At 33.9% G+C, this 288358-nt stretch overlaps 3 protein-coding genes and 3 long non-coding RNA genes across 6 annotated transcripts in view; 4 read left to right on the forward strand and 2 right to left on the reverse strand.

Moving 5' to 3' along the window:
- The first annotated feature begins 27837 nt into the window (after positions 1-27837).
- Positions 27838-28900, forward strand: LOC120350436. The gene is made up of 2 exons (XM_039423826.1): positions 27838-28001; positions 28447-28900. Exons 1-2 carry the CDS (start codon positions 27885-27887, stop codon positions 28672-28674), a joined length of 345 nt encoding a protein of 114 aa, XP_039279760.1. The 5' UTR covers positions 27838-27884; the 3' UTR covers positions 28675-28900.
- Positions 28901-36720: 7820 nt separating this feature from the next.
- On the forward strand, positions 36721-169866 carry LOC111058379 (transcriptional regulator ATRX homolog). The gene is made up of 28 exons (XM_039423809.1): positions 36721-37212; positions 42147-42292; positions 44470-44694; positions 45314-45431; positions 48608-48751; positions 50434-50559; positions 51500-52125; positions 53872-54494; positions 55485-55526; positions 56248-56421; positions 59409-59490; positions 80829-80948; positions 81675-81812; positions 82426-82542; positions 84927-85093; positions 85315-85478; positions 92706-92843; positions 94249-94424; positions 118765-118995; positions 119479-119656; positions 120370-120550; positions 138794-139009; positions 140315-140492; positions 142406-142576; positions 144204-144405; positions 144790-144851; positions 166920-167051; positions 167642-169866. Exons 1-28 carry the CDS (start codon positions 36912-36914, stop codon positions 167807-167809), a joined length of 5346 nt encoding a protein of 1781 aa, XP_039279743.1. The 5' UTR covers positions 36721-36911; the 3' UTR covers positions 167810-169866.
- On the forward strand, positions 71520-78915 carry LOC120350442. Its single transcript, XR_005570779.1, has 2 exons — positions 71520-71601; positions 77316-78915. It is a non-coding gene; the product is annotated as an uncharacterized LOC120350442 (long non-coding RNA).
- Positions 169867-237303: 67437 nt separating the features above from the next.
- Positions 237304-249206, reverse strand: LOC120350438. The gene is made up of 3 exons (XR_005570774.1): positions 249119-249206; positions 246892-247071; positions 237304-237580 (listed from the first exon to the last, which is right to left on the reverse strand). It is a non-coding gene; the product is annotated as an uncharacterized LOC120350438 (long non-coding RNA).
- Positions 249207-281145: 31939 nt separating this feature from the next.
- LOC111045728 (adenosylhomocysteinase) overlaps positions 281146-288358 on the forward strand; it is an 86325-nt gene continuing 79112 nt past the window's right edge. Inside the window, exons 1-2 of the mRNA XM_022331179.2 lie at positions 281146-281332; positions 281821-282011. Of these exons, the coding sequence (XP_022186871.1) occupies positions 281305-281332; positions 281821-282011 (219 nt within the window). The 5' untranslated portion in view covers positions 281146-281304. The remainder of the gene's footprint in view (positions 281333-281820; positions 282012-288358) is intronic.
- The window catches only part of LOC120350440, a 3555-nt gene continuing 1060 nt past the window's right edge, over positions 285864-288358 (reverse strand). The window contains exons 2-3 of the long non-coding RNA XR_005570777.1: positions 287295-287416; positions 285864-286008 (exon numbers count right to left, since the gene is read on the reverse strand). This is a non-coding gene — a long non-coding RNA (uncharacterized LOC120350440). The remainder of the gene's footprint in view (positions 286009-287294; positions 287417-288358) is intronic.

Consider the following 288358-nt stretch of genomic DNA (forward strand, 5'->3'; position numbering starts at 1 on the left):
TAGTTTTTAATCAAGTCTTAGTTGGTAATCAAAACCCAACAGAGTATCAATGTAGCAAGAAGATACCCTAATGAAAATTACTAATATTATTCACGCTAGAAACAGCAATGTTGTTCAATTTCTCTATATTGATGTAGATTAATGTTCTACTATGTAATATAGTAGTAATATTCTACTATGGAATGAATACTAACCTAAGCTTTTCCTAACCTAAGTTTATTCCAGACCCAACCTTCTCTAACCTAAGCTTTTCCCAATCTGAACTTTTTCTAATCTGAGCTTTTCCTAACCCAAGCTTTCCCCAACCTAAGCTTTTCCCAAACCCAGCTTCCCCTAACCTAACCTTTACCTAACCCAAGCTTCTCTCAACTTAAGCTTTTCCCAACCTCAACTTCTTCCTAACCTAAGCTTTTCCTTATCTACATTTTCCTAACCCAAGCTTCTCTCAACTTAAGCTTTTCCCAACCTAAGCTTTTTTCAGACCCAGCTTCCCCCAACCTAAGCTTCTCCTAACCTTCTTCTAATCCAAACTTTTCCTAACCCAAGCTTTCCCTAGACCCAGCTTCCCCTAACCTAAGCTTTTCCTAACCTTATCTCTTTCCTAACCTATGCTTTCCCTAACCTTAGCTCTTCCTAATCTAAGCTTTTCCCAACCTAAGCTTTTCCCTAACCTGAGCTTTTCCTAAGTTGAGCTCTTTCTAATGCAAGTTTTCCTAACCCATCTTTCCCTGACCTAAGCTTTTCTCAGACCCAGCTTCCCCCAACCCAAGCTTTTTTCAACCTGAGCTTTTTCCCAACCTGAGCTTATCCTAACCTCAGCTTCTCCTAATCTAAGCTTTTTCCAACATAAGCTTTTTTCCCAATATAAGCTTTTCCTAAACTAAGATTTCACTAACCTAAGCTTTTCCTGACCCTAGCTTCTCCTAACCTAAGCTTTCCCTAATCTAAGCTTTTCCTAACCTAAGATTCCCCTAACCTAATATTTTCCTGATCCAAGCTCCACCTAACCTAAGCTTTCCCCAATCTGAGCTTTTTCTAACCTAAGTTCTCCCTAGGTAGCAAAAATGGAGTTGCAAAATTTTAATTTGCCCAAATATCTCGAACAATTTTGAGTTTAGGTAATCAACTGACTGGACATTTTTTCTTAAGCATTTATCATTCTGCTAAATCCAATAGTTTAAAATACCTATCAATCACCATGCAAACAGGTTCACCTCTTTTAAAACAAAAATTTGTACTTTTTCGCACATTTTTTACAATATCACAAAAAATCTAAAGTTAGGAACCTGAAATTAGTTCCATTGGATTCCTCGTCAAATTTTACATAAGATTGCACTTGTTTTAAACATATTTTAGCCATGAAGAAATTATTAAAAAGGAAAATTTAAATAAAAATTTTGAACTTCCCACCATATTTTTCCAGCTAATCCTTGGAAATCGACAACAATGATATACATGGTTGATCATGTCCTGATCTCCTCTATCGATCTCAATGCTAGATTCTGCGGCCCATATACTAAAGTTCAGCCAAATTGACTTGAAGTTTTATTCTTCTACAAAGTTTATATGTTTATGTAAATTGAATAAAATAGACCATTTAACTACGAAATGTTCTATAAAGTTTATTTTATACTTCTTTGCCTAGTTACTAGCCGATATCTATGGATTGTGTTTCAGGTATGTAAGCTTTTGTTATTATTTTGTTTATATCAAGTAAATAAATTCTTATAATTTTTGCTATGGGTCTTGTAGCTACTGGTTATAGTTGAAATTATGTGATTTTGCTTAATCCGATTCGGGAAGTTTGAAGGAATTTGAGCTAAAGTCTAGCTGGTCAGCTATCACTGTTATCTCAGTTATTATTAAAGATATCGACTCAATTTTTTAAATGAAACAGGGGTGAAAAATAAACCGTGCTAGCTTATTTTGATACAATCTAATTCAATTTTAATATTAAAAAAAGCTGCTTCAAAACTAACTGGTGGATTCACGATCTATCGGCAGCCTTGATTGTGGGCTGTTATTTTGTGCTTTCCTCCCCTTCCCCCTCTCCCAAAGAGGCAAGATAACCTCTCTCCCTCACCCCTCCCGCATCCTCCCCGTTTATCTTTCTAACCACCACTTCAAGAAGCGTTGTCGAGAAGTCACCATCATTTTTCGTTCCGTTCCGTGGCATTCAAGCTAAACGCAATTACCTCGTTTCGTTTTGTGATATATGTGCAATATCATATAGGCCTACGCATAAAGACAGGATATCGTCAGCAGTAACTTCTACACACGAGATACAGTCCACTTCCTCGCCAGTTCCAAGGTTAGTGCAAATTAAAGACTTACTTTTGGGGTTGTCGCCGTTTTCGTGAATTAAATCTTAACTGTACCCCAATCCATAGGTTTGGGGACAGGACGGGATTACCACATGGTCCGACCAGGCCTAGGATATGTTCTATTTCCAAGAGATTTATTTTTCAATTTAAATTTCAATTCGTTAATAGTAGAGTTACTTGTTGATACATGCACTGATATCCATGTTAAATCCAGTTACAAAGTTCCTTTCCAAATCTCCTTGTTTATCTAATCAGTTACTTAGTTACAATGGCAAGCCCACAAGCCTTGCTTACTATTCGTTTGAAGAAGAAAGAAACTTTGTTTAGCCGTGTTCAACAAGCCTATGACTTGTTGAAGGACATCAATGACCCTAAAATTCAATCTCAATTCTTGATAAGAAGCATATCTATTGAAAATACTGTGAAAGAATATTCTGCACTCTTAGATGAAATCAATGAATTATCTATTCAAGTTGAACCTACTAAAGAACCTGAATATCAATCACTTACCGTTATTGATAATTTATCCTGTGCAATAATAAATGCTCGTGATAAATTGAATCAAATGAAAAATGAGAAGCCGAAGGAGAAAAGTGAACCTTCACCTTCAACCTCTCATTCTCCCCGTTTGAACATGATATTACCTCCAACTGAAATAAAACCGTTTGATGGCTCTGATATTTCAGACTGGCCTAGATTCAAAAATATCTTTTCATCATTGATTGTGGATGATAAATATTATTCTCCTGTTCATAAATCTCATATTTTGCATAATTTGTTGAAAGGCGAAGCAGCCAGAGTAGTAAAATCTTTTCAGATAAGTAGTGATTTTGATTTGGCATGGAAAACTCTATGCAAGCGTTATGAAAGTGATAGGGTGCTAGCTAACTACTACGTAAATGAGATTTTGAAAACTAGTTCAATCCCATTTAAACCTTCGTTACAATCGCTTCAAGATTTTCTTGTTAAAGTAGGTGATAGTATTACCACTCTGAAATCGTTGAAAGTTCCCGATTTGGCTGATTATATTTTGTACTCATTGGCTATTCGTCAATTAGACAAAATATCACGTGAATCGTTTGAGCTCGAGGTAGCTGATAAGAGCTTTCCTTCTTGTCAACAGTTGATTGATTTCGTGAATAAGAGAGTTAGATCTTATCAATTATCTGCATCTGATGTGCCGTTTGTTAATGAACAAAAATCTATCGAAAAGCCGAAAAATAAGTCTTTTCGGAAAAAGGTTATCTTATCTACTCAGGCTAATAACAGCGTTCGAAATAAAAGCAGCTCAGTTACTTGTGAATTGAAATGATAGTGCTGAAACAAAATGCTCATTTTGCAACTCAATGAATCATTCGTTATTCAAATGTTCTGCTTTCTTGAAAAGAGATCCAAAAGCTAGAAATGAATTTATTAAATCATTGAGAGTCTGTTTCAATTGTTTCTCCAAATTTCACACTGTGAACCAATGCAAGTCTAAATCGTTGTGTTATTGTGGTCGTATGCATAATAAATTACTTCATTATCCTCGTAGTAGTGATAATAGCCGTTCGAATTCTCCTGTTCGTTATCAGAAGTCTACTGATAACATCTCTAAAGTTGCTTTGAAATCGAAATCCGTTGATTCGATCACTCAAACTGACAGCACTATGAATGTTGTTGAGAATTCAAATTCTTCTAAGCATTGTGGTATCACTGATAATGTTATTGATAAGTCATCAATTGTTAGTTTAATTCCTAAAACAAGTGTTGTTCTAGGTACTGCTCAAGCAGTTATTAAAAATTCATCTGGTTCGTTTATTGGTGTTCGTTTAATGATTGATTCTGGTAGTACTGCTAATTTCATCACAAAAGATCTTGTTATGAAACTTGGTTTATCTGTTCATGATTGTCATCAAAATTTCTCTGGTTTGAATTCCTCGAGTGTAGGGAATTCTTCTGGTGTTGTGAAATGTTTGTTGAAACCTAAGGGCTCAAATCACCCTCGTTTAGAAGCTGAGGCTTATGTGATTGATAAAATAGTTGGTTCATTGCCCCCTATTTATCTCAGTTCGAAAGTGCAAAATGAGTTGAAAAAATTCAACCTTGCTGATCCTGTGTTCTATGAACAACGTTCCGTTGATCTTCTATTGGGATGTCAGTTATTCAACAAAATATTACGTCATCATAGTCAAGTCTCATCTAGTGAAGAGTGTTCGTTTTGCGTGATTCCTACCGTGTTTGGTGACATTATTTTGGGTGAATTTCCAAATCATTCCGGTCTTCTTAATCAGTCATTGACTGCATTAATGACGTGTCCCACCTCTGAGAACTCATTGAATAATTTGGTTCATAAGTTTTGGGAAAGTGAAGAAATTCCTAATCATAAATTTCCTAGTCCCGATGATGAGTTTTGTGAGAAACATTTTGATGAAACTCACACGCGTGATACTGAAGGAAGATATGTTGTTCGTCTCCCTTTCAAAGTTGACACTAATCAACTCAAGTTTCATGAATCTCATGATGTTGCTTTAAATCGTTTTCTGTCGTTGGAGCGTCGTATGCTGCGTGATGCTCGTTTGAAATCTGATTGCGTATCATTTATGGAAGAGTATCTTCTTTTGGATCATATGGTTGCTAAAAAACCAGGTAAATATTTTATTCCTTATTTTTGTGTATTCAATCCGTCATCACCTACAACAAAGGTTCGCGTTGTATTTGATGGGTCTGCTAAAAAGAGTCACATTTTGTTGAATCAAGTTCTTCATTCAGGTCCAAAATTGTTAAATGACATATGTGATGTGTTAACTAGATTCAGACTTCACTCATTCGTATTCACGTGTGATGTTACGAAAATGTATAAAATGTATAAAATGTATCGTGCTATCCTCGTTGATGAAGAAGATCGTTCTTTCCTTCACATATTGTTTCGTAAAGATCCTTCCGATGATATTGTCGTTTATGAGCTCAAAACAATCACATATGGTTTGAAACCGTCTGGTTTTCTTGCTCAACGTGCTCTCATTCAACTGGCGAAAGATGAAGGAGATAAATTTCCGTTGGCAGCAGCAGCTATTCGTGATGATATATATCACGACGATTTTCTCACAGGTGCTAATTCGTTGGAAGAAATCTGTGAAATAAAATCACAACTTTGTAATCTTCTAAACTGTGCTCATATCAAGTTGAATAAATGGAGCAGTAATTCTCCTGAGTTCTTGGATTTGATTCGTTCTGAAAACACTCAAGTACCACTTCATATCAGTGATGAGCCTAATTCAAATGTGAAAGTTCTTGGCGTAATGTGGAACCCAACTACTGATTGTTTTCATATTAAAGTCTCCGTTCCAGAGTTTCAAAAGAAAAACTCTAAGCGCACTGTTCTGTCCGTTATCGCGCGTCTGTATGACCCTCTCGGTTTTATAGCTCCAGTAATATTCAAAATGAAATGTTTTTTACAAGAGCTGTGGAAGTTGGACATCGATTGGGATACGCCGATTCCTGTTGAATACAATGAATGCTGGAACGAGCTGATGAGAGAGCTTCCTGCTCTAAGTTCAATTTCAATTCCTCGATGAATTTATGGTGATGCTTTTTCTTGTCAAATACTTGGGTTTTCCGACGCATCGCAGAAAGGAATCTGTGCTTGTATTTACTTGAGAGTTGTGTCGTCAGAATCTACGGTGAAATGCTTCCTGTTGAAAGCTAAAACTAAAGTTGTGTCGTTGAAAACTCTGTCTATTCCTCGATTAGAGCTTCAAGCTGCGTTGTTGCTTTCGAGATTGTATGTTTCAGTCCTTCCTTCACTGGAAAAAATCAATCTTCAATCTACGTTTCTGTTCAGTGATTCAACTATTGTTTTATCTTGGTTGCATATACCTCCTTACAAGTTGCAAACGTTTGTTGCAAATCGTGTTGTGAGAATATTAGAGTTGACTAATATTTCTGATTGGAATCACATTGCTACTGATTTCAATATTGCCGACGTTGGTTCACGAGGCGTTTCTCCCCAAAACTTGTGCAATTCGCAAGATTGGTTCAATGCTCCAACGTGGTGTTCTAATTCGTTGTCATGTTGGCCGTTGTCATCTATGACTTACCCTGCTACTGAAATTCTGCCTGATGTGAAACAAAATAAAGGTGTTGTTTTGAATATCACTGAAGAGACTGCTGTTATTCAGATAACACGTTTCTCCTCATACATGAGATTGTCACGTTCCTGTGCTTATGCTTTACGTTTTGTGAATAACTGTAAAGCATCAATTAGTGGTGTCTGTCGTAAATCAGGCGCACTTAGTGTTCAAGAGTTGAAATGTGCACAAATTTATTGTGTTAAAATTGTTCAAAAGTGTCATTTCAATCGTGAACTCGACCTATTGAAAGAGGGTAAACCCTGTGATAAGAGTTTCCAAAAATTGTCTGTATTCTTGGATTGTGATGGTGTGATTCGTGTTGGTGGCAGATTGGTAAATAGTGCTTTAGGATATGAAGCCAAGCATCCTTGTTTGATACATAAAGATAGTCATTTTACTAAACTCCTCATTGAGTATTATCATATTTCTCATCTTCATGCTGGACCAAGAATAGTGCGTGCTCTTATTCAGCGTTATTTTTGGATTGTTGGAGCACACAGTGTTATCAGAAATGTGATTTTCAATTGTACTCGTTGCCGTTTATTCAATGCAACTCCTGTTGCTCCCGTCATGGGTGATCTTCCCAGCTCTCGTGTTGTTCCCAGTGTTCCCTTTCTGAAGGCTGCGGTCGATCTAGCTGGTCCTTTCACTGTCAAAGAGAGTATTCGGCCCAAAGCTCGTACGTACAAGGCATACTTTGCACTGTTTGTCTGTCTGGCAACAAAAGCTTGTCACATTGAGGTGCTTACAAGTCTTTCATCCGAAGAGTTCATTAACACTCTCCATCGTTTTGTTTCTAGGCGTGGATTGCCTAAAGAAATATTCTGTGATCAAGGGACGAATTTCAAAGGTGCTGCGCGACAATTGAAGGAAATTATTGAATTTCTCAGATCATCAGAAAATCAATCCAACGTCTGTGATGCGATGTCATCTAAAAGCATCCAATTTCGTTTTAATATTCCACATGCTCCTTTCATGAATGGAATCTGTGAGTCTAATATTAAAAATGTGAAATTCCATTTGTTTTGTGAAGTGGGAAATTCGGTCCTAACTATTCTTGAGCTTTCCACTCTGTTGGTGAAAATTGAGGCGATACTCAATTCGAGACCGTTGTATGCGCTCTCTCCATCTCCTGAAGACTACGAGGCGCTGACTCCTGGACATTTCCTTGTTCATCGCCCTCTGTTGGCGGTTCCTTAAATTGAATTGACGTGAGTGATGTCAATGAGCACAGACTGTCTCGTTGGGAAAAGGTTAATTGCTTCACTCAGAGATTGTGGAAGAGGTGGGAGAGTGAATACCTCCACACTCTTCAACAGAAGAATAAGTGGTTTGAGAGTGACACAAACCTTCAGGTAGAAGGACAATTCATCACCCTTATCATACCCGTTAGGTAGAGTCACCCAAATCATAAGTGATGCTAAGAGTGTTGTGCGCTCAGCTCACGTGAAAACTAACTCTGGTGAGTATGTTAGGCCAGTTAGGAAACTTGCCCCCATACTTCCCTATTAGTTTAACCCACACCCCTAGTTTTCCGTTTTCCTTTCCTATTCCTTTTCCCTTCGTTTTTCCTTTCCTACCGTTCAGTGCATGTTGTTTTGTTTTTCTTTCACTTTTAAATTTTAGTTTTTTTTTGAGTTTATGTTCTTGGAAATGGGGCATTCCAAGGCGGGCGGAGATGGTGGATTCACGATCTATCAGCAGCCTTGATTGTGGGCTGATTAGTTTGCGCTTTCCTCCCCTTCCTCCTCTCCCAAAGAGGCAAGATAACCTCTCTCCCTCACCCCTCCTTCATCCTCCCCGTTTATCTTTCTAACCACCATTTCAAGAAGCGTTGTCGAGGAGTCACCATCATTTTTCGTTCCGTTCCGTGGCGTTCAAGCTAAACGCAATTACCTCATTTCGTTTCGTGATATATGTGCAATATCATATAGGCCTACGCATAAAGACAGGATATCGTCAGCAGTAACTTCTACACACGAGATACAGTCCACTTCCTCGCCAGTTCCAAGGTTAGTGCAAATTAAAGACTTACTTTTGGGGTTGTTGCCGTTTTCGTGAATTAAATCTTAACTGTACCCCAATCCATAGGTTTGGGGACAGGACGGGATTACCACTAACCTTACTTTGAAGAAACGACGATTCTAAATTATATTGATAACAGTAAATCTTATTACAATTTTAATTAAATTAATTACAATTTTAATGAAATAATACATAATAATTTCATCCAATTTCAGTTTAACTAATGATCAAATAATAAATTTAGGTTGGAAATAGTTTTCAATCAAGTCTTAGTTGGTAATCAAAACCAACCAGAGTTTCAATGTAGCAAGAAGATACCCTAATGAAAATTACTAATATTATTCACACTAGAAACAGCAATGTTGTTCAATTTCTCTATATTGATGTAGATTAATGTTCTACTATGTAATATAGTAGTAATATTCTACTATGGAATGAATACTAACCTAAGCTTTTCCTAACCTAAGTTTATTCCAGACCCAACCTTCTCTAACCCAAGCTTTTCCTAATCTAAACTTTTTCTAATCTGAAACTTTTCCCCAACCTAAGCTTTTCCCAAACCCAGCTTCCCCTAACCTAAGCTTTACCTAACCCAAGCTTCTCTTAACTTAAGCTTTTCCCAACCTCAACTTCTTCCTAACCTAAGCTTTTCCTTATCTACATTTCCCTAACCCAAGCTTTCCTCAACCTAAGCTTCTTTCAGACCCAGCTTCCCCCAACCTAAGCTTCTCCTAACCTCCTTCTAATCCAAACTTTTCCTAACCCAAGCTTTCCCTAGACCCAGCTTTCCCTAACCTAAGCTTTTCCTAACCTTATCTCTTTCCTAACCTATGCTTTCCCTAACCTTAGCTCTTCCTAATCTAAGCTTTTCCCAACCTAAGCTTTTCCCTAACCTGAGCTTTTCCTAAGTTGAGCTCTTACATTGTTCCTAACCTCCACAGAAACCTGTCTCATGTAATCATTCACTTTGTTCATAGTTTTCCTAACCTTCAATGTAGCAATATTACTTTCATGATAGTTGACTTTCAGTGAAGACAACTCCCTACCTACTTCTTTACTCAATTTTACTATCTCATTAGGGTTGACTTTTTCAACAACAGTAACTAGGCCTACATTGTCAGAAACTTGAATGAGTTGATCTTGTATCTTAACACTACTATTATCATGCTTCAATTTGTTTTCATCTTCATGACTATCTTTCAATGTTTCATGTGCATCTTTCAATAGAAGGTTTATACTAGCCTGCTCTAGTCTAATGCTAGCAAATTCTTGCTTCATATCATCAAACCTAGCACTTTGATTTTTAAACATTTGGTCTAACTTAGCATTTTGCTTATCAAACAGTTGTGTTAAGGCAGCTATTAACTCATCATCATTTTTAATATTTTTCATATTGTATGCCATTTTGCTAGTCTGCACAGATAATATATTCATTAGGACTTGACTTCTCTTGAACCGATTTCCCACTCAGCAGTATCTCCCATTCATAATTCATCAAGATATCTATCCTACCAATAATTTTTTATAACCAGGGATATATTTTGTAGTTTGAGTCCCACACCAGGGCGTACCATTTGCCATGCTACCAAATTTTCCTTAATCGGCTGGATAGCATTTAACACCTATTAACCTAAGGATAGTTGTCGGCTCCAATGTAATAGATTCTTGATAAACTATGAATGGATCTATCGCCTATGAATGAGAAATCCAGTTTTCAGAGCAAATGAACTTATAATCTTCAGATGAATTTTTGAAAAATATTATACAAATGGACAAAGAATTATATCTTATAAGCCTAAGTTCTAGAGTTACTACAAACTAAAATACTTATCTAGTTTACAGTTGAAAAAACAGTGGCTATTGGCTTGTATACACACAAAACAAATTATATGGACAAAATAGAACACTATAAACTGTTTAAAACTTAATTTGAAACATTAATAAATTCACTTAAATGGAAAATGATTCAGAGCAAAAATTTACAACACACACATAGCCAGCCATTAGTTTCAGAGAAGAAGCAAGAACAGGAAAAACAACAAGTCAGAACAGAGAGACCTCCACGTTACAGACACGTCACCAAAAAATTATAAATTACAAGTTTAGAATTCACATTTTATATTTGTTCTCAATAAAACTTTATTTTGAAACTGTTATTTTAAATTTTTATATATATCTCGATTTAAATAAACTATTTATCTATTAATTCCGTCAACCCAGCCTCGGTGACACCATGGAACAATGCAACAATCATTTACGATAAAAAATTCTCCGTCAAAAAGTTTGTCCATCTATCGATGACTCTGATATTTACTATAAAGTTTCATAGATCTCGAATTGAAGATTCGATTCCAATGTGAGAAAAAATGTAATATTACAGGATATCATCAAAGTAGTAAGAGCATACAACGAGCATGGAGAAAATCTGGAAGCCAAACTCAATAGAGTCAAGTTGAAAGAAGGTGCAATTCCCAGATTCTTTCCCAATTGCCCAAAACATTGGTCAACTAAATATTCTTCAAGAGATAGTGCTGAAGAGAGAAGAGAGCGTCAAGTAAACTATCAGTTGAATCAAGCAATTCAGAAAAGTTTGCAATCAAAGAAGAAATACGATGATGAATTCAAATTTAAAAGTTTTATTGAATTATCAAATTTAGTGGATTCAGTGAGAGTTGAAGTACCAAGTGAATGGAGTGTCGTAAAAAAACCAGACAGTGTTCTCTTCTTGATTGTTTAAGCTGTGCCTGTGCCTAACATTGTACTTTCAGCCATGGTGAATTCAAATTTACAGTTTTCATTATTTGTGGGGCAAGTTGAATTAAAAGCAATGAACAATGTAAACTATCCGCGTGATGTAAATGACATCAACGATTTGATTGAAACATTGCATTCATTTACCAAATTCATTCAAAGCTCTAATGGGAGGCCAAATAAAAGTGATTTATTCAGCACAATTGATGGGTGTCTGAGCCAAATTGAGGAATTAGAATTTGCCTCCAACTCGGAAAAATTTAAATTTATTGAGGAACAATTAAATCTTTTAGATACAAATAAGTTTTCCAACCGTTACTCAACAGAGTTCACCGTTTTATGCAGTATTTTCCATAGCATTTCATCTCATGCTTACAGATACTTGAGAAGTTCGGGCATAATCACATTACCTCATCCGAATACACTTCACAATCTATGCTTGGTTCACAATTCAAATCCAAGTATAGAGCTAACGGATAAAAACTTTCTCAGTTTTGCCAAGCGCAAATTCAATCTATTGAATAAGAATGATCTGACTGTTTCATTAGTAATTGATAAAATTCATATCAAGCCGTATCTTGACTACACTGGAGGAGGAATTTTGGGCCATGCTTACTATAGTCAAGACATGGCAAGTTCAGCACATGTCTTTATGATTCAGAGCCTATGTTCTTCTTTCAGAGAAGTGATTTTTATTCTACCAGTGAGAACTATCAAAGCAGAAACATTATTTTATCACATAAAAAAGTTACTGTTGGCCTACAAGAAATAGGTTTCAATGTAATATGTGTAATAAGTGACAACAATGCAATCAATCACAAAACTATGTCATTATTCAGTAAACCTCCTAATTTGAGTATTGTGTATCCACATCCTAGTGACAATAGGAAGCCACTTTTCTATTTATTTGACACTGTGCATATTTTGAAATGCATAAGAAACAACTGGATCAATCAAAAGGATACTGAACAAACAATCAAATATCCAGAAATAGAAAGTAATGAGGACACAGTAAATTTAGTTAGTGCTTCATTTGGTTGTTTGAAAAAAGTTTATGATATTGAGAACAAATCAGCAAATGTCATAAAATTTGCACACACATTGTCAATGAAGACACTTTCACCCACGAACTTTGAAAGGCAGTGTGTAAAATTTGTTCTTAATGTTTTCAATGAGCATGTGGTTTAAGGGTTGTTGGCCATTGGAAGATTACATTTAATTGAGCACTGTGATTCAACAGCAGACTCCATCAAGTTCATTTCGAAGTGGTGGAGAATTGTGAATGTTAAAACTATGTTCAAAGACATACGTTTCAAAGATGACTTACAAATGCCTCTTGCTCCTCATCAAGAAAACTTCAAGTTTCTGGAAAAGATTCTAGATTGGCTTGACGTTTGGAAGCAAAAAAAACAAATTGACAAAAGAGACACATGAAGCATTAAGTCACACCACTCACGCTCTTCTAGAATTGACAAATTATTGCATCAATGAGCTTAATTTCAATCATATTCTTCCTGGAAAAATTCAAACAGATGCACTAGAAGCACGATTTGGAAAGTATAAAACAATGGCAGGATCACAATACCTGATCTCGTTACATCAGGTATTTGAGGTGGAATCAAAAATTCGACTGCAAAATCTACTTCCACTAACATTGAAATCCAGCAAATTTGGCAATATTCAAGTTGAATTGAGTGAAGAGGTATTGAATAGTACAAATGATCCTTTAGATCAATCAGTGAGTGGATCAATTCCAAGAAGTTTTGAAGACCTTGTCTTTGAAGAAGAGGACTTTGCAAATATTGAAGACAATGTTCCAGTACTCACGTATTTAGCTGGCTATTGTGCAAGAGCGGTGTTAAAAAAGAACAAGTGTGATCACTGCTGTCAGTCACTCGTCCTAGCTGACAAATCATTCATTGTTGAAGAACAGAACTCTGCAAACTATAGTATGATACAAAATATTGACAGAGGTGGATTATCATATCCTAAACCCGAAGTTGTGAATGCCATTATTTTGAATAACATTATGATTCAAAAATTGGTTGAGAAAACCAACGAAAAAGAGTTTCTTCAAGTTGAAGATCAACGGCAATTATCAATGCAACTCACAAAAAAATTGATGGATGAATATGGTTTATTCCAAAGAAGTCTAAATTGTGGAGTGCATAGCAGAGAATTGGTGCTAAATAGTCTTCTGAAGGCATCTACGAACATAATGCTCAAGAACTATGTGAAGATAAAGAACGATAATTTTTCAAAAGGTAAATTGAAAAAAAGAAAGTTGAAAACTGTTCAACACTGAAAAGTTTTGATGAGTGAGAAATCGTGTAATAACTTTGGAAGAACTGTACATAAAGTGTGGGACAACAGTTTACATGAAGTGTGAAAGGACAGTGTAAGAGTGTGAAAGGAAAATGTAATTAAAGTTTGAAAGAACAGTGTAAATAATGTGTGGAATAACAGTGTGATAAGAGTGTGAAAGAACAGTGTAAATAAAGTGTGAAGGAACAGTGTAAATAGTGTGTAAAATAACAGTGTAATTGGAGTGTAGAAGATCAGTGTAAATAAAGTGCGAAAGAACTGTTAAACTAATGAATTAAAAAGTAAATGGAAGTTTTAGAACTGTACAAGTAGATGAAGTTAGATACTTTAGACGGGCTTTTTTGCTCCAAAACCCCCTCCATATTTCTACATCTAATGCTATACTGTCAAATTAAAGTGAATGCTAGATGAGGGAAAAAATAATTTCCCTTTGAGGGAAAAATTCTCTACTGTCAAATTAAAGTGAATCCATATTTCTACATCTAATGCTATACTGACAGATTAAAGTGAATCTGTATAATTTCCCTTTCTCAGTGAGGGAAAAAATAATTTCCCTTTGAGGGAAAAATTCTCTACTGTCAAATTAAAGTGAATCCATATTTCTACATCTTTATACTGAGTGAATCTGTTACATCTTTATACTGTAAAATTAAATTGATTAATACAATTGGTTTGCTTTCCACCCGACAGTTAAGAAAAATTTCACAAATTTATATTGAAATTTTCTATGTGCTGTACAAACCGCAGGCGTTATTTTTTAAGTGTTTCTCCGAGAATATCTATAATAAATTTAGAATGAACAAGCATATCCAAAAATAGGTATAGATATCCTCAGACCTATATCACTTGGGGTATCAGCTCTATTGATGTCTTAACAGAGAGAGGTCAATGATCTAAGTTGATCTTTTACATTTTTTATCTGCAATGTCATACAAGCATTTCCAAAGTTCATCGGAATTTGTAACAATAGTTGAGAAATCATTTGCACTACAATAATGTAGATGGCCTGTATCTAGTATATCGAGCAGTTCGAAAATCTCAGATAAAATTGGAAAATGTACATTTTCTGTTTTTGTTAACGCTAGATCAACATCATCGCCTTGGAATCCTGTTGAAAATTTAATATTTTTTGCAATAGAATCAAATTCATTGAATGAAATTGACATCAAGAGGCGAGTTAATTTTTTGAATTTTGCAAAGCTAAAACACTGCATGACCTAGATCAAGCTATGAACTATAATTGATAAGGTAGGAATGTGCACTTAGCTGTAACAGTTGTGTCTGAGGGGGGCGTATCTCGCGTGCTCACTCAATCAAGTCTACACTGATACTAAACCAAAATGTTCGAGGAAATATCTGAATTAAAAATTTGTTTACAACATTTCACTACAACAATACATAACTTCATCTTCAATTTTAATTAATTTATCTATAGACAAATTATGTGAACGGTAATAGCACAAATAGTCTTTTATATCGTTCAAATTAACTGTGCTTAGAAAAATGTCTTTCAATTGTTTCGCCAAACTATAATTTTCAGGAGTTGATTTCCTAATTGCACTTTCACACTCATCATACCAGTCTATGCAGTTTTTTAACCTCACTTCCAACTGGTTGTCAGCAGCTAACCACTTTGTCGGATCCATGTTGTTGAGCGAATGAAGAAAACTAAGTATAGGCAGGCACTATTATAGAGTAATTAAACGGTCTTTCTTCATTAATAATTGACGACAGACAACATGTACGCGCTTTATGCAGTCTCAATGCATGCAAGCAATAAACACACTGTAATTCCTTTCCGTTGTAGAAGAATCCATAACATGCAAAGTTTCTTTTCTGTGCATTCATATACATCGGTGCCAATTTCATACTTTGCATTCGATTGTTTTCGCACAAGAAATTATTTGTTTGATACATATTTTTAAACAGCAAAGAATTATAATGTTGAGCAGAGAATAAAGGACATCTTCCATTGGGTCTATATTTATGTATCTTACATGCATCATAACACCACGAAGTGGTGAAAAAGCTGAAATCAGGTTTTGGAAAATCCTCTGGTATGCATTGTACGTTAGAATGCAATCTTCTTTAAAACTTTGCTTTCTCAGTTCCTTTTGTGAAAATTTTCTCATAACCTGCAAGGTAATCACGTATTAATGACTCACTGTATTCTAAATCTCCATCTTCCCATTTTATTTTATGATAGTGACGTTCTAACCATGTTACATCGTTATACAATTTTGCACTCAATTCCGTCTTTGCAAATGGTGATTTGAAATGGAATACGGCATAATTATTAAACTGATCAATTATGGCAAGTTCTTTCACAATAATTTGATTACAAGTTTGTTTAAACCAGTGAAGATCAACCGTAGCAATTTTCGTAGACGTCTGCTTGTCCATTCCTTTCTGTCCTTCTTCACATATCTGTTCCTCCTCACGTTTCTGCTCCTCCACCTCCTCTTCCCCCTCCTCTCCCGACTTCTGGATTGGTGTACTGCTTCTCCTTGGTTCATAATAGAAACTATCAGATTCGATATCGTAAAGTACCGACTGAGTTTGAGCTTTGTTCTCACTCTCCAAAATATCAGAATCGAGATCACACTGGATACCAATAGAGCGAGTTTGTGGCTTGTCCAAAATATCAGAACACAAAGAATAGGACATGATTCCTGTTCAAAGGTAAAACTGATAATGGCTTACATTTGGCGCAGTACACACCTTATATATAATATTGCATGCAGTGATGCACTCTATCAACAAATTACTGAACTTCTTTCACCATGCTCGTGAGAGGCGTGTACTCCATCACATGATCGCTAATTAAAACGCAATACGCGGAAGTATTTGCAGGTACTGCACTATTAAATTCCATTCCAATACGAAAATCTGTCGATGATTTCAAATGACTTGGTTGGTGTGAACAATCTACAACAATCAGCTGTGTTGATTCACAAAACGTTTTAAAATCGATTTCTGTTCCGAGTTCGCTATTGATTGAATGATTATAATACGAGGGTGCGAAATCCAGGAACATCCGGTATAAAACTTCCTTCTTACCTAGCAGATTTTCGTATGGATAATACTCACTATTCAAATATACTTTAACATTGTAAATATCACAGCTGTCAAAATTAGATATTGATTTTTTAATTTTATTCTTTCGATCAGTTTGAAATGCAATTATAATATATTTTGGAGTATCAAAATTCGATGTCGTGCGTACTGACCAAGAATGAACAAGCAAATTTTGCAAATTTGGTAATTCACAAATTTCCCAATGGTGGAAACTTAATTTCAGTGGAGTGTCGGCATCGAGCAGTCTCAAAAATTTCAATCGGACATGATCTTCTAAAGTAATGTACGGCATCCGCCATTGGAGCTTAGTAATTTTTACACTAACCTCTGTACCGGTTGCAGACTCGACGCAATTGAGGTCTGAGGGCGACCTCAATAATACAAGCTCTTGTTTCAAGTTTAAAATTATTCTTTGAAAATCTTCAAAAAATGGAAGGATTAATTTCAACGGCACACAGAAAGTGAATTTATTATCTGTTAGCTCATATCCTGCTCTGTCAAAACCAGCTAAATGATATGTGTTTTTATCAGATGCGTTCTTCACAAGAATAGCTTTAATTGTAGAAGTTAAACCAATTAATCTTGATTTGGAAATTTGTTGACCTGCTAATTCGTATCGTATTTCATCAAAAAGGTTGCCCACTATGTTACTGCTTAATTTATAATCTGCCGCAACGGGCCCACCAGCCGGTTGAGTTGCCTCCCCTGCTACTGTAATTGCAGGCGCTGCCGGTTTTGTGCAGCTAACCGTTCCCTCAATCAATATAAATGATTTACAAGGTAAAGTGTACACATCCAATGAATTTATTCCTATCCGAGCTTCATCAGAGTTTTTTATTTCTTGTCCCGAATAAACTGTATGAGTATGAAATTGGAATTTGGTTATGTCATTATAAAACTGAAGCTCTGTCTCCACATCCAGAATATCACTAATTGCTGTGCCTGACATTTCGCCAATCAACTATAAAACCTAATTTTTCCAATATTCTCGCACTTTTAGCCGATAACGCCCTATTGCTTTTAGTAGATGTTGACGCTATCGCGTTCCTTTCTCTAATGACTTGATTGGTCTTATTCGAACACGGATTAAAAACAAGATATCCCATTACTTTTGTTTTTCACGTATGTGCAGTCTAATTGTAATTGTATCTCCGCGGAAATCAATAAACGATCCGTTCTGGTCTGTTACCTTTACATTAATAGTTTGAATTCGACGTGTATTCAAAGGTACATGAATAATTGGAGAGGGTACTTCGTTTATTAAATAACCGCTAGGAACCTTTGGCAAAAATTCGTAGATTATATGTTTTTCTTTTCCGTTAAAGTAACTGCCACATGCTAAATTACACTCAACAAGAATACTGTCAATGCTTGTTATGTTAACCAAATGTTTGGAATAATACCATTTATTTGCTTGCAAAACAACATTATCAAAACCGAGTATCTTAGCAATCGAATCAGAACGTGTTAAATCAATAGGCTTATCAGAATAAATTTCAATCTTCATAGTATTTGCATTTGCACGTATAATAAGTTTATTCTTCTTCCCATCAATATTCAATTTATTCTTTAAAGATTTTATAATATCTTCAAGTTCATATGCGCCGGTATCCAACATGATTAACTTATTGCCATATTTGAAGCTAGAATTTGTTCCTTTGTTTACGTTTGCAATGCTATTGTAACTACAAAAATTAATCAGTCCAATTTCCCATTCACAATTTTTGTCCAATTCCATAATTTCTTGTAAATGTTCATAGAGGTTACTTGACTTTGATCTTAAGGTAATAATGACCATCTTGTGTGTTCAGCACAAACACTTAATTACAACTGATTTGCAAGAAACAATAATGTAAGATGACCACAAAAATCACTATTTAATGGCTGCATATGCTCCACATTATAAAATATATTTACTCCATTTTCTTTTTTCCAATATTTGTCCAATTCGTATGGCGGTTGTAAATTTCCAATTGGATCAAAATACCATACATTAGAGCCAACTTTCTTATATGCAACCCAATGTGTACCATCCTCGCTTTCCCTTGCTAAATTCACAATGGCATTCTCGTTTTTTAGAATTTTTTTGGGTAATGCATCTAGCATATATATTCCTCTTAGCTGAATCTGTAATAATTTTGACCAATCAATCAAATCATAATTACTCAATTCTCCTTCAATATTCATGCCTTCTTCTTCTTTGTCTTCTTCCTACTACCCTTCTTTGTTGTTCTACGTTTCTTAACTTGAGGGAATAAACTCACTCCATATGATGGTGGTGGGGCTGGGGGTAGAAGTCTGCCACCACTAAGCGGTGGGTAAGGCTTCAAATAATATCCTTTTCCTGCAATATGTTGTTTCAACTGAGCTATAGCTTTGCGTCTAATATCGTTACTATAACTTCTCCTCTCATTCTTCTTCTTCTTCTTCTTTCTCAAAGACCCACCAAACGCTGCTTTAGCTTTCATAACGTTTGTAACAAGATAGCTAAGTGCTTTCTCGGCAAGGGGTGTTTGAGGATTTTTGAAAATGTCCCATGCAGCGTTTGCTAGAGCTCTGTCAGCTACCGCTCGAGTTTTATTATCGCTATTTTGAGTATAGGCTATATCATGTATCTTGCAAGCTCTATCTAATGAATTTATACCTTGATCACCTCTCTTTAACCTTTCATTAACCTTTGTTCCTGGGCCACAATACTCGTATCCTGGAATATGATATTCTTCTCCCAGGTTATCAATTACCTTATTTAAAATAGTTGATGTCACATTACCTGCCAAACCTGACACACCTTTAAAAACTCTTGCCGCTGAACTCAAGATTCCTCTACCCCGTTTCCTCGAACTCTGCTTTTTTCTCCTACATACCATTTTTCATTACCTTTCAACTCAATGGTTGAACATTAACTGAGGTTAATTAATCAATACATCAACTTGAATTGAATTGGTTTAATTTTCAATCGAGTTGGAAATGAATTCACACCACAATCAATCACGGTCGTCTAGACTGAAACAACATATCGTTCACTCTCTCTCATACAACTGTTTACAAGATTTTATGTTTTCGGGCCCAATATAAAGTCTTTATATTTGGCTAAATCCATTTTCTCTGTAATAATTTGCACTACCTGATTTTCTGTAAGGTTATGTTTTTTTGCCTCAATCCAGTTCATGTGAAAAGAAACCTGGGCGTATTTGGATACGATGTCCAGGGCCACTCTGTGAATGAATAAATTTAGATAGTCAATGAATGGAGCCGAACATTGCAGTCTCATGACAGCACCCTCTTCCGAATTTTTAATTGCCTCAGCTATTTCATCACGAACGCTTTTCACAGCGACTCCCATCTCGTTTTTCTTAATAAAATCTCCTATATCATTTTTAGTTGCATACTTTTCCGCAATTTGCTTAATTAGAATAGCAATAGCATCTTTTGTAATGAATTGTTCAATACCCTCCATAATATCAGCTTTTATTGCACTCGCCATTTCAGATAATCGTTTTTCAAACTCTTCCTTTGTTAATGAAGAACTAGTCAATTTCTGCAAAGCAGATTCTAAATATTGCTTATCAATTAACGATGGCTGTGTTTCATTTACTTTAGTAAAAATTTCTGTACTAAGCTGTTTCAATTTAGTATTGAGATAGTTTCTGTCCAGCACCTCCAAATTCTTAATTTTATCCGATATGGCTTTTAATTTCTCATCTAAATAAGCTTTATCAACTTTATCGTTGTTAATACTGAGCAACTGAGATGAAAAGCTGTCTGTTAAAGTTTTCACTTCTCCTAGAGCAGATTCTAAATTTAGAGTTCTCTCTGCAATAGCTTTATCGATATTAGCACTGAAATTTTGTAATGTACTTAGAATATGTTCTCTTTCAATTATGCTCACTCCAATATTCTTTGTATTTTCCGAAACGAGTTTGGTTATTTGCGAATCTAAATAAAATTTCACAGCTTCGCTGATTCCTTGTTGATTTATCGATTCGATTATCTTCTGTGTTATCGAGTCAATATCACACGTAAGATTAGCAACAGGTCCGCTAGCACTAGGCGTATCAATTCGTCCGAATCGATGTAGAGTCATCGTAACACTAAACAATTAATTTTGCTTCTTTTAGCTCTTCAATAAAATTATTATCATATTTGCATTATCTCTAGTGAAATGTTTCTGTGTAGCTCCATAACTCTGAATTAAATATGCAGTGTCAATATTTTGATGTCGTCCCATAGTAAAATATTCTCTTATCTGTGGGACATTACTCAGTTGCAAGTCATCAAAAATTACCAAGCTATATTCAGGGATACGGTTTGGATGGGGAATTTGGCTCACATCATCTTTCATGTGAAATCCGATATTTTTCAAACCTGCAAATACCTTGCTGAGAAAAACATATTTTGGTTGATATAAACTTTTGCTAAATAAGTAAATGTGCTTAAATTTTAAACCATTTTCAGCAAATACTAAATTAAATAAGAGATTTGTTTTTCCCCCAGCACTGGGTGATATAATTAACATTCTTGCATTGTGAGGTAGTAGCTCTCCATTTTTACAAAATGCAGGCTTTTCTTTATTTGTAATTAATTTATCAAAGTTAACAATTGGTAATTGACTCATGATTACAAACGTACAGAACGTGATCTGATAAGGTACTGAAAATTTTTACAATAGTTAGAGCAATGGCCGAGCGCTACATGTATAGAGGGGCGTTTCCCAGAGATTGGAATGCAGGCAACACTCTCCACATCATCATCATCATCATCAGACAGATTATGGATGTTCAAAAGATTCTTATATTACGAAATGAGAACCAATGTTTGATGAGGAGCTATTATATTTTCAACGAATGTACATCATGATATTTACAATAAATGTACATGTTATTTACAATAGATTATTTACAATAAATGTACATGTTATTTACAATAGATTATTTACAATAAATGTACATGTTATTTACAATAGATTATTTACAATAAATGTACATGTTATTTACAATTGATTACAAAAGATTATTTTTCATCTAATAGTTGATCTTTACTAATATAACTAGGCGTTGAAAACCCAATCCATTTCACTAACAATCCTTTTTTATCATGTTTTAATATTTTTTCAATCAAATACACTTGTCTCTCCGTTTCGTTTAATTGTGTTTTTTTAATTTCTTCTGCATAAAACCTACCACTAATTACTTCTCCATTTAGATCTCTCAGTGAGTAGGTTATAGGTTTAGAAGGAAATATAGAATGAATTACAAAATACTCTGCGCTCCAGTTTATGTTATAAGATTTATCGAAAAGAACCCTTTTCTTTGAGATTCGTACAACATCTCCTAGCTTAAATTTCGGTTTTGAATTTTTCAATTTATATCGTCTATTGAATGCAGAATTCAAAGACATTAAAACATGATTACGATCTTTTTTCCTGACATCTTTAGGTTTCATTCTTATGGATGAATGCATTGTTGCATTATAATCACGAACTAAACTGTCTAGTTGCGATATCCAGTTTTTGGTTCCATGTTCAGTTAAATATCTATAAATTTTTGCTTTAAGTGTTCTATTAAACCTTTCAACTATGGAGGCTTTCTTATCGGTAAAAACATGATAATGTTTAATACTATATCTATCTAATAACACTTTAACTTTTGAATTAAAGAATTCTGTTCCCTGATCTGTTTGGAACAGCTTAACTCCCTTATTTTTAGAAATAATTGGTTCGAGAGCGTTAAATACAGATTGGCTTGCCTTGTCTTTTAATGGTACACAATATGCAAATTTTGAAAACAATTAATAACAGCTAAGATATATTTGTAACCCTTATTAAAATGCGATAAACTTGTCATCTCAATAAGGTCGGCTTGAAGCAAGTCTTTTTCACTTTTCAACTCATATTTGCGAGTGGGATAGTTCACACGCGGCACGCTATGAAGCTCTAAAGCTAGCTTAGATCTAATAATATTCATGATATTTACAACAGTCAAATCAGTGGTGTTGGATGATTGTCATGGGACATACTGAGCAATCAGTTAGAGTGTTGGCACTCTATAATGTCCAAATGGGAGAGTATCAACACCATTCTCAGCAATGTACCTCTTATCATCATAAGGGCTCAAACAGATTTTTGCACATTCAACCTGATACATGGTGTGATTATAGGATCTTAACATATTAAATTTTTCAATGTGTTCACTACGTTCAAACAATGATTTCTTATATAAATTAAAATTAAGTTTTCTACATTTCACTCCGCTCTGTACACCCTTTGCTATACATTTATTTACAGGTTCTTCATTCTCGTTACATACTTAAAATGAGTAAAGTTTCGATCTAAGGCCTACAAATCTATGGACAGGTTTTGAGGCGGTCTCATCCTTGAACTTTCCTACAACTTTATTTCTCTCCATGGAAAAGATGAAGATTTTCAAATTTATTTTTCGCGTTCTGTCTATTCCGGATATTGAAGTCGATGTAGCTTTTCAGCCAGGGAGATTGGGAAAAGCTAATGACGCGATGCACTTTCAATAATTTCAAACCGAGCTGAAGGTAGAGCTTTAAATTGACATAGTGAACAATGTACTTTTCACGGTCGAAAAGTGTGTTCATGAGCTTTTTGGTTCCAGTTTGACCGTTCTCATTTGTTTGGTAGTTCGAGAGCAATTCGTGCGGTGGCGTTTGGTGGAGAGGTGCGAGTGGGAAGCTGGCGTGCTTATCATGTAACTCTTGAGGGTACTTGAGATCACATTCTATTATATATCCGGTTTCTGAATTGCTGTCCAAATTCGCGAAATCAAGGCTGGAAATTTCTTCCTCTGAGAGGAATTTGAAATTTCCAACAGGTAAGCTTCGGCTCATAGCTTCCGAGTATAAACTGTTTGCATCGATATAAAGCAGATAATTAGACGGTTTTGAAGGATCGTATGTTTCGGGTAGATGTTTGTTATTTGCTTCGCAATAACGTTTACCGATAAATGACACCCCACCCCTCATCCCTGCCTCAAACATAAGATGCATGTCAGGATGAGTAATCAATTCTAGTTCGACTTTAGTGTGTTTCAGCATGCAATTCCAGGTGAAGTGCGCGAGAGAAAGAAAATGGGTCACATCGAGGCCGTATGAGCTGAAAAGCGTAGACCTCATGGATTCAAAAACTACCGCTAATAGCATTACGTCCAAACATAAATAAAAATCGTGATATTCACCCAGATTTTTCAGCTTCAATGTTGAGAACACTCTTTGCGCATGCTCATATTCTTCGCGAGACAGAGGTGTATCAGTTAAGTCGTTATGAAAACATTCGATGGGAGGGAGCGATGTTTCCGCGAATTTTTCGGGACAGCTCATGTACGAGTAGGGATATACTCCTTTTTTCAACAAGAGCTGTCTGTGTTCGCGAGGTGGATCATGAAACACCTAAAATAATCGTTCGAACTTCTTTTCCATGTCTGTACTTTCTACCAAATTACGCACCAATACTTCCAAGGATTCAGACATAAACTTGTAGGAATCTAAAAATTTAATTTTGCCTACTGAAAGTGTCAAAAATCTCTCTGACGTATTTGCGATGCAGGAAATTTCTTTTTTACATTCACCAAGCGATTTCAGAATAAAATGCGAATCAAAACCGGAGAAATTATGAAAATAACATGATATGTACTCCAGAGTACGAGCTGTTAAATTACAAGAAACATGTGCCGCACACAAGTAATTACCGGTTTCATGCGCGTGGTGACGACATTTAATATCGCTGTCTAAAAACGGTTCAGCACAAAGCCCGCAGTTTACTGAATTTTGAAATTCGCGCTCTTGACTTTCGGATAAAGCTTGCATCGGAATTTCTCGTTTCATATCCTCATACAAAATGTCGCCGAGATCTGTAATTTCCTGAAGAAATTTCTCCATGATTTTTTCGTCTAAACTACTCAATCTATGGAGTACAGGTCCGTAGGCGATTTCCCCGTTAACATCTATAACAACGAAACAATAGCCGCAGGGAATATGACGCGCCGTTTTCTTTGTGTAACTACGAGTAACTTCATCAGAATCGGAATCATCATCATCATCATTAATATTCACAACGTATGTTTCTAAATCCGCGTAAATGGTGTACTTTTTCTTCAATGTCGCACCTAGTTTCTTGAATTTAATTGTCTCTCCGTATTTAGGATATGAAACGCGCTGAGATTCAAACTTGGAACAAAGTTCCATATGTTTCAACAAATTTGCTTTACCATCACAATTTTTAGTTTTGTTTGATATGAACCGGTGGAAACAAAAATTACAAACATGTAATGACCCTTGTGTTTTGAAAGGTGGGAGAGAAGACGAGATAGCCCGTTTTTCCCGTTCGCGGTATTTACTAAACAGAAATGAGTTTTTCCTGCATCACCTTTTAGCATTAAAAGATTAATTTGGTGTTTACGAGTGCGGAAAATGCTTGTACAGAAGGGGAAAAACTGTTTGTTGTCATACGCGATGACGTGAATTGCAATGTCTGGATTGAGTATTTCAAATTTCTTAATATCGCGTGTCGTCACCGGGAAATTTACACCTCGCATATTAAGTGTGTGAGCAAACTTGCTCAAATACTTTACAGTCAAGTCCGAGTTCCTTGGCTTCTGATGGAAATACGCGAGCACTGACCATAAAAAGCATTTTTTGTCAGAGAGATTTTTCACATTTATAATACATTTTTTGTTTTTCAAAAACTGGGGTGTTTGAATGAAACTGGATGTGTATATAGGATTAAATTTAATCACGTTCACATCCAGTGATTCAATTTTCTTTAGCACCCATCCACTCCCATGTCTTACGAAATTTTCGAAAGATGAGAGGATTTTTTTCACAGCCAAGAAAAAATGCTCATTAAAATCTTCATAGTTCTCAAGCACGTTTAGCGCTATGTTGGAGTAACTATGTAGATTTATTAGAGATGAGACAGACTCATCAACCTGCTTGTCATCCAGCACCACTAATTTATACAATAAAACATTTAAAACTATAAACCATTTAACATTCGCATCATACCGTGCCGCATGTTCCCTAATTATATCGAAAACTCGACGTTTCGAGCTCTCAAGCATGTTGGTAATGTCGATATCCTCGTCATCGAGGGTGATGCGATGGCGGACTGCGCTTGAATTGATGCCACAAAGTCTGCGTTCCCTAGGCATGATGCTGAAAAACAAAAGAATAATGATCAGCATGGCATAGGCAATAGTGTGTGTGTGTGTGTGTGTGTGTAAAGGAGTACAATTCACAATCAGTTGTGAATTAGCATTCACGATGTTATCACAAGGACAGATAATGTTGCATGAAAGATTGAGATTGTTAACATTCGATAAAAGATGGACAAAAACTAGTCAGAATTTGTCGGCAGAAAATATGGTGAAAGAGGGATTTATATTCGCGTGTGAACCGGACATTGTGCAATGTGTATTTTGTTCAATTTATTTGGGAAAATGGGAAGAAAGTGACATACCAGCAATAGAACATGCAAGGTACAGCCCGAACTGTAGAAGGAAAGGAAATATAACAATTGAAGAGGAGAATTACGATAATAATATTCTACGAGAATATGAAGAAAGATATTCAACTTTTAATTGTGTAGAAGATTCATCCGTTCAAGGAGAGTATTTTGAAAAGCATCATCATCTACATTGTTACATTTGCAAACCATTATCCAATAGAGCAGACTATTTTGCAAGAAATGGTTATTTCTTACATAACTATCACTATCTGCAATGTGTATTTTGTAAATATATTATCGTTGAACCATTTGAAAAAGTAATGCATTTACCGTTTTGTTTATATGCTGATGAGTGTAAGAAAAAAGAAGAAGCACATCATACAGATGAGCCGAAAAAATCACAAGCATGCAGTATGATGTAGAAGGTCAATTTTGTCCTCGGAGGACAAAATTGTCCTCGGAGGAGAGGTTTTGTCCTCCGAGGACAAAATTGTCCTCGGAGGAGAAAAATTCAAGTAAAAATGAACTTACATGTACTGCTTGATGCTGTGTGAATCTCCTCGAGTGTAGAGGTAGCGGCCTATGGTACAGGTGTAGATAGCGGGCTATGGTACAGGTGTAGATAGCGGCCTATGGTATGATTAATTCCTCTCAGGTGTAGATACCGCCTTTGACTCCTTTCAGATTGATTCCTCTCAGGTGTAGATACCGCCTTTGACTCCTTTCAGATTGATTCCTCTCAGCTGTGTTGTCTTGATGAGAGCTCAACTGTTTATGAGACCAAGTTGAGAGGTGAGAAAATGCTGTGAAAACAATGAAATATTTAATAACTGTAACCAAATATATATAAGTAGAGTGCTATAAAGTACAATAAATTATCGCTAGAGTGTGCTTTTCATAATAATAATAATAAGCTAGAACAAGGTAATCTGTTAGTAGTGATCTTGTCTTTGCTGATACAACATCAAGCTACTGTACTGAGATGGATAATGTGTTTGGTGCGGCATCAGTGGAGTCTGAGTTAAAGTCTTCAGATTTGTGCGTTCAATTCATTATAGATAGACATTTTAATCAATTAAGTGAATACCATTCTGTTCCTTTAGAAAAAATGAGTTATCAATATAAATTAAGTGAACTCTTGGACACGCACCTAGATATATTGCAGCGATTAGCAGAAAAAGGATGGACAAATCTACAATATTTAACTTTTGTGAGAGATTATGAAAAATTAGGTTCTTGCTTCAGTGATGGATACGATCATATTCTTGTTTGTGATTTATATGGTACATCATATGATAAATTCTGGGGGAATGGCGACCGCCCAGGTTCATATAAATGTGAGTGTGCAATCCTTAAACAGTCTATCAATAGAATTAAGAAGGTTATAATAGAAAACAATGCTCATTTAACAGAAGAACAATTAAATCAACTTATCTGGAATTTTTTATGAGATTCTGCAGATGAGACAGGCTTAGAACAGGATTGACAAAGAAAGATCAAAACATATAAGTGTATGTGTGCAATATTGTAAATAAATGAAATGCATCAACTTTGCTACTGGTTGGTTAAATATTAAAATGCTTTATCTCATTGATGATAGAAAACACTGACAAGATAAGATTCATGTTTGAAAAATGATCGAGTGTTGGAGAGAGAATACTTACAATCTGATAACGATGTGGGAGCACGTGTTGTTGGGGAGAAATTCGAATTTTTTTTTCGCCTTGTAGCACGCTCTCGCTCGCATGAGCCTGGAACAGAGAGAGAAACGTATGCTATATAAACAGAAGTGATGAGAGGAAAATGCAGGGAGAGGAAAATGATGAGAGGAAGAAGCAGGCGAAGAGGAAGTTGGTGTTTGGGGATGAGCCTGAGGTTAGCGGGGAAGAGGAGGAGGAGTCAATCTGCTCACAAACAAAGGTTAGTTTCAACAAATATTATTAACTTGTGTATGCACAGATTTTTTCCGTGATTGATTGTTGAAAAATCTGTGCACATACAAGTCTTTGATTATTTGATACGAATATTATTTGAAATGATTAGAATGCAAAGGAAAAATTATTTGAACTGATTAGAATGCAAGGAATTTGAATTATGAGATATTATTGTTTAAAGTAATCGATTATGCAACAATGTTAGCAATATTTCCTTGAACTGATTAGAATGCAAAGGGAATATTATTTGAACTGATTAGAAATTATTGTTTAAAGTACTCGATCATGCAACAATGTTATTTCAATAACTGATATTACTCACTTTATGCAGAGAATTCAATGATGACAATTCGATGATAATCTGATGTAGAGATCTTGATCTGTAGTATGATCTGAAACAAATAAGACACTAATCAAATATTTTTCAACAGAAACGAGCTGTAATGGACGAGGACTCCTCACTCGTGCCGTTAATGAAGGAGGTGGAGGGTGCGGGAGAGTTGGACTTTGTCCAACTCATAAACAAACCTCTACCCAAACCGTGGATCCCGCTGAGGGAGTTGAAGGAGGATCTAGCGTACCGCATCATCGGAGCTCGAGAGGAGACCAATAAACACGGTCGAGGGGGAGGGGGTTTTGGAGCAAAAAAGCCCGTCTAAAGTATCTAACTTCATCTACTTGTACATAACATCATGAGATGGAAAGGTTTTACCTAACTAGAAAACATTCTCATAATAGGTTTCTCTGTAACCACAGATTTATTGTCATCCAGGTCTTTGGGAGCCTCTTTTCTAAAAATGAGTTACCTCTGATTTGGTTTACCTTTGCATTATCTCTCCTTTGATTCTGATACAGGATGTTATTAGGTATATTATTTGGTTGTTATTAGGCTGTTATTTGGTTGAGATGAATTCATCAATATCTCTATCACTAAATCAAATATGTCTATTAAGCTGAAAGTATGAGGAAATTATAGCATTAGTCGAATAAAGTGTTTCTATTTTAATAAAATTTCTATTTAATCTGTAGTTTAAATATTATTTCACCCGATAAAAACCGATATAGCAACAAAAGTTGGAGAGCATACAATGATGAGCTAGTATAAACTACTATGATTCTAGGAAGAATCAATCTACATGCTATGACGTCATTAATTAGTTGTGGGGCCTGATGTAGTAGTAGGTATTGGGTTAAGTGTACTCAGGCTCAGACATCAATAGAAAATAAAACTGTTGCTAATGTCTCTACTGCTCTTATCCCTACACCTGATCATTCAAAAGATAAAAATGAAACCTGGGCTACTGTAGTTAAAAAATCAAATAAGCATAAAAAAAGTAATGTTTCTTCACATATCCAATTACAATCTTTGGTTAATTCCAAATCGCAGGTGAGTGATAAGAAGAGGTTTAAGCATAATAGCGTTATTCATGGTTCCATGAAAGCTAAAGATGGTTTTCCTGTACCTTTAAAAGCTGCTACAAAAATGTTCTGGTTGTTTTTATCTGGGTTTGACTCGTCAGTTAGTACAGACAATGTAGTGTCCTATCTAAAAAGTCTCAAAGATTCAACTGTTTATGTTTGTGAACGAATCAATTCCAAATATAGCACTTATAGCTCTTTTAAGGTTGGTATACCTCTTGAACTGGCCGATGAACTGATGCATCCCAATCTATGGCCACAAGGATGTGTTGTAGGTAAATATAGAGCACCAAGAAACAAAACTGTGCCAGAAAACCGTTTTTTACAACCAAGTCAAGAACGGCAATTACTGACTTGAATTTAAAATCAGTTTCTGAAAAAACTGTGCAAGCTGTTAGGAAATGTCTGTGTATATTTAGTGTGAATGTACAATCGCTCCGTAATAAAATACATGAACTGGAGATTATTTTAAGTGAAACACCAGCTAATGTAATTTGTGTTAACGAGCATTGGCTCCTAGAGGATGAGATTTCTTTGTATGTTCCTGAAGATTTTGTATTAGCTAGTTGCTACTGTAGACAATCACCGTATGGAGGCTCTGTAATATACGTAGCTAAAAGTATGCTATTTGAACAGCTAGATGTTGAAAGGTACTGCATTGAAGCTGCTTTTGAAGTTTTAGCTATTAAGATGTCTAAATCTAAGGTGATAATATTATGCATATACCGTCCTCCTAGTTCTAGTTTTAACCAGTTCATTTTAAATCTTAAAAAAATTTTATCTGATTTGACAAACGGACCTAAACATTTTAAACATATAGTTATTACAGGAGACCTAAATGTAGATATCTTAAAAGAAAATGATAGTGCTGGTATTGAATTGTTAAATCTACTAAGATCATTTGATATCTACTGTGTTCATAAATGTCCTACCAGATTCAATTCTTGTCTTGACATTGTAGCATCAAATATTTCAGCCAACAGTGTGGAGCTAAAGTTTCTAGAACAGGACATGATCTCTGATGATGCAGGTATCTGGTCTACTTTCTATTTGGATCCTACATCAGAGGTTGAAAATGATGACGCATGTAGTAGAACATACATTAAGAAGCGTTTTATTACTCTAGATAATCTAAACTATTTCAGACAGTTATTGACTACCGCAGACTGGTCTGATATTTATACCAAAGATGTAAATAGTGTTGTTAGGAACTTCTTATATATTTTTACAAAGTATTTCAATGTTAGCTGTCCATACATAAATGTTAGAAATATAAATGGTAAGAAGAAAGCATCTGTGATAAACTGGTTTACTCCTGAACTTGATAGTATGCGTAAACTACTTCTTGTGATATATAACAAATGGAAGAGCACTAATAACCTTGAGTATAAAATTATGTTCAAGAATTTAAAGATAAAATACAAGAAAGAGATTTCTAGGGCAAAACTTGTAGCTAATGGTAAATTTATAGCTGAGGCTAAAAATCAATGCAAGGCAGCCTGGCAAATTGTCAAAAATGAAGGTAATCTGGTAAATTCAACAAAACAGGTCATTCCAATCTCTCCTGAGCAGTTCAATAATTTTTTTGTTAATGTGTCATGTGCTACTGGTAATATTCAAACAAATAGTAATAGTACAAATGATGTAGACTTCTCTGATCTTTTAAATAATAGTATCAATAGTAATCTGAATAACCAAAATTTTAAATTTAAGAAGGTTGATGAAACAATCATTAGTCTTATTATAAATAGAATGAGTCACTCAAAATCTGAGGATGTGTCTTGTATGTCAAATTATTTGTTGAAAAATGTAGTTGATGTTTTTATATCTGAACTGACTTATATTGTAGATTATATACTGAGTGAAGGAGTTTTTCCTGATTTTCTAAAAGTTACCAAAGTTACACCTGTTTATAAGAAGGGGGATCCTAATGAACCCCAGAACTATAGACCAATTGCAATTGTACCTATACTAAGTAAAATCATTGAGACATGTATTGTAATTCAACTTAATGAATATTTTGTTAACAACCAGCTGTTCTATCCTTCTCAGTATGGCTTTAGACCGAATCATAGTACTATTGATGCAATTGAAAAACTTGTTGAATATGTTTTGAATGGTTTTGAACTCAAGCAACCAGTTGGATCTTTACTATTGGACTTAAGCAAGGCATTCGACTGTGTCTCTCACTCTATACTCTGCAAAAAACTTGAAAAGTATGGTATTAAAGATAAGGAGCTCATGCTGATCAAGAGTTATTTGAAAAATAGAAAACAAATGGTTAGCTTGAATAGTGCAAACTCAAATTTCCTTGATGTAGCCATGGGGGTTCCTCAAGGATCAGTCCTTGGCCCTTTTCTGTTTCTGGTCTTTGTAAATGATTTTAGTAAAAATGTTTCTGTCTTTTCAATATTATATGCAGATGATACCACTCTGGTTCATAAGGACGTTGATATAAAAACTGTTCAGGATACGCTTGGAAGGGCTATGGATGAGTCTAAGGTATGGTTCAATGCCAACTTACTTAAGGTAAATGAGAGCAAAACAGAACAAATAATATTTTCTCTCAACAATGTAAGTACTGGTAACCTGAATCTGAATGATGATGTTTTCAAGCCTGTAAAGTTACTAGGAATGTACTTAGATAGTAAACTCAGCTGGGAGTATCACCTAGTGAATTTATGTAAAAAGCTTTCTAGAGTAACATTTCTCTTACGAAGACTGAAATATTGTGTAAACCTTGATGTAATTAAAATGATTTACTTTGGTCTCTTCCATTCAAACTCATCTTCTTCAAAAAAAGCATTTATATGGCAAAAGAAAGCACTTAGAGTTATATTTGGTATGAAATACAATGAATCTTGTAGAGGAATTTTTGTAGAACACAAAATTATGACCTTGCCTTGTCTGTATATATATTATAATTTAATCTCAGTAAAGAAAAATCTGTCTAATTATAATAAAAATATTTCTATACATTCACATTATAATTATAATGTTTAATTTACTACCAGATAATGTTAAGAAGTTACCATTGAAAACGTTTTGTATTTCTGTTGATAAATGGCTCAAGTCTGAAGCTTTCTATTCTGTCAATGAGTACCTGGGTTATTTCAATGTATATGTGTAATTTTGTTCGTTTCTATAGTCCAACTCGTGTTATTTTACTATATTTCAATGTATATTTGTAAATTTGTTCATTTTATAATCCAACTTGTGATGTTTTACTTATTATTGACGAAGCCTATTGCTTACATTTTTGTAATGTTGTTTTATGGCCAATAAAATTCTTGATTCTTGAATTGAACATTGGCAGCCATGACAGAGAGAGGCAAGTAGCGGCGGGAAATTTGAATGGCCCTATTGTTATAATGGGAACTTGCATAAAATACAAGGTGCAAATCAGTTATATTTAATAATAACTACATTGAATTTTTATTGAGCATTTTAAATGTATGTATTACAGTTGTTATGCATCCATAAAATTAACTGTTTGAATTGCTTTACTTGAAGCCTTAGTTACATTGTTGATACTGCTTAGCCGTACAAGTACTCTACAAGTTAAAAAGCCATACTGTAACTGCAAAATTATTATGATTTTAGAGATTGGATTTTTATGTTATTTTGAACAAAGAATTCGAAAAAACAGTTCATGTTGACGTTTCTTTGATACCAGCTTACGGTACTTATTCACTTAGTATCTACAATATCTCCAAGTTCAAAACAAGAAGGCAAAGTATGATAGGTAGTCAAAAAAATAACAAACTAACTTGAGGACACTATTGGACGGTAATATTTCTGTCATATTCAGATCATATTAAATAAACGAAGACCTTAAAGATTATCTCTTTAAGGTCTTTGGAAATAAGTTGTATGAAATGATTTTTTCATGTCATAGAACCATTACCGCCTAATACCGGCCTAACATCACACATAACAGGCATAACATGATCATACATATAAGCTAATGTCTATGTTCATTCGTGAAGTAGTTCAGACGTGATGATGCGTTAAACATAATTTCCCTATCCTCCATACACGTGTGTATACGTCTTTAAGCCAGTTCTTTCCTCTATTATAGTATAGAAGCTGATGATAGATGGATGGATATATCATCCATTTTATCTATCATCTTCTATACTAACTTTACACCTGTATACGTATATAATCCATTTCTTTAATAATATAATAATTTTTTTTTAATTCCGGCCATATGATTTGGTGATTTTTTTTATGTAATCGTATGTACTATTAATGAAGTTTGAACATTAATTTTGAAAAATCTAGAAGGAAATTTGACATTTGGGCTTCCAGGTAATAATAATAATAATATCGAGTGACCTGTCTGGCTCAGGTCTGGTGTCAGAGTTTTCAGGTCGCAACTGATCAATTTCAGGGCCTCTGACATGACCTAACGACTGCTTTTTAGGCAGCCGGGACCGACGGCTTAACGTGTCCATCCGAAACACAGGAGTGGCCCGAGATAAATATCTTGCCTGGCTTCCAGGTGCACGATATTGATATCTTTAGAATCTATGTTCAAAATTAGCAGATCTGAATCATTCCCGTTTTTCCGGTATGCAATCCACAAGTTGACATGTTTTGATGCGAACAAACACAACCCTACTCTCTCTTATTATATAGATACTATTATAGTCATGGTCTCTTTATAGACCTTGATTATATTATTTCATAATATGTAAAATAGACGCATACACTATTCTGGTAGAATGTAAGCTGTATGTCCAATCTTCATTTTCAACAAAATAGTATGCATTTATTCCACATACCATTAAAATAATATATTCTCTATTATTTAATATAGTTGTTTACTTTATGAAATTTAATGTACACATTTTATATATATCTAGTTGGACTACAAATGGTTATAAAAGAACTAACGAGAGACGAACAATCTAATAAATATTTGTTATATTTATAGTGTTAATTGAATTAAGTAACATTCTTTAGCACCAAACAATATAAATTTTGCACAATACAATTCCATAGTTATTAGTAAGTACATGAATTTAGTAGCTAGTAAAAGGCTATAGTAGGCTACTCCTTAAAAATTATTCACTTTTATGAGTTTTAGTTAAATAGTAGGCTACTCAGTTCAACAAAACATGTTTATAATCTATTAAACTGGGTTTACACCAAAGTTATTAACAAAATGTTAATAGCTTAATCCCTATACCGTATAAATTCTATTAGATTGAACATAACATATCATACACATGATGAACATAATATCAAGTTCCGTTCAATGTAATAGTATCTATAAGAATTAAGCTATTAACATTTTGTTAATAACTTTGTTGTAAACCCAGCTTTAGGCTATAAATCAAATCAAAATCCATTTATTTTCAAAGACAAATTACAATTTTTATAGGCCACTTCATGAGAAAATTACATAAATTATTACATAAAAAACATATAATCATACCACATAAAAACAAGAAATCATCACATTAACGTCTTACAAATTCTCCATATTAAAGGCAAAATATTCATCATTAGTATAAAAACAGGTTTCTTATTAGAAAATCCTTAATTTTAAGTTTATATTCACTCACTAGTAAGCCTCTTTATATATAACGGTAACTGATTATAAAACCTAATTGCACAAGCCCTAAAACTAATATGACTAGATTTATACCGACAATATTCGTTTCAACCTATTTCTTGTGTTGTGCGAATAAACATCAAAATGACTAGAAAATGAGAGCAAGTTAATCTTTATAAATAATAAACATTGAAAAATAAAAATACACGGCAAACACATAATTCTTAATCTAACAAATAGCGGGTTGCAGTGCTTAAGGGGAGGAACATTACCGTATACATGTTTCTTATTGCTCTTTTTTGTAACCCAAAACGTGAATGGAAATCACTACAATTGGCCCATAATATTGATCCATACAAAAGATGTGAATGAACGTAACTATAGTAGACATTTACTTAAAAAAATTGACACACTATTTCCTTTTATCTTCTCAACATAAAAACAACTCTTGTTACCTTGCGTTGGGGATAGTTCAGTCAATAAAATAATGGCAATATATACATACACATACCAAAAAAATTGTGACTGTGGGAACTTTTTGTATGATGAATGACTTCATTGACATTCTCTACACAATAGAAATAAATAATTATATTAACAGTGTACAGTTGAAATGTTTAATAAGTCTAAATCTATCCAACTCGACTGTAGTTTCATATGCAATTCATTTGTAAGTAATATCACAAACAAAATAGTCGAAATAGTCGGCATGATCTAGTCTAGCCTACTCCTGTAGACCTACATTTATATTTTGTATCCTCAGTCGATTCTGAACATTCTAGAGGTTATTTAAATGAAATAAATATTCTCACACATACCTCATTCAATTTTCGTAAAAGTACCAATTGGAATGATAATTTTATATTGATAGAAATCAATTTGAATAAAAATAAACACATCTATTCCTGCAGTGGCAGACTGGCTCTTCTTGAAATCTTGCCTCTCTCTGTCATGGCTGCCCTTAGTTGGCCGTGTAACACATTGAGAGCGCTGTAAGCACACCAACAGCCACTCTATAGTTTACTATAATAGCTCGTTGCGCTGAAATCGTGAAATCCTAACACAGTATACATACAGTATGGAAACTTGGCTAGTACCCTGACGCCAAAAACCGCCATCTTGTTAGGAAGCGTCGCATTGTAATATAGTGTGGTCCACGCTATAATGGCAGTGGATAAAGATAGAAGAATAGCGATGCCGATTCTCTGCATTAATTAATTATGTTCCTACACTGTCAAAAACATAATTGTCATCGTTGTGGACCTAGAAAAGAATAGTACCACCGGCTTTGTCGAATGATAGACAAGGATAGCAAAACCAAAGTTGATCAAATACTGTCATTATAACATGGACCTCACTATATGGTATTTGATCAACTTTGGTTTTGCTATCCTTGTTTATCATTTGACAAAGCCGGTGGTAATATCCTTTTCTAGGTCTAAAACGATGCCAATTATTTTTTTGACAGTGTACAAATATAATTTATTTATACAGAGAATCGGCATCACTATTATTTTATCTTTTTCCATTGCCATTATAACGTGGACCTCACTATAGTATTGATGGTAGGTTCGGATCACTTTAATGATTCGGATCGATTGATCTCATTCACTGCCATGAGCCAAGCAGAAGAGCAGGATTGGAACTTCCTAGTCACGTGACGTGTCCAGTATTTGCGTCATGTAAAAAGCATTGGCTAGATAGGCGTTTGATTACAAGTCTCCATTCTGTACCTTTTCTGTGATCCTGAAATGGCGCTCGAGTTCTATCGTCTAAAGTACTTCTCAATTATTATTGTAAAGTGATTTGTGTTGAATTTGCTTGTTAATGTTTGTATTTGTAAAGTAAAACTTGTGAGATTTTCTTGTGTAATGAATTTGGAGAATAAGTAAGTGATATATATGTTATAAGATGTCTCGTAGGCATTTGAGAAACAAAAAAACCGACGCAGCTAGCACAAAAATTCCGGCTTATTTTGATGATTTATCAACATTTACATTACAAAAAGTATTGTCCAAGGATTCTGTAAAGAAAACAATAGTTGTCAAAGGAAATTTTACTGACAGAAAGGGTACAGCAATTTTGATATTTGAGAGGACACCGCTCACCGATGAAGCAGTTCAATCCATTTGTACAGCAGGATCATGTCTTGAAAGAAAATTTCTCGAAGACCAAGGATTTTACATTTGCTATCCTGAACTTAAACATGGAGGTTTGTTTTTTGCTTTTATTACATTAGTAAATTGCTTTTGTTTGTTGAGCAATGCCAGTTGATTAACTTTGTGGATGTCAACAAAATTCCTTCTTTAACTTAGTATTTCTGCAAACACATTTATTCTTCAGTATTGTGGTAGATAGATAGATAGATATAATCTGTTTTCGAGGCATTCAACATCAATTTATTATTTGCAAAATATTGGCACAGACTATTCATCTTAACATAGGACTCAATTTCCAATTTTCTCAAGTCTTGGCTTCTTGTCACCAGAGTCGTATCATCTGCAAAAACATACAGATTCTCAATGGGAACCGACCCTGCAACATCATTCACATAGATCAAGAACAACAAGGGGTCCAGAATAGAACCCTGAGGGACCCCAGAAACAATTTAGGCTTTGATCGTGTGAATTTTATTTTATTTTTAGTTTCATGTTGAATCTCTGTAACTTGATACCTGTTTGTCATATACGAATCCATCCATTTCAATGCAGAGCCTCCAAAACCATGAAGTCTGAGTTAATTCATTAACAGATCCACATTTACACAGTCAAAAGCCTTGGAGATGTCGGCAAAACAAGTGATTACCGCCTCTCCCGACTCAATCGCATCAATACAGTAGTTGAGGAAATCTATTTGTAACAATTTGGTAGACTTAGATCTGCGGAAACCATATTGCTTATTAAAAAGAATGTCGTTATCCTCCAGGTAATCTATAAGCTGATTACAAATGACTCTCTCCAATATTTTAGAAATAACCTGAAGCAGAGAGATTGGCCGATAGTTATTCAAATCAGTTAAAAAGAGGTTTGAGTCTTGCTGTTTTACAGCCATCAGGACAAATTCCTTGTTTTATTGAAGAATTTATCAAGTGTAACAAAGGCGAGACTATTTCTTCTACACAGAATTTTACTACCTTCATACTAATTCCATCCAAACCATATGAAGATTTTTGCGCAAACTTAGAGATTATGTGTTTGAGGGTGGATTCATCTATTTCAACAAAATTCAGTATTCTACTTTGTACTTCAGCCTCTTTCACACTTTGCGCCCTCTTTCCACCCTCTATTCTATCACTAATTAATTCTGCAATGTTAACAAAATGTGTATTCATAATCTCTGCTATCTTTTTAGGATTTTTAACAGTCTCGTCCTCATTCCTCAAAATCAACTTCTCAACTTTTTTCTGACCCTTTCCCCTAAATTCGTTTACTACTTTCCAGGACTCTTTAGATTTATTACTGGCCGCTTCTATTCTTCTGTTATACCAACAAGCTCTAGCAAGTGCAACATTTGTTTTATACAATCTTTTAGCTTGCTTGTAGTATATATTTTTTTCAGTTGTTTTGTCTACTTTCCATTCCTCATAACGGTCTACCATATTAATCTTAAGATTTGTAATTTTCTCACCAATCCATTTTATCTTATTGTGGTAGATCTTTTTCTCTTTGAAAGGACACGAAATATCAAAGTGATACAAGAATAGTTTGACAAAGGTATCATATTTCCGGTGAATATCATTTTCACTGTACACATCAGCCCAATTCTCAAGTTTTAATCTATTCTTCAACTCTAGAAGGTTCTGGCAATTCAAATTCCGTGCAATGAATTTTTCAAAACGACCAATTCTCCCAGTTGGCTGTTTATAAGTGATAGAAACAGCATGATGATCAGATATATGACACTCAATCACCTCATGTTTATTGACTGGAAAATTTGTACAAATGTTGTCAATGCAGGTTGACGTCAGCTCAGTAATTCTAGTAGGCAAGAGAATCCTCAAGTTCAGACCAAAACTCTTCAATAAGTTATTAAAACAATTTGCTGCTCTATCTTTTTTCATTATATTTATGTTAAAATCTCCCCCTATTATTATTCCATGCGAGTTCAAAAATGGTTCTAATGCTTTGAGATAGGCACTCAACTTTTCAACAAATATATCAACACTAGCATCAGGACTCCTATGTAAATAGAGGTTACATCCAACCTATCTTTGAGATAAATACCGTGATAATATTGGTCAAAGATATTTTGTTTAAGCAAATTAATTAATGTAAAATTTATAAAAATTCACATTTTAAGTCGATTAATTGAAGGATAAGCCTCTTAAATACTTTTCTGATCTTAGTCATATTATTCAACCAAATCACAACTTATTCCGTTATTAATTCCTCCTCTTGGTTTTCATTCTCCATATCAGTAGCCATTAACTTTTTATAACTCATAAATTCATTTGTAGACTAGCTTACCCGGCAAACTTCGTACCGCCAAAAAGTCAATGTATACCTATTATGACCAACAATAGACAAGACTCTAAATCACTTTGGCAGGGAATAAAAGAATTCGGGCTTGGCAAACAGAAATCGAATCCACAAATTGACTTACCATTGAATAATATAAATGACCATTTCGTTTCACACTCTAACCAACGCGACGAAGTTGTCATTGCTAATCATATCGATGATCTTGAAGAGCAGGTTACAAACTTAGATTTACCAATCACTGATCAATTTCATTTCCATCCAATCCCCGAAGAAGACACTTTCAGAGCAATTCAACGTATTCATAGTAATGCTACGGGTGTAGACAAAATTCCTATTAAATTTATCAAGAAGATGTTATTTGCTGTTTTACCAACCATTACATACATTTTCAACAAGTCACTTGAAGAAGGCATTTTCCCTGAAAACTGGAAGTTTGCTCTGGTTCGCCCTCTAAATAAAGTTCCATCACTCAATAAAGTTGAGGATTTTAGACCAATCAGTATTTTACCTGCATTGTCCAAAGTGCTAGAAAGACTCATTCATGCTCAAGTTGTAAAATTTCTAGACAACAATAGTAAGCTTCATGACTTTCAGTCAGGCTTTAGAAAATTCCATTCAACTGAGACAGCTCTCCTTCGTGTCACTGATGATATAAGGTCAGCTATGGACCAAAGAAAATGCACCATCCTCACCCTATTTGATTTTTCTAAAGCATTTTATACTGTTGATCATAGAGTTCTTTTAAATAAGTTAGCTATTCTTGGTTTTAGTTACAACTCTCTAGTTTGGCTCAAATCCTATCTCTTAGGTGGGAAACAATGTGTTTCTGTTGATGACAACAAGTCAAATTGGAAAAATGTTATGCATGGAGTACCACAAGGTTCAATTTTAGGCCCTCTCCTATTCACTTTGTATGCTAATGACCTTTCTTCCATTATCAAGCTCTCCAGCTTCCATACTTATGCAGATGACCTTCAGATTTATTTAAGCTGTCCCATAACAAAAATAGATGAAACAGTTGGAATTATGAATCAATATATCAATTCGATATTTGAATGGACAAAGAAAAATGGCCTTAAGCTTAATCCCATCAAAACACAACCCATTATAATTTGATATTCTCGTCTTATAAACAATATTGACCTTGAATCGATTCACAAAATTGGTGTTGATGGTAATGACATTCCTTACTGTAGCTCAGTTAAAAATTTAGGCATTATTATGAATAATACTCTTGACTGGTCAGAACAAGTGAACAAAACTTGTAAAAAGGTATTCTCAGCCATGCATGCATTGAAGAAAATGCACGATATCCTCCCTAGAAACATTTAATTGTTATTGGTTCAATCTCTTATCTTCCCACATTTAACGTATTGTAATTCTTTTCTCAACGATATGCAAGTCACTCTGAATGATAAACTACAGCGTTGCCAAAATTATTGTCAAGTTTCGTCTAGTCTCTTCAACATCATGAACATATCACTCCTGCTCACTTTGCCAGTTCAACATTGAAGCTTCCCGATCAAAGACATTTTCAAATAGTCAAGCTTGTTAGAGATATCTTGAAATACGGTAATCCGAACTATTTTAAAGATGATTTCAAATTTGTCTCTGAAGGTAGGAGGATAGATGCTTCACATACTAGAACCGGAGAAAGTACTTTAAGGATACCCAATCATCGAACTACTATTTTCACAAAATCCTTCTTAGTCAGTGCCTGTCGTGCATGGAATGCACTTCCTGTTCCTATCAGGTCCATCGAGAGCCGAGCGAGCTTCATCCTGACTTCAAAAAAAACATATTTTGGAACAAATGACAGAAACTGTCCAGCCCTAGAACGATCACATGACAACCATCCCTCACCTATCCCACCAATACAAACCTATAAACCTGTTATAGAATAAATTGTATATATATATATATTATATATATATATATTATATATATATATATATATAAACTCATGATATTTTTATTATTCACTGCATACTTCTGTATATTACTGAAAGTTGATTACCCTGATCTACTTTCAGCCTACTCCATTGTATTAATCAATGATTTGATCTTATCTACCTATATAATTATTTTACTTTATTAATTTTATGTTTTTCTTTCTCTTGCATATTCATATTAATTTAAACTTTTACTATATTTCCATTCATAAATAAATCCTTAGTTGAATTGATGAAATTAACGTTTTGGTAGAGAATTAGTGGGAAGGATATTTTGAATATTTTTTCCAAAGAATGGACATTGGTATGCCCAAAGCTCCGCCAATTTATGTAGATGCATAACAATATTATCTTTAGTTGTTACAAATTGCTTTTTTCGTATCATATACAGTTCAATAATTATTTTCTTAGTCTATATTATATATTCATCTAAAATTTTGCTGTATTGTAAGCTAATTTATATAAGTGTATAAGCCAGTATATTATTATATTGTAATCTACATAAATAAAGTACTCAATCAATCAATCAATCATGGAACCTATGTGATTACTTTTCATTGCCTGGGGTATAATCTACTAACATATTTGTATTAAATTAATGCTTTGATCAATTTTGGACTAAAAATCGTTAATAAATGCATGGGTAATATTGAAAATACTAGTATAGCCTATTGCTTGTAGTGAATTATTTTTCAACAGAGAATTTTTAACAGGTATAAACACTACAGTAATATTCCCAGCTACTGATGAAGATGTTCAAAAATATGAGACTCTACCTCTTCATATAATTGAAGAGACACCCAATCAGTACAATAATATAACATTGCCTTTTATTTCCACCAAATCATCCAGTATCAAGGTAAGATTTTTGTTTCTAAAATTGCTTTTAATTCTTTTCAAACTTTATTGCTTTTGAAATTTATCAAACAAACCTTTCTTTAACAACAACTTAGTCAGAGCATTGTAATCAATCGTTGGTTTAAGTTATTGAAACAAAACGATCATTCCTATGAAATTTGTATCAAAAGTTTATACAAATAAAACTTTTATGTTGTCCTATTTCAACGTTAATAGACAGAAGGTTGATCACTCACAGGTGTAAGATTCGAAGTGGAGGGGGGAACGCCAGCGTGACGTCACGTGTAGTAAAAATGTGATGGAGTAACCACACTGAGCATACAGTTTATTCACTGTATCTTCAAATAAATCGTCGTTTATTGCCCTCAAGATTGACCTAGAACTTGAAAATTTTCCATACTTATAGCGAATGAATCACCGATTCTAATGATGTTGTTAAATATTCCAAGTTCATTCAACTTGTATGAATAAAATGAAGTTGAAAGTTTTTCAAGAATCTAAAAGCGTGACACGAAAAAGTTAATAAGCTGGAAAAGCGTTAGTAGACAACGTTATACTATTATAATTTCAGATTAACGCATGAAAAATATTGAAAAATTAATGCATTGCAATAAACCGATCCCGATAAATCCGATAAATTTCGATCATATAAATAATGCACTGAACACATGCTGGTATTGAGCACATGTTCTACGAGAATCAAAATATCTCATCCCCGAAATTCACAAGCTGATGTATAGCAAAACTACAAATTATAAACACGACCTAGAAGATGAAGAAACCTTGAGGGTTTGAAAAGGAAAGTTAGGAGGTGGGGTTTTTGCTTTTATATGGAAAAATGCTTGTATTATTCAAAAGTTTTGATAATTATTGTAAGGCAGAAACAGAAAGCTTGCATGTCAGAAAATGTTTGTGTTATATAATTTGACTTTAAATTTATAATTTCATAAAATTTACTTTGTGGTCTGAAAATATTAGTGGTCTGAAAATTTTGTGAAGTGAAGAGCTACAAGACTCAACCTATTTCGGACAATGTGTAACCATATCTAAATTGGGGAGAGGAATAGCACAAGGTTACCTTATTTTTCCTCTCCCTATCATTTTTATGATGTATACTTATTATATCAATCAATAAAGAATAAAGACTATACGTCACCGTATGATTTTCAAGAATGCGATATTTTGCCTACTCTGTACTACAGCCTACGTCACGGCTGCAGTTCCCCCACTCCAATTGCATTTCAACTAAAATTCTATAGATGAGTGACCAACCTTCTGTCTACTAACTTTGGTCCTATTTAACTAAGCTCGGTCAAGACATCTGAACATATGGTCAGTTCAGGTACGCTTTACAAGTGCACTGGAACATATGGTTATATGCATAGTTACTATTGATAATATTGTAATGCACACTACTAAATCATACCCGGCTTTACCGTGTTCGAATGATTAAACCTGGCATTATTTCAATCAACCATTTTATTTATCAATACAATTATTAAAATGTTCTATAACAATACCGTAATATTAATCAAGTAGAAGATATTGTAATCTGAAAGAAGAAAACAAAGTCCAGCTTGTACTATTCATTTTTCAAATTTTAGTTGTAATGAAGTCCAAAAGGTATATGTATGTCACGAACATATATGGTCATATTTCTGGTCCGAGAATACTCCTTGGGAATAGTGGACTAGTGATAACAATTTTGAATTTAGTAGCCTAATGTTGTTAAGCTGCGTTTACACCAAAGTTATTGAAAAAATGTTTATTTCTCCGTCCCTATAGATTCTATTTGATTGAACATAACCTATAACATATCATACACATGATGAGCATATGTGTTTGTCAAGTTTCGTTCAACCTAATAGAATTTATAATGACGGAAAAATAAACATTTTGTTGATAACTTTGGTGTGAACGCAGCTTTAAGCTGCGTTTACTCCAAAGTTATTAACAAAATGTTAATAACTTAATCCTTTTTGATTCTATTCGATTGAACATAACTTATCATACACATGATGAACATATGTGTTCATTAAGTGTAAACCCAGCTTAAGAATGCAAAAAAAAACATTTGAAAGCTTATTCTGATTTTCCAGAAATTTTATTTTTGATTGAAGAGTCTTCCTTTGCTTGATGTGATTTCAATTCCTATTTATGTTTACAAACTTGTTTCAGTGGGTACGCGACATATTGAATCATAAATCAGATCAAGACAGAATTATTTTCGAGGATACGAATCCCGATGTTGGTTTTGTTCTACTAACTGATTCAAAATGGAACCAAAAAGAAATTTTAAACTTGTGTCTTGTAGCCATTATCCATCGTCAAAACATAAAATCTTTACGCGATCTTACTGCAGAGCATCTTCTACTCTTGAAAAACATCAGAGAAAAAGCAACAGTAAGTATTGCCAACATGCCTCGATACGTCTTATTGTAATGGTTATAATAAAAAACCGGCAATTATGTGATTCTCCTTCTGGAGCAAATATTCTTAACTGATATCTACATATTATTGATTTAGAGACACTCATGTCAGTGAGTTGCCTCACTGTGAGGTTGGCATAACTTTTGCATTATGATTCTAAACATAGTAGGCTACATGTATTTAGCATATTAATCTTCATTCATAAATCATTGTCATCTTTTATTTCTGTATATCTTTGTGTGTAACCAACCTACCCTTGATGAAAATGACTGCTTCATAACTTTCAGAAATATAATTGTCATAAATATGTATAATATAAGTGATCCTTATGTTATTGATATGGATCATGGATGGATTCATTCAAGCATAAACTTGTAGTTGTATCATTTCGATACAATATTCACATCAAATTTGCTAGGCTCATTGGTAATTCAATAACTGAAAACGTTTTTTTAGTAACTTGTGAACCAGTAATTTGCCTAGTGTTATTGTTTATGTTTTATATTGCTCTTACAACAATCAAATCACTTTTAAAACTTTTTATTCTTGGTATCTGTGCTTTTAACGCTTAATTCTTAACTTGTAATTTCAGAGAGCGATCAATAAAAAATACAAGGTTGAAGAATCAAAACTGATGATATACATAGACTACCAACCTTCCTATCATCACTTGCATATAAATTTCAAATATCTTGAAGCTGATGTCCCAGGTTTGTTTACAACTTTATTTTTCAATAGTTGCATTATGGTATGATGCACGTATGTGCAAGTGCACGCGAGACCATCCATGACCACGCGTTCATATGAAACAAAATCTAGAAAGAGCCATAGGAAAAACGTTGTGACTTGTCTGTGGCTGCTCACACTAAACCCCACCAGCAAGTGCACGTGTTCAATGTAAGTGTCTCTATTGCTCTTTTCAGATTTTGTTTCTATGGTTTGTGTTAAATAAGTTGAGACTTGGCCCTCCATCCCAAGAAATTACAGGGTTGCCAAATCGTGTAGAATTGCAACTTTCTCGAATTTTCAATTCAACGTCAGAATTGGATGTAGAATATCATCCCCGATATCCTAGTAGTGCTAGAAAAGTTTCAGGGTTGAAGGATCAAAAGGAAATTTTACTTTTATGATAAAATTGGTAACAACGCGAAAATTTGTTTTTCTTTTGAATATCACTTCTCTCAGAATCATGGGGCGTTGTAATGCGTAATAATTTTATATCAAATTAACGGGGAGAATGTCTCGTTTCTATTGGTGTCTGGATAATTTTTATCCGACCTATAGTTATTTTTTAATTAATGATTATGTTCGTCAATGTCGAGACATTTCAAGCAGAAAACATGAAATTCTCGATACTGGGAGCTTTTTTGTTTCAAAAGATAAGTAGGTGGTTGAAGCGAGAAAGTTTCTCAGAAATAATTGAAATTATTTTTCCAATCGTCAAACGTACTCGGAACAACGTATTTTGGCCTCTCAGGAGTTTCAAAATCAAGGATAGCGGCTGAATGGTGTGCCACCATAGGCTATCAATAGCTGGGACCAACAAAAACAAAATACAGAACGATTGAAAAATTCAGCAAATGCAAGCCACATGATAATAAAATCTGGTGTGGTGCACTCACACAACTTTCCTTGCCGTTATGAAAATTGATCACCTGACGCTAGTGTTCCCGCGCATCTCAAGTCTACTTATAAACAAAGATCTGAGCCAGCTGGAGACAGGACAATAACGCTGGAGACATACGAGGTCTGCTATCTCTTCATAGTGAATCATTTAATAGAATCAACAGTTGCCAACAGTTTGCAATTGAAATAATAACATTTTCTCGAATTTCGTGCATATTTTCAATTTAAAGTGAAAATGTTACTGAACATTAATTGTAGAGATTTTTATGCTTAATCTTTTCCACTCAAAATTTTTTGTTTAAATTTTATCTGAAGCCTGATAATTGGGAATCTAAAATCGAAATTTGCATAGATGGGGCGGAGCTCCTGAATTTTTTACAGATATGAGACTTGTGGCAGTTGATAGAGCTTATCAATGACTATTTCAGGTATAAATTTGATCAAAATCGTTGGAGCCGTTTTTGAGAAAATCTCGAAAAACCCTGTTTTTGACAACATTTTTGCCATTTTAGCCGCCATCTTGAATTGCATTGGATCGAAATTGTTCGTGTCGGATACTTATAGTGTAAGGACCTTGAGTTCCAAATTTCAAGTCATTCGGTTAATTGGGAGATGAGATATCGTGTACACAGACGCACATACACTCATACACACACACACACACACACACACACACACACACACACACACACACACACACACACACACACACACAGACCAATACCCAAAAACCACTTTTTTGCACTCAGGGGACCTTGAAACGTATAGAAATTTACAAATTGGGGTACCTTAATTTTTGGGTAGAAAACATTAAAAAAGTATACACTAACAAGTACTGTATTGTTTTTATTGACAATTATAATAAGGAAAAAAGAAGAAATGTTTGCCAGTCAATGGCTCTGTCAGAATATGAATTGAAAAACAAAATCACACTTGAAGTAGGTGTACCGTTTGATCTTGAATTTCTACATCCAGGTCACTCAGCCACTCTAAATCATCCCTAAATAAAGCATTTTCATGGTAAGCAAAATCTATCATTACTTTCTAAACCTTTATTACATTCATCGAGCCCGTACCAAGCTGTCCAAACATTTGATTGTTTCAAAAATCACTAGTATTATACAGTAATACTTGATATCATTAGACTACATACAATACATAATTATTATTATCATATAAGATATTCCAAAATTATTTTCAGAGCTATGAAAAGTAAACATCTATTGAAAATGTTTCACAAATTGCATCTTGCTTTTCAAGGGTGGTACCAAAGTCATTTGCTTATATTTTTCCTTTACAAATTTCTATATGTTTCAAGGTCCCTTGATTCCCAAAAAGTGGTTTTTGGGTATGTGTGTGTGTGTGTGTGTGTATGAGTGTATGTGCGTCTGTGTACACGATATCTCATCTCCCAATTAACCGAATGACTTGAAATTTGGAACTCAAGGTCCTTACACTATAAGTATCCGACACGAACATTTTCGATCAAATGCAATACAAGATGGCGGCTGAAATGTTGTCAAAAACAGGGTTTTTCGAGATTTTCTCAAAAACGGCTCCAACGATTTTGATCAAATTTATACCTGAAATAGTCATTGATAAGCTCTATCAACTGCCACAAGTCTCATATCTGTAAAAAATTCAGGAGCTCAGCCCCATCTATGCAAATTTCGATTTTAGATTCCCAATTATCAGGCTTCAGATAAAATTTAAACAAATAATTTTGAGTGGAAAAGATTAAGCATAAAAATCTCTACAATTAATGTTCAGTAACATTTTCACTTTAAATTGAAAATAAGCACGAAATTCGAGAAAATGTTATTATTTCAATTGCAAACTGTTGGCAACTGTTGATTCTATTAAATCATTCTCTATGAAGAGATAAAAGACCTCGTGTGTCTCCAGCGTTATTGTCCTGTCATCAGCTGGCTCAGATCTTGGAATAGTAGACTTGAGATGCGCGTGAACACTAGCGTCAGGTGATCAATTTTCATAACGGCAAGGAAAGTTGTGTGAGTGCGCCACACCAGATTTTTTGTTGTTGCATCTCTCATTCCTTTCAATTTCAATTTTTGACTAAAAATCGTTGGAACCATTAAGCGTAGATCTACTGAAAAATCCCAGGGAAAATGAAATTATCTTACTTCTACAATATTCATATCTTAATCTACCAATTTATAAAAACAGGCTTATTGTAATAATTTACTCATAGGCCAATTATTTGCTTAGGAATATCTAATCAATGTAATTTGCGTTTCAGGTACTCAAGCAGAGAAATCTCACCTGCTCAATACAGTCATCAATAACATTGAAATGGTGGCTGATTATTATCAGAGATGCACATTATCTTTTGTCGTGAAAGAAAATGATGAACTGTTCAGTCTTTTCAAGCAACAACCAAAAGGTAATAGAAACTATTTTTGGTTACTGAAATAATAATTATCTAATTTTATTTTCACTTCATTTTAAATTTGTTCGTATTACGTTTATGCAGAATTTTGTATCAAAAGTATGATACAAATGTTTTTGTAATTCAAGACCTTTATTGAGTTATCTATGTTATGCCTGTTTTCTAGGACACTTATTAAATCTAATGAACCATTAGATGACCTAGAGATTTATTCATTTATTTGTTTATTGAGAATACATTACATGAACATGATAATACAACTCAAAAAGGTTTACAGCTTACCGTCAAAACAAACCTCATCTACATCAAAAGTATAATACTTTATTTCAGAAATAAGAACTTAATATTGAAAATCAAAACAAAACTAAATTAAGAAAACAGAAAATAGTTGCTTCAAAAGAAGTTTTTGGAAAAAATGTTAAGAACTGAAAAAATGAAATAAGAACTTGGTGTTGAGAATTGAAACAAAACTTGATTAAGAAAACATAGAAAAGTTGCTTGAAAAAAAAAGAAAAAAATCTATTAGAAATAAGAACTAAATATTGAAAATTAAAACAAAACTTGAATGAATAAGAAAACAGAAAAAGTTGATTAGAAAAAATAAAGGGGAAAATGAAAGGAAGAATATATTGAAAGGTCTGCAAAATAATGTGACAGTTGAAATTGAAGAGCTTGCATGGATTAATATCAGAATTTTCATAAATGATCAATAAATGGGTCAAGAATCGTATTTAAACTATTGTACAGGCGCAATTTTCTTTGAAGGAAACTATTTGTATGTTGTACTGTTCTAGATCTTTCTCTTGTAAATAACATTATTCAATCGTGGTTGGTTTGTTGGGACAAAGAGAAACATGCATTGAACAAAATTAGGAACATCTGAGTATTAAGAATTTTATTTATAGAGCACAATTAGGGCCGGTTTCCGAGCTCGGGATTTTGCTAAGTTCTAGACTTTAAACACCTGGAGTCAGAAAATTGGCTTTCCGAAAGGGTGCGTAGTCACAAAATACATACAGAATGTAAACTCGGCTAGTATACCCTGTAGCAAAAATCCGCGATCTTGTAAGAAAGTTCAGCATTGTAATAGTATAGATGGGAGGTTCTACAGTTGGAAAATTATCTATATAAATAAAATTTTAATGAATTCTATTTATATAGATAAAATATTATGAATAGTATCATCTAAAGTTACCAGCTGTACACTAAGCTAATTTTAAAATCTGAGGAGGAGCGGTGTGTGTGTGTGTGTTGTGTGTGTGTGTGTGTGTGTGTGTGTGTGCCTCCATTCAAGCCATTATGCAAGAAGCACCTGGAAGCAAAATGCCGCATCGCGCCTCCTCAGATGTGCATTCAGCTAAAGTTTGTCATGAGATGCATTAACTATTTGGCGGTACAAAGTTCGCCGGACCAGCTAGTGATTTAATAATTTCATTGGCAATTTTCAAGTAATATTTATTAAACATTTATTTTGAATAGTCTCTTGCAAGCAAGATTAAGTTTTGAAACGCACTAAATTGAAGAATGAGATAATGTCTACTTAGTTTTGTACTGCTGCTGCCTTATTGCCAATCTTTTAATTGTACGGTAACAAAAAGAATATTTCAAATAAATGGTTCAATAAAAATAAATCCTTCTACGTTAACAAAATCATCGCTATTTTATTTTATGTACAGTTGATGCGGTTGATAACAAGGAAGATGATCTGGAATTGGCTTGTAATTTGGAAAGAACTGGACTTGAATCCGATATTACTGAACAGAGCAGTAGCATTTTTGAATCGTCAACCCTCAACAATTCCGGTGAGTACCTTATGACTAGTCTTTTTACTTATATGCCTTCGAATGTATGAGTTGCAGGGGTACTGAGGTGTTTTATAATATTATAAAAGCCAGGCAGAATGGGAATAGAACCTATGACTAATTTAGCAATGCAGACTGACATTTCAATGCTCCACTACTTTAAATTAATTTTTCACTATTGATTGATTTTTAACCCCGTCTAAAGAAAATTAGTTGCGACTTGAGCTTTTCAGTTTACTAAATATTCTCGTAGCCGGATTGTGTAGAATTGAGACTTTTTAATGCAAGCCCGTGTAAGAACATGACGACAGTGTAGCTAGCGTAGCCCATGATGCAGTGTTGTCACATTCAATATAATATCTAGTCACATAGGCTTCCATGAGATAGTCTAAATTTCACATCATTTGGGAACGCCAACATTATTTTGGTCGGCTGAAAGCTCAAATCTCAAAATTATTCATTCTGATTATAACATTGTACCACACAATGTGTGTTTACATCTAAAATATTCGAGTTACAACCTCTAAGTCACCCCCTTATGAGGGGTTGAAATCCAGTTGTACGTCTAAAGGTAGAGTTTTCGACCAATAGCTCATCTTGGAAGTTACAGTACTATATCTACAACAGTCTCCAACTTATTGAAGGGTTCCAATAAATATCTCACTCTATATAGTCTGGTAGAAAATTCAATAATATAATGTGTGTGAAACAAGTAATTCATGGCGAATGTGCATGAAGAATAAAATGGTGTCAAATCATGCAAATTGGGAATCCTTCTAAAGAAAATGATTCACTATCAGTTATGTAACTTCAGTATTCTTATCCATTAGAAGTAAATTATAAATTCAGATAGTAGGTTGAGGTAAATAATTTCTATTTTAATTTGATTCCAACTTACTGTCTCATAAGTTTATCACGTGGATAACTTTATTGCTTCCAGATTCAATTATCGACTGCAGCGTTGATGAATCTACTAAGAATAAATCATTATTCAATCCATTATCCTTGAACAGAACAAAGAATTTGGGAGTTGGTAATAACTCTGTAAAACCAAAAGATATTAACAATCATGATGATAATGAAAGTGAAAATTTGTTAGGTACCAGAAAGAGTAGAAAAAGTCTTAGTACCAAGAACTGTCCAAAGAAAGGAACAAACAGCGCCGATACAGAAGAAAATGATTATGACAGTACAAAAGAAAACAAACTTGAGTGTAAAAAAAGAGATGACGGGAAGAGGAAGATGAAAATTGATAACAGCTTGAAAGAAGATGATGATGATGCTGGAAACGCTGTTCGCATTAAGACTAAGAAAAGTATTAGGATAGAAGATGATGAAGATAATGCTGAAAGCACTAATGATATAAAGACTGAGAAAAGAATCAAGATTGAGAGAGAAGAAAATGCAAATAATAAATCCAACTGTGAGGACGCTACTGATGATAATGACAACAGTGATGCTTCTGTTAATATCAAGAAAGAAAATAGCTCTGAAAGTGAAGGTGACAAAATTCCTGATAACAATGTTGATAATTCTAAAGATGAGGATTCTGATGATATTTTCTCGGTGAGTGACACATATTTTTTTACAATCATAATTATGTCCAATACCATCTGATATCACGTTTCTCATATTTTCCGTGGAAAGACATTATAAAGTTGTTGGTTGTGTATTGTTGTATTGTTAATTGTTGAGAGTCTTTCACATTCAAAGACTGATTGAAAGACCAGCCGGGACTACATCGGCTACAATCACAGTTTCCACTAAGGCTGGGTTAGACTAAACGATCGAATGCTTGTTCTGAACTAAGATTAATAAAAACAGTATAAAACCAGTTTAAAAGATAAAGTCAATAACCTCATATGCACTACTTGAGTCATTCAAACGTTTTATCAATCACCATCAAGTGTTCAGACTATTTCAACTCGGGCTGACCTGTTGACAGCACTACTTAGCGACGATACCATTTTCCCTAGTGCATGACATTTATTATAGGTAGCTGTGCTACAGTCCGACGATGTTAACACACCCTTCAAAAGTTGTAAGAGTGGCTGGCAGAGCCGTACTTATAAACTAATCTTGAGACCGATCTTAGCTTAGTACTCTGATTGCCTAGCTACCAACTACTAGAATCTTTCTTATTGGTTCCTGTTATTGTTGTTATAGTCTGTGTAAAAATTGTATTGCAGAATTGTGCTTATGGGGTACAGACCTAGCACATTTCACAGAAAGCGTGTTCTCGAATACAGCATCATAAACAATAATGGTCATTTAATTTGCATGGCTCATTTCCACAAAAATAATGAATATTGAATGCTGTTTGCTATGCAAATATCAAAATAATTCTTTAAATTCTTCAGCACCATAAGCTTTGAAGATCCTTCAATTTTTATATCTACAATTCAGATTTTTTTCAGAGAGCAGTGATAATCTTTTATTAGCATTTGAAAAGTGTTTTGCTTCATTTTTTCTCTTGGATTTTGATTTCGCTTGAAAAATTACATGTAGGAATTATTTGAAAGTAAAAACTATTTAAAAACACCAGCAGGTTTGAGTTTTTAGCATGCTTAGAACTGATTGAATTGAATAAAATTGTTTTTCATTCACTGCGAGCTAATTATTTGAGAAAAAGACAAAACGATACAGGATTATGATAGAATCAAATGAATGTCATCATAGCTCTCTCATTCACATTAGAATCGAAATAATATGGAATAATTACTTTCAAGAAATAGCACTGTGATCAAAAGCTCCTGTGCTGCAATGTAAGATTTGCACGGACTGTATCCATTTTTTGCTAAGAACATTGTTAAGTTAATAATAAATTATAATTACGGCTTTTAATTTCACAGCCTACAATAAGATCAATTTCATAGATATTCAGATATTACTTCCTAAGGCTGGAGTTAGACCAAACTAGCATAGAGCTAGAACATGAATTCTGGAGCATAAAACACATATAAACAACCCGACATATGAAAAGCATTATAAATATTATATCCAAAAGTACATGAATATGTTAGTTCCTATGGATTTAGAGCTTTTAAACTGGCTTCATCCAGATTTGTATTAATGTTTGTTGAGAAGAAGCATTCGCTCGCTTGGTCCAACCCCAGCCTAACACAAACAAATTTCTCAACTATAATTTCTTGCTTTGTGACTACGTTGCTTAATTACTTTCACTAATATTACTTTTACGTGTCCAAGCTTATGTTTCTTTAAATTTCAATTTTCATGCTATTATATATTATGGTAGTTTGGCTTAGCCAATGTCTTTTAATTGACATTTTAAAATTTAATGATATTTTTCAGATCGACAGGAGTTTCTTGAAGAAAGGAGATAAATCGCACAAAGAAAGGGAATTGGAAGCTGAAGAATATGAAAAGACAAAGAAAGATGAAAACATTGGTAAGAAGGAAAAACATAAAAAGAAAACGAAAAAGGAAGAACTAGATGAAGAAAATGGTAAACAAGATAAAATAAGAAACAGGGAAAAGAAAATGAAAGAGGAAGTATTGGAAGAAGATGAAAAGCAGAATAAAAGAAAAAGCAGAGATAAGAAAACTAAGAATGAAAATACGGAAGAAAATAAAAAGCCAGATAAAAAAAGGAGCCGGGGCAAAATGAAGAAAGAAGTATCCGAAGATGATGAGGAAGATGAAGAAAAGGAAACAAATGTGGAGAATGAAACTGAGGACGATAAACCAGAAGTGAATGAGAACCCAGAAGAAGAACCGAATAATGAAAATGAGAAACAACGTAAGAAAAGGAATAAACTTGAGAAAAGTGAAGAAGTATCTGAAAAAGATAAAAAATACAATGATAGTAAAATTAAGAGCGAAGAAACAGAAGAAAGTGAGAAGGATGGTGAAACTCCAAGTAAAAGGCAAAGAAAAGAAGAAATTAAAGAGGAGAATGGAGCAAGCGGAGAAAGGTAAATGCTTTTTTTTGCAATTTCACTTTAAGACAGAATTACCTATTTCTAAAATGGATGAGTGGAAAGGACATCAACAAGGCTTTCCATTTACCATGATTACTTTATAAAGATTCTTTAATAACGATTTTTATACTCTTCATCAATAATTTTACGCCATGCAACAAACTCAGAAGTATTTTTACTGGATTTTTTCATTATTGTTCATGATAAAAAATATCAAATCAGTGTAACGATCTGCTTCTTTATCGGAAAGTTAATGATAATGAAGGATAATGTATGGGAAGTGATAGTCTGATATACGAGGGCAGTTTTAAATGTTTCCGACCTAACTATCAAGATGTCAACTCTTGTGTATCTTTTTGGTAATACTTCAATAGTCATTCACTTGAATTTTCGTCACGTAGTATCTATGTTAGGGTTTTTTGAGTAAGTAAATGTCGGGTGCTGTATCTTTCTCACATCAGACCAAAAATTGTTCAATTCCAACTCTGTAGGTTCAGTATAGGTGCAATAATCTTAGTTTTGTTACCAATTCATCACTTCAGATAATATTTGGATGCATTACTGGCCAATCAGGAATGAAAAATGAGTGCACTGATGATTGTTGAAGAGATGGAATCGGGAATCGAATGAGTTTTGAGGTAATGTGAGCAGACACGACACCCAACACCTATAAACATTGACTTGATCAAACGAATGTAACATAAATACTATGCGTTCAAAATTACTGAAATTTCAGTGAGTAGCTATTACGATATGAACAAAAACCCACATCAAATCTGGTTCACTAGGTTTGTTATCTATATGGTTTGGTCGGAAACTTCAAACTGCCTTCGTAAATAAAATTCTTAAAGGGGTCGGTTTGATCTGTAATTTGTATTCGCAAAGAACTCGCAATCTAAAGATCGAACTTGCTGTCTAGAATAGCTTATCAAAATGCTAATTTCAATGAAAGAAATATAATTTAATGGTATTTGTTTTTCATAGCTCTGAAAGTGAAGTGGAAATCACCAAGAAGAAAAAACAAGGGTAAGTTTTTGATTCGAATGTAATGCAGTTTCAATTCTCAATTTAAATTGATTCATTTCCTAATATTTATTTATTCATGAGATTTAAATGTACGGTAGCTTAGATTCCAGTTTTCTTGTTGATAATAAATACTGTAACAATATAGCTAACTATCTATTCAATAAATTTTACGTATTATGAACTTTATTATTCAAAGATGAAAAGCAATTCTGTAATGTTAGTATAATATTGTCTTGTATCTACTTGAACTAGAGTAATTCGAGTACTGTAGGTAAATTCCTATTCTTGAAGAGAGATATACAAATGTAATTCTATCCTTGCCATTAACATTTGGCCGGGATAAGAGAGCCTATAGACATCGTTACTCCCCCATAAGGTAACTGGAAAGATAATAATTGTGTCAAGATAAAACGATAATATTATTCATTAATATTTCAAAAATTATTTTAGCTAACATTAAACGTCGCATTACTTTGTCGTATTTTTTCAATAATCTGTTATCTAGTCTTTTTAACATAAATAATTCAGCAAAACCAATCATTTTTTAATAATATAACTAACATTTAACAATTAACATTCAACAATATTATAAAAAATGACAGAATAGCCTAATATTTTTTCTTTTTTGCAACATTATTACTTGTTTGTAATATCAGCTAGTGATTAATTCAAGTCATCGTCTAAACTAATCATCATACTAATACTTTGTATCGTGTTGCAGACTTTCAAAGAAGAAGAAAAATATTGTTCTAAGTGATTCAGATGAAGATTATAAGGTAGCATCTGAATCTCCGGAAGAGAAGAGCTCGGATTCAGATGCAAAGGCAACTAAACGCAAAAAGTCGGCTTCAAGCTCTGTCGTCAGCTCAGATGAAGACTCCAACAAAAAGACAAAGTGCGTATTTCATAGTATCTGCATTTGCATTTGAAATACAGTTATTAGCTTTCCAAAAAGCTACCGTCTACAGACGTCTACAGAAGTCGTCTACAGACGATTCGGAGATACAAATAGTATTATTATAAATAGTATAGTTATTAATTGAATAGTATTATACTCTTACATACTACATTTACTTATATACTATGGATGTAGTGGAGGTAATCAGATTACAGAAGTGGGCCTTGAGGGTGATGATTGGGGAATCAATTCGAACAAGTTGTCGGCCCTACTTCAGAGATCATGAAATTCTTCCACACCCAAGCATATATATATATATATATATATATATATATATATATATATATATATATATAATATATATATATATAATATATATATATATATATATATATATATTATACAGGTTGATTCATAATTATGGTAAAATAATTCAATACGTGATAGTAGAGGTAAAAATAAGAAAAAAGTTCCCATAAACATATATCCGTCAACGCTTCATCAGCGAGCTATACAGGGTGAAAGATTTCGCCCGGAATTCAGTTCCTCTGGTGAAATACACCGATGCTGAATTGTTTGGGGACTAGTTTTTGAAAAACTTATGCTGGATTCATATGGAAAAATATCTGACAAATTGAATAAAACTAGTCTGGAAGCTGTAGTGTGAGTAGTTTTTGAGAAAAGAGTTGAAATATGCAAAAAATGCAAGTAGAAAAACACAGACTTCTACGTTTGATGCCCAATAACTTTCTTTAATGACCAGTAAACAAATGATTTTTCGCAATAAAAATTGTGGAGAATTTAATTCTGAAAGGAATTATGTAAGCTGTGTAAACTAAATTTAAATAAAAGTTGAATAAAATGTATTCTTATGATGTAGTACATTACACCACAAAAATTTGCTGTTTTATGAGAAGAGAACTAATAACTCATAGGTTGTAGCTGATTGCAAATAAAACATGGATTTTAATAACAGCTGTTCCAAAACAGCTGATTTATTTTGTTTTAAATAATAAAATATTTAAAAGAAATTATCAGCTGAAAATTATTTTCAGAAATATTGTAGCTCACTGTTGAACAAAACAACAAACTGTAAGTTAGGCCTACTGTAACCGCGCTGTGTTTTTTGTTTAATCTATTAACCAGTTATTTGTAACCATTTCACTTTGCTTTTGTGTTAAGTGTTAACTTTTTTAAAAATGGCAGGTAATTTTAGACATTATTCATACTCAGAATTAGCTGACATGCATTTAATGTATGGAATGGGACACTACTGTAATTGTACGGTACTGAAGCAAGACATTTGTATCAAAAGAACTTTCCTAACCGAGTATGTCCAAGTTAAAGGTTTTTTGCCACTATTCATCAACGTCTGTCTGAAACAGATTCTTTGATATCCATAGAGCACATTTATGCAGGCAGACCCCAATCTACTATGACTGTTGAGTTAGAAGAACAAGTTCTTAATGAAATTTATGAACATCCAGAGAAGAGCACAAGAGAATCGTCAGTGCAGTTTAATGTCAATCAATCTATTATTTGGAGGATACTAAAAGAGCAACAATTACATCCATACCACCTCCAGAAAGTTGATACTCTATTGCCACGAGACTGTATTCCCCGTGCTAGTATTTGCCCATGGTTTTTAGTAAAACTTGTTTACCCAAACTTTTTAACAAACGTTTTATTTATCAACGAGGCACACTTTACAAGAACAGCTATCGTTAACGTCCACAACCAACATATTTGGGCAGCTGAGAATCCTCATGCCATCAATCCTAATCTTCCACAACATCAGTTTTCAGTAAACATTTGGGCAGGAATCATAGGAGATCATCTACTTCTGTTCGAGCTTCCTCCCAGGCTTAATGGCATAATCTACTAGTCTTTTGGTATAAGTTTAATGCCATATAGATATGCTACTTTCATATAAGAAAAACTTTTCATAAAAAACCGAATATTTTATTTGCTATCAGCTACAACTTATGAGTTATTAGTTCTCTCCTCATAAAACAGCAAATTTTTGTGGTGTAATGTGCTACATAAGAATACATTTTATTCAACTTTTATTCAAATTCAGTTTACACAGCTTACATAATTCTTTTCAGAATTAAATTCTCTACAATTTTTATTGCGAAAAATTATTTGTTTACTGGTCATTAAAGAAAGTTATTGGGCATCAAACGTAGAAGTCTGTGTTTTTCTACTTGGATTTTTTGCATATTTCAACTTTTTCCTCAAAAACTACTCACACTAAAGCTTCCAGACTAGTTTTATTCAATTCTTCAGATATTTTTCCATATGAATCCAGCATAATTTTTTTTCAAAAACAAGTCCCCAAACAATTCAGCATCGGTGTATTTCACCAGAGGAACTGAATTCCGGACGAAATCTTTCACTCTGTATAGCTCGCTAATAAAGCGTTTATTGATATATGTTTATAAGAACTCTTTTCTTATTTTTACCTCTACTATCACGCATTAAATTATTTTACCATAATTATGAATCACCCTTTATATATATAAACAATCTTCTACATAAAAAACATATACAAGAATTTAACACAGGTGAAGCATTTTAGATGCTTCACTCGATCAGATACCAGAGAGAGGACCAGGTGCAAGAGGATGCGCACCGGAGCACCATGTATGAACGAGGTGTACAGAGGAGCTCATGTATTCGAATATACAACCTGTTACCATCCCACTTAAAATAATTAAACAGTAAGGAAATTTAGAATTCAATTGAGAAGGGAGCTGCTGCTTTTGCTGGTGCATATTCAGCGGAGGAGTTCACTGAATATTACAAACCTCAAGTTGGAGGCTTAGAGGACATCACACACTTTCTTGTATAAATTTGACAAATCCATATACCCCTTTTATAGGAGGTCAGTGGATGAAATGAAATAATAATAATAATATTAATTATTTAATTTAAACTTCCCATTTATAAATGAGTTATTGATTACAAATGTGCATTACTAGGAAGAAGAGGAAACGTATCATCAACCGAGGAGATTCTTCAAGTGACAATGCTGAAAAAGAGGATGAAGCAAATTTGAGCCAGGTATTTAACTGCTATATCAATATAATTATAATAACTGCTTTAACTTGAATACGATCAAAACTTAAAATATCAATTTCCAGGTTCAGATATACGTTCTTAGAAAATGCTTTTTTTTAATTGAATTGAATTTATTGCCAAAAATAACATACAAATACTTGTACAATACAATCATTAGAGTATCCAATATACAATTACCTAATTTTGATAATAAAAATTTTGACTCACACAAGGTGTTTGAATTTTTGAAATAGGATGAAAATAGAAGAAGTAAGAATTGGAAAAGTAATTTAGTTTTTATTGACACAAAGTTCTTATCAATCTTGAACAATATTTAAAAAGATACAAAAGGTTGAAAATCGGTAATACGGATGATTAAACAAAACAAATCTTATTTTAAACAATTACGCCCTTTCTTATGAAACCGTTGGCTTATATTTAATTATCTAAAATGAAATTGATTTTATTTAAGAATTTAAATTTATTAAAAAAAAATATGTTGAGGAAAACGTTCTATTATTGTTATTATTATTATTATTATTATTATTTGAGATATTACTGTTTAAAAGGAGGAGAATGAATTTTGAAAGAAAATTAAAGAAAAAGAAACTTACAGAAAATATGGAACTGACTCTCCTGGGTAAACCTGGACTCGTGGTCGATACCGCAGTTGAACGAGAAGTGAGTGGTCTTTTTTAGGAATAAAAATTTTGTCAGCGCAACTGCTGAGTTTGTATTAAGTTCTTAGCCAATGGCGTGGAAGCTTTGCTAAGACATTTTTATTGAATAGAACGTTTTCCTCTCTTGCTCTGCAGTTTAAGATGAAAATGAATTTGTTTAAATTATACTATATTTTATAACATTTAAAATAATTGAAAGTACTGTATTTTATTAAAAAAAAATTATAATTAAATATTTTTGAGACACGGTTCTGTCACTATCGTGACATGTCCCCTCCCCTAGGGGAAGAGCCGACCCTGGCTCTACAAGTGCAAAGCAAGAGACAATTATTGAACAATAATTCACAATACACATTCTGATTGAGAGTATAACATAATAATTACATTAACAGTTCATTAAATCAATATGGTAACATAAATTTGATAAATTCCTTCTTTCTTGTCAATAGTTTATTCAGTAATAATCATCTTGGTCGTGGTAGCTTGAATATAGATATTTTTTCTTTTACATTTATAGAATTTAAAAAAAAATGTTATTCAAAGAATTCAATAAAACTATGCTTACTCTTCTCGTTAAAATACATATATACCCAATGATAATACAAATAATCCTACTAACTATGAAAATGTATTAATAATAATAATTGTTTTTCTTATAATTAAAAAATGATAATTGAATAAAATTAATTAATTAAGTTGGATCTTATTCCATACTAATAAAGAAATCAATAATGCATTAATAATACCGATAATAAAATAGACAAAAATTAAAATAGGTTATTCAACTGATATAATTGGAAATCAATGAATTAAATAATATTAATTAATAATGCATAGACATATAAATTATTTTCTTAAATCAAAAACAAATGAAAAATTAACAATTATTTAAATAATATTAATCAATAATGCATTCAAATTTTATTATATTTAATACATACAAGACAAATGAAAAGTCAATCAATAATGTATTCAAATAATATTCAATTAAATATTCAATAGGTAAATCGTGGAATACAAATGAAAAATCCAAAATTAGAATAAAAATTGTAGCCTATTCATAAGTAATACATTAAAATAATATGCAAAAGGTCAATCATACTATAATAGTAATGAAAAATCCATAATTAGTAATAAAATAATATTCAACAATAATGCATTTTATTAATCTTCAATAGGTAAATCATGTAATTCAATGAAATATCAATAATTGTAAATTAATATTCATTAATAGAGCATTCAATAGATCAATAAATAAATAATACAGATCAATAACACAACAAAATAATATCCTATGTTCAGTTTTGATTAATTACATAAGACAATTGACACACAAAAGAAAAGTTACATCAAAACGTTTTTATTTTTAACAATTTCTGTGGTATTTGACTGTTCAATCTTTAAGCTCCATCATATGTATTGTGGGTTTTTCTTGAGCTTTTTTTAGAGTCAGTAGCATGTGAATCTTATTTATGAAGTACAGTAATGCCAAAGTAATCAGTGCTAACCATGCATAAATAAAATAGAATGCCATGGAAGTAGAATTAAAAATATCATACCAACTGTTTGGAAGTGTTACTTTTTCAAATAAATCTGGTGCTATATTGTTATGAATAAACAATGTTGGTATTGTTACATTCCAGTCATCTTTCAAAATATCAGTAAAATTATCAAAATGAGGATTTGTATGTGGTTGAAAAGAATCTACTTTTAATGATTTAATATTTAGCCAGTGTAAAGGTAAGAAGTGTTGAATATTTGGAATTAGAGGAGCACGGGAGTCACAAGGAAATGTCTTTCTGATAAGTGTTTTGTTCTTCTCCTGTAGCTCACAGTTGCACGGGATAGATGTTTGAATTGTTCCTGGAAGAGTAGTCGATAATAGTTGTTCTTCTCCTCCTTCACATTTAATTGATGTCCTGGTTGAATGTTGGTGACATAGAATACCGTAGGTGACATTTCTAGAATTTGGACGGCATCCGTGTTGCTTGTACAGGTGAAAACGCAAAATTCTTGTAGTTTTTGTAACGTTGATGACATAACGAGATGCTCCGTACATTTTGATGATAATTCTCCTGAATGCTGCTGTCTAGGTAGATAGCAGAGCTTTGTTTTGGGTACTTGGCAAAGCTCTAGTTGTTTTCCGGCCAAAACTTGAATGGTGTTTCCGCTTTTCGCAATGATCATGTCTTCTCTTGGCAGCCAACACGATTGGTTTTTCCAGCTGAGTGGGGTGGGAATGTACTTGAATAAAGTGAAGTTCGATGCTTTCGTGACAATTGGAATCTTCACCGTGATTGTAACGTCTTCTTCTGTGACTCGGCATGTTGTTATTGGAAGTTGATATAGCTGCTGATAATTTTTGAGATCGACCGCCAACTGTTGATTTGTTGTTGAATTCATCTTCTCTTGTAGCTGAGAGAGGTCCTTCAATAACAATTCTGGTTTGATGACGTTTGCTGGTATTAATTTTGTTGGCAGGTTTCTTTTATTGATGTGATGAAGTTTCGTCTGGCAATGAGGTATAGATGTGAGTATATGTGAAAAGCGTATGCAATCATTTGAGTGTAGAGTTCTTCATCTGCTGCTACTTGTGATTTTTTGAAAAGTTTGTAGGCTGCATGGAACTGATTAGAGATGTTGTTAGTGAAGAGGTTTAATTCTCCCGTCACTTTGATTAGATCTTGATGGTCTTCTTTCACGAGACTTTGGAAAGCATTCAGGTGGTCTGTGATATGCTGCTCGTTGAATTCGAGTCCATGGAGCTCTCCGTCTGTCGCTGTGCCGCAGCAGAAGTGTAGGAAGTCTCCTATTTGAAATTCTACTTGTTTATGTTTTTCATCAAAGCGAATCTTTTGTCGTTGTTGGGCCTTTTGTATTATATTCGGTAATTGTGACCGAATTTCAGCTAGATCGTGTAGCACTTGAAATCGATCTATTTCAGCTGATGGGGGTAAAAATGCTACATCGAAAGGGCTGAGTGGATGAAAACCATGTACTAGATAAAAAGGTGTGTATCCTAGAGATTCTTGATATGAAATATTGTAGGCAAAGCACACATACTTTATGTTGGAATGCCAATTGTTTTGCTTTTCATTTATGTAACATTTCAACATAGTTATTAGCGTATGGTTATATCTTTCAGTTATGCCCTGATCTCATTGTTGGCCAGTGATATTTTACTCTTATTTTGGAAATAGTCTTTTCTATTCCTAAGTGACCGCCAAAATGAACGACTCATGAATTGTTGTAGGATTTGTGGAACTAAAGATTGTGGAAGTGCTAAAATGGAGAAAACTTGTTTGTATTGAGAATCTTTGTAATATAGAATATCGTCTTTAAGCAAGTAACTTCGGGATTTTCTAGCAAATCGCTTTTCTGCTGCATTTAGGTCATGAATCGCAAGATATAGTTTTAAATATGGGGCTTGTTTCTGTAATAAGCCTATATTTGCACATTGTATTGTATTGATTTCTTGCCATTCATTCTCAATTGGTACATCTATGGGAGCTCTTGATAATGCGTCTATGAGCTGGAGATTTTTCCCTGGCTTGTACTTAATTTCAAAATCATATAGACTAATTTCGCTGCTAATTTAGCAAGACGAGAGTTTGGGCTTTTATGTTTCTATAATGTTGGAGGCTACTATGATCAGTATAACTGTGAACTTTTTATTCAAGAGTAAGGGTCTGAAATGTGAAATGCAATATACTACAGCTAACATTTCTAAATGAGTTGCTGGCCAATTTTCTTCATTTTTACTCAATCTTCGAGAAACGTAAGATACTGGTTTCATAGCTCCGTCGTCATCTAACTGGCATAAACATCCAGCGATTCCAACACTACAAGCATCTGTCATAAGGACTGTCTCCCTATCATCTTGATAATGCAAAAGTCAGGTTTGTCATAAGACATGATTTTAATTCTTCAAATACTTTTTGATGGCTGTCTAACCATTCAAATTCGCATCCTTTTTTGTTAATTGAGTTAGAGGATACTCTCGTTTTGATAAATTCGGAATGAATTTTCTATAGTAAGAAACAGCTCCTAAAAATCTACGAACATCATTCATCTTTGTTGGGATCGGATATTCAGCTATAGCTTGAACATTTTCCGGTAATGGAGAAATTCCGGTGTCTGATACTGAGGTCCTAGTATCTAATATTTTTGAAACAGATCTTTGATTTTTCTGGCTAAGTTTGAGACCAGCTTTTCTTAATCTAGAAAATACCTCTCAATTTCAGAAATGTGTTTTCCAAGGTAGAAGACATTATATACAAATCATCAATATACAGTAAAAGTGTTCTATAAAGTTTGTCTGAAAACAAAGATGTCATTCCTCGCTGAAATGAATTTGGACTCACTGCTAAACCCATAGGTAGTTTACGAAATTTGTAAAGACCGTCAGGTGTTATGAACGATGTGAGGTGTTGTGATTCCTCAGAAATCGCCATTGAGTAAAATGCACTAGTCAAATCCAATGTAGATAGATATTTTGCGCCACTTAAAGCTTCTAAAACAGTACTTGGGTTGGGCAATGGAAATTGTCTTTTACTATCTTACTGTTTAATTTTTTGTAATTTTCAACCATGCGAGGTGATTTATCTTTATAGTGTACAAGAAATGCGGGTGCTGCATAACTTGATTTCGTAGGTTCAATCACTTTTGCTTCGAGAAGTCCTTCAATTATTTCATGTAAGCTGTCCCTCTCAGAAGGAGCTAACTTATAGGGTGGTGAAAATATCGGGGTTTCATCTACTACTTTGATCGTTACGGGTGGTAATTTTGATATTGGTATGTCATATTTGTTTTTAGCAAAAATGTCAGAGTGAGTTTCTACTAACTTTGCTAATTTAGCATAGCTTTCCGTTGGCAAATCTTTATTTATAGCAACATTTTTGTCATGTACAAATATATCTGGTTTTTCTGCATTCATTTTTGTGATTTGATAGATTTTATTCATAGTGTTTTTTGTTTCAATATGTCTTATAGGCTGCTTTATATTTAGAACTCCTATCTCTCCATGGATTAACAAAACTACTTCTTTTTTAGAAAAGTTGTAAGCTTGAAATATTATTTCATGAGGAGTTATTTCGCTCAAATAAAAAGCTACTTTCTTTCCATTTAAATACTGATTATTCTGCACGAATTCAACCTCATCAATATTTTCTATAGAGAATATATTTCTCACAGATACATTTTCAATTATTTTTGGTTTTAATGTCAAATCTGTCGTTAGTTTTATCAGATTATTTGAAATTTGATCCTTGAAATTAGTGGGCTTGAATTTATTGATTAGATTTTCTGAATTTTCATTCAATTCGCAGTGAGATATGTTTCCTAGCGTCTCTCCTTCATGTATAAATATTGGTTTGTCTGACGAATTAAGAATTTTAAACTGAGTTGATTATTATTATTATTATGCATTTCAATTGAATTGATCAATGAACAATTTGGATTGATTAGACTAGATTGTAGGTTGAAATAGCATGATGATTCATCATTTATTTTGTTAAACAAAACGTATCAATTTTTGCTACTGAGTGTGGTTTGATGATCATATTATTACTTGACAATACGCTATTAGCAGATTGAACTGACATTGATAATTGATGACTAATTTGGTTTAGGAATTCGTCGTCCATCGGAATACTTATTACGTCAAATTCTGAATCTACAAAGATAGTCTTATTTTTAAAATTGAGTATGACTCCGTTTTTTATGAAAAAATTATTCCAAGCAATAAGTCTGCTGAGAAATTTTTCATTACATAGCAATCTTGTTCAAATCTATTATTTTGAATAGAGAAAGATACTTTAGACATTCCTACTATTTTAAGCGGCTCTCCATTAGCGGCAAACAATTGACAATTAGTGGGAGCATCGGTTATTGTAGAATCATCAATTACATTTTGCCGAACTATACAGACGTTGCTGCCGGTGTCGAACAAAAGATTTACATGCAACTCATTTATTTTCCCTGGTATCTGTAGAGCTAAAGTTTTTTTCTCATGATATTGTTGAGGAAATGAATCTGGTAGGCAAACAGGAAGCACACGCTCATTTTTATGGGATTTTGAAGAAAAATCATTACCTTGCTTTTCAATAATCTCAACTACAGTTTCCAATCTAATAATTATCTCAGGCTTTCCCTGCATTGTGATGAAAGGTCTTTTATTTTCAATAAATTCAAACATAGAAAATATTTCAGCTCTGTTAAAACAGGCTATCGCATCTTTTTCCCCATATCCTTCCAAGGTCCTATATTTCAATAAATAATACGTAATATTCATGAAATTCTCTAAGGCATGAATGCAGGAATTGAATACGGTGTTTGCTTGGGGAACATAAGCTAATTGAATTTTATGGGAACCTTTACATTTACTTTTATTAGTAACTGTATTTTCTTCATGTTTCAAGTAATTAATCTTTTTCATTAGAGCATAAGCAAGAGAAAGATTACTATTCTCGTTTGGATCGAAATGATATGCTTTTTCTGATTTGTTATCGTAAGCCAATAATGACCACTTTTTCCTTCGTAAGTTGTCAGTATCACTTATGAAGAAAATCCAAAATTTGCTACTTTTTGCTTCGTCGCTAATTAATTCTTTTAACTCTTCATAAGGAGTGATTAACAAACTAGTTGCAATATTGGGATGGAAAGTATACATAATATTATGCAATACATTTCCGTAATTATTAGTGATTGCTTCAATAAAGCTTTGAATATGATGGGGTTCTATTTCCTCATCATTTTCACTATTCTCATTAGTTGCAGTATGGGTTTTGGTATTTGACATTATATTATTTGAAGGGACCCTGCTTAACCCTTTTTCTTTGATATTTTGACTTTCAGAGATGGAACTACCTGATCTGGTTTGTTCTTTATTGTTGGTGTTAATCTCTCCAAGTTTTTTATGTTCGCTACTCGAGCTATCAATTATTGGTGAGGATACAGTTACAATGTTTTCATTCGTTATACTGTTATTCCTATCATTTTCTTTTGTAAGTTCGTTTTCTGAGTTAATTCCTAATACATCAACGTTTCTAGTTTCATTTTCTTTCGGACACCTGATTACAGTATTCTGTTGTTGTTCCGAGGCCTCAGGCGTCCGTTTACTCGTTTTTTGACTCTTTATTCATTTTGTTAAAATAACACGACTGGGTACTGTGATTGGTTTTATTGCAAATCGCGCATTTGTTTTGGGTGTTTGCATTGGATTTTTGAGTTAGACCGTTAAATTTACATTGCTGTGTGTTGTGTGATGAGTTTCCACAGATGTCACATTTTTTCAAATTATTAAAACGGCAGTTTTGTGTAGTGTGGTTAGCTTTTTTACAAATTTTACAGAATAAATTGTCTGTTCTGTGGAATCTTTTTCCCTCACAGACATGTTTGGAATCGGTTTCAGCGAATCCCTGCTTTACATCGTGATTTGTGTTTGTGGGATTGTATGTTTGTCTATGTGTGTTTTGAGATCTTTCGTGTTCTAACTGATTAACTTTGCGTGTTAATGTAATAATTTGTTTTTCAATTGGGTCGCTGTTGTGGGTGTGTTGTTGATTTGATGATTGATCAAAAATACCTAATCTGTCATCATGTATGAATTGTGCTAGTTGATATTTTTTCAAATTTTCTTCCAGCTCCTTGATTGAGTTGTTTGGGAGCATAATGATTTTATCTAATATGGATGGTTGCAAACCTCGTAGAATGAACCTGACTTTTTGTTTTTCTCCCATTTGAGGATCAACTTTACTACAAAGGAATAGAACATCAGTCATGAAACTTGAAGTGTGTCGGTGTTTTGCATTTTTCTATTATTCAATTGAATTTCAAATTTTTCAGCTTGACCTACTGGCTCGAAATATTTAGTCAGAGATTCTTTCATGTGTTGATAGGTCAAATTATTTGGATTTGAGGCATTGAGAGTTTCAAAAATTGTAATGCACTATTGTTCAGATAGAATGGCAAGTATTGTAGTTTGTCGGTGTCATCCCAACCATTCAGAGTGGCTGTTCTGTCGTAATAGGAGAAAAACTCGCATATGTTTTCTTTGGGGTTGGCCGAAAATGTTTTTGGCGTAATAAATGGGCGCTTTTTATCCGTCATTTTATTATCGCTCAAGGGATCCGTTTGCGTAGTGATTGTACTGTGCTTACGAGATCGGTTTGAGTAGTGTTGATACTATTGTTTATGGGATCAGTTTGAGTAGTGTTTGTGTCGTTGATTATGGAATCAGTTTGAGTAGTGTTAGTATTATTGCTTATTTGATCTGTTTGTGTGATATTATTTGTAGTGATGCTTTTGGAAGAACATTCACCGTCTTGAATTTTATATATTGTTCTTAATGTCTTTTCCAATAGAACTAAATCAGGAAATTGATTTTTTAGTGTGTCAGACAGAGGAACTCTATTTATTATATTTTGGATAGCAAACTCTTGTTCTTCTAAATAAAAAAATAAGTAGTTACATCAATCGAAAGTTATTGGAAAGTATAATCGAAGTGGGATCTGTATGTATTCACTTTTTATTTTTATATCACGCAAGTCTGGAATATTACGGTTCATTGAAGCAACAACCTCATAGGGCCAGAATAAGTTTCACTTTATACTACAATGAATAAGATTCTAATTATTACAATAGCATGCACACAATGGAAAGATGAAATGAAAGTGAAAGGTGACCGTGACCTAGAAGAATGAAATATAATGCAAGTTTACGTTCTTCAAAAGAACAATCAACTAATTACAAACACTAAGTTTTACTCGTGCTATTCGAATTATTCGAGATTGAATGATGAGATAAATATTTTTTACATTCTTATTATTATTATTTTTTTATTTTTTCCTTCCTGTTTATTCTGGGAGGATATTTATTTGATAATTTACTCAATCCTTACGTTCGGATTCATTCAATAATAATTATTCAATATTAATATTTTTTCAATATTTAGATTTTATGAAAATAATAAGTTTTTTTTTGTCAATGTTAATCCATAATGAACTTGATTTGATTTAAAACTAAATAAGAATGAATTTGATGATTAAAAATCCAAAAACCTTGTGTTTTACAAACATAATTTTTTTTCTTTAAGTAGAAAGTATTCGTGTAAATGGGACAGCAAAAGGTTACCGAAAAAGTCCAACAGTTATTGTCAGATTGGATGTGATAGAATAAAAGTCAAAAACCCGGCTTAAACTCCACCAAATGTAACAAATAAATTGGGATGATGGGCGATCGACGCCTTCACCATATGTAACAAATAAAAGAATAAAGAGAAATGACCAGTCTAACGAAAAGATTATAAGTGTTATTTCATCATCTATTTATTTTCTTCACATTAATGTGATTTATTCAAATAATCAATTCGTTAGTAGGGCTACTGATCGATTGTATTCTTCTTAGTGGTTAGTGCCTCTACTCGATGTTTGGTAAAGCACACTACCAAAAATTATAGGATCTTTAAATTTGTGGATAATTGAATGAATTAATCCCCAGATTCCTCCAAATCGTATGGGTTTCGATCAATTCATTCAATTACCTCACAGGAACAGGAACGCCTCCACCAGTGTCTTTTTTTTTATATAAAGAAAAAACACAAAAACTTGGAAATTTTGATAATAAAAATTTTGACTCACACAAGGTGTTTGAATTTTTGAAATAGGATGAAAATAGAAGAAGTAAGAATTGGAAAAGTAATTTAGTTTTTATTGACACAAAGTTCTTATCAATTTTGAACAATATTTAAAAAGATACAAAAGGTTGAAAATCGGTAATACGGATGATTAAACAAAACAAATCTTATTTTAAACAATTACGCCCTTTCTTATGAAACCGTTGGCTTATATTTAATTATCTAAAATGAAATTGATTTTATTTAAGAATTTAAATTATTAAAAAAAAATATGTTGAGGAAAACGTTCTATTATTGTTATTATTATTATTATTATTATTTGAGATATTACTGTTTAAAAGGATGACAATGAATTTTGAAAGAAAATTAAAGAAAAAGAAACTTACAGAAAATATGGAACTGACTCTCCTGGGTAAACCTGGACTCGTGGTCGATACCGCAGTTGAACGAGAAGTGAGTGGTCTTTTTTAGGAATAAAAATTTTGTCAGCGCAACTGCTGAGTTGTATTAAGTTCTTAGCCAATGGCGTGGAAGCTTTGCTAAGACATTTTTATTGAATAGAACGTTTTCCTCTCTTGCTCTGCAGTTTAAGATGAAAATGAATTTGTTTAAATTATACTATATTTTATAACATTTAAAATAATTGAAAGTACTGTATTTTATAAAAAAAAAACTTTTCATAAAAAACCGAATATTTTATTTGCTATCAGCTACAACTTATGAGTTATTAGTTCTCTCCTCATAAAACAGCAAATTTTTGTGGTGTAATGTGCTACATAAGAATACATTTTATTCAACTTTTATTCAAATTCAGTTTACACAGCTTACATAATTCTTTTCAGAATTAAATTCTCTACAATTTTTATTGCGAAAAATTATTTGTTTACTGGTCATTAAAGAAAGTTATTGGGCATCAAACGTAGAAGTCTGTGTTTTTCTACTTGGATTTTTTGCATATTTCAACTTTTTCCTCAAAAACTACTCACACTAAAGCTTCCAGACTAGTTTTATTCAATTCTTCAGATATTTTTCCATATGAATCCAGCATAATTTTTTTTCAAAAACAAGTCCCCAAACAATTCAGCATCGGTGTATTTCACCAGAGGAACTGAATTCCGGACGAAATCTTTCACTCTGTATAGCTCGCTAATAAAGCGTTTATTGATATATGTTTATAAGAACTCTTTTCTTATTTTTACCTCTACTATCACGCATTAAATTATTTTACCATAATTATGAATCACCCTTTATATATATAAACAATCTTCTACATAAAAAACATATACAAGAATTTAACACAGGTGAAGCATTTTAGATGCTTCACTCGATCAGATACCAGAGAGAGGACCAGGTGCAAGAGGATGCGCACCGGAGCACCATGTATGAACGAGGTGTACAGAGGAGCTCATGTATTCGAATATACAACCTGTTACCATCCCACTTAAAATAATTAAACAGTAAGGAAATTTAGAATTCAATTGAGAAGGGAGCTGCTGCTTTTGCTGGTGCATATTCAGCGGAGGAGTTCACTGAATATTACAAACCTCAAGTTGGAGGCTTAGAGGACATCACACACTTTCTTGTATAAATTTGACAAATCCATATACCCCTTTTATAGGAGGTCAGTGGATGAAATGAAATAATAATAATAATATTAATTATTTAATTTAAACTTCCCATTTATAAATGAGTTATTGATTACAAATGTGCATTACTAGGAAGAAGAGGAAACGTATCATCAACCGAGGAGATTCTTCAAGTGACAATGCTGAAAAAGAGGATGAAGCAAATTTGAGCCAGGTATTTAACTGCTATATCAATATCATTATAATAACTGCTTTAACTTGAATACGATCAAAACTTAGAATATCAATTTCCAGGTTCAGATATACGTTCTTAGAAAATGCTTTTTTTTAATTGAATTGAATTTATTGCCAAAAATAACATACAAATACTTGTACAATACAATCATTAGAGTATCCAATATACAATTACCTACAAATAGACATTGATTGTAACTTGCACAACAATAATTATCAATGTAATATTCGGCACTGCTAAGTGATACAAATAATACGATATTATTGATTCAAACAGTCTACATGCAGTTAGCAATGACAATGTATTGATTGAGTACTTTATCTATGTAGATTACAATATATACTGGTTTATACACTTATATACAATACAGCAAAATTATAGATGAATTTACATAATATAGACTAAGAAAATAATTATTAAACTGAATATGATATGAAAAAAGCAATTTGGAATAACTATAGATAATATTGTTATGCATCTACATAAATTGGCGGGGACATATCAATGTCCATTCTTCGGAAAGAATATTCAAAATATCCTTACAACTAACTCTCTACCAAATAAGGAAAGAATATTCAAAATATCCTTCCCACTAACTCTCTACCAATAGAAGGAGAGTTGTAGAATTTGCAACATCCAGAAACATGGTGGTTGCGTCAACACAACACCCTAGAAAAACATCCACAAAAAAACATGGATGTCTCCAGATGGCAGAACCTTCAATCAGATGGATCACGTCATTGTTGATAGGAGAGGAATGTCCAGCGTCATGAATATGCGTAGCTACAGAGGAGCAAATTGTTACCCTGACCATCATCTAGTGGGTGTGAAATTCAGATATCGCATTGCAGCTAAAGACAACATATCAGAAAAGGTCGATGTCAATAAATTGCACTTGGCTGAGACAAGGAATGAGAATGAAGATACATTGAGTGGAAAAATCGAGGAAATAGAAGGATCTGGAGGTGACATGACAATAGAGAAGCAATGGAGGTGACAGCAGTTTTAACTGCATCAGCAGAAACAGTTTTTGGACGGGTCAGGAGAGGAAGAAGAGAAGAATGGTTTGATGAAGACTGTAGAAAAGCAATTGAAGTGAAAAATGAAAATAGGAGAAATTATATCCAAAGACCCACTAGAGCAAAGAAAGAATTGTATGAAATATCCAGAAAGGCATCAAATAGAATAATCAGAAGAAAAAAGAGAGAGTATCATAATAGAATGGTGAAGAGAATTGAGAAGAACTTCCTGGAGAATGAGACTCACCAAGCATACAAAGAGATAAACGTTTTTGAGAAAGGATATAAACCTCATACAGTGTTATGCAAAAACAAGGATGGAGAGGTGATTGGAAATAAAGAAGTGCCGTGCTACCAATTTTGTCCAAAAAGGTTTGATAGTTTTCACCTATTACCTAAAGACAGTTATCGATTCCATTTACCAATATCTTGAGAAATCATGAATGGATTTGATGCCTATGAATAAGAACTCCAGTTCAGAGTAAATCAAATTATAATTTTCACAAAACTTGGGCAATTGAAAACGCAAAAATAATTAACAGAACCATTAGATACATAAAACATAGTCTTCTTACAAGCTAAATACTCATCTGTACATGTTAATTTCATTTATCTGACTACAGGCTTTAAACATTAAGCAAAACATTTAACACAAATTGAGAAAATAATGAAAATATTCTGATATCAATTAAAACATCTTAAACTTCACTTATATAGAAAAATTTCAAGAGGATAATACACAACCACTACAAGCCACCAGCCATTTTTCTAGAGAGAAGACCCTGAAAATTCCAAAGCCCCACCTAGACACGTCATCAATTGCCAACCTCCCGAATGGAAAAATACAAGTTTACAATTTACATTCATTATACTCAATAAAACTTTATTTTTAATCTGTTTTGAATTTATTTAACCTTTATATTGTTTATAATTGTTTGTTAATTCAGAAAGAGAACTTTATATTACAGTAAGTTATCCAACATTAGAACAGCTGATAAAATATCAGGCAGATTTTAAGTCCACATATCGATAGTTACATCTGGTAACAGCTAATATTATTGCTGACGCTGTATTCCATTGTAATGCTCGATCATAGTACTTTTAGTCAGTCTACTGCCAAACTTCACCGAGAGCACTTCTCTCTTATTCGCTATTATATTTTATAATTATGTATTTGAAAATAAAGTTTTCTTTTTAAAAAGGTGTTTGGTTAACCCAGAACTATAACTATCGCCCGAACTACCTTCCTTACGTCTTTCGAGGTTGTTCATTTAACAGCAAGTTTTTTTCAATTCGCGATCTTTAATTTCGACTTCGTGAAAAATCCGGAAAACCAGTGAGTGAGGTGAACCCTTTCTTTCAACCGCAACCAGTGTTCAATCAATTCCCACAATTCTCTCCTCGGAATTTCCGCCAGCAACACTTCAATCAGAATCGGTTCCAGCAACCCTTCACTACTCAGAATCGGTTCCAACAACCTCATCAAGTCCATTTTCAACAGCCTCAACATTCTAATTTCCAACAAAGTGTAGTTCCCTCTGCCTCTACTTTTCAGCAGTCGCAATTTCAAAATTTCCAACCAAAATCTTTCAATAACAATTCTCGTTACTTTTCAAACGGAGCACGAAACATTCAACAATCTCACAACTGGGACTCGCAGAATACTGTCTCCATGCGTACTGCTTCTACTAATAGAAATGCTAACAATTCGGCAAGAAACAAACCTTTCCAGGATCTTCACTATCTCGATGAATCAAATGATGATATCAATCAAGTAAATGCATTGTATTCAATTGTTGAAGTCGCAACTCAACAATCTAACATCAGCTATGAATGAAATGGCAGATCATTTTTTAGGGTGTGGCCCCAATCCGGCGGAAACCCCCCCCCCCAAACAGCTTGAATTGAATATTATTAATAAATCGCTACCCTATTTTGTCGATGATGTAAACAGAAAATGGCTTGTTGACGCTGGATCGATGATGAATTATGTTCATCCTGCAATTGTACCGCCAACTGTAACTAGATATAAGGAAAAATTTGTTGTAAAAACCCCGGCTGGTACAAGTGGTGGTCATGAGTATATATTAATTTTTTGGTCCATCCACAGTATTTCCGAATCTTTCTAGAATTAAGATATAATATTATTCTTCCGACAGGTACGATATTCTTTTAGGCAATGCAACAACTCAAGGCCCATGTAAACTATGAGACTAATACGTTAGATTATGACAACGTATCAAAACCGTTATTACCTGTAATTAATTCTAGTAGTAAACAAATTGAATTGAAACCTGGATTTAATGTAATAACTATCCCAGTTAGGTATATTCCCACTGTAGGACAGGGATTACTTAAACCTGTAAATAATTCTAACTATTGTATTGAAGAAGGTATAGTTGGTATTGTTAATGGTGAATGTACGTGTATAGCTTTCTCTCATGAACTCATGACCATCAGTCCTGAACCCATGGAAATTGAGGAAGTAGAAACGATTCTTGACTCGCATAATGACTCAATGACCACACGTCCTGGAAATTTTGCATTGATAAAGAAATTGATCCAAGAAACATTACGAACTGACCACATGAATGTCGAAGAAAAAAGAGAGATATTCGATTTAATTATCGGGCTAAAAAATGCACCCCCATTCTTTCAAAGAAATATGAATATATTGTTTGCTAAAATGCCGAATGTATTAGTATATATGGATGATATAATAGTATTCTCTGACAATTTGGAAGAACATTTGAAACATTTAAAATCTATTTTCAATAAACTACAAAATCACAATCTCAAAATACAGCTTGACAAAACCGAATTTTTCAAAAGAGAATTGTTATACCTTGGCCACATTGTTTCAGAACGCGGTATACAACCCAACCCAGCCAAATTGCAGGCCATAAAGGATTTCAAAATACCTAAAACTGAAAAACAAATCAAACAATTCTTACGGTTAACAGGCTACTATAGGAAGATGATACAGAACTATGCAAAAATCGCTAAACCTCTGACTCAGGCATTGAAAAAGGATGTAAAGATCGATATTAATAATACAGAATATGTAAATGCATTTGAAAAATTGAAAACAATGTTACAGAACAGTCCAATATTACAACTCCCTGATTTCTCTAAACAGTTCATTGTCACGACTGACGCGAGCAATTATGCTATAGGAGGGGTATTATCCCAAGTTTTTGAAGAAAAAGATCTACCAGTAGCGTATGCTTCGCGAACTTTGAATAAACATGAGATCAATCCCTCCACTATAGAAAAAGAGTTATTGACTATGGTCTGGTTTTGTAAATATTTCAGACCTTATTAATACGGACGGAAGTTTCTCATTCAAACTGATCACAAGCCTCTCCAGTGGCTTCATAGCATCAAAGAACCGAACTCGAAACTCATTAGATGGAAACTATTATTAGACGAATTTGATTTTTATATTATTTACATAAATGGGAAGACCAATTACATAGCGGACGCTCTGTCTCGTCCTAATAATGTTAACATGATGGAAAATGAGGAAGATGCTTTTCTAGGTTTTGAAGATGGCTTTCGCGGGTTTGCGAATATTGCTACTGACCCCCACGAAACTGGTCTAGAAGATGGCTTTCACAGTTTTGATAATAGTGATCACGACCCTGATCATGAATTTGAAGACATTAACGTGGAATAATTGCTGCGATTCAATACTCGTACTGAAGCTCCCTCCATAGACGTTAGTTCCCTTGATGAAATTCTCCAACAAATGGATAACCTGCCGTAGGAGCTGATAATGATGACATTATAGGTATTGATAATAGAAATGACGACGTTGTAAACAATGATGCTAATGAAAACATTGTGCGTGATATTGATTATGAAAATGTTGCAAATAATGATGAAAATGGTAATGAACGTGAAGATGATAATAACAGTTTAGCCACGATACACACTCAAGAGAGTTCAAACGAGCAAGTAACTATTGCTGACGACGATAAGATTCTGAATGTAGAACATGACCAATTAGTACTTGAACGAGGTGACCAACCCCCTCGCTTGATTAAGATTTTTGATAAAAATAGATTGATTATTTATTTTAGGAATGCTAATGATTATGATGACATGAAGGACAAATGTATAGAGTATTTGAAACCGAATACAAAGTATGGAGTTTTCTGCTCACGTGCCGGAGCCCTATACGATGAGTATGAACGGATTTTTAACAATTTCAAGAACGTACTGCTAGAGACTTTTGATTCGATCAAACTTAAACTGTATAAAAAAATGAACTTAGATGTGACACAAAATGATGAACAAAAACAGTTAATCTCTAATTATCATGAGTGTAAAACATTCCACCGCGGTATCAATGAATCTTATAATCAAATACGACGTAAATATTACTGGCCACCAATGCTACAGGACATGACTGGTTACATAAATAAATGTGCTGTTTGCTTAAAGGTTAAATATGACGGACCTGTTCGAGTTGACTATAAAATCACACCCACTCCTGAAACACCGTTCAGAAAACAAAACCGAAATTCATCAAAGTAAATTACGATATAACACAGCAATTAGCTAGGAATCCTAAAGCTATCAAAAAACGCCCTTTTAAATTGCACCCTAATAGAATGAAACGGCCTAAAAAACCGGTGAAGGGTAAGAAAAAGGATTTATTTGTTACAGGACGTGATGGTACTGCCCCTAATTCTCCTGTTTCTGGCCCCAGCAACGTCTTTTAAGATGGTAGATTTGAGCAGAACATCTGGTATTGCGCCAATCAAGATACAGAATTATCATATCATTAAAGAAACTTTTACCTTTGTTCATAATATTAATACTAGTTATTTACGTTTAGAATTAAGTAATATTGAAAAATTTGTTGATTTTCTCGCTAAAAGGAATAATATTGATAAGAGTCGCTTAAGTATGATGAAATTGAATTTGAAATACACTAAGAATAAATTGAATGAGATTCAATCAGTTAATTATAGGCAGAAAAGAGGTCTTTTTAATGGTTTAGGATCCGCGATTTCGTGGATCACTGGGAACATGGATGCTGATGATGAGGAAAGATATGACAACATTTTGCAGACAGTCCAATCTAATAAATATCATCTTAGTAACAATGTAGACAAGCAATTTGCTGTAAATCAGAAATTAATTAACGATTTCAATAATGAGATGAAAGTAATCAGAGCGAATAATCTAAAAATCAGCAATTACTTTTATTCTTTGTTCAATGAATCCAACCGAATGGAAATGAATCAGCAATCCTCTTTGTTATTCGACTCGCTCCTGCTTCTATGAAACGTTTTTTCTATTGTCTTATCCTGTCATTGTCGGTAACGAAATTTTAACAACTATTGCGCATCCTTCTTTTGTTCTTCGAAATGACAAATTATTTTCTGGAAATTGTGAACTCATTTATGATGATTATTATTGTAGTGCAGTAAGCGAACTTAATGATATATGTATTGAGCAATTATTAAATGATAGAAATCTAGACGGATGTAGTAAGGTAGTTTTGAAAGACAGAGATTCTTTCATAAAATATGTAGAAATAGTTGATAGTTTTATATTATTTAATTTTAGTACATGTATGGTTCTGAATACTGATTTGAACAAGAATATTACTCTTTTTCTTAATAAGAAAACGCAATTGTTGAAAATTAATAGCTCAGAAACACTGATTGGTTACTACAAACCAAATATATTTTGGGAAAACTAAATTGTACTTCCAACTGAATTTGTAGAAAACAAACGACTATCCAACTTCAACTTTGATCAAGTACATACTGCTAATATAAATTTTCAAAAACTTGATGTTCTAGATGAGCTACCTCTGACTGATAATCGAAACCTATGTATTATTCTATTGCTTATTTTTACTGTAATTTTATTGATTGTTATAATATTTCTCAGACGGCTGCTTATCTGGCACAAACTTTGTAACTTAATCTGTTCTAAATCTGAAGTTGAAAATGATAGTGTGCAGCGTGAACTAGAACAAATATGCCCCAGACTACCATGTACTTAGTTTATAATAATTTAAATATATATATATATTTTTTTCTTTTTTTGAAGCTGAGGGCAGCTTCACTCTTAGTGGGGAGGAGTTACATCTGGTAACACCTAATATTATTGCTGACGCTGTATTCCATTGTAATGCTCGATCATAGTACTTTTAGTCAGTCTACTGCCAAACTTCACCGAGAGCACTTCTCTCTTATTCGCTATATATTTTATAATTATGTATTTGTAAATAAAGTTTTCTTTTTAAAAAGGTGTTTGGTTACCCCAGAACTATAACTGATTACACCGATATTGACTATCAAGTTTTATTGATAGTTGAATATCGAATCGAAGATTCGATTTTTTATTGAGAAAATGTAATATCACAGAAGTTATAAAAGAAATATGGAAGACACATTTCAGTGAACTGTTGAACCAGGCTGACCCACCAATGGTACAGAACGAAGATCCTAGACTGAATGAACATCAGGAAAATATGGCTGTCACTGAAGCTCCAACCCTTGAAGAAATCTTAGAAGCCACTAAAATATTAAGAAATAAAAAGCACCAGGAACAGATGGAATACCAGGTGAGCTTTGGATATATGGTGGCATACAAATGGGCAGACGGCTACACAGACTCATTGCGCAAATATGGTATGAAGAAAAACTCCCAGAGGAATGAAAAAAGAGCATAATATGTCCTATCCATAAAAAAGGAGACAAATTCAACTGCCAAAACTATAGAGGAATTTATATCCTAAACTTCCACCATAGTGTTGAAAATATAATTGGAGAGTACCAGGCAGGATTCCGACCGGGCAGATCAACCACAGATCAGTTAGTTATTCACTCTCAGGCAGATAACGGAAAAATTCTGGGAAAACAACATAGATCTGTATGCAATGTTTGTTGATTTTAGACAGGCCTATGATAGCATTGTTAGAGAGAAGCTGTACTCAATAATGCTGGACTTCAATATACCATCAAAAATGGTGAGGCTAGTCAACGCCACTATGGAAAATACTGTTTGTCAAGTTAGAGTGGCAGGAGAGTTCACAGACTGTTTAGGGGTGGCGCGTGGCTTGAAGCAGGAAGATGGATTGGTACCAATGCTCTTCAATTTGGCCCTAGAGCACGCTATTAGGAGAACTTCAGTGGATAGGTGTGGCACATTGATGATCAACTCAGCACGAATACTTGGATATGCGGATGATTTAGGCATACTTGGAAGATCTCTTGCATTCGTGAAAAACGTTGCATTGGAGTTGGAGCAAAGCGCATCGGAAGTTGGTCTGGAGATCAATGTCAACAAAACTAAAGTATTCAACCAATCAAGACATAACATAATCGGCTTGGGCCATTTCTGGAATGTGGTGGGAAGAATTATCAAGTAGTTGACAGTTTCACTTTCTTGGGAAGTTGTGTGACCAATTATAATGAGGAGCAAAAAGAAATTCAAAAACGTGTCCTTGCCGCCAATCGCACATTTTTCCCATTACTGAACATATTCAAGAATAGAAATGTACACCGGATAGGTAAAATAAAACTCTATATGAGAATACATAAAATAATACAAAAAAAATCCTGTAAGATGATGTGGGAACATTTACCATACCTAGTTCAAGAACGTCAAAATAGAAAAACCATTGCTCAATGTTTTTAGTAACAATACTTGTGGTATACAATATTATACTTTATACAACTAGTTTAAAGAATATATTATGCTCAATCCAATAATCTATACTTATGATTGAATAACGTGTAATTTGTTTATCTATAAAATCGTTTGGAATTTTATTTATAATTTCATTGCATAGTCAACCTTCATTTTTCTATCTGACCTCTATCTTCATAATAATAGCAGATTATTAGTTTACTAATAATATTTAGTAGTAGGTCTATATTTAATAATAAATTAACTAGTAATAGTAGTATTAATTTTTAACTAGTTTATTGCTCAGCATGTCTGTAATCTTGAAATCGGAAACAACGATATACGATACAACTGTCTATGCACGTTATTACAGAAAAATATACTCAATAAGTCTTTTGCTTCAGTCATATTATTGTCATATTTTTATTTTTTAAAAACTTAATTAAATTTTGATGCTATAACCTTCCTTCGCTATTCAAGATTACTAAATTTTCCAATATTTTCCTCATAATAGAATAATATTTTCAGAACAAAGGAAGAAGGAACATCAAGAGAATAATTAAAGATAAAGATGTTGCTGAAACAACCAGATCCGCAGCTAAGGATGAAGAAGAAAGAAAACAGCGGATTCTAGATCGTCAAAAAGCAGTAAGTTCTAAACAAGTGCTGTACTACAAGCGTGTGGTTTAATATTCTGATAATCAAATAGTTTGTAATTAGTACTGTCTAATCCATGATGCTCGCATAAATATTCAATCTGTGTAAATTTTCAATACTATTACTCTGTATTGTTTTCAATACTATTGTAATTTAAACTTCTGAATCAATAGAACCTACATATTTCATAATAGAAGTGTGAACCAGTTTAAATTCAGATTCAGATCCAGATTTAGAGCCATCATTTCAAGCTATTCAATATCCCCCCTGATACTTGACATTTTTGTTGCTATCACTCTAAATACTATACAGTATACATCGTGGTACCATTCAAATTTTCATTATAACGTTGGTTTAATATATCAATAATATTAGGATTGAAGATTAATGAAATTGAAAAGGATAGTTTTGAAGGTCTTTCTTGGAATTATCTAACTACCGTTTGTTGAATTGCAAATTTGTGTAGTTGTATACGTCAAACTGTGTACGAGTTCATCACATCAACAAATTGAAACCTATTATAACTCTGCTCTAGTTTAGACTTGGAAAACTACAACAGTGCTACTATAAAGTATTTCGTCATTGAAAACAACATCTCAACATATATTAGTTATTTTTCTAATAATCTTTATTCTCTGTGCATCAAATATCTTATATTCTCCTAATATCATATGTTTTCCAATATATAATACCAATAAACTTTCGCTTATGTTTCAGTACAATGAAATGTTCAAACTCATAGAAGAAAACACCAGCAAGAAAATCGAAAAGCTTGTATTGGATTTTGATCCTAAAACCAAGGAGGAGCTTATTTCTGTTGATAAGGGTTTGGTGGCCAAAATGAAACCACATCAGGTAAGAGTAAATTTAAAATTTCAATTAAATCTGATATCAGTAGATAAATTATGTAACTGTACCAAATGCTATGTCAAGGATGAAATGTGAATTTTCTGAACATACCTGGGCAATGAATCGAAGGATGATTATGTATTTGATGAACTAAAGCAATAAACAGATACGCCACTGTCAATGAAGATAAGTTGGGCACTTGAGAAGACCTTGTTTTGTGAATTTTAGGAGTCTGTGGCATAATTTATCTGTAATCCTTTGAAAATGCATCTTATATGAGTTTCTAAATTAGGTTGGTGGCTATGACGTAATATTGCTGTCTGGCTACTTTGCACATTCATTTTATCTCCTTCTAAATTCGTGATGCGTCTTCATAATATTATTTAGGATATAATGTATTTTTCATTGGAATTTAATTATTGTACAATATAATGTCTACTTGAACACTCGGTATGTGTCTCATCTCATATTGACAGAAGTAATAAAATGCTCATGTGATTGTAAGCACACTTGAGAAGTAAATACAAAAATTGTGTATTTTTATTTAAGTTTAATAGTATCAAGTAATAGTGGTCCATAATTTTTAAATTTTATTCACTTTTCTACTGTTTCTTTTCAGGCTAATGGTGTAAAATTTATGTGGGACGCTTGCTTTGAATCTGTAGAAAGAATAAACGATGGTGAAGGTTGTGGCTGCATTCTCGCCCATTGCATGGGTCTCGGTAAAACATTCCAGGTACTACATTAGACACTAGAATATCTCCTGATTATTTTCTACATTAACTGTCATCGTCAACCCGTCTGCCAGTGTTACAATTGTACTTGTACAGTAAATTTGAAGTAATATGAAATATAAAGTTGAAACTAAAAAATTGAAGGCCACTACTTTTTTTGCTGAATGATGCCGTGTGACAAGGGCTGGATAACCTTTGAGATGATGACATGATCAAACAACCACGCACTTGATGGGATCCCTACCCATGACTTCCGGTTGCAGTTATTGAAATATCCTTTGAACTATCGTAGCCATCAAATCTCAAGAATACTTTAATAGAAGGTTGCCTTGATCACATAAAGGTGCGTACAGATTTACGCGCCGCGAACATGAGCAATTCACTTTTAATCAGCTGATGCCAAGCTTTCTATATCTGTATCTTACCGTTTCTGTAAAAATACAGATATAATCAGCTGATTAAAAGAGAATTGCTCATGTTCGCGGCGCGTATATCTGTATGCACCTTGAGACGCGTGGAGAACGCAGCTATGGTGTGACGTCATGCTCCAACCTCTCGGCCCGGCTTAACATGCATTCAAACGTAAACATTCCCAACTTTGAGCCCTCATTGCAAATTAATCATTAACACTTCATAGAAGTGAGTGACATCATAATGTTCATCATTTTATCCTCTTTAAAAAATATCAAAACCAATTTCTAACGAAAATCCTATACATGTTACTGGCGAGTCTAAAGCAAATCGTTTGAGTACACGATTCGATTCGATATATAGACCATTTCAAATAAATTTTCTGTACTTCGTCTTAGTTTTTTACGTCGTTTTAGCTCTTTCTCTTATGTAGATTCTCATTTAGAAATTTTATCCTTATGAAGGGTCTGTGGAAAGAACTAGCAACTTCTTCGGGAATTTCAGTATATTTTTGTGATTATGTTAATGTTATTTTATCAACAACTCTTGAAACAATGCTAATCTATCAACGGTTGCCTAACATTATTACAAAAATTAACAGTTAGATCAACCCTAAGAATGTATGAACATTATTCAAACATTATTAAGATTTTTATTAATCCTAATATGAACAAAAAATAGATAATCACGACTTTCAATGGCTTCAATGCTATTATTTAATCAAGAAATAAAGTGCATTTCACTACTATACTGTAAGTTAGTTGAAACATTTTATAAAAAATTATTTATATGGTTTTTAAAGTTATAATTAGTTGAAGTATTTGAAATATAATTAAGATCCATTCTTGTTTTACAAGAGTGTTCTTTGTATTCTTAAGTATCCCATGGACACATTGAAATCAAAAATAACACACTGCCGTGAATAATATGACATTTCCTTTGTATATTTTTGTTTCATGAAAAGAATCAATAAAATATACTAAAAATTGTCAATAATAATAATACTGCACTGAGTAGGAACAAAAACACTGAGCAACGTGTTGTCACTACGCTTTCCAGTAGACAACTGAAATAATTTATTTGTAACTAGACAGATCAACGATCTAAAAATAGCTTGTAACCATGGTGAACAGTTCCATGAATTCGCTAAATTGATTCTAGGTATTTGTCAATGAATATAGTCCTAAACAAATAGTGAAATACAAATGTTTGCGACTAGCATTCCGGGCGATGATACTATCAACTTTCACAAATGATTGTCAAATAAAAAACCAATCATTTAAAAATATAATTGGATGACCAGCATAAAATTATACTTGTTCTCTTTATTTGTCGTATTATTGTTCAAAATACGTCCTAAACAAATAAGTTAGTTACCAGCCTTTTCAAAAATGAATCTGTTCTACCGATTGAATATAGTGATAGATTCAAGGACTTTCTATATTTTTCGAGATAAATTAATGCCTTCAAAGACATATTGATGTAAAGCTAGTTTCTTTCTGAATTGAATCGCATATTCATTTTTTTTCAATACAGCGGTTTTTATGTGAGAAATTGATATTTGACGCGGTTTTTTGTATGTAATTTATATGGGAAGCCGGCGTTTGCCGGTTGAGAGGTCAGAGTCTGACGTAGGCTCATGTCATCTCATGCGCGTACGTAAACGAGGCAACCTGCTATATCCCTGATCAAATCTTACCTTATTTTATTGAAAGTCAAGTGACCTATAAATAAGAAATACAGTATGTTTCCCTCACAGTTAAAAATAACCCTTTTGATTTCAAAAAGTCTCAGTGTCATCTCTCTGTAGGGTTTGATCCAAAAGTTTTATTCTAATTATTTATTCTGATTCATTTTCATTTATAGTATGACACCCTGCTAACGTATCACATACTTGTTTAATAAGTATCATTGCAAACGTTCTTTACTCAATGATTATTTTTTGTTATAACTAGCTGAATTGTTTAATAAACAGGTTATATCACTCGTTCATACCGTACTTTCCCACCAAGATCTAACCAAAGTTCGCACAGTTCTTGTTGTATGCCCATTTTCAACGGTGCTGAACTGGTACGGAGAATTCGAGAAATGGATGAAGGAAGTCGAGGAAAACGACGATTTGAATGTTTGTCATCTGTCAAAGTGAGTATCTCATAAAAGTATTAAATGTTTGTTGTTTAATGTGCTTCTCTTGCCATAAACTAGTAAATACGTGATCCTCTAACTCCTTTGGAATCAAATATGAGCAAAATAATTTCATAACGTGTTGAACGTCATTTTGCAATGTTTGTAGAAAATACTTATATTGTTTTTAGTTTATCAATTATAATTGTGATAAATAATAATTGCTCTTTCCAATTTAGTGAAAAAGTTAATGTGAAGAGAGCTTACCGATTGAAGGATTGGCATGATGATGGAGGAGTGATGATCATTGGCTACGACATGTATCGTAACTTGACAAACGAAACCAGCAAGGCTATCAAGAAGAAAATGAGAGAAGTTTTTCAAAGAACGTTGGTCGATCCTGGTAAGTGGCAACTCAGTTATTCGATTGCAATTGGCATTGCCACAAGCACTGATTTATAACGAATAACTCGTGTTGCCAGTATTATTACTGGATAAGTAAACAATTGTAAATGAGGTTAAGGATAACTTTTTCTAGTTTTACTAGATATGAAATTGGTAGGGATATTTCTACTAGTGAAACACTTGTCTAGATTTTGATTATCATAACATTCACTCGAGTAATTTGAAATCGAAATGAAATGATAAATAAACGTTGGTTTCTTATTCCAATGATAAATAAGATTGCATGACAATTTTGTGATCCAAAAGTTTAATTTAATCTTCAAACGTTTATCACCTTTCTTGTAACGTTCAATTTAATTATTGAAATTACCATTCTTCTTATTTGATCATTGACTTTTGTTGGGAAGGGCATAGGGCATAATTAAATGTCACTCAATCCAAATTGTTTTATCCGTACTGAATTCCATGTTGAAGCTTCCCATGTCAACGTCATCTTGATATTCTCATTTCAAAATAGAAAAATGACAGATTGTAATACAAATTGAAGTAGCTTTAGGATGATTATTATTTGTGAAGAACTTAATATCAAAATTTTCACTTTTATTCCACCACAGATGCTTCGCAGTACCCTCCTCTCAAAAACGTTGAGCTGGCTCTCGTCTTTTTTGGATAGTGTCCATTTTTCACTGCCATACATGTGTACTGGTAGGATTAGCGAGCGATATATTTTAAACTTTGTGGCTCTGCTCAGCACTTTATTTTTTATATACTTGATTGATTGATTGATTGATTGAGTACTTTATGTAGATTACAATATATACTGGCGTATACACTTATATACAATAGCTTACAATACAGCAAAGTTATAGATGAATTTACATAATATAGACTAAGAAAATAACTATTGAACTGTATATGATATGAAAAAGCAATTTGTAATATAATAACTATAGATAATAATCATATTGTTATGCATCTACATAAATTGGCGGAGCTTTGGACATATCAATGTCCATTCTTTGGGAAGAATATTAAAAATATCCTCCCCACTAACTCTCTACCAAAACGTTAATTTCGTTATTTAAACTAAGGATTTATTTATTAATGGAAATATTGTAAAAGTTTTAATCAATATGAATATTGAAGAGAAAAAAAACAGAAAATTGATAAAGTAAAATAATTATATAGGTAGATAAGATCAAATAATTGATTAATAAAATGAAGTAGGCTGAAAGTAGATCAGGGTTATCAAATTTCAGTAATATACAGCAGTATGCAGTGGATAATTGAAATAACATGAGTTTATATAATATATATATATATATATATATATATATATATATATATATATATATATACAATTCGTTCTATAACATGGTTTAAAGGTTTATATTGGTGGAATGGGTGAGGGATGGTTGTCATGTGATCGTTCTAGGGCCGGACAGTTTCAGTCATTTGTTCCAAAATATGTTTTTTTAAAGTCAGGTTGAAGCTCGCTCGGCTCTCGATAGACCTGATAGAAACAGGAAGTGTATTCCATGCACGACAGGCACTGACTAAGAAGGATTTTGTGAAAATAGTAGTTCGATGATTGGGTATCCTTAAAGTACTTTCTCCGGTTCTAGTATGTGAAGCATCTATCCTCCTACCTTCAGAGACAAATTTGAAATCATCTTTAAAATAGTTCGGATTACCGTATTTCAAGATATCTCTAACAAGCTGACTATTCGAAAAAGCCTCTGATCGGGAAGCTTCAATGTTGAACTAGCAATGTGGGCTGGGGTGATATGATCATGGCGTTGGAGAGAGTAGACGAAACGTAGACAATAATTTTGGCAACGCTGTAGTTTATCATTCAGAGTGACTTGCATATCATTAAGAACAGAATTACAATACATTAAATGTGGGAAGATGAGAGATTGAACCAATAATAATTTAATGTTTCTAGGGAGGATATCGTGCATTTTCTTCAATGCATGCATGGCTGAGAATACCTTTTTACAAGTTTTGTTCACTTGTTCTGACCAGTCAAGAGTATTATTCATAATAATGCCTAAATTTTTAACTGAGCTACAGTAAGGAATGTCATTACCGTCTACACTAATTTTGTGAATCGATTCAAGGTCAATATTGTTTATAAGACGAGAATATCCAATTATAATGGGTTGTGTTTTGATGGGATTAAGCTTAAGGCCATTTTTCTTTGTCCATTCCACTATCGAATTGATATCCTGATTCATTATTCCAACTGTTTCATTAATTTTTGTTATGGGAAAGCTTAAATAGATTTGAAGGTCGTCTGCATAAGTATGGAAACTGGAGAATTTGATAATGGAAGAAAGGTCATTAGCATACAAAGTGAAGAGGAGAGGGCCTAAAATTGAACCTTGTGGTACTCCATGCATAACGTTTTTCCAAGTTGACTTTTTGTTACCGACAGATACACATTGTTTCCTACCTAATAGATAGGATTTAAACCAAACTAACGAGTTGTGACTGAAACCAAGAATAGCCAACTTATTCAGAAGGACTGTATGATCAACAGTATCGAATGCTTTAGAAAAATCAAATAGGGTGAGGATGGTGCATTTTCTTTGGTCCATAGCTAACCTTATATCATCAGTGACACGAAGCAGAGCTGTCTCAGTTGAATGGAATTTTCTAAAGCCTGATTGAAAGTTATGAAGCTTACTATTGTTGTCTAGAAATTTTACAACTTGAGCATGAATGAGTCTTTCTAGCACTTTGGACAATGCAGGTAAAATACTGATTGGTCTAAAATCCTCAACTTTATTGGGTGATGGAACTTTATTTAGAGGGCGAACCAGAGCAAACTTCCAGTTTTCAGGGAAAATGCCTTCTTCAAGTGACTTGTTGAAAATGTATGTAATGGTTGGTAAAACAGCAAATAACATCTTCTTGATAAATTTAATAGGAATTTTGTCTACACCCGTAGCATTACTATGAATACGTTGAATTGCTCTGAAAGTGTCTTCTTCTGAGATTGGATGGAAATGAAATTGATCAGTGATTGGTAAATCTAAGTTTGTAACCTGCTCTTCAAGATCATCTATATGATTAGCAATGACAACTTCGTCGCGTTGGTTAGAGTGTGAAACGAAATGGTCATTTATATTATTCAATGGTAAGTCAATTTGTGGATTCGATTTCTGTTTGCCAAGCCCGAATTCTTTTATTCCCTGCCAAAGTGATTTAGAGTCTTGTCTATTGTTTGTCATAAACGAATTCAAGTACCTAATCTTTGAGTTCCGTAATTCCTGTTTAACCCTATTTCTAAGGCTCCTATACTCTATCAAACTGTCCAAGTCAAATGTCTTTTTAAATTTTCTATGTGCTTTGTCTCTACGTCCCATCATCTTAAGTATGTCTTCAGTCATCCACGGTACTCGTCGTTTTCTATTAATCCTCCTTGTCACATAAGGTGCATGTTTGTCATACAAAGTCAAAGTCCAATTCTCGAAAGTCTTGACCATGTCATCAACTGAGGGTAATGCTTCAATTTGATGCCATGGAGTCTGAGCCACATCAGTCAGGAAGGCGGCTTCATCAAAGTTTTTGAAGTCTCTATAAGTGATAATTTTCTGTTCTGGCTTGGGTATCTTATGGGAAAGTACACAGTAGATCAAATCATGTCTAGAAATAGCTGGGACTGAGATTTGGCCTGCTTGAACAACCTCATTGGGATCACTAACAATGAGAAGGTCAATGAGTGTGTCTGATTCATTAGTATGATGAGTTGGATCGAGGGGTAAAATAGTCATGTTTAGGCATTGGAAAATTGTAGTCAGTTGAAAGTAGTCAAAGTTACGATTCGTCATGTTCAAGTCGGTGTTCATATCCCCCATAACTAGTATACGGTTATAACAAGGCATAAGAGAAAGCAAGGCATTTTCGAAATCTGTGAAATGACCTATTTTTGGTGGGCGATAACAGATACCAACGAGTAATTATCATTACTAGATAAGGATAATTCAAGTAGCATAAACTCTGGTCTGGAACAATACTCTTGTTTAGATGTGATTAAAACTTTTGTTTTGATACCATCTTTCACATAAATTGCTACACCCCCACAAGCTTTATTTAATCTATCATTCCGGAAAAGATTATATCCAGGCAATGCAACAAAATTTGATGAAATACTAGGCTTCAAAAATGATTCGGAAATTCCGATTATATTGAAGTCCTGAAAACGGAAGATTGCTCTGAGTTCATCAATGTGGCAACTGAGGGATTGTACGTTAAGGTGAGCAGCCTTGAAAAGTTTTTTGAAAGAGTGGAGCTTATTTGCTAGAAACATACCTGCGTCATTATTACTATTATTGAAATAATCATACCTACTTGAGGGCGAGCGAGCTGACGTGTCAGTGAGAGGCATCATGGAAGCAGCAGACCAATCGTGAACCGACCTCAGAACGACACATGACGGGGGAAATGGGGATGAAACTGATAAAACTTAACCTAAATGAAAAAGTCTCTTGATTCGAGTGCATTCAGTATGCCTTGACAGTTCGGCTCCCTTCACTATTTAAAGTACTAGTTCAAAAATTCACTAAACACAATAAGATGTAGATGTGTGGAGTTTCGGTGATGAATAATCCTAATGGTGAATAAGATGAAGATTGAGGAAGAACTGGTAGTGGGAGATCTGGTCCAAGTGGAGATAGAGCGAGTAGGTATCCAGTAGTGGAAGAATCGGGTCCAAGTGGAGGTAGAGCGAGAAGGAATCCAGTAGTGGAAGATCGAGTCCAAGTGGAGACAGAGAGAGATGGAATCCAGTGGTGGAAAATCGAGTCCAAGTGGAGATAGAGAGAGATGAATCCAGTAGTGGAAGATCGTGTTCATGGTGGAGATAGAGCGAATGGGATCCAGTAACAACTGAAAAAGAGAAGAAGAAGCCAGCAGAAAAACGAAAAATCTTTGAAGAAAGTTATCAATAGAGGAAAGATACATAATACAACTGATAATGAATAATATTCGCATAAAATTGAAGAGGAATAGTATGATTTAATGTGGGAAAGAATCGAATATTATATGGATAAATATATAGATATTATAATATAATATATGGATATTAGTAGAAGGTAATCAGTTAGAAAGAGAAAAGGTAGAAAGATAAATAGATATAGAAAGAGAAATAAACATTTGAACATGCTGGATAGCAAGTGGAAAAATCACAGGGAAAATAATGATAATAATAGGGAAGAAAAGAAGAGAAAGAAGGAATGTGCACAAATTGGGAAGAACTTATGAAACTGAACTATAGAATAAGAAATAGAACATCGCATTGTGATCTTGAATTAATCAAGGAGAGAAGAAAAGAAGAAAAGAAAAAGAAAGAGAAGAAGAAGAAGAAGAAGAAGAGAAGAAGAAGAAGAGAGAAGAAGAAGAGAAGAAGAAGAAGAGGAAGAAGAAGAAGAAGAGAGAAGAAGAAGAAGAGAAGAAGAAGAAGAAGAAGAAGAAGAAGAAGAAGAAGAAGAAGAAGAAGAAGAGAGAAGAAGAAGAAGAAGAAGAAGAAGGAGAAGAAGAATAGAAAAGAATAATAATCATCATCGCAAACAACAATATTCAAGTAATCATTATAAATATAAGATCAAGAAGAGGCAACAGTAGAAGATATCATTATATAGGAGATTACTATCTTTACCTATAGATTACATCCATATCTATAACGTATGTTAATCATCCAATTTATTTGAAATTCAGCATTTCGAAAATTATTAATTATGGAAATAATTTTGGTAAGAGATGTAATAATTATTAGTCAGAATAGAGATAATGATTCTCTAAGTACCCTCTGGAGTATAGTAGTTGATGCATTGAACGTAGTTTTGGGAATTAATATCAAGATAAATTATTAATCAGTATTAACAAATGTGGATCTCTTTAGTTTGCATAAATAGCAGTGGAAAGATTCATTTATAGAACAGAAAGCCAGCTCATGAAGAATGCCAAGGTATATCTACTGTGAAATGTATTAATACGAATTTCCTATTATTGTAGTGAAGGGCACCTTAGTCATCGAATCCTGAAATGATTCAATTTACCTTTATTTTTTGAAGGTCGGTCATCCTCTCGACTGTGTGGACCCTCTTGGATCCTCCCTCGCCGATAGAGATCTTGATCCTCCCGTCCGATGACCAGACATTCCTATGCCCATGACGGTCGGCCGCAGCGTTGAGGATCTTGAGACGCTCCGCAGTCAGATCCTCGCGAATGGTGATGCCGGAACCCTTCAGCTTCCTCTTAGCGTCGAAGATCATCTTCCTGGTCCGGTAGCTGCAGAGTCGTACTATGATGGGTCGGTCCTTGGGTTTAGCTTGCCCTTGTTGAGGTGGTTGACGCCTTCCAACGCGATGCGAGCGGTTGACATCCGCCAGAGTCACGGGCACGTTCAGCTTCTTGTTGAAGACATCAAGCGCCAGCAGGTCCGTGTCTTCTTTGTCACTCTCCGGGATCCCAAAAATAGATTTCACTGCCATAGAAACGGCATGATGCACAGTTTCCTCGATTTGCTGTCGAATAATGAGGAGGGTCTCTTCGGACAATGCTCCAGAAATAGCTGGCTTCGGAGCATTGACCTCATTCCTTGGCGTGCCTCTCTTCGGTCGACCCATCGTGTACCGTTAGGTGGATTTACACTTTTACAGGCGAGAAGGTAGACTGAAGAATTAGGAATGTTTTTTCAAGATAAATAAAAAGAGTGTGAGTTAATCAAAAATATAATTTCACTATTGAATTAAGCTCGAGAAACTGAATAACAAGATGTATAATTTGAAGTGAATTGAACTGTATAACCCTACGAAATATCTGTTAGAAGACGGAGCCGAACTGACACACGTTTACTCACTCGACATAACCAGAGAGAGCATACTTGGAGAGACCATAGACGCATCTGCTGGACAGGAGAATTCTCCTTTCCACCTCCTTTGTTGTTTCGTTTTTACCATCGACGAGGGAGCCCAGGTATACGAAATCACCTTTAACCTGTTTGATTTGACCTGGTTGATTTATAAAATATATTCCCTTCAGTGTTGACTTTTGACCAAAATAACTGTACTTTAGCAAAAATTCTTCATCGGTGTTATGATATTTTCATGAAAAAATTAATCAACACTTGATTCTTTGGTGTCTGAGATAGTGTGACTTGCTACTTTTTGATATGATTGAAACGATGATGTGCTCTGACTTGTATGAAACCTTGCAGGTCCAGATCTCATAGTGTGTGATGAGGGACACATGTTGAAAAATGAAGCCACTGCATTGTCCAAAGCAATGAACAGAATCAAAACTTTGAGACGAATTGTGCTCACTGGAACACCTCTCCAAAATAACCTTTCAGAGTGTAAGTATGGTATAAAAAGGCTAGACAATGTTCTGTTATAATAATTCTAGAAATCGGTAAAAAGACATCATATCAAAAAACTAGAATTCATTGAAACTCGTTCACCATTCAGTAAGTGCCTACTTTATCACAATAAAAACCATCTATTGGTATTCATTATAACATAATAAACTCACAAGAACTGTTTGAGGTTTGGAGATTCAATCTTATTGTTGCTAATTTCGTAAACAATTGAAATACTATTATATTATTTTATTTATATTATAATTGAACTTCGATTGAAAACTTGGATCATATTTATCATGGAGAGTTACTTGTTGAAATATATGTTGTTTCTAATACTTACTGAAGACATCATCAACAACTTCAGTGTGAACTCTAATGAAAATCGTGATTTTTTTTCAAAATGAACCGTTTTTATTACTTTCCTTGCCCTATTACCATTGGTAAGGAAAGTATTGCTTTCCAAAAAAATTTAAGGTACCCTAATTTCATGTTTTCTATACGTTTCAAGGTCCCCTGAGTCCAAAAACATGATTTTTTGGTGTGTATGTGTGTGTGTGTGTGTGTGTGTGTGTGTGTGTGTGTGTGTCTGTGAACACGATAACTCCATTCCTAATTGACCGATTGACTTGAAATTTTAAGGTCCTTATACCATGAGGATCCGACAATAAAAAAATCAATAAAATTCAATTCAAAATGGCGGATAATGGCTACGGTTTTCTCGAAAACGGCTCTAACGATTTTCTTCAAATTTATACCCTAGATAGCTTATTCATAAGCCCTATCAACTGACATGAGTCTCATTTCTGGGAAAATTGCAGGAGCTCCGTAATATTCCTGAGAAGAATGAATTTTGTTAAATTTCTATCACGATTTTCTCAAAAATGACTTGACCGATTTTTTTCAAATTCATACCCTGTATAGTTATATATCAGCTCTATTAAGTGGCATGAGTATCCTCCCTGAGAAATTAACAGGAGGTCCACCTCATCCTTGAGAAATTTACTTTGCAACCTCCTTCTCGTGCGTGAGGTAGGTAGGTAGAGCAGTTTATTCAAAAGAACACATGTCGATTTTTTATTTGTAGAACAGCTGTTTTGACAACTTTTAAAAAATCGTCAAATTTCATAATTCAAACAAAGGAAAATGTACTCTGAACACAATAACAATAGTATAATCGTAGTTTTAATTATTTAGCCGCCAATCGTCATAATGTTACTCCCGTAAATTATCCTCGTTAATGAGGCTTATAGATCAATGAGCAAGGAAAGTTGTGTGAGTGTACCACACCAGATTTTTTATAGTTTTAGACTTGTCATTTAGTAGTTTACAGTTATCTAATATTTTTCTATTTTTGGGATTTATTTTTTATCAAATATATTATTTTAAGATACTTTTTCAGATCACTGCATGGTTAACTTTGTGAAGCCCAACCTTCTGGGTAGTAAAAAGGAGTTCACGAACCGATTTGTTAATCCAATAACAAACGGACAATTCGCAGATTCAACTGAGAGAGATTTCAAAATAATGAAGAGGCGAGCTCACGTGCTACACAAGATGCTGGACGGACTTGTGCAGGTTAGCATTTTTTATTGAACGAGCGTTAGCGAGTTCTCACTTTTGACTTACTAAAGGCCAAAGTCGTTGACCGTCTGTTTGTAAGTTCTACAATAACTTTAGAAAGAACTGATCAATCAGATTCAAATTTTGAACACGTATTTTTGAACCTTTTTACAGGTCAAGTTAGTTGGACAACAAAATTGACTCACTCCTTCGTCTTTTTTCAGGATATAAAAATAGCATTGAAAGTGCATAAGAAAAAAGAAAAAAAATTGTTGTGATTTATCATTTAGTCAGCTGAAGAATTCATCGCATGCAATTACTACAGTTTTTCCATTCATTCATAACAACAGATGAGGCTATTTGGGAGCTATCACACAGACATTCGTCCTTCATTTGCTGACACATGATTTTCAGCTGGTTAATATTAGTCAGTCACGAGTTAGTGAAAAAGGGCCGTTTGGGGAATTAAATCCGAACACGCTTAATTTTTCGTGCAATGATTCTGGAGTATTAGAGAGATTAAATACAAAAAGTTGACCTAGTCATGGAGCTTTTTACAGAATGCCCAAAAAACCACGAGTTTTAGGCTCCTTTTCCAGTTTTTTGATATTTTCGCCGAATCGAGCCATCGGACGAAAAAATTCACTGTTGCCTTTTTTCAGATAATAAAATTTTGGATGAAATGAAACAAGAGCTCTCTATCTCCATTGAATGCTGAGTTATAATTTTTCAAAAATGAGTAAAATTTTCGGAAAACCGAAATTTGGAGGAAATTCCGTTTTCAATTAGGCTAACTATATCTTCCGATTTCCACAATTAAAATTTATCATTCAAAATCCCTCTGGGCGTAATTTTGTGCTCTACAACCTGAGATCAGGTAGACCGTTCTATCTCAAATAGACTTCCAGGTACACCTGGTAACAAATTGCCTTGCATTTGACTCAGTTGGTTTCTATGTATCCACCTGTTGATTGTAGTATTACTAAATGGGCATTTAGAAACGTACATTCTGCAGATTAACTGGACAATTAAGATTTTAAGGGGATCAAAAAAGTAAGACTTATGGTACATCATTTTGAAGGTCTTTAAACGAGCTTTAACTTTTGTCAATTTTTTTTCGAAAAACGGAAGCGTAAGTTTTGAATGAAAAAGACTAAGAAATTGTCAAAAAACCACTGATTTATTGATAATTAGAAAGACCGGTTTCGGTTATTACACCATTGTCAATCTCTGATAAACTATAAACTATAACTGAGTTTATAGTTTATCAGAGATTGACAATGGTGTAATAACCGAAACCGGTCTTTCTAATTATCAATAAATCAGTGGTTTTTGACAATTTCTTAGTCTTTTTCATTCAATATGAATAATTACCACAGTATCAACTTCTCAACTACACAAAAAGCGTAAGTTTTATTCAACAAAATACAAAATTATGAGGTGAGAAGTTTCTTATCTTCTGGCTTTATATGGGAATAACTTTCATTAATATATGTAAACAATAGATATAACTTACGATAAAATGTAATATGACATTAATTATTGGGCCCGTTCTGTGTACATGGAATGTGGTAAATTGTGAATCGGACAATTTACCAGGTAAAAAGTTCCGCGTTCCATGGGAAGAGTTTTGACAGATTCTGTACCAAAAACCAGTTATATGGGAATAACTTTCATTAATATATGTAAACAATAGATATAACTTACGATAAAATGTAATATGACATTAATTATTGGGCCCGTTCTGTGCACATGGAATGTGGTAAATTGTGAATCGGACAATTTACCAGGTAAAAAGTTCCGCGTTCCATGGGAAGAGTTTTGACAGATTCTGTACCAGAAACCAGTTCCAGTTCCAAAATCCTGCCCCACAGTCGAAGCGTGTTAAATTGTCCGACCTGGTACAGTTGCAACTATCTGAGCTCTTATTGGTCGATTATTGTTGTCTGCTTGCTTCTGATAGTTTGTTTGTTTACCATAGCATAGCCATAGAATACATAACCAACAATATGATGATTGATAACCATCCATTAAATGGATTTTTCTCTATGGAAAATTTTAGAGTAATGGAATAAAAGAAATGCACACTTTTCTAGACGGTAAGTTTGTAAAACAGCCTTTCTTCATTCACACAGCTAGTAAACGAAACATTCAAGTGTAAATCAACTTTATATGTGCGCGCCAAAAGCTTGAACCAACGATTTTGAAATGGCGTTCCATGGGAACATTTTGCATTAGTCACGTGATAGAACAATTCACGATTGGAACTGGAACAATTTACTGTACACAGAACGTACACATTGTAGTTCTATTCATCCTTGAACCGATGAGATGAAAGTCAGCTCGATACCTTGATTTCCTCAATATGCTTGTTTTACGAGACCGTTGCTGTTTCAAACTTCGGGGGGGTCTAGGAGGGTAAGTAAGCGGGGGGAAGATGGTATTTTGTGATTCCAGGCTATGTACCATGTATACTAACATCCTGCGAAAATTCAGCTTTCCCTTAATTAGTAGCGCAAAATTCAGTTTTTTGTCTTTGTTGACTGGGCTAATATTAGGGAAATATTGTACAATTACGATCTTAAGATTACGCATGGTTATTGTAAATCACTCTTTTTTTTGAAATACCTGATATGATAAATTCTAAATATGGGCGAGGATATAAAAAATATCACCTCTTTTCACCCCAATAAACGATTCTATTCTTACTATTACAAATAAAAAGTTACACCTGATAAAAAAATGGCGAATTTCATTTTTTCCCGATTTTTTACGATTTTTACTAATTATTAACAGTCTATAAATTGAGACTGATTTTTGATAGGAACTTGCGATTGGTCTCAAATTGTAGAGAATTCCACGCTCAGTTGCCTCAAATCGAAAAACTACTGAGAACGTTGAAATTAGAAAAATATATCCATTCTCATGATTTTTTGAAACGAACGAATCGAGCTTTCCAAATATATTTTTTCGTGGATTATGAACGTCAAATGGAAGTAACGATTCTGTTCTACAATTTAAGACCAAATAAAATGTTTTATAATATTGGGTTTCAGAAATAAGCAGCTTTGGATAATAGAAATCAGCCATTTTTCTCGTTTATGAAAATATAGGTTCAAGTACAGTCGGGGATAAATTTCCCATTTTCTGACCGAATTTGACTTATAATACGTGATTTCGAACAACCGCCTGGAGGAGCCGAGAAGAATGAGCTGTAGTATGAGGAGATCCGATCATTGAGTCGAAAGTTATCAGTGTTTGAAATTTTGATCCTTGAGGTGTCCTTATACCTGCCCCTCCACTAGAAAATAAAAAAAAAGTTCAGTATGTAAAGTGAGTATGATAGAACATGAAATTATAAACCTTTATTATTGTGCAAATTCTCAATAAGAGGATAATTAAGTTAATGATGGAGGTTAAAGCTGAAAACTCTGTGTTTTTCGAAATACAAGGTATATCGTTTTCAGGTGTACCTGGAAATCTATCTAAAATAGAACAATCTACCTTGTCTCAGGTTGTAGAGCACAAAATTACGCCCAGAGGGATTTTGAATCATGAATTTGTATACTTGAAATCGGAAGATATAGTAAAAACGTAATTTCCTCCAAATCTCTGTTTTTACAAAAAAATAAGAAATTTCAACTCAGCACTCAATGAAGATAGAGAGCTCTGTATTATTACATTTTATTCAAAATGTTATTATTTAAAAAAGGCAAGAGCGATTTTTTTCTGTCCTATGACTCGATTTGGTGTTAATCTCAATAAACTGGAAAAGGAGCCGAGAATCCGTGGTTTTTGGGGCATTCTGTAGAAAGCTCCAGGGCTAGAAGGTCAACTTTTTGTATTTAGGATGTTCAATACACCAGAATTATTGCTCAGAAAAATTAGCGTATTTGGAGTTTTTTCCAGCAAAAAATACCAGGTATTTATTAAATTATATAAAACATGATTTACAACTTTTACATCAACAAACTGATACTGGTTGAGATATCAATGTGCGGTTTTTGAAAATCATTTTCTCATGGAACTCTGTATCGAAATAATGTAAAAAGTTTCTTCTCATTTAAAAAATCCAATTTGTTATATGAGGGTCAATGATGTTGAAGCGACAGAGTAATTTTTCATTTCAAATAGGATTCCCCAAGTGAAACCTACTGTCAAATTATTAATATAAAATAAATATTTAGCTGTATTCATAATATTCACTAACTTTGTATAGTTAAAAGTTGTGGGTTTCAAAGATTAGAATACAACTTAGTGAGCGATTTCTCCAACCCAGGGGGTCACTACTTCAGGGTCGCCGCCAACCTGTCTCACCGACAACTAAGCTCCTCGCTATTTTGATTACAGGCGTCAGTAAATTCCCTGGCAAAATATACCATTGCCGTCAACTAGTCTCCCAGACAGCTAATCCCCTACTAGAACGAAGGAGCTTGATTGTCGGTGACAACTAATCTCCTCACACGCTCACGACAACTAAGCTCCCCGGCAGTAGATCCCCTGCTGGATATGAGGGGATTCTATGCCATATGCAGATCATAATGAAAGGAGATTCATGCGAAATCTTAATATGATTATGGGCATACAAGGAAAATCCACTAAGTCCATAAAAGTAAATTTTTCAGGAAATCTATTTTTAATTTTCAACATCAATCATAATTTTCCTTATAGTGATTTTTCACAAAATAATTTCATACTGCAAGAAATTAAATATTCTTCATTTGTTTGATAATTAATTATTTAACATTCATAGTTTATAGAATTAATTAAAAACTAATAAAAAATCGAAGTTTGGAAAAATTTGGATTAAGTGCATTTTCCGTGTACGCCCACATTATTATTTCAATCTCACTTTTCATGATATGCTATCATGTGACATACAACTATCACCTTGTAATACTGGCATTGGAAATGTTGTTTTTTTTAATCTGAGATCCAATATTTTACTGAGTCAATTCAACTTACAATAAAATTTCAATGCACATGTCTTCTAAAATTCCGAAATATTTGAGAATTTATCTATTGAATTTCTAGAATGGATTTGAACTTTTTCAATATGAATTTTGAAAATACCATTAGGCATTATTGAAAAAAAATCGTTACATTTTTTCTCCATATTGATTGCCCACTTCCATTTATTTCGTCGTGTTTGATTACAAAACTGATTCATGAATGCACTCTAGCGTCAACTAGTCTCCCCGACAGCCAATCCCGTACTCGTTCAGAGGGGACTATTTTTCGGGACCGTAGACGACAACCAAGCTCCTCGAACGCTCGGGGGCGCGACAGTCGAGGCCTGCGACAGTAGAGGACTGTTTTCCAGTCCTCTACGGTCGTAGGCCTCGACTGTCGGGAGTGTACGAAAATTGAAGAGTCCTCTACAGTCGCCTAAAGCAGGCAACATTTGAGGACTCTTTTTCAGGAGTCCTCTAACGTCGCAGGACTCGACTGTCGCGGCAGTACAAAAATTAGAGAGGCCTCAACTGTCGCAGGTCTCGACTGTCGGGCCTGTACAAAAATCAGAGTCGCTTGCAGCAGACGACAGTTGAGAACACATCCTACTGCGATACCAGACTGTACCTCTACTAATGGGTCAATAGTGCATCATTATCTAGTGAATAATAGATGTTATGAAATACATTGTATTTCAATGTACCTGCGACAATGTATCCTATCACTTAGGTAGATAAATCACATTTTGTAATGATTATAACATCTGATTTGTTGAAAACCAAATAATGGAAACTTCCTTCATAAAAAAGCATATGAACTTTGAAGGAACGTAGGGCTTATCTTGAAAGAATTTTCAGAACGAAAATAGGCCTATGACACTTGTCGGTATACAGGCCATCTTCGTGAAGAATTACAGCTTAATCAGTCAAGTATTTCAAGCGTGATGAGCTCACAGACAAACAGACAGAAAGACAGACACCATCTTGTCTTATAGATAGATAGAAGATAGATAAATATTTAGATTTGTCAATGAAGGAGGCATAATGCAGTAGTAATGGATTCCCATTACTTAAAAATATGTTTAGGAACCATCATCCAAGTACTAGAATGTATATCATATCAAACATACTACCGGGCGAACTGAATGCTCTTTTTAATTTGATAAGACTTGACCACCTTTGTTGACGAAACTTCATTGGAGGGTGGAAAGATGCGGGTCTCTTTATTTTACATGAACTTAATAGAAATAAAAGTTCATTTATTGACATGAAACATTTTCCAATGCATAGTCAACTTCAAAACAATTTAAAAGTTACAAAATTAATAAGCTTTAGAGAATAGAAAAAGGTTACATAGACCGATGATTAGAGTAATAACCTTCTTATATTATAATCTTGGAAGTTGATTTGAAAAATCGGTAACTTTATATGAACATTCTTCCTTAAAAATATTTTTTACTGTGTTTTTGAAAACTATACACAAAAGACCTCTAACAATTACTATATATAATCAGATATATAATTTTGTACCTTTGTAAAGCCACCTTCTTTGAGATCTTGCAATTTGTAGAAATTCAGTTCTAAAGGTGCGTACAGATATACGCGCCGCGAACATGAGCAATTCACTTTTAATCAGCTGACTATATATGTATTTTTACAGAAACGGTATAAGATATAGATATAAAAAGCGTGGCATCAGCTGATTAAAAGTGAATTGCTCATGTTCGCGGCGCGTTATCTGTACGCACCTTAAGATAATTCCTGTGCCTAGTATTTATAACTCGCACTTTGAGCTCGGCAGGGGGGTTTGCCCGCGGCACCCCTGAAAATGTTTTCCTGGTTTATAATTTATTTTTGGTTGAATTTTTTTGTCGAAATTTGGGAGTGTAGACTCTTTTCCTTGTGAGAGGCTACTTCTCTTTTCTTCATCACTAAAAAGCAGGGCTCAATGACTCACAACCTGCTATCTCTAGAGAATATTATTGGTACAACTTCTTATTTAGGTTGACATTACTCTTCCAATAGTTGTTTGTGGACAGAAACACGTTGAAAGTAAACGCATGTTTGTTCTACCTGTAAACTTGAATAATTTAATTTTTAAACTCTGACAGAACTTTATTGTACTAGGCTATAAATTAAAAATCCATGGTGACCTTACCGTAAAACTGGCGCGCCAGTTTTTGAGCTGTAGATCGCCAAGAAAATCTCACTATACTATCGATAAAAGGAAATATTGAATGATTTAGCTAAAAACAAACACATATTCTGAGTAGATTTTTGCCCACACCTTCTTCTACTAGAATTCCCAGTGTCGCTCTGGGCCGGCTAAACTCAGTCGGCGACTGGGGTGGGCCGCAGCAGGGGACAGGAGTCTTGGTGGGGTGTCCGTCAACCACCTTCGTTCGAGTCGGGGGTTGAAACAGGGTCTTGAGTACTTTAGAGAAATGTTTCCCTCTTTTAGGTAAGAGGGGCCGTGCTTTCGCACTGCCAAAGAGGGTTGGGCGTGGAGTGAGAGGAGTAGGATCGCTGCGGTGTCCGCAGTGAAGGGGGTCTCTGTGACGGGAATAGCGTTCCCGATTGCCACAATGTGTCCTCTTGTGTGTCTTAGATCTATTAACTGGAGTCGGTCACCGGGTCACTATTCTCGGGAACTGGATGTTTTCCGGAGGTCCGGAATGAACTCAGGGTTCTCGCAAAGGCTTTCCCTAGCCTTTCTTGAGGTCCTCTTGCGTTTCGAGATTGTATTGGCAAGCTGCGGGAGCCCGCGCACCGGACTTCTCTAAGTCCTAATCCTCGGGCACCGGGTGTCTTCCTGGGGTCCGGATCGGTCTCGGAGCTCTCGCAAAGGCTCTCCCTAGCCTTTCTTGAGGTCTTCTTGCGATTCCGGATGGTATCAGCAAGCTGCGGGAGCCCGCGCACCGGACTTCTCTCCTGAACACTAAGTCCAAGTCCTCGGGCACCGGGTGTCTTCCTGGGGTCCGGATCGGTCTCGGAGTTCTCGCAAAGGCTCTCCCTAGCCTTTCTTGAGGTCCTCTTGCGATTCCGGATGGTATCGGCAAGCTGCGGGAGCCCGCGCACCGGACTTCTCTAAGTCCTAGTCTTCGGGCACCGGGTGTCTTCCTGGGGTCCGGATCGGTCTCGGAGTTCTCGCAAAGGCTCTCCCTAGCCTTTCTTGAGGTCCTCTTGCGATTCCTGATGGTATCGGCAAGCTGCGGGAGCCCGCGCTCCGGACTTCTCTCCTCAGCTCTAAGTCCAAGTCCTCGGGCACCAGGTGTCTTCCTACGGCCCGGATCGATCTCGGGGTTGTTGGAAAGGCTTTTCCTAGCCTTTCTCGAGGTCCTCTTGCGTTTCGAGGTTCCGCCGATGATGTACCAAGATGTAGTCAGGTTTTGACCAAAACCTAACCTGACGTGTCGCTGTTGGTTGTAACAGGCAGGTTGATGCCCAAACCTGTTGAAAAAGTCGAACAACACTCGTCCAAGTGTGTGTTGAACTGCGGAGCTTCCAGTGTCTGAGTTTAACCGCCTTTAACCTCAGACACAACTCCCGGTCGTCGAAGGATTCGGAGTACACTCAAAGCACGGGTTGTACTATGCTGCTAGCTGCTCGCTGCTTCCTTCTCTCCTCTGTCGACCGCTCGCACTGGCTTTCCGAACTAGACTGTCTCCTACTAGCCTTTCACGAACCTCCCTCATTGGCCGAGAGGGAGGGGAGTAAGGATGCGCAGCACTGCTGAGCGGTAGCCCAGCGGCTGGCTTGCTCGTTGATCTCTGTGATTCCATCCGAGATAACCGAGCGTCTTATAACAAGCCCTAAACTCAATTCCCTTCATTAGTTACGATATACATCGTGACACACTGTTCCTACTAAGGGAAGGGGGGGGGAAAGAAATGGGGAGGAAAGGGGGGGTGAGGATGGAAAGGGTAAATGGCTGACAGAATGTCCCAAGAGACTGAGTACATTCTGCCGCCTCTCCGCCGGTCGTAGAAGACCAAGCAACAACTGGGCTCCTTGCCAACTGGTGACGGAGCGTCGGCACCGACCAAAGAAAAACAGCTATCTGGCCACGCCCTCGGCCTAGCTTTCCAAAGAGATATCGAAGAGCCGCGCCGCGCTTCCGCACTGCGTGGAGACGCCGTGTTTTCACACTGCAAGGGGGACGCCGTGCTTTCACACTGCAAGAGTCGCCGTGCTTCCGCACTGCCAAAGAACGCCGTGCTTCCGCACTGCAAGAGAACGCCGTGCTTCCGCACTGCAAGTGAGAATCGCGGTGCTTCCGCACTGCAAGGAGACGCCGTGCTTTTGCACTGCAAAGGGGTTGCTGTGCTTTCGCACCGCAAAGGGGACGCCGTGCTTTCGCACTGCAAGAGTCACTGTGCTTCTGCACTGCCAAAGGACGCCGTGCTTCCGCACTGCAGGTGAGAATCGCGGTGCTTCCGCACTGCAAGGAGACGCCGTGCTTTCGCACTGCAAGGGGACGCCGTGCTTTCGCACTGCAAAGGGGACGCCGTGCTTTCACACTGCAAGAAGACGCCGTGCTTTCGCACTGCAAAGGGGTTGCCGTGCTTTCGCACTGCAAAGGGGACGCCGTGCTTTCGCACTGCAAAGGGGTTGCCGTGCTTTCGCACTGCAAAGGGGACGCCGTGCTTTCGCACTGCAAGAGTCGCCGTGCTTCCGCACTGCCAAAGGACGCCGTGATTCCGCACTGCAGGTGAGAATCGCGGTGCTTCCGCACTGCAAGGAGACGCCGTGCTTTCGCACTGCAAAGGGGGTGCCGTGCCTTCGCACTGCAAGAGTCGCCGTGCTTCTGCACTGCCAAGGACGCCGTGCTTCCGCACTGCAGGTGAGAATCGCGGTGCCTCCGCACTGTCAGGAGACGCCGTGCTTTCGCAGTGCAAAGGGGTTGCCGTGCTTTCGCACTGCAAAGGGGATGCCATGCTTTCCCACTGCAAGAGTCGCCGTGCTTCCGCACTGCCAAAGGACGCCGTGCTTCCGCACTGCCAAAGGACGCCGTGCTTCCGCACTGCAGGTGAGAATCGCGGTGCTTCCGCACTGCAAAGAGACGCCGTGCTTTCGCACTGCAAAGGGGGTGCCGTGCCTTAGCACTGCAAGAGTCGCCATGCTTCCGCACTGCCAAGGACGCCGTGCTTCCGCACTGCAGGTGAGAATCGCGGTGCTTCCGCACTGCCAGGAGACGCCGTGCTTTCGCACTGCAAAGGGGATATAATTTATAATCAGGGGAATAATCACTGTAGTTCGAAAACATTTTATTTTTTGAATCCTCGTCGCCAATTTGTTGTATACTCACTTCTGATACATTAAACTAATGAAAGAAGGATAAATAATAAATTGATTGATATAATATGACTGAGACGTATAATTTATAGACAGACATGACAAGTGACAAACTGATGAGACGATGAGACAAGCCTCGACTCTCGACTCTATACAATATCGATATTAGATTATCGATATATTACAATATCGAATCATTACAATATAGAGTTCAATAATTATTTCTTAGTCTATATCATGTAAATTCATCTATAATTTTGCTGTATTGTAAGCTATTGTATATAAGTGTATAAGACAGTATATATTGTAATCTACATAAATAAAGTACTCAATCAATGAATCAATCTCTCTCTCTCTCTCTCTCACTCTCTGATGAGCTATATAATAAGTCATTCCATGTTAGTGCGATTAGATTATGGAATTCACTGCCAGCTCATATTAGGCTGCTTGACAGTCAACGCCGGTTCAGTGCGGCTGTCGTGGCGTGGATCAGGGGAGGAGGGCTTAACTAGGCGGTTTTACTCTATGTTCTTTAGAGGTGTGAGTGTAAGTGTGATTGTGTGGGTGTGTGTATGTGTGTGAATGTTTTGTATGAGTGAGATTTATTCACTATTAAGATTTCTTGCTTTTAGTTTTCTCTTTTTTTTCCTCTTAATTTATTCAATTTGTAGCAAATTGATTTAGTAGTTTCCTTATAATTTTTAATTATCATTTAATTTTAAATTGTAATGTATATTGTTATTTCTATGTTACTCATCATCGTGGGTTAAATGGAAGAGGGGGCTTCTATTGCCTCAATTTCGCCCACATCACTTTTATTGTAAAGTGTAAATAAAAGTCATTTATCTATCTATCTATCTCTCTCTTTCCAAAGTTTTCCGTTTATTATTCAATTTGATGAATCACTGATTTGAAACAGAGCCACCGTTCTGTATTATTATTATTGTTAATAATAGTATTATTATTCTTATTCGAAGAAATACAATAATATCATTCGAAATAGATATAGTCAACTCTTCATCTACCTTTTTCACACATCTCTCTCAACTTCCCTTCACCATCAATTCCTCCTCTTTCTTATCTAACTTATTTTAACTATCCTCCAACTTATAGGAAATACTGACAAATTTTAGTGAATCACACTCCTATTCCTTATCCATCTTTTTTTTCTTCTTCTGTTTTTTTTCTTTCTTTTTCATCCTCTAAATCTATTTTTTCTTGAATTTTTTGTTGAACTTCTTCATTATATCTTTCCCTTTTCTCTACTGCACTTTCACTTTCATCTTTCCAGTGGAGTGTTAGTGAAAATTATATCCATGATAACCTTTTCCAACTATCATGAACGGTTTAAACTTGGCCGATTTAAGTAGATACAGAACAATATTGTATTATCGAATACAAATTGCATTTCATCTTCAGACCGTTCATTAATTTTTGAAATTGTACTGTAAAGGATTAATTGAAGTTAGCTGTATCGTTGATATTATGAATAATTATGAACCAACGATCATGATGCTAGAAAAATGATTACGCGACAGCTGCAACCCCAAACTCTAGACTAACAATGAGAAAGAAAGAAATGTACAACACTGTTCATTCATTCATTTTGTATAGGCCAACCAAGGATCACAGTAATTCACCATTAACCATTATCATAAACGCTATCGTTATTATTAATCCTCGCACTCTGAGCAATTCGTCTTTCTGGGAAAACGAATTCGTCTTTTGTTTTTAACTGGGAAAACATTAACTTTAAGCTGATTCCGTAGCCCTGCTCTGATTAGTAAATCTGCCTCTGTTATATTTAATTTTTGCATATCCTTCTTAGACTCGGAAAACCAGTTCAATTTGGATCTCCCACTTATTTTATTTGGGGTTCATGGAAGTTATTTACAGTTCCACCACATGACAAATTAAAGGAAATGGGGATATTATTTTCTAAGAAATTTCTTTCTTTTTCTGGGTCATTGTAAACTGATGGTACAAAATAGCATTGTTCCTGACTTGCTATATCTACCTGGAGAAGTTTCACCGAAACCCTTCTATTGTCTAGCTTTACTTCTCCTACACATCTCGTTTATTGTTAGATGTATCGGGAATTCCCCAGGTTAGTTAGGCATATTTTCAATGTCTGAGTTGATGTACAGTACAAATACATGTCTACTCTATCTGGATCATGAATTTCAATTTCAAACAATGATGAATTCATCATTGATGAATATGAATTCTCATCTGAATTGATAAGAACATTTATAAACCCATTCTAGGAAACAGTTTTTACATTCCCTATAATCGCAATGACGGTTAAACGCTTTTAGACTATTGAAATTGAAATTCGTGAACCAGATAGAGTAGACATGTATTTTTACTGTAGATCAAATCAGACATTGAAAATGTGCCTAACTAACCTGGGGAATTCCCGAGACATCTAACAGTAAATTCATTGAATCCATCAATGATGAATTTATCATCAATGTGAGAGAAAGCATATACGATTTTTTGAGTTTATATTATCTGAGGTAATGTCACGACGGCTCAGGTAACGTTTCTCTTCTCGAAATATGAGCAGACATGGTGAACTTGAAGACTGCACAGAACCAATACAAAAGAATTCTGCTAACTGACAATATCAATCTTATTATTAAAGACTCAAAAAACTGGGAAGAACTGAGAAGTGTTTTAATGGTTAAGTGCAGTTGAATCTATCCAAAAATACTATCAATACCGTTCCAACCTATTCCGCTTCACATTAATTCTATACACTAACTCTTATAATCATTATCATGCATCATCTTCATTGTTAATTTTTGCATCTTCATCTTCATAGAATTCGTAGAATTCTTCATAGAATCTATTTTGGTATCATAGAATTTGAAACAGAGTTTGTGGTAACTATAATCACAATCAAGAAGTTAGTCTTGACGCGGAGTTGATTTCTAACCATTGTAAGTTTGAACATTTTCCAAAACCTAGATTTGAATACCGAAATCAATCGAAAAATTAACAAGCATTTGATCTGATTCCTTGTAATGATAACTCATCAAATCCTTGCAGTGGAGAATTATTGAAAATTGTTGATCAAGAACTTGAAAGTATTAATGGTTATGTAAGTTTAAAATCTGTAGCCCACAGTCATATGCACATTGGAAATGGTGAAAAGAGGAAGGAAGAGGGTGATGATGAGGTGGAAAGGGAAGTTAGATGGAATAGTGGAGAGGAAAATGGAATTGAATCAAATTATGAAATTAAGGAAAAACTTGGAGAACGGAATGAGAATGTACACAAAATGAGGAGAAATGAGAAAGATATGGAAATGGAAGAAAGTCAAGGTAATTATTTAGAAAGAAATTAAAAAGAAATATTGGCTAGTATTGGGAAAAGTGAAACTGATAAGAATAATTATAGAATGAAGAATATGTATGAGTTGATGCATACTCAATGAAGTGAAGAAAATTAATGAAAAAGCAATTCAAAGTACCCCAACAGCCAAAGAAAGTCAGTCTTATCAAGCAGTGTTGTATGTAATGTAGTGTTATGTTTTGTTCACGTTCGTTTCATCTTGTGTGTTTCGTTTATGTTTGTTATTATTTTCCATGTTTTGTTTATATTTGTAATCCTTTTCATATTCATTTATTTTATGGCTTCAGGGCAAACCAATTTGTCAGAATGGCCGAGTGTAGGATATGAGATTGTAGCGATGGTAATTCTATTTTGACGTATGATGTTATCATATGAAAGTAATCATATATGTGATTCATTTCATAAGCAACATCATTAATGAAATAAATAAACAATTTAGTTTTTACGAGAAAAGATCAATGTATAGATCAAGAAAATGTAAAATGTGAATGTGTGAAATTAATAAAAGTTATTGATTTGTAACAGGATATGGATTTGTAGAATAATATCCTACATCTATAATGTACTGAGAATTTGGCATCCAAGTATCAAAAATGTATTTACGAGTTTGAAAATTTCGTTTTTTATGAAGAAGCAGCTAAGGTATATTTATAGTTGTAAAGTTGCAATACTTATTCATAATATGGAAGGAATAATGGGATATAATATATTATTCAATTGCTGGTAAATCCATATTAATTAAATGATAATTCTTTTGGTGCTGTCTGCCATTCTGGAGAGCCTAGCGCAGGCGACAGTTGAGGCCTCTTTTTCAGGAGTCCTCTACGGTCGCAGGTCTCGACTGTCGGGGCTGTACTAAAATTAGAGAGGCCTCAACTGTCGCCTAACGCAGGCGACATTTGAGGCCTCTTTTTCAGGAGTCCTCTACCGTCGCAGGTCTCGACTGTCGGGGCTGTACAAAAATTAGAGAGGCCTTAACTGTCGCCTAACGCAGGCGACATTTGAGGCCTCTTTTTCAGGAGTCCTCTACCGTCGCAGGTCTCGACTGTCGGGGCTGTACAAAAATTAGAGAGGCCTTAACTGTCGCCTAACGCAGGCGACATTTGAGGCCTTTTTTTCAGGAGTCCTCTACCGTCGCTGGCCTCGAATGTCGCAGGACTCTTCTGTCGTTTGCCTCGTTTGACATCGACCCGAACGCTCACGACAACCAAGCTCCCCGTCAGTTAAGCTCCTCTCTCAGGAGCTCAGTTAACGCCGTCAGTAGATCCCCTTGAAAGTGATATTAAAAGGAGCTTTACTGACGGGGAGCTTTACTGTCGGGGAGCTTAGTTGGCGCGTTCTCATTCTTTATCACAAATGACAATTTATTACCAGGTCTTGCGAGACCCATTAGATACTAACACTACATTTTTAATGAAGCAAATGAAAAAAAAACTTATTTATGTACTAGCAGGTAACCCGTGCTTCGTAAGTGTCTATTTTGAAACTTGACGTAATGAAATCCAGAAGAATTGAAAATAGGCCTATAAGAATCCTCAGTTGATTAAGAATTTATAAGCAGCATTTCAAGTAAATCAGTCCAGTAGTTCAGACGTGATGATGCGTCAAACATAATTTCCCTATCCTCTACACGTGTATACGTCTTTAAGCCAGTTCTTTCCTTTATTATAGTATAGAAGATAATAGATAGATGGATATATTATAATCCATTTATCTATCATCTTCTATACTATAATAAAGGAAATGAATGAGAATAAATATTGAAAGGTTTGAGATATCGATGTGCGGTTTTCACCATACCTTTCCTCTGGAAATCCTGTATCATATGACCACCTTCCAATTAAAAAAAGAAGTTGGATTCAAAATGGCGGAAAAAATTAGGTTGCGACGGAAAACCTGTTTTTATCATTCAAAAAGGATCACCAATCATACCTATCTTCTAATTTCCCTTTTAAGAGAAATGTTCTGCTGCTTCCTTACAACAACTGAAAGCATGACAAATAATTGAAAACTTGACAAACTGAAAACTTGATGTAATCAAATATTGAAGAATTTGAAATAGGTTTATAACCATCCTTGGTTAAGCAAGAATCTATATGCAAAATTTCAAGTTAATCAGTCCAGTAGTTCAGACGTGACGATGTGTCAAATATAATTTTCCTATACTACTTTACACCTGTATACGTGTATAATCCAGTTCTTTCCTTTATTATAGTATAGAAGATAATAGATGGATGGATGATTATTGTTATTTTACTGAAAGATAGAATAAGTTGAATAGTTTCCCTTTCAGAGGGAGTTTTGACAACCCACAAAACTTATTTTTCATTTGAAGATATAACGAAAAGGTGCATATACGACCTTTTTTTTGCTCAGCTTGCCAAAATACCCCTCATTCCAATATTAACATTCTCGACTGACTGTACAGTGAGTCAGTCATTCTATCAGGGCTCGAATAATTTTGAAATTTTAATTAAATAAGAATGGAAGAGAATAATTTATTTATGTAAATATCAACACCTTTATTCAAATACATATTAACTGCATGCGTTTTCACAGCATTGATGAAACTGTAGACGTTTATTTAGCACTCTGTCTCAAAAAGCTGTTCTAGCTGAAAAATTAATAATGCATACCATGTGTAGGCCTAAACATTGCAATGTTTTGAAAACGAAGTTTCAAAACTATGGGCCAGTTGCACATACCTCTGTTAAATATGGACATTAACGCCGATTAACAAATCAGCGTTAGTTTTACGGATTCATTTCTGTTCCACAAAGATCGGTTAGTTTTTAATTCCGATTAAGTTTTCCGGTTAACTAACCAAGATTTTAACGGTTTCAAAATCTGTCAACACTGTAATTTATCCGACAGTGATGTTATTAAAATTATTATTCTAAACAAATGGCAAGAAAGTGAGGTTATGTTATTGAAGCGGTGACTATTCATTACGCATGCGCCATAAAAATGTTCTGTCTGTCGCCAGTGTCATGGATTACTTTAGATAAAGGCTAGAGTGCACAACTTGGCAACGTCGCAGTCAAGCTCAGCTTCAGGCCGAGAAAAGTGAATTCACTAGGGTAGACTCCCGATTAACTACCAGCTTCACGCCCTTTATCAAATACCAATACTGATAATTTGAATTCAATGATAGTAGAAAAATATATAATATTAACTGATATACTAATTTTAACTTTAGCTCTAGGAGTTTCAAGTATAATGCCTAGCTTGGCAATATATTTCACTGTACTTATTTTCTGTGTCTGTATTTCCTACGACAATTTTAACGATCAAATGTATTTCATTAATAGATGAAAATATTGAATAGTACCTTCTAAATGTAAAATAAAAAAATCTGGTGTGGCGCACTCACACAACTTTCCTTGCCGTTATGAAAATTGATAACCTGACGCTAGTGTTCCCGCGCATCTCAAGTCTACTATTCAAGGATTTGAGCCAGCTGGTGACAGGGCAATAACGCTGGAGACACACATATCTCTTCATAGTGAATGATTTAATAGAATCAACAATAATTTGCAATTGAATAATCACATTTTCTCGAATTTAAAGCTTATTTTCAATTTTAGGTGAAAATGTTACTGGAAATTAATTGTAGAGATTTTCATGCTCAATCTACTCCACTTGATTTATTTTGTTTCAATTGTATCTGAAGCCTGATAATTGGGAATCTATCTGCATTGATGGGGCGGAGCTCCTGAAATTTTTACAGATAGGGACTTGTGGCAGTTTATAGAGCTTATCGATGACTATTTTAGGTATGAATTTGATCAAAATCGTTTCCGAGAAAATCACGAAAAACCCTGTTTTTGACAACATTTTCGCCATTTTAGCCGCCATCTTAAATTGCATTTGATCCAAATTGTTCGTGTCGGATCCTTATAGTGAAAGGACCTTAAGTTCCAAATTTCAAGTCATTCCATTCATTGGGAGATGAGATATCGTGTACACAGACGCGCGCACACACACACACACACACACACACACACACACACACACACACACACACACACACACACACACACAGACCAATACCCAAAATCCACGTTTTTGGACTCAGGGGACCTTGAAACGTATAGAAATTTAGAAATTGGGGTACCTTTATTTTTATCGGAAAGCAATATACTTTCCTTACCTATGGTAATAGGGCAAGGAAAGTAAAAAATATGAAAGTCGAATATTGTCTTCTTTTTAAGAAACTTCTGAATTTAATGCATTCGCTTTTTGTGCATCTATAACTAACTATACACTGTAATGATAATCGATAGTTCAATAATATCTATCAAAGGTAATATATTCTACTACCATTTAGTTTTTGTTCGTAATAATATCCATCAATTTATATTAAAATACATCATTAAGTACCCTACCCTTTTTTTATTCTTTTTTCTTTTAAAATAAAACTTGTTTCAACTCATCTTTTTTTATTTAGGAAAAATGGCTTTAGATGAGTTGGAACTAGTCGTGTTTTGGAAGAAAAAAATACAAAGAGTACGGTATTGAAGATTTATATCAAGGTTTAATAATTTTAAAGTAGCCTTATAAAGAGAAGTGATAAATCATATTAATATGAATTAATAGGTTATTGAATGAATAAATTGCTGGAATAATGATAATTCATTCAACTTTGTCCATTAACTCGATTATATCTAGGCATAATAGTATTCAAAAAATCACAGAAGAATTGATATCCAATAGCAATAGTTTAATCTATCTTTACATATCTCTGTGGGTTTATAATCACATTATTGACATAAATCAAATACTTACTACCCCTACTAACAAATGCAAATTATTTCACAATATACAATAATACCAATAATTCTACAAAATACAATTTTTCTAATGGTGTAATGAATCTATGCATATCAAATAAAGCAAAGTCGGCCTGAACCACACGTTGCCATATTGATCATGTTCCCGCCTTCTATCTTTAGTAGGCTGTGCCAGTGTCGTCGAAGAAGATCGAAAGCTAACCTCAAAAATAAGAATCTAATTTTGAATGCTAATATCAGCTGAATACTCTTTTCTATTTTATTAACGGATGAAATTCATTCATATATTTAGCTCATACTTTGAATTCTGTAGTTTTTTTACCAAAAACTAATTTTGGAAGACAGCTATCAGTAGGTACCTAATCGGCGTTAGTTGGATATAATTCCTCATGAATGGCCTGTTAAAATTTGTTTTGTCAGTCATTCAATTCCAGCTGTTTTACATCCATGAGATCAAGCCGGTAAACAGCTGATTGTAGAACAAATAAACATATGATTCTCATTACAGCATACTGTACTGTAATAAAATCATATGTTTTCTTTACAGTCGAGTCGTATGTTTCCTAGTTCCGAATTTGGAACAGCAAAACTGGTACGAAACCCGCCTTTTAGCGCTCCAAGTGGAAATTTTGTCAACTACAGTCAAGAAATTCCTGATTCGAAACTTGTAAACTAGGTTATGTTTATAGAATGCATGTAGTAATGTCAGCACAAGCAGGTAATGTTTTCTGTTTCTCAATTATTCTTTTCTGGATTATTATGACAAAAAATAGTGTAAGCTACTTGGACGTGAATGTCTTTTGCAGTGCTCGAATGAAATTCTATTCTCGGCTAACGCCTCGACTAGAAACATCATTCTCGCCTGCAAAAGGGCCCTTCCCGTCCTTGTGACTTAAGATACTATTACGTCGATTCGGCGTTATCTCTTGAAATTTCTTTTTTGTGCAACCAAAATGCTTCAGTTATCGTTAATATCAATTGAAGTATAGCATTTTATCGCGATTAAACGTTAACCGACGTACGTGCAACTGGGGGAAAGTTTTTTCTAAACAGATGTTTTTGAGATAAATTTCATGCAGCTGTTTCACATTCACCATCTCTTCTCTTCTCTCTTTATCTAAAAAAGGCTAAGCCCCGACAGACAGAAATCACACCACAGCCCAAACTACTGAGCCTAAAAACTTGAAATTTTGCACAATTGTTTATGGTAGCCTTAAAACATCCACTAAGAAAGGATTTTTAGAAATTTGCCCCCCTGAGGGAGCTGGGGCCCCCCAAAATTTTTGTACTTTTTAACCGTTCATTTCACAGCAAAGTAATTAGGAACTTTTTTGTTCAGCTACGAAAAAAAATTAGATCTATGCGGAAAAATTCTGATCAGGAGCACAGGAGGGTTCAGGAGAGGGCATTTTTCGAAAATGTTGATGTAAAATCACACTACAGCTCAAACTAATTGGCCTACAGACTTAGAACTTTGCACAAATATTCTTCAAACATGCTAGACGCGCACTAAGAACGGATTTTGAGATATTTTGCCTCTAAGGGTTTCAAAGGATGAAAAAGGATCCTATTAAGTAAGGTTATGAACATGGTAAATTGAACGCCATATGGAACTGAGATAATTGACACAAGATATTCTAACATATGTAATCACTGGAAAGCTTGAAATAATTTTGTCAAACAGCTGATCAAATTAATTTTGCGCGAGCTTGCCAAGTGTGTATTCCATATTGTTGTATGCTTGGCCACGCAGTTCGGTTTGCGCCTTCTATCAGCTGTATGGAGTATCATACATTCCGATTGGAAAAGAGCACATAGATTTTCTTTGGTTAGGAGTATGTTTTTTGATAATATTATTTTTCAAATTTTATTGCTATCAAAAATAACACTGAAAACTTTCTTAATAGACAACAAGATTACAAAAATATACCTACATTTATTTGTAGCACGGCCAGAAAAAGACAAATTTGAGTACTAGCCGTGAGTTCATTCAATATAACTTATATATATTTTTCGTTAATATTTTGTGAATAAAAAGTACGAGTTGATGAGAGATGTGAGTAAATTCTTATATTTGATCCAAATCCAAATGGTTATTCATATTGTAGTAGTCGGGGTCACTGCAATCAAAAATTTTATATTCTGTGGCTAATAAATTTCATACGTATTGATTGTCCATAATGTATCCAGTGTCCATAATCGAAGTGATTGAACTAGGTACTGAAAATTAATGGCTTACTGGTCCCTCATAGAATTTATAGTATTCCTGGTGACTGAGTTTTTTTTCAAAGCGTTGACTATTAATAATACAGCTTTATTTATAAATAGCTTACCCGGCGAACTTCGTACCGCCAAAATGTCAATGTATCTCATGTCACACTTAACTTTATTTGGTGAATCATGAAATTTATCTGACAATCAATATTTATTTTCATTCACATCTCAATACGGACTTCCTATGTGCTTTGTTCATTATTCCGAAAACATATTCCTCTCAATCAATTGGTAATAATATCTATTAGTAAAGTGTTGAATTAAAAAAAATAGGTTAAATCAGTGTTTCAAAGATGAATTCAATGTTTTCATAGTTGTTGATTGTCAATAGATGGTCCAGGAAAAATGCGATGTACGATGAATCACACAGGATTCCATAATTCTTTCCATCTTCCATTCTAGGATGAATATAAGCTAAGCTAAATTCAAATAGATTGTAAATTATCCTCTCATTCTTCAGTAATCAATGAATGCAATATGAACAACTCTCTTTCATGAGGTGAATACTTTTTTTCAACATTTTCCAGTTTCTCAATGATAGGGGAATGATAATTATTAGAATAAGTCTTCTAAGGAACCATTATCTACACAGCTGATACCAATCAACTACACTTCAACTCCAAACTACCGTTTCAATACCAGTACACAATTTATCACAGGGTGACATGTTTATTACAGCTGGTAACTTTAGATGCTAAATCTTATTATCATGATCATCTTTCCGTTCTTCAGTAGCCGCTCGGCCGACAATTTCGAAACATAGGTCTGTAAAATAGATTAATAAATAATTATTATTAGCCCCCCTATTAAAATTTCTTGGCCTTCTGCCAAGTACCTTGGGATTATTATTGATTCACATCTTAGATGGAACTGTCAAATTGATGATAAATGTAAAAAGCTAAAATATTTAATATATAGATTTCACAGAATTAGTTTGATTAATGATAAAAGTATTTCAAAGTTGCTTTATACTGCTTACGTTCAATCCATCTTGCAGTATGGTTTACTGGCGTGGGGTGGTGCGGCGGGTTGTCACATAGGTAGGTTGTTTGTGGTGCAAAAGCATATTATGAGAGCAGCGTTGGGTAAGCCCAGACTCTACCCAAGCTCAGAGTTATTTAGAGAATTTGATGTTCTGACTCTAAGACAGCTATATATTAAAAGTCTAATTCAGTATGCAGATAAAAATAAAATTCAACATGATATCCGTGAAACCCCGTACAACCTAAGAAATTTGACAGTGGTCCAAAACAGAGTTGACCTAAATGTTTGTCGATATCAATTCAGTTACAGAGTTAATAGATTAATAAATGTTGTGCCTAGTAGAATTATTAAAATAAGCTGTAAGGAACATAACTCTAAGGAAGTGGATAATTGGATAAAAACAAATGATCTTATTGTATGGTGATCTGAGTTTGTCAGGTACCTATTTCTTGTCTACCGATTTTTTAAGAGTTGTGGAGGATTTCCGTTTGTGTTTCTGTATTGAACTTACTTAATTTTCAAAGCTCAATATTTCATTTTGTAGTTTGTGTATTTCTGTCTGTCTGAAGTGTTCTCATAACTATGTCTTATTCTATTTGTAGGAATACTTAATAATGTAGAAAAATATAAGTAATATATATATATATATATATATATATATTATATATATATATATATATATATATATATATAATATAAGTGAATATATAAATGTTGAAATATATTTCACATAAGAAAAATAATCAAAATAGTTTATGCATTGTTTTTGCTTAGAATAGTTCGCCTTCTTGCTGCTTTGTTGTGATCAGAATTTATATAGACTCCTTCCTGCGCTCAGGTTTTTACCTTTGCAGGGAGATATTTCTTCATAGACTAATGTAATATTTCTGTTTCTGTGAATGTATTTTTTGAGGAAAAAATTTGATTTGTTCAGAAACCATCCCCAATATTCACACAACATATTCCCAAAGTTTCATGCCGTTATGTCAAGAAGTTTTCAAGTCTGTAGGGAACAAACATACATTCATCTTTATCTATATAGATTTACATTCAAATGAAAGCCTCTCTAAATGGAGGTAGAATGATAAGGTTGACAACTTTCAGTTCTGTTGTTTTAACATTTTTTTTTTCAAATCACTTTCGAAAAGCTCATGTAGTACTATACCTACTATTGTTTTTGAGCCACTTCTGGCGCTATCATAGTTTCACCACTATTCTGTTCCACAGTCCTATCTCTTGCAGTCGTTAACTATATATCTATAATTAATAATGTAAAGAACTGGCTTATACACGTACGGGATAGGAAAATTATGTTTGACGCATCATCACGTCTGAACTACTGGACGAATTAACTCGAAATTTTGCATATAGATTCTTAATTAACAAAGGATGTTTATAGGTCTATTTTCAATTCTTCAAAATTTCATTACGTCAAGTTTTCAGTGTGTGTGTGTGTGTGTGTGTGTGTGTGTGTGTGTGTGTGTGTGTGTACACGATATCTCATCTCCCAAACGGAATGACTTGAAATTTGGAACGTAAGGCTCTTACAATATAAGGATCCGACACGAACAATTTCGATGAAATGCGATTCAAGATGGCGGCTAATGTTGTAAATGTTGTAAAAAACGGTTTTTCGCAATTTTCTCAAAAACGGCTCCAACGATTTTGATTAAAGTTATACCTGAAATAGTCATCGATAATCTCTATCAACTGCCACAAGTCCCATATCTGTAAAAAATTCAGGAGCTCCGCCCCATCTATGCAAAGTTTGATTTTAGATTCTCAATTATCAGGCTTCAGATACAATTTAAACAAAAAAATTTGGAGAGCTCCTGGAAAAGATTCTTTTCGAGTGGAAAAGATTCAGCATGAGAATCTCTACAACTAATGTTTAGTAACATTTTCACCTAAAATTAAAAATAAGCTCGAAATTCGAGAAAATGTGATTATCCAATAATTGCAAAATGTTGGCAACTGTTGATTCTATTAAATGATTCACTATGAAGAGATAGCACACCTTGTGTGTCTTCAGCGTTATTGCCCTGTCACCAGCTGGCTCAAATCTTTGAATAGTAGACTTGAGATGCGCGGGAACACTAGCGTCAGGTGATCAATTCTCATAACGGCAAGGAAAGTTGTGTGAGGCGCCACAACAGATTTTTCCGGTATGCAATCCACAAGTTAATATGTTTTGATGCGAACAAACGAACAAACACAACCCTACTTTCTCTTATTATATAGAAGAAGATGAAGATAGGGGCGAATTCGATTAAAATAAAAGGAATATTCATTATTTTTACAAAATTATGAGAAACTTAACAATTTTGTCAAAATTATGAAAATGGTATCATAATCCATTTTTACTTCTCAAATTTTGATTCATTAATGTAATTTTCTGAAAATGATGATATAATCCGCACATATGGGAAATCTAACTTTAGTTTGTTGCAAATCGCATCTCGATTATTGTCCAAATTTCAAGGACACAGTGGTTTTGCAAATGTTTTATAATATATTACGGTATAAGGATTGTATCTAGTTCTAGCAGTTACCAACAAAATGTAGTGTTACGTTTGTAAAGTCTCAAATGTTTTTTCTCTTGTAGTAACTGAATGATTTAGTAAGCCTAACTAAATATGCATGTTGAAAGAGATCGTGATGATGTTCGATCACTGAAAAGTATTATTCATTTAACAGCGCCGTGACTACAATGTTCTGACTCCATACCTTCCACCGAAACAAGAGTATGTTCTCTCAATACGACTGACTGAGTTGCAAGTGAAACTTTACCGGGAGTTTTTGGACACCAAAGTGAACATCAACAAAGGATTTAGAGTCACCCTTTTTGCCGATTTTCAACAACTCAGTCGAATTTGGACCCACCCTCTCGCCTTGAAATACAGTTTGGAAAGGCAGATTAAGAAAGAGGTTAGTAGAGAAACAAAACATCAAGTTTCTCTTATTTCGATTCATAAATAAAATCAGTACAACCATAAATAATTCAATATAGTCAAAATGGTAAAACTTATGCTGAAAAGTGAAAACTAATAATAATAGAAACAGAAAAGTGAAAACTGATAATAATAGAAACAGAATGTATTAACTGATGAAAGAGTTGCATAATTTGCATGACATTTTTATTAGACTAACTTATGTTTATGGATTCTGAACAATGTCGACTACTTTCTGGAATATAAATGTATTTATATTTATAATCGATTTTCAGATCTTGAAACATCATTTTTTGATACTTATATTGAGAGTATTTCTAAATTTAATTTAGTTGTTGTATAATAATTGAGCGTAGGTCTACTGTTATCAATTGTTTTGTAATGTTTTTGATGGGGAAAAGAGGTTTTGTGACAAACGCTATCGATTTAACAAAATATGCATTGTATTATTTGATTCTAGGCAATGAATGATTCAGGCTCAGACAGTGCCGGTTCGTTGAAAGACTTTGTAATCGACAGTGAGGAAGATGATTCCACTCCCGCCTCATCATCTTCTGAATCGGACGACTCATCCAAAAAAACCTCGTCCAAAGCAGCCAATAAGACTGGCCGAATGACAAGAGCCAATGCCAGAAATGGTAATTCCGATTTCTTGAAAAAATCCTATGGAATTCGTGTTCTTTATTCTCGGTGCTTGAGCTATTTCATTGCAATAGGGAAACCATTAACATAGTGAAACAATGGTATAAGTAGATATCCTATGGTATAGGACGTTAATAGTTGTTAATATATTAGTTGATTAATTTTTATTATGATAAAAATTGCCCACAGAAATGATTAATTAATAATTAAAAAAGTAGTAGTCTCACTCGAATTCGCGCTGTATATATAAGACCATGAGACAGCTCATGAAAGAGCGGCTATGAAGTACAATTGAATACAAAGCGCATGCGCCGTTAAACGGTGCATTTCTCTTGTGTCACTCCCCAGTGTCAAGTGAAATAGACACGGCTTCTCCAGCCATCTGTATAATCCACTTGTCAGCTGATTGATTATAGTCACTCTGATTAATCCTGTGTGCGCCTATATATATATATATATATATATATATATATATATATATATATATATATATATCATACGCTAATAATAATAATAAAACTATTATTATGTTAATTCTTAAAAAAATTATTAACAAACTCTTGAACGATAAAATGCCTATTAATTGAGTAATGTGAGTAAAAACGTAACATTAAATCCTCATTAAATGATTTTATAATTTTACAGATGATATAAGTGTGTAAAGTTCTACCACAGTACCACCAATCAATATTGATTAATTTGCAAACAGGTAATGCTGATCTTGAAACGATGAAAGATGATCCTGAGGTTGTGGCAAACTCTGCTCCAGAGCAATCAGCCTGGTGGAATAGTATTGTCAAGCCCGAGCACTTGGAGGATATTTGCGTCAGTTCTAAACTTGTTCTTCTCTTCGATTTCCTCAAAGAATGCGAACTAATTGGAGACAAAGTGTGAGTTTTCAATTTTTTTTGCAATATCTACTAATTGGTGAAGAGAGAATAATATTGTTGATTTGCTATTCAGCATAATCTCATTTTGAACAACTTGGTGGACTACATTAAGGATCAGAGTCATTTTTGGGCTAGCGACTGTTTTTTTTTTCATTTCATTTCTTAGTGTTCTGGTGACTCATGAAATAAATAATTGAGTACATAGAGATTAATGAGGCCTTAGAAAAATCATTAGTTTTTGTAAACGATTAACAGTTGGACACTAATCAGAAAGTAAGAAATTTTATGATCGATTTGAATTGGGGATGACATTTATCCGTTGTGCTTTTTAAAAGCACCATAGCCTAGCATCTCTAGGCTATGCTTTTCTTATATTGTATCCTTATCACTTCTTATAAATTTACAATTAAGTCCAACATGTACTCTGGGTTATTTAATATTGTTGAAAAAATAGGAGATTTATACTTTATTGGAAATACTCTTTTCATTTTTTAATGAATAAATAAATATAAATAAATAATTTATTGTCAAAAACATGACAACATCAGTCCAAGCTTACAGTAGTCTAATATCATATTATATATAAATATATATATATAGCACTTAACAGATAACACTTTAAAGTTTTATAATATAAATATAGACAGGATACACACGACACGGATAGATTAAAAACACTTAAAAACTTACATTTACTTACAAGACTTCACTTCCTGGTTGATTGACAAAGGGGGCCAAGCTCCCCAAAAATTATCGTTTAAATGTCTATATTTAATATATATATAAATATATATATATATATAGCACATAACAGAAAACACTTTGAAGTTTTATAATATAAATATAAACAGGATACACACGACACGGATAGATTAAAAACACCTAAAAACTTACATTTAAACAAAAATTTTCGGGGGCTGGGCTCCCTTTGTCAATCAAACAGGAAGTTGATATATATATATATATATATATATATATATATATATATATATATATATATATATATATAGTTTTGAATCCCTGCAGTCTGCTCGGTTGAGGAAGGAGACTCAGTCTCCGAAAATTTCCCCCATTTCCAATGTAAGTTTTTCAGTGTTTTCAATCTATATCTTGTGTCTCCTGTTTCAATTTATATTACAAACTTTAAAGTGTCTTCTGTTATGTGCTATATATATAACACGTTCACGTTCATTAAAACTCAGTTTTTAAAAAGAAATTTTATTTGCAAAAAATACATGTTAACACATCAAGTGGCTGGAGTAAACTAACTAAATGAGCGCGCTGAGAGCGACACTAAGCGGTACTGACAAAAATAGTAGTCAGCACATCAATTGTTTAGGTTTACATAATTCCTCCCTCCTTAAGTTTTTTTCGTCACGAAAAATAAATTTGGGACACTCAAAAATTACAAAAATTAAAATGAAGTTACAAATTAAAGCTTACTAACTTAGATCTAATTTATAGGTGGTACAATATAGCTTATGGTAGGGGTTGATGATATTGGTACTTGTGTATCAATTCGGTAATTTAGTACACTGGTTGGCTTCTTAAATTTGTAATAAACGATTATCAAAATTACAAGAAGTATAAATGTACTTGAAACAAAAATTACAATGGGGCGTGTCTTAAGGACGAAAGAATCTTAAAAATTTATAAAATCAAAATCTCTAGGTTCAATATCATCAAGTTCACTAACATCTTTCAAATCGATAAGTTTAGTATGAATTTTATTTGGTACATGACTTAATATCTGTGCATATGTGGTAACTGAAGTAAACGGTAATTTTACATCTGTCATTTTATCATTGATATCCAGATTGATAAGGAAAGATGAAGGAGTATTTATAGTGTCATTATTGATATTAATTTGATCAAACTTATATCCTAAAATACAATTACAATTTTCGAAATAATTCATAAATGGTCTATCATTAATTATTTCTATTCTTACACAACTATCCAAATCCTTATTATTTACTACAGACAAAATACAGTTATCATGTATAATTTCTCCTGAAGTACAAAAAGAAATAGAAGAGAATATTTGACAATTGGTCAGTTTCCATAGCTTTTTGTTTTGAGACAGAGATATCGATTTTTCTTTTAATTTTAACAGGATAATACAGAAGGTCATATTTTTTAAATAAATCGTTTAATTTCGGTAAACTGATAATGTAAGTTATAACAGATTTCGATAAAATACAAGTGCTATTACTAATTTCCCATAAAATACTGGAATCTCTACTAGCTAATGAATAATTCTTATAATTAATTAACCTACGAAAATCATCAAAGCTCAAAATTGATGGATGAAGTTTCCCTTCTTTGCAATACATCAACGAGTTAACAACATCATTTATTACATCATCCAACAATTGTATAGTCAAAGTAATTAAGTCAACAGCTTGCATATTTTCGAAAATATTGGCAGTTTCGTTAGTGATATTTTCTAATGCTTTATTATTTGAATTAATATGCTCAACATCGAAATTAAATTTCTTAATTCAATCATGGTTCATTTCAAAATTATGTTTTTCATTTTTAACAAGATGTAATTCATTATTTTCTATTTTATCAATAACTTTGTCGAGGTGTTCTTTGTCGTCAGCAGTCATAAGTCCTGTCAACCATGATATGGCGTTTCCTAATCCGTTCATTAGTCCACGTTTTACCTTTTTATTCTTATTTTCAGAAATCATTTCTAATTTTAAATATTGGTTGAGTGAAATTTTCTTCAAGGATTCAATAATGTCAGAGAATATGTAAGCAACTTGCAGATTATTAATATGAGTCTGTAATTTGAAAGATTATATTTTAAGGTCAGTCACGTTAGTAAAATGGATAACTTTGTATGTGTCGTTAATGAGCATAGATTGTCCTATTTTGATCGGAATTATTCCTGCTGTCTTTGTCATGTCTGTCAGTCTGTACGTCAACGTTGCTGGGATCAGGAACAACAGAAGGATGGTCATTACCTTCATCTGCAACAATTAGATTATCTTTTACTTTTTTACGAGGCCTTTTCATTCTGTTAGGGTGGATTTTGATTACATTTCTTTTCAATTTAAACCTATCACCTTCCTTAGTAGCTATACCTTGGAACATTTTTGTGAAATTTCGGGTTTTTGATGAATATCCTATCTGGTATTTCAGGTGGTTCCTCTCTATTTTTGTTACATTTTTATGTTCGTTTTTCTTTTTCCTCGATTATTTTCTTGTAAACGGCATCATTCAACGCTTGTATTTCTTTGAAGTATTGATTAGCAAGTTCTTCAGTGATTACTGCGGGATTATCCTGATCTTGATTTTTTGGTAAATAATTCTGAATTCCGAAAGTTAGTTCATTTGGGCTTAAGTTGAATTGATCTTTTATCGAATTGTTATAGGTTCGCAAAGCTAATCGAAGTTTTTGTTCAACACTATATTTTGGGAATTTAATTTCGAGTCCTTGTAGAATTTCAATAATTGTGGAGTGTGTTCTTTCTATTATTCTTTGAGATTGGGGATGATAAGGTGTGGTGAAGTAAGTTTCAATACCATTTATTTCAGTGAATTGTTTGTATAGTGCATTGTTGAATTCTAATCCGTTATCGGTTTGAATGCATTTTGGAATTGGGAAAACTGAAAGATAGTTGTTTAGATTTTTTATTATTTCAAATCAAATCAAATTTATTGCCAAATTCATATAAATAATTCACAAAATTCAGTTTCATACATAAGAAACTTACTAACAAAAATACAAAAGCTTTTATTGAAACTAAATAATAATAAAATATATAATATTGGCGTTGCAAGCAAAACAAAGTTTGTGCGCTAGCAACGAGCATTCAGTAAGCACTCCAATTTGAGAAAACTAGAAAAAAGTAACTGTAGAAACAAAAAAAAATTAGCAAACAAAAAATTAGCATACACTTTCAAAAAAGAAAATGAAAAAACATGATAGTTGATTAGTTCATAGTACCTATAAACATAAACGTAAACAAAACATAATTCGTTAAACAAATATTCATTTTGATATAATTATCAAGAGTTTGAAATTAGTGCAGGATAACATAATATAAATTGGGTTCAGTTTGAGAGACGACTTTCAATAGTAATGGGGGAAATAATTAATTTGAATCAGTGCAGGATAACATTATATGAATTGAATTTAGTTTGATAAGCAACTTTCAGATTGTTAAGGGGGAAATAATTTGAATAAAACATGTTAATAAAGAATTGATGAATGCGTAGAGTTGAAATAGTTTGACTACAACATTTTCTGTCTTGATCCAGTTCTCAATTTTTGTTTTAAGTGCTTTAGAGGGTTTTATTTTTATAAAATGTTCTGGAATAATATTTATTAGTTTATTTACTATGTAGTTGAATTGTCTTCTGCATATAGTTAAGTCAGTTCGAGGAACAATATATCTGTTTGCAGATCTGAAAATATAATTAGTTTGATGCAGTGTAAAGATATCTATATGATTGCTGATATATTTAATTAGATATCTAATATATAGCTGTCTGACTGTCATAACTCCAAATTCCAGAAAAAGTTGGTGACTAGGGTATCGTCTGGGCACTCCCAAGGCTGCCTTGAGAATACCCTTTTGAATAACATTCAATTTTTTAAAATGTGTATTGAAAGCGCCACCCCACACCCTAATTCCATACTGGAAGACTGACTGAGCATATGCTAGATATACCATTTTACTTACACCTTTGTCTTTGAGTAAGCTCAAATTATAAAATTTGTGGATCATAAATTTAATTTTGCTACACATACTATTTATATGCTCATTCCATCTTAAATGAGGGTCCAGAGTGACACCTAAATACTTTGTTTTGGTCACGTTTTCTAAAACGGGACAAGGGCAAGGCAGTTGATTACGATTGCTACCGTTCATGCCATACAAGCAATTTACATTGTGTACTCTTACTGCATTTAATTGAAGTGTGATATCATCGAGTTGAGTACTTGAGTTTGGTGAAAAAGTCATATAAACGCTCTTCGAGTAATTTAGTGTCAACGCATTTCTAACAAGCCACACTCTCACACCATAGAGTCCGATGTTGGTTAAGGATATCACGTTGTCCCATGAAGTCCCCGTAAAAACCAATGCAGTATCATCAGCATACGACAAAACTCTACATCCCTTGATAGGAAGACTTAATAGATCATTTATATAAACTAAAAATAAAGTCGGAGAAAGAACTGTACCCTGGGGTAAGCCGAATTCTGTTAAAGTTACTTTGCTCTCTTTTCCATTCAGAGATATAATTTGTATTCTGTTCCCCAAATAACCAGCAATGAGCTTCAAGACCGGACCACGAAATCCATATTTTTCAAGTTTTTCAAGCAGGTTGATGTGTGGGACAGTATCAAATGCTTTGGCTAAGTCCAGAAACACAGCCAAATTTTTTATTTGTGTTGAAATTAGATGTTATTTCTTTTACAAGTTCAGTCATGGCATCCTCAGTACTCTTATTTTCTTGGAAGGCATATTGATACTGGTTTATTAAATTGAACTTTTTAATATGAGACAACCTGGTTCTTTTATTATTTTTTCAAAAACTGTGGATAAATTACTTATGAGACTTATTGGACGATAATTGCCTGGATTCTTCTTGTCCCCAGATTTATGCAATGGGATTATGTTTGCAATTTTAAAGTGACTTGGGAAATGTCCAGTTTCCATATATCTATTAAAAATTAATGTTAGGGGCTGAGCTTTAAAAGTTGCTATTCTTTTTAAACAAAACTAAGTATTATGCATTTTGTCGCTTATTCTTATTGAATTCACCAAGCTTGAACTTATCCATTCCTTTAGAGGTCTAGATTTACTTTTCAACTTTATTTGATGAGTTGATAGTTTTATATAAGATAACAACTTTTTTACGAATCGGTTAACTATATCATCCAAGTCAGTAGAGGCGTCCATATTAGAAAGTTCATCAACCCATGTTTCCTCCAACAAATCAATGAGTTTGAAATAATTTTTTTTTCTTTGTAATGATTTAAGTTGTTTGGTTTATTAGGTGCCTGTTTGTTTATATTAATATGGGGAGAGTTATAAAAAATGATCGGTTATAGAAGTTTTATGAATTATTCCTAGAATGTTTTCTTCCCCAATTTTCGGACCTTTGTAAAAAATGTGATCAATACAGGTTTCAGAATTATCATTTACTCGTGTTGGCTTGTTTATGAACGACTTGAGACCGTTTATTTGCATTAAACTGATATATTCATTTGAAGTTTTACTATTTTGTAATAGATCGATATTCAAGTCACTCAGCAAAATAATTTCTTGTGTCTTATCAATGTCTCTCAGTTGCGTATCAACATCAATGCCAGCGGCTGGAGATCTATACACTGCTATTAAATTTATAATTGAACCATTCATTTGTAATCTTATTGAAAGAGTATCTGCTCCCCTATTTACATGAGTGATTTCATCGAATAATATACCATTTTTTATAAAAACACATATACCATTACAGTTATTCAGATGACCTGGTTTACTTAGTGCAGTGAAACCATCTAAACTATAATCGAAGCTCTTATTCTCATTTATCCATGTTTCTGATAAAACTATAATATCATAGTTTAGTTTACAATTTTGTAAAGTATAACAAAACTCATCAAAATTCTTTCCTATGCTTCTAATATTCATATGAATAACATTAATAAAATCATTGGAACCATTGGAACCATCATCAAACTGATCGGGGTAAAAATTAACTATGTCATCATTCTCAAACGTACTGTAACATTCCAGATCTATCAAATCATCGAAGCTATAATTATTGTTATTAGTCATTTAACTCGAATTAACTAAAATCGTAATATGAAATTGTATAATATAAGAGAAAAAAAATGAAGCAGAATGAATAGTGAGGGGAATAAAGAAAGAAAGTTATATGGAAAAAAATAGATAATATAGAAGATGTATTATACGAAGACGTGAATAAAATGGTGAGAAAAATAAAATAGACTTATTAATCCAAAATAAAAAAAAAATTTGAAAGAATGTATTGATTACCACAAAGATAAGATCAAAAAACAAATGACAATGAACCTATGCACTGTGCTTTTTTGTCATTACGGAAAAAATCAATCACCGTTGAATATGTCTAGATCTTCATCACAAGTAATTCTTTTTGTTCGCGACTTTTCGCTCTCTTTTACAAATATTTTACAGTCTCTGATCCAGACAAACATGAGTCTCTTTTTATTTCTCAATTCCTTGGCCTTCCCGAACAAACGCTTGAAGAATGGTGGAAGATGCTCGTTGATATAAATCTGATTGTCGGTCGGCGAATTGCAGATTTCCTTCAGCTTAATTCCCTTCTTCTGTTTTGCCGCCGCGAGCCATGCAGCCTTTTTCCTACGTGATGTGAATTTGACAATAATTGAAGTGTCTCCTTTTTTTGTTGGAACGCGATGCACCACCGAAACGTCCTCTTCTTTGAAATTTAGTTTGAGAGGCTTACTTAGGCGTTCGAGTACGTTTATGAGATTTTCTCGTGTGGTTTCCGGGATTCCAACTATCTCCAAATTGTCGATTCTGCTTCTCTGATGTAATGAAATTATTTCTTGTTGTAATGAGCGTACATGATTTGCAGTTTCCGTGTTTTTCTTCTCCAAATCATCACACTTTAGTTTCAATTTGTTTTGTTCTGAAGCTAGATCATCAAGACGAGCTTTTATTCCATCGGTTATTGTGGTTAACGTATCTAATTTGGACGTTAGATCCTTCCTCAATGACTCTACCTCCTGTCTTAACATAGTTATTAATTCAGATAATTGAAAATTTGAAGAGTCACACTGACCTGTGTTTTTGTTTACAGAGCACTTACAGTCATCGCACTTCCACACTGCTTTGTTCTGGGCACTCATTTTTTTGAAGTTTTTGAGTTCAATTCTTGTACACGTGGGGTGGAAGGTTTTACCACATTCACTACATCGAATTTCGTCACAATCACTAGTAAACTTTTTTTCACATTTAAAGCAATGCGACATGATTTCAGTTGACTTTATAGGTTGAAGGAAATTTATTTACGAGAAAGATGAGCACAGTTGCACCGGTTCGATTAGATAACGACGGCTACCTTTCTCATCGAGCGCTCGACTGATACTGGACGATACTGGATACGCTCGACTTATTATTTCGATACTGTTAGCTGATTTCAATGTGTAGGCGGAAAGTCTTTTAGAAAACGAATCGACAATTGTGAAGATTTTAATATTATTATACGTGAAAGTGTCAATCTGAAGTTTTTCGAAAGGTTTAGTAGGTGTGGGAGTTACTTTGAATTTAGTTTTAATTGGGTTTCTTTCATACTTGGTTTTCAAACAGATTTCACATTTATTTACAAATTCGGTTACGTCTTTGTGCATTGCGGGCCAATAGTAGTTTTTACGTATTGGTTTATAATTCTCGTTAATTCCTCTGTGGAAGTTTTTGTCTTCATGACATCGAGCTATTATCATTGTTTGCTCATCTACATCAGTTATGTCGGCGTTTATTCTTTTGTAGATTCGGAATTTTATGTTGGGAACTATTTTGACAATTTCATTAGTCATTGAACTTAGAATTTCTGTTTTTAGAGCTTCAAACAATGGACTTTTATTTGAAAATACTATACCGTACACAGTATCAGGTTTCAAATACTCTCGTATTTCTTCTACATTGTTTCCAATGTCACGTGCGTCTCTGTATTTGAAAATTATTCTGTTTTTATTAAAGATCTTTCTGAATTGGGGTTTTCCTTTACCTCGTGAAATAACTATTTGGTTTGCTTCAGTGTTTATGATACTATTTTCGTCCATTATACCTATTCTATCATCTGAACTTTCTTGAGAATGTTGTGTCATTAGTGAGTCATTGTCATTATCATTATTAGTATTATTTTCAAGGTTTTCGTTGCCAGTTTCCACACCATTTTCATTAATATTATCAATATTTGCATTAACGATCGAATTGTTACCTATGTGTTCATCAAAATCATTCAATATACATCCATTTACCGACGGAGGAGCTTCATTGTTATGGAATCTTAGCAGATCATTGATATCAATGTCATCGTACTCATCATTGTTATTGGCATTGTCGTTGGCATTGTTCGCATTATTTTCCGCGGGAAAGCCTGGGAACAATTCTGAATCGTCAAAACCTGTAAATTCATCACTACTTTCCATCATATTTACATTGAAAGGCCGTGAGAGACAATCATCAACACAATTTGAGCGATCTTTTATGAATTCTACGGTGTAATCATACTCTTCCATTAACAATTTCCATCTCATTAATTTAGCATTTGGTTCTTTTAGAGAATGAAGCCATTGGAGTGGCTTGTGATCTGTTCTCAGGGTGAATTTTCTTCCATACAAATATGGTCTGAAATGTTTCACTGCCCAAGTTATTGCCAACATTTCTTTTTCAATAGAAAGATTTTGTTCAGCGGGATTGAGTGATCTAGAAGCGAATGAAATTGGGAGATCTTTATTGTCAGTCATTTGACTAAGGACCGCTGCTAAGCTTACATTGGATGCGTCTGTTGTCAAAATATATGGATCATTCAATTTAGGTAACTGCAATATTGGTGCATTAATAATTGCTTCTTTCAGAAAATTGACAGCTTCAGTGAATTCAGGATCTTTTGGGTTTATAGTGGATGTTTTTCTCAATGCGTTAGTTAAAGGTTGAGCTATTTTAGCGAATCCTTTTATCATTTTTCTGTAGTATCCTGCCAAACCTAAAAATTGTTCTATTTGTTTAGTAGTTTGTGGAACGGGAAAATCTTTTATTGCTTTTACTTTTTCAGGATTAGGCTGAATGCCTTTTTCCGAAACTATGTGACCTAGAAATAGAAGTTCTTTTTTAAAGAATTCGGTCTTGTCCAATTGTATTTTTAGTTGATGAGTTTTCAATCGTTTGAATACAACGTTCAGGTTTTTCATGTGCTCTTGTAAGCTATCACTAAAAATAATAATATCATCAAGATATACAAGAACATTTGGTAAATCACAAAATATCAAGTTCATTGTCCTTTGAAATTGAGGTGGACCATTTTTCAACCCAAATGGCATTCTGAGAAACTCCTAATGACCATTTTCAGTACTAAAAGCTGTTTTTGGTATTGATTCGGGTTCCATTTCAATTTGATGGAATCCTGAAACAAGGTCAATAGCCGAAAAGTACGTTGCTCGACCGATTTTTGAGAACAAGTCTTCAATATTCGGGAGAGGAAATCTATCATCTTTAGTTTTGTTGTTCAATTTCCGATAATCTACTACAAGACGAACTTTGCGTTTTCTTGAAGCATCAGGTTTCTTCGGCACAACCCATAAGGGAGAGTTGTACGGAGAATTAGACGGTCTTATTATCTTTTGTTCGAGTACCTTGTTTATTTCATTACTAATATCCTGCCTAAATGAGATAGGATAGCGGTAGTTTTTTGAATAAACAGGTTCTTCGTCTGTAGTCACTATTTTATGCTTGAGCAAGTTAGTAGCAGTTAATATATCACCTTCGAATTTTATTATTTCGGGATATTTCATAAGAGTACTAATAATGCATTCTTTCTCTTCTGAGTTCATATGCTCAGTTCTCAATAAAGAAGTGATTTCGTCAATGGAGAGGGGATTATCGATCATCTCACCCATGTACAATTCACATTCTTCTACAGAAACTGTTTCGATACTCAACGTTTTGTCACAATCAGAAAAACATTCAATCTCAATAAAACCATTCCTATCAATATCAGTTACAATATTATACAACTGCAATTCCTTAATACTAACAACACATAGCTTATCTGATGGAGTGCAAACATTAGTTTTAATTTTCAATTCATTCCAACCCTTGTTGATTTCAATATGATTCATTCCTAACAGTGGTATCGTGCAATCTTTCGTTATGAGACAATTGGTTCCGGCCATTACAATAACAATATCATCCCTGGAGAAATCTTCAACAAATTTAAGTCCATCTTGAACAATATGTTGTAGCTTTGCTCCAGGCTTTGTGTATACGACATCATTACGTTTTATGAACGTTTGATTACTATTCTCACGTTTAGTGAATCATAAACAGCTAACTTACAAAACTTGACTGCTTTCTGTTTTATTCTGACTAGATGATATCGAGGATTTAATGGAAGTTTTAATTATATTTGGTAAACAAAAATTTCATCTCATTTGGTTACCTTCCCTTTTCCCTCAAGGGACTCCCCACCAACAAAAGCCATACGAGTTCACTTCACTTTTTACCTTTCCTTTTCCTGTTCCGTTAACTTACGTTTTCTTTACCTGTTTAGCAATTAGCTATTTGTTCACTGCATTCGACTATTTCCAAGTGCAGGAAACCCATTCCTGTTCAGGAATATTTGAAATATATAAGGAATTATATATTTTTTAGGAATATTGATTAGGAATTTCAGTCGTAATAAGACCTCCGTAGAGTGCAGATCGTAGCGAATAATTAGTGTAGAGTAGTACTAGTAGTGAAAGTGGAACAAGTGGTGTCAACAACAACAACCAGCAGTCTACTCAGCAGTTTTTCATAGTGAAAACTACTCAACGTTTTTTTCTGAGTGAAAAGTGTGTCACCAAATTTTTCGTTTGAACGTTGCTCTTTTTAAAAATTAGGTTCTGTTTCTTTAAAAAACAATTATCAAACTATCAATAAATTATGGTGTTTTGGATCTATCAGCCTTAAGATGATCCATTCGCCAATAAAACTACCACCATCCGCGCAGCTCGAATACGAGGAAGAGGAGGAAAAGGATGAAATGAATATGCCTCCCGAATTGCCACCGAAAAGTAAAAACGATAGCGGAATACGTTTCGAGGTACGTTCTCTTAAAAATATACAAGAGAAATTTCTAAAATGGGGGAGTGAAATTATCGTGAAAAAAAAGTATCCAGAGAGGACTATGATTCGTTTTTAAATGTGTGCAATGAACTTAACATCAGTATCGAAAGAATAGACGTTAAGCAAAATATTCAAGAAAACAACGCGGAAATGTTTGGAAAAATTCACACTCTGGAGCAGAGTGTGAATAAACTAGCAAGTGAAGTTGCAAAAAGCCACAACAAGCCGATCTCATTTGCTGAGGCCGTGCAACTGCCAAAGAAGAGGACCGCACCTTCTACATTATCGAGTGCCGCCTCCACTGCTGCAGCCAGGGAGTCTCCGCCCCGGACCAAGAAGCTGTCACCCAAGGAGAATGTGATCATCCTGAAGCCAGCAAAAATAAATGGAACGGAAAAGGAACAAAGCGGAAAAATTCGAGAAACAATAAAGAAGAACATCACCCGTGAACAAAATTTGAACATTAAAAAAGCCGTTGATGTCCGTGGGGGGGGTGTGCTGTTAGTGCTTCACCCAAGGGCCAATAAGGAAAATGTTTTGGGTGATAAGGTCCTGCAACATCCACAATAAAGGTAAGCGAGCCACAATCCAAATTGCCAAGAATAATTCTGTATCACGTCGCTGCAGATATAACTGCTGCTGAATTGGCAAACGATGTATTTGAGAGAAATCTCGAGTCATCGTCATTGAGTAGGGAAAATTTCTTGAAAAACTTCAGGCCGATTTTTAAAATAGGACCGAAAAACAAAAACACCGTGCACTGGGTAGTGGAGTGCACTGGTGAATTAAGAAAAGAATTCATTAACAAATCGCGGATTGGTATTGATTGGAGGGTGTGCCGAGTTGGAGACTATGTTGCCGTCTCTCGTTGCTTCAAGTGCCAAAAAATTGGACATATCAGTAAGCATTGCACTCAAGCACAAAACACCTGTGCTCACTGTTCCATTACAGGACATGATGTTAAAGAGTGCCCTAATAGAGACAAAAAACCCTCATGTTTGAATTGCCGCAATGATAAAAAAGCTTTCGATCACAAAGTAGGTGACAGAGAGTGCCCTTCCTATCAAAAAGCGCTACAACAAATAATTGATAGAACTGATTATGGAATCTGAAAGAAAAATATTTAATATACTGAGGATTAATAAAAATAATAGTGATAGTAAAATCAAGCAATCAACCCAACACAAAATGATTACTTTAAATTCCATACTTAACAAAATTGATAGTTTCTGCGTAATACTGATAAAAGTAAGATAAGTCTGGTTTATAATTTTGGTGAGAGGGTTGATGTTATGATATCTTTTACAAAAATAAGAAATATTATTAAAACATCCAAAGGTCTCTCTCTGCTTAGAAATAAAAAGTATTTCTCTCTTGATGAATGGAATCACCTGAATGTGTTACTGGATTCTAATTGTATAAGAGTTTTGTTTTCTGATAAGAACATTCCTATTTTCATATTAAATGATGGTGAAAATGGGGTACTTATTGATCTTTTGAATAGAATAAATGATTGGAGTAAATTCAATTACCCTTTGATTATAGGAATTGATTCTTTTAACAATCTGGGTGAAACTTATTTTGATATTCCTGCCACTGAACTCTTGAGTACTGTCATAGGAGCTAGAGATTTGAAGTTTATTTTTTATTATCGAGGTTATTGTGAAATTAATTTTCTTAATATACCTAAGCTATCTGATAGTCCGGGAGTTGAGTACCCTGTGGGATTCTTTGAAGGTAATAATAAACGTGAAGCATTCATAAACTCTATGATTGAATTACGGACCCTACTTCAAAACACTGATAACGAAAATGCTAAAATATATAAAAATATTCTTCTTAGGGTCATGCATAGAAACATGTCAATATCAGATGATGAACTAATAAGCGTCCTGAATAATAATATGAACATCTATGATAATAATTTGAAAAGATTCCTATTCAAAACAAACTCTAAATACCGAATGGGATATTGCTTGGAGCAGGGTGGAAGTTACGTAGAATTTCAAGAGGATACTTTAAAATTCTCTACTAAAGAACGATATGTTTTAGTCACACGTAATACTACACTTATGCTGAATAGGGAATTAATAAAAACTATAAATAGAATAACACTTCATGAGTGTAAACTTCCTAAAATAAAATGGTATGACGGTGTTCCCGGCTGTGGTAAATCTTACTTTATAGTCTCGCATCATGAGCCTGGCAAGGATCTAGTACTCACTCAAACACGGGCAGGTATTAAAGCAATCCGTGAAACTGTCATTGAAAGGTATGGTCGAAAACATTGTAATCGTCTTAAGCTTGATTACAGGACAGTTGGCTCATATATAATAAATCATAATCAGAATAAAACATACAATAGAGTTTTTATTGATGAAGCTCTACTTATGCATGCGGGTTACATCGGTTTTATTGCTTACTTGAGTAAGGCCTCAGAAATAATTGTAGTTGGTGATGCAAACCAAATACCCTACATTGAGAGAAGTAATTATGCCACAAGATGGCATAAAATTTCAGAATTCTGCGAACCTTTTACAAAACAAACGGTAACTCGTAGATGTCCTATCGATGTTTGTTTTGTCCTTTCCACTGTCTATGAGAATATTACGACGCTTAATGAAAGAGCTATCTCAATTCTGCCTACTTACAGAAATGGGGAATACCATCTGATACAACCCGACACTTTGATATTAACATTCACCCAAGAGGAAAAACTTATGGTGGGTGATACTATAAAGTGGAGAGAGGATGTTGCACTTCACACAATCCACGAAGCACAAGGGCTAACTCATAAAAATGTTATTCTAATCAGAATTAAGTACAAGGAGAATGAAATCTATAACAGCATGCCCCATGCGATTGTTGCCTTGTCTAGACACACTGAAACTTTCAGGTATTTAACAACCAGTCTGGTAGATGATGCTGTGGACAAACTAATTAAGAAACTTAAATTCATAGATAGTGAGGGGCTTGTTAAATGGAACAAGGAAAAGAGAAGTGGACCTGATGATATAAGTTATGAGTGACACTGAAGAAGTTCTTAATATTTTAGAAACAGAAAATGAAACAGATGTAATCGACGATTATTTGAACTATCACTTTCACGAGGACAGAAATAAAGATGCTGAGGGTTTCAATATTATGTCTATGAATATACGTAGTTTGAATGCTAATTTCGATCAGTTTATTTGCTGCCTCAATGAATTGAAAACTGATATTCACATTATAATATTAACTGAGACCTGGTTGACTGCAGATATGCCGTTCATTTTCAACATTCCTGGATATACGGCAATAAATAAGTACACTAAACAGAATAAATGTGATGGATTATGCATGTACATAAAAGATTGCATAAGATTCAATGAAGTTTCACTCGATATCACTGATGCCAATGTAGTTAGTGCTGACTTAAGAATTGATGATTTTATTGTGAAGGTGATTGGGGTTTATAGATCACCAAGTAATCAAAATATTGATAATTTTCTTAGTCTGAGTAATGAAATCAGTAAAATTCCTAATGGAATAAATGTATGTGTGGCGGGAGACATGAATATAAATACACATTCAACTAGTGTTCCTGTTCAAGATTATCTGCATATTTTCAATAGTAATGGCTATAAGTCTTACATAACTGGTGATACCAGAGTAACAACCACAACAAATTCTTGCATTGACCACATTTTTTATAAAAATTCAGGCAACCATTCTATGTCCATTAAAGGAGTTATATTTAGGACAACCATAACTGACCACTACGCGGTTGTACTGAACTTGGTGAAGGTTCCTATCAATAAGGATAATAGAAACGTATTGATAAACACATTAACTAGAACCAACTATCATGCACTATTGGAACGCATAAGGAATGAAGATTGGGGAGAAATCTATACCGTGAATGGAAGCATTGACACTATTATGGATAAATTTGTCGATCGTTTGACCAGTCTCATCAATCAATGCAAGAAGGTAAAAGTGATACCAAACAGACTTCGTCCCCTGAAGCCCTGGATATCTGAAGGCATCATAAGATCAATAATCACGCGGGACAAAATGCATTCTAGACTCAGAAGAGATCCTAATAACAATATCTTGAAGAATGAATATAAGGCTTATCGTAATGGTTTGAATAAGATCATAAATCATGCAAAGGAAGTCTACTATAAAGGGAAAATTGAAAATTGTAATAACAACATCATGAAGTTGTGGAAGTGCATAAACGAAGTTATAGGTGAGGCCAGTATCAAGGAAAAGAGTACTGAACTTGACGCTCACTCCCTCAACAATTATTTCACAAATGTGGGTAAATTACAAGCTCAAACTATCAATATCCCTGATAATACTGGTGATCGATTTCCTGCAATACAGATCGATAACACGTTTTTTATGAGACCAACGTGCCCAGTTGAAGTTGAGGCAACTATTAAAAATCTAAAGAACAACTGCAGTCCTGGTATTGATGGTCTAGGTAATATTACGCTGAAGAAAATAGCCAATTTATATCTCAACCTCTCGCTTTCATTTTTAATAGATGCTTTGAGGAGGGATATTTTCCCGAGCACCTCAAATCAGCCAAAATAAAACCTCTATTCAAACAAGGTGACCCGACTAATCCCTGTAATTATAGACCGATTAGTCTTATCAGCAACCTTGCTAAAATAATGGAGAAACTAATAAAGTCAAGAGTTGTTTCTTTCTTGAATCTTAACAAAATAATCAACAAGAACCAATTCGGTTTCCAAAATGGTAAAAGTACATCTGACGCTCTAATAAAATTCATCAATACTTTATCTGATAAAATAAACTCCAATAAGAAAACTATTGCGGTCTTCCTGGATATACGCAAAGCTTTTGATACAATACCTTATAATACTTTGTTCAATAAACTGGAGTCCTATGGTTTCAGAGGAGTCTCGCTTAAATTGTTCAAAAGCTATCTGAGTAATAGAACCCAGTCCCTAACCATAAATGATCAATCTAGTGTAACTAACTTAACTTCTTATGGTCTTCCTCAAGGTACTGTACTTTCTCCCATCCTTTTCATACTCTATGTAAATGACTTTTTAAATTTAAGACTTCTAAACTCAACTGTGATATCCTTTGCAGATGATACTGCAGCTATTTTTCACGGTAATTCATGGAATGAAGTTCATACTATAGCTGAAAATAATATGCTTTTAATTAAGAAGTGGTTAGATAAGAATACCTTAAGTTTAAATATTGAAAAAACTAATTACATAACTTTCTCTGCAAATAGAGTAGGGCAGCCTAACGAGAATCAAGATTTGAGACTCCATTCTCAGTGCAATTTAAACTTGGGTAATTGTGATTGTCCCACCATTAAAAAAGTCAATAATACTAAGTATTTGGGAATTATAATTGATGGAAACCTTAAATGGGATGTTCATATTAAATACATATGTAGAAAAATTAGATATTTATCTTTTAAATTTCATCAAGTTAACAGATTTCTTAATAAGAACCACCTGGAAATGATGTATCATGCTCTAGTCGAGTCAATTTTGCAGTATGGCATAGTTGTTTGGGGAGGCTGTTTCAACTGTCATATTGCTGAATTATATGTAGCACAAAAACTGATAATTAAAACTATATTAAGCAAACCCAGGCTCTATCCAACGGATATGGTTTTTAGTGATTTTGAGGTCATGACTATACGTCAATTATACATAAAAACCGTAATTGAGTACTTAATAAAATATAGATCCGATTTTCCTCTCACAATAAACTCTACTCTTAATTATTATAATCTAAGGGCCACTGCTAACAAATATGTAACCTATAACACTAATATTGAATGTATAAGGAGGCAATTAATTTACATAGGTACTAAAATAATAAACCTCATTCCAAATCACTTTCTCATGGACAATAAGATCAGCGGAAAAATTAAACTGGATATAAAAAACTGGACATACAGTAATTTCTTCTTCCATTTAGATATATGACTCGAGATTTCTGCTCCACCATTTTTTTTTCATTAGTTTTTCATTTTTCAGTGGACTCGCTTACCTTTATTTTGAGTACCTATTCCTCTGTTTTCTTCCTTCCCCCATTTCTCCCTTCCTTTTTTCCTCATTACTTTTCTTTTTTGCCTGCCTATTACATGGGAAACCATAGTTGGCTAGGTATCTTCCTCTCTTTTTTTTCTCTTCTCCAACACACCCAAACACAAAGCCCATGGTTTTTTATATTTGTAACATTTTATTGTGTTTTATTTGTTTCGTTAATCTTTGTAATTTTGTTTTGTGTGTTTTTAATAAATTGAAAAATTGAAAAAAAAATTGAATTAAGAAGAACATTATGTTACATAACTAAACTTAATTTATAACTAAATAACCAATAACGAATTGATTTTCAGACTGGTGTTCAGCCAATCGTTGTACTCGCTGGACCTGATAGAGCACTTTCTGGATAGGATAGATGAGGCGACGCAAAACAACTGCGAGGAGTCGTTTTTGATGGGCCACATGAGCTCTTGGGCTAAAGGCTTGGATTATTTCCGTTTGGACGGAAGCACTTCTGGAGAGAATCGTTCGGCCTGGATTCAAAGCTTCAACAGAGAGTCAAACACAAGGTATCATCAATAACTTTGGAGATAACCAGCGTTAACCAAAGTTTTTATACGCTTGAATTGATTTGTTCAATGCGATTAGAAAATCGAATCTAACCAGGAACCTACACTCATCAATTAGTATTAGTGATTCGTCAAAATAAAAACTTATATTGTTTTATGCATACTCTCAAATACAGTATTCTAAGAAGAGTTGTTTAAGGTTACAAAAAAAATTAAGTTGGTTCGGCTTGAAATCGAACTACTAACCAAGTCGTGAAAAATTGTTGTTACCTGCTATGCTATTTTAGTGTTGCAAGCATATATTTGTAGATGCAATTGATTTTGTTTTTCAAGTCGACTTGAAGAAGATCCAGCCGAATAATAATTATCCACTCTTTCTACATAATTCTATAAAAAATATTTATGTTGATTATATAAGTCCTCATCTATCACCACCATGGCCGACCAGTATGGCAGCTTGCCTGGCTGGCATCACACCAACCCTTCATCAATATATTTCAGAACTTGTCTCATGTATCTCCTCCACCGATTTGGTCAAATGGCATACTTGAAAGCTTTGGTCCATGACAGGAGTGAATCAGCCATGGAGCTTCCTGCTCCTCGGGCATCGTTCTAGGTGAGCTCTGAGTTTCTCACTCTCCAAAATATTCTTAGGGCCGGTTTCCGAGCTCGGGATTCAACCAATTGATCAATTAATCAATTTGTGAGACCAGGCCGCTCGTAGGGAGTCTTCAGCAGACACAGTTCGACAAAGTCGCGGAAGTCGTCAGAGAAAAGATGGCGGCAAGAGTGTGGCAGCGCTGGAGGAGTTTGTTGATTATGAAGTATATCAACAATTATGTGACAAACACGATGCGGCCAAATATCACATCCATGGATTATAGTTATCCGATTTAGCACTGGTTTTCCCGCCAACATTTTGTCAAGCTCACATTCACACTACCCCACTTGTATAGTTATTATCAGAGACGATAGTCTTGAAAAACAGTTTTATTTTTATTACATCCACATTTATTAGACTTTTACACAGGACTGCAATTTCGTGTCTAACAATGTGGATGTGAAAAAAATAAAACTGTGTTTTTCAATTATGAAAGAATTCCACAATATCAATTCTCATTCAACAAATTTTAACAATAGTCTTGCTTCGTTTTTTTTTTTGTGTGTGTTACCTATGTTAGCCTTACATCAATGAAAAGTTTAATATATAATTAATAATATAACAAGCAATAAACAATAGACTGTAGACAGTGTAGAATTTTGTTGAGTCAATGTTTGTTAAATGTTGATTTGAATTTGTTGTAGAGCAAGACTGTTCTTAATCTCAACACGAGCTGGTGGCTTGGGAATCAACTTGACTGCTGCGAACCGTGTCATCATATTTGATGCATCATGGAATCCTTCTCATGACATTCAGAGTATATTCCGGGTTTATCGATTTGGTCAGAGAAAGCCATGTTATATCTACAGATTCATTGCACAGGTATTCGTAGAATTATTACTGAACTATTTTACTGAGAATTATTAGATCTGGCAAATAAAAATATTGATGAATAAAAATAGAAATCCAAGTACCCTTTTTAAATTATTTAATCACGACATGTTTCGGCTATATGCCATTATTAATTTATAGTCATATTAATATACAAACATTATGATCAAAAATTAGAAGCTTGCAATAGTATTTATTTAATGTCATTTTATTTGGATTAAGTTAGTAGGTGAACATACCAAAAGTGCGCATCTTTATCCCCTCTGTTGAAGGTGTGGAACCGCTGAGTTGACACTTGTTGCAGCAATGAAAATTTCACCCCCTACATTGCAGCTGCTGTAACAATGAAAGGAAAACTTGGAATAGTGAAATAATACATCATTTCAAAGAAAATTCAATGCTCTACAAAACTTCAATAAGCATAATTTTTTATGATGCTTTGTTGGAGAGTTATAAGTCCTGAAAGATCAAAACATTGGATAAGAACCTGTTATTTTACTAATTTTACACACCTTCAAGAGCAAATATCTCGGGAACTGTTGGGAATATCACAAAATGCCACTGAACAAAACGCGTAGAAAATTTATCAAGCTTCATTTTTGAATGGTTAGTTATGTCAGTTGAACGCATTATTCTCAAGATATGAGCGTGGAAGCAAGTCGATGAAAAATGCAACTTTTTAACCACCCTCATCCCCTTAGCACTTGAGTTGGAAATGGGGACTTTTGATTTGTTCTCCTCCTGACTAGTCTCAACAAAGCTGCAAAGTCAAAAATTCTGTTTAAAACATTCCTTCCAAATTCCTTTATAAATTCGCTTCTATTGTTACAAAAATGGAGATTTCACACTCAACACTTGCAAAACTTTCAACTCAACTGTTGCAAAAGATGTAGGGAAATCCGTAAAAGTGTGAAATACATCAAATCGAAGAGAATTCAATGCTCTATAAGCTCATAATCAACATGAATTTTTCTCATCGATTTTTGAAAAGTTATAAGAGAAAAAATAGAAAGAAATTGGTGGCAAACGTGTTTTTAAAAAATGTCACAGCTTCAAGAGAGGATATCTCGAAAACTAGAGGAGATATAAAAAAAGTTGTGGAATGAATATTGTAGGAAATTATGTAAGCTTTAATTTGTTATATGACAGTCAAGTCCTTAAGATCCATGGTTTTTGAGTTTTATGCGAGAAACCAAAAAATGGCACCTTCAAACCACCCCCACCCTCTTAGCACAGGTAGTAGGGGTGGGGACTTTTGATATGTTTACCTCTTTACTACCCCAAACACAACTGTGGGGTCAAAAATTGTCTTCCCAACTTTTCCCTCTATAACCTTTCCTTGACTGGACTAGCAATATTCATCAGTACAATTATCGTAGTTAGATGAGATTTCAATTCACAATATTTGGAAAGATAAAGTTTGAAAGATAGCCAAAGGTTTCGAGTGATTGCAATTTTTAATCTCTCATTCTTGTTTGTTTAAGGCTTATAGTTATACTCATAATACCGGGTATATTAAATTTTTCATCATTATTGATCTTCTTCATGCATTCTCTTTATAGTTTCCACATAGTTGATACTTTTAACTGTAACATAAATGTAATGCTTAACACATAGTTGATTACAATATGATATTAATAATATCTACCATGATAATCTACTAGACAATGAGTTAGTATCCCCTTAAGAAATTTTATCATTCAGAAAACAAATTTCAAATTTATATAAGTCAAGAGTAGACTATGATACTATTTCATGAGTACGGTACAATGAAAGTGCAGTACCTACTTCATGTATTGCACTTGATTTTTATCGAATTCAAATTCATATCTCACTTTCACATTATTCTCACAGATGGAAATAGAATTTTCGTTTAATAATAATTTGTCACAATATTAACACAGGGAACAATGGAGGAAAAAGTATACGAACGGCAAATCGCAAAATTGTCCCTTTCACAGCGGGTAGTTGATGAGCAACAAGTCAACAGGTATTTCTCACAGAACGATCTTCAAGAGTTGTACAACTTCACTCCGGCTGATCCTAAAGATGCACCAATTCCTACTGTTCCTAAGGTATGTTGCGATTCTATTGCAATCAATCAATTCAGGTTCTGCTAGATTTGATATATACAGAGTGGGTGAAAAGTGCGAGAACGGTTCAATATCTCATACTCAAGGTAATTTGGCGGTGGGTGTGATAGGGGATCCTACTAAAATTGAAAATACTACTTTACTACGACTTCAAAAATCTCGTCCGCCATCTTGGATCCACCATATTGAATGCAACTCTGTTTTTTTTTTTTTTTTAATAGGAAGGTGGTCATGTAATACATGATTTCGATACGGAATTTCAAGAAAAAATGAATGGCGAAAACCGCATATCGATATCTCAAACCGTTTCGAAGATATTCAAATTATTAATCAGTACTATTCAAAGCAGAAAGGGACGAAAAAAGTATGAGAACGACTTATTATCTTATGAAAAAATGTGATTTTAAGGTGGGTGTGATTGGGGATCCTACTCTTATTGAAAATACTACTTCACTATGACTTCAAAAATCTAGTCCGCCATCTTGGATCCGCCATATTGAATGCAACTTTATTTTTTTAAGTAGGGAGGTGGTCATACTATACATGATTTCAATACGGAATTTCTAGGCAAAATGAATGACGAAAACCGCACATCGATATCTCAAACCGTTTCGAAGATATTCACATTATGAATCAATACCATGCAAATCAGAAATGAAATAGATAAGTAGTATTGATTAATAATGTGAATATCTTCGAAACTGTTCGAGATATCAATCAATGTACGGTTTTCGCCATTCATTTTGTCTTGAAATTCAGTATCGAAATCATCGCATGATCACCTTCGTATTAAAAAAACAAAGTTGCATTCAAGATGGCGGACGAAATTTTTGAAGTCAAGTAAAGTAGTATTTTCAATAAAAGTAGGATCCCTAATCATACCCACCGTCAAATTACCTTTGTGTATGAGATATTAAGCCGTTCTCGGACTTTTCACCATACTGTATATATATTTTGTTTTTTTTTTCAGTAAATGTTCAATTTTGAATATCAAAATTATAGAGACTTCATTTTATATTTTTACCTATTGTAGCAAATTATTGAAATTTACCAATCAACTGTGTTGATGAAACTTATTTAAATGTTTTTTACAACTATTGGTCAAACTCTGATATGCTAAATTTATTGAATAAGACTAATTTTGAGCACTAATATTATTATCAATAAACTTGGTTGCATGTTCCTGAGATGCTCATTTGAGAGTCCAACACTTGCATTTTGAACTACATTTCTATGAATCTCTCTATTCGTTTTAGCATAATAATAGCATAATAGCATTCATATTAGCATAATACTTAGTAGATGTCGGAAGAGCTCAAGTTTTAGAGGGAAATAGTTTGAACTATCAAGTCTACACTCCAATGAAGATTTTTTACTGTTTTCTCCATTGCTATTGAATAAAATTTGATAGTTGAGAATCCTGATTTGTAAAATGACGTTTACTAATTTTCTATGTGAACAAAGTTTGATGCCTATTGAATCTTTTTTAAATATAATCATTGTATATTGACAGGAAATTTGAATAGTTTAGTTTTCAGTGAACCATTTTGCTAGGAAGACGTTTCAAAACTTAACGGAAAGTGAAATTTCCTTGTGTTATTTATCATAGGATCGCCTCATGGCCGACATGCTCCACTCTCACAAAGAATGGATTTTCAAAATATTTGAGCATGACTCACTGTTAGATCATGTTGAAGAAGAAGAATTGGATGAAGAAGAAAGAAAAGCTGCTTGGGAAGACTACGAAAATGAGAAGAAGCGAGGCTTTGCCATCAATACGGCTCCTAGCATCCAGAACATGCAGATGGGCAGTGAGTAATCAGCATATTATTTGACCCTATCACAATAATATTATATAATATGAATAATTTTCACATTTAACACCATTAGGCTACAATTAAATATTCTAATTAAGTAATAAAGTAGTTAACAGTTTACAAAAGTAAATCACTCTTGATAAAGCATTGATATTGTATTGAAAATGATTATATACAAAAAAAATTCAAATTGTTAATACTACTTTGATTTTAAAATTAATTTTTGTGTTCAATCTGTGATACAGTCGAAATAGCCTGTAATAGAACTGTACTTTAGTTGTGCTACTTTCAATTCTTATTACTCTACTATTTGCATTCATCTCCTCAAAGCGAAATGTTGATTTTGAATATTAGTAACTGACACTAATTTTGTTTCAGATCCTTTCATGCAAGCTGGATTGCCTACGTATGAAAATGTTCGTCAGATGCTGTTAGCACAAGTAAGTACAAATACTTGAAATTAAATTGATCTAATGAAATTTATTGGATTTTAGCGAATATAAAATATTTTTTTATTATTGTTAAAATCTGTGAAAATACAATTTTTTATCCTCTGTTGGTTGAATCTATTAACGTATACACAATTCATTAAAACTCTTCTCTTAATTGGAGAGATAATAAAAATAGAAATTATTTATTGAAAAAGGACATTTTTACAATTTTTGGTTATCTTCAAATATATTTCAAACTCACAAAATATAGATAGTTTTGGAGAACAACAGTTGAAGATTATAGATGAAGATAATTGAAAATAAAGATGATGATAATAATGACAGTAACTGTTGAAGTTAAAAGAGCCTACAGTTTAACGTGTATTTCTGAACTACTGGAAAGCGATTTTAAATTTTATTGGCTGAATAATAGTAGCACTGGCTAACAAGCCGTCACCTGTCCATTGCTAGACTCAACTAGCTGTAGCCTATTTCTCTCCATGACATGGATATCATGCGAACAACTGGGCTCTTTTTTCCCAAGAATAGCTTATAGAAGGTTGCCTTGATCACATAAGACGCATGGAGAACGCAGCCTGCTATGGTGTGACGTCATGCTGCGACCTCTCGGTCCGGCTTAACATGCATTCAAACGTAAAAATGCCTAACTCTGAGCCCTCAAAGCAAATTAACCATCAACACTACATAGAAGTGAGTGACATCAAAATGTTCAGCATTTTATCCTCTTTGAAACAATATCAGAACCAATTTTCAATAAAAATCCTATAAATGTTACTGGCGAGTCTAAAATAAATCGTTTGAACACAGGATTAGATTTGATAATACCATTTCAAATACGTTTTTGTACTTTCTCTTAATTTTTTCTGCATCGTTTCAGTTTTTCCTCTTATTTAGATTCTATTCTCATTTAGAAATCATTTATAATTTCATCCCCATGAAGGTCTGTGGAAAGAACTAACAGGTTCTTTAGGAATTTCAGGATATTAACGTTATTTTATCAACAGCTCCGGAAAAATGGGAACCCATCAACGGATGCTTAATATTATCACAAAAATAAACAGTCCAGATAAGCCCTAAGAATGTATGAACATCATTTAAACATTATAAAGATTTTTATTTATCCTAATTATGAACAAAAAATAGATAATCACGACTTTTAATGACTTCAATGCTGTTATTTTATCAAAAAATAGAGCGCATTACACTACCATACTGTAAGGTAGTTGAAACATTTTATGAATATGAAAAATTAATGTTATGGTATTTAAAGTTATAATTAGTTGAAGTATTTGATTTATAATTAAGATCTATTCTTGCTTTACACAATTGATCTTTACATTCATAAGTATCCCATGGACACATTGAAATGAAAAATGACATACTACCGTGAATAATATATTATATTTCCTTTGTAAATTTGTGTTCCATGAAAAGAATCAATAAAATATACTAATAAACGTCAATAATAATACTGCACTTAGTAGAAACAAAAACACAATAAAAGAGCAACGTATTGGCACTACGCTTTCCAGTAGACAACTGAAATAATTATTAGTAACCAGACAGTTCAACGATCTAAAAATAGCTTGTAACCATAGTGAACAGTTCTATGAATTCGTTAAATTGATTCTAGGTATTTGTCAATTAATAAAGTCCTAAGTTAAATATCTATAGTAGTATAGTATTACAACCCCATTGTTATAGAATATAGCTGACTATGCATTGTCTTCTTTATGTCTCAATTAATTATTTTCAGTTAGTTCTACTCAAATTCTTGACGAGAGCACTCGGCTCCCGAAATTCTTTAATTCGGTATTTGCTGTAGTTGTAGTGTTAATAAAGTTTCAATTTTTAAAAACTCAGTCGTGTCGTCCAATCACTCAACTGGCGCCCGAACTTACGTCGCGGAAAGTTTTATCGTTGTATCCATCCACGTTCATTAAACTCGGATACAAGACTTTTTATCTTGTTCAACGAATAAACTTTGAGTTTCACCTCTTCATCCGTGAACCAACCCATATATTTTTCTCCAACGAGAAACTCATAGTGAAAGTGACTCGACTTCAAAATCCAAAATCTACCACTCAACTACAAAATTATTCTCCAACGAGAAAACAAAGTCAAGTGTTATCAGAGTAAACTCAAACTTTCAAAAATTTCTTCAACAAGGACTTAACTTTCACCAGTGTTAATAAGTGTAAATCAAATCAAACTACAAACACGAAATCGACTTCAAGAACTCTCAATGGAAAACCACCATCAAGCTGTTATCACTATCACGCTGTAACCGTATCCAGCCTAGCAGTTAGTTCAACCCCACGCTGGCCACCGCAGGAGACGAGAGGACTCTACAGAGGGACCGAGATCTCGCCACCTACAGGAGGATTCCTGCTGTCCTTATATCATCCGAAGGAGAAGACGACACCGACGCCGACGCTGACGACAACCGGAACATCACCCACCAACCTCAATCGACTGTGAGTAAATTCGTTATATCTCTTCCTCAACCACACCCTACAATGCCTAATATCTCGAAACAAATTCCTCATGACATTCTTAAATTCATATCCCATTATGATGGTACTTGCTATAAGCTACCACATTTTATTAGTGTCCTATTGTAGTGCAAACATTGACGAAAAAACAGAAAATCACTGGCTCCTTTTCAGGGCACCCGTAAGCCGTCTTTCAGGACCAGCAGAATCAGTTGTTTTTAATAACAATTGTACAACTGTAACGGAGCTGATAGCCGCTCTAAAAACAAACTTCGCTGACAACAGGTCGGTTCCAGACCTAATTGCGGAAATCTCTTTCATGAAATCCTATTCAAATGAACACCCGATCGAATTCATTAATCGCCTGGATGAAAAACGCACAACTGTGTTGACTAAATATAAAGTAGATGGTATCCAAGGTGAACTTTTGACAAATCTAATGCAGCAGTTGAACGCAACTCTCACCCGTACATTGATTCACGGAGTACATCCAACTTTGGGCTCTCATTTGCAAATCCTCCAAATTCACGATCTTGACGATACTAGACATAAGATTATTAATGACTGTAGTATTGTTCTAAGGAGCTTGAACTTCAAATCAACTATCAGTACTATCAATAAAATTGATTCAAGAGCTTTTAATCAAACGCCAATGCGATCGAACACATTCACTCATGCTTATCAAGCAAGCAACAGAGCTTTTTCTAACAACTTCTCGCAACCTCGAGTACCGAATTTCTTCCAACAGAATAATGGATCACAGCAAACATTCCCCAGAACAGAAACTTTCAACAAAATTTTCCTTAAAATCAATTTGCTCAATTTCTTCACCAACCGAGGCCTGTGCAAAACAATCCTCAATTCAGACAACCACATAATCCCACGTAAGTGGGATTCACAAAACACTGTCAGCATGCGCACAGTTCAAACAAATCCTTCTAATCGTTTCAAACTAAACTCAAAATGTCCCTTTGAAGTGCATCATTTGCAAGATGACTTGACAGATAACTCATCTAATGTTTTCGAAAACGGAATCCAAAACATGCACGATGACTTGACAGACAACTCATCTCATCCTTTCGGAAACGAAATCCAAAGCATGCAAAACCAGCTAACTTCACTTACTGAAGCATTCAACAGCATGCAGGCTCATTATTTAGGGGTAGGCCCAACACACTCAGCGGAAACACCCCCAAAAAATTTGAATTGAATATCATAAATAAGTCGCTCCCATATTTTGTCGACCACGCTAACCGTAAATGGATGGTTGACACTGGGTCGTCAAAGAACTATATGAACCCCTCTATCATACCACCCAATGTGACCAGATATAAAGAACAGTTCGTAGTAAAAACACCAGCCGGTGAAAGTGGTGGAAATGAATACATTTTTATGAACTCAGATACTGTGTTTCCAGGAAGTTCACAAATCAAAATATACGTGTATGACTTTTCGACAAGATATGATATCCTTTTAGGTCACGAAACTTTGAAAGAACTCAAAGCCAATGTAAATTATACAAACAACACGTTAGATTATCGTACTATTTCGAAACCGTTGTTATCAGTGATTAACTGTAACGAACAAATTCAATTGAAACCAGGATTTAGAAGGAAATAGAAGAATTAGAAACTATTTTTGACAATGATGAAATTGATAACTCAGATGTATCAAACCAATCGGATATTATAAGAGAAATTCCTAAACTTCTTCGGACGGACCATATGAATGTCGAAGAGCGGAAACATATCATAAATCTAATCCGGAATTTTCCTGAAATCATCAAACGTGAACATGATGAATTGACAAGTAGTACTAATCTGTTGAAATTTAAAATCAACACTACTGACGAAATCCCTGTATATTCTAAAAATTATAGATACCCTCAAGTGTTCAGGAAGGACGTTGAATTAGAAATTGACAAACTTCTTCAGAATAAAATAATTCAACATTCCAACTCCCCAACAGTCCAATTTGGGTAGTGCCCAAAAAACCAGACGCCTCCGTAAAATACGTGTCGTTTTAGGTTACAGGAAGATTAATGATAAAACGATTGAAGACAAATATCCCCTCCCAAATATTGAGGACTTATTTGGAAAAATTGGAAGGGCTACCTATTTTTCAGCGATAGATCTCGCTTCTGGATTCCATCAAATTCAAATGGAAAAGGAATCAATTCCAAAAACTGCCTTTTCAACTGAGAACGGACATTATGAATTTTTGAGAATGCCGTTTGGATTAAAGAACGCTCCAGCTACTTTCCAACGTGCAATGAACATTTTGTTTTCCAGAATGCCCAATGTGTTAGTCTACATGGACGACATAATTGTGTTTTCTGATAATCTCGAGGAACACTTGAAACATCTAAAATCAGTTTTCAAACAACTTAGAGATCATAATCTAAAAATCCAACTGGACAAAACAGAATTTTTTAAACGAGAATTACTGTACTTAGGACATATCATATCCGAACGCGGAATGCAACCCAATCCTTCAAAGCTAGAAGCTACAGGGTGGGGCAGAGCCGACTGACGAGTTTGAAAGGTTTAAAAATAATGAACGAAGAAACTTAGAAAAAAATGGTTTGGTTTATTGAATTCAGCTCGAAAAATAGTTTTTAGTGTTAGTTTTTGAAAATTATATCGGTTAAATGGCGGCCATCAGCAGCTATACACTGATGTAGCCTATTTTTTGAAATTTTCAAACGCATTTTGGCATATTGCCACTGGTAAGGCCTGAATCTCCTCCCTGATTTTCTCCTTAAGCTCTTCCAAAGTGTGTGGGCGATGTTTGAAAACCTTTTCTTCGAGGTAGCCCCACAGGAAAAAGTCACAGACACTCAAATCGGGTGAGCGTGCCGGCCACTTCACGTCCCCCCTCAGAGAGATAAGTCGCCCTGGGAACATTTCTCTCAACAAATCCATTGAAATGCGCGCTGTGTGGGCTGTAGCCCCATCCTGCTGAAACCATATTTCCCCCAAGTCTTGTTCCTCAGCAAGTTCTTCCAATTTGGGTTGCAGAAACGTTTGTAACATTGTGACATAACGCTCGGAGGTGACAGTGACGGTGATGTTGTCATCTTCGAAGAAGTATGGCCCTATCACTCCAAATTGAGAAACGGCACACCAAACTGTCACTTTTGGTGAATTAAGTGGTCTTTCATGAAGTTGTCGAGGGTTATTTGCTGCCCAGTACCGGAAGTTTTGTTTGTTGACAGCTCCACACAGATGAAAATGAGCCTCGTCACTGCAGAAAAGAGTCGCCATTGCCGGGATGCGTTGAAGCATTTCCTTGCAACAATATTTACGGTTCAAAAAATCGGCGGCATTTAATTTTTGCACAATCATGATTTTATATGGACGAAAAAACAAATGTTCATGAAGAATCCTCCTAATTGAACGGCTGGACATGCCCAAAGCTATTGCATGCCTGCGTGCAGAACGCCTCGGTGATTGCTCGACTGCTGCTCTCACAATTTCAATATTTTCGGAAGTTCTCACTGTTCTTCAATTTCAATTCAATTTTCAATTTATTAAAAACACACAAAAAACAAGACAAAACAAAATTACAAAGATTTACGAAACAAATAAAACACAATAAAATGTTACAAATATAAAAAAACAATGGGCTTAGTGTTTGGGTGTGTTGGAGAAGAGAAAAAAAAGAGAGGAAGGTACCTAGCCAACTATGGTTTCCCATGTAATAGGCAGGCAAAGAAGAGAAGAGAAGTAATGAGGAAAAAAAGGAAGGGAGAAATGGGGGGAAGGAAGAAAACAGAGGAATAGGTACTCAAAATAAAGGTAAGCGAGTCCACTGAAAAAAGAAAAAAACTGATGAAAAAACAATGCTGGAGCAGAAATCTCGAGTCATATATCTAAATGGAAGAAGAAATTACTGTATGTCCAGTTTTTTATATCCAGTTTAATTTTTCCACTGATCTTATTGTCCATGAGAAAGTGATTTGGAATGAGGTTTATTATTTTAGTACCTATGTAAATTAATTGCCTCCTTATACATTCAATATCAGTGTTATAGATTACATATTTGTTAGCAGTGGCCCTTAGATTATAATAATTAAGAGTAGAGTTTATTGTGAGAGGAAAATCGGATCTATATTTTATTAAGTACTCAATTACGGTTTTTATGTATAATTGACGTATAGTCATGACCTCAAAATCACTAAAAACCATATCCGTTGGATAGAGCCTGGGTTTGCTTAATATAGTTTTAATTATCAGTTTTTGTGCTACAAATAATTCAGCAATATGACAGTTGAAACAGCCTCCCCAAACAACTATGCCATACTGCAAAATTGACTCGACTAGAGCATGATACATCATTTTCAGGTGGTTCTTATTAAGAAATCTGTTAACTTGATGAAATTTAAAAGATAAATATCTAATTTTTCTACATATGTATTTAATATGAACATCCCATTTAAGGTTTCCATCAATTATAATTCCCAAATACTTAGTATTATTGACTTTTTTAATGGTGGGACAATCACAATTACCCAAGTTTAAATTGCACTGAGAATGGAGTCTCAAATCTTGATTCTCGTTAGGCTGTCCTACTCTATTTGCAGAGAAAGTTATGTAATTAGTTTTTTCAATATTTAAATTTAAGGTATTCTTATCTAACCACTTCTTAATTAAAAGCATATTATTTTCAGCTATGGTATGAACTTCGTTCCATGAATTACCGTGAAAAATAGCTGCAGTATCATCTGCAAAGGATATCACAGTTGAGTTTAGAAGTCTTAAATTTAAAAAGTCATTTACATAGAGTATGAAAAGGATGGGAGAAAGTACAGTACCTTGAGGAAGACCATAAGAAGTTAAGTTAGTTACACTAGATTGATCATTTATGGTTAGGGACTGGGTTCTATTACTCAAATAGCTTTTGAACAATTTAAGCGAGACTCCTCTGAAACCATAGGACTCCAGTTTATTGAACAAAGTATTATGAGGTATTGTATCAAAAGCTTTGCGTATATCCAGGAAGACCGCAATAGTTTTTTTATTGGAGTTTATTTTATCAGATAAAGTATTGATGAATTTTATTAGAGCGTCAGATGTACTTTTACCATTTTGGAAACCGAATTGGTTCTTGTTGATTATTTTGTTAAGATTCAAGAAAGAAACAACTCTTGAATTTATTAGTTTCTCCATTATTTTAGCAAGGTTGCTGATAAGACTAATCGGTCTATAATTACAGGGATTAGTCGGGTCACCTTGTTTGAATAGAGGTTTTATTTTGGCTGATTTCAGGTGCTCGGGAAAATATCCCTCCTCAAAGCATCTATTAAAAATGAAAGCGAGAGGTTGAGATATAAAATTGGCTATTTTCTTGAGCGTAATATTACCTAGACCATCAATACCAGGACTGCAGTTGTTCTTTAGATTTTTAATAGTTGCCTCAACTTCAACTGGGCACGTTGGTCTCATAAAAAACGTGTTATCGATCTGTATTGCAGGAAATCGATCACCAGTATTATCAGGGATATTGATAGTTTGAGCTTGTAATTTACCCACATTTGTGAAATAATTGTTGAGGGAGTGAGCATCAAGTTCAGTACTCTTTTCCTTGATACTGGCCTCACCTATAACTTCGTTTATGCACTTCCACAACTTCTTGGTGCGCCATGTCTTCTTTCTTGGTCGTGTACTACCAGTTTTCTCGAGTTGACGAACCCACGCTCTGATAGAGTTTACAGATGGGACGGGTTTGTGGACAGGAATGTTAAAATGTCGTCGAAACGCCCGTTGAACTGCGATAATCGAATGTTGATTTTCGTAAAAAGCGCGAACAACATAACCGCGATGCTCTCCCGTCCAATTCATGATGCACACTAAAAACTATTCTCCCGGGACTGTAAAATGACGCCCACCGAGCCTGCCTACTCCCACCACAGGCTGAGCAGTGCCCCCTCCAAACTCGTCAGTCGGCTCTGCCCCACCTTGTATTAAGAACTTTCCAATCCCAAAAACTGAAAAAGAAATTAAGCAATTTCTAGGATTGACAGGCTATTATCGAAAAATGATAAAAGATTACGCTAAGATTGCAAAACCTCTCACACACGCCTTGAAAAAAGATGTTAAAATCAATCCAAACAATCCAGAATATCAAAAGTCATTTGGAACATTAAAACTTCTATTACAAAACGAACCAATATTACAGCTACCTGACTTCACAAAAACATTTATTCTGACTTGTGATGCTAGCAATTATGCTATAGGTTCAGTGTTATCACAAAAATTCAATGGTAAAACCATTGCATATGCTTCTCGTACACTTAATCGTCATGAAGAAAATCGTTCTACGATTGAGAAAGAGTTATTAGCTATAGTCTGGTCATGCAAACATTTTCGACCATACCTCTATGGTAGAAAATTCATGATCGAAACCGATCACAAACCTCTTCAATGGCTCCACAGCATTAAAGAACCGAATTCAAAATTAACTCGTATGAAACTCTTTCTAGAAGAATTTGATTTTTCAATCCAGTATGTGGAAGGTAAATCGAACCAAGTAGCCAACGCTCTTTCAAGAATACGCTCACTTGACGTTAACATGATGGAAAATGATGAAGACGAACCTTTCCAAGGGTTCTGCTGTGCTACCAGTTTTTCCTTAAACGGTTGGAATAGCATTTAACACCTATCAACCTAAGGATAGTTGTCGGCTCCAATGAAATAGATTCTTGATAAACTGTGAATGGATCTATTGCCTATGAATGAGAAATCCAGTTTTCAGAGCAAATTAACTTATAATCTTCAGATGAATTTACACAAATACACAAAGAAAAATATATCTTAAGCCTAATTATTTCAGAGTTATTATGAACTAAAATACTTATCTAGTTTACAGTTGAAACACAGTGGCTATTGGCTTGAAAATACAAACAGCTATTTAATAACAAACTAGTACACAATAAACTTGTATAAAACTCAATTTAAAACATTAATAAACGAAAATGATTTAGAGCAAAACTCCAGAACAACACTTGTAGCCAGCCATTTTTCTAGAGAGGCTGAACAGGAAAAATTTAAGTTGCAAGTCACGAAGCCAACGCCTCCAACATTACAGACACGTCACCAAAATATTATAACTTACAAGATTAGAATTCACATTCTACATCTGTTCTCAATAAAACTTTATTTTGAAAATGTTATTTTAAATTTTTATATATATCTCGATTTAAATAAACTATTTATCTAGTAATTTGTTAACCCTGCCTCGGTGACACCATGGAACAATGCAACAAACATTTACGATAATAAATTCTCCGTCAAAAAGTTTGTCCGTCTATTGATGACTCTGACATTTACTATAAAGTTCCATAGATCTCGAATTGAAGATTCGATTCAAATGTGAGAAAAAATGTAATATTACAGTTCGAAAGTGGTTTTCGTAGTTTCAATCATGACTTTCAGGATCTCGGGAATAACAATGATCTCGATGACCCCGACGAATTTGACATGGACGAACTGCTTTGATTTAACACTTAAGCCGTGTTTTCGTAACGGGCAGACGACAGAATTCACTTTAAATTAACATTGGTTCTTATGGGAGTGTTCACCCATCGGCAGAAAGTCGAGCAGAAAAAAAGAACTGTTCAAATCAGAGACGAACTGTCGTTCATTTTGCCGTTCATTTTAAGGCCTATCAACACAATGCTATTTTGCTTCGACCGATCACTGCTCGTGAACCGTTTTGTCGAAAAAGAACTAATTTCGGGATTCTGTCGACGGGAACAGACAGCTTGGAAATATTTTTCTGCTCTGATCACGTGACACCGGCAGAATTAATCTTTCTCTGGATCAGACGCCATGTTTTTTTTTTTAACCTCAATTTTTAACTGTTGGATTGTTTGTTTTGATGTTATTTTGCTGTTGGTTGTCAGATTTTGGATTGCTACTATTATACTGTGAAATTAATTTGCAGTAGAAAATTAAGGTATAAAATATTTCTATTGGTTTCTTTATTCCTATAATTTTTACAAGAGAAATTGAAAATGGATTTACTACGGTACAGAAAGGCGTGAAATTCGTTATAAATTTGATGCGACAGTTCAAAGTTTTGTACTTTCCAGACCTGCACAACGAATTACCTATTTGAAAAATAGAATATGGTTAAAAATTGCTGATGTGATAGAGGATTCAAGTAAGTAGACTTAAATTTCTCATAATAAAGTAGGCTAGATCTACCGTACACAATTTGATATAATTTTTATAAGTAGCCTACCAGCATGTTTACAATTTTCATTCAGGTAGCCTACTGAAGTAGGCCTTTAATAACCTAGTCTCTAGGTCTAAATTGCTATCTTTTTCATTTTTCAAGAAGTTAGAAGTTGATGAAAGTTTATTTATTTATTTAAAGTATAATTTCTAGTATTTAATAATAATGTAAAGCCTAGACTAGCCAGTTTGTGTATGGTAGAGAACTATCACAAGAAAGAGAGAAATCTAATCAACTATTTAGATTTAAACTCATTTAAACTTGATTGATTAGATTAACATTAAATGATCAGATTCGAAACATTATTCAACCAAGATAACATTTTGCATTTCATGATAAGATAAGATAGCATTTCATGCTAACAATCTTTTACACTTTCATTGAGTTGGCCTAAACACAAAATACATTTTATATAATGCAGCTAGTAGTTTTTACAAACAGATTTATTGAAAATAACATCATCATTTGACTTTGAAGTATTTCATTACATTCTAAGTCCTAAACTTCCATTATCCTTGTTGCACCTCAAAATATTGTAAACCCATAGTTTATCAATACAATAACAAAACTAACCTGACTATTAGAACATTTACTTTGTCTTTGGTACCTATCTATGAATTAATCTTCTTTCAAATTCTAATTCACTTGGAAACAGAATTAGTACATAGATTGTTATAGAAATAACTTGATCAGAGTCAGTGTAATTGAATATTGAAAGACTGCCATTGAAAAAAGATAAAATAGGTACTATTTTTCTGGTTGACCATTGCTACCAAACTCATTTAAAACTTAAATAGTAATGTATTTGAAAAACTTATTCATGCTCTATTGATCGATATATTGTGTGATGCCAGGTATATCATGTAAATAGTAAAAATTAAAACAGGAGACACACAACATAGATGGATTAAAAACACTGAAAAACTTACATTATAATCGGAAATTTTCGAGGAACTGTGTCCCTTTTTTCAACCGAGCAGAGAGTGTAATGTAAGTTTTTCAGTGTTTTTAATCTATCTATGTCGTGTGTCTCCTGTTTTCATTTATTATTATAAAACTTTAAAGTGTTTTCTGTTATGTGCTACGAATGTAAGTAGGCTATATACTTATAGTATGTATAGTCTATCTAATGTAAATAGTTTATTGAGGCCCAGTTCACTTCTAATTTATTCAAAGTCAGAACTATATATTATCATTGATGATTAACTTCACTTTATCTCCAAAATGGATATATGTTGAAAGATTAAATATGTTTCTTTTTTTCAGGTACCATTTACAAACAAAATATTGAAGAGAATGTGCTCAAAGGAAATGCATATGAATTCTTTTTTCTTGACCAGGATGGGAAAATTCTTTGGAACCCATAGATAGAATAAGTTAGTTAGGTAAGATCAAATTCCTCACATTTTTTAAACTATAATATGTGGGTGATGGCATTTTATACAGTTTCCCATTTTTTCAAAAAGTTTATCCACGATGTTTTATTATTGATTTGATGTTAGATATTCAAATAGTAAGACATAAATATGGTATGTGATTAAAATAATTGAAAAACTGACTGAATTTCAAAATCATTACGGTAATAGCTTACAGGAAATTTTAATATTTCGAAACTACGTGAAACCACATGAGATCAAGATGGACAGTTGAGAAGAGTGTTTAAAAAACAATGTATTCACTTATCATTCAGGGAATAGAGCTGTTCATAATATTTGGGATTCCTTCCATAAAGAAATAATTTATGTAACTGATATGATAAACCATATGTTTTCGTTGTCATTGATTCATTCATAAATATCAAATGTTGTTGATCCGTTACTAGTAGAAAGTCATGTTCAATTTTATTTGATTAAAGCTCTACAAATGAAGAGTTTACTTATTTCAATTTAATCAAATAAAATGCAGACAAAGAAAAAGACAAAAACGATTGAAAACCGTAACTACGAAGAAGATAAGATGGAATCACATATTGACAAGTTTCTCAAGCCAAAGGAATTATCTATCGACCCAGATTCGCCTACGGCAGAGAGAGAGTGGAAACATTGCGGATATAAAAAACACTCAAATTCTCAAGAATGTCCTGCAATAGGAAAGACTTGTCATAAATGTTCCCGAATTGGACACTTTTCCCATGTGTGTAAAAGTAAAACGCTCAAAGAAAAACTAACTACGTCAACTATTACTGCAGCTGGTATAGCCAGTAATCTTTCTAAAGCTACAATTATTGTTTCGGTGAATGGAATAAATACACCAGCTCTTATTGATACCGGAAGTGTTGCCAGTTTTATTGATGAAAAATTTGCAAAAACAAATAAATTTAAAACTGCATCAGATTCTTGTTTTATAAGATTTGCATCTGTTCAACATAACACCGCTACAAAAGCATGTGTTTATAGCAATATTGTGTACAAAGGAAATGAATACAACAATATTAAACTCTTGGTATTAAAAGAATGCTGTTGCAATGTGATACTTGGTCACGATTTTTTGATGAATCACTCTACAATAAGTTTAGCATTCAATGGTAATAAACAGCCTCTTGTAATAGATAATAATTCTACAACCACACCACCCTTGAAAGATTGCCTCTTGGTGGAGGCCATGATAAAACCATGTTCCCTTTTCAATGACTTGACTCCCGATTGCCACCCAATAACTACCCGATCCAGAAGACACCCACAAGATGACTATGAATTCATGAAGAATGAGGTCAATCGCCTCCTTACAGAAGGAATAATTGAGGAAAGCCAGTCCAGTTGGCGTGCCCAGCCTTTCATTGTAACCAATGGACAGAAGAAACGAATGGTCATAGACTATTCACAGACTATTAATAAATTCACAAATTTAGACGCATACCCTCTCCCATTGATCGAAGATCTTGTAAACACAATTGCCAAGTACAACTTTTTTAGTACTGTAGATTTCAAGTCAGCTTACCATCAAATACCGATTCTTGAGAATGAACGACATTACACTGCCTTTGAAGTAGGCCGAAAACTTTATCAGTTCAAACGAATACCATTCGGAGTAACCAATGGAGTAGCTGCCTTCCAACGTACAATAAACGGACTTATAGAAAGAGAGAATTTGAACGACTGCTTTGCCTATTTGGATGATGTTGTCATTTGCGGTTCAGATCAAGAAGAACATGACAGAAATCTTAAGAAATTTCAACAAGTAATTGAATTGTATGGCTTGACTATAAATGAAGAAAAATGTAAATTTTCAAAAAAATCATTGAAGTTCCTTGGGTATGAGATAAAACATGGAGAAATTAAACCTGACCCAGAACGCCTTGCACCACTCATGAACTTTCCACCCCCAAGAAATGCTAAAGAAATGAAACGACTCATGGGATTACTGGCTCATTACTCCCGATGGATTAAAAACTTTTCTCAAAAGATTCACCCCCTTGTCCACATACAGAAATTCCCTCTATCTCAAGATCAGATGGAAACTTTGGAATTGTTGAAAAATGAAATTGCTTCCGCGGTACTGCTCTTTGTTGATGAAAATGTACCATTCATAATTGAGACAGATGCATCAGATTTTGCAATTGGTGCAACATTAACACAAAATTCTCGACCAGTAGCCTTTTTCTCACGAACTTTGTCCCAAAGTGAAACCAGGCATTCAGCTGTTGAGAAAGAAGCCTATGCCATTGTGGAGTCTATAAGAAAATGGAGACACTATTTACTACGAAAACAATTCACTTTGATCACTGACCAAAAATCAGTCACATTCATGTTTGGCACTCAACACAATAGAAAAATAAAAAATGAAAAGATACAAAGGTGGCGCCTAGAATTATCTGAATACAAATTCAACATAGTCTACAGACCTGGAAAAGAAAATGCACCAGCTGATGCACTCTCTCGTATATGTATTACAGCTGGTTGTTCAACATTGAACTCAGCTTTGGCAAAATACCATGATGAACTTTGTCACCCTGGTGTAACTCGTTTCTACCACTGGCTCAGAATGAAAAATCTCCCCTATACTGTAGATGATGTAAGGAAAATTTGCTCCAATTGTGCAATTTGCTCTGAAATAAAACCACAGTATATGAAGACAAAAGGAAATCTCATAAAGGCAACAAAACCTTTTGAACGAATTAATATGGACTTCAAAGGACCCGTACAATCAAAAACAAGAAATAAATACCTACTGGTGATGGTTGATGAGTACTCAAGATTCCCTTTTGTATTTCCTTGTCCAGACATGACTGCGAGAACAGTCATAAATTGCCTGGTCTCATTAATATCAATGTTTGGCCTTCCAAGCTATATTCACACAGACAGAGGAACATCCTTCATGTCAACTGAGTTGAAGAGCTTTCTTGGCTCAAAAGGGATAGCAACTAGTAGATCAACGCCTTACAATCCGAGAGGGAATGGTCAAGTAGAGCGATATAATGGAATTATATGGAAAGCAATAACACTAGCTCTAAGATCACGAGGACTTGATTCAAATCGATGGGAGGAAGTGTTGCCTGATGCACTTCACTCTATTCGATCTCTTTTGTGTACTACAACAAATTGCACCCCTCATGAACGAATGTTCCTACACATGAGATCCTCAACAAATGGACAGTCACTACCATCTTGGCTAATGAGCCCAGGACCAGTTTGGCTGAAGAAAATGAACCGAAATTCAAAGCAAGATTCATCAGTAGAAGAAGTTGAATTGATTGAGGCAAACCCAGAGTATGCTCACATTCGTCGCCCTGATGGACAAGAGTCCACTGTGTCGCTCCGTCATCTTGCCCCTAAGATAACACGAAAATCTAGCCGGGTAGAATGATATGATAAACCATATGTTTTCGTTGTCATTGATTCATTCATAAATATCAAATGTTGTTGATCCGTTACTAGTAGAAAGTCATGTTCAATTTTATTTGATTAAAACGTTCGAGAAGAAGGCCTACTGACCACAGAAATGAATGAATTATTCATGGTATCCAAAAATATGTTGTTCACCAACAAGTTCTTTTGACCATGGGACACACTGATTAATACCAATTCCTACATGGAGATTGATGCTAATAATAATTCAACTGATTGTTGGAATTTCTCATATAATATTACTTTTCATTATTGGGGATTCCTTGCCAAGAAATATAATTGAAAACTTATACAGATTACAAACAATCAATTTCAGAATTCACTTTGCAAAGTTTTTTATAATGAATAATAAATTATAACTTTTTGATTTCAGGCCTAGTGGTGTACCAGCCAGAAAAGTAGAGGATGACAAAGAAAATCAACTATGACTAATATTCCATGGATATAATCCATGTATGATGTAGTAGCCTACAGAAGAAAGAGATGGACTAATCTAAGAAATATATTCATTTTTTCAGTACATCTGGATGTGTTTATTTCATGTTATTCATGATAATATATTTTTCTGATCGCTCCTGCTAACTGCTTCAATTCAGGTAGTTTTGAAGAAAACAGCAAGTGACATGAAACTAATAAAATGAGTTTTGATTGTTTATACTTGAGGGATTTTTAAAACTATAATCAACCCAACAGCATCGAACTCTTGTTAACAACTTTATTGGTTCTGTATGGCTTCTGCTTCTTTTGGAAATAATAAAATTATTTAACATTGCTGTCTGGCAAATGCTATAGGTAACATGTAAAATAATACACTTGAATTTGATATAAAATACGGTAAGCTATCACAATTATGTATTGCATTAGGAATTAAATAATAGTACTTATGTACTGCATTGAACGGGTAATAATTCTTTGAATATGAAAAATAACTCAAGCAAAAGTTGAAAATATTATGTTCCAAGCCACATCAAATATAATTACTTTTAATTCTACCTTCTAGACTATATTTCCAAGGTTTTGATTAAAATTGATAAGCTTTTAGAACATTATAGTAAATAAGGAGTTTGAATGGCTACTCTAATTCTAATGAATATCCAATAAAGTATTAATTTTAATAGGGCAATTTTAATGTTTAATTATGAAAAATAACTAGTAGGCCTACCCTAATATATTCAAAATAAGCATGACCAGTTTCTAATTATGTCATTGTCAAGAGAGTCCTTATTGAAAATGTCGAAACTAATCATGTTTCATTTTGGAATATCACAAGGGTACTAGTTACCTTCTATAATCAATAGATATTTATCCATTTTAAAATAGGCTATGTGTTATTTTTAAAGTACCATAAGAGAACCTGTTTATTCTAGCAAGATATAGTTATCTCAACAATAATTATTAGAATTAGTTCGCCTGTTTGAATACACTTTGTACATGTCATTATGTGTTACAGTAATCTATAATAATAATAATTTTTAATATTCGTATAGCTTTTACTGATGAGGAGTCCCCAATTGAACCTTGCCTGAGAAGGCATATTGATTTAGACAATCAATGGGCCTCACGATTCTTATTTAAGTATATCAGCCGGGACCGTACCTATCCAATGATCAAAAAGGGGACTGCTAAAATAAAATTGCCTAAGAAACGTTTACAATATCCATTTCTCTTGGTGCAATATAACCCGTAGTTTCCAAAAATGCCAAAAGTAAAGCACTTATTTATTAATTTGAATTTTTTTTCGATAGAGCTTCAATAGGCCTTTGAAGTTGAATACGGTACTCATAGAAGTAGGTAGGCCTACCTATAGACTATGTGATTCAAAGAACATACATTGACTCTGAAGGCAATTGATTCTAGTTAATAAAATAATAATAATATCTTATTAATAATGAAATACAATCAGTTACTTCAAATAATTTACCCCTACAAATTTCAAGCATAGGAAATGGAAAGTTAACTCATTGATTGACATGCCTATGAAGCATAAAATTTAGCATAATTGAAGTAACTAATAATTGTGGAAAAGTTATCTGAGTTATAAAAAGCAATTAATTCACTATAATGAATCAAATATCCAATAATCATTTTAGAATTACCTTTTGAACAACCCAAAAAGTTCATTACCCATAACACATAAAGCAAAATTCATGTCAAAGAACTAGTTCTTTGAGTATTACTGTTTCTGCCCGCTTGGGTGCGCTGCAATCGATTCTGCTTCTGCCCGTTACGAAAACACAGCTTTACACAGACATTCCCTCAGTAGACACCGTCACACTTGACGATTTTCTTCAACATGTAGGCAAATCTGCCGAACAAACTAACTATTACGATCGAGACAATATTGTAAATAATGATAATGATGCTAATGAACAAGAAATTGATAATCGTAGTCTAGTTACAATACATTCACAGGAGAGCTCGAACGAACAAGTAGTTATTGCGGAAGATGACAAAATAATCAATGTTGAACAAAATCAAATCATTTTAGAACGTGGCAACAAAGAACCTGTTATCAGAAAAGTTTTTACAAAAAACAGATTGACTCTATATTTTCATAGTTCATCCACTCCTGAAGAAATAAATGATGTGTGTATACAATACTTGAAACCAAACATACTTTATGGGATACTTTGCTCCAGGACAGGAGTATTGGAAAAAGAATATGAAATGATTTTTGAAAATTTTAAGAATGCTATAATTGCTAATTTTAATTCTGTGAAACTTAGGAGATATAAGAAACTGAATTTGGATATAACTGATTCAGAGGAACAAAAATAGGTTGTAACCAATTATCATGTAGGAAAAACGTATCACCGTGGAATTAATAAAAGCTATAACCACATTCGAAGAGAATACTATTGGCCTACCATGCTTAAAGACATTACAGAATACATAAATAAATGTTCAGTATGTGCTAAAGTGAAATATGATAGAAGACCTGTTCAAGTTGAATACAAAATTACCCGAACTCCTGACAAACCTTTCGAAAAATTACAGATTGACACGTTTCAATACAGTAGAATAAAATTTCTCACGATAATAGATTGCTTTTCGAAAAAACTCATGGCATATCCACTAACAAGCTTGAACCAACTTGAAATACAGTCTTGTTTGAATGATTACTTTTCTCTATTTCCATGCCCTAAGACAATCCAAATGGATAATGGTCGTGAATTCGACAATGCTGGACTTCGAGATTTTTTGCGTTTATATAAGATAGAACCTTATTATATAAAACCGGGACATCCAGATTCCCAGGGTTTATTGGAACGAGCACACTCGACACTCATTGAACTCCTTAATGCTATACGAGTGGAAAATAAAGACAACAAACCCGAAGATAATATGAAACTTGCAATTATTGCATTCAATAACACAATAAATTCAACTTTGAAACTTACTCCTATGGAATTGACTTTTGGTGTATCGAAAAATCCATATATTGATGAAATAACGGAAGCCCTTATTGCTGAAGAAAGAACAAACGCCTATCTAGAAAAACTGAAAACTATTCACAAACTAGTAAAAGATAAAGTAGGACAAGAAAAACAAAATAGAACTGATCGCTTAAATAAAACTAGAGAAAAAGATTTTGAAATGCCTAACGAACCCTTCATAAAGACAACGTTTAATAAAAAGGACAAACCCAAATTTTTCAAAGTGAACTACAATAAGGAAACTCAATTAGCTACTAATCCAAGAGCGATTCAGAAAAGACCCTTCAAACTTCACCCGAATCGAGTGAAGCGAGCTCGAAAAGAAATCAACTAATTTATCTGTTTCAGGTAACAATGTTTCTTCTTCTGATGCTGTTCCTAACACCAGCAAACCCGTATAGATTGACTGATCTAAGTAAAACATCAGGCATCACTCCTATCAAAATTCAGGACTCGTTCATAATAAATGAAACCTTCACATACATGCATAATATTAATGTAAACATGTTGCGTATCGAATTAAATACAATTAAAAGAACAATATTCACTTTGCGTGAACACAATATCGATCAAGGCCGTCTAGACATCATAAAAATGCATTTAAAATACACAGAAACAAAACTAGATCACATCAATATCAGCAAAAATAGAAATAAGCGTGGACTTTTCAATGGACTTGGCTCAGCTATTTCATGAGTAACATGGATGCGAACGACAAAGAAAAATACGACAAAATATTATTTCAAGTTCAGTCAAATGAATACCGCTCACAGCATAATATTGAGAATCAATTTTCAGTAAACAAAAGGCTCATTGACGATTTTAATGCTGATGTGAAAAAGATTCATGGGAATAATTTGAAAATTATAAATTATTTCAAAACTCTCAAATGAAACTACGACTGTACAGCTGAACCAGCAATTTTCCCTTTTATTTAGCTCATTAAGTTTGCTCTTTAATAAAATAAGCGATTTAGATACTAGTTTGGAGTTTTGTACATTGAATATTCTACATTCTAGTATATTATCCCATAAAGAAATAAATAATATCATTTCTGAATCTAATGTAAAATTGATTTCTGAAGAACCAGAAGTGTTATGGCAATTAGCAAAAGTACACTGCTCAATATATAAAGAATAATATTGTAGTCCATAATGTAAGGAATCGAATGGCGTATAATAGAGCTGTTTCCGATCAATGGGTACAGAGATAATTGATTTTCCGTGATTACCTGCATTTTTCAACTTTAAGGGTGGCTAGGGGGGAAAGCTCCAAGGGGATTTCTTGGGACTTTTGGGAGATTCTACTTCATTGAATTCCCTTTAAAATCACCTACTTATGAAACCTTCTTCTTATTATCCTATCCTGTTTATCGTAATACTGAAGTTACCACCATTCATGAATATCCTTCCCTTATCCTGAGATATGACAACATTTTATCTGGTAAATGTGAATTTTTGTGTGACAACTACTACTGCAGAAATGTGACAGTGATAAAAAATAAGTGTATAAGTGAAGTGTTAGAAGATAAGAAATTAGAAAACTGTAAACAATTAGTAATTAATGAATCTGCTTCTTTTGTAAAATTCATACCAATTATCAATCAATATCTATTGTACAAAATTGACAAAGCTATTATTTTATCAGACAAAAAGAACACTACATTATATCCAAAATCAACTCAATTATTGTATCTTAATAAGTCAGAACAGTTATTCGAACATCCTAAAATACATGAATATTGGGAAAGTGATATATCAATCCCATCTGAAGTTCCATTTCGTAAATTGAAAACAAACTTTTCATTTGATATTATACATGAAGCAAATATTAAGATTGAACCACTACTAGCAATAGAAGAACTTGGCATTGCAAAAGACGATTCTTATTATATTTGGATTTTTATTATATGTTTTATTGTTATTCTTAGTATATTTATTGTATTCAAATTATATAACTTTATCAAATATGTAACTTCTTTACAAAATAATTGTAGAAATGTAAATGTAGCAGCAACTTCGCAAGCTCCAACATTTGTTCTTGGGCCTTGCCTCCAAACCCAAAATTCTGATCGCTGAGGACAGCTTCAGTCTAGGGGTGGAGGAGTTAAATATCTATAGTAGTAGTATTACAACCCCATTGTTATAGAATATAGCTGACTATGCATTGTCTTCTTTATGTCTCAATTAATTATTTTCAGTTAGTTCTACTCAGACTCTTGACGAGAGCACTCGGCTTCCGAAATTCTTTAATTCGGTATTTTCTGTAGTTGTAGTGTTAATAAAGCTTCAATTTTTAAAAACTCAGTCGTGTCGTCCAATCACTTAACTCTAGACAAGTAGTCATATAAAAATGTTTGCAACTAGCATTATTCCAGGCGACGATACTATCAAATTTCACAAACGATTGTCAAATAAGAAACAATCATTCTTAAATATGATTGGACGAACAGCATAAAATTATATTTGTTTGCTTTATTTTATCGTGTTATTGTTTAAAATAAGTCCAAAACAAATAAGTTACTAGCCTTTTCACAAATATGAATCGGTTTTACCGATTAAATGTGCTACATTCAAGGACTTTCTAAACTTTTCAAAATAAATTAATGTTTTCAAAATACATATTGATGTGAAGCTAGTTTATTTCTGAATTGAATCGCATATTCATATTTTTCATCAATACAGCGGTTTTCATGTGAGGAATTGATATTTGTCGCGGTGTTTTGTATGTAATTCATATGGGAAGCCGGCGTTCGCCGGCCGAGAGGTCGGAGTTTGACGTAGGCTCATGCCATCTCATGCGCGTACGTAAACGCGATCAAGGCAACCTGCTATATACCATCCTTGCTTCTTTCCTTCATCATTCAATTTTTAATCTTCATAAATTTCAGATGTTTATTTATTCTATTTATTTATCATTTTTTTAGTTGTAAATGAAAATGATGATTTTTTTATAATAAATTGAATTTGAATAACTAAAATTCTCTCTAAATGTTTAATTATATAATATTTTATCTTTTGTATGATCTATCTTTTGCAGAATCCCCAAATTCCAAAAGAGGACCTGCATAAGCTTGTGACTAACATGTTGTATCAAATGTACGTGAGTCAGCAGCAGAAGGATATACTATTTAGGCAGCAACTGCAGCAGCAGCAGTATGCTGCTCAGTCGGTGAGTAACATTTATAGCTAAAAATACATATCAAGTTGAAATTGAATCCACTCGTGACGAATTTAGCAATTTTCTTGCATAAAAATGTTTTTGATAGTTATTCTATAACCTTTAGGAGTTGAATAATATATTTATCAATTAGAGGAATCTGGCCTCACAAGATTTATCAATTAGAGGAATCCGACCTCACAAGACGTTAAAAATTATCATCTTCGTACGCGTAAATGTAAAAAATAGATAACTACTTCAATAATATTTATTAGTGAAATAATTTAGTTCCTTAATTATATGTGTGATGGACCCACAATATTGGGATGGATATGAATGAGTTGATGTGAGAGTTCTTAATATTGATTACAATATTCATCAACTCAAGTCTAAATTATCAATTTTTTGTTCATGATTCAAGTTTTTGAATTTAATGATTTCTGTGTATGTTTTTTCACTGTGTTATAATATTAATTAATAAATATAGGCACTGTTGTTTCAAATTTTATTACAAATGAAGATTTTTTTATTCTACTGGGTAATCCAGTTTAGTGGTAGGGTTCAATTGTTGAAATGTTGTCACTTTTTTCGTCTGTATTCAGATGGGAAATCAGCAACCGCTGCCATATCAAGTGGTAAGGAACACCTTCAACCTGCCGGTTCAACAGCAGGCGAGAAGTCAAGCATCCACTGGAACGGCTCCAATGTTGCCAAACGCCAGTCAGCCTCAGCCATCCACATCCACATCCACTAACGCCATGAAGAAATAAAACACCAACTACTTCTACTGCGGAATCAATGCTCCCTTTTCATGGAGATCGACTTTTTTGAAATGATCAGAATGTATTATTAATTTTATTTCATAACTGAAGCTGAGTCTTCCTCATCTTGTTTTTCCAATCGGGAGTTGTACGCCAGAGCCCTTACACATTCAAATAGAAACCAGTAGTTGTTCTAGATCATAAGGAATTTGTACTGTTATTTCTATTTATGTAGATATAATTCGTTTCTAATGAATGTGGTAATCTGGAACCAATACATTTTGTGTAATCACAAATGATCAAGAACAACTTGAATCCTCTCATTCTGTTTGAGAGACATTTTATTACTATAAGTTTTATAATAATTGTATTATAAAAAAACTAAAAGAGCAATCTGGTAATTTTTTCATTATTTTTATAATTAGATTTCTATTTAGACTTATTTGCATTTGAGTTTTCTCTTACTGGATTACGGCCTTTTTCAATGATAATCCAGCTTCCTAATTGAATTGAACTCCATCTTGCATTGTTAGTTTGTAATCAAGTCGGAAGTTTTGTTCTCTAGGTTCATAAATATTCTAATAATTCCAACTGAAATCTCTCGCTTGATTTACTTAATTTTCTCATCCAATATTGTAATTTATTTGAAATAATTTATAAGGAAAACAATTAAATTGGAAAGTAGTATTAGGAGTTTTCCTATTTATGCCTACTGAACTATTTTCTCAACAACCATGTCGAATCATGTTTATACACAAATTTTTGATACAGGTATGTGTATGTCAAGCATTATAAAATAGCTACAGTACTTGCTGATATTGCTTGTCTAAATACTTTCAAATCGTTACAAGCTATCAATTATTGATAGTACTATAAAACAATAAAATTTAATCATGAACGTTCAGGTGTTGAATAGAGTTTTAAAGAGTTCTATGATTGCTCTCAAATTAATTCACGAATCTATCTGTATCAATATACTTAATACTGAATTTGGGTTATGGTTTATTAGATTCCTTAAAAAATCTTACTCATGTAATTTTATTGAATGTAATGATTACTCCTATATAGTTGTAATGCGAAGCCCAATAATTATTATATCCTAAATAAGCCAATAATTTTTGTTTCAATGTCCAAATATTTAATACGGTATATGCTCCAAGTTCTATGAAGATCAGAAAACTATAAATGTCTTAGCTGTTTATTTATAAAGGTTTATAAAATATGTTCTGATACAGTTAAATTTCCCAAACAAATTCATAAGGAAAGATCAGAAATATGTCAAAGAATTGAGTCATTGATTTTATTCTCATCAGCAGAATGATTCAACATTATTATTCATCACTATTATTCATCACTATATTATAGTACTTTGATAGTTTTATATTTAATTTAAAGCTTTGTTCTTTAATCGTGATAATTCAACTTACGGTGTTCGCAAAGTCATACACATTTTATCTTTGGAATAGGTTTCGAGTTGTATTCAATATTGTTTTGCAGAGGAAATGCAGTATTTGGCAACATGTAAACTGTGATATTAGTGAGTAGATCATTTAAGAAAATTTAAAAAAAAACGTACCTGTAAGTAAGAAGCACTTTTCCAACTCTCTCTTTTCATATTCTTTGTGGGGGCTTACATTATGGTGATAGTTGTAAATTTCTGAATATTTGATGAGCCGTCAATAATTTAATTATAAGCTATATATTATGTGAGTGAGTGTGTGAAAATTTGTCTATGTTCATGTTATTCGTAACTATTAAATGTGTTAGATTTGTTCAATCGCATTTAACTCAGCTAATAAAATCCTTCTTAAGAAACTTGACATTGATGTTACTTTAAAACTGATTTGATGTTGTGATCAACCACATTGTATTCTCACTTACTTTTACTGCATATTAGTCCCACATTATGTAGATTGCCGTTATAACAAATAAGAATATTAAACTTTTGAGATTTATGAGAATCTTGAGCTTATCCTCCAACTTCTTCATATTTTAATTAAATATCAACAATGCATATGAGAATATTGAGAAAATCATGAATTTCATAATAAAATGTGTGAATTAGCTGAGTGTCTTATTAAATATATCATTGTCCATCCTCTTGTTCTTATAAGACTGACTTTATTTAAATCAGGAAAAACTCTAACTCTATATTGTTATATTGTCTTCATGTTGGCGGGTGGGTTGGTTTATAGACAAAGCCTAGTACTCGTCCCGCCTGCAGACAATTCTACTTTCCACTACAGAATATATAGAATCATTTGTATTTTTGTTATAGTGTTTTGTGTTTACCGGGACTGAAGTCTGAAGGTTTATTTTCTCTCTTACAATTCGCAGATGAAGAAAAATGCATACATTGGTTCTGAGATACAGTGATGGATATTTTTCCCACCTACATTCAAATAGCAATTCTAGTAAAACTTTGTACTACATGCATCGAGAAAAGCTCCCCGTGCATGTGATGCTAATTGTTCCGCTCTTCCAAATGCAACACATTGGGTTTTGGGTACTGCGGCCAATGTCACTCAAATCTTCATATTTATCTCCTATTAAAAACAAACGGAACACGTTTTTAAGGCCTGGCAGTAGGGGGACCATGTCGAATAGCTATCTCCATGAGCGTAATGTTAATTGAGATTCCATAAAACTCGGTTGATTTTCATCCGAATGTTCCAATATCTCATTTTGAAGTTCTGTTAATTATCTATTCAAGTTGCGAGGTGGAAAATTAATATTTTTTGATAAAAATTTTATATTCATCTATCAAGTGAGAAACTTATATGATTTTTTCTGGCGTTTTTTATGAATATTTTGCTAATTTATCTCGCAACCTGAATTAGTATTGATGAGTTCTGTTGAAATTAATTTTCCCATAAAGATCTACACATCCGAACGGCTTTTAAATGGAATCTAGGGAAGGAATTTTTCGTTTGCAAGCCACTTAAAAATGGAGTTATTAAACAGAGTACGTTGACAGACCCTCACACCCACGCACAAGCGATGCGTGACGCCTTCAGTTGCCGTCTCGAGGGGTGCCGGTTTCTTGGGCTTTGTTTCCATGTAAACAATAGTCCTTAACACTTCCTCTTCCTTTTGAAAGTTATTCACAGCAAGATTTCATAAGTAAATCTTGAAATAAGAGTGGGCAAAATATAATCAGTAGTATTTTTTCAGTCCACCCTCGAAAGCACTCGTCTTCATAAATAAGACTAATTCAGATAATTTATATTGGAGAATATAACTCAAAATTTATTTTATCTTAAATGTAATAAGAATCAATTTATCGTTAAAATTGAATTTGAATAATAGTGGAAAAATCGTGTTACAGTTCTTTTTAGACTTAGTAGTTAGTCTTAGTGGTTTTTTTTATCTTTTGATGCATGCATTTTCAGTACACCTATTTAAACTTATACCGTATTGTGTTGGTATAAAAATTGTTTGGTATTTTTCGAAGGTCAGCAAGTTTCGAGATTTATCTTTCCATAGAAAAATTTGGACGTGAAGTAGGTGACCTATTGCTTTTCAAAAATTGCTTGAATACTTCAATATCAACTATTCAACTTAGGTACCATCATTAAGAAATATTAGTAAAACTACTCAACAAGTATTTCACACTAGTTGGATGAATTTCCCCGTATGTATAATATGTAGGCCTACCACTCATGGATATTATCATATTACTATTTTTGAAATTATACTATGACTCCTTGAATTGCACATTGCACCCGATCGAGTTTTAATGGGAAGGATGTTATTTTATATTCAGGGAGTCAACAATAATTATTGTTGAAACACCGCAGATTTATGTAGTTACATCACAATATTATACTATCGTTATCAAATTGCATAATCTTCATTCTCATACTTTGTAAAATTCGTTGAATAAATAGCAATACTGTCATTTATTGTAAATTAGTGTATAGGCCAGTATATTGTAACATACTGCGACATACAAACGGGCGGGGGCTATTGAAGCAACATTCGTCCAAATTTTCTTGCTACTTTTGCTACTGCTCTGTAGTGAGATTCACTTCAAACTATCAGCATTAGTTGAAAGGGAACAGCATTGATATCATTCACGAGGTATGTTGACACTCAACCAAGCTGCTCTATTGTAAGATTCACTCTAAACTGTCAGCATTAGTTGAACGTGACGAGCTCTGAAGTTCTTCATAAGGTACGCTGACACACAACCAAGCTGCTTTACAGTGAGACACTGTCAGCAAAAGACAGCATTGAAGCTAGCTCCGCATTGCAGGCTGGATGCTTGTCTGACTCGGACTAGGCGCTGAGACAGCAAATAATAGCAGCGTTGGTGGGAATGCGAGCGGCCGAAGTAACGTCTTCCACCCAGCAATGGTCGGCGTAGTTCCACCTAGCGGACAGACGAAAGATCAATCCAATCGGTTATTTGATCCCTCCAGCCAGGCTCAGCCAAGCAGCCGAGACAATAGAACAATGGAGTGACGGTCTTATTCGCGTTCATCAGCATTTTTTTCTCACGATTATTTTGATTTTTGTGTTACCTATAATCAATAATAACTCCAGTCACCAGTAAAAAGTTTCCAGAAACATGGTGTACTACCATATTAATGACTTTTCATGATGATTTTTAATTATTTAAAATCAATCTGCAATCAGAATTTCTCTATCACGAAAAAAAACGAAAAAAAAACCAGCTGTTGATCTTCCGGCAACCATTAACATGCAGTCATCCTGCAATGCGGCCGAAACACTTCCAAGCCAGACACCCAACTCAAATGACAACAACGCCAAGCTGTGAGAAACCATCCTGCACTTCGGCGCTAGGTTAAGGCTTGCCGCAAAGTAGACCCACGTTAATCCACGAAAAGCAACCCACGCCGTGGGATGTTTTGTAAACAATTGCCATAGAATTATTCATAATCAATCAGCTGACAAGTGGATTATTCATTGCATGTATTACACAAAGGTCTAGAGAAGCCTAGCAATGGTTTACAAAACATCCTCTTCTCTAGTAGCGGCTCGTGATCTTTTAGCTTGGGGGTTCAGCCTCATGATCTATTGGGGAGAAATGTCAAGAGGAAATAGCTTAGAGTATTGAGCATAATCTAGTGTAAAGGTGATCAATAATAATTTTAAAGAATTACCCCCCAAAGATTGAGCATATTTTCTACAAATATAGATTTTTTGTCCTATTCATATTTTTCTTGTTTGATTTTTACTTTGGGAGTAAATCTACCATCATGTTTTATTTTACACCTATCCTCAATATTAATAATGTTTGTCTTAACAAATAATGAACCTTACCATATTTCTTCATCAAAATGCTGTTACAGTACCTAACACTCTATAAATTATATTCACACTCTCACTAAAACAAAATGGACATACTAGAATTCCTCACGAATACACGAAACACACTAGAAATTACAAGTCTATATACTTCAACACGCAAAACAAATTTAACAAAAAATGCTGTGAAATCTATCACAACTGTATACAGTATATATTATACCCAAAACCGTACTGTATAACCTCAAAACTGTCACGCTTTCTACTTCTTGTTTACCGCTTTTTTACTGTTTACCGAATGCTTCACTTGCCTCGGCTAGGTTCGGCTACTCTCGGATGAACTCGTGGAAACATGGTTCAGACAGGATTGTGAACCAAATCCGTGCTAGCAAACTGATTCCCCTCCTCTGTTCCACTATACCTCACCCAGCCATGTTTTTGGGTTCACATCGGGGAATGAACACTGCTTTCCACCACCACCCATCTCGTCATGCCATTCGGTGCTGTTTCAAGCAAGCCACTCCGGCACCGGCCGCAAAACAACGACATTAAGTTTACGTAGATGAAAAATGTTGTGATGTAATTTCATGAGTATGAAATATAAAAATATAATTATATGAGTAGAATTCATCATTCTATAGTAGTTGGTTCAATTCTGGGGGTTCAATGAACCATTGAACACATAGGACGAGCCGCCACTGCTCTTCTCTGTGAAAATATCTAAAGTTGAAAGACATAACCTAACTTAGTAGGTATATTCAAAATGTAAACAATGGAGGTATTATGATGGCAGTGGCTGAATGTGACATTAATATTTGCTTTAAGTGTATCGAAATATTGTTAAATATGATGATTTAGGTGTAAAATGTGATGGAATATGTGACAAGTGGTTCCATGCGAGTTGTGTGGGTCTGTCTAAAAAGAAATACAACAGTATTTTAATTCTTGGTGATAGTGTACATTATTGGTACTGTGACGAATGCCAAGTTGAGGTTATCTCTATGCTTCAGTGTCTGGCTAATGTTGCGACTCCTTCAAATTTAAATTGTAAGGACGATCGAAGTAAATCCACTTCAATTTTTGAAAAAATCAAAAATCTGAGTGAAAACATTCTAAAACTTTCCAAAAGAGTTGAGGTGATAGAAAGTTCACATAGTGTGACTGCTAGTAGCAGGGTAGGTAATCGTGTTGTGAACTGTCCTGCTGACATTGTTTTGTTTCTAAAGATACCGTAATAATTCGGTGAATGTTACATTGGATTCAACTGACTGTGATAAGCCCAGCTGTCCTATTAATCCTGTTGTGAATCTAACAAGTAGGGAAGTGACTTCATATAGTTCTGCTGTGTCAAAAAAGCCAAAATATACTATTGTTTGTAAAAAGAGTTCTCCTCCAGTGCCTACTGCAAGTAGTGTACAACCCCTGAAGACCGTGGACAAGAGAAGTTCTATTTTTATATCAAGGCTTCAACCTGAGGTTGGATTTTCGGATATTGAAACATATTTGACTCAGTCTGGTATAGCCAGCTCCGAATTTGACTGTTGCAAACTGAAATCAAGGTACAATACATAGGTACTCTTCTTTCAAGCTTGCTATTTCTGAAAAGTTCTATAACCTTGTCTTAAGTGCTGATTTTTGGACAGAGGGTACTTTAGTTAAAAAATTTACTCCAACCAGTGTAAAAAACAAAAATATCAACCAAAAGTTCTTTTAGGCAAACCAAAGCAGGCTGCTTGCCAGAAATACTGATGGATTCAAGTCTACAAATACTTTTCTGTAATATACAGTGTTTGAGTAATAAAGTTTATCAAGTTTAAGCAATTGATCAATTTGATGAATATGATATTTTATGCTTCTCTGAGCACTGGCTGAGGGGGGTGTGATTTGCAGCATATTAAAATAAAATACCTTGAACTGATGTCTGATTTCTCATGTAGAGTGCTTCACAATGGTGGAGTAGCAATTTTTGCTGCTAAGAGTGTAAAAGCATGCTCAGTAGATCTAGATCGCTTCTGCATGGAGGGTAAGCATGAATTTGCATGCATAGCATTACTGAATGATAAACTGTATAGGGTATTCTGGTAGTATACCGGCCACCATCTGGAAATATTGACAGCTTTTCAAATGTATTGGAGTCTTTGATTGAGCATCTTGAACATCATTTCCTGGCTTTGACATTGTGATGGGAGGTGATCTTAACATCAATGTGCTTGTTGAGGACAAAAAAAAATCTGGTGTGGTACACTCACACAACTTTCCTTGCTCATATTTGAAACTATGATCAGACTTCTGTATAATATGTTTATATATAATTGTTTTCAGAGTACTTTTTCCTATGTGTAGACTGTGAAATTCGATGATTTTTTTAGTCGTCATTTTTTTAAAGTCGTCGAAACAGCTGTTCTACAGATGAAATAACTCGACTTTGTGTTCTTTCTATGAACTGCGCTACCTACCTACCTACCTCATGCACGAGAAGGAGGTTACTAAGTTTATTTCTCAAGGATGGGGTCGACTCCCCATTAGTTTCCCAGAAAGAAGACTCATGCCAGTTGATAGAGCTGATAAATAACTATACAGGGTATGAATTTAAAAAAAATAGGTCCAGTTATTTTTGAGAAAATTGTGGAAAACATGGTTTTTTAGTAATTATCCGCCATTTTTCTCAAGAATATTACGGAGCTCCTGAAATTTCCCCAGAAATGAGACTCATTTCAGTTGATAGGGCTTATAAATAGCTATCCATGGTATAAATTTGAAGAGAATCGTTAGAGCCGTTTTCAAGAAAACCGTGAAAAACATGGTTTTTTAGTAATTATCCACCATTTTTCCGCCATTTTGAATTCAATTTTATTGAATTTCTTATTGTCAGATCCTCATGGTATAATGACCTTAAGTTTAAAATTTCAAGTCAATCGGTTAATTAGGAATGGAGTTATCGTGTTCACAGACACACACACACACACACACACACACACACACACACACACACACACACACACACACACACACACACACACACACACACACAGACCAACACCCACAAAACATGTTTTTGGACTCAGGGGTCCTTGAAACATATAGAAAACTTGAAATTGGGGTACCTTAATTTTTTTGGAAAGCAATACTTTCCTTACCTATGGTAATATGGCAAGGAAAGTAAAAACAACAGATTTCAAAAAATCTGTTGAGATCAAGGAACTTATACTTGACAATACATCAGCCTACTAGGCTGGCTGCTTGCCTAGATAATGTTGCCACTAACCTGAAAGTGGATGTGAATATTTGGTGTGAGGTTATGCACTATGCTCTTGGTGATCATGATGCGATAAGGTGTAGGGTGGTACCCTCCCCAACTTCTAATCTCCGACCAGGAGACAACCTGCCACTTCAACTAATGGTGACTAGAATTATCTCTAGGAGTTCTTTTGAGCGGTTCTGCTGTTTGATTGGTCATGTGGATTGGATTCTACTGCTTCAGCACTCTCTGGATGCTCAGTCCACATTTACAGCATTCTTCAATCAATGTGTTCAACTCAGCCTCCCCACTCAGAGTGCTGAAGCAAGCTGGGAGAGGACGATCATCTCCTTGGATAAGCCAAGATCTTATTAATCTGAGAGACTTGGTCCTGATGGCCTATGAAAGGTTTTGACAGGAGGCCTCAGGTGAATTGAAGTCAATGTATCAAAGACTGAAGGTCAGATACCATCTTGAAACCAGACAGGCTAGGCTCTCCCACAATGCAGACATTATCAATGGGGCCTCAAATAAGTGTCTGGCAGCCTGGAATGTGATCCAAAGGGAGACAAAAGCATCTGCCCCAACAAGTGTCCCACTGTCTTCGGAGGAGCTGAACAACCACTGGATCGACTCTATCCAGCACATCAGGGAGAGGATTGCTGCTTCTCCAGAGGCATCAGCATCACCAACACAACTGCTGAGAGAATCCAGGCAAACACCAGCGGCTACCCTGACTTGGCACAGTGTCACACCAGAGAATATCTCGAGGATCACATCCAGTCTGAAGAGCTCTGCTAGTAAAGACTTTTATTATATGTCTAGTAGGTTTGTAAAAAGTATTATTAAGCTGATTGTCATTCCCCTGACATACTGTATAAATCTTTGTTTAGCTCAGTCTGTTTCTTCCCAGCCAGCTTAAATTGGCAAAAACGATTCCGGTTTTTAAAAAGGGTGATAGATGTGACCCCAACAATTACAGGCCAATATCTATATTACCTATACTCTCCAAGATATTTGAGATGGTAATAGCAGAGCAGCTATATGAATTTTGTTAAGTTAACCCTGCATTACACGCGGCTGATCTGAGAGATCAGAAAGGGATATTTTGCGTTGCAGAATTTATCGGAGTGGCAACACTGAGTTCAGCATTCCATTACCTTTCTGGCTATGATTGAGGAGTGAGTCTGTCCAGTTGTTATTGTTGTACACCATATTAAAGTCTGCCTATACACCTTTTGATCTGTGTGATCACCGCGTGATCTCAAGAAGCCATGTGTGTAAGAAGCCACTATTTATTTATTTATTTAAGGTTAGCAAAAAAAATAGAAGAATCGGAAAAGAAAAAACAGGCTATTACCTAAAACTTCTTCAATTTCCCAATTTAGTTTTAAATTGTCCAAATATTATAGGTCACTATGCTTGGAACATTCTCATACTCATCTGAAAACATATGATGGGGCCAGGCCTTGTCCAGAGTAAGGCACAGGAAAGCGAAAGAGATCCATGATGGATCTGAGACCAGCGACAATGCGGTAACTGGTTGGTGCACTCCCCAACACCCAAGTACAATGATGCGGCAAAGACCAAGATGACGACCCAAGACTGACATTCTGCGACATCATCATCATCATCTAGGTGTTGATGTCCCATCTCGGCGACGCAGATAGAAGAGGTGAGAAGCTATCGATTTGGCTCAACAGTTACTTCACACACTTGTGAATGGTGGATTTGAATTACACAAGTGGCTTTCAAATTCTACTGAAGTGTTAGAGTCCTTACCATCACATCTTGTAGAAACGGTCTCATCAAAATCATTGTCTGACTCCAAGGCCCTGGTTGTCAAGGCCCTTGGTCTAATTTGGAACTCAACTTCAGATCAATTTGTCATATCCACTAGCATTACTAATGCTATTAATAAAACTTTTTTCATCAAAAGAGAACTTCTTGCATGCATTTCCAGCATTTTCGATCCCTTAGGTTTAATTTCACCAGTTGTCATATTGCCCAAAATTTTATTTCAAAAATTATGGCTACTCAAAATTGATTGGGACCACAAGCTTCCCCCTGAACTACTTTCTGAATGGTTAAGTATTTTACACTAACTACTTAACATTGCAAACATCACAATTCCACGATGTGTTCTTCCATGAGATATTAATATCAGTATGGAGTTTCATGCTTTTTGTGATGCTAGTGCTCACACATATGGCGCCTGTCTCTACATATGTAGTGTTTCCCCTCAAGGAGTTCATGTTCGATTATCAACATCTAAATCTAGGGTTCCTTCACTTAGTCCCCTTCTCACCATTCCTCAAAAAGTAAGTTGCAACAGATGCACTATGTGCTGTAAAATCTGACAAAGCATTTATTGGAACGGTTCCACTTGTTATTCGTTCCGCTACTACGTAGACATCATGTCTGTCTGTCTGCGCGCTGTGTCTTTTGTGCGTCTGCGCTGACCAGTGATGTCACAGTCGGTTCTTCGACACTGCTTCAGTCAAGCTGGTTTTCTATACTTTTATTCGTATTTTTTCGTTGGATTGTTTGCCGTTGCAATTTTAATATTTTTACTATTCGATTTTTTGGAATTTAATCTTGTCTTTAGGCATCTTACCTTTTAGATATTTGTTACTTTTTCACCATTCGGTTGCGAGCGCTTTGCCTACGTTTCTAACACATCTGGCATCTTGCCTCTTTTCATTGTAGCTTGCAGCGTCTTTTTGTTGTTCAATGGAGGTCGTCGGGTGTGCGTATCTTGCGCCCGGTCTAAACCTTTCATCTGAATTCATCGGACCTACAAAACGTTTTTAAAGTGTGAATTATTCTTCAAATTAATTCGTTTGTTCTATTCTTCAAGTGTGATTCAATTATTCATCGAGTTCTTCACTCAGTTACTCTGTTAAACTTTGATAAACTTTGTCAAAAATTGCAACCTCGTGTGAGCGTTTCATCGCTATTCATTTGATCTACAGAACTTTTTTAAAGTGTGAATTATTCTTCAAATTAATTCATTTATTCTATTCTTCAATTGTGATTAAATTATTCATCAATTGCTTGCATATTGCTTGATAAACTTTGTCAAAAATTACAACCTCGTGTAGGCTTCAGTTGCCATTTTTCTACAATTGGCTTCACCTCGTGATACTCAAACTTTCAAGTGCATCATCTCTACCGTTTGGAAATCAATCCAAAAATTCCACAACTTGAAGATCGGATTATTCGTTTGGAATTCTACTTGCTCCAGCCTACATTTCCATTGGGGGATTCGCCTGCTGTAGTGGACGTTTCCATGCTTGTCATCGCATGGCCAGATCACTTCATCGCTTGCTGATGTCCTGTTCCTGTTGGTATTGCGGAGTCATTGCCTGTCTGCCTGGCCGCATCTCCTCTTCAAAATTTTATTCAGGTTATGTAAATCGTTCTTTTCAATTTTCATTTACGTATGCATCATTATTGTTTTATTAATGTCTATCTTGACATTCAATTCACTAAGGCCACCGACGCCTATTAATTCATTGGATTTGACAGCTACCCTTGGCTTTACAAGTGATTTTCTGAGGCCACTAACGCCTACTAATTGATTTATTAATGTCTATCTTGACATTCAATTCACTGAGGCCACCGACGCCTATTTATTGTTTGGTTAATGTCTATCTTGACATGCAATTCACTAAGGCCACCGACGCCTACTTATTGTTTGATTAATGTCTATCTTGACATTCAATTCACTGAGGCCACCGACGCCTACTTATTGTTTGGTTAATGTCTATCTTGACATGCAATTCACTAAGGCCACCGACGCCTATTAATTCATTGTATTTAACAGCTACCCTTGGCTTTACAAGTGATTTTCTGAGGCCACTGATGCCTATATAATTGTATTCAATAGTAGCAATTATTCTTTGGAGTTGACAGCTACCCTTAGCTTTTAAGTGTTATTTTAAGGCCACTGACGCCTATATAATTGTATTCAATAGTAGCAATTATTCTTTGGATTTGACAGCTACCCTTGGCTTTACAAGTGATTTTCTGAGGCCACTGACGCCTATATAATTGTATTCAATAGTAGCAATTATTCTTTGGAGTTGACAGCTACCCTTGGCTTTACAAGTGATTTTCTGAGGCCACTGACGCCTATATAATTGTATTCAATAGTAGCAACTATTAATTTATTGGATTTGACAGCTACCCTTGGCTTTACAAGTGATTTTCTGAGGCCACTGTCGCCTATTACTCGTTCTAATTGATGTCTGTCTTGACATTCAATTCATTGAAGGCCCATGTTGCCTATATTTACCTGGACAATCTTCATTATATTTATTAGCTACCCTTAGCTTTTAAGTGTTATTTTAAGGCCAGTGACGCCTATTAATTGTTTGGTCGAAGTCTATCTTGACATTCAAATCACTGAAGGCCTATGCCGCATATATTTTTTATGTATGTTACTTGCTGAGCATTTTTTACAGCTTATTGTCATTTTTTAATCATTAATATTGTATCTTACAGCAATAACCTTCATTATAGCACTCGATTTATATTCATTTCAGGTATCATTAATACTATCTTTTCAATTATTGTCAGACTTCAATGGTCATTAATGTCATTGACCTAATTTCATTTAAATTTTGTATTTCTCTACATTATTTCACATGTTGTAATTTTCCCAAGATATTTGACACAATTGTTTTTGTATGTGGCCATCTGCCTATTATTATTTTATTGATCCCAAAATATTTGACACAATTGTTTTTGTATGTGGCCATCTGCCTATTATTATTTTATTGATCCCAAAATATTTGACACAATTGTTTTTGTATGTGGCCATCTGCCTATTATTATCTTATTATTATTAAATCTTATCTTGTTGATTCATTTAGTCTTTTTATTGGCGTACTTACCACACTTCAAGCTATCAGTATTTTTATGCACAGAATTCAAAGATTTATTTGTAGGTATTTATACCAACTATCATTCACAGTCCACTGCCCTGCCCTTGGATTCTGTCAGTGCGCTCATGTGGCCTTAGCCTAATAGTAAATAGTAACTGTTACTATTGATAACTATAACTAACTCACAGTTAATTGTAACAGTTGATAATAATTGTAAGAAAAGCATAATGTCTCCTCAAATATTACTTATGTTCAATATGATTGGCAAATGCTTTCCTCAAAACCAGAAATATTGAATAAGATAGTCACATCATACAAGACCTGAAAAAAAGCATTTTAATTTGAAGCTTCTATACAATTATTCTAAAATTTCTTGAGCTGTGTCTCCAGGAATCAAAGTTTCAACATGTCTTATATTTTATTGTAATGCACCATTATTGAAAGAATCTTGATGATTCACCACTGTTTCAATAGGCCTTACATTACAATGACACAAACACACAAAATCTTCAAACTCAATTATTCAATTCTATGTAGCCTATGCCAGATACATCTTGTGTGTATTCTTAAAATAAGATTGACCATGATATAATATACAGTTTAAAAAAAAAATAATTAAATTTAGGTAACACAAAGTAACTCATTAGCCAAAGTAATTTTTCAAATCATTCCAAGTGATCACAAACTGTACATAATTATGTAACTGATATATTATTTATTACTTCTTAAAGTCTAACTTTGTATATAGATGTTAAAATTTTCATGTTTCTAATGTATATGACTATTGTCAATGCTAACGTTGTTTAGCCTTTGACAAATAATAAAATAGATTGAATTTGCCATGCTACCAATTTATCCTAAATTGAATAGCATTTTTCACCTATTAACCTAAAGAAAGTTATCGGCTCCAAAATGGTAAATATTCTTGATGAATTATGAATGGATCTATTGCTAATGAATAAGAAATCCAGTTTTCCAAACCAACCAACTTATAATTTTCATAAGAATTTTGGCAATATACAACACAAATCCACAGAACAACACCTTACAACACTTAAACATATAGCATCATTATAAGCTAGAATACTTATCCATTTATATAGTTGGAAACAATGGCTATAGGCTTGTCAACACTCAAATAAAATTATACAAAATTAAAACACCATAAAACTGTTCAAATCTCAAATTAAAACATTATAAATTCCAATTAAACAGAAAAATATTCAGAGAGCACAAAACACTTTCAATAGCCAGCCACCATTTTTTTAGAGAAGAGAACAATGACCTGCCTTTTAGATGAAGCCTAGAACAGTGACGTTATGAACAAGTCATTGATATTAATTTCCAAAAAATTATAAATTACAAGTTTAGAATTTACATGTTACATTTGTTCTCAATAAAACTTTATTTTGAAACTGTTATTCTAAATTTATTTATCCTCTATGCTGTTTATAATGATCTGTTAATTCTGAAATAGAACTCTGTTTCAGTGATACCAAGGAATGTGCAACACAATATTTATGATAAATTCTCAGTTAAAAGTTGTCCGCATATCGATTACTCTGATATTTACTATCAAGTTTTATAGATCTCGAATTGAAGATTCGTTTTAATCGAGAAGAAATGTAATATTACAAATACCCCCCTCTTGACATAGAAAATTTTACTGTTTGAGAATTTAAAGAAAAAATTACATTGAAACAAATGGAAATTGTTGAAATTAAATTCGAGAACAGTAACAATTTTTTCTATAAAAACATTACATATCATCCTATAATATTGAAAATTATTATAAAAATTCATCAATAGCATTTGTTATACATTTCCAAACAATATTTCAAAGTATAGAATATCAAAATTACTTTTGATTTAGCTTTATAATTTAAGGAAAATATCTCAACAGAAAGTTTAATATATATATAGAATAGTTCTTGAAACTGCACATAAATTTAGTACATAGAAAAATTCAATTTTTTATTGTATAAAATTTTTTTTTTAAATGAATTGACGAATTGTTACATTTAATTTTCACATAAAATTTCAATAAATCAAAAAATGTTCATTTCTTTCACTATTGACGCGGTTGATTTTATTGATGTGAATTTTGGAAAACAGTCCATTAAGGCACTCAGTATGAATTTCAGTTAAGTGTGCTGACATCAGTGTTGGGCTGATCTGAATACTCGTAGTGTTGGGCTGATCAGGATGCACGTAGTGTTGGGCTGATACTTGTAGTCGACTGATGCATACCAAACTCGATACAGAGTCACGTAAATTTTGTATCATATAATTATACAATGTACATTTCAGGCTTGAAATGACAAAGTAATTTTTTTTTGGAAAAGAGATAGATGCTGTATACAGGATTAACTTAGGTGAGGATTAATTTAGGTAAGGTTTGGTTTTTTTATATTTTCAGCTTTCAAGGTTTAGAGTTCTGCATACAGGAATAATTCAGGAGAGGATTTTTTGAATCAATTTCTTTCATGATACTGTGACTGTTATTCTGAATTCGAAGTTGTGAACGTGAACATGGATGGCAATTACCTCCAGGTAATGTGGTAGTGTTGAAGTTTGAGCTGGCGTTGTCATTGGCATTGGCATTGTCGTAGGCATTGGCATCGGCGTAGACATCAACATAGATATTGGCGTTGGCATTGGTGTAGACATAAGTGTAGATATCGGCATAGTTATGTGCCTGACCTTTTTAAAGGTGATAAAGAAGATAATTTTGAATAAAATTTAGAATTTAGAAATAGGCCGACACATCTAGAAAATACCTGAGTCTATACCTAATTAATGCAGGTGAACAAGCTAGAGTCAAGAAAACTTCAATTAATCTTGCCATGCCTGATTTAATAGGTTTATACTATAGAATAACACCACAATTTGAAATAATTGAGAAATACAAACAGCTTCAATAAACATTGGCAACTAAAATCGAACAACAGAAACAACAATTTCATGTTACTTTGTTGACATTCTTCATCTGATTCAGGGGCGCATTACTATCCCCTTTTAGATAGCAATACGTCACAAAACCAAACAATATCAGTCATCAAATAACAAGTTAATTTCAACATAAAATTACTCAAGAAAGAAAAGCCTGTTGAACCCAAGTTTTGTCGATAGTAACCCATATAACCCATTTCATAATAATTTTGAATCCCCACTTTTGATTGACATTCTCGAATGAACCTTTGTTTCACTACACTGCACTTCCGTTGGTCTGTACGTTGCTTTATTGTCGGGGTTACAGTACCTTGTTTTCGGCGGTGAACTTTTACCGGTTGAATATGGCTTGACGGCGACATCCTCTTACGTCCCTAGACCTGTCGTCTGAACGGGTGTCTTGAAGCGGTGTTACATAAAATTGCGGAACCAAAGTGGTGGTAGTACATGAAGTTGGTTTGGGGACACACATGAACCGCTGTAAATAAATGTATTACAGCATTAATTTCTAACTCTTCCTACAATTCATCAAAAGCTAAAACAGGAGTTTATTCTGTTATTCAAGTTAGATTTTAGGAAACTTGTGCGCTAGCCAACATTTATTAATATTAATTTCATGGAAAAGAAAAACTTTCTTCTTTGTCTATTAAGATTTCTATCATAAAAATTTACTAAATTATTTGAAAGCCTTAATGACATAAGAAAACAGAGTCTGAAAAAATATAAAATTATAAAATGTCATAAACTCAATATGAACATAATCTTAAAAATTTCATTCCAATTTAAAGACTATCTCCCTGACTTTCAGCAATACTCTACGATAATATATTTCCAGAAACAATAACTCAAATGTAACGAACTGAAAACTTTCTATACTTCTTTAGAAAAAAAATTTATAATTATCTTCCATCACTAATAAAATCAAAAGGATTATTCTCAATCAATATTATTAACTTGAAAAATAACAGGCTTAATTAATTCAATACTCTTATGGAAGTTTCAATCAATTAAATTCCCTAAATTATATTTTAACCTTATTTTACGTACCTTAGCGGTTATTTGAAGAAACAATTATTCGTACATGATGAAGAAACACAATTAAACCTTTCAGGACATGGCACTACTAGAAAATTTAAACTTTAATAAAAATAAAACTAGCTCCTACATTAACTAATTATATAAACTTGTAAACCTGCCCAAAAAGGGGGAAACATAATGACTACATCTTTACTCTCGTAGTGCTCCTAGCAAAGTGTCGTCCAAAACGTAATCTGGTCTCTGGACTGGGGAATCCCCCCACTACTGTATTTAGAAACAGGTCTCCTATTGGGCAAAGGGAATCAATTTGACCAATCGTCGCGTGGCCACAGTATACATACAGTACGGAAACTTGGCTATATCCTGACACCAAAATCCGCCATCTTGTTAGGAAGCGCCGCATTGTAATAGTATTGATGGTAGGTTCGGATCACTTCAATGATCCGGATCAATTGATCTCGTTCACTGCCACGAGCCAATCAGAAGACCAGGATTGGAACTTCCCAAGGTCACGTGGCGTGTTTAGTATTGGGGTCTGGTAAAAAGCATTGGTTAGATGGGCGATTGATTACAAGTTTCCATTCTGTATATTCTGTGGCTTGGCTTCTAGAGCCTTTGGACCAAATAGTAACTGCAAAATCGGTAGTTTGTTATAATTTCAATGCTTGCTGTTTTCCAACTTATCGCACTTTATGTCGCGACACGAAGGCTAAGTTTTAGAGATAATTCCATAATCTACATTCCTCAACGACTCGGAGCCACAATTTTTAAATATCTATCATGGGAAACTCGAAGTCATGGCCGTTCATAATAGAGAGAGAAAACAATTTATTTCGCTAACTCACTTAAAATAATGGCTCTAGTCTATTGCGTATTAAATTTACTATTATCACTTGGGAAAAGGCCTGAATTAAAAAGAGTGCCCGGCACACTACCCCTCCTTACGGTGTGAAACACGCAAAAAGAAATCTAATCAGGATATGTTACCATAGAGGCATTCTGTATGATTTGGAGAGTCGAATTTCTGGATTGATAGTAGGATCCAATTTGAAGCAGGCCCTCTTCAAAAGAAATCTCTTTAATCATTCCGAAATTCAGCAAAATGTATAACTAATTGAGATTTGTGGCAAGAGTCTTTAAAACTGTGGCAAGAGTCAGGACAAAACAATATGGACGTGTCCACTTTTTAAGTAGGCACTAAAGACGGACCGAGTATAATAATCTTGAATACTTCAATCACTTTATTGAGTCCCTGGTTATTTTCTTGGCAAAATCTAACAAGGGAAAACGTTTAAAAGATATCATAGTTTTAATTGGTTCTATGTTACTCTGCTGTTGTAAAATATGAAGTACATTGATCATAATAGTAAAGGATGAAACTTTTTCACTCAGCTGAATGTATTGAAATCTAACTATCATTACTATAGAGTTGAGAGTGCAACATATTCTTAACAATATAAAGCAATTCAATAGGCAATACTATTCTACATAGACTATGATTCAAAGATAACAATGGTTGAAACTGCAACGCTAGCGGGCCATCGGTGAGCAATGACACACGCTTGATGTACATTCCGTAGCTATGAAAATTTTCTATCCATTATTGTATTCCAGCAGGAAATCTCTATCACTGAATTGTATTAAAGTGAACTAGAATGGAATCAGTTGAACTGAATAAACCTATGATAAGATTATAATTGTATTAATCATGGAAGGTAAACTAATAAAAAATAGGGATATCAACAAAAATAATATGAAATATAAAGCGAATAGAATATAAAATATGAGGCCTTAGACATTATTCTTATTATTTTGTGAATGGGAATATATTTCATCTATATGTACTAACTCCTAACTATGTGAATGTATAATTCTTAACTATGAATGGATGAGTATTAAGCTATTGAAAATGGGTATAGTATAGAATATAATGATAAATCGTCTTATGCTAAATAACTTATTATTATTAGAGACATCACATACATACATTGCTACATAGGATATTATGACTGTTGATAACCTCAAAAATTGATTATCACCCGATCTGCCAAACAATCAATTATCTACTACCGTGAGAAAACTGTACATTCATTTCATTTACTGCGAGTATGCAGCCGATCAATGAAATGAAATTAAACCTAATTCACCTACCTAAATATATTTAAGATTACGAGGTTAATAACATAATTTAATGACTAATCTAGTTGCGCAAGTTATTTACATTCCGGAATTTCTCCTATATACAATATATTGTCACGTAACAAAATCTTTGACTAACAAACCCTTCATGAACCCGTAATGAATCCTTCTAACAAATACGGTAAATATCTTTATCATAACTCTTTTTCTCCTCTCTCCTTCTCATTCATTAGGAATCATCTCGTTGAGTGTATAGGGACAAGGCTACAGAGTGGCGCCATACTCACAAAAGCTTATCCAATTATAACTCACAACAAAAAATCTTGTCTTCAATAGACTAATCTGTTTCCTATTTTTTCCTGATCTGTTTCGGATATTTTTCAACATGACTCAAGCGTGATTTTGCATTCTACAATCATTAGAAAAACACTTTTCATTATAATATTCCAGTAGGAAACCTTTAACACAGAACGCTAGTCAAAACAAAACTATGATATCGGGTGCCAGGCTTTAATCTACAATAATAATTCTGTATTTCGCTTCTCACTAGAGTACGTGACATTTTCTCTAAACACTGGAAGGGCATGATTTAATAATATGAAAATTCAACTCGATCAACTAGCTTGGGACTGCTAATGCTTGACTTCTGAATATCAACATTATGGAATTTACCAATACACTAACACATTAATAGGCTACTATTACACTATTACTGATTCTCAAGTTCACTGACATTTTCAACCTTACTGGAGCCTCACATAATTATTTCTCAACAATAAACTTCATATCCAACTAGTTTCAATTACTCTACTAGATCTCAAAATATCCCAACTTATTCACATGGAAAACTTGATTGCAATTTTACTATTCATCATTAAAAAAATGTATCATTTCATTAAAGATTTTCCTATTTTTTTTATTTATTAATTCTTTTTGACTACTTATCTCTAAAGGGTCCTACTACTGTTAATTACCTCAATTTAATCTTCCCAACAAAAATTCTATTTCCTTTTTGACACGAATTTTCCTACCTATTTCTACTTTATATCCCCATTTGAATTTTTAGTCAACCTTTCAACTCTCAACTACCAAATAATTTAAACTCATGCTTAACTCAGGAGATGTTCCCTTTTCATTTCAAATTCAACTAGAAGAATTTCACTGTTAATTTTATTTTAATTTAACCCATTCATTACTGTTCCAATATTTATTTCTACTTTCACTGATAACCATTTTAACATTACCTAGGTACTCGAAAAAGTTTCTCTGTTATTTTATTTGTATACCTTAACTAATCACTTCAAATATTCATTGTCTAAAACCTTCAATTTTCGTTACCATACCAAATTTCTAATCAACTTTAAACTCAATAATACCCCCTTTTTTTTACTAATTATTACTTGTGTTTTTGCGGCTGACTTTCCTACCAAACATTAACGAACCTTTTGACTGGGCTTCCCTAAACTGCCTTATTCTGATTTCTTTCCTTACAATCACTACGAAGACTCACTAAATATTCTAGATTTCGGTTTACGTTATTCTACTGATGAGCCCCATAACTCTCGAATGAACCAGACCGTTTACTAGATACAAAAAAAATCTTAGCTCACACCATCTTCGGTGCCTTTCGCTAAAATTATACAATTCCACCATACAAATTTGCAAGGTTAGTCACAGCTAGATTCCTTGATTTGTTACATGGACAACTTTCGGGCAGTGCTCTGTTCTCTCTGGACACGGACCTACACTCGCGCCGATTACCTAAATTCAACAACAACACACACAGGCAGGACATCCCCTTGTCCTCCTCTAAATCTTGAGTCTCAACTAAACAAACAAAAAAAAATTCCCCACAGTCTACAGGAAACGTCCCCAACACAACAGATCTTTACACTATCACTATGCATGCCTACCACAAAAATCACACCTAAAAAAAATATCTCCAATAATAAAACTGATTCACCTTTTCGAGAATAAACATTACTGATGAAGGGACTTAACAACCTCATCTCAATCAACTTATTTTTATACAAATTCCCAAGGATTTGATCATCATTTCAACTTTAATCTACAATATCTAATTATTTAGTTTAAACATCTCAAGGCCAAAACTACTCATCAACTTTTCAAAACTACATATCAACAATAACTAATAAAACAGTTTCCTATTTATTCTCTGATTACCTTCGATCTACCTAAACTTATCAAAAAAAATTTCCTATTTTCCTCAAACATTCTCCCATAATAATTTCCAAATTTTCCTAATTTACTTGGGTTGACCTTTAAAATCTCAATATTCACTTTCACTACTACTATACTGATATTCAACTACCAGACGTGAGACCAGAATACGTACGTTGACATTACAATAATTTCTATCATCATTTACGGAATTACAGAATGCAAAAAATTTATTCAGTACTTAGAATCAGTTATTTTCACCTATGCTAGTTTCTTCTACTAATTTTTATTCTACCGTTAAACCTTTAATTTGTCAATAATCAATTTCAATATAAAGTTTTAGAATACTTTCAACTTAAGCTTTAATGATACCTGACTTTATCTTCAAGCACTTCAAAATATTTTCACTTTAATGGATTTACTGAACTGAATAACATTCCTATTTCATCTACAATTATTTAAACTTCAGAAAAATTGGAGTAGCAACTATAAATATTATTCAATCAACTCCAAACCCAAAATATTGACTGTTAACACGTTCACAGAATGAATTATTAAGTATCGACTCAGAAAAATTAATCTTAACTAATTAGAATGAGTTAGAAAATTTGATTTTGTTTTTCAAATTTGAATTTCAGAAATATAAAATGCTCTGTAGCAGAGTCGGCGGAGTTGTGTGCCTTTCGCTAAAATTCAGCAGCAGAGTGGCGCAGTTGTGTGCCTGATCTTTTAAAAGGTGATAAAGAGGATAATTTTGAATAAAATTTAGAATTTAGAAATAGGTCAACACATCTAGAAAATACCTGAGTCTATACCTAATTAATGCAGGTGAACGGGCTAGAGTCAAGAAAACTTCAATTAATCTTGCCATGCCTGATTTAATAGGTTTATACTATAGAATAACACCACAATTTGAAATAATTGAAAAATACAAACAGCTTCAATAAACATTGGCAACTAAAATCGAACAACAGAAACAACAATTTCATGTTACTTTGTTGACATTCTTCATCTGATTCAGGGGCGCATTACTATCCCCTTTTAGATAGCAATACGTCACAAAACCAAACAATATCAGTCATCAAATAACAAGTTAATTTCAACATAAAATTACTCAAGAAAGAAAAGCCTGTTGAACCCAAGTTTTGTCGATAGTAACCCATATAACCCATTTCATAATAATTTTGAATCCCCACTTTTGATTGACATTCTCGAATGAACCTTTGTTTCACTACACTGCACTTCCGTTGGTCTGTACGTTGCTTTATTGTCGGGGTTACAGTACCTTGTTTTTGGCGGTGAACTTTTACCGGTTGAATTTGGCTTGACGGCGACATCCTCTTACGTCCCTAGACCTGTCGTCTGAACGGGTGTCTTGAAGCGGTGTTACATAAAATTGCGGAACCAAAGTGGTGGTAGTACATGAAGTTGGTTTGGGGACACACATGAACCGCTGTAAATAAATGTATTACAGCATTAATTTCTAACTCTTCCTACAATTCATCAAAAGCTAAAACAGGAGTTTATTCTGTTATTCAAGTTAGATTTTAGGAAACTTGTGCGCTAGCCAACATTTATTAATATTAATTTCATGGAAAAGAAAAACTTTCTTCTTTGTCTATTAAGATTTCTATCATAAAAATTTACTAAATTATTCGAAAGCCTTAATGACATAAGAAAACAGAGTCTGAAAAAATATAAAATTATAAAATGTCATAAACTCAATATGAACATAATCTTAAAAATTTCATTCCAATTTAAAGGCTATCTCCCTGACTTTCAGCAATACTCTACGATAATATATTTCCAGAAACAATAACTCAAATGTAACGTAACTGAAAACTTTCTATACTTCTTTAGAAAAAAAAATTATAATTATCTTCCATCACTAATAAAATCAAAAGGATTATTCTCAATCAATATTATTAACTTGAAAAATAACAGGCTTAATTAATTCAATACTCTTATGGAAGTTTCAATCAATTAAATTCCCTAAATTATATTTTAACCTTATTTTACGTACCTTAGCGGTTATTTGAAGAAACAATTATTCATACATGATGAAGAAACACAATTAAACCTTTCAGGACATGGCACTACTAGAAAATTTAAACTTTAATAAAAATAAAACTAGCTCCTACATTAACTAATTATATAAACTTGTAAACCTGCCCAAAAAGGGGGAAACATAATGACTACATCTTTACTCTCGTAGTGCTCCTAGCAAAGTGTTGTCCGAAACGTAATCTGGTCTCTCGACTGGGGAATCCCCCCACTACTGTATTTAGAAACAGGTCTCCTATTGGGCGAAGGGAATCAATTTGACCAATCGTCGCGTGGCTTCTAGAGCCTTTGGACCAAATAGTAACTGCAAAATCGGTAGTTTGTTATAATTTCAATGCTTGCTGTTTTCCAACTTATCACACTTTATGTCGCGACACGAAGGCTAAGTTTTAGAGATAATTCCATAATCCACATTCCTCGACGACTCAGAGCCACAATTTTTAAATATCTATCATGGGAAACTCGAAGTCATGGCCGTTCATAATAGAGAGAGAAAACAATTTATTTTGCTAACTCACTTAAAATAATGGCTCTAGTCTATTGCATATTAAATTTACTATTATCACTTGGGAAAAGGCCTGAATTAAAAAGAGTGCCCGGCACAGTTATTTGTGTTGGCATTGGTGTAGGCATCAGCGTAGATATTGGCGTTGGCATTGGTGTAGGCATCAGCATAGATATTGGCATTGATATTGGCATAGGCATCAGCATTGATATTGGCATAGGCATTGGTGTAGATATCAGCATAGATATTGGCGTTGGCATTGGTGTAGATGTCAGCATAGGCATCGGCATAGTTATTGGTGTTGGCATTGGTGTAGGCATCAGCATAGATATTGGCGTTGGCATTTGTATAGATATCAGCATAGATATTGGCATTGGTATAGATATCAGCATAGATATTGGCGTTGATAGTCAATTAATGAGTCACACTAGTTCGAAAATCACCCAAATGTTCTTAACACTCTTCATGGCATTCACTTGTTGTTGATTTCGAGATTCACGTGATAATTATTTTGATGTTAATGTCCACACTGTACCTGTTATTTTAAAATGCTTATAAACTAAAAAGAAAATTTTGATTAGGCTACCAATACAATCTAATACATATGAAAATTATTTACAAGTATATAATCAATATAAAAAATGTAATTTATTGTTAACATCTTATTATACAGTCAGCAATACATAAATTGTAAAATTTCCTCAAACTCAATAGAGACATCAATTACAAAATTTTAATAAAGTAATAATTTCATTTCCATTTATTCACTGTTCGAATAACAAAATTTAATCCATTCTTCAAAATTTAGAACATAAACAAATACATGTTACATAAATTTCATAACACCCTGTATCATTATCAAAATTGTAAAAAACATCAGATCATAACAACAAAAATAAGTTCAATACATATTTCAATAAATTCAGACAATTGTCTTCCATTCACAATCATTTCATAATATATCTGCATTTCATTATCATTTAGTATAACATTTCAATTATAGCATTTCACATTTATGATCAGTATGAAGATGTAGCTTAACTAGGATTAACTCTTATCTATCAACAATATTTGAAGTTATTTATGAAAGATGCTGTAATTTATGAGTGGATATCATTATAAGATTATAATTCAGGGTTTCAAAATTATTTATGTAGACAAATTTATAAATTTTCATTTTAATTTTGTTCAAATATTTTATAAAAAGCAAATTATTCAATATTATTAATCATCGTTTGTTGGATACTATAGTTTATTTCGACTTCTCGATGTTCTAAACACAAACTACATTTCATGACAAAACTTTACTGTCAATCATTAAACAAGAAATCATTCAAAACATCAATAATATTTTGCTTCAAAGGCAATCAATATTCATAAGTAATCCATCTGCATCTATGGCAATCAACATAAGTAATCAACACAAAAAATATTATCTCATTACTGCCTCTCTAAGTCATAACCTCTGTTATTCCTTCTTTAGGCAATAATGGGTTTCCATCTCAAAAAACAATCACATACCAGCAAAATTCTAATCAACAAACCCCACTAAAAAACTCTACATACACTCCAGCATCCATTTCAAACGATAATCAATCATATCAAAATTTATAGAACAAACAGTTTTTAAATTTAGAAAAGACATCAATTACAAAAACTTTAGAGAAATTTTAACCGTTAACTCATTTCAATTAATAATATGACAAGACGTTTTTATTTAATGAAATCATTGATATTCAAGTTAAATTTTTCATCTTGAACATTTCATATTTATGGAGACACAATTCATTAATACTTTCAAATTTTGAAGTTTTATTTTTATAACAAAAGAATTTATACATAAGATTAAATTTCAGCATGTTCTAAATTGAACCATTTATTTTTTAAATAATTTCAGAATTTGAAGACTGTATAATAAGTACAAACCATTTCAAGATTACAATACAAAGACGATCAAGATGGATAATGGGTAAATAAGTTCCCTAAAAAAATGCAAATAAGAGAAAAAGAAAATTGGGTAAATTAATTTCCTAAATAATACAAGGAAGAGAAAGATTAATTAGAGCGGGTCCGTATCACAGAGACAAGTTCTCACAGAGACAAGTAGTGTTTTTGAATGATATTAGTGTCACAGAGACAAGTTTCATAGGAACAAGTATTTTTATAAATGGCAGTCTCACAGGAACAAGTTCCCACAGAGACAAGGTGAGTCTCACAGAGACAAGGTCAGTCTCACAGAGACAAGGTCTGTCTCACTGGAACAAGTAGTGTCACTGGAACAAGAAGAGGGGTGGAGTCCCATTCGAACAAGTGGAGTGTCACAGAGACAAGGTCAGTCTCACAGGAACAAGGTTGGTGTGGTGTGTTGCCTACACATGAAGATGAAGGCATTCCATTCGCTCTAATAAATTGGATGTCATCTGTTTTTTAATATATATACATATATATTATGGTGACATGAATAGAATAGAATGACTGCCTTTATTTTTCTTAGAGAGCGAAGTTAGGGCGCAGTCGACCCTCTCTTACACTCAACTCTCTATCAAGTATTATAACAATACAAAAAAATAATACAAATGATATGATTAAAAACAAATAATAGTTAAGTTATCTACTTATTTAAAATAATAACAAATTTTGAATTATTGAAAAGAAAGAGAAAAAAATGACATTGAAAATAATACATAACAATGCTGAATAATAGTATTTTCTTATACTTCATCACTTTAGTAAAAAATAAGACACTACAGAGTACAATACAATAGGCCTACATAGCAACTGAAGTGTTTGCCATATATTCCATTTCCTACTTATTATCACTATGTAAATCTCGAAGTGGATAAGTAAATTACATTATGATTTATTCAAATAGTAAAATGGAATCTTCCTTCAATCAACAAACAACGCTTCTTCAATCCACGTGACATACATATTTAAATATATAATTTACATATGTAAATAATGTGGTGACATCATTAGATGCCAGCTTTAAACGTTCCTCCTGTGGAGAAAAAATGATGAATTTAGTGGACTGTTTAGTGTATCCTAGACATTTAGATTCAAATCTACATAGCAATTGATTCCCCTTTTCATCCAGGATATTTGTGGTTTCTTAAAATTTAAATTTGTTGACCGAGCGAAGTGAGTTCTAAGATTCAAGTCGACGGTTTTGCATTTCTCTTTATGTTTATATGTTCCGCAATTACGGCGAAACGCAGCAATAGATTACCATGAAATTTGACAGGTATATTTCTTTTTAAATTGTGCCTCGACGTATATACAAGGTTTTTTGGAAATTTTGCATTTTAAGGTTAATACAATGGGTAAAGTCTCCTTTGAACGCCAATATTACAGTAAAAATCAGAATAGAATCATCCATAATAATTCAGCTGTTGAGTGGATTTTTAATTGCATGCAATAACGCATGCAATTAATATATCAATGTAACTTAGTAAAAAATCAGCTGTCGTGTTGACTATTCATTGCATGCAATGACGCATGCAATTAATAACGGAAAGAAAACATAGTATTTTCTCTCGACCTTTATCTTCTTTCAACTCGGGCTGACCTGTTGCCATTGTGTTGAAGGAGATTAGCTTTTGATGTTAGCATATTTTTGATACACTAACCTCAACAGCCATTAGCCGTTTTCACACCGACATCTTGCTGACACAACATACAAACAGGATTTACTCTTATGAACAGTATGAGACGAGGCTGTGTTTTATAACTGCGCGAGGTCTACTGTTCATAGAACTACTAGTCCAGGATTAAAATGTCGTTTCACAAAAATCATCAAATATTTAATAATTCAATACAATTATACATGTACAAATGTAAAGCTGACTAGCACCGAGGTAGAATCAATATTCTTAAATGATTTGAAATATATTTCAAGTTGTTTGGCTTCATTTATTCATTGAACACCTATTTTATCATTATGGGTTATCAGAACCTATTAGAATTATGTAGATTGCCTTTAATGAATAAATTGATTTCCATGTAAATGTATTTCTACCAAACACCAAAATAGCTATTTAAATGTGACTTTCAATTGTTCAGGTTAAGGCCAAATTTTGATACTGCAGTAACTTATACATAAGTGATATCAATGTAAGAAAGAAAAGATTATATACTTCTAGATGGATGGAACAATATTAGAAAGATGTTATCCAACGGTATTTGAATACACACCCCTGACTGCTACTGTACGGGAGAACCACCAGTAATTTATAAATTTTCAATTCAAGAAAAGAGTGGTTATAGATAAAATAGTGTACTCAACGGTTATAATCTTCTCCTATCTATATTTTTTCTTCTTATTATTTCTCATCTTCTTCCTCTTCTTCCTTCTTCTTCTTCTTTTGTCTCCTTTTTCTATTATTTATTCTTCTCGCTTGTTCTTCTTCTCCTCCTGTTGTCTTCTTCTTCTTCTTCTTCTTCTTCTTTCTCTAGCTTTGTCCTGAAACGACTGTTTTGTTTTTGTATTATGGAGTCCCTTTTGTATACCAAGGTACCAAGAACAATAACAGGGATATTTCCAGGGCTCTAGAGAATAATAATACTAATTCCCTATGTCGGTTTGCTAAGTTGAAACGTGTAGCAATGTGAGTTGAAATGGGGATGTTTCACAGAGACAAGTTCTCACAGAGACAAGTAGTGTTTTTGAACGATATTAGTGTCACAGAGACAAGTTTCACAGGAGCAAGTATTTCTATAAATGGCAGTCTCACAGGAACAAGTTCCCACAGAAACAAGCAGTTCCATAGAGACAAGGTCGCCGTCCAAAGTAGTAGCTCTATAAATGGCAGTCTCACAGAAGCAAGTTCTCACTGGAACAAGGTGTTTCACAGAAGCAAGGTCAGTGTCGTAGAGACAAGGTAGCGAATGTAGGAAGAAGTTAGGCGCATTGCCTATATCTGAACTTGAAGGCACTCCATTATTTGTTCTAGTAAATTGAATGTCTGCTGTTTTTTAATCATGCAGGTATATGATTATGATTAAAGGTTTATCATATAAGATAGGGATGGGTTGGTAACCTATTAGAATTAGATAGAAGATAGATAGAGTTATGAAGATAACTCAAATAAATAAATTGAGTTCTATGCAAATGTAATATATTTCTACCAAACTCCAAAATAACTATTCCAATATATCTAATAAGTATATACTAGACCTGAAAGAATAATCAATATAAATATGAAATGGAATATATAAAAGCCAAATAGCCTACCACTGACCTATTCATCACCGCTTCTTAAGAACCACATGGCCAAAATGGTTTTTCATTATAATTCCTTCTTTCGTAATAAATTGTTTATGCTCTTGTACTCCTGAGCAAAGCTTCTTTTTCCGAGCTGCGGTCTCGAATTGTAAATTCTAATTGATATAATATCAACTTCAGGCAGTCACAGAGTAAAGCTGCGTTAACACCAATAGATTCTATGGATTCCTTATAGATTCTATTAGATTGAACATAACTTATCATACACATGATGAACATATGTGTTTTTTCAAGTGCTGTTCAATCTATAAGAATCTGTGAGGATTAAGTTATTAACATTTTGTTAATAGCTTTGGTGTAAACGCAGCTTCAGATGCTAAGATTTATCATGGCGTTCCGAGTTATGGATAATAATGTCAATGAAGAACTTCATTTTCGTCATGAAATCTTTCCCATAGAAATTTTAACAGATTGTTGTTCTACAAGCGTTTCTACATTTTACAAAATGAAAATCCCAGTGAAAAACAAAAAGTGTCACTTGATAATTCCCAAATCATCTTTTTAATCGTAGCTCTGATTCAACTGAGCAATGACTTTCTGAACTTACTGAGTTAATAAAGTAACATTTAAAATTATCATGAGCGCAATGGGACTTGGGATTCCATCAATTCATTATAAGTATTATATATAGCCTATATTCATTTTTACAGGATTGACGTAGTGCAACATTTAGATTAGCACACCAATAGATTTTATTTGTAACGAAGTAAGTTCATTACTTTCATATCAAAGTTCTACCTACTTTTTCCATTATGATAATAATAGTATATTGACGACTACTGCAAAACGATGTCTGGTAGCCCTGGTAATGTAATGTAATGGGATGTGATCGTATGGTTGATTGGAAGTCTCCAACCAGCCTGATCAGATTTCTTAGTGGGGCCATTGGCAAACATTTTAAAAAAGCCCTGATATTATAACAATGACTTTATTTCTAGTAGATAGCATTTCTAGTAGATGGCTGAATATTCTCGTTACCACATTGCAAAGGATGTTCAGTGAGGTCTACTGTTATGTGGACTACTAGAGTATTGTAACTCCTAATGTCAGATTGAGTAAGAGCTTGAAATTTATTCCTATTTAGTGTACTCCATGTTTAATAATCTGCCACTTTCTTATAATAGAAGAAACTTGCCTCTTAATAAATTAAAAAACGCAGTAAATCTAATTCTGAATGAAAATGCTTATTATTCTGTAAATTCATTTTCAAATTGTTTAAAATGTGATATTCAGTGCTGTGAGTTTATAAATAGTTTATGTTTTTTTTTTCAATGTATGACTTAATTTATTCAATTGTACTGGGTGATGATAATTATGACTTGATAAGACTGATTTGATGAATGATTACACAATTCATAAGATGACTACTAAGATGTTATGAATTGAATTGCTCATTTAATGTATAACATACTATAAGCTGAATTCTTTAGACAAGGCCTAATCGCCCAATCTACATCCAAATTGTTCGTATTTATCGGTCAATATATTTCTTATTTCTAGACACCAACTAAGAAAGGGGTTTCAATTTTCGTAGAATACGCATGTAATTAAAATGTACGTTTTTCAAAAAATGTGATTTCAAATTCAAATTTCGTTTATCACACACATATAGGAGAATTTAGAATTAATGAGAAAGTGGCCTGGAATAAGGTTTATGATTTTTGTTCTTCTGTATTTATACTGAAATTATATTATTGGGAATCATTTATCCCATCAGTTTTGAAATCGCTAATCCTTTTATATTATTAATGGCATAGTTAATTTCCATTCAGAGCGGTTCACTGCTGCACTTTATTATTATTGTAGGCTATGGATTAGTGACAGTCGAAAACCCATTTAAGGGTGAGTAATGAATATTTTATAGTATTGTTGTATTGTCTTTATTTCAATAATTTTGATATTACAGGTAACAACCCCTGATTTAACAATTCTTCGTTTTCAAATATTTTATAACTCAATTTTGTAGTCTTACATCTGAGATGTATGACGATATCCTAATGTACAAGAAAGCTATAATAAATGGAGTATATTCCTATTTTTTATTGATACAGTCATTTATATCTCTGGAATTTTGTAATTGTGAGTAAAGTTTGGAATACTCGCTGGTTGTACATCAACTGTAACTCTGTAACTGTTCATCATTCTTTTAACTAGTAATTTCTTTTCATAATCCCATTCATTATAGATTTCAAATTCTACAATAAATTAAAACCTATAATATTCCTCTAACTTTATATTTAATGTGAATTGTATGTATTGTATTCATTAGATGATTTCTTGAGAAATAATTCATTGAATGCAATATTATTTTAGTATGTTATTTATTCTAGCATTACTAAGTAGTTGTGACTTGGGTTGCAGGTTTTTTTTTTGTGTGTGTGTGTATTCTTGAATACTCATTCGAGGATCGTGCTGTAAATATGCCTTGCAGTCGAACGAGGGCTTACGAATTCGCCGACCGAGATGGCCGGTGATATCGGACATCTGACCTTGCCGTGCGGGGCTCAAAGACGATCTTCGATCTGACGCCACTAGCCCGATGCCTGGAGGCCATAACCCTTCATCCTCATCCATCACCCTTTGGACACCGGACTCGAGGATGACAGATCTTAGATAAGTACTTGATACCCCCACTACAATATCAGATGTGCCCCGTAAATTTGGTCTCTTAAAGACATATTGTATTTGGTCTCTTAAAGACATGTATATTCGGTCTCTTAAAGACATATTGTATTTGATCTCTTAAAGACATGTGTATTCGGTCTCTTAAAGAAAGATTGATTATTAGATTATCCATGCAAAGATGTATTTTGTAATATTCTCTATATTATTCTCATTATTATAAGAGCAGTCAGTCAACCGCATATCTATGTTTTTAATTCCAAGACCCTCAAACCACTAGAATTAGGATCACATTATTGATCAGATTAAAATCCGCAGATCTCAGGGTCTAGCACAATTTCAACAACTAAGCCTTCTCCGACAAAATCATTTGTCACCAGGAGATCGGTTCCAGTAAGGAAAGTATTGCTTTCCGAAAAAAATTAAGGTACCCCAATTTCTAAATTTCTATACGTTTCAAGGTCCCCTGAGTCCAAAAAAGTGGTTTTTGGGTATTGGTCTGTATGTGTGTGTGTGAGTGTGTGTGTGTGTGTGTGTATGTGTGTATGAGTGTATATGCGTCTGTGTACACGATATCTCATCTCTCAATTATGACTTGTAATTTGGAACGTAAGGTCCTTACGATATAAGTATCCGACACGAACAATTTCGATCTAATGCTATTCAAAATGGCGGCTAAAATGACGAAAATGTTGTCAAAAACAGGATTTTTTGCAATTTTCTCGAAAACGGCTTCAACGATTTTGATCAAATTCATACCTAAAATAGTCATTGATAAGCTCTATCAACTGCCACAAGTTTTATATCTGTAAAAATTCCAGGAGCTCCACCCCATCTATGCAAAGTTTGATTTTAGATTCTCAATTATCAGGCTTCAGATACAATTTAAACAGAAAATTCCAAATGGAAAGATTGAGCATGAAAATCTCTACAATTAATGTTCAGTAACAGTTTTATCTAAAATTTAAAATAAACTCAAAATCGAGAAAATTTTATTATTTCAATTGCAAACTGTTGGCAACTGTTGATTCTATTAAATCATTCACTATGAAGAGATAGCAGACCTCGTGTGTCTCCAGCGTTATAGTCCTGTCACCAGCTGGTTTGGATCTTTGAATAGTAGACTTGAGATGCGCGGGAACACTAGCGTCAGGTGATAAATTTTCATAACGGCAAGGAAAGTTGTGTGAGTGTGCCACACCAGATTTTTATAATGAATATTCGATTACGTTTTCAACCAACAATTATTGTACAGATGGCAATCATTTGAATGTTGCAATTATTAACCGAGCGAAGTGAGGTCAAAGATTCAAGTCGACGGTTTGGCATTTCTCTTTATGATTAAATGTTTATATGTTGCACATTTACAGCGAAACGCGGTAATAGATTTCCATGAAATTTGACAGGTATGTTCCTTTTTAAATTGTGCGTCAACGTATATGCAAGGTTTTTGGAAATTTTTCATTTCAAGGATAATATAAAAGGGAAAAGAAGCCTCCTTCATACGCCAATATTAGAGTAAAAATCAGACTATAGAATTATTCATCATAAATAAGCTGTCGAGTGAATTATAAATCGCATGCCATGACGCATGCAATTCAATATCTCAATGTAACTTGGTAAAACATCAGCAGCTGTGTAGACTATTAATTGCATGCCTCATTGAATACAATTTTTATGCACTATTAAATGAACTATTGATTGCGTGCAATAACGCATGCAATTAATAACTAAAATAACATAGTATTGTCTCTCGAACTTTCTTTGCTTTGAACTCGGGCTGTCCTGTTCCCAGTATGTCTTAAAGATCTAGTTTTTGATGTAAGCATTTCTGATACACCAACCCCAACAGCCATTAGCCGTTTTCACACCGATATCTCGCCGACACGACATACAGACAGGGTTTACTCTGATGGACAGTATAAGAGGAGGCTGCGGTTTATAACTGCGCGAGGTCTGCTGTTCACAGAACTACTAGTTCAAATGCTAATGAATTAATCATTATTATTAAACGAAAATCCAAATTAAATGCTGTAATTCACCCCGAAGACTTCTGGTACTGCTAATATTGACAACAGGGTAAACAGTTTGATGGAAATTCGATGAACGCTACTATTCAAGAATTATTTGTCAGCCCGGGAATCGAACTCAGTACCTCCTAATTGCCGGTCAGGAATGCTTTTCCTTTACACCAAACTGACAATCTCTGGATAGCAGCGCTCATTTTATACAAAGCCATAGCGGCCAGCTAGTCTACAGATCGAAATTACAGAGATATTGCAATTATTCAAATGCTAATGAATAAATTATTATTGATCGAAAATCCGAATTAAATATTAATAATAAATTATGAATTAAATTAAATCCTTGTTGTTTACCCTGTTGTCAATATTTGCAGTAGCAGAAGTATTCGGGGTGAATTATACAGCATGTAATTTGGATTTTCGTTTAATAATAAATATCGGGGGACCGAGCTTTGCTCTGGGGTGTGAAAGCATAGAAAATTTGTAACGAAAGAATAAATTCATAGTTTATATTTATTTATTCATTTTCTCAGTCGTACAATTATTTTTACAGTTATATGAGGAGGCACTGACAGGCCCAAAACTGTCACTTTTCAAATTAATACTACAGTCCAAATCAAAATCTAGGTTAAGCTACTATCACCAAAATAACAATTTATTCACACTTCAAAAAAACAAACACATCATCAATAACAAATAGATATACTATGAATTCGATTTAGAATTATATGTTTGCTACAATATTTGTTAATATACTATGTATCACTATCTGCATTTAGTTAATATTTTTGACTTTCTGAAGTAAACATGTTTTCTAAAAAAAAAGAAAAATAAACGAAAATAAGTTTCTCTTGCTGAATTTTTCTTCTCGTGAGATCAGCTGGATGATCCCACACACATGCACTCGTTCACTCTCTTCCATTACGGTATCGACAGACGACAAAATTTGCAGCTGTTTTTCCAAGGACATATTTATTCTTTCAATGTCCTTCAGCTAGTTATCCAAGGGTTGAGACCTAGTGCAATCGAATCTTCATATCATAAACCTACTTTGTTCCAAATTTCGTGAATATCGTTAGAGCCGTTCTCGAGATCCGTTGAACATAAATATTTATACATTTATACCCATATAACCATATAAACAGAACCATATATATATATATATATATATATATATATATATATATATATATATATATATAATATATAGGCTATATATATAATATATAGGCTATATATATAATATAGTACTAAAACCATATCCATCGATTTTGGAAGCGGCATGTCTCCCCATCTGCTCAATCTTTTGAAACAGCATCTATTGTCTAAGGGTGGTGAAAGAAGTTTTCTGCATTCCATAACAACAATCTGCAGACTGACGTCTCGGGTATTAGAACACAACGGCTCTCCCGTTCTTGTTCTTGGTACCTTATACAAAAGGGACCCCATAATACAAAAAGAAATCAGTTTCCGGACAAAGCTAGCAAAAGAAGAAGAAGAAGAGGAAGAAGGTGAAAAATAATAATAAGAAAAGATATAGATAGGAGAAGATTATAACCATTAATATTTCACTATGACCACTATGATGAATTGAAAACTTATAAATTACTGGTGGTACTCTCATACAGTAACAGTCAGGGTTGTATTCAAATACCGTTGGATAACATCTTTCCAATATTGTTTCATCCATCTAGAAGTATATAATCTGTTCTTTCTTACATTGATATCAATTATGTATAAGTTAATTTTACTGCAGTATCAGAATTTGTCCTTAACCTGAACAATTGAGTCACATTTAAATAGCTATTTTGGTGTTTGGTAGAAATACATTTACATGGAAATCAATTTATTCATTAAAGGCAATCTACATAATTCTAATAGGTTCTGATAATCCATAATGATAAAATAGGTGTTGAATGAATGAATGAAGCCTAACAACTTGAAATATATTGTTCTAATTATTTAAGATTAAATTGATTCTACCTCGGTGCTAGTCAGCTTCACATTATTTGTACATGTATCATTGTATTGAATTATTAAATATTTGATGATTTTGGTAAAACAACATTTTAATCCTGGACTAGTAGTTCTGTCGACAGTAGACTTCGCTCAGTTATAAAACACACCCTCGTCTCATACTGTCAATGAGAGTAAATCCTGTCTGTATGTCGTGACGGCAAGATGTCGGTGTGGAAAAGGCTAATGGCTGTTGGGGTTAGTGTATCAAAAATATGCTAACATTAAAAGCTAATCACACTGGCAACAGGTCAGCCCATTGAAAGCAGAGAAAGGTCGAGAGAAAATACTATGTTTACCTTCCGTTATTAATTGCATGCGTCATTGCATGCAATGAATAGTCAACACGACAGCTGATTTTTTACTAAGTTACATTGAGATATTAACCTTCTAGTCGTGACCCTGGGTCCTAGGGACCCAGCAATCCTTTTTTTAGTTATAATAATTTTTCTTCCGTTCACTTTACTGTATATTGTGAACCATGTAAATTCATGTTAGTAGACACTTAAACTTGATGTAGAGTGTTAGTGCTCTGTGACTTGTTGTTTTCGTGAAATGATGCTTTTGGTCCCTGGGACCCAAGGGTCACAACTAACGTAACTTTTTTTCATTTTTTTCAAATGCACATTTTCATGCAATAGTGATTGGATTCAAGCAGTCAACAAGTACATTTTGAACAGAGACTTCAAGAAATGACAAATTGACCTCTAGATCTCTCTTTCAATGACATTAGTGATGATGAGAATAAATTCATAGTTCAAGATAAGTATACTGATCCTGAGTAGGATGATAGTGAAACCTATGAACTTCAACTGATCCTAGGGGTACTAAACCTCCCCTAAAAGTAAACTTTATATGACTTTATATATTTTTCATGTTTCTAGTAGAGTTTCATGTAGGTTTCTGGATTTATAGTAGTATTCATCACCATGTGTGTAGATCCTGGGGGGACACGGGGGACGCGTAATATTCTATGGTATAGACTATGTCCCCCGGAAATTTTTTCCAAGTTTTTAATTATGATAACACATTTTTATTAGTTCAATTTTTCGCACAAGAATTCAGTATGATCTTTTCATTTAAGGAGTTCATCTATTATGTTACGATTGTTACCTAAGTATTTTGTATCTGAAAACCTCTTCAAACAAGGACAGTTACAAGAGTTACAATCAGAAAGATTTAAGACTTCGTTTTGAAAAATGTAATTACTCATGAGAATTCATGTTGATCTTTGTAACACAGTTTTAGCTATTAAGTAAAAATTACATCTTTGTATGTTTTGTGAGTGGAGAATTTTTTTATGGTTATTTAGCTATCCTGCTTTGGTTGGTAATCAAAACAAACAATACAACTAATGCTGTTTTTTTGTAAATAATTATTTGTATTTAGTAAAACTTAAAACCATTAACTCGGATTTTTTTTATTTACCCACTAATTTACCACTGCCAAATAAGAGGATTTAAAACGGATTTGAAGTGAAAAATCATCATTTCAATAAGCTATTTTTCAAAAAATTCTTTGCTGGGGGGCACCCCCGAGACCCCCCTCGACTGGGGGGTAGGCCCCCCAGTACGTCCCCTCCAATGTCAAACAGCTATCTACGCAAATGTTCATCACTATAATTTCGTAAGTTTTGCAAATATTGTGCAACATGAACTTGAGGGTAGGGTAAAAACTACCCTAAGAGTGGACTATGACCTTCCAATTTTTCTCCCATCTTTCTTGTAGTGTTGCATGTGAGATCCATAATATTGTATTGATCACTATCATTTTTTGTTCACTTTATATAAAATAATAACCGAACGTTTTTTTCCACCACCCTAAAAATGCAAGGTTTTATAAATTTATTTTTAAAATTATAATAAAGATCGATTTCTGCTTTACATTAGTGCTCGTTGCGTTTGTCAATAACCCTTGGACATATTAGAATCATGGAATAACATTATATCTTGAATTATATTGAGATATTCAATATGAAAGAAGTGGGTCCCTGGGAGCCAGGGTCACGACTAATGTCGGGAAAAGATAGGGTCAGGACTAGAAGGTTAACCCTTATTGCATGCAATTAAAAATCCACTCGACAGCTGATTTATGATGAATGATTCTATTCTGATTTTTACTGTAATATTGGCGTTCAAAGGACACTTTACCTATTATATTAACCTTAAAATGCAAAATTTCCAAAAAAACTTGTATATACGTCGAGGCAGAATTTAAAAAGAAATATACCTGTCAAATTTCATGGTAATCTATTGCTGCGTTTCGCCGTAATTGCAGAACATATAAACATAAAGAGAAATGCAAAGCCGTTGACTTGAATTTTAGAACTCACTTCGCTCGGTCAATAAATCGAAATTTCAAGAAACCACAAATATCCTGGATGAAAAGGGGAACCAATTGTTATGTACATTTGAATCTGAATGTCTAGGATCCACTGAACAGTTACTAAATTCATCATTTTTTCTCCACAGGAGAAACGTTTAAAGCTGGCATCAATAATGATGTCACCACATTATTTACATATGTAAATTATATATTTATATATGTACGTCACATGGATTGAAGGAGCGTTGTTTGTTGATTGAAGGAAGATTCTATTTTACTATTTAAATAAATCATAATGTAATTTACTTATCCACTTCGAGATTTACATAGTGATAATAAATGGGAGATGAAATGTATAGCAAACACTTCAGTTGCTATGTAGGCCTACTGTATTGTATTCTGTAGTGTCTTATTTTTCACTAAAGTGATGAAGTATAAGAAAATACCATTATTCAGCATTGTTATGTATTATTTTCAATGTCATTTTTTTCTCTTTCTTTTCAATAATTTAAAATTTTTTATTATTTAAAATAAGTAGATAACTTGACTATTGTTTGTTTTTAATCATATTATTTGTATTATTTTTTTGTATTGTTATAATACTTGATAGAGAGTTGAGTGTAAGAGAGGGTTGACTGCGCCCTAACTTTGCTCTCTAAGAAAAATAAAGGCAGTCATTCTATTCTATTCATGTCACCATAATATATATGTATATATATTAAAAAACAGATGACATCCAATTTATTAGAGCAAATGGAATGCCTTCATCTTCATGTGTAGGCAACACACCACACCAACCTTGTTCATGTGAGACTGACCTTGTCTCTGTGACACTCCACTTGTTCGAATGGGACTCTACCCCTCTTCTTGTTCCACTGACACTACTTGTTCCAGTGAGACTGACCTTGTCTCTGTGAGACTGACCTTGTCTCTGTGAGACTCACCTTGTCTCTGTGAGACTCACCTTGTCTCTGTGGGAACTTGTTCCTATGAGACTGCCATTTATAAAAATACTTGTTCGTATGAAACTTGTCTCTGTGACACTAATATCGTTCAAAAACACTACTTGTCTCTGTGAGAACTTGTCTCTGTGATACGGACCCGTTGAAATGTATAAGTTGACCTAAATTTTTGAAGGCTGATCTTCGAATTGATAAAATGACGACTTTATAGAAACATGATCACAAGCAAATCCCTAAGAACATAATGGTGACTATTCCTTTTAACAGAATAGTGTTCCATCATCATTATCATTATCCTCGAATGATACGAGACGATCCATTCGGCGTATTCACGCCGATCCATTTCATCTAGGAATACCATCATCTAAATATTATGGTAACAATGAAGTGTTCGCAGAAAATCTCACTGGCACTGACTGTACAACTATGAGATTAAGTCAAGACTAGACAAGGTATAAGATTCAAGTTGGCGGTTTTGCATTTCTCTTTATGTTTAAATATTTTTATGTTCCGCATATACGGCGAAACGCGGCAATAGATTTCAATGAAATTTAACAGGTATGTTACTCTTTAAATTGTGCGTCAACGTATCTATTCTAAGTCAAGGACTCTAGGACTCTCTGTTGTGAGGCCGGGTGACATATTCTCGAGTGATGTTTTCATGTGAAAATTTAGATTTTTCTCCCCTCACAGGTTTTCACCTTTGGCTTTATTGGTTTAAAGAAATTGTGTATCATTTTGTTCTTAGATGAATGTAAATAATGTGTGTGTATGTTGAACAATAAAATATTTGAATAATCAAGATTGATATTCAGTTCTTCAAACTGAAAATAGATGCAGACGTGGATAACAAAAAATTAGACATACAGTACTTCTCATGTGCCACAGTTTCACAATTCTGTAGGCAAGGTTAGAATAAATCAATAGAACAGTTAATTTCAAACTGCCATGTACTATGAAAAAAAAAATCAAAATGTACCTCAGTAGAACAAGTAGAATAGCATAGGACTTTAAAAAGAACTCAGATATCCAAAGTTTCATTGACCGAGCGAAGTGAGGTCTAAGATTCAAGTCAACGGTTTTGCATTTCACTTTATGTTTAAATATTTTTATGTTCCGCATTTACAGCGAAACGCGGCGATAGATTTCAATGAAATTTAACAGATATGTTAAATTGCGCATCAACGTATATATACAAGGTTTTTTGAAATTTTGCATTTCAAGGATAAAACAAAAGGAGAAAGAGTCTCTTTCAAACGCCAGTATTATCGAAAAATCAGACTATAGAATTATTTATCATAAATCAGCTGTCAAGTGGATTATTAATTGCATGAAATGACGCATGCAATTAATATCCCAATGTAATTTGGTAAAAAATCAGCTGTCGTGTGAACTATTGCAAGCGATGAGGCATGCAATATTGATAACTCAAAGTAGGTAGCTTATTATTTTCTCCCGACTTTTCTCTGCTTTCAACTTGGTAAGTAGGTACTTCAACTCGGTATGATTGTAGCCGTTTACAACAAATTATTAGCATTCTAATGATAATAATTTTACTCAATATCAGTAATTATTGACGATACATTTCAAACAGTCATTAGTGGCTTACACACCAATATTTCGCCGACACGTCATAACAGCACATAATTCACCCTGATGGAGGCTGTGGTTTTTAACTGCGCGAGGTCTACTGTTCACAGAACTACTAGTTATTTTTCCAACTGAATAGGTCAACAAATTCTATTGGGAGACATCAAAGGAAAATGCAAGGTGCTGCATTATGATAAAGTCATGTTCGGCAGACGCCAGTATGTTTTTTTGATGAAAATAGAAAAAGATGCATCAGAAGCTCAAGCATCCAATTATTTAATATTTTACCTGATTTCATGAAGAGTATGATTGAACGCAACTTTAGATCTCAATTAAAGAAGATTTCTCTAAGAGTGCTCTTTACTCAAAGGAGGAGTACATTGAACATTACTCCATATGAATGGTATTATGCTTTCTGTCCCTGTGTCTTGTGTATTTGTTACTGTGGGCTGTGTCTTTTTTGTTCGACCATTTAGATTTTTTGACAAGTTCCAAATCCCCCTGATTTAGGTGGGCAGTCAATGCTATTTAATCTATCTATCTATCTATGCATGTAACTGGTTCATAAATATGAAACATGAAACACCATTATGTAATGCACTTACCAAATGCAGTCCCAAAATAAGCACTACCAAATGCACTCCCAACTGGACAGTTGGGTTAAGCAAGCTTGAAGCTAGTTGAAGACACTCCCCTACACTTATGGAGGCTTATAACATTAATCCATTGTACCTTGTTGTTCAATATTGTTTTTCTCTCAGTATACAAAATTCTCTAATACTTGATGTCATACAGAAATCAAATTTCAGATTAACTATTGTCGCTATATATCGGTCACCTTCTTCTAACCTAACTATTTTCCTGAATAGTTTGAATGAGTGCATTGATTACCTAAACAAAACTAACAAGTTTTGTTTCAAAACAAAATAAAATAATTTTTCTCTCCACAGATGCAAATACGAGAAAAAAGTGGAACAAAACGATTTATGAACTTGAATACAAAAAGAAATTGTTTATACTATATTTATATACCAACACTTTAATAGTGTACTTCTACAGGAATACTATCTTAAACCAGAACCACATCTGCAAAGAAAATTAGTTGTAAATAGTGTAATATTACATTTTTTCTCACATTGGAATCGAATCTTCAATTCAAGATCTATGAAACTTTATAGTAAATATCAGAGTCATCGATATACGGCCAAACTTTTAGATTGAGAATTTTTTATCGTAAATGATTGTTGCATTGTTCCATGGTGTCACCGAGGCTGGGTTAACAGAATTAATAGATAAATGGTTTATTTAAATAGAGATGATATATAAAAATTTAAAATAACAGTTTCAAAATAAAGTTTTATTGAGAACAAATATAAAATGTGAATTCTAAACTTGTAATTTATAATTTTTTGGTGACGTGTCTGTAACGTTGAGGTGTCTAGAAGCTTTTGCTCTCTTCCTGACTTGTAGTTTTTCTGTTGGCTTCTTTCTTCTCTAGAAAAATGACTGGCTGTGTGTGTTGTAAATTTTTGCTCTGAATCATTTTCCATTTAAGTGAATTTATTAATGTTTTAAATTGAGTTTTAAACAGTTTATAGTGTTCTATTTTGTCTGTATATTGCTATTTGTGTATACAAGCCAATAGCCACTGTTTTTCAACTACAAATTGGATAAGTACTTTAGCTCGTAGTAACTCTAGATGCTTAGGTTTATAAGATATAGTTCTTTGTGTATTTGTATAATATTTTGCCAAAATTCATCTGAAGATTATAAGTTCATTTGCTCTGAAAATTGGATTTCTCATTCATAGGCGATAGATCCATTCATAATTTACTTATCAAGAATCTATTACGTTGGAGCCGATAAATTTCCTTAGGTTAATAGGTGGAATGCTATCCATCCGATTTAGGAAAAATTGGTAGCACGGCAATAGGCTATGATAGGATATGGTTGACGGGATCAATTCTACTTACTTATTATAATATTTACTATTCACTCTATAGTATTTACTGATTTTCCAAATTTGAATTGAATAAAAAGCTTTTCAAAAATACAGAATATAGGTTTCAAAGTTTCGATCAGTGATTTACTTGTCAAGTGGTCAAATTGACTATATAGATTGTTTTTCATAGAGGGATAAACTGAGATATAATAAATACAGTTTTATAAAAATTGTTCTATATTGAAAATTTGCCTGAAAACAAAAATTATCGAAAAAATCTATCACTTTTAAACAAAGTAGGCTATATATACATATACAAAAGATACCATGTTACATCATTATCGTATCAACGGTAAAATAATAATATTAATTGATAAAATTAAATATCATTTGCAAATTATGTAGTATTGAAAAGCAGTAGTAATCTACTTAATTGCTTCTTAAATTTCATATTTCTTTGATAAATGATTCTTCTTAACTAAGTAGGAAACATACAGCCATCTATTATAAAGATATTTTGTTGTCAAGAATCAATTAGTACTCGAAGAAAAATCATGTGTTTTGGCCTACTGGCCTAATAATCCTAGTAAAATATTAAAAGAAAGATTAATTATTAGTAAGATGATGAATAATAAAGATCAATAAATTATCATGGGGATTGATTAAACAAAAAATATAAATACAAATTTCAATTTTATTATTATCCTTATTAGCTTATGGCTTTGAAGGGCGAGTAGACCCAAGGATTGGTCGCTGGAGGTCACCCGATAAAAAAATCCATCGTCAATAAGGTATAATGTAGTATTGCGAAGCGTTACGATTTCCTTGACCAATTCCATGTCGACTGAATGTGTTTTGTCAACTATTGAACTCGCAACGCAAAGGCATAGGTAGCATCCTCGTAGCGGGGAGGCAAACAATACTAACTAAAAATCTATTTTTTCCAGGAAGGGTATAATATGGAAAACACATGTTAAATATTTCCTGCCGCCAGAGTGCAGAGCTTTATACCTGGCACTGGAATTTTTAGAAATAGAAGCATTTGGTTAACTTTGGTTTTATGCTTCAGTGAACATAGTCTATTGGCAGGGTAGTTCTACCTGAGGACACCATCGATGACTAATTGACCGGGCTTTCTAGAAGTACCTAACGGGAAACATTCGACTTATTTCATGGAAGCAAGGCATTGTAATACTGAATGAGTATTTATAGTTCTATAAAGCAAGGCCTTTTGGTTCTAATACCCGAGACGTCAGTCTGCAGATTGTTGTTATGGAATGCAGAAAACTTCTTTCACCACCCTTAGACAATAAATGCTGTTTCAAAAGATTGAAAGACATGCCACTTCCAAAATCTATGGATATGGTTTTAGTACTATATATATATATATATATATATATATATATATATATATATATATATATATATATATATATATATCTGTGAGTGTCGCATAAGGGAGGGACACACTATTATTCCTCACCCACCATATAGCATATATAATATATCGAACTTTCTCACTCCCTCTCAACCACATCACTCTCTCACACATACCATTTCCTTCGGGCTCTCTCTCTCTCACTCTCACTCCTCTCTCTATCTCTCTCTCTCTCTGACTCTCTCTCTCTCTCTCTCTCTCTCTCTCTCTCTCTCTCTCTCTCTCTCTCTCTCTCTCTCTCTCTCTCTCTCTCTCTCTCTCTCTCTCTCTCTCTCTCTCTCTCTCTCTCTCTATAGTTCTCTTCTTCTTGGTTATGTCGAGTGAGTAAACGTGTGTCAGTTCGGCTCCATCTTCTAACAGATATTTCGTAGGGTTATACAGTTCAATTCACTTCAAATTATACATCTAGTTATTCAGTTTCTCGAGCTTAATTCAATAGTGAAATTATATTTTTGATTAACTCACACTCTTTTTAGTTATCTTGAAAAAACATTCCTTATTCTTCAGTCTACCTTCTCGCCTGTAAAAGTGTAAATCCACCTAACGGTACATGATGGGTCGACCGAACAGAGGCACACTGAGGAATGAGGTCAATGCTCCGAAGCCAGGGCCAGCTATTTCTGGATCACTGTCTGAAGAGACCCTCTGAATTATTCGACAGCAAATCGAAGAAACTGTGCATCATGCCGTATCTATGGCAGTGAAGTCTATTTTTGAGGAACTTCAGGCATTGAAGGAGGAGAACAAACAGCTGCACGGTAGAATTCGTGAGCTAGAGGTGTCTTGTCACCTGAAGGTCGACGACCTCGAGCAATACGGGCGCCGACATTCAATACGTATTTTTGGGATCCCGGAGAGTGACAAAGAAGACATGGACCTGCTGGCGCTTGATGTCTTCAACAAGAAGCTGAACGTGCCCGTGACTCTGGCGGATGTCAACCGCTCGCATCGCGTTGGAAGGCGTCAACCACCTCAACAAGGGCAAGCTAAACCCAAGGACCGACCCATCATAGTATGACTCTGCAGCTACCGGACCAGGAAGATGATCTTCGACGCTAAGAGGAAGCTGAAGGGTTCCGGCGTCACCATTCGCGAGGATCTGACTGCGGAGTGTCTCAAGATCCTCAACGCTGCGGCCGACCGTCATGGGCATAGGAATGTCTGGTCATCGGACGGGAGGATCAAGATCTCTATCGGCGAGGGAGGATCCAAGAGGGTCCACACAGTCGAGAGGATGACCCACCTTCAAAAAATAAAGGTAAATTAAATCATTTCAGGATTCGATACTAAGGTGCCCTTCACTACAATAATAGGAAATTCGTATTAATACAATTCACAGTAGATATACCTTGGCATTTTTCATGAGCTGGCTTTCTGTTCTATAAATGAATCTTTCCACTGCTATATTTATGATTATATATGAGGCAATTATTTCAAACTAAGGAGATCCACATTTGTTAATACTGATTAATAATTTATCTTGATATTAATTCCCAATACTACGTTCAATGCATCAACTACTATACTCCAGAGGGTACTTAGAGAATCATTATCTCTATTCTTACTAATAATTACTACATCCCTTACCAAAATTATTTCCATAATTAATAATTTTCGAAATTCTGAATTTCAAATAAATTGGATGATTAACATACGTTATAGATATGGATGTAATCTATAGGTAAAGATAGTAATCTCCTATATAATTGTATCTTCTACTGTTGCCACAGCTTGAACAATAGAAGCTAATGTGTGAAGAATTATTGATAGAACAGAGGGGTGGGTAGTCTGTTCATATGCTTATATAGGGGCTGTGTTTCATTTAACGTTATCTTAGACATTCATCACTAAACCTATTACAGTTCTCAATTTACTACTTTTATCGTTATTGCAACTCACAATAGTTAATTATACTTCTAATACTATATAATATTTTTCACACTTCACCGTTCAATACTATTTAAAACTCATCTAAAATAATCTAGCACTTTCTCCATTGTCTCCTCTACTTCTTATTTTTTCTTTCTCGTTTCTCTTCTTGATCTTATATTTATAATGATTACTTGAATATTGTTGTTTGTGATGATGATGATTATTATTCTTTTCTATTCTTCTTCTCCTTCTTCTTCGTCTTCTTCTTCTTCTTCTTCTCCTCGTCCTCCTCCTCTTCCTTCTTCTTCTTCTTCTTCTTCTTCTTCTTCTTCTTCTTCTTCTTCTTCCTCTTCCTCTTCCTCTTCTTCTTCATCTTCTTCTTCTTCTTCTTCTTCTTCTTCTCTTCCTCTTCCCTTCCTCTTCCTCTCTTCCTCTTCCTCTTCTCTTCCTCTTCCTCTTCCTCTTCCTCTTCCTCTTCTCTTCCTCTTCTCTTCTCTTCCTCTTCCTCTTCCTCTTCCTCTTCCTCTTCTCTTCCTCTTCCTCTTCCTTTCCTCTTCCTCTTCCTTTCCTCTTCCTCTTCCTCTTCCTCTTCCTCTTCCTCTTCTTCTTCTCTCTTCTTCTTCTTCTTTCTCTTCCTCTTCCTCTTCCTCTTCCTCTTCTCTTCCTTTCCTCTTCCTCTTCCTCTTCCTCTTCATCTTCTTCTTCTTCTTCTTCCTCTTCCTCTTCCTCTTCCTCTCCTCTCCTCTTCCTTTCCTCTTCCTCTTCTCTTCCTCTTCCTCTCTTCCTCTTCTCTCCTCTTCCTCTCCTCTTCCTCTTCCTCTTCTCTTCTTCCTCTTCCTCTTCCTCTTCCTCTTCCTCTTCCTCTTCCTCTTCCTCTTCCTCTTCCTCTTCCTCTCCTCTTCCTCTTCCTCTTCCTCTTCCTCTCCTCTTCCTCTTCCTCTTCCTCTTCCTCTTCCTCTTCCTCTTCTCTTCTTCCTCTTCCTCTTCCTCTTCTTCTTCTTCTTCTTCTCTTCTTCTTCTCTTCCTCTTCTTCTTCTTCTTCTTCCTCTTCTCTTCTTCTTCCTCTCCCTCTTCCTCTTCCTCTTCCTCTTCCTCTACCTCTCCTCTTCCTCTTCCTCTTCCTCTTCCTCTTCCTCTTCCTCTTCCTCTTCCTCTTCCTCTTCCTCTTCTCTTCTTCTTCTTCTCTTCTTCTTCTTCTTCTTCTTCTTCTTCTTCCTTCTTCTTCTTCTTCTTCTTCTTCTTCTTCTCTTCTTCTTCTTCTCTTCTTCTTCTTCTTCTTTTCTTCTTCTTCTTCTTTCTTCTTCTTCTCTTCTTTTTCTTCTCTCCTTGATTAATTCAAGATCACAATGCGATGTTCTATTTCTTATTCTATAGTTCAGTTTCATAAGTTCTTCGCAATTTGTTCACATTCCTTCTTTCTCTTCTTTTCTTCCCTATTATTATCATTACTTTCCCTGTGATTTTTCCACTTGCTATCCAGCATGTTCAAATGTTTATTTCTCTTTCTATATCTATTTATCTTTCTACCTTTTCTCTTTCTATCTGATTACCTTCTACTATATCCATATATTATATTATAATATCCATATATTTATCCATATAATATTCGATTCTTTCCCACATTAAATCATACTATTCCTCTTCAATTTTATGCGAATATTATTCATTATCAGTTGTATTATGTATCTTTCCTCTATTGATAACTTTCTTCAAAGATTTTTCGTTTTTCTGCTGGCTTCTTCTCTTTTTCAGTTGTTACTGGATCCCATTTCGCTCTATCTCCACCATGAACACGATCTTCCACTACTGGATTCCATCTCTCTCTATCTCCACTTGGACTCGATTTTCCACCACTGGATTCCATCTCTCTCTGTCTCCACTTGGACTCGATCTTCCACTACTGGATTCCTTCTCGCTCTACCTCCACTTGGACCCGATTCTTCCACTACTGGATACCTACTCGCTCTATCTCCACTTGGACCAGATCTCCCACTACCAGTTCTTCCTCAATCTTCATCTTATTCACCATTAGGATTATTCATCACCGGAACTCCACACATCTACATCTTATTGTGTTTAGCGAATTTTTTTTTGGAACTAGTGCTTTAAATAGTGAAGGGAGCCGAACTGTCAAGGCATGCTGAATGCACTCGAATCAAGAGACTTTTTCATTTAGGTTAAGTTTTATCAGTTTCATCCCCATTCTCCCCGTCATGTGTCGTTCTGAGGTCGGTTCACGATTGGTCTGCTGCTTCCATGATGCCTCTCACTGACACGTCAGCTCGCTCGCCCTCAAGTAGGTATGATTATTTCAATAATAGTAATAATGACGCAGGTATGTTTCTAGCAAATAAGCTCCACTCTTTCAAAAAACTTTTCAAGGCTGCTCACCTTAACGTACAATCCCTCAGTTGCCACATTGATGAACTCAGAGCAATCTTCCGTTTTCAGGACTTCAATATAATCGGAATTTCCGAATCATTTTTGAAGCCTAGTATTTCATCAAATTTTGTTGCATTGCCTGGATATAATCTTTTCCGGAATGATAGATTAAATAAAGCTTGTGGGGGTGTAGCAATTTATGTGAAAGAAGGTATCAAAACAAAAGTTTTAATCACATCTAAACAAGAGTATTGTTCCAGACCAGAGTTTATGCTACTTGAATTATCCTTATCTAGTACTGATAAATTACTCGTTGGTATCTGTTATCGCCCACCGAAAATAGGTCATTTAACAGATTTCGAAAATGCCTTGCTTTCTCTTATGCCTTGTTATAACCGTATACTAGTTATGGGGGATATGAACACCGACTTGAACATGACAAATCGTAACTTTGACTACTTTCAACTGACTACAATTTTCCAATGCCTAAACATGACTATTTTACCCCTCGATCCAACTCATCATACTAATGAATCAGACACACTCATTGACCTTCTCATTGTTAGTGATCCCAATGAGGTTGTTCAAGCAGGCCAAATCTCAGTCCCAGCTATTTCTAGACATGATTTGATCTACTGTGTACTTTCCCATAAGATACCCAAGCCAGAACAGAAAATTATCACTTATAGAGACTTCAAAAACTTTGATGAAGCCGCCTTCCTGACTGATGTGGCTCAGACTCCATGGCATCAAATTGAAGCATTACCCTCAGTTGATGACATGGTCAAGACTTTCGAGAATTGGACTTTGACTTTGTATGACAAACATGCACCTTATGTGACAAGGAGGATTAATAGAAAACGACGAGTACCGTGGATGACTGAAGACATACTTAAGATGATGGGATGTAGAGACAAGCACATAGAAAATTTAAAAAGACATTTGACTTGGACAGTTTGATAGAGTATAGGAGCCTTAGAAATAGGGTTAAACAGGAATTACAGAACTCAAAGATTAGGTATTTGAATTCGTTTATGACAAACAATAGACAAGACTCTAAATCACTTTGGCAGGGAATAAAAGAATTCGGGCTTGGCAAACAGAAATCGAATCCACAAATTGACTTACCATTGAATAATATAAATGACCATTTCGTTTCACACACTAACCAACGCGACGAAGTTGTCATTGCTAATCATATAGATGTTCTTGAAGAGCAGGTTACAAACTTAGATTTACCAATCACTGATCAATTTCATTTCCATCCAATCTCAGAAGAAGACACTTTCAGAGCAATTCAACGTATTCATAGTAATGCTATGGGTGTAGACAAAATTCCTATTAAATTTATCAAGAAGATGTTATTTGCTGTTTTACCAACCATTACATACATTTTCATCAAGTCACTTGAAGAAGGCATTTTCCCTGAAAACTGGAAGTTTGCTCTGGTTCGCCCTCTAAATAAAGTTCCATCACCCAATAAAGTTGAGGATTTTAGACCAATCAGTATTTTACCTGCATTGTCCAAAGTGCTAGAAAGACTCATTCATGCTCAAGTTGTAAAATTTCTAGACAACAATAGTAAGCTTCATAACTTTCAATCAGGCTTTAGAAAATTCCATTCAACTGAGACAGCTCTGCTTCGTGTCACTGATGATATAAGGTTAGCTATGGACCAAAGAAAATGCACCATCCTCACCCTATTTGATTTTTCTAAAGCATTCGATACTGTTGATCATACAGTCCTTCTGAATAAGTTGGCTATTCTTGGTTTCAGTCACAACTCGTTAGTTTGGTTTAAATCCTATCTATTAGGTAGGAAACAATGTGTATCTGTCGGTGACAAAAAGTCAACTTGGAAAAACGTTATGCATGGAGTACCACAAGGTTCAATTGTAGGCCCTCTCCTCTTCACTTTGTATGCTAATGACCTTTCTTCCATTATCAAATTCTCCAGTTTCCATACTTATGCAGACGACCTTCAAATCTATTTAAGCTGTCCCATAACAAAAATTAATGAAACAGTTGGAATAATGAATCAGGATATCAATTCGATAGTGGAATGGACAAAGAAAAATGGCCTTAAGCTTAATCCCATCAAAACACAACCCATTATAATTGGATATTCTCGTCTTATAAACAATATTGACCTTGAATCGATTCACAAAGTTAGTGTAGACGGTAATGACATTCCTTACTGTAGCTCAGTTAAAAATTTAGGCATTATTATGAATAATACTCTTGACTGGTCAGAACAAGTGAACAAAACTTGTAAAAAGGTATTCTCAGCCATGCATGCATTGAAGAAAATGCACGATATCCTCCCTAGAAACATTAAATTATTATTGGTTCAATCTCTCATCTTCCCACATTTAATGTATTGTAATTCTGTTCTTAATGATATGCAAGTCACTCTGAATGATAAACTACAGCGTTGCCAAAATTATTGTCTACGTTTCGTCTACTCTCTCCAACGCCATAATCATATCACCCCAGCCCACATTGCTAGTTCAACATTGAAGCTTCCCGATCAGAGGCTTTTTCGAATAGTCAAGCTTGTTAGAGATATCTTGAAATACGGTAATCCGAACTATTTTAAAGATGATTTCAAATTTGTCTCTGAAGGTAGGAGGATAGATGCTTCACATACTAGAACCGGAGAAAGTACTTTAAGGATACCCAATCATCGAACTACTATTTTCACAAAATCCTTCTTAGTCAGTGCCTGTCGTGCATGGAATACACTTCCTGTTTCTATCAGGTCTATCGAGAGCCGAGCGAGCTTCAACCTGACTTTAAAAAAACATATTTTGGAACAAATGACTGAAACTGTCCGGCCCTAGAACGATCACATGACAACCATCCCTCACCCATTCCACCAATATAAACCTTTAAACCATGTTATAGAACGAATTGTATATATATATATATATATATATATATATATATAAACTCATTTTATTTCAATTATCCACTGCATACTGCTGTATATTACTGAAATTTATAACCCTGATCTACTTTCAGCCTACTTCATTATTTTTATTAATCAATTATTTGATCTTATCTACCTATATAATTATTTTACTTTATCAATTTTCTGTTTTTTTTTCTCTTCAATATTCATATTGATTAAAACTTTTACAATATTTCCATTAATAAATAAATCCTTAGTTTATATAACGAAATTAACGTTTTGGTAGAGAGTTAGTGGGGAGGATATTTTTAATATTCTTTCCAAAGAATGGACATTGATATGTCCAAAGCTCCGCCAATTTATGTAGATGCATAACAATATGATTATTATCTATAGTTATTATATTACAAATTGCTTTTTCATATCATATACAGTTCAATAGTTATTTTCTTAGTCTATATTATGTAAATTCATCTATAACTTTGCTGTATTGTATACAAGTGTATAAGCCAGTATATATTGTAATCTACATAAATAAAGTACTCAATCAATCAATCTCTCTCTTATCACACACATGATAATGAATTGAAACCCAGACTTCTGTCTTTGACACTAATATCATGCTTTAGTTAGATCAATAATGTTTCAATAGCCATCTAGATCTAGGTGAACTATTTGTAACACAAAAACTAATAATTAAAACCACCTTTAATGAAGCTTGATTAGTCCCAACCGATATGGTTTTCAGTAACTTTGAGGACATGACAAAAAACAGTAATTGTGGGTTGGAAACGTAATTTTGAATATTTATTATAATAAAATATAAATCCCATTTTCCCGGTGCTCTGAACTCGTTATTTAATAATAAGCCTACAGTTTAAGAGCCATCACTGATACATCACTTAGTATAAATACAGAAGAACAAAAATCATAAACCTTATTCCGGGCCACTTTCTCATTAATTCTAAATTCTCGTATATGTGTGTGATAAACGAAATTTGAATTTGAAATCACAACATTTTTTGAAAAACGTGCCTATTCTACGAAAATTGAAACCCCTTTCGTAGCTGGCGTCTAGGAATAAGAAATATATTGACCGATAAATACAAACAATTTGAATGTAGATTAGGCGATTAGGCCTTGTCTAAAGAATTCAGCTTATAGTCTGTTATACAATAAATGAGCAATTCAATATTCATAACATCTTAGTAGTCATCTTATGAATAGTGTAGTCATTCATCAAAGCAGTCTTATCAAGTCATAATTATCATTACTCAGTACAATTGAATAAATTAAGTCATACATTGAAAAAAACTATTTATAAACTCACAGCACTGAATATCACATTTTCAACAATTTGGAAATTAATTTACGGAATAATAAGCATTTTCATTCAGAATTAGATTTAGTGCGTTTTTTAATTTATTCAGAGGCCAGTTCTTCTAATATAAGATAGGGGCAGATTATTGAACATGGAGTACACTAAATAGGGATAAATTTCAAGCTCTTACTCAATCTGACATTAGGAGTTACAATACTCTAGTAGTCCAGATAACAGTAGACCTCACTGAACATCCTTTGCAATGTGGTAACGAGAATATTCAGCCATCTACTAGAAATGCTATCTACTAGGAATAAAGTCATTGTTATAATATCAGGTCTTTTTTAAAATGTTTGCCAATGGCCCCACTAAGAAATCTGATCTGGCTGGTTGGAGACTTCCAATCAACCATACGATCACATTTCATCACATTACATTACCAGGGCTACCTGACATTGTTTTGCAGTAGTCGTCAATATACTATATCATAATGGAAAAAGTAGAACTTTGATATGAAAGTAATGAACTCACTTCGTTACAAATAAAATCTATTGGTGTGCTAATCTAAATGTTGCACTACTTCAATCCTGTAAAAATGAATACCGATATAATACTTATCCTGAATTGATGGAATTACAAGTCCCATTGCGCTTATGATAATTTTAAATATTAACTCAGTAAGTTCAGAAAGTTATTGCTCAGTTGAATCAGAGCTACGATTGAAAAGATGATTTGGGAATTATCAAGTGGCACTTTTTGTTTTCAACTGGAATTTTCATTTTGTAACATGTAGAGACGCTTGTCGAACAACAATCTGTTAAAATTTCTATGGGAAAGATTTCATGAGGAAAATGAAGTTTTCAATTGACATTATCATCCGTAACTCGGAACGCCATGATAAATCTTGGCATCTAAAGCTGCGTTTACACCAAAGTTATTAACAAAATGTTAATAACTTAATCCTCACAGATTATTATAGATTGAACGGCACTTGAAAAACACATATGTTCATCATGTGTATGATAAGTTATTTTCAATCTAATAGAATCTATAGAATCTATTGATGTTAACGCAGCTTTACTCTGTGATTGTCTGAAGTTAATATTATATTAATTTGAATTTACAATTCGAGACCGCAGCTTGGAAAAAGAAGAGATGATTGGCTCATAATATCGGGGACCGAGCTTCAGGAGTACAAAAGCATAAACAATTTATTACGAAAGAAGGAATTATAATGAAAAACCATTTTGGCCATGTGGTTTTTAAGAAGCGGTGATGAATAGGTCAGTGGTAGGCTATTTGGCTTTTTTATATTCCATTTCATATTCATATTGATTATTCCTTCGGGTTGAAGGTTTAATATATACTTTTTAGATATCTTGGCACTATCTTACTCAATCTCACATTAGGAGTTACAATACTCCAGTAGTCCAGATAACAGTAGACCTCACTGAACATCCTTTGCAATGTGGTAACAAGAATATTCATTTTTATTCTTTGTTGTTGTTTTATATTAATAATGAGTACATAAGATTATTACTTTGTATGTAAAGTGCATTTTTTTGAAATAAATATCTTTTGTCTGTCTGTCTGTCAGTTTGGTAGAAATATATTACATTTACATAGAACTCAATTTATTTATTTAAGTTATCTTCATAATTCTATCTATCTTCTATCTGATTCTAATAGGTTACCAACCCATCCCTATCTTATATGATAAACCTTCAATCATAATCATATACCTGCATGATTAAAAAACAGCAGACATTCAATTTACTAGAACAAATAATGGAGTGCCTCCAAGTTCAGATGTAGGCAACATGCCTAACTTCTTCCTACATTCGCTACCTTGTCTCTATGACACTGACCTTGCTTCTGTGAAACACCTTGTTTCAGTGAGAACTTGCTTCTGTGAGACTGCCATTTATAGCGCTACTACTTTGGACAGAGACCTTGTCTCTATGAAACTGCTTGTCTCTGTGGGAACTTGTTCATGTGAGACTGCCATTTATAGAAATACTTGCTCCTGTGAAACTTGTCTCTGTGACACTAATATCGTTCAAAAACACTACTTGTCTCTGTGAGAACTTGTCTCTGTGAAACATCCCCATTAGAGCCTATCCTACATGTCAGTTCTAAACTTTCATAAGGAAGTATATTTAATAAAAATATACTACTATGGAATTTTGTAGATTCCAAGTTTGACTCTAATTTGTTATAACTGTGAGCTATCACTCCCACAGAAACAACTGGTGAAGGAAAAATATTTTTACTATTGTGACTGGGTGGAGAGTTCCTAGATGTCTGTAAGGCAATGTGATAGCAGACTCTAGTATTGGACCACAAAATCAAAAGTATGCAAAAGTTTTTACAAACATTTGATGTTGCCATCTTATGGTTTTTATATTGCAAACAAATAGGTCAGATAATCGAGTCCAGCCATATGTGGTTCACGCCCACACCTCTAAAAGAATCACACCTACTCATCTACCAAAAATCCAAATTATTGGACAGCAAAAATAAAAAAAAATGCAAAATGGGTTAAAAGCCCAGAAGAAAACTATAACCTAATTACATATGGCTTATGGCACAATATGCAATGAAAGATGAGAAAATGGGACATAATTTGCTCTGAAAAACCTAGTTACCTAATATGATACCTGACAAAAATAGACATAATTAAAATATGTAATACATGATGAAAAAATATCCTGCAAGCACACAATTATTTACACTACAATAGATAGATTTTAGAAAAGTTAAGTTTTATCAACAATTTAAAGATTAGGAAAATAAGCTACTATTTTAACTTCCAAAATTATTTCAGAAAAAATACAAATTTAAATGACTATGGACAAGATTGGTTAAGATATGCATCATAGAAGAAATTTACTGAACATTACACAAAGACAGGAAAAAATCGAAATTTGAAACGATTTAGGGCCAAGAAAATAGGCTATAGGAAAGAAAAAAGACACAATTATGGACTCTTACCACACACTGCCTAGCGATTATGCTATTCTGGATCCCGGCATAACACAGGATTCCTAATCATTATGTGCTTTCTGATGGTATTTCTTCATCATATATTGATTGACCCTCATAGAGCGTCAGATGTAATTTTACCATTTTGGAAACCGAATTGGTTCTTGTTGATTATTTTGTTAAGATTCAAGAAAGAAACAACTCTTGACTTTATTAGTTTCTCCATTATTTTAGCAAGGTTGCTGATAAGACTAATCGGTCTATAATTACAGGGATTAGTTGGGTCACCTTGTTTGAATAGAGGTTTTATTTTGGCTGACTTGAGGTGCTCAGGAAAATATCCCTCCTCAAAGCATCTATTAAAAATGAAAGAGAGAGGTTGAGATATAAAATTGGCTATTTTCTTCAGCGTAATATTACCTAGACTATCAATACCAGGACTGCAGTTGTTCTTTAGATTTTTAATAGTTGCCTCAACCTCAACTGGGCACGTTGGTCTCATAAAAAACGTGTTATCGATCTGTATTTCAGGAAATCGATCACCAGTATTATCAGGGATATTGATAGTTTGAGCTTGTAATTTACCCACATTTGTGAAATAATTGTTGAGGGATTGAGCATCAAGTTCAGTACTCTTGTCGTTGATACTGTCCTCACCTATAACTTCGTTTATGCACTTCCACAACTTCATGCTGTTGTTATTACAATTTTCAATTTTCCCTTTATAGTAGACTTCCTTTGCATGATTTATGATCTTATTCAAACCATTACGATAAACTTTATATTCATTCTTTAATATATTGTTATTAGGATCTCTTCTGAGTCTAGAATGCATTTTGTCCCGCGTGATTATTGATCTTATGATGCCTTCAGATATCCAGGGCTTCAGGGGACGAAGTCTATTAGGTATCACTTTTACCTTCTTGCATTGATTGATGAGTCTGGTCAAACGATCGACAAATTTATCCATAATAGTGTCAATGCTTCCATTCACGGTATAGATTTCTTCCCAATCTTCATTCCTTATGCGTTCCAATAGTGCATGATAGTTGGTTCTAGTTAATGTGTTTATCAATACTTTTCTATTATTCTTATTGATAGGAACCTTCACCAAGTTCAGTACAACCGCGTAGTGGTCAGTTATGGTTGTCCTAAATATAGCTCCTTTAATGGACATAGAATGGTTGCCTGAATTTTTATAAAAAATGTGGTCAATGCAAGAATTTGTTGTGGTTGTTACTCTGGTATCACCAGTTATGTAAGACTTATAGCCATTACTATTGAAAATATGCAGATAATCTTGAACAGGAACACTAGTTGAATGTGTATTTATATTCATGTCTCCCGCCACACATACATTTATTCCATTAGGAATATTACTGATTTCATTACTCAGACTATTGAGAAAATTATCAATATTTTGATTACTTGGTGATCTATAAACCCCAATCACCTTCACAATAAAATCATCAATTCTTAGGTCAGCACTAACTACATTAGCATCAGTAATATCGAGTGAAACTTCATTGAATCTTATACAATCTTTTATGTACATGCATAATCCATCACATTTATTCTGTTTAGTGAACTTATTTATTGCCGTATATCCAGGAATGTTGAAAATGAACGGCATATCTGCAGTCAACCAGGTCTCCGTTAATATTATAATGTGAATATCAGTTTTCAATTCATTGAGGCAGCAAATGAACTGATCGAAATTAGCATTCAAACTACGTATATTCATAGACATAATATTGAATCACTCAGCATCTTTATTTCTGTCCTCGAGAAAATGATAGTTCAAATAATCGTCGATTACATCTGTTTCATTTTCTGTTTCTAAAATATTCAGAACTTCTTCAGTGTCACTCATAACTTATATCATCAGGTCCACTTCTCTTTTCCTTGTTCCATTTAACAAGCCCCTCACTATCTATGAATTTAAGTTTCTTAATTAGTTTGTCCACAGCATCATCTACTAGACTGGTTGTTAAATACCTGAAAGTTTCAGTGTGTCTAGACAAAGCGACAATCGCATGGGGCATGCTGTTATAGATTTCATTCTCCTTGTACTTAATTCTGATTAGAATAACATTTTTAAGAGTTAGCCCTTGTGCTTCATGGATTGTGTGAAGTGCAACATCCTCTCTCCACTTTATAGTATCACCCACCATAAGTTTTTCCTCTTGGGTGAATGTCAATATCAAAGTGTCGGGTTGTATCAGATGGTATTCCCCATTTCTGTAAGTATGCAGAATTGAGATAGCTCTTTCATTAATCGTCGTAATATTTTCATAGACAGTGGAAAGGACAAAACAAACATCGATAGGACATCTACGAGTTACCGTTTGCTTTGTAAAAGGTTCGCAGAATTCTGAAATTTTATGCCATCTTGTGGCATAATTACTTCTCTCAATATAGGGTATTTGGTTTGCGTCACCAACAACAATCATTTCTGAGGCCTTACTCAAGTTAGCAATAAACCCGATGTAACCCGCATGCATAAGTAGAGCTTCATCAATAAAAACTCTATCGTATGTTTTATTCTGATTATGATTTATTATATATGAGCCAACTGTCCTGTAATCAAGCTTAAGACGATTACAATGTTTTCGACCATACCTTTCAATGACAGTTTCACGGATTGCTTTAATACCTGCCCGTGTTTGAGTGAGTACTAGATCCTTGCCAGGCTCATGATGCGAGACTATAAAGTAAGATTTACCACAGCCGGGAACACCGTCATACCACTTTATTTTAGGAAGTTTACACTCATGAAGAGTTATTCTATTTATAGTTTTTATTAATTCGCTATTCAGCATAAGTGTAGTATTACGTGTGACTAAAACATATCGTTCTTTAGTAGAGAATTTTAAAGTATCCTCTTGAAATTCTACGTAACTTCCACCCTGCTCCAAGCAATATCCCATTCGGTATTTAGAGTTTGTTTTGAATAGGAATCTTTTCAAATTATTATCATAGATGTTCATATTGTTATTCAGGACGCTTATTAGTTCATCACCTGATATTGACATGTTTCTATGCGTGATCCTAAGAAGAATATTTTTATATATTTTAGCATTTTCGTTATCAGTGTTTTGAAGTAGGGTCCGTAATTCAATCATAGAGTTTATGAATGCTTCACGTTTATTATTACCTTCAAAGAATCCTACAGGGTACTCAACTCCCGGACTATCAGATAGCTTAGGTATATTAAGAAAATTAATTTCACAATAACCTCGATAATAAAAAATAAACTTCAAATCTCTAGCTCCTATGACAGTACTCAAGAGTTCAGTGGCAGGAATATCAAAATAAGTTTCACCAAGATTGTTAAAAGAATCAATTCCTATAATCAAAGGGTAATTGAATTTACTCCAATCATTTATTCTATTCAAAAGATCAATAAGTACCCCATTTTCACCATCATTTAATATGAAAATAGGAATGTTTTTATCAGAAAACAAAACTCTTATACAATTAGAATCTCGTAACACATTCAGGTGATTCCATTCTTCAAGAGAGAAATATTTTTTATTTCTAAGCAGAGAGAGTCCTTTGGATGTTTTAATACTATTTCCTATTTTTGTAAAAGATATCATAACATCAACCCTCTCACCAAAATTATAAACCAGACTTATCTTACTTTTATCAGTATTAGTTGTTACGTAGAAACTATCAATTTTGTTAAGGATGGAATTTAAAGTAATCATTTTGTGTTGGGTTGATTGCTTGATTTTACTATCACTATTATTTTTATTTATCCTCAGTATATTGAATATTTTTCTTTCAGATTCCATAATCAGTTCTATCAATTATTTGTTGTAACGCTTTTTGATAGGAAGGGCACTCTCTGTCACCTACTTTGTGATCGAAAGCTTTTTTATCATTGCGGCAATTTAAACATGAGGGCTTTTTGTCTCTATTAGGGCACTCTTTAACATCATGTCCTGTAGTGGAACAGTGAGCACAGGTGTTTTGTGCTTGAGTGCAATGCTTACTGATATGTCCAATTTTTTGGCACTTGAAGCAACGAGAGACGGCAACATAGTCTCCAACTCGGCACACCCTCCAATCAATACCAATCCGCGATTTGTTAATAAATTCTTTTCTTAATTCACCAGTGCACTCCACTACCCAGTGCACGGTGTTTTTGTTTTTCGGTCCTATTTTAAAAATCGGCCTAAAGTTTTTCAAGAAATTTTCCCTACTCAGTGACGATGACTCGAGTTTTCTGTCATACACATCGTTTGCCAATTCAGCAGCAGTTATATCTGCAGCGACGTGATACAGAATTATTCTTGGCAATTTGGATTGTGGCTCGCTTACCTTTATGTTTGGATGTTGCAGGACCTTATCACCCAAAACATTTTCCTTATTGGCCCTTGGGTGAAGCACCAACAGCACACCCCCACCACGGACATCAACAGCTTTTTTAATGTTCAAATTTTGTTCACGGGTGATGTTTTTCTTTATTGTTTCTCGAATTTTTCCGCTTTGTTCCTTTTCCGTTCCATTTATTTTTGCTGGCTTCAGGATGATCACATTCTCCTTGGGCGACAGCTTCTTGGTCCGGGGCGGAGACTCCCTGGCTGCAGCAGTGGAGGCGGCACTCGATAATGTAGAAGGTGCGGTCCTCTTCTTTGGCAGTTGCACGGCCTCAGCAAATGAGATCGGCTTGTTGTGGCTTTTTGCAACTTCACTTGCTAGTTTATTCACACCTGCTCCAGCAGGCCCGGCCCCAGGGGTGGGCGGTCCGCCCACCGGTCCGCCCGGTCCGGGCGGCCGCACAGGGCGGCAGGTTTTGGGGGCGGCAAATTTAAAGGAACGGAAAATTTCAAAATACAAATAAATAATAAATTCATAATATCAAATGTGAATGGTAAAATTATATAAGAAGCTTTTCAACCTCGAGCTAATGAAGACTTTTCTAAGATCAACAATGTCCCAGGAACGTCTGAGTGGTCTAGCGAACATAAAATAGTTCAGTCCAGATCTTGAAGAATTGGTGAAGGACCCCATGCAAAGGTCAGACTAGTTCTACTTAATTAAACAGGTGTGTTAAACAAACTTGTAGAAATTGCAGTTCTAATTACTTAGCAAGTTAAGTAGGCCTAAAACTATGTTGCAGTCTACGTCTTAAGGCTGTGCAAAGGCTAAAAATTAACTTTCTTGTACTGGTGATATTTTTCAAAGTTTTTCGATTTATACCGGTATATATCAAAATGAAAAAGTTTTCTTAGGAAAACAATTTCTTCCAATCATTACTTTTTGAGATATAAACGCCTAAAGTTTAAATTTTTGGGACAGGACATTTCAAATTCGGTACGAGATAAATTCTTCATGCTATTGTTGATTGAATAAAATAAGAGAATTTTGAAACATTTTCTGAAAATATCAATTTTTGAAAAAGTTATTCAATTTACAAAAAAAATCAACTAAGCACTATTTTTGGTCATTTTTAGTAAATTGAATAACTTTCTTAAAAATTGATATTTTCAGAACATTTTTGTTTTATTAAATCAAAAATACCATGAAGAATTTATACTTTGAACTTTATGGATTCATCTCGTACCGAATTTGAAATGTTCTGTCCCAAAAATTTAAACTTTAGGCGCTCATGTCTCAGAAAGTAATGATTGAAAAAAAATGTATTCCTAAGAAAACTTTTTCATTTTGATAGCTTGATCTTTAAGCGATCCTTGATCGTGTCCTCGCGCGCCTCTCCACTAGGAAATACTAAAATGAAGTGCAACTAACGTTTGATTCTCATAGAACATAATCTCATGAGCTTATATCATTGTGCGAAATATCACTGTGACGACAATATAGATGGAGATGATGGTTGAAGATAAAAATAAGGTGTTTTTCTTAATACAATGAGCATTGTTGTCAAGTGTACCTGGAAATCTATTTGAGATAGAGCGCTCTATACCTAGTCTCAGATTTTAGAGCACAAAATTACGCCCAGAGGGATTTTGAATTTTACATCTAGATTGTAATCGGGATATATTGTTGATCAAATACTAAATATGATCAAAATTTTTTTTTTAATATCACTCATATTTGAAAAATCATAACTCAGTACTCATTGGAGATAGAGTGTTCCGAATGATCTCATTTCATTCAGAATTTTATGATCTTAAAAAAGGAAAGAGCAAATTTTTCTGTCCGATTACTGATTTTGCCGGAAATAGCTGAAAACTGGAAAATGAACCTAAAATACGAACTTTTTGGGCCACTTTGTATTAGCACAAGGGAATTTTACATGAAGAATTTGGTTCTGAACTTCTCTCATGTATCCAAATAAAATATTAAAAAATCAGAACTATGATATAAATTGCAAGCAAACCCCCATTTTTATGTCTATATTGACTGGACTTTACTGTTCCCCAATATTTATATTTGTCAAATATTTGTTCAAATGTCAGTAAAAAATATTGTTAAACATAATTTTTTAGAGTTTACTGAGACTCTGTGGTGTCGCATCACAGCGGAGACACAATAGTAATGCTGGTTACACACTGGGCGGTTTCTGCCGCGGCGGCGAAACTGCCGTCGCCGCCTCGAAAAAAAGTCGAGCTTACACATTCAGCGGAAAAAATACCGCCAAACATCGAGCGGAAAAATTACCGCCACGTATGATAAGTAGCCAAAATAATTCTTGTAGTTCTTCATCGCAAATGTGTTGTAACTTCTCTGTTTCATGAGTGTTCAGTTAATTGTATTTTGCACATTTTTCAAAAGTATATATTATTAAGTGTTTAACTTAAAATGGAAAGGCAACAACTTTTACCACTTTTGATGTACCGTCGAAGGAAAAGAAGACAGCAGAGGAATCGCTTTGCTTGGATTCATTGAAATGAACGTTTTTATTAAATCGACAGCGATATACAACATATTACAGTTTTTCCCTTGTCTTCCAGAGTTTCTAAATCCCCCCTAATCTCCATACACACTTCCTTCCACGCATTTCTTGTTGCATCTCGATCCTTAAATGTGTTGAGGGTTTTGTCCCACAAAACTGGCCTCTGTTCTACAAATGATATTAACAACTCATTGTCTATTAACTTACTCATTTTCTCACACTCGTCAACCACAAACACTTGTAACAATAAATGAATGTTATAAACAACTTACAAACTTCACAACAAGACACAAATTAAAAGGCTGATTTTCAAAGACCTCTGACTTGGAGCAACTGGGAAAGACGACTGATCAGTGGCGACGGTAGACAACCGCCAAATGTGTTAAAACGCCCATTTGGTCACGTACGCCACTGCGTAGACAAGAGCGGCAAAAACACCGCCAGCCGCAGTGGCAGTGGACGGCTGCAAAGCTGCCGCCAACGGCAATATAGCCGCGCGGCGTTTCTGCCGCCCAGTGTGTAAGCTTCAATTCAAGTCCATAGACTACTGCTCGAACGGCGGCGACGGCGAAATTACCGCCCCGGCAGAAACCGCCCTATGTGTAACCGGCGTTGGGCGATCGTTCAAGGAGGGGTGGAACCCGGTATTAACAATTAAAGACGGGATACTTGCGGGGGGGGCAGTTGCCGATCTCGCCCAGGGCGGCAAAGTCCCTAGGGCCGTGCCTGTGCTCCAGAGTGTGAATTTTTCCAAACATTTCCGCGTTGTTATCTTGTATAATGTTGCTTAACGTCTATTCTTTCGATACTTATGTTAAGTTCAATTCAATTCAATTCAATTCAATTCAATTTATTAATGTCAACAAAAAATTAATATACAATTCATACTTACAAACATAGAATACAAATTCTTTATAAAATAATGAATATAAAATATCATATTAAATAATATTGTTGCATCCCTCTTTAAGCAAAGCTTGTGATGAGGGATGGTGTATCTCTAGAATGTTGGATAGCATAAGATACTAATATACATCGTAATATTAATAACATAATTAGATTTTATAATTTTACATTACAATATCAAGAAAAAAGAAAAAAGAAAATTCCACTCTCTTATGCTATTTTCATACAAATGTTGCTCTTGTAATCAGTATAGGCCTAATTGAGATTCAACTATATGTTCTACATCAAAGATAAAGATCACCAATATTTAAAAATAAAACAACAAATTCTCTTCTGCTCTGTTATACTAAGTAAGATATGTATTTTAAGAATAGAATTGAGATTTACAAACAGATTTGAAAAATAAATCAAAATTAGTCTTCATTTTGTCTCCCTAATAAGTAGTGTCGAAGATACTGTCTAAAAGTTTTGAAAGTGAAAGAATAATAACAAATTGGTATACATTGGGATGCTCCAGAAACTTCAAGCAACAGACGGTTTAAAAGTCTAGGACCATAATACGCTGCATGAGCACTGGCAGCCGCTGTTCTACAAGGTGGTTCTAGCAAAAATCTCTCAGATTGTCTACGAGTAACATAGCCGCCATGAGGGGCTATAGGGAATCTATTGGGCCACGAATAGACAAAACTAGCTAGGTCAAGATCATACAAGTGCTCAATACTGAGAACATTAAATTCTTTATAGAGCAAATTTGTTGGATATCTAACCGGTTTTTTCAAGCATATTTTAATAATTTTCTTATACAATACTATAAGAGGCTTAAGAACGGTAACACCACAACCACCCCAGCCAATTATACCATATCGCACAACTGACTGCACAAGCGCAAAGAAAACCATTTTAATTTGCTCAACTGTAAAAATATTTCTCAGTTGAACAAACTTATACAGCGTCTTCCTCAACCTAGAACATAAATATGAAATATGGTCTCTCCATTTCAAATGCTTATCAATGATTATTCCCAAGTATTTGGTGCTGTTCTTAAATATTATTATAGGACATAGACAACTATTATCATCGCATCCAGTTTCATGAAAAGCCAAACTCCCCTGGTTATCTGGCTGACCTGCTGAGGTCAAAGAAAATGACACTGCAGTAGTTTTTGCTATATTCAAACTAACTAAGTTGAAATCTAACCAGTTTTTTATAACTTTCAAACCCTCATTAGCTCTACAAAAAACATCATCCCATTTTGATGCACAGAAAATAGCAACAGTGTCGTCAGCAAAAGAAAACAAAGAACAGCTCTCAAGCTCTATCTTGAGTAAGTCATTAATGTAAATCAAAAATAATATTGGACCCAGAACTGTTCCCTGTGGCACACCCATCGTAATTTCTAATTCTGAGCTCATTATACCATCAACACTAACCACCTGTGATCTACAACTGAGATAGCTTTTGAAGAAACCCAATGCAACACCTCTAATTCCAATACCTTCTAACTTTCTAAATAAAATATTGTGGTCCACTGTATCAAAAGCCTTCTGGAGATCTAAAAACACAGCTATACATTTTTCTTCCCTGTCCAGTGTTTCAATAATTCTCTTAGTAACCTTATATACAGCATCAGAAGTACTTACACCCTTACGAAAACCAAATTGGCAATTAGATAAAATTTCATATTTTTCCAAGAATTCGACCAAACGAGTCTTAACACATTTCTCAATCACCTTTGACAAACATGAAAGCAGAGAAATTGGGCGATAGTTCCCTGGATCACTTTTGTTACCATTCTTATGCAAAGGAATAACAGTGGCCTTTTTCAACTCGTCGGGGAAAACACCATTCAAAAAGCATAAATTTATTACATGAGCCAGAGGAACTGAAATTATGCGAGAATTTGAACTCAGACATTTAGAAAAAATTCCATCAAATCCTGGTGCTACCCCTTTCTTCAAGTTTTTAATACACATATCAATTTCCTCTGCTATGACAGGAAAAAAGAAAAACGAATTACAAAACAATCTATTAGTTTTTTCCCTAAAAATCTTGTCCTTTACCTTAGTAATTTTTTCAGAAATTCTTCTACCAACACTCACAAAATGTTCATTAAGCTCCTCTGCTATTTCATTTACTTGATAAGATCTCAAAATGCGATTATCCTTGGTAACCAACTCTTTAATAGAACAATTAGTTTTACAAGGGGTATCTGTTGCTTCATTCACAACCTTCCATACAGCCCTTAGATTATTTCCACATTCAACTAATTTATTCTTGAAATACTGTTCCTTTAGAGTTCGCAATGCCGACTTCAGTGTTCGATTATATGATTTAAAACAATCCATCAGCTGTACATTAAATGGTTGTTTACGAACCTTAAGAGACATTTTGTCTCTTCGCCTCATACATCGAAGAATACCATTAGTCACCCAAGGTTTGATTTTCTTTGTATTATTACTAATCCTTCTCCTAACAGTTTTTGCAGAGTCAAATAATGAACGAAGTCTATCATAAAACAAAGAGAAAGCTAGTCTGGGATCGTTCTCCTGAAGAACATCGTTCCATGTTTCTGTTTTAATTTTTGATTGAAAAACATCTTCATTAAATAATAAAGCCTGAACATCCTGGGAATCAGATTCAACATCTCTGCCATATGACAACCGGCTCTTACGTTCTACACAACACATAACTGCATTGTGATCTGTGATTGCACAATTATATATAGCTGATTTGAATAGACAATGCTTACTTTTCAAAAAGATCTGATCGATACACGATTCACTTAAAACAGTACATCTAGTACTGCCATAGAGATAATTTATAAAGCCATATTCAAGAAGATTATCCAAAAATCTATTACCCACAAGAGACAAATTTTTATCAAGAATATCAATATTAGAGTCACCAACAATTAACCTATTTTCGAAATGTGCTGTCTCATTCAGAAAAGTCTCTAGAGCATCCACAAAACACGCTACATCAGTTTCTGGTGACCTATATAAAGCTGTGCAATAAAACTCCAATTCATCATACACTAATTTGAAATTCAAAACATTGGCATAATCTATATCTACTTCCAAAATATTATAATTAAGTTCATTCTTTATGTATACTACAATGCCATCACATTTATTAAATTTTGTTGGCTTTATGATTTTGTTATAGCCAGAGATATCAAATCCAGTTATATCGTGTGTGAGCCAAGACTCAGTTAATACTATAATATCAAACGCGACATCAAGACCAGACAACAAAATACACAATTCATCAAAATTTTTCCTTATACTCCTAATATTTAAATGAAAAAGTTTTAAATTCGAATCATTGCAAAAAAAAACTTTCACTTCGTTCAAATCACATAGATTAATTGATTCATTACTATTCATATTTTCTAAGTCATCAAGTAAATCACAAATATCCATTACAAACTTATAGAAATAAAAGGTTGAGTTACCAGTGATTTATGATTACCTTACAGCTTTGAAATATCGCTTTCATTTTTTATCACCACCACACTCTTGCTCGCTTCATCCTTTTTCACTAGAACGTTGCTGTCCCGAATCCATACAAAATCATATTTCTTTTCCATTGCGCATTTTTTAACTTCTCGGAAAAGTTGCATGACCGATGGCGAATGATGTTGGAAAGCGAGCACCCTGCTCTCAGGAAGAGCCTGCGAAATGCATTTCGATGATATTCCCGGGCCTCTATTATCTTTAATAGCAGATGATCTGAAACTGGAATGCCAAGCTTCCTTGTCTTGTCGACGCAGAAAACGAAACACAATAGGCCTAATACTGCCCTTGACTCTCGACGGCAGTCTATGTGCAGTACTCAGGCTTTGGGCCGTTATATCACTATTGATTACCGAAGAAATGCTATTGAAAATCTGGAAGACAGACTCATTAGGCGTCTCGGTGATCCCTGTTACGACCAAATTATCTCTACGAGAATACTCTTGCATATTACAAACTTCAGTTTTCAATTTTTCATTTTCAGCCTTCAATACACTAATTTCACTCTTAAGATTTTGCATTTCCTTTTTATACAAAATGATTTCTTTTTTAAAGTCGTCAAATTCGTTTGATATAAATTCCATAGAGTTTTTTATTGAATTGAAGTCTTCTTTGAAAGAGGGAGAAATCTCTGAGTGTATCATCTGTTTCACAATAAGTGCGATAGCTTGAAGGTCGGCAGGAGAGAGAGCGCCTGACGCTGTAGTAGAATGAGAGGCACTATGAATAGTTGAATGACCGGCCTTATCTTCTGACCTATTTACGGCAGTTCCCGACTTGCATGAAATGCACTTCCATTTACATTTACTTTCATTAGACATTTTACGAAAGTTTTGTTCCTTTATAAGTTGACACAAGAAATGAAACTCATTTTTACAAGATGAACACAATAACAGGTCCTGTTCAGGAATTTCACTTTCACATTTATCACAATACATTCTGAAAGAATCAATAAAAACAATCAAAGAAACACGGAGCAAACAACGATAGATGCTACTCGTTCAACAGTCAGAGACACACAGTTCATTGCACACATTTAAAAACGAATCATAGTCCTCTCTGGATACTTTCTTTTTCAAGATAATTTCACTCCCCCATTTCAGAAATTTCTCTTGTATATTTTTAAGAGAACGTACCTCGAAACGTATTCCGCTATCGTTTTTACTTTTCGGTGGCAATTCGGGAGGCATATTCATTTCATCCTTTTCCTCCTCTCCCTCGTATTCTAGCTGCGCGGATGGTGGTAGTTTTGTTGGCGTATTTATTGGCGAATGGATCATCTTAAGGCTGATAGATCCAAAACACCATAATTTATTGATAGTTTGATAATTGTTTTTTTAAAGAAACAGAACCTGATTTTTAAAGAGAGCAATGTTCAAACGAAAAATTTGGTGACACACTTTTCACTCAGAAAAAAAAACGTTGAGTAGTTTTCACTGTGAAAAACTGCTGAGTAGACTGCTGGTTGTTGGTGTTGATACAACTTGTTCCACTTTCACTACTAATACTACTCTACACTAATTATTCGCTACGATCTGCACTCTACGGAGGTCTGATTACGACTGAATGGCTTCGGATCGAATGGCTTTATAGGTGGGGAGCCCTGGCGGAAGTTCCATCTTGCATAAATATGTATTTAATTCACGTCGTCAATGAGCCTCACAACTATCAGCCGGGACCGACGATTCAATGATGGTTGCCCATCTGATAACAGAATCATCTATCTCTACAATAATACTCTAGAAAATAATTCAGGAACAAAAAATGTTCGAGCTGAAGTCTACAATGTTGGATTTTCTAATGCCAATGGATATTACAGCAGTACAAGGGAAATAACGGATGCGGCAGTGAATTTTAGAATAGTTCATTATGAAGAATATTCAGTCTTGGTGAGATCATTGTTACCCTGAAAGATGCATGTCCGTTGTCCGTATTTATTGAGAGTGTGCTATGACATTTTCTCCGGTTCTCATTCAGACATTTACCATTAATTTCATAATTTTATTATGATGAGAGCTACACTTTGTAGAACGAGAACCATTTCTCCCCATGGAGGGGAAACCATTTGACATGTCGAACTGCATTGAGAACATTGAAGTTACCGACATAATAAGCATATCATAAGCTGATAGAGTGAAATAATGCTCTTGTTTTTGACGCATAAGTCTGAAATCACCTTTAGAAACAAAATCGACATCGAGCGTACAGCCTAACGGACACAGGTAAAATTATCATAAAAGCTCAAGACAGGGTATTTAGTAAATAGAGTTTTTAATAACAATTTTATGCAATCTATTACACATTATGAGAATTATAATGAAATTATATAAACCAATTAGTATAAAATGTGACAAACTCTTTACATAAACAGATAACATTACTTTTCAAGTGTTTATTTTGTTTGTCCAAAAACTCTTATTATTTATTATGCTTATTGATAATACACTTCAAAAGTGTATAAAAAATATTGGATTGCTCTATGTAAAACAAATAATATGGTGAGGTATCAGTGGAGTTGGCACTTCATCAGTCTGAAAAAGAGAATGAAAAATTAATAGAGAATAAACAAATAAATTTATTTCTTCCTTGAATTAGGCCCGCCGCAAAGTAGACCCACGCTAATCCACGAAAAATAACCCACGCCGTGGGACGTTTTGTAAATCATTGCTATAGAATTATTCATAATCAATCAGCTGACAAGTGGATTACTGTCAACGCAAAGTGAACCCACGGTAGTGTGGAACATGGCTACCTCGACAAAAGCCGAGTATAGCCGAAGAAACTGTATTAAAACAATATAAAAATCTTGTAGTACCCTTTATTTTTTAAAATTATTTTTCAACTATAGAACTATCTTAATTTTTTAAAAAATAAAGGGTACTACAAGATTTTTATATTGTTTTTATTAATTAGATTTATATCTATATTAAGTAGAGAAAAAATCACGTTGTCTAGTTGTTATATGAATTTCTTGATTTCTTTTCTAAATGACTGACATTACATTATTTTTCTTGTTGTTACTGGAAGTGAATTGTCTCAACTTATATTGACTCTGGCCCTCCAACCGAAGAAATTACGAAAAAAAATTGTGTTGCCAAAAAATAAGGAAGTAAAGAAATGATGAAATCGCCAAAATATGTTTCTCTTATAAATATTACTTCCCTTAGAATTAAGGGATCAAAATAACGGGGAAATGTCTTCTTACTATTGGTGTCTGAATCATTTTTATCCGACCCATAGTTATTTCTTAATTAATGATTATGCTCATCAATGTCGAAACATTTCGAGCAGAAAACATGAAACTAGATGTGTGAAACATGAGACTAGAAATGCTAGAAACATGTAGTGAGGCCTACATGTAGAATACATGTATTCTAGGTACATTGGTGTAGCCTATCGGTGTACGTATAATTTATTAGAGATTTTGAATTCATAAAAGTTTTCAAAGACTAGCGCATGCGATAGTTGTAGGCTTGCGCAGTACAACGAACGAGTGACCCACGTTCCACGAAAACTGTGAACAAATCACAAACCGATCCACGCGTGAAAATCAATTTCGTGGAAAATTCTCGGCTGGGTGCAGTTTGCGGCACGCTATTGCTAGTAATGCTTTTACAAAACTTTCCATCAAAAAATCTCCTCGGTTTTAATCGATTGCTATAGAAATATTTATAATCAATCAGCTGACAAGTGGATTATTCATTGCATGTATAGAGAAGTCTAGAACTGTTTTACAAAACATCCCACGGTGTTAGGTTGCTTTCGGTGGATTAGCGTTGGTCTACTTTGCGGTGGGCCTTAACATATTAAAATATTAAATTTACATATAATTTACATAAGTGCAGATGAAATATTATTTTTGGAGAAATTACTAATCACGTCTTCAGTTGTCCGGTCAGTGATTAAGTGAAATATGATTGAGAACGTAAAATATACATGAAAATAACATATAAAGGAAGGAATTGGCTTATACATGTACATCATGGGAAATAAACGTTTAACGCGTTACCACTTATAGACTAATGAAAGAGCTGATCAACTTGCAATCTAACATGCAGATTATGAATTTACCGAGGTTTGATAATAGGCTTATTTTCATTGTTTTCAATCAAGTACTTTAAATGTAATAATTGAAACAAATTTATTCATAATGCGGTTCAATGTTTACGCAACAAAAGTCCAACCAAACAGAGCTTTCTCCCAGCGTAATTGGTAGTACACGCGACTCATGAATTAAAGGTTCGAAACCAATCAAACTCACTTTTTTCCTTTGATGATTTTCAACTCTGATAAAGATTATCCAAGCAATTTTGGCTACATTATAGTACTGTATACTACATTATAATAATAAGTAGTACTGTATTTCAAATATATGTCTTTGTAAAAAATAAGCACAACTCTTTCTCGTTTCCAGCTATACTCAGCCGGTGCACTCTTTCGGAAAAATGAGAATGGGGGAAGGGTAATATCAAGTGGCAATTCATGGGAAACTGCAACGCAGAATGCTGTTCGGTGTTGCGGTATCTGGAGAAAGCAGTGATGAGACCAAGTGTCCTTCTGATGAACCTATGTGAAAGGTACAAGTCTTTTTCTCAAATATTCCGGACCAGTACCCTCCACAATTAGTTTGTAGGTTTCACATAGTATTGAGTACTTTGGTCTTTGTTCTAATTTCAACCAATCAAGTTCTCTGTGTTACGTAATTATAAATTATGTGGTTATATCTTTGCATAACTTTAGCCAAAGCATCCTCTAATGTGAGGAGACTCCCCGCTCTTGGAGGCTGATAAACACCAAGGACCAAAACGGACTCAGCGCCCACTCTCACATCAAGTAGAAGCTAGAAGAAATTCGGGGGAATGAGAGTGCACCGGCTTCGGAGACATTTCCATTCAGGGCCGGATCTTACATAGATAATCACTCCCCCGCCACCTTTATTAATGGTCGTTTCTAAGAGCAAATATTTAGGAAAACCAAAAGCTTACAATTTTAAACTAGGTTTGAGTCAAGAATCGCTTAATACTACAATATACAGAGGAGCTGAGGATATGATTGAGTCAAAATGCGCCGGCATAGATTGAATGTTTGTATGACATATTTTCAAGGAGTTGTTGCTCATCACCCGTGTGGGGTTGCTAGTCCTCCATCGGGTGCCTCCCCAGGTGGCGGATAGGGGAATGCCTCCCAGATATGGGTGGAACCGGTGAAATCAAATAACCGGGGTGGACCAAAACTAGCAAATCGGCCAACAGCCTCGAAGGCGGATGAGGAGAAATCCCAACGGCGGAGAGGGCGGAAGAGCCTAGGGAGTCAACCCGAATAAAACACAGGGTAGGTTACACTCTGAAAGCTGCGGTGAAAGCAAGTACCTAGGAGAAGGCGACTCTAAACAAATGACCCTGGTCCTCCAGGTTGGGGGTTGGTCGAAGTGTTAACTTCTCTTCACCTTAAAAAAATTACTTGTTCAGAAAACTCAAACTATGCCTCGGAATTGGGACCGGAATAATGGAAATGGAAAAGGAAATGCACACAAAAGACGAATAAGGAAAATGGACTGGAATTTTGCCACATGGAATGTAAGAACAATCATGAGAGCTGGAAAAATGATGGAAATAGGAAAAGAAATGTTGAAATTTAATATTCAGTTGGTTGCGCTGCAAGAAACACGGTGGAGTGGGTGTGGAAGAATAGATAAGAAGGATTTCTCTTTCATGTATAGTGGACCAGAAGAAAGGACAGGACAGGGAGGAGTGAGCTTCATGGTAGACAAAAAATTGAAATCATCCATCCTAGGCTTTTATCCCGCAGGTAGTAGAGTGTGCCGGCTCAGGATGAAAGGAAAATTCAGGAATATCACTTTGATCTCTGCATATCCTATATATGCGGACAATGTTGTGTTAGTTACAAGAAATAAAGAGAATCTGAAAGAACTTTTCTGTACAGTGAGGGATGAGGCTGGAAGTGTGGGTCTGGAAATAAACATTGAAAAAACAAAGTACATGAGAATATCAGCAAATGAGCAGAGGAGACAGGTAAATAACTTGAAAATATCACATGGTTGTGAAATAGAAGGTGTTAGTAAGTTCAAATACCTTGGGGTAATGCTAACTGGTGATCATAGAACAATATATGACAGGATCATGATGGGCAACCGTGCATATTATGCAAACCAAAAAATTTTCAAGAGCAGACTCATTTCGCGTGAAACAAAAGAAAAAATGTACAGGACATTAATAAAGCCGGTTGTGACATACGGATTGGAGACATGGACAATTTTGAGCAAGGATGAGAGAGCACTGAGCTCATTTGAAAGAAAAATGTTCAGAAGGATTTGGGGAACAAAATGGGATGATGGAAATTGGAGAGCCAGACATAATAGTGAGATTGATGAAGCCATTGGGCAAGAAAACATTGTACGGTCCATAAAGGCAAAACGTATAGAATGGCTGGGTCATGTGGCAAGGATGGGTGAAGAGAGTAAATACCATTAAATACCCCCCTCTTGACATAAAAAATTTTACTGTTTGAAGATTTAAAGAAAAAATATTACATTGAAACAAATGGAAATTGTTGAAATTAAATTCGAGAACAGTAACAATTTTTCAATTTATAAAATTTATAAGATAGGTATTTTAGTCTCTTACATAGGAAGTTAACATGTATGTCCCATTTGAGACACTCATCGATCCATATACCAAGATATTTGAGGTTTGATTTCCTATTAATAATAGGGCAGGAACATCTATTAATGTTTGGTTGATTTATTGGAGAACAGTTTGAATGGATTTTTAACTTATATTGATTGTTAGGTTTACCCTCTCTATTTGCTGAAAAAGCTATGTAATTGGTTTTTTCCACATTTAAACTCAAAGCATTAGAGTCCATCCAGTTCTTCACAATTTTCATATTTTGCTCTGCAACAATGAAAGTATCATTCCAATTATTTTCTGAAAATATAATCACTGAATCATCAGCAAAAGATGAAATTCTCCCATTCTTTAGCTTAATATTCAGCAAATCATTTACATAAAGAATGAAAAATATTGGTGAAAGAACAGTTCCCTGGGGCAGGCCGTAAGATGACAGTTTCTCTATACTTTTATTGTTATTTATTGTTAAAATTTGGAATCTATCTTCCAAGTAACTTCTTATAAACTTTAATGAATGACCTCTGAAACCATACTTCTCCAATTTGTTGCAAATTTTATCATGTGGTATGGTATCGAAAGCCTTAGATAAATCCATGAAGACTGCAAGTGGTTTTTTCTTGGAATTTAACATATCTGTTACATTGTTTACAAAATACACTAGCGCATCCTCAGTACTTTTATTAGGTTGAAACCCATATTGGTTTTCATTAATAATGTTATTTTTTTGTATGAACTTCATTATTCGTTTTTTAAATAATTTTTCAAATATTTTGGCAAGGTTGCTAATTAATTAATCACCTTTTTTAAGAATCGGTTTAATGTTTGCTATTTTGAATGAATCAGGAAATACAGCTGTTTCAAAACATTTATTTACAATGTAAGAGAGGGGTTCAGCTATTAGATCTGCTATCTGCTTTAGAGCTCTATTATTAATATTATCAGGACCTGGACAAGAGTTATTTTTCAGAGTTTTTATAGTTTCTATCACCTCCGGTGGATTTACGGGACTGAGAAAAAAAGATGCATTCAATTCATTGGTTCTCTTATATAGGAAATCTGATGTGGTGGTATTTTGTTCAATTTGAGCAGCCAAGTTTTTACCAACTTGCGAAAAATATCTATTTAATTCAGCTGAATCTATTTCTGGTTCATCATGTTTATTTTTTGTATCATCAATGATTTCATTTATGTAATTCCATAGTTTACGTTTATCACTCCTGCATTCATCTATTTTTGATCGATAATAGTTTGTTTTTGTTTCATCAATTAATCTATTTAATACATTTTTATATGCTTTAAGATCATGTTTCAGTTTTGTGTTGAAAGGTTCTTTTATTGATCTCTTATATAATTTATCTTTAGTTCTTATTGATTTTATTAGTCCAGAAGTAATCCATGGCTTCAAAGGCTTATATCTGTGTGGTATTTTTATTTCCTGACTAGAATTTTCAATACACTTAGTCAAAGACGAACAGAATATTTTTAGCAAAGCGTTAACGTCATTGGATTGATTTTCATAAATACTATCCCATTTTTTATTACTCAATAAATCCTTTAATTTTGTATAGTTAATTATTTTCTTATTGCTTATATAGTTGATTTTTTTATCTTGTTTAAAATTACTCAATCCTAAATGTAAAGTCACTGAGTAATGATCAGTAATAGTTGTTTTAAATATGTTTCCTACCGCACTGTCAAATACATTATCAGTTGTTTTAAGAAATATGTGGTCTATAGACGACTCTGTTCGATTTGTAACTCTAGTGCTGCCATTTATACAAGATCTAAAGCCATTTCCATTAAGAGTATTAATATATGAAGTTACAATATTATCGTTAGAAAACAAGTTTAAGTTAATGTCTCCTGCTATACAGATGTTATGATTTTGTGGCATTCTCTGGATGTAATCATCAATACTTTCAATGAATCTTATCGCATTCCTATTTGGAGACCTATAGATAGCAACAAAGTTTATATAGTTATCTAGCCCGGTGTTCACAATTATATTGATTGCATTTGCTTCACAGATATCACAATCTATATTCGTGAAAGATAGATATTCTCTTATATAAACTATTATACCGTCACATTTATTATATTTAGCGTTTTTGTTTACAACTCAATAACCATCTAGATTGAATAGAGTGGGTTCATAATTTTCAAGCCATGTTTCGGTTAGTACTATTATATCATATATTAATTTGAAATTTTCCAGACAATATACAAAGCTGTCAAAGTTTTTACTCAAACTTCGTATGTTCATGACATAAATATTAAAGTATTTTGTATTAACCCCATATCCTTCAGGTGTATAGTTAAAATAATCATCAATTACATTTGAAAGTTCATTATCATTTTCTAGAAGAGAATGCAATTCCAGTAAACTGTTCATTGTAGATTATTAGATCGATAATATATACCATTTTATCCGGTTTTTTATCCACTCGCCTCCTTGTCGTCAGCTGTTGTTTCCTCTGTGTTATCGGTTGATAACTCCTTCAGTGACTGGATGTTGTGTATACGAATAGTCCGAGAAGCTTCATTTTTCTTGACGAAAATTTTTCCAATCTTTATCCAGGTGAATTTGAAGTTGTTCTTCTTTGCTGCCAGTCTTGTTTCATTGAATAGTTGTCTTAATCGAGGTGTCAAATTTTCATTTATGTAAACAGGTCCATCTTCAAGATTTTTATTTATGTGGGTGGTGCGTAGTCCCTTGAAGACATGGGGGTCATTTTGTCTCATTTCCTTTTGATATGCCTTATAGTTCATAATCCCTGGTCTTCCTTGACGAGAATGCAACAATAATAGGAGGGATTTTCTTCTTATCTCTCGTTGGAAGTCTATGCGCGGCTTCAATTCCCAGCCTCTCATCATTATTACCTATGTTCAGGACTTTTGCTGTTTTTCCGATTATTTCTGCGATATTCTCATTTTTAGTTACTGGTATACCATGAATCTCTAAATTTTTAAGTCTTCCATACTGCTGCAGTTCTGTTAATTCCTTTTTCATCTCAGAAAGTTTTGTTTTCAATATTTCGTTCTCTTTTTCTAGGGTGGAATGATCGCTTTTATATTCCCCTATCTCTTTATTATATTCATCAATTTTTGCAGAGAAAAATTCCACAGACTTTTTCAGTTCAGAAACATTTTCATTGGTCTTTTTCATTTTGTTTGTGATCTCTTTCATTTCTTGTGCTATGGTATTTCTAATTTCCCTTTTCAGTTCAGCGATCAAGTCACTGTTTCATATCGTCTGAGTTTTAGACATGTTAATTAACTTATCTTTATTCGAACTCTTACATTCACTGCATCGCCACCTGCGGGCGGATTCTTTAGATAATTTTTTATAATTACTTTCTGTAAAATTAGCGCATAAGAAGTGAAAATTCAGCTTACACTCAGAGCAAACCAATAAAGTTTTTGAACTGATTTCCTTATTGCAATTACAGTCGCATCTTTGCATAACGTGATAAAATCATGTACGTAACATAGTTAAATTAAAAATGAATGTTCATAATTCGGAAGGAAGACTATGTCATTGCTATACTGTAGAAATTCTATTCCAAATTATATAGTACAATATACAGCGGAAAAGGGTGAAAATGCGTCAAGAGGGCTAACGTGACGGCTTAGGAAATGGAGGCCCCTGAAATTTTTACGTAAGGAAAAAAAGGATTCAGGTGAATGATTAAGAATAGGTGGGAAGTAAATCAGTACCGTACTAGAAAATATAAAAATAAAATTGAACTAGAAATTGTTGTAGTGCAGTTTCAAAGCAGAAAAATAACCTTACTTTTAGCAGAAATAATCACTAGTCGATGCAGGATTCACTGGTAACTTTTATCTCAGCACAGATAGATAGCAGAGCACAGAAACACAGCACTAACAGTTCGGCGTCCGAACTACGCCTGAAACATCGAACATCTTGAAAATGTATCTTTCCATCAACGTTAGTAGACAGTTTTGTCTACTAACTTTGTCTTTCCATAAGCTGAGGCCGTGATTCTGGTTTAGAGTTTGGAGTTATTGATAGAAAACATTTTTTTACATTTTTCTTTTTTAATCTGATGATCAAGATTGCAACAAATATTATTGAAAAGAAATTGATTTCTAAAATCATGAAAAGTGAGAAATGAAGTTTATAGGAAATCAGCATTATGGTAGTTTATTTTGTTAATTTCAACACACCGACTTTTCGCCAATACGAAAACACAGAATGTTCTCTGATGGGTTGATTGGATCGGCGTATCGACGGCAGCCAGAACTGATAACAGCGCTCACACTCACATTTCGGGACGACACACGTCACGGTACGATAGGACAGAAAGCTCTATGTTTTTTTTCTAGACATTTTAAATTGATAAATTATTTATTAATTTTTGAGAAAACATAACAACAGGTCAATGTACCTTACTGAGCGCGAGGTCTACTGTTCACAGAACTACTAGTATACAATTAACCTTTATCAGAAAAAACCTTACAATCCTCAATTATTAATCCTCAATCCTTATTATTATTTATTTTTTGCTGAGGGCGAAGCCTACATGAGCTGTTAGCTTGTGCTTGGGTAATGAGGCGGATGCTAATAAAAGATGAGTGGACCTACAGTTTTAGGAGGCTTCCGAACCACCAGGAAGCGATTTTCCTACTCATGAATCATATTCATAGGAGTTGGCTAAAGTGGTCACCCTTCCAACGGGAGTAGCAGACGCATGATTCTCAACGTATCTAAGCGATGGCTTAATAGCACGACCACTGAGTCAAACAGCTTCTTAAATTTTGCACCAGACCCTTAATTAGTATATAATATTTATTGTCAGAGTTATTAGATGTATTCCCTTACATATTTGTATTGCCATTCGTCATCTTGTACAGCTTAGAATCTCACTATAAAAAGTCTACTGAAGTCATGAAAACCAAAACGATTATAGGCAAGGAAAATTGAGACGGAAAGTTAGTAACAACTAGTGCTTATCATCAAGTTATTTTCCATCAATTTTCACCACCAAATGGAACATCTATCAAATGGAAATCGAGTCATGCTTCCTGCTAAAATTCAATGCTCACAGTACTTATATGTCAAGATACCAAGTTATTTTTGGACGCGTTTCGTCATACTGGGCTCTCTCTTCATCGTATTTTTTCAATTTCAGTTTATTTTTAGAATTACTTTCAACAAAAATTGCACTCACCCAGCATCAGTATTCTCACCATCACCGGGCCCGCGTCTGTTATTCATTTCGCATTCCCACCGCCTCCATCCACCTCGTGGGCCCCTGGGGACGGCGCCAGCTACAGGGGGCACTTGGCTACTGTGACAGGATCGTCGCTCGGTTGCCCATTGGCTCTAGGGTGGTTGCTTGTCTACCTGCCTGAAATATCACACAGCAAATAGAATTTCATGTGAACGCTGAATGAGACCACATCTTTCTTATGTCATCTTAAAAATTAAAAAAGCATTTTTAGACTTTCCAATAAAATGATTGTGCAGGGCATGATGAATATATGCCATTTTATTAGTAATTTGCTAGTATATAATTTATTGGTGGAAAGTTATTTCAAAGTTTCCCGTTCCTTGCTCTATATACCATAAGAGACTGCGAAAGCCAATTAATTGTGAGCCCATCATTTTTTTATTATTTCAAAAATAAACTAAGTACTTTCGGACATTTTGATTGGAGGATCATAAATGGCATAAGCTTAATGAATACATGTCATTCCATTGGTAATCCACTTCTTTCATGGAATTTATTAGTGTTAATGACTTTATTTCAAAATTTTCAGTTTTCTTGCACCACCTATAACAGGCTATAAATCCCGAATGTGAACAAATCTTTCCAATGCCATCTTTAGAAATGTTTGCTGCAGTATTTAAATCTGTGAAAATAATTACAGAACTGACTAAAGTAATGAAATTCATTTTTCTCAATTACAATAAAGTATAATTACAACAAATATAGGTGAATTGGAACTTCATAATTGAATGAAAAATTATTAAAATAAACAATTAGGCCTACGTGTCTAAATAGTAAGGTTACAGCGTACAGAAGGCAAGCGTTAGGTCCAAACTTTACAAACAGAATTTTTTCCGCTTGCTTACAGGATGCATGCATTTTTGCTGAGGCGCGTCTATTCCGCTCGACGGTGCTTCCCATAAAATACAATGCATCTTGTAAATGAACAGAAAATTGGTCGCGTCTGTACAGCTCTTTTACTTTGTGCCGAAAGGTATAAAATTCCTAATCGACGACGCGCGTCTATGCTAGAGCCGTCGCTAAGGAATTGTACCTTCGGTATAATTATACTCTAATAATAAGATTATGAGTATCTATGTAATAATATTTTTAAGATTGAATAATATAAGTATTGATGTCATTTTCCAAGGTATAATTATACTCTAATAATAAGATTATGAGTATCTATATAATAATATTAGTAAGATTAAATAAGTATTGATGTCATTTTACATAACATTATGTGGACCTAGGCTATTTATTTCCTAAAGACTTTCCTTTCATGTATTAGTAGGGGCCTACTTGTAGCGTATTAAGCTGGGTTTACACCAAAAGTTATTAACAAAATGTTAATAAATTAATCCTTATAGATTCTATTAGATTGAACGGATCTTGACAAACACATATGATAAGTTATGTTCAATCTAATAGAATCTATTGGGATTAAGTAATTAACATTTTGTTATTAACTTTGGTGTAAACTGTAAACGCAGCTTTAGCCTATTCATAAAATAGTAGAATATCACATTAATCACACAAATGTTGTTAAATTTTTCTACATCAATATAGAGAAAATGAACAACATCCCTGTTTCTAGTGCGAATAATATTAGTAATTTTAATTTAATCTTTGAAACTTACTACATTGATACTCTTTTAGGTTTTGATTACCAACTAAGACTTGATTAGCAACTTATGCTAAGTTTATTTCCAATTTTTTCCAAAATTCATCATTACTTGATCATTAAAGTTAAACTGTAATTGGATGGAAGTATTATGCATTATTTCATTAAAATTGTAATTAATTTAACGTAAATTGTAATAATAATAAGATTTGCTGTTATCAATATAATTTAGAATCGTCCTTTCTTCGAATTAAGATTAGTTTTGAAACAGCTTTTTTAATATTAAAATTGAATTAGATTGTATTAAAATAAGCTAGCACAGTTTATTTTTCACTCCTCTTTTATTTAAAAAATTGAGTTGATATCTTCAATAACAACTGAGATAACAGTGATAGCTGACCGGCCAGACTTTAGCCCAAAATCCTTCCAACTTCCCAAATCGGATTATGCAAAATCACATAATTCCAACTATTACCAGTAGTAGTATTTACAAGAACCATAGAAAAATTATAAGAATTTATTTACGTGATATAAACAAAATAATAACATAAGCTTACATACCTGAATCACAATCTACACATCGTTTAGTAACTAGGCAAAGAAGTATAAAATAAACTTTATAAAACTTTTTGTAGTAAATTGGTCTAGGCTAAGCTCTAGCCGGCCTGCTCCCCCTGCTATCTCAGTTATTATTGAAGATATCGACTCAATTTTTTTTTTAAATGAAAGAGGAAGACAAAATAAAGCGCGCTAGCATATTTTTATACCATTTGATTTAATTTTAATATTAGAAATAGCTGTTTCAAAACTAACCTTATTCTATAGAATGGACGATTCTAAATTATAATGATTTGTATCAACTATTATTAAAGATATTATGGGACTGAATTTTTTTAATGAAAGAAGAAGAAAAAATACGTGTCGGTAACTGAATAAAAAGGCTAAGCTCTAGCCGGCCTGCTCCCCCTGCTATCTCAGTTATTATTGAAGATATCGACTCAATTTTTTTTTAAATGAAAGAGGAAGACAAAATAAAGCGCGCTAGCATATTTTTATACCATTTGATTTAATTTTAATATTAGAAATAGCTGTTTCAAAACTAACCTTATTCTATAGAATGGACGATTCTAAATTATAATGATTTGTATCAACTATTATTAAAGATATTATGGGACTAAATTTTTTTAATGAAAGAAGAAGAAAAAATACGTGTCGGTAACTGAATAACAATTCTAATCAATGAAATTTAATGTTATTAATATTAACAGCAAATTTTGAATTTTGTCCAACCTATAATACTATCATGTTTTTACTAGCACCATAGAGTTGTAGAGTTATAGAGTTGCTGCTCTATTCTCTACAGGTCACAAATTTGAAGCATGCTAAATAGAGTTGTCATCGGTTTTTGAAATTGCTCGATAAGAAAGATTCCGATTTCAACTTGTTCGATTAATGATTCAAGAGTTCAATATTTATTTTATTGTTATTGTTTTACAAACTTCAATTTGATATATTTAAATTATAATTTGTTCTACATTTTTTCCCATTATTGGAATACTTAATACATAATCGGGGAGTCCGATCTCACTAGGCATCAAACCTGCATCCTTGTAGAAACCAATCTGAAAAAACAAACCAATTCAAACTTTTTTTTGAAAAAATTGGAAACCCCAATGGGTACTAAATTTGTAAAGTCTCATTTAGGTATTAATAATTAAAGTTTATTTATTTATTCAATCATTCAGAATTATACAACTTACAGAAAAGTACCACAGGCTAACTTATGCTTAAAACGGTTCCAGTTATAATTTTCACTACCTATCTTCAATTTTTTCAAAAAAAAAAATCCAATTTTGGGAAAAAAATAATTTTGAATTAGAACTCAAATGTATCAAATTTGAATAAAAATTCTAATTCCATCAAAGAGCTAACCATTACTGCTGACCACATTTTCTTCTGTATTTAATGCTATTGATGAAGTTGATAGGAAATCTGGAAAATATCAAAAATGTGCCAGTTGTTTGCCTGAAAAATGTTGAGAATATTTTTAAATGGAGCTAACCATAATTACTGCTGACCACATTTTCTCCTGTATCTAACGATATTGATGAAACCCTACCTACCAAAGTTTGATGTGACTATCAAACCTTAAGTGATGAAGACTGAGCAAGTCTGAGGGTTGCTCAGTCTTTATCTGGTAAGGCTTTGTTATATTAGGTTGGAAAATGCTTGGTTAGAGGGGAGCTCAATGGTTGGGCTGGACTGCATTTGTTAGTTCGAGTTAGGCTTTGTTGGGTTGGGGATAATAAAAAACTCAGGTTACAAAGGTTTGGGTTGAAAAAGGTTAGGTTAGGGGAGGTTAGGTTGGAAAGATTTTGCATAGAAAGGATTTGGTTAGGAGGCATTAGCTTAGAAACACTTAGGTTGAGAAAATCTTAGGTTAGGAGATACTTAGGCTAGGAAACTGTTGGGTTGGGAAAAATTAGGTTAGAAAAAGCTTTGGTTTGTGAAAGCTTAGGTTATGAAAAGCTTTGGTTGGGGAAAGCTTCGATTGGGAAATGCTTAGGTTAAAAAAAGCACAAGTTAGGGAAAGCTTAGGTTGGGGAAAAATTGGTGAGGAAAAGCTAAGGTTGGAAAAATCTAAGGTTAGGGAAAGCCTATGTTAGGAAAAGATAAGGTTAGGAGAAGCTAAGGTAAGGAAAAGCTTTGGTTGGGGAAAGCTTAGGTTAAGAAAACCTTGGGTGAGGAATAAGCTTAAGTTGGGAAAAGCTCTGGTTAGGAAAGCTTAGGTTAGGAGAAGCTAAGGTTGGGAGAATCTAAGGTTGAGTGAAGCTTAGGTTAGGGAAAGCTTTGGTTAGTGAAAGCTTAGGTGAGGAAAAGCTTTAAGTTAGGAGAAACTTAGGTTAGGTTGGGTTAGGTTAGGTTAGGAAAAGCTTAGGTTAGGTTAGGTTAGGTTAGGTTGGGTTAGGTTGGGTTAGGTTAGGAAAAGCTTAGGTTAGGTTAGGTTGGGTTAGGTTAGGTTAGGTTAGGTTAGGAAAAGCTTAGGTTAGGTAAGGTTAGGTTAGGAAAAGCTTAGGTTAAGTTAGGTTAGGTTAGGTTGGGTTAGGTTAGGTTAGGAGAAGCTTAGGTTAGGTTAGGTTAGGTTAGGTTGGGTTAGGTTAGGTTGGGTTAGGAAAAGCTTAGGTTAGGTTAGGTTAGGTTAGGAAAAGATTAGGTTAGGTTAGGTTAGGTTGGGTTAGGTTAGGTTAGGTTAGGTTAGGTTAGGAAAAGCTTAGGTTAGGTTAGGTTAGGTTGGTTAGGTTAGGTTAGGTTAGGTTTGGTTAGGTTAGGTTAGGTTAGGTTAGGAAAAGCTTAGGTTAGGTTAGGTTAGGTTAGGTTAGGTTAGGAAAAGCTTAGGTTAGGTTAGGATAGGTTAGGTTGGGTTAGGTTAGGAAAAGCTTAGGTTAGGTTAGGTTGGGTTAGGTTAGGTTAGGTTAGGTTAGGTTAGGTTAGGAAAAGCTTAGGTTAGGTAAGGTTAGGTTAGGAAAAGCTAGGTTAGGTTAGGTTAGGTTGGGTTAGGTTAGGTTAGGTTAGGAAAAGCTTAGGTTAGGTTAGGTTAGGTTAGGTTAGGTTGGGTTAGGTTAGGTTAGGTTAGGTTAGGTTAGGAAAAGCTTAGGTTAGGTTAGGTTAGGAAAAGCTTAGGTTAGGTTAGGTTAGGTTAGGTTAGGTTGGGAAAAGCTTAGGTTAGGTTAGGTTAGGTTGGGTTAGGTTAGGTTAGGTTAGGTTAGGAAAAGCTTAGGTTAGGTTAGGTTAGGAAAAGCTTAGGTTAGGTTAGGTTAGGTTAGGTTGGGTTAGATTAGGAAAAGCTTAGGTTAGGAAAAGCTTAGGTTGAGAAAAGCATGGGTTAGGAAAAGCTTTGGTTGGGAAAAGTTAAAATTGGGGAAACCTCAGGTTAGGAGAAGCTTAGGTTAGGAGAATCTAAGGTTAGGTAAAGCTTAGGTTAGGAAAAGCTTTGGTTAGGGGAAGCTTTGGTTAGTGAAAGCTCAGGTTAGGAAAAGCTTTAGGTTGGAAAAGCTTTGATTAGGGAAAGCTTTGAGTTAGGAGAAACTTAGGTTAGGAGAAGCTTGGGTTAGGAGAAACTTAGGTTAGGAAACTGTTGGGTTAGGAAAAGATTAGGTTAGAGGAAGCTCAGGTTAGGAAAAGCTTTAGTTAGCAAAAGCTTTGGTTTGTGAAAGCTTAGGTTGGGAAAAGCTTTGGTTGGGGAAAGCTTTGGTTAGTGAAGGCTTAGTTGAGGAAATCCTTTGAGTTAGGAGAAACTTAGGTAAGGAGAAGCTAAGGTTAGGAAAAGCTTAGGTTGGGAAAAAGCTCAGGTTAGGAAAAGCTTAGGTTGGGAAAAGCTTTGGTTGGGAAAAGTTAAGGTTAGGTAAAGCTTGGGTTAGGTAAAACTTAGGTTAGGAGAAGCTAACGTTAGGTAAAGCTTAGGTTAGGAAAAGCTAGGTTTGGGGAAAGCTTTGGTTAGTGAAAGCTTAGGTTAGGAAAAGCTTTAGGTTAGGGAAAGCTTTGAGTTGGGAAAAACTTAGGTTAGGAGAAGCAAAGGTTAGGATAAGCTTAGGTCAGGAAAAAGTCAAGTGTTAGGGAAAGCTTAGGTTAGAAGAAGCTAAGGTTAGGAGAAGCTAAGGTTAGGTAAAGCTTATGTTGGGAAAAGCTTTGGTTAGTTAAAGCTTAGGTTAGGAAAAGCTTAGGTTGGGAAAAACTCTAGTTAGGTGAAGCTAATTTTAGGAAAATCTCAGATTAGAAAAAGTTTAGTTTAGGAGAGATCTGTTCTTGGCCCAGGCTCAGTAAGCTTTGGTCATACTTGTTCAGGTTAGTAATTATTTGACTTGATTCAAGAGTTCTGTTGTGTATTTTTGAAAGAATAAGAACTCTCAGTAGAATTATTTCAATGATCTTTATTGAACACTTTATATTATTGTTAAGTCGAATACGATACAGAATAGAAAATACTAGAACAGGTGAACAGCGCCTTATGAATGTGTCTGTCTTTGTGTTTCAAATTCAATGCCTGTCTGATCTTTTTGAATGTTGTAGTGTAGAAATGTACAATGGATAATAATTTAGATTATAATGCAAATGTTTGTAATATTCATATCATATTCATGTAAAATAAATGTTGTTGGTAATAAATTGAATCAGTGTTTTCTTCATTTCTGTGCAATATTTTATGTTGACTACTCTGTTTAGGCGGTAGTTCAAATATATATATAACAAGTTCATTCAATTAAAATGTATCATTGTCATAAGAAAATGTGATTAAGAGTAAAGGTTTGTACATTGTCCACCACTTCTTCAACTCCTAGTTCTTAACATTATAGTTCTTTCCATACTCAAAGAGTCTCCACTATTGAAAAATCTCTTTATCTTAACTCTTGAATCCTATCTCAATGTTCAATTGTTCTATTCAATCATCTTAATTACTATAAATATAAATGACTTGAACCTGACATAAATTGACCAGAACCTAATTGTTTTTTTAATGTTCAAATTAGTATTTTAGGATAGAATTTATATTACCGACACCTATTTTTTCTTCCTCTTCAATTTAAAAAAAATTGATTGATATCTTAAAAAATAGTTGAGATACAATTTATTGTGAGATACAATTATTGTTAGTCACATAAACCAAAAATTACCAATTTCTGTTCTGTTTCAGGGTCAGCTTTAGAAAGTTAATGTTAATTTAATGAAAAACTCCCCAGAATAATATCTAATTTCTATTTAATTCATCGATTAATCAATTATATTGTATTCCAATGTCCATGCTTGCCTGTAGTTACCTCTTCAATCACTTTCGAAGTAGTTGAAATGATGCGAACATTCATTCGAGCAATCGCTTATTTTGAAATCTTTAATTCGGCCATAAAATATGAGTCAGCTGTGCTATTGGCTTCATTAATCACAGTTCATTCTTCAATCTTCATTGTTTACATAACATCATTCTTCATTGTTGAGTCTCACTTCAGAAATTCAAACTGTTTTTTTTAATGTTTTAAAAAGTCTTTCAAAATAAAATTCATAGAAGCAACACCTATTTTTCCTTCTTCTTTCATCAAAAAAAAAATTGAGTTGATACCTTCAAAAATAGTTGAGATAATAATATATTTAGAATCGTCCATTCTTCAAAATAAGGTTAGTTTTGAAACAGCTATTTCTAATATTAAAATCTAACTAAATTGTATAAAAATAGGCTAGCGCGCTTTATTTTTTCATCCTTTTTTGTTTAAAAAAAGAATTGGGTCGATATCTTCAATAATAACTGAAATAACGGGGGGAGCAGGTCGGCTAGAATTTTGCCAATAAAAATTCTAATCAATGAAATTTAATGTTATTAATATTAACAGCAAATTTTGAATTTTGTCCAACCTATAATACTATCATGTTTTTACTAGCACCATAGAGTTGTAGAGTTATAGAGTTGCTGCTCTATTCTCTACAGGTCACAAATTTGAAGCATGCTAAATAGAGTTGTCATCGGTTTTTGAAATTGCTCGATAAGAAAGATTCCGATTTCAACTTGTTCGATTAATGATTCAAGAGTTCAATATTTATTTTATTGTTTTTTTATTGTTATTGTTTTACAAACTTCAATTTGATATATTTAAATTATAATTTGTTCTACATTTTTTCCCATTATTGGAATACTTAATACATAATCGGGGAGTCCGATCTCACTAGGCATCAAACCTGCATCCTTGTAGAAACCAATCTGAAAAAACAAACCAATTCAAACTTTTTTTTGAAAAAATTGGAAACCCCAATGGGAACTAAATTTGTAAAGTCTCATTTAGGTATTAATAATTAAAGTTTATTTATTTATTCAATCATTCAGAATTATACAACTTACAGAAAAGTACCATAGGCTAACTTATGCTTAAAACGGTTCCAGTTATAATTTTCACTACCTATCTTCAATTTTTTCAAAAAAAAAAAATCCAATTTTGGGAAAAAAATAATTTTGAATTAGAACTCAAATGTATCAAATTTGAATAAAAATTCTAATTCCATCAAAGAGCTAACCATTACTGCTGACCACATTTTCTTCTGTATTTAATGCTATTGATGAAGTTGATAGGAAATCTGGAAAATATCAAAAATGTGCCAGTTGTTTGCCTGAAAAATGTTGAGAATATTTTTAAATGGAGCTAACCATAATTACTGCTGACCACATTTTCTCCTGTATCTAACGATATTGATGAAACCCTACCTACCAAAGTTTGATATGACTATCAAACCTTAAGTGATGAAGACTGAGCAAGTCTGAGGGTTGCTCAGTCTTTATCTGGTAAGGCTTTGTTATATTAGGTTGGAAAATGCTTGGTTAGATGGGAGCTCAATGGTTGGGCTGGACTGCATTTGTTAGTTCGAGTTAGGCTTTGTTGGGTTGGGGATAATAAAAAACGTTGGGGATAATAATAAAAAAAGGTTTGGGTTGAAAAAGGTTAGGTTAGGGGAGGTTAGGTTGGAAAGATTTTGCATAGAAAGGATTTGGTTAGGAGGCATTAGCTTAGAAACACTTAGGTTGAGAAAATCTTAGGTTAGGAGATACTTAGGCTAGGAAACTGTTGGGTTGGGAAAAATTAGGTTAGAAAAAGCTTTGGTTTGTGAAAGCTTAGGTTATGAAAAGCTTTGGTTGGGGAAAGCTTCGATTGGGAAATGCTTAGGTTAAAAAAAGCACAAGTTAGGGAAAGCTTAGGTTGGGGAAAAATTGGTGAGGAAAAGCTAAGGTTGGAAAAATCTAAGGTTAGGGAAAGCCTATGTTAGGAAAAGATAAGGTTAGGAGAAGCTAAGGTAAGGAAAAGCTTTGGTTGGGGAAAGCTTAGGTTAAGAAAACCTTGGGTGAGGAATAAGCTTAAGTTGGGAAAAGCTCTGGTTAGGAAAGCTTAGGTTAGGAGAAGCTAAGGTTGGGAGAATCTAAGGTTGAGTGAAGCTTAGGTTAGGGAAAGCTTTGGTTAGTGAAAGCTTAGGTGAGGAAAAGCTTTAAGTTAGGAGAAACTTAGGTTAGGTTGGGTTAGGTTAGGTTAGGTTAGGAAAAGCTTAGGTTAGGTTAGGAAAAGCTTAGGTTAGGTTGGGTTGGGTTAGGTTAGGTTAGGAAAAGCTTAGGTTAGGTTAGGTTGGGTTAGGTTAGGTTAGGTTAGGTTAGGAAAAGCTTAGGTTAGGTAAGGTTAGGTAAGGTTAGGTAAGGTTAGGTTAGGAAAAGCTTAGGTTAGGTTAGGTTAGGTTGGGTTAGGTTAGGTTAGGTTAGGAAAAGCTTAGGTTAGATTAGGTTAGGTTAGGTTAGGAAAAGCTTGGGTTAGGTTAGGTTAGGAAAAGCTTAGGTTAGGTTAGGTTAGGTTAGGTTGGGTTAGGTTAGGTTAGGTTAGGAAAAGGTTAGGTTAGGTTGGTTAGGTTAGGAAAAGCTTAGGTTAGGTTAGGTTAGGTTGGGTTAGGTTAGGAAAAGCTTAGGTTAGGTTGGGTTAGGTTAGGTTAGGTTAGGTTAGGTTAGGTTAGGAAAAGCTTAGGTTAGGTAAGGTTAGGTTAGGAAAAGCTTAGGTTAGGTTAGGTTAGGTTGGGTTAGGTTAGGTTAGGTTAGGTTAGGAAAAGCTTAGGTTAGGTTAGGTTAGGTTGGGTTAGGTTAGGTTAGTTTAGGTTAGGTTAGGTTAGGAAAAGCTTAGGTTAGGTTAGGTTAGGTTAGGAAAAGCTTAGGTTAGGTTGGGTTAGGTTAGGTTAGGTTAGGTTAGGAAAAGCTTAGGTTAGGTTAGGTTGGGTTAGGTTAGGTTAGGTTAGGAAAAGCTTAGGTTAGGTTAGGTTAGGTTAGGAAAAGCTTAGGTTAGGTTAGGTTAGGTTGGGTTAGGTTAGGAAAAGCTTAGGTTAGGAAAAGCTTAGGTTGAGAAAAGCATGGGTTAGGAAAAGCTTTGGTTGGGAAAAGTTAAAATTGGGGAAACCTCAGGTTAGGAGAAGCTTAGGTTAGGAGAATCTAAGGTTAGGTAAAGCTTAGGTTAGGAAAAGCTTTGGTTAGGGGAAGCTTTGGTTAGTGAAAGCTCTGGTTAGGAAAAGCTTTAGGTTGGAAAAGCTTTGATTAGGGAAAGCTTTGGTTAGTGAAAGCTTAGGTTAGGAAAAGCTTTGAGTTAGGAGAAACTTAGGTTAGGAGAAGCTTGGGTTAGGAGAAACTTAGGTTAGGAAACTGTTGGGTTAGGAAAAGATTAGGTTAGAGGAAGCTCAGGTTAGGAAAAGCTTTAGTTAGCAAAAGCTTTGGTTTGTGAAAGCTTAGGTTGGGAAAAGCTTTGGTTGGGGAAAGCTTTGGTTAGTGAAGGCTTAGTTGAGGAAATCCTTTGAGTTAGGAGAAACTTAGGTAAGGAGAAGCTAAGGTGAGGAAAAGCTTAGGTTGGGAAAAAGCTCAGGTTAGGAAAAGCTTAGGTTGGGAAAAGCTTTGGTTGGGAAAAGTTAAGGTTAGGTAAAGCTTGGGTTAGGTAAAACTTAGGTTAGGAGAAGCTAACGTTAGGTAAAGCTTAGGTTAGGAAAAGCTAGGGTTGGGGAAAGCTTTGGTTAGTGAAAGCTTAGGTTAGGAAAAGCTTAGGTTAGGAAAAGCTTTGAGTTGGGAAAAACTTAGGTTAGGAGAAGCAAAGGTTAGGATAAGCTTAGGTCAGGAAAAAGTCAAGTGTTAGGGAAGCTTAGGTTAGAAGAAGCTATGGTTAGGAGAAGCTAAGGTTAGGTAAAGCTTATGTTAGGAAAAGCTTTGGTTAGTTAAAGCTTAGGTTAGGAAAAGCTTTAGGTTGGGAAAAACTCTAGTTAGGTGAAGCTAATTTTAGGAAAATCTCAGATTAGAAAAAGTTTAGTTTAGGAGAGATCTGTTCTTGGCCCAGGCTCAGTAAGCTTTGGTCATACTTGTTCAGGTTAGTAATTATTTGACTTGATTCAAGAGTTCTGTTGTGTATTTTTGAAAGAATAAGAACTCTCAGTAGAATTATTTCAATGATCTTTATTGAACACTTTATATTATTGTTAAGTCGAATACGATACAGAATAGAAAATACTAGAACAGGTGAACAGCGCCTTATGAATGTGTCTAGTCTTTGTGTTTCAAATTCAATGCCTGTCTGATCTTTTTGAATGTTGTAGTGTAGAAATGTACAATGGATAATAATTTAGATTATAATACAAATGTTTGTAATATTCATATCATATTCATGTAAAATAAATGTTGTTGGTAATAAATTGAATCAGTGTTTTCTTCATTTCTGTGCAATATTTTATGTTGACTACTCTGTTTAGGCGGTAGTTCAAATATATATATAACAAGTTCATACAATTAAAATGTATCATTGTCATAAGAAAATGTGATTAAGAGTAAAGGTTTGTACATTGTCCACCACTTCTTCAACTCCTAGTTCTTAACATTATAGTTCTTTCCATACTCAAAGAGTCTCCACTATTGAAAAATCTCTTTATCTTAACTCTTGAATCCTATCTCAATGTTCAATTGTTCTATTCAATCATCTTAATTACTATAAATATAAATGACTTGAACCTGACATAAATTGACCAGAACCTAATTGTTTTTTCAATGTTTAAATTAGTATTTTAGGATAGAATTTATATTACCGACACCTATTTTTTCTTCCTCTTCAATTTAAAAAAAAATTGATTGATATCTTAAAAAATAGTTGAGATACAATTTATTGTGAGATACAATTATTGTTAGTCACATAAACCAAAAATTACCAATTTCTGTTCTGTTTCAGGGTCAGGTTTAGAAAGTTAATGTTAATTTAATGAAAAACTCCCCAGAATAATATCTAATTTCTATTTAATTCATCGATTAATCAATTATATTGTATTCCAATGTCCATGCTTGCCTGTAGTTACCTCTTCAATTTATGTAGATGCATAACAATATGATTATTATCTATAGTTATTATATTACAAATTGCTTTTTCATATCATATACAGTTCAATAGTTATTTTCTTAGTCTATATTATGTAAATTCATCTATGACTTTGCTGTATTGTAAGCTATTGTATATAAGTGTATAAGCCAGTATATATTGTAATCTACATAATAAAGTACTCAATCAATCAATCAATCAATCAATCAATCACTTTCGAAGAAGTTGAATTGATGCGAACATTCATACGAGCAATCGCTTATTTTGAAATCTTTAATTCGGCCATAAAATATGAGTCAGCTGTGCTATTGGCTTCATTAATCACAGTTCATTCTTCATTGTTTACATAACATCATTCTTCATTGTTGAGTCTCACTTCAGAAATTCAAACTGTTTTTTTTAATGTTTTAAAAAGTCTTTCAAAATAAAATTCATAGAAGCAACACCTATTTTTCCTTCTTCTTTCATCAAAAAAAAATTGAGTTGATACCTTCAAAAATAGTTGAGATAATAATATATTTAGAATCGTCCATTCTTCAAAATAAGGTTAGTTTTGAAACAGCTATTTCTAATATTAAAATCTAACTAAATTGTATAAAAATAGGCTAGCGCGCTTTATTTTTTCCTCCTCTTTTATTTAAAAAAAAATTTGAGTCGATATCTTCAATAATAACTGAGATAACAGGGGGAGCATGCCGGCTAGAATTTTGCCTTGGTCTACCTTATTCAATTTACATAAACATATCAACTATGTAGAAGAATAAACTTCAAGTCAATTTAATTTGGAATTAAAAAACTTTCAAAATATTGCGATAAGTCTTCAATCACCATGTAGATGTAACCTATAAAATTGATATTGAACAGTTTTGGAGTTGGAGTTTTTAACGGTCAAGAAACAAGAACATTAGAACAAGCCCTACCATTGATTTATATAGTTAGATGACTAAGCTATACCTTCAAGCGTTTGGAAGAGTGATGCCTCTTTCATTTCTCGTCGCCATTGAAAATCGGGCAAGAAGTCAGGCGCCCAGGCAGACTTATATGGGAAAACATCGACTTTCATTGTGTTATATCTTTTGACATACTTGATGGATTTCAATATAATTTTTTTTCAACTTTTCGTCATTTCCATTACTATATGATACAATGATTTGATCATTGAACATTATTTTTAACTCGACCAAACATCTAATTTAGTGAACCTACCTCACTACAGATTTTGATCCATTCTATTAGAAAATGAATCTCATTTTTACAATATTTTTCTATTGTAATTAGGATATGGAAAATAAAACATTTATTATTGATCGCTGATATTACTGTATATTTTATTAGATGGCAAATAATAATAAATTAATCATTATCACAATATTTCGTGAAACTGTTTCCATTCGTTTTGCAACTAAGTATAGGTACCTAACTATACTCTATACTCCTATATTTAATATAAGATAATAAATAACTACATATTATAAGAACGGGAAAAATAAAACAAAAATTATAGATTGCTAATATTACCGTATATTTAATTAGATGGCAAATAATAATAAATTAACTGTTATCACAATATTTCATGAAACTGTTTCTCATTCGTTTTGCAACTTAAGTATAGGTACCTACCTAACTATACTCTATACTCCTATATTTTATATAAGATAATAATAATAAACCGTTATGATACAGTAATAAAGCCATCAATGCTATATGCCAGTGAGACCCTAAATCTCAACAGGAAAGCTGATCTAGAAAATTTGAAGAAAGAAGAAAGGAAAATAATTAGAAAAATTCTAGGTCCGAGATTAACTGAGAATGGTTATAGATTACAGAAAAATAGCACAGTTGAGCAACATTTGATTAAATTAGGTACTAATGCTGTTAAAGTAAACTAATGTTGATATAATTAATTACGTAGACAATAATATCTATGCTCATTATTGAATTCTTTTAATAAATATCTCAAAATAAAAATTGTAAGGAAACAATAATAAACGATATTCTATTTGGCACTAGGCGCCTGCATGAAACATGACCGATGAAAATATAAAAATACTTATGTATGGAAAGAAATATCTTTATCTGGCGCATGCCGATTCGTACATCCATAAGCACTGCATGAAACTACCATTCTTTGAATATTTTTTATTGCTTCAATAAAAAAATATTAACATTTGAAAAAGGCTCTTTTTCTACACAACGAATACGAATACCAGACTTCTTGCCCGATTTTTCTGGTAGCTACACTAGCGCAGTGGCATCATAGCGGACTTCGCTCTTCTTAATCTTATTTTCTATATCAATGAGCCCTACAACAACAGACCAAAATCAGAATTATTCGGACATCGGATACGTGACAAGTGAAATGTATTATTGAATAACAAATATAGAAAATTTGAAAAGATGTTGATGATTAATTGATTGTTTACTATTTATTATTCTACTAAAATCTTTGTTTATTATATTATCGCATGTTCATTTAGTAGGTTGGCCACACTTCCATATCCATAGATGTGTCACGTGTCTTGTCGATGCTATGGTTTGTCGACAAACCACTCTGTCTCAGATAGCACCGTATCGCGCATGCGTTAGTAACGGTTTTTTCCCGTTCCATTCAGTCAGATCTTTGAATGTAACGTTCTTTGTTATGATGGCTACCGAGCACCGTAACTGGAGCCGTCATTCCATTTTGAAGATGATATTATTATCCAATGGTGATTTATCATTGGATTCGATATAATAATCAATAAATTATCATCATTTCATTCAATAGAAGTAAGAGTACCTTTCAATAACATAATTAATAAAATAGAACGGTTGTTATTTAACTAATGTTGAAAAACACTATAGCTAAGTCAGCATATTGCAATTTCAAAGCAAAATCCTAACCCCCTAACCTATCTTTTCACATTTGAAATATCGAAAACCATAATTCTACTTGTACCCTAGCCCTTTCTAGCATATTGCAATTTTAAAGCAAAAACCTAACCTAGCCTTATGAAACAATTTTAAATATAAATTGAAATAACCTCACCCCTAACCCTTTCACATTCAATACTTTGGATTTCAAAGCAAAATCCTAATTCCCTAACCTATCCTTCCACCTTTGAAACAACAAAAAACATAACTCCACCTGGACCCTAGCCCCTTCTAGCATATTGCAATTTCAAAGCAAAAACCTAACCTATCCTTATAAAACAATATTAAATATAATCTAAATAAAACCTAACCTTTAACCCTATTTTGTAAATTAGTTGAATTTCTACATTGTTGATAAACGATGTGGCAACCTTGCAATGCGTGGTAGAGATAGCGCCATATGCTTTGTTGAATGATACACAAGGATAGCAACACCATTGCAAATCACACACTCCCATTATAACGTGGACCTCACTATAGATACTCAAAGAATACTTTTGAATAACTATGTGATAACTGTGACCGTTGCTGGCCGTTACTCTGTATCTGCGACAAAGAGAAGCTGCTGGTTTGTCGATGCTATGTCGTGTCCTTAGGGGAACGCGCCAACTAGTCTCCCCGACAACTAGTCTCCCCGACAGTAAAGCTCCTTTTGAAACCACATTCGAGGGGATTTACTGACGGCGTCAACTAAGCTCCTGAAAGAGGAGCTTTACTGACGGGGAGACTAGTTGTCGTCAGCGTCCGAGGAGCTTAGTTGTCTACGGTCCCAACAACTAGTCCCCTCCGAACCAGTAGGTTATTTACTGTCGGGGAGACTAGTTGACGCTAGTGTGCAAGGAGCTTGGTTGTTGTCACTGAACCCGACAACCAAGCTCCTCGCTCGCTCTGAGTGCCGGAGTTTTTAAGAGTAAACTGACATATATATAAATTTAATGCACTTACTCTATGGATTTCCTCAAATCACGCCTGGTTTTCCCAGTCATTCATAGCTTTTTTAAGAGTTATATCACATTTTTAAAGAACCAATAGTTTAAACTTCATAATGAGGTTCAGCTTAGGTATTGGTTCATATTTTCATGTTCTTATCCAAGAGCCACATTTCAAAACAACAAGCGAGTGATGCAAGTTCAAAATACCCTTTTGACTGATATGATGTACAAGAGAGATCCTTTTCAATGGGATCTGCAGGCGAGCGAAGTGAGTCCCATTGACACTGCCGGGGTCCAGGGGGTCATGGAATTACAGGCAGTGGTGGATCAAGGAGGATCCAGCAGCAATAATATAAAAGAACTTAAGTGAATTGAAAAATTCCAAAGTACAATATCATAGGTTTTATCGATGGAACTATTTGAGACTAGTTGGCAGGCTCGCTTCGTTCGTCTGCATTTTTCATATGGGCATGCTCCTTTCCATCAAAAAGTCAAAAGAGACTTTCAGGAACTGTTTAATTCGAATTATGTAGTGCAGGATGGAAAAAATCGTGTTTCTATTGGTATGAACAAATATATCTCTGTAGAGACTTTGTTAGGATATTATGAAAATTATTGTATTCAGTTCAGGCCTTTAAAATTTGAGATAGGAATTTATTCATTCAATCAATGAGAAACCGAAAAATATAGAAAAACGTTGGAAAACGCCAGCTTGGAGCGTATCTTCGGTGAAATATTGGGCACCTCTCAACATAATATTTTTAGACCCTAGCTGAACATTTGTACCTAATTTAAACGTTTTTTGTTCTCGTAAATGCTGAGAAAAAGAAGAAAAACACTTATTTTGGGTTGTGTTTAACGTTATACCACAGCTCTTCTAATAGAACATTTTGTACACCTAAAGCAATACGTACTATTACTTTAGTAATAGTAATAGTAGGTATTGCCTGAAGCCCATGTCACACGAGCTGCGCTGAACCAAGTTATACACAGTGTTGTTAGCGCGCACTATAAAAGTAACATTGCTAAGTCAAGTTATCAGTGCTCGTATAACATGAACCTTGAGGTGCGTACAGATTTATGCGCTGCAAACATGTGCAATTCATTTTTTAAAAGCTGATGCCAAGCTTTTTATATATGTATCTTTTTATATCCGTTTCTGTACGAGTACAGATATAATTAGCTGATGGAAAGTGAATTGGTCTTGATCGCGGAGCATAAATCTGTATGCTCCTGTTTTTCAAATTTGAACATTTTCTGACTATTACTTCTTTTTAAAACCGAGAAAACCCAGAAATGTTCTTAAACGCTGGAAAACCCGCTTATTTTAAGTGTATCTTTTGCGTTATTCCAAAGTCCTCCTATTACTACATTCTTACACCCTAGCTGAGCTTCTGCACTAAATTTGGATATTATTTCTGTTCATTTGTTCCTGATAAAGCTGAGAAAACGCAAAAAAAAACGCTGAAAATAATAATATACATCATTAGTTTAGCGTTAGTTTAGGTTATTTTGACAAATGTGACGTTTGTTCAGATGCTGCAGCATGTAATAAAGCACGGCAATACAATTCCAAGAGAAAAAAATCATAAATTTCATTATGAACTTCCTTAATGATACCTGCTTCAAAGGCTGTTCTCTCCGACTGAAACCGACAGTTAACGGTGCAGGAGCACACTGTGCGTTTTTAAAAAGACTTTATTCAGGCCGAGCCTGTACACTACAACTACATAATACAGAATATTGCTTAAGACTGCTTTACATTGATTCTAATATCGTATTTATATGAAACAGTTACATTGATAACATTGGGGGAAGCCAGATTAGAAATCACACAATAAACAATAACAACTGATTAGACCAATTTAGTAATGGATTGCAAATAAGATATCAGTAATGGATTGGACTAAGTACATAGAAAGATAATATTAGGGAAAGCTAGATTAGACATTACACAATAAACAATAACAACTGATTAGACCAATTTAGTAATGGATTGCAATTAAGATATCAGTAATGGATTGGACTAAGTACATAGAAAGATAATATTAGGGAAAGCTAGATTAGACATTACACAATAAACAATAACAATGATTAGACCAATTTAGTAATGGATTGCAATTAAGATATCAGTAATGGATTGGACTAAGTACATAGAAAGATAATATTAGGGAAAGCTAGATTAGACATTACACAATAAACAATAACAACTGATTAGACCAATTTAGCTTTAGGTATGTTGATTAATTATTGAACTGAGTATATAGAAAGTTATAATCTAACTGACGACGGTCATAGTATTTGTCTATTGTCATAGTATTTAATCTATTGTCCGTATAATGTATTGTCTATACTACAATAGCATTTGACTTCTATGATGACTTCTGCCGAGCCTCCTGTCCCATTCTGAGGGCTGCCCGAGAAATCTTTTGTATCAATACCGCAAGAGGTGGGGCAGCCCATGCATCATCGCCTCATCACAATCATGCACGCATGATTAACATACAACAGTAGTTCCAAATTGTTATACCTAAACAAACTCAATCTAATTCTTAACTCCGTCCTAGGTGGTTATGGTGAGAGAAGTTATAAATGTGCTTGTTGTAAGCGTTAACATTTTATACTTAGCCAAATTTTCTCCAAGTTCATCCAATTTTAAAGTCATTTTATAGTTGGAAAATTGGAATTTGGCGGTACGGCGCCAGATGTCCAAATCTTTTTGAACAATTTGGTACCATTTTCATGATTATCGGTTAGAAAATAGCGTCCAAAACACGCTAGAACGAAGTGCCTGTTTCAGCCCTTTTTCCGAATTATAACATTGCTCTTAAACACCACAAACACCTACACAACAAACTTCTGTGACGTCAAGGTGGGCGGATTTGGCAGTTAGATGTTGGCTTCATCGACTTTCAGTATGAATATGAATATACAATGGGCCGTGTCTAATATATAACTGTTTGATGCTATGAATATATAACTGTTTGATGCTATGAATATATAACTGGTCGATGCTATGGTTTGTCGATGCTATGTCGTGTAGGTGCTATGGTTTGTCGATGCTATGTCGTGTCGACGCTGTGGTCCGTCGAGGGAGACAGCCACTCGGACGACAGAGCGCTCGGACGACTTTGTAAACAAGCCATTTACCACTCTGTCGACATTGTAAGCAAACTATATATAGCTAATCCATGACGTAGGCAGCTCTCAGCGCTCCAGGTGGAATAATTTGCTTTCAAAATATGTAGCTCTATGAATCCCTTGTTCCAAGCTTCGTTCTCCAAAAAAGGCGCGCAAATACGAATTTAAAGATTTTAAGATTACGAATTTTAAAAGTTTGTTTCAGATGAGTAATAATTTTATTTTTCGTAAAAGATGTGAAATGATATGAATTTATGGATATAGTTTATACTTGTCCTCTGAATTATAATTTCTGTTTGTTTCAGATGCGTAATAATTTTATTTTTCGGAAAAGATGTGAAATGATATGAATCTATGGATATAGTTTATACTTGTCCTCTGAATTATCTGAATTTCTCTGAACGTTGGACAAGACATCCATAGGAGTTTATTCATGAAATAAATTTCCACACTTCTATAGAAAATCAAGTGACACGAGTTTTGTGAGAAAATAGAAAAATAGTTTGGATTGATGGATTTTGGAACTGAAATTTGGACATAACGAGTTTAGGAACGGTTTACTATTGAGAAATCAGATCAGGTACGGTACCAAGATCATGAGCTGGAAAATATAAATTCAGCATAACTTAATACATTTTTATTTTATTTTCAGGAATAAGTCAATGATATATATATAAAATTAAAATCAGAATAATAGATATTTATTTTTTCCTCCAAAAATAAGTAAAAATGTAGTATGAAAAAACAATCAGATAGATTTTGTATATTCTCTTGAGTAATATTCAAATACCAAGGCATAAAATTACAATCATCAACATTTGTAAGAAACAAATTTATGAAGAGTCTCATAATAGAAACAACAGAAAAAAAATGATATGCAATAATATAAAAATTCAAAGAAGGAAATACGGTAGTTTGTTTTCAGATGTTCATATTTTTTTATTAAATCAATAAGTCAATGCAGTATGTAAAATTACAATCATCAAAATTTGTAAGAAACATGTAGTGAGATTCTCATAATATAAACGACAAAACAAAAATTGTATACAATAATAATATAAAGAATTGAAAAAAAGAAATAGTTTGCTTTCAGAAGTTCAGCATGTCATCATTTTACTTCTAATGAATTCTTGTAAAGTACTGTGAAATTACAATCATCAAAATTTGAAAGAAACATTCAGAAGAAGTTTCATTATAAAAATGAATAAAAACAACAAAACAAAAATACAGTAATAACAATATTTAGAAAATTCAAAAAATGAATAGTTTATTTTCAGGGGTGTGGTGTGTATCATGTCACAGTCCCAAAATATTTCCCAAATGTTTATCAACTTGGATAAACAACATTATTATAATCCAATTGCAATGTCAAATAAAGAATTCATTTTTTCATTATTTAACCTGCAAACTTAGGTCAAGTGATCATAATGCACAATGGAACTGAAGCCACAAGTGAAATAGAAAATGTAGTTGGACATATACAGTACGAGCTTTGATTCAGTAAATGTACATGGATATTTTCTTCATGGTATTTTCGAATAGAGAATTTTTCTCAAAAGAATATTAATTTTTGAAAAACTTATTCGTTTAAAAAAACTCAATTTCAGTATTTTTATTTATATTTAATATTATTGATTACCTACTTATTCCATTATCTCACAAAAGTAATAATCAGAAAAAAGTTTTAGGCCTACCGTACTGTTTTTGCACAATCTTAAAAAAATGATACCCCACTTCATCATAATATAATGTGACGGGGTAATAAATAATATTTAATGATATATAAATAGTATTTAAATCAATAAAAATTATTATTGATATATAGACTAGTAGTATCAATAAAAAACTTTTATGGAGGAACAACCAAAATAAATTCCTGTTGCCATAATTATATAATAGCTTACTAACAATCAAAGCAAAATATTCACGTTTTCAATTATTTTACTGACCTGGGCAATAGTAATTTTAGTGAAACCCTTCATACTCCAATATCGCTATATACATCATCTACTTCTGATCAAAGAAATAATGAGACTATAAAATATTATTCATTGACCGAGCAAAGCGAGGTCCAAGATTCAAGTTGACTGTTTTGCTTTTCTCTTGATGTGTGTTCCGCATTTACAGCGAAACACTGTATTTACAGCCTGGTTGCACAAAATCCGGTTAAATTTTAACCGTGATTAATTTCACGAGAACCAATCAGAGAAGACCTTTTTGATGAGACGGCTTCTCTGATTGGTTCTCGTGGAATTAATCACAATTAAAACTTGACCGGCTTTCTAGTTTTTGGAAAATTTAATTTGAACGTGGACTATGTCCCATTTTGGCAAGCAAATTTTCCAACTCCAGCTGTTTAAAGTATAGAACTTAACTGAATCTCGAGCTCGGAAACCGGTCCTTGATGCCCTTAGGCATTAAAAACCAATTTGCAAAAATAGACGAAATACAGCTGACTCAATTTGTGTTTTCTTCAGGATAATAATATTATGAGAGTAGAGGAATTTTCTCCATACTCCAATATTACCTACTTGCTTTCTTTGTAAGGGCTACTCGTATTTATATAATATTGAATGTAATTTATAATCCAGCTGACAGTTGATTTGTTTTTTAATAGAATAACTAGTGACCCCTGGGTTATAGAACTCGCTCATGAACTGTTGTATTGATCTCTGAAATCCGCAATTTGTAATTATACCCTGAGTTAATGAGAATTATTATGGAAACAGTTAAATATCTCTTTTACAAGTAGTATGATGACATTAGGTTCCATGGGGATCCTATTCCAATTGAAAAAAAACTACTTTCTATCGCTTCAAAACTATACTCCGCCATCTTGGATCCAACTTCATTTTTAATACAACTTCTTTTTTCAAATAGGAACGTGGTCATATGATACATGATTTCGATACAGAATTTAAAAAGAAAATTAATGACAAAACCTGCACATATATCTGAAAACGTTACAATGATCTCAACATTAAAGATAATACTAATAATTAATTGACCGAAGTGAAGTCTAAGATTCAAGTCGACGGTTTGGCATTTCTCTTAATGTTTAAATGTTTATATATTGCGCATTTACGGCGAAACGCGGTAATGGATTTTCATAAAATTTGACAGGTATATTTATGTTCCTTTTTAAATTGCGCGTCGACTTATATACAAGGTTTTTGGAAATTTTACATTTCAAGGATAATATAAAAGGAAAAAGCAGCCTCCTTCATATGTCAATATTAGAGTGAAAATCACACTATAGAATTATTCATCATAAATCAGCTGTCGAGTTGACTATAAATTGCATGCCATGACGCATGCGATTCAATATCTCTATGTAACTTGGTAAAAAATTAGCACCTGTGTAGACTATAAATTGCATGCCTCATTGAATGCAATTTTTATGCACTATTAAATAGGATGCAAAGAACTTATAACAGCTCGTCTGGGCGCCTAGATGTCTTCTGGTTTTCTCGCGCTAAATTCTGGAAAGCGTTATATATGTTAATTGAATCTTGTGTAAGCATGATCTGATCAAATAAATAGTTAGTGTATCAGTGTGGATGTGCTTATGGTTTGGGACGTCGTTATAACTGCGCGAGGTCTACTGTTCACAGAACTACTAGTGATACAAAAATGAAATATATGGGTACCTACATTGAATAATCGAGTGTTAGTAAACACTAATAGTAGCTCTACTCACAATTTTAACACTGAACAAAAAAAAATTGTCATAGAAAATTTGTCAATGTCATAGCAACTGCTATCACAATTAGTATTATCAATTACGCGTATGTTACAGTCAATAGACAGGCAGACAGACGTTAACATTAATATAGAACTTATAAATGAATTATTATGTTGAGTATTATTCAGCTGAAATCATGTGTCGGCGCATAAAGGACAGTCAGTGTGATACCAGCCTGCCAAATAGCATCAGCTTTTATAAATGAATTGAAAAATTACATTAATAGCATCTAATTAATTCCAGCTGGCTAAATGATAAAAAAATCGAAACAAATTTTTCTTCTTTAGCACTTTCAATGTTATTTGTATATTCTGAAAAAGGTCGATGGAGTTAGGTCCGCCGCAAAGTAGACCCACGTTAATCCACGAAAAGCAACCCACGCTGTGGAATGTTTTTTAAACCATTGCTATAAAATTATTCATAATCAATCAGCTGACAAGTGATTATTCATTGCATGTATTACACAGATGTCTAGAGAAGCCTATCAATGGTTTACAAAACATCCCACGGCGTGGGTTGCTTTTCGTGGATTAGCGTGGGTCTACTTTGCGGCGGGCCTTATTGAACTCTGCTGTCCAACGAACTTGACCTGTAATAAGGTTCAAAGAATACGTGTTCAACATTTGAAGCTGATTGATCAATTCTCTCTAATGTTATTGTAGAACATACAAACAGATGGACAACGACTTTGGCCTTCAGTAAGTCAAAGGTGAGAACTCGCTAACGCTCGTTCAATAAATCATTGCAATTGTTTATTTATTTTACTACTCAGTGAAACCTGGGCCCTGTTTCATAAAACTTATAAGTCACGAAATACAGGAGGATCACCATTCCAATTACATGCTCTATACAGCTGATAAAATCAGCCGTTCCTGTATTACAGGACTTCCAAGTTTTTATGAAACAGGGGACAGTGACTTACAAGTCCTGTAATACAGGAGAGTCACCATTCCAATTACATGTTCAATATAGCCGATAAAATCAGCTGTTCCTGTATTAAAGGACTTCTACATTTTTATGAAACGTCTTATTGCAACAAAAAAATTTCTGTCTCATCATAGAAATATGAGAGATACAAAAAGAGAGATTCAGAGTATAATTAACTTTTAAACTTTCTTTTAGAAAACTCAGAACACATTTTGAAAATTCAAATTTCCAATATATTTTTTAAGCTTTCAAATGTATTTTCATTTCTGTCAAGGTATTGTTTATAAAAATCAGAATATATTACTTTTGTAAATTATAAATTCACACAGGAGGTGCTAGAATGGAATAGGATAATAATAATCAATAACAAATTCGAATAAATTCAAATTAATTTTATTTATCAAAGATATAATATTATTTGCTACAACTGTATTTCCTTACATCGTAATGCCTGTCTTACAGACAGTAGTTTCATAAACTTGAATACTTGGCTAAGATGAAATACTAGCTTAGAATGCATTTCAGTTCTCTCGAACGCGATTCTTATTGTCCTGTTAGTGTCATCCCTCACTCATCCACCATTACCCTCCATAGCATGGTAACAAAACACCATATCAATTTTATCCACTGTCCTCAGTAACATGATCTGAAAAAATAAATTAATATCAGTACCAGAAATTTAATATAATTTTCTTTTATCTTGGCAGCCACCAACATTTGTGACATTAATTGCATCAAAATTGTATTCCAAGAGCAGTATATCACGACTTACTGCATACAAGATGCTAACATTTATTATCATTGAATGCAAAATGGATGCCGGTTCAGTGGTGAATGCCAAGAATGGCTTCTCCAAAACTTGAAAGTAGACTATAAAACTTCAATACTAGGGACATCATGACAAATGCTCTATGTTTAATCTACAAACATCATATAATCACTGATGATGATGTCTGTTGCTATGCTATACTTGTTAAATTGAATAACATTTAGTCCAAATGCTCTTTGTGGGTGGAAATAACTTCATTGTATATAAGAGTACTAAATCTTATTATACTGAAGTTGCCAATCTTTATTATATTAAAGCCACATAGACAAGAAATTCACAGCCAATACGGCTGATTGTCACGGACAAACAACCTCGAAATCAATTAGGGAACGTACTGGAGGCTATGGGAAAACCTCCAAATCACGAAAATTTCACCTCCTGGCCCCCTAGAGACCCCCAAATTTTTTCGACATTTGAAATCAGCATAGCACAGAAAATTCGATAAAAGCTATTTTGTTCAGCCCCCGGATATAAGCCTATAGCCATAGTTCAATTTCAACCGAATTCAAATGGGGACCCGGGAAATTGAGTTTTCATCGAAAATTTGAAGTTTTCCCAAATACGAAAAATTCCCAGCCAAAACTATAAGATCGCTGTGAAAACTGAATACCAAATCTGTTGCATACTACACTGGTGGCTACGGAAAACCTCCAGACCTTCCAAATTTTTCCCCCCGGCACCCCTGTACTCGCCCAAATATTTGGGACACATTTAAATTTGTTTCCCACAAAAAATTTATTTCAAGCTTTTTTGTTCAGCTTCACATACAACCTTCATGCCTCTGACGATGAAACATTGTTCTAGTATGGACAGAGCACACTTTGAGAGATGAATCCATTGCATTCAGCCTTGAACGAATTGCCGTCTAGCCTATTGAATAAATAATACATGAGAGGTAGTGCTATTGCTGTTGAACATCACTCTTGTTCTACTTTTATTCTTGTTTTATAAATATAGAGGCTGGTTGTAAATTGTAAATATTGTTCTACAAGTCAAGAGTGAAAATAGGTGTGGCATTACGTTCACTGCTCAAGCAGTGTGCTGATTATTAATAAAATTCAAGGTTGTAATTATGCAATTGCAATTTTATGAATTGCTTCACTAATAAGAAACATAAATCATTGTTGATTGCTTTCATTTAGATCCGTTTGTTGTGGGCTGTTGTATTGTTGTTTATTAGAAGTAGATCAGCTGTTGCAGGTGTTTAATGTCATATTTTGCAATGTTAATTTTCTCTGAAATTTTGATTGATATGATTGATCATGAGCTCTATTTGTCTAAAACAAACATAAAAAATTTCGTTACTTTGAAAATTGTATAATTTCCTCCACTATCGTAATATACAGAGTGTCCCACCAAGGTTGTAACAGCCGTTAACCATAGATTCGTTAACCATCGATATATCTCGTAAACTAAGGTCGATAGGAAAGAAGTTTACTGAACATTCTTTGTCAGAAATGTCGAGTAGAATCTATGGTCAACGGCTGTTACAACCTTGGTGGGACACCCTGTATATTGTCGAACTATTCTAAAACTTGAAGAAAATATACTTTGAGCTTCTTCCTTTGAATAAGAAAACGCACCTTGAGCATGATTGTGTATTATTTTACAATGTTCATCATTTTCATTTCAATTGTAACTTTGAATAGAGGAAATAGGTATGCTTTTAACTTAGTTCTCAATTATTTAATTTGTATTGGTTATACATTTTATTTTCATTGAAGTAAAAAAAGAAGACAACATACACATACTTGTTTCATTTCTCATTATTTTTCATTTATAATTGTATATCATACTCTTGAAATGCTCTAGCAGGTTTTGCTTCACCGTAAGAGTTAGTTAGTTGAATCGGTTTACTCTGGAAAATTTCAAAAAACTCAGACAATCATTTATCTAGGATTGCATCAACTGTAAACAAGTTTGATCCTGGATTAGCAGTGTTTACAAACTATTCAAGATGGCGGACAAACGTTTAGAAGTGTCAGAAAGTAGCTTTTTCAATTGGAAAAGGAACCACATTCTATTATAAAATGTTGAAATTATACATCAAACTGAAGAGAATTGAATCCTCTACAACCCAACATTCAGTACTTATTTTTCGATGCATTCCCATTGTTGTTGGGTAATAAGCGAAGTGAGGTCTAAGATTCAAGTCGACGGTTTGGCATTTCTCTCAATGTTTAAATGTTGCGCATTTAAGGCGAAACGCGGTAATAGATTTTCATTGAATTTGACAGGTATGTTCCTTTTTTAATTGCGCGTCGATATATATACAAGGTTTTTTGAAATTTTGCATTTCAAGGATAATATAAAAGGAAAAAGGAGCCTCCTTCATACGCCAATATTAGATTAAAAATCAGACTATATAATTATTCATCATAAATCAGATGACAAGTGATTACACAGATGTGTGGAGAAGCCAGTCTATTGATGTAATTAAGGTCTATAGTTTCAATCAGGTACTTGTGGATGAGAATACTACGTGAGGTCTACTGTTCACAGAACTACTAGTATAATAGGATTCCAGCTGATTTGTGTTGTAATAAAATAATATATCATTGCAATTGTTTATTTATTTTATTGCTCAGTGAAACTGCTTGTATTCCTCAACTTTCAACATTTATTATTTGATGTTAAGCATGCATTGTAAAATGTCTCATCCTATACTATTAAACGAGCAACTTCTGTTTATATTGTAACGCTCCTTGGGGGTTCCTTGTTTTTTGACTTGAATAATGCCCCAGACGGAGACGTCACACAGGTATAAAATCTTACACTGAATCCTCGGTGTTGTAATCTCAAATTTATGAGTATGTGGATGAATTCTACAGAGCACCAGACTGAGAGATTCAATATAAGATTTAATTTAATAGTCCAAATCGCGGGAGGCACAAACTCCTGCACACCCCTTGATCTGTTCAATGACTATCTCTATGAGAATAATACTCTTTGCAAGTATGCGTCGTAGTGTAGCAATTGCTAGACACCAGATTCAGAGACCTTAAATTATTACCTGTATTGTGGACAGTGCACAAAATCAAACAGGTCGAGCAAGGAACTTGGTGCATATAATTTGCGGGATTGCGCCACTAATAAATTCCGACGGTCTAGGCTAAGTTTGATATACCAAATGCCGTTCGGAAGATACTTCGCGGACAGAATATTTCCAAGTTTCAGGCTCTATTGTATGATTCTTTACGCTGTAACTGTTTCTGCTCTGTGGTAGGAACTTTTATTCCTAAGTCGATGAAGGGCACAGATAGAAGAAGCTGAGATATTAGCAGGTAAGGACAGAGAACGTATAATCTCGATCTGACCCCACTTAATATTTCCACTTAGATCTGTTCCTTGAACCAGATTTGGATCAATTATTTCAATGATCGTTTTTGATAATAATAATAATATCTTCTATTACTTAGATTCATTTCATTTCATGGTCTCAATAATTTTAAGATGTCACAACATGATTGTATTTTACCGGATCTCGAAAACGGCTCAAACGATTCTCACGAAATTCAGAACATAGTAGGTTTATAATATAAAGATTCGATTGCACTAGGTCTCATCCCTGGGAAAACTCGCTGAAGGACATTAAAAGGATAATTATTATTCATCCTTGAAAAAACAGGTGATAATAATTATTTCGTCGTCTGTTGGTGATGGAAGTGAGTGAACGAGTTCATGTGTGTGGGACTGTGTCAAAATTATGCCTCATCTGTTGAGCTTTTGTAATCATTCAATCAGGTGCTTGTGGATGAGAATACTACGTGAGGTCTACTGTTCACAGAACTACTAGTATAATAGGATTCCAGCTGATTTGTGTTGTAATAAAATAATATATCATTGCAATTGTTTATTTATTTTATTGCTCAGTGAAACTGCTTGTATTCCTCAACTTTCAACATTTATTATTTGATGTTAAGCATGCATTGTAAAATGTCTCATCCTATACTATTAAACGAGCAACTTCTGTTTATATTGTAACGCTCCTTGGGGGTTCCTTGTTTTTTGACTTGAATAATGCCCCAGACGGAGACGTCACACAGGTATAAAATCTTACACTGAATCCTCGGTGTTGTAATCTCAAATTTATGAGTATGTGGATGAATTCTACAGAGCACCAGACTGAGAGATTCAATATAAGATTTAATTTAATAGTCCAAATCGCGGGAGGCACAAACTCCTGCACACCCCTTGATCTGTTCAATGACTATCTCTATGAGAATAATACTCTTTGCAAGTATGCGTCGTAGTGTAGCAATTGCTAGACACCAGATTCAGAGACCTTAAATTATTACCTGTATTGTGGACAGTGCACAAAATCAAACAGGTCGAGCAAGGAACTTGGTGCATATAATTTGCGGGATTGCGCCACTAATAAATTCCGACGGTCTAGGCTAAGTTTGATATACCAAATGCCGTTCGGAAGATACTTCGCGGACAGAATATTTCCAAGTTTCAGGCTCTATTGTATGATTCTTTACGCTGTAACTGTTTCTGCTCTGTGGTAGGAACTTTTATTCCTAAGTCGATGAAGGGCACAGATAGAAGAAGCTGAGATATTAGCAGGTAAGGACAGAGAACGTATAATCTCGATCTGACCCCACTTAATATTTCCACTTAGATCTGTTCCTTGAACCAGATTTGGATCAATTATTTCAATGATCGTTTTTGATAATAATAATAATATCTTCTATTACTTAGATTCATTTCATTTCATGGTCTCAATAATTTTAAGATGTCACAACATGATTGTATTTTACCGGATCTCGAAAACGGCTCAAACGATTCTCACGAAATTCAGAACATAGTAGGTTTATAATATAAAGATTCGATTGCACTAGGTCTCATCCCTGGGAAAACTCGCTGAAGGACATTAAAAGGATAATTATTATTCATCCTTGAAAAAACAGGTGATAATAATTATTTCGTCGTCTGTTGGTGATGGAAGTGAGTGAACGAGTTCATGTGTGTGGGACTGTGTCAAAATTATGCCTCATCTGTTGAGCTTTTGTAATCATTCAATCAGGTGCTTAGTGCCGGTTGCAAAAAAGCCGGGTTATTTTCAATCCTGATTAATTCCAGTATATTCATCTTTTTTAAATGGTCTTCTCTGATTTGGTTCACGTGGAGTTAATCAGGATTAAAATTTAACCGGCTTTTGTGCAACTGGGCCTTTGTGAGGGAAATTTTTGCATTCCTCTGGGAATAAATTTATTTATTAAATAGAGCGAACAATACAATAGTCGGAAAAGAAAAATCAGGCCATTGCCCAAAACTTCTTCAATTTCCTGATTTTGTCACAAATTGTCCAAATATTATGTAGGTTATGTTCACTTCAATTTCAACACCAAATCTTCAATCTGAAACTATGAATCAGAATAAAACAAAGAAAATCTTAAACAAAGTAAATCTCAATTTACTGTGATTAGATAGAACATTTCTGTATGAATGTTATTATAATTTCTTCTTTCGTAATAAATTTTTTATGCCTTTGTACTCCATAGCGAAGCTCGGTCCCCGATATTTGCAATAAATAAATGTCTTTCTCATCATAGAGATATGAGAAATAAAAAAATTCAGAGTATGATTAACTTTTAAACTTTTGTTTAGAAAATTCAGAACACATTTTGAAAGTATAATTTTTTAATATATTTTTTCAAGCTTTCTAAATGTATTTCCATTTTTGTCAAGGTATTCTTTACACAAATCAAAATATATGACTTGTGAATATTAAATTCACAGAGGTGCTAGAATGGAATAGGATAATATATTAATCAATAACACAGATATGAATGAATTTAAATTAATTTTACTTAGCAAACATATAATATTATTTGCTACAACTGTATTTGCTTACTTCGTAATACCTGTCTTACAGACAGTAGTTTCATACACTTGAATACTTGATCAAGATGAAATATACTCACTTGAAATGCATTTCAGTTCTCTCAAACGCGATTCCTATTGTCCTGCTAGTGTCATCCCTCACTCATCCACCATTACCCTCCATAGCATTGTAACAAAACACCATATCAATTCTATCCACTGTCCTCAGTAACTTGATCTGAAAAAATAAATTGATATCAGTACCAGAAATTTAATATGATTTTCTTCTATCTCGGCAGCCACCAACATTTGTGCCATTAATTGTATCAAAATTGTATTCCAAGAGCAGTATATCACGACTTATACAAGGGCTTATAGCTCTCCAACAATGCATCGTAAAAACTGATGATTATCGCAGGTTTGTAGAGCATTGAATTCTCTTTGAAATGATGTATTATTTCACTATTCCAACTTTTTCTTTCATTGTCTTAGCAGCTTTAATGTAGGGGGTGAAATTTTCATTGCTGCAAAATTGATCGTTTGAAAATGTCATTTGAAGTGTCTGTGGAACAATTTTGGATTTTGCAGCTTAATTTGGACCAGTTAGTGAGTGAACATACCGAAAGTGCGCATCTTTATCATCCCCTCTGCTGAAGGTGTGGAACCGCTGAGTTGACACTTGTTTCAGCAATGGAAATTTCACCCCCTGAAAGCATCAGAATGCATTCTGACTCTAAAATTTAAAAATGAAGGATATGTCAATCATCAATATAATACACGCTCAAGAAGAACGTATGCACTTCAACAACATAGAAGACAATTCTTTGAGAAACGTCCTTCCTACATGGGAGCTAAGTTCTTCAACCAGCTACCAATTAATATCAGAGAGAAGGATGGTGCGATTTTCAAAAATGAATTGAAAAGATATTCAATTTCTATTAGTCCTCATTCCACACAAAGCTTTCTCAACTGATTATTGTGAATTATTGTTAACTATTTTATTATTTTATGACACTATTTATATTGTAAAAATGCAATGATAAATAAAGAACTATTTGATTTGATTCGATTTGACCCCGCAGTTCTGTTTAGGGTATTAAGGAGGTAAACATATCAAAAGTCCCCACTCCTACCCCCTGTGCTAAGGTGGTATGGGTGGTTCAAAGATACATTTTTTTGATTTCTCGCATATAAATCAAAAACTATGTATCTTACGTACATAATTGTTATTTACAAAATTGAAGCTTACATAATTTCCTACAATATTCAAAACATTTTACACCTTCAAGAGCGGATATCTCGAAAACTAGAGAAGATACCGTATAGAAAAAGTTGTGAGATGAATATTGTAGGAAATTATGTAAGTTTCAATTTTGTAAATAACAATTATGTACGTAAGATACATAGTTTTCGTTTATATGCGAGAAACCAAAAAATGGTACATTTGAACCACTCACACCCCCTTAGCACAGTGGGTAGGGGTGGGGACTTTTGCTTACCTCCTTACTACGTATGCATGTGAGCATAAATTGAATCTTCATATAAATATTATTTATAATATCATGAATAATTTCGTTATTTCTAATTAAATAAATTGACATCAGATGTTAATTAATTTTTATGTATGTATCTTAGATTAAGTGTAGTAGCATATACTTATATTTATTTTTTGTAAAGCTTTTTTGTATTTTGTTTTTGGCAAATAATATTCATTCATTCAATTAGTTTTAGTATACTGCTTGATAGGCCATAAATTAATAGTTAATACTGTTACAATTGACTTGACAGTTAGTAGTAACAGTTGATAATAATTGTAAGAGAAGCATTTTAAAGTCACCTCAAATAGTACTTACGTTTGATATGACGGGCAAATGCTTTTCTCGAAACCAGAAATATTGAATAAGAAGGTAGTCACATCATACAAGGTAGACCTGAAAAAATATCTTAATTCAGGTTTCCGAAAATGTAACACTCTTGTAAAAAATGATAACTTATTACTCTTGAAAGTTTTAAATTTATGGAGATGAATTCAACAGATTTCTTTCTCTCTTTGAAATTCAATGGATGGGACAGGAATAATTTTATCTGTCCGCCAGTTTTATTGGACACGGGAATTGCAGTAAACTGAAAAATTAGGCGAACCAAAACTTATGATCTCTTGATCATGTGATCCTCAAAGGATCACAAGGTGAAACACTGAACAAATAATGAATACAACTTGCAGCTTACTGAAAAATGGTAGGAATCATTTTCTTCAGCTCACGCATGGATTTTCAGAATTACCGTAACTAAAATCTCAGTAATCACATTTTTATAAATAGGTTCGCAAATATTATTTAATGGATTGAATTTTATATTATTAAAAAAAAATATATTCAAATTATGAATACTTTTAAAATTTTTATGTACTAATTGTATGAATCAATAATTTTTTTGTAACATTAATTTCATTTGATAGAGTCCTGTTGAAAATATAAAATTTTCTGAGCTCTCGGGGGGCCATGGCCTCTATGGACCCCCCCTGGAGCCGCCACTGCCTCTAGGCACTCATTTTTATAGTTATACAGCAAGTTAATGAACATTCCGTTCTATTATATTAGTTTTAGTATGCTGCTTGATAGGCCATAAATGGTTAATAGTAACTGTTACTATTGATAACTATAACTAACTCAATAGTTAATAGTAGCTGTTGATAATAATAATTGTAAAAGAAGCATAATGTCTCCTCAAATATTACTTACGTTTGAAATGATGGGAAAATGCTTTCCTCAAAACCAGAAACATTGAATAAGATAGTCACATCATGATAGACCTGAAAAAAAAACATTTTGATTTACAGCTTCTAGACAATTCTTACTGTTTCAATAGGCCTTACATTTCAATAATGACACAAACACACAAAATCTTCAAACCCTATTTAATTTTATGTAGCCTATGACAGATACATCTTGTGTTTACAATAAGATTGACCATGATATAATATAGTTTAAAAAAATTATTGTAATATAAATCTTGTTTTACTATACACGTTACTAAACTATGAAAGCTAATTTTCAACTTGAAATTTTAATAAAATATCGCATTGAAGCTTTGGACGAAAAGAATCCATTGCTTTGTTTAGTTTGTTTATGAAAAAAATATTTAGTTTATATAGAAACAAGTAGAAAAATGTAGAGAGACTAAGCTGGTAAGAATGTTATAGGCAGCGCTAGTATCAATCTTCAAAACGTCACGGATCTAGTGTATATGCTATATATAAAATGATGACGTTCTAAGTCGACCGAGTGCCTAGTGATGACGTATAATACCTTTGCTTACAATGTCGTCCGAGTGGTTTGTCGTCCGAGTGGGTACCCACCGTCTGTCGATGCTATGGTGGTTCCCCCCAACTTCCTGTACACCAGTCCTGCGGTCGTGGTTGTATGTGGTATAGTGATATACAACGTGGTCGTTGTATAGTGATACTATAGTCGTAATTGTGAGAGCTTTAGAGGTTAACACAGTCTTCTATCTTTATAATTACAATATTAGAAATGCCCAACAAACCTTGTTTCAAAGTCGGTAAGTTTAATAATAATTTCAATATTATGCAGCTGAATCATAATTCTTCAACTTATTTAAACTTGACTTGAATGTAGTTTTATTTAACACGTGTGTTTGTAAGCTGTCGCGGTGAATTTGAACAAATGAACAAATTTTATTTCTTAAATGAACAAATTTTATTGCTAAAAATGATCTTTTGCAAAGTATCTCCAATACTATAATTTATAATAAAAATTATTAGGAAGTTTATATTTTTATTAGTTAAAGATGAATTCATCTTTTAAAAACTAGGTAGATTCAAGAAATTTTCAAATCTGAATATTGAAACTATTTTCAAATTTGAACCAAAAGAAATTTTCAACATAGGACAAGCAGGCTAGATTATTTAAAATGTATTTGTATTGAGGAACAAATCATAATTTCAGATAGGCTAATAATAATAAACAAATTATTTTTGCAGATAATGATTAAGTTGAGTTCATAAATTGATTAATTTTACATTTCAGCTGACATCAATCTAGCCGAATGGGGTCGAAAAGAGATCATTTTGGCCGAAAAAGAGATGCCTGGTCTAATGGCTCTGAGGGAGAAGTATAAAAATATTAAACCATTGAAGGGAGCTCGCATTGCAGGTTGTTTACATATGACTATTCAGTGTGCAGTTCTTATTGAAACGCTGGTTGAGCTTGGAGCAGAGGTAAATGTTTGAATTATTTTAAACGTCAACTGTAGGGGCGTTTTAGACGCGCTGGTTTTTCTTATGAACAGGATGCATTGCCTCTTATGGGTTTAACTATACGAGCAAAATTAACGTTACACATATAAGAGGTCATTCATCCAGGAGATGCATGAATTAAATTCAGCGCGCTTGAAACGCCTGTGTAGTTGAGGTCTTAGAACTGAAGTTTTACCGCCACGAACACAAACCAAACTCTTGATCCTCTGAGCTGCTCGTAATAATTATTAATCAATTTAAAAATTCTTGGGAAATCCAATTGATTATGTTGAAAAGTGTTCTTTATTCAGAATTTTAGATAAGCCTATTGAGGTTCAAGCTCTATGATAAGCTGATTATACTTTGAACACCCCGGAACACCGTAGGTGAAACACCAAGCTGACAATTCTACAGTCAATTGACTGTGGTGAAGAACAATCTAAAACTGATAATACTAATTCTATTTGCGTGCGACACGCACCATAATAGTACCGTATGAGATAAGTTGAGACTTGGCCCTCCATCTGAAGAAATTACAGCGTTGCAAATCGTGTAAAATTGCGACTTTCTCCAATTTTTAATTTAACCACAGATTTACATGTAGAATAACATCCCCGATATTCCAGTAGTGCTGAAAAGTTTCAGGGTTGAACGATTAAGAGGAAATGTTTTTTAAATTAAATTGGAAACATTGAGAAAATATGTTGTTGTTTTTTAATATTACTTCCCTCAGATTATGGAATGAAAAGAGTAAGACTTCTATATAAAAATAACGGGGAGAATGTCTCCTTTCTATTGGTGTCTGGATAATTTTTATCCGACCTATAGTAATTTTTTAATTGATGTATATGATCGTCAATCAGTGTCGAGACATTTCGAGCAAAAAACATGAAATTTTTGACATTCCTCAGAGACCAAAATAAGTTTTTCTAACTACTTTTGATAATTGGAAAATTTCAATTATTTCTGGGAACTTTTGTCGCTTTTACCTCCCACTTATCTTTTGAAAGAAAAATGTTTCCATCATGTGGAAAATTTCATACTGTAGTGGTTTTATTCCTAGCAAAAGGAATTTGCCATGCTAGTTGATCGAATATCATTATATTACATTTTATAAAATTTTTGATAACCTATATGAATGTCGAATTTTTCCAATGAAATACTTTTCTGTTCAATTCGATTTCAACATTCACTAGAGTATAATAGTAAAATGGTAATCCACAAGGTGCTATACAATTGTAAATAATATGTTACGATAAGAAAGATTTATTGCCAGCGACTGCAAAAATACATATATAGGCTAAGATAAAACTGTCTCTTCAAATAATATCTTACCTGTCATAAAACTTATGGTAGCAGCCTACCTTCAATACATTGATTCGATTTTTTGACAGTTTTTTGTAATTTATGCTTTTAGTCACGTTCAAGATCCAATTAAAAATTTATTATGAAACTCACACTATGACTAGAACTTCATAATGAGAGTATTATCTTATTAGAAAATAATATTTATATTTCCAGCTATTTTCGGACCTATTTAGTTCACCCAGAAAAAAGTCATCAACGTGAATGGTACTTGAAAAATTTTCAATCAACAGAATTAAAAATCTTCTGGGTTTTGAAATAATGCCCAATTTCTGCCCAAGATCGGTGGTTTTAAAGCGTTTTCCTGCGTTTTCTTGGCCTTCTCAAGAACTTATTGACAGATCATGTTCAAATTATTTGATAGTGTTTCACCTAACCTACAAAAGTTCAGCAAGGGGCTTGAAATTTTGTCTTGAGAGGACTTCAGAATTACGCTAAAGATACACCCAAGATCCAAGAACCGCCCAAGGGCGGTTTCACTGAGTTTCCTAGCATTCCCCCGTGATTTTTGCGTTTTGGCAGATTTTTCAAGAACTAGAATGTACAAATTTGGTACAATATGCCTAGTTCAGCTGTGGTAGAGACATTGTTGACTTCGGAGGACTACGCCGCATATACACCGAAAATTATCGGTTTTCCAGCGTTTTCTAATATATTTCTGCGTTTTATCGAAGAAATTGAGACATGTTCCACGGCTGTTACTCGAAAATGACCATGCAATGACATTTGTGCCCGGATATTTACATATTTCGAAGATTTATCCAGACATCCTTTGTTAATATAATACTTAAAAGCCATCTATAAACATCAGACCAGTCAGACTTCATACCTAAATTCGTAATTTTATTTTTATCAATTTCCTTATAATGTATGGTGTTTGAATCAGTATTTTCTAAAAAAATCAGTGAATAATAGTAACATTGAATGATCAGATATTATGTCCTTATGACAGACTACGTTGATTATACCTCATTCTTGGATTACTTCCATTTTTCGACCTTTTCTTCTTTTAAAATTTTTATTTTCTTCTGTTGAAAATGCTACATCACCCATTATAATGATATTTATATTAAATTTAATAGAAAGAGAAACCTTCTGTAGTCTAGTTCTCTGGTTTATTAACTAGAATCAATTGCTTTCAGAGTCAATGCATGTTCTTTGAATCACATCGTGTATAGGTAGGCCTACCTACAATGAGTACCGTATTCAACTTCAAAGGCCTATAGCGGCCTATTGAAGCTCTATCGAAAAAAAAATCAAATTAATAAATGAGTGCTTTTACTTTTGGTATTTTTGGAATCTATGGGTTATATTACACCAAGAGAAATAAATATTGTTAACGTTTTTTAGGCAATTTTATTTTAATCCCCTTTTTGATCATTGGATAGGTACGGTCCCGGCTGATATATCCAGTAAAAGCTATACGAATATTAAAAATTATTATTATTATTATAGATTACTGTAACACATATGACATGTACAAAGTGTATTCAAACAGGCGAACTAATTCTAATAATTATTGTTCATATAACTATATATTGCTAGAATAAACAGGTTCTGTTATGGTACTTTAAAAAACACATAGCCTATTTTAAAATGGATAAATATCTATTAATTATAGAAGGTAACTAGTATAAATATCTATAATTATAAGATAAATAATCTATAATTATAAGATAAATATCTATTAATTATAGAAGGTAACTAGTAAGTACCCTTGTGATATTCCAAAATGAAACATGATTAGTTTCGACTTGTTCAATAAGGACTCTCTTGATAATGACATAATTAGAAACTGCATGCTCATTTTGAATATTTTAGGGTAGGCCTACTAGTTATTTTCTATAATTATTAAACATTAAAGTTGCCCTATTAAAATTAATACTTTATTAGGGTATTAATTAGAACTAGAGTAGCCATTCAAACTCCTTATTTACTATAATGTTCTAAAAGCTTATTAATTTTAATCAAAGCCTTGGAAATATAGCCTAGAAGGTAGAATTGAAAGTGATTATATTTGATGTGGCTTGGAACATAATATTTTCAACTTTTGCTTGAGTTATTTTTCATATTCAAAGAATTATTACCCCTTCAATGCAGTACATAAGTACTATTACTTAATTCTTAATGCAATACATAATTGTGATACCCTATTTTATAACCAATTCAAGTCTATTATTTAACTACACGTTACCTCTAGCATTTGCTAGTCAGCAATGTTAAATAATGTTATTATTTCCAAAAAAAGTAGAAGCCTTACAGAACCAATAAAGTTGTTAATAAGAGTTCGATGCTGTTGGGTTGAATATAATTTTAAAAATCCCTCAAGTATAAACCATCAAAACTCATTTTATTAGCTTCATGTCACTTGCTGTTTTATTCAAAACTACCTGAATTGAAGCAGTTTGCAGGAGCGATCAGAAGAAGAAGATATTATTATGAATAACATGAAATAAAAACATCAAGATGTACTGAAAAAATGAATATATTTCTTAGATTAGTCCATCTCTTTCTTCTGTAGGCTACTACATCATACATGAATCATATCCATGGAATATTATTCATAGTTGATTTTCTTTGTCATCCTCTACTTCTGGCTGGTACACCTCTAGGCCTGAAATCAAAAAGTTATTGATAATTATTTATTATTCATTATAAAAAAAACTTTGCAAAGTGAATTCTGAAATTGACTGTTTGTAATCTGTATAAGTTTTTAATTATATTTCTTGGGAAGAAACCCCCCAATAATGACAAAGTAATATTATATGAGAAATTCCAATAAACCAACAATCAGTTAAATTATTATTGGCATCAATCTGTAAGTTGTGTAATTCTGAATGATTGATTGAATAAATAAATAAATCTCCATGCAGGAATTGGGATTAATCAGTGTGCCCCAAGGTCAAAAGAACTTGTTGGTGAACAGCATATTTTTGGATACCATGAACAATTCATTTATTTCTGTGGTCAGTAGGCCTACTTCTCGACCGTTCGGTTTACTAAACTCTTCCAAAATGTACTGCATAAAGTAATTATTGGTTCTATATTTAAAGAAACAAGTTTAATGAAACAAATCGAAATATAATCAATTAATTGCTTAATCTGAAATGATGATTATCTACAACATTATAAGTAGAACTAAGTGATTTGAAAATGAATACCAAACTGTAAATACATAAATCTCAAAATAATGCAGGTATTTCATCCATGAATTCAATCATAAATTTTAAAAGGTGGAATCACTGTCATTAAAGCTATTATTCAGTGTTTTCTACCAGCACTTGCTGAGTGAATTTTTGAAGTCATCTATTCATAGTTCTAATGTATGGTCATTCATAAAGTTCAAAATTCACTCAAGGTCAAGATGGACAGTTGAGAAGATTGTTTTAAAAACAATGTATTCACTTATCATTCAGGGAATAGAGCTGTTCATAATATTTAGGATTCCTTCCATAAAGAAATAATTTATGTAACAAAATCTAATAATGTGATAACATTTTAACATCAAATTATGTATTTAATGTTATCACATTATTAGATTCTGTTACATAAATTATTTCTTTATGGAAGGAATCCCAAATATTATGAACAGCTCTATTCCCTGAATGATAAGTGAATACATTGTTTTTTAAACACTCTTCTCAACTGTCCATCTTGATCTCATGTGGTTTCACGTTGTTTTGAAATATTGTATACTGTAAGCTATTAATGATTTCAAAATTCAGCCAGTTTTTTAATTATTTTAGTCACATACCATAGCTTTATGTCTTACTAATTGAATAACTAACATCAGATCGATAATAAAACATCGAAGTGGATAAACTTTTTAAAAAAATGTGAAACTGTATAAAATGACATCGCCTATATAAAGTTTAAAAAATGAGTGGAATTTTATCTTACCTAACTTATTCTTATTCTAACTATGGTTTCCAATGACTTTTTCCATCCTGGTCAACAAAAAAGAATTCATATGAATTTCCTTTCGAGCACATTCTCTTCAATATTTTGTTTGTAAATGGTACCTGAAAAAAGAAACATATTTAATCTTTCAACATATATCCATTTTGGAGATAAAGTGAAGTTAATCATCAATGATAATACATAGTTTGGACTTTGAATAAATTAGAAGTGAACTGGGCCTCAATAAACTATTTACATAGTGTATAGTATACTATAGCCTACTTACATTAGACTATATACTATAGCCTACTTACAAGTATATAGCCTACTTACATTTGTAGCACATAACAGAAAACACTTTAAAGTTTTATAATATAAATTAAAACAGGAGACACACGACATGGATAGATTAAAAACACTAAAAAACTTACATTACACACTCTCTGCTCAGTTGAGAAAAGGGACACAGTTCCTCGAAAATTTCCGATTCTAATGTAAGTTTTTCAGTGTTTTTAATCCATGTTGTGTGTCTCCTGTTTTAATTTATACTATTTACATTGATATACCTGGGATCACGCAATATATTGATCAATAGAGCATGAATAAGTGTTTCAAATACATTACTATTTTAGTTTTAAATGAGTTTGGTAGCAATGGTCAACCAGAAAAATAGTACCTATTTCATCTTTTTTCAATGGCAGTCTTTCAATATTCAATTACACTGACTCTGATCAAGTTATTTCTATAACAATCTATGTAATTTTGTTTCCAAGTGAATTTAAATTAACTAAAAAAAGATTAATTTATGGATAGGTACCAAAGACAAAGTAAATGTTCTCATAGTCAGGTTAGTTTTGTTATTGTATTGATAAACTATGGGTTTGAAATATTTTGAGGTGCAACAATGATAAAGGAATTTTAGGACTTAGAATGTAATGAAATACTTCAAAGTCAAATGATGATGTTATTTTCAATAAATCGGTTTGTGAAAACTACTAGCTGCATTATAAAAAATGTATTTTGTGATTAGGCCAACTCAATGAAAGTGTAAAAGATTGTTAGCA

Source organism: Nilaparvata lugens, chromosome 3 (genome assembly GCF_014356525.2).
Source record: "Nilaparvata lugens isolate BPH chromosome 3, ASM1435652v1, whole genome shotgun sequence".
Lineage (NCBI taxonomy): Eukaryota > Metazoa > Arthropoda > Insecta > Hemiptera > Delphacidae > Nilaparvata > Nilaparvata lugens.

Bases quoted from the DNA above. Each gene is read 5' to 3' on its own strand.
- LOC120350436 (XM_039423826.1), top strand. From the start codon at position 27,885: ATGCAGGGAGAGGAAAATGATGAGAGGAAGAAGCAGGCGAAGAGGAAG. The intron at 28,002-28,446 runs GTTAGTTTCAAC...ATTTTTCAACAG, and splicing joins CAATCTGCTCACAAACAAAG to AAACGAGCTGTAATGGACGA.
- LOC111058379 (XM_039423809.1), top strand. From the start codon at position 36,912: ATGTCTCGTAGGCATTTGAGAAACAAAAAAACCGACGCAGCTAGCACA. The intron at 118,996-119,478 runs GTTAGTAGAGAA...ATTTGATTCTAG, and splicing joins AAAGGCAGATTAAGAAAGAG to GCAATGAATGATTCAGGCTC. The intron at 119,657-120,369 runs GTAATTCCGATT...ATTTGCAAACAG, and splicing joins AAGAGCCAATGCCAGAAATG to GTAATGCTGATCTTGAAACG.